Source organism: Bos grunniens, chromosome 18 (assembly GCF_055505025.1).
Source record: "Bos grunniens cultivar Pamir isolate PY7600 chromosome 18, Bosgru_T2T1.0, whole genome shotgun sequence".
Lineage (NCBI taxonomy): Eukaryota > Metazoa > Chordata > Mammalia > Artiodactyla > Bovidae > Bos > Bos grunniens.
In genome coordinates this window covers 49,304,210-49,577,170 of record NC_141182.1, presented here as the reverse complement: position 1 = coordinate 49,577,170, position 272,961 = coordinate 49,304,210, and the positions used below count along the sequence as shown (strand labels likewise).

General features: G+C 46.3%; 6 protein-coding genes, 3 long non-coding RNA genes and 3 pseudogenes across 79 annotated transcripts; 9 read left to right on the top strand and 3 right to left on the bottom strand.

Annotated features, from left to right (window-relative positions):
• The first annotated feature begins 5,040 nt into the window (after positions 1 to 5,040).
• Positions 5,041 to 64,270, top strand: FCGBP (Fc gamma binding protein). 3 transcript variants are annotated; one of them, XM_086352524.1, is made up of 21 exons: positions 5,041 to 5,111; positions 21,396 to 21,452; positions 22,886 to 24,133; positions 26,283 to 26,629; positions 30,887 to 31,457; positions 33,431 to 34,035; positions 37,679 to 38,246; positions 39,008 to 39,600; positions 40,800 to 41,394; positions 41,499 to 41,698; positions 43,556 to 43,697; positions 46,474 to 46,811; positions 47,908 to 48,481; positions 48,803 to 49,419; positions 50,021 to 50,564; positions 52,368 to 52,939; positions 53,242 to 53,815; positions 54,815 to 55,014; positions 59,776 to 60,159; positions 63,715 to 63,983; positions 64,105 to 64,270. In XM_086352524.1, exons 2-21 carry the CDS (start codon positions 21,398 to 21,400, stop codon positions 64,112 to 64,114), a joined length of 9,006 nt encoding a protein of 3,001 aa, XP_086208650.1. In that variant the 5' UTR covers positions 5,041 to 5,111; positions 21,396 to 21,397; the 3' UTR covers positions 64,115 to 64,270. The 3 variants fall into 3 exon arrangements, with proteins under 3 accessions (XP_086208650.1, XP_086208653.1, XP_086208652.1); XM_086352526.1 differs by lacking the exon at positions 5,041 to 5,111 and adding an exon at positions 21,059 to 21,090; XM_086352527.1 differs by lacking the exon at positions 22,886 to 24,133.
• Positions 64,271 to 71,420: 7,150 nt separating this feature from the next.
• Positions 71,421 to 83,738, top strand: FBL (fibrillarin rRNA 2'-O-methyltransferase). Its single transcript, XM_086352500.1, has 9 exons — positions 71,421 to 71,514; positions 76,823 to 76,996; positions 77,086 to 77,187; positions 77,275 to 77,369; positions 78,339 to 78,509; positions 81,428 to 81,560; positions 82,569 to 82,681; positions 83,406 to 83,551; positions 83,636 to 83,738. The coding sequence occupies exons 1-9, from the start codon at positions 71,505 to 71,507 to the stop codon at positions 83,658 to 83,660; spliced, it is 969 nt and encodes a 322-aa protein (XP_086208626.1). The 5' UTR covers positions 71,421 to 71,504; the 3' UTR covers positions 83,661 to 83,738.
• A 281-nt stretch (positions 83,739 to 84,019) lies between these two features.
• On the top strand, positions 84,020 to 103,930 carry DYRK1B (dual specificity tyrosine phosphorylation regulated kinase 1B). Of its 21 annotated transcripts, none has more exons than XM_086352487.1 (14): positions 84,020 to 84,178; positions 86,212 to 86,375; positions 87,385 to 87,504; positions 87,595 to 87,783; positions 88,155 to 88,302; positions 89,153 to 89,439; positions 90,120 to 90,266; positions 90,353 to 90,493; positions 90,782 to 90,817; positions 90,902 to 91,097; positions 91,465 to 91,571; positions 91,667 to 91,843; positions 99,511 to 99,590; positions 102,715 to 103,930. In XM_086352487.1, the coding sequence occupies exons 2-14, from the start codon at positions 86,313 to 86,315 to the stop codon at positions 102,926 to 102,928; spliced, it is 1,905 nt and encodes a 634-aa protein (XP_086208613.1). In that variant the 5' UTR covers positions 84,020 to 84,178; positions 86,212 to 86,312; the 3' UTR covers positions 102,929 to 103,930. The 21 variants fall into 21 exon arrangements, with proteins under 21 accessions (XP_086208613.1, XP_086208615.1, XP_086208607.1 ...); XM_086352478.1 differs by lacking the exon at positions 84,020 to 84,178 and adding an exon at positions 84,226 to 84,949; XM_086352489.1 differs by lacking the exon at positions 90,782 to 90,817.
• On the bottom strand, positions 99,319 to 145,118 carry LEUTX (leucine twenty homeobox). 46 transcript variants are annotated; one of them, XR_015145978.1, is made up of 8 exons: positions 141,288 to 145,118; positions 140,633 to 140,716; positions 137,648 to 137,799; positions 136,747 to 136,909; positions 132,908 to 133,158; positions 130,628 to 131,710; positions 130,060 to 130,125; positions 99,319 to 99,801 (listed from the first exon to the last, which is right to left on the bottom strand). XR_015145978.1 is itself a non-coding variant. In XM_086352505.1 (8 exons), the coding sequence occupies exons 1-7, from the start codon at positions 141,292 to 141,294 to the stop codon at positions 103,369 to 103,371; spliced, it is 597 nt and encodes a 198-aa protein (XP_086208631.1). In that variant the 5' UTR covers positions 141,295 to 145,118; the 3' UTR covers positions 99,319 to 99,801; positions 103,343 to 103,368. The 46 variants fall into 46 exon arrangements, 20 of the variants coding, with proteins under 20 accessions (XP_086208631.1, XP_086208635.1, XP_086208634.1 ...); XR_015145968.1 differs by lacking the exons at positions 130,628 to 131,710; positions 132,908 to 133,158 and adding exons at positions 103,343 to 103,418; positions 110,949 to 111,027; XM_086352505.1 differs by lacking the exons at positions 130,628 to 131,710; positions 132,908 to 133,158 and adding exons at positions 103,343 to 103,418; positions 110,949 to 111,023.
• LOC147353840 (uncharacterized) lies at positions 131,173 to 132,881 on the top strand. The gene is made up of 2 exons (XR_015145993.1): positions 131,173 to 131,307; positions 132,210 to 132,881. It is a non-coding gene; the product is annotated as an uncharacterized LOC147353840 (long non-coding RNA).
• Positions 145,119 to 162,117: 16,999 nt separating the features above from the next.
• LOC147353835 (galectin-16-like) lies at positions 162,118 to 231,167 on the bottom strand. Of its 2 annotated transcripts, XM_086352474.1 has the most exons (5): positions 230,652 to 231,167; positions 229,164 to 229,225; positions 163,554 to 163,633; positions 162,947 to 163,157; positions 162,118 to 162,374 (listed from the first exon to the last, which is right to left on the bottom strand). In XM_086352474.1, the coding sequence occupies exons 3-5, from the start codon at positions 163,589 to 163,591 to the stop codon at positions 162,261 to 162,263; spliced, it is 363 nt and encodes a 120-aa protein (XP_086208600.1). In that variant the 5' UTR covers positions 163,592 to 163,633; positions 229,164 to 229,225; positions 230,652 to 231,167; the 3' UTR covers positions 162,118 to 162,260. The 2 variants fall into 2 exon arrangements, with proteins under 2 accessions (XP_086208600.1, XP_086208601.1); XM_086352475.1 differs by lacking the exon at positions 230,652 to 231,167 and having other exon boundaries at positions 229,164 to 229,384.
• On the top strand, positions 181,355 to 190,268 carry LOC147353838 (galectin-16-like; annotated as a pseudogene). The gene is made up of 4 exons (XR_015145964.1): positions 181,355 to 181,463; positions 188,755 to 188,834; positions 189,229 to 189,439; positions 190,012 to 190,268. The product of XR_015145964.1 is annotated as a galectin-16-like (transcript).
• Positions 209,751 to 213,871, top strand: LOC147353837 (galectin-10-like; annotated as a pseudogene).
• On the bottom strand, positions 226,050 to 229,400 carry LOC147353836 (glycine cleavage system H protein, mitochondrial pseudogene; annotated as a pseudogene).
• Positions 231,168 to 231,220: 53 nt separating the features above from the next.
• On the top strand, positions 231,221 to 233,085 carry LOC147353834 (uncharacterized). Of its 2 annotated transcripts, XR_015145966.1 has the most exons (3): positions 231,221 to 231,464; positions 231,904 to 232,004; positions 232,734 to 233,085. It is a non-coding gene; the product is annotated as an uncharacterized LOC147353834 (long non-coding RNA). The 2 variants fall into 2 exon arrangements; XR_015145965.1 differs by having other exon boundaries at positions 231,221 to 232,004.
• Positions 233,086 to 252,064: 18,979 nt separating this feature from the next.
• On the top strand, positions 252,065 to 253,874 carry LOC147353833 (EP300-interacting inhibitor of differentiation 2). The gene has a single exon (XM_086352473.1). It carries the CDS (start codon positions 252,668 to 252,670, stop codon positions 253,325 to 253,327), a length of 660 nt encoding a protein of 219 aa, XP_086208599.1. The 5' UTR covers positions 252,065 to 252,667; the 3' UTR covers positions 253,328 to 253,874.
• A 5,685-nt stretch (positions 253,875 to 259,559) lies between these two features.
• On the top strand, positions 259,560 to 260,818 carry LOC147353832 (uncharacterized). The gene is made up of 2 exons (XR_015145963.1): positions 259,560 to 259,657; positions 260,691 to 260,818. It is a non-coding gene; the product is annotated as an uncharacterized LOC147353832 (long non-coding RNA).
• Positions 260,819 to 272,961: the final 12,143 nt, after the last annotated feature.

Here is a 272,961-nt window from a genome sequence, read left to right as displayed (position 1 = left end):
AAGCAAGCAAAGCAAGCATCAGTTCAGTTCAGTTCAGTCGCTCAGTCGTGTCCGACTCTTTGCGACCCATGAATCACAGCACGCCAAGCCTCCCTGTCCATCACCGACTCCCAGAGTTCACTCAGACTTATGTCCATTGAGTCGGTGATGCCATCCAGCCATCTCATCCTCTGTTGTCCCCTTCTACTCCTGCCCCCAATCCCTCCCAGCATCAGGGTCTTTTCCAATGAGTTAACTCTTTGCATGAGGTGGCCAAAGTATTGGAGTTTTGACTTCAGCATCAGTCCTTCCAATGAACACCCAGGACTGATCTCCTTTAGGATGGACTGGTTGGATCTCCTTGCAGTCCAAGGGACTCTCAAGAGCCTTCTCCAACACCACAGTTCAAAAGCATCAATTCTTTGGTGCTCAGCTTTCTTCACAATCCAACTCTCACATCCATACATGACCACTGGAAAAACCATAGCCTTGACTAGACGGACCTTTGTTGGCAAAGTAATGTCTCTGCTTTTCAATGTGCTATCTAGGTTGGTCATAACTTTCCTTCCAAGGAGTAAGCGTCTTTTAATTTCATGGCTGCAGTCACCATCTGTAGTGATTTTGGAGCCCAGAAAAATAAAGTCTGACACTGTTTCCACTGTTTCCCCATCTATTTCCCATGAAGTGATGAGACCAGATGCCATGATCTTCGTTTTCTGAATGTTGAGCTTTAAGCCAACTTTTTCACTCTCCTCTTTCACTTTTATCAAAAGGCTTTTTAGTTCCTCTTCACTTTCTGCCATAAGGGTGGTGTCATCTGCATATCTGAAGTTATTGATATTTTTCCCAGCAATCTTGATTCTAGCTGTGCTTCTTCCAGCCCAGTGTTTCTCATGATGTACTCTGCATATAAGTTAAATAAACAGGGTAACAATATATAGCCTTGACGTACTCCCTTTCCTATTTGGAACCAGTCTGTTGTTCCATGTCCAGTTCTAACTGTTGCTTCCTGACCTGCATATAGGTTTCTCAAGAGGCAGGTCAGGTGGTCTGGTATTCCCATCTCTTGAAGAATTTTCCACAGTTTATTGTGATCCACACAGTCAAAGGCTTTGGCATAGTCAATAAAGCAGAAATAGATGTTTTTTTGGAACTCTCTTGCTTTTTCGATGATCCAGTGGATGTTGGCAATTTGATCTCTGGTTCCTCTGCCTTTTCTAAAACCAGCTTGAACATCTGGAAGTTCACGGTTCACGTATTGCTGAAGCCTGGCTTGGAGAATTTTGAGCATTACTTTACTAGCGTGTAAGATGAGTGCAATTGTGAGGTAGTTTGAGCATTCTTTGGCATTGCCTTTCTTTGGGATTGGAATGAAAACTGACCTTTTCCAGTCCTGTGGCCACTGCTGAGTTTTCCAAATTTGCTGGCATATTGAGTGCAGCGCTTTCACAGCATCATCTTTCAGGATTTGAAATAGCTCCACTGGAATTCCATCACCTCCACTAGCTTTGTTCGTAGTGATGCTTTCTAAGGCCCACTTGACTTCACATTCCAGGATGTCTGGCTCTAGGTCAGTGATCACATCATCGTGATTATCTGGGTCGTGAAGATTTTTTTGGACAGTTCTTCTGTGTATTCTTGCCATCTCTTCTTAATATCTTCTGCTTCTGTTAGGTCCATACCATTTCTGTCCTTTATCGAGCCCATCTCTGCATGAAATGTTCCCTTGGTATGTATAATTTTCTTGAAGAGATCTCTAGTCTTTCCCATTCTGTTGTTTTCCTCTATTTCTTTGCATTGATTTCTGAGAAAGGCTTTCTTATCTCTCCTTGCTATTCTTTGGAACTCTGCATTCAGATGCTTTTATCTTTCCTTTTCTCCTTTGCTTTTCACTTCTCTTCTTTTCACAGCTATTTGTAAGGCCTCCCCAGACAGCCATTTTGCTTTTTTGCATTTCTTTTCCATGGGGATGGTCTTGATCCCTGTCTCCTGTACAATGTCACGAACCTCATTCCATAGTTCATCAGGCACTCTGTCTATCAGATCTAGGCCCTTAAATCTATTTCTTACTTCCACTATAATCATAAGGGATTTGATTTAGGTCATACCTGAATGGTCTAGTGGTTTTCCCCACTTTCTTCAATTTAAGTCTGAATTTGCCAATAAGGAGTTCATGATCTGAGCCACAGTCAGTTCCTGGTCTTGTTTTTGTTGACTGTATAGAGCTTCTCCATCTTTGGCTGCAAAGAATATAATCAATCTGATTTCGGTGTTGACCATGTGGTGATGTCCATGTGTAGAGTCTTCTCTTGTGTTGTTGGAAGAGGGTGTTTGCTATGACCAGTGCGTTCTCTTGGAAAAACTCTGTTAGCCTTTGCCCTGCTTCATTCTATACTCCAAGGCCAAACTTGCCTGTTACTCCAGGTGTTTCTTGACTTCCTACTTTTGCATTCCAGTCCCCTATAATGGACCTATACTGCCAGGCTGCTTTGGCAGAGGAGCAGCTGAGAGGAGCTACCCCACGTCTGAGGTCAGGGGTGGTGGCCTAGAGGAGCAACCCCACGTCCAAGGAGCGGCAGCTGCGCGGGAGGGCCGAGAGGAGCTACTCCACGTTCAAGGTCAGAAGGGGCGGCCGTGAGGAGATAGCCCTCGTCCAAGGTAAGGAGCAGCGGCTGTGCTTTACTGGAGTAGCCGTGAAGAGATACCCCACGTCCAAGGTAAGAGAAACCCAAGTAAGATGATAGGTGTTGCGAGAGGGCATCAGAGGGCAGACACATTGAAACCATAATCACAGAAAACTAGCCAGTCTGATCACACGGACCACCCCCTTGTCTAACTCAATGAAACTAAGCCATGCCGTGTGGGGCCACCCAAGACGGGAGGGTCATGGTGGAGAAGTCTGACAGAATGTGGTCCACTGGAGAAGGGAATGGCAAACCACTTCAGTATTCTGGCCTTGAGAACCCCATGAACAGTATGAAAAGGCAAAAAGGTAGGACACTGAAAGAGGAACTCCCCAGGTCAGTAGGTGCCCAATATGCTACTGGAGATCAGTGGAGAAATAACTCCAGAAAGAATGAAGGGATAGAGCCAAAGCAAACGCAATACCCAGTTGTGGATGTGACTGGTGATAGAAGCAAGGTCCGATGCTGTAAAGAGCAATATTGAATAGGAACCTGGAATGTTAGGTCCATGAATCAAGGCAAATTGGAAGTGGTCAAACAGGAGATGGCAAGAGTGAATGTCGGCATTCTAGGAATCAGCGAACTAAAATGGGCTGGAATGGGTGAATTTAACTCAGATGACCATTATATCTACTACTGTGGGCAGGAATCCCTCAGAAGAAATGGAGTAGCCATCATGGTCAACAAAAGAGTCCGAAATGCAGTACTTGGATGCAATCTCAAAAACGACAGAATGATCTCTGTTCGTCTCCAAGGCAAACCATTCAGTATCACGGTAATCCAGGCCTATGCCCCAACCAGTAACACTGAAGAAGCTAAAGTTGAATGGTTCTATGAAGACCTACAAGACCTTTTAGAACAACACCCAAAGCAAGAGTAGCGAAGAAAAATATTTTCAGGATTCTGAGGCATTCCCTGTTGAGAAATCAGATTTTCAGCTTGTTTTAGTAAGGGTTTTTATCTGTCCCCAAGTAGGGAGATCATAAGGTTGGTGACGTTGAGTGTGGTGTTTTTTGGAAATTTTTTAAAACCACCATGGCTTGTATTGGAATTTCTTCCTTCTGGGGTTTTTGTTGTTTCATCTCTAGTTTGAATGCTGGGAGCCCCCTTAGGTTGAATCTTCTGAAGAGGAAGCCTTGTGAGTTTGTTGGATCCATCTGGAGAAATAGAAGCATATCCCTTTCCCTGTAAGATTAGTTTCTTAGATTTCCATTGATTAGTTAATCCATCTTGATATCAAATGGGCAAAGGAAGGGAGGTGTCCTTTAATGTTTCAAAATGTTTTTCTGTTTTTGCCAAAATATCTCCTTGTGGTAAGTTTTTAAAATTTAAAATAAAGCTATATTAACAATAGTTATAAAAAAGAAAGGAAAGTGATAATGATGAAAACACTCCTAGGAAATATTTCAGTCCAAAAATAATCATCTAGAGATCTGTTTGGGGACTGGTAGATAATGTCCCCAAGAGGACATTGAGAAGCTTTTGGTGGCTCAGCTGGTAAAGAATCCGCCTGCAATGCGGGAGACCTGGGTTCAATCCCTGGGAAGCTCTGCTGGAGAAGGGAAAGGCTACCCACTCCAATATTCTGGCCTGGAGAATTCCATGGACTATGCAGTGCATGGGGTCACAAAGAGCCGGACACGACTGAGTGACTTTCACTTTCACTTTGACTCTTGACTATTTAAACCTTTCCTCTTGAATGTTGTTTCCATGAATTTGTTTATTTCTGTGTCAAATGTATGAGCCATCATCTTGCTCAGCCAATGCTATTGTTCTTCCTTTTCATATATGTAAATCAAATAGATCCAATTTGGGCTTTAACTTCTTGGTCTTTGGGTATCTTGGAATTGACAACATTGATGTTGTTAGAGGTAGGTTTTTCTGGTTGATACAGTTTATGCCTCATGTTTAACAGATGGGACAGTCAGTGGCCCAAAGCAAGCCTTTGTAGATATATGTACCCATTTAAAAAATATTTTTTCATTAGGCCCATGTGTCGGAGGCATAGTCTGTCTAACGTAGAGTTCAGCTCCAACCAAGCAACGTGTTAGTAAGCAAGTTTGTCTTAATTCCCATTACGTACTGTAGTCTTGTTGTCATCACTGACTGACTATGAAAATTTGGCTGTGGTTTTGAAATAATGGGTTGATTTCTTTCTCATTCAGTACATACATTTTTTCTGATATAAAGAGAAATGGGATCTGACTGTGGTTTTTAAGTGGTTTGTGTTATTTGGGGCAAAGGATTAGGAGCAAACATTCAAATATTTTTTTTCCTAAGTGAAATTATTGAAAAGCTGATGCAGAACAACTTGATAAATGAAATGTTGCTCATATCCTAATATATTTGACCTTGTCCTTGGAAAGGAAATGCAACCTGGCAGCTGTTGAATCTCTCTGTTCAGTGTGTCAAGGAAGATGATACTTACAAGACAGACTTAAAAAGAAGGTGAATATTTTGCACTTTTGATATTCTTAGGAACAAATAACTTATTCAGCAAATGGTGTCTTTTTTATGTTGTTTTTGTTGTGTATTGTGAAATAGGCATTGAAGTTGATGTTATTTTGTTTTAAGAATCTTACAGACTGGAAACAGAAATAAAGCTATATTAACATTAGTTATAGGTTTAAAGAATATATTGCGTTAGAATCTAGTAAAGTCTGCTCTGGATAAGGAAGATAAAAGTGTTCCTGTGTATTTTTCTTTATTTAATTTTTTATTTGTAGCTTCAGTGTGTAATGTATTTAATTATGTCTTGTGTTTGTGGATTATAAGGAACGTTTGTAATCTGTTTAATAGAGAATGAATGTAAAAATTGTTTGAATTGTTTAGAAATATAGGCAGGGCCATTGTCTGTTTTTATGGAATTAAGTGTTCTCATTATTGTAAAGTAAGCTAATAGGTGGGTTATAACATGTGTAGTTTCACCTCAGAGAGGTGTGGCCCCTATAAAAGAAGAATTTGTACCGATCAAGATGTAAGAAGGAAGAGGAAGAAAGTTCAGGGCCATGAGTTACATCCATTTGTCATAAAATTTTCTTTTATTTGTTATAAACCTTTTTTGTATTTTTGTATTCATCATTTTATTTGCCATTGCCCTGGGATTTCTTTGGAAGGAATGATACTAAAGCTGAAACTCCAGTACTTTGGCCACCTCATGCGAAGAGTTGACTCATTGGAAAAGACTCTGATGCTGGGAGGGATTGAGGGCAGGAGGAGAAGGGGACGACAGAGGATGAGATGGCTGGATGGCATCACTGACTCGATGGACGTGAGTCTCAGTGAACTCCGGGAGTTGGTGATGGACAGGGAGGCCTGGCGTGCTGCGATTCATGGGGTCGCAAAGAGTCGGACACAACTGAGCGACTGATCTGATCTGATCTGATATCTTTTTATTAAAAGTATACATCTTATTTTTCTTTAGCAACTATGAAGTGCTTGTGTATTAGCATTTTATAGATTGGTGAATATATTTATTATATCATATTATATATTATAATATATTTATTTATTATATAAATATATATTTATATTTATACTTATTAATAGCTTAAAATCTCTTTAGTTTTTCTGTAAGAAAAAACTTTTTATAAGAGGAAGTTAATGTTCAGTAATTAATGTTTTAAAATCTTACTTCATTTGGAAATGACCTAGCTATTTAATAAACTTTTATTATTTGGTTTAGCATAACTCCAGAAACTTAAGTTACCCCATCCTAAGAGATTATTTTAGATTATAATAATAGATTATAATAATAGATTATTCTATTAAAAATATAATTATTTTTAATAGAGTTTATCTAAAAGTTTTCATCTCATTTATATATTTATATATATGTATAAAGAGTTACCTTTTTGTTGACAAATTTAGTTTACCTTAAACCTAGGCATAATAAAAGTATTATATAATGTTGATGAGTTAAGACATGTCTTAATTAGATTAGCAAACAAGTGAATTTAAATAGAGCTCGTTAACTTCATATTATCCAAAAACAAAGACATATATTGAGACATAGATAATTTTAAATAGACAGAGGTAGTTTTCCATTTGAAATATCTTTTCTGCTTTAAAATATCTTTTATACATATATATATATATATTTTTTTTTCCACCAATTTGTTTATGGCTGGAGTCCCAGATAGAGTGGGTTGTGTATCCCAAGGACATGATAAGAGTTAACTTTAGGTTTTTTCTTAGGCCTGTTTTTGTTTCCCAGGCAGAACTGGAGCTCCAAAAAAGTGTTTTAAGAAGTTAACCTTTTCTTAACTGCACATGGAAGAAGAACCAGTTTTGCAATTTCAAAAAAGATTTTATTTTAATCAGTTTTCTCTGGAGTCTAAAGAATATCATGGCCATTCAGTGTCAAAAATATCATTTCTCCTTTTTGTAGTTATAGTATATTATTAATGATATATGCATGAAGGAATTGCTGTTACATTGGATGTAAAGCCTTGGCTACAAAATTTTTGACAAATAGTAGGATTGTTAAGCATACTTTGAGGTAACATAGTATATTGAAATCTTTTATGAGGCCCGATATGATTAGGATAAGGGAGAGAGAAAGTGAATCTCTCCTGGTCTAAAAGGTGTAAAGGTATATTAGAAAAGCAATCTTGTAAATCAGTAATAATAATATGCCAATTTTGAGGAATAGTAGTAGGTGATGGGATCCCTGGTTATAATGTACCCATGCTATGCTATGCTATGCTATGCTAAGTCACTTCAGTCGTGTCCAACTCTGTGTGACCCCATAGATGGCAGCCCACCAGGCTCCCCCGTCCCTGGGATTCTCCAGGCAAGAACACTGGAGTGGGTTGCCATTTCCTTCTCCAATGCATGAAAGTGAAAAGTGAAAGTGAAGTCGCTTAGTCGTGTCCGACTCTTAGCAACCCCATGGACTGCAGCCTACCAGGCTCCTTTGTCCATGGGATTTTCCAGGCAAGAGTACTGGAGTGGGGTGCCATAGGTTTCATTAATGCATTAACTTCTCTAAGGTCTGTTAAGAGATGCCATTTGTTAGATTTCTTTTTTATAATAAAAATAGGAAAGTTCTAAGGAGAGTAAGATTCCTCAATATGTTTTAATTCTAATTGTGTGTCTATAAGTTCTTTAGTAGCCTGTAATTTTTCTTTCGTAAGGGGCCATTGCTCTGTCCAAATAGGCTCGTCATTCTTCTCAGTTATTTTAATTGCTTTGTTTGTTAAATGAGTAGTGGCTCCTAGGAAAAATGTGGAATGTATATCTGAGTTTGCCATTGCATAAGTAAGTCTCTTTCTATTAAATTAAGGGGTGCATTTATCATATAAGGTCTTAATGTTGCAGGCTGGCCTTTTGGTCCTTCATATGGGTAGATTTGAACATTTTGATAAATTTCTTGTACTTTGGTTTGAGAAATTCCTGCAATTTGGTAAGAGACCTTTTGTATAGGCCAGGATTTGGGCCATAAATGTTTGGAAAGAATAGTAATATTAGATCCAGTGCCAAGGAGACCGGAAAATCTTTTACCATTAATTTTGATATTTATATTTGGTTGGGCATATTCAGATACCAATGATGTCCATAAGGATTGTTTTTGATCTGTACTGCTGAACCCATTCGGAGAAGGCAATGGCACCCCACTCCAGTACTCTTGCCTGGAAAATCCCATGGACGGAGGAGCCGGGTAGGCTGCAGTCCATGGGGTCGCTAGGAGTCAGACATGACTGAGCGACTTCACTTTCACTTTTCACTTTCATGCATTGGAGAAGGAAATGGCAACCCACTCCAGTGTTCTTGCCTGGGAATCCCAGGGTTGGTGGAGCCTGGTGGGCTGCCATCTCTGGGGTCGCACAGAGTCGGACACGACTTAGCAATAGCAGCAGCAGCTGAACCCATTTGCCTGTACATTATTAGAGGAGTTAATAGAAATGTAAGGCAAAAGAAGTAATTGAGCAATTTTGTCCCCCTTTTTTAATTGCCATAGAATCTGAGATGACATCATAATTTGAATCTCTCCTTATAATTTGAATCAATTATTCCAGGGTGAACAGTAATTCCTTTAGAAGCCAAACTAGATCGGCCAAATAAAAGACTGAAGGTTTGTGAGGGCAGGGGTCCAAAAAGTCCGGTAGGTACTCTAGAAGGGACTGCTTGAGGGTAAAGGAAAAAATCATTTAGGGCTGGTATATTGACGGCAGCACTGCCGGATGTGGAGGGTTTGAGGGAAAACATAGAATTTGCCCCTGGTTTTTGTTGTAGGGGACCTGGGGTGTCCCCTGTTTGGAGTTTCCTGGAATAGGTTTTCCTTCAATATCAAATTTAGATTTACAATCTTTGGCCCAATGCATTCCTCTACAGCGGCGAGGGCAAATTCTTGGAGGTTTTTTATTAGCTTTCTTAGGGCAGTCCCTTTTAAAATGGTTTTTATCTCTACATGTAAAGCATCCTTCATTTCCCTTTCTAAAGGTAGCAGCCATTGTCTTAGTTAGCATTTGCATATTTTGCTTTTCTGATCCTAGATTGTGATAAGCCTTCAAATAATCAATAATAGTCCCAGTCTCACGAATTGGAGCAATAGCTCTTTGACATTCCTGATTTGCATTCTCATAAGCAAGTAATTTCTCTAGCTGTTTCTTGGTTTCTTCTCCAATTACAGTATGGGAAATAGCAGTTTCTAATCTAGCTAAAAAATTAGCATAAATTTCATTAGGTTCCAACAAAGGAGAGACTTTTGTGCCTGTTGGCAGAGGAGGAGCATTTGGAGCAGCCAGCTGCTGCTGCTAAGTCGCTTCAGTCGTGTCCGACTCTGTGTGACCCCATAGAGGGCAGCTCACCAGGCTCCTCCGTCCCTGGGATTCTCCAGGCAAGAACACTGGAGTGGGTTGCCATTTCCTTCTCCAATGCATAAAAGTGAAAAGTGAAAGTGAAGTCGCTCAGTCGTGTCCGACTCTTAGCGACCCCATGGACTGCAGCCTACCAGGCTCCTTTGTCCATGGGATTTTCCAGGCAAGAGTACTGGAGTGGGGTGCCGTTGCCTTCTCCGGAAGCAGCCAGGGCAGGGCTAGTAAGAAAATTTTGAAATATTTTATGTTGTTCTAATTGGGCCTTTTGTAAAGTTTCATCATCTAATTCATATTCATGCAATAAGTGTTCTGTCTGTTGTCAAATATTAGGAGGGCTAAAATTTACCTTGAAATGGCCAGAAATCAATTGGAGTATTTTTTTCTTGTTTGGCGGCTCATTCAACATTTTCTTTGACTTGGTGCCAAATTTCTAAATCAAAACTGCATTTATCAGGGAACCAAGGATTACATTTAACCAGTGTTTGAAAGTAAGCCTCTATTCATTGGCGCGAAACCAAAAGTCCCTGAGCTTTAAACAATGGTGAAGTAAAGTAGAGAAATAATGGGGCTTTCCAGCCATTTGGCCTGTGTCTTAGTACTCACCGACCTCAATAGGCCCTGACCTCCTGGAGTCACTCCGTCAGAAATGCCACGTATAGCAGTGTCCTTGTGGGCTCCACTTGTTGGGGTCCTTTAATGGACCGGGACCTGGCAGTCCGGAGTTGACAATAAGAAAGTGAAAGAGAGAGCCGGAGGGAGGGGAAGAGACAGAGAGAGAAAGAAAGAAAGAAAGAAAGACACGGGGACCCAAGCTCTGACGGAGCAAAGGTGCTTTAATGATTTTTCTGTAAGTATATATAGGCTATAGTACAAGAAATTTCTTTCGACAATGATAAAGATCAGAAAACTAAATGTACAGTAACTGTTACCAAGGGAACAGGGGATAATAATGGTCACAAGGTCAGGAGACAATCCATATCTCAAAAAGGGGGGCGAGACTAAGCAGTTTTGTCGTAAAGAGAATGTTTACTAAAGAAGACCCAAGTCTGTCTCACACAATGACCTCAGTTCCTGGGAGCAGCCTGCTGTTCGGCTTAAAAAGAAACAAGGACTTATGAGAAATAGCACGTAGGAATCCTCCTGTTAAACACTCCCTGACACCTCAGTATATTGTAAGGGAGTGAGAAATTTTCAAATAACATTTTTTGTGTTCTAGGAATGGGAGTGGGGTGAGCCTCAAAGGCCTGTGTGATTTGCCCAAGTTTAAGAAGAAAAACCACCACCAAGCTTTCTTGGTCAGTCTTTTGAGGAGCATTCCCTGTGTTCATATTGATCACTGCAGATCAGGAGTTTTCTGATTTTCTCTTTCAAGGAGCTTGCTGCTCAAGGTTTGATGGTTTTGGTGGGAGGAAAGGAAGAAACTGCAGATTTAATCTGTGCTGTAGTACAGATTGTGGATCAGCCACTGGCCCTCGGGTTAGTCTCTAGCTAAAAAAAAAAAGCATCTAAGCATTTCATTTGAAATACAGTATCTGACCTCTTGGCACAAAGCATTGAGAAACCAGTGTGAATTTTTAGACTATAGTAAATGATGCAAAGGTTTTCTACTCTGATGGGGATAAAAATAAACCCTTCTCTACCAAGTTGTGGGCAGGGGTGGGGGTGGGGCATGGGTAAGAGTAATTTAAGGAATTCCTTGTATAGGCCATTGAATCAGTATGATCCTAGCCTGAGATTTTTGCATTAGTATTACCATGCAGAAACTTTTCTTTCTTAGAGTTTGCTACTTGAGATGGCAGGGATGTGTTGTCACAGTTGATACCCTCAGAACAAGGGGAGTTTCCTCTTCTCTCTCTGGTTGCCAGAGATCACTGCCAAAATAGTAACACGTAAGTGGGACTTGGTGGGAAGGCATGCAAAACATTAGGCAATGAATCCCTCAGTACCTGTGTTACTTCCAGGGCTGAGGAGTTCGGCTCCAAGAAAACTGATCTCCAAGGGGGAAAGTTTCCAGAAGAGTGGGAAATAAAGCAAATGAAACCCTTATTTCTGTTTGGATAGGGATCACGTAATGCATGTCATGAGCCTTCAGTCTGCCATGGCTCTCAGCTGGCTCAGGGCACACGGCTGAGAACTGCTGCTGGCCTGGTGTGGCTGTGAACCGCATAGGTCACCAGCAGAAACGAATTTCAGACCTGTCTGTGCAACACCATTTCAGCCCTGCAGAACCTGCTACAGATGGCAGAAGGAACAGAATGCTCCAGGGTCCTGGCCAGAGTGGCCACAGGGTGTGAGTGGGATGTTCAGGGAGAGCCATTCCAGGGAACATTGGAGGCTGTCTTCCTCGATAACTTTTTTCTTTTTCTTTGACTATTCTGAGGGTCTTTGAGACTGTAGTTTACCACCATTCCAGCACTGTTTCTTTGAGGTGACTCATTGGCCATTGATGGGGAGTGTAAGGAAGGTCATCTCTGGGGTTGCAAAATGAAAGGTGGAACAAGTTTTTCTTAAAATATTAAAGGTTTCAGAGAACACATTAGGTCACGTGGTTTGGGAAAACAGACTATAAAAAGCTGTAAACTTGATCTTGTGGATTAAACAAAGCCAAGTGATTAAAATGTGATTTATTTATTAAAAACAAAAAAACAAAATCAGAAAAAAAAATTGACAGGAAAAAAGAACTACCAAATCCTTAGAGAACCTGCAGGACAATTATGCAAAATCTAACATTTGTATCACAGAGTAACAGAAGGAGAAAAAGAAAGAGCAGGGCTGAAAAGGTATTTGAAGAAATAATGACTAACCCTTACAAAATTTGGCAGAAGATATAAACCTACAGATTCAAGAAGCTAAACAGAGTAAATCCAAAGAAATACACACCAATTACCTTATGAAAGGGATTCGCTTGTAGCTCAGTGGGTAAAGAAACTGCCTGCAGTGCAGGAGACCTGGGTTTGATCCCTGGGTTGGGAAGGTCCCTTGGAGAAGGAAATGGCAACCCATTCCAGTATCCTTCCCTGGAAAATCTCATAGAGAGAGGAGCCTGGTGGGCTGTAGTCCATGGGGTTGCAAAGAGTCGGGCATGACTGAGCAACTAACACTTACTTACTTACTTACCTTATGAAAACTAAGGCAAGAAAGATCTTGAAAGCACTAGAGACAAATGATACATTATCTACAGGGAAACACTGATCAAATTACAGTGGGTTTTTCATCTAATACCATTGAGAAGAAAGCATGACATCATATTTTTCAAGTGCCAAGAGAAAAGAACCGTCAACTGTGAATCCTATAGCCAGCAAAACTACCCTTCAGAAATTAAAGGGAAATAAGTTTTAGGTGAAAAGCTAGTGTCTTTTCAGTAGAAGAGCTGTTAAAGAATGGGTAAAGGAGGTTCTCCAAGCTCCAAATGATAACAGAAGTCTCAGAACTTCAGAAAGAAAGAATAACAGAATGGGTAGATATATTACCTTTCTCAGAACTAACTATATTACCTTGCTTATGAGTTTTTAAAATCAATTATGGTTGAAGAAAAAATTATATCATTTGATGTGGTGCTTACTATAGATGGAGGTGATACTTGAAACAATTATATTTTTTTAAAGTGAAGAAGGTTGAAAGAACCTCCATGGAAGTAAAGTTTCAGCACATCAATCAAAGTGGTAAAATATTGAGTAATAAGTTACATATTCATTTGTAAGTCCTAAAGCAAGTGCTAAGAAATTTTATCCAAAGTAATGGAGAAGACCCTTGAGAGTCTCTTGGATGGCAAGGAGGTCAATCCTAAAGGAAATCAATCCTGAATAGTCATTAGAAGGACTGATGCTGAAGCTGAAGCTGCAATACTTTGGCCACCTGATGCGAAGAGCTGACTCATTAGAAAAGATCCTGATGTTGGGAAAGATTGAAGACAGGAGAAGGGGACGACAGAAGACAAGATGGTTGGATGGCATCACCAACTCAAAGGACATGAGTGTGAGCAAGCTCCAGGAGATAGTGAAGGACAGGGAAGCCTGGTGTGCTGCAGTTCATGGTGTCCCAAAGAGTCAGACATGACTGAGTGATGGAACAACAACAAAAATGTACCCAAAAAGCATATAGGGGATTCCCTAGTGGTCCAGTGGTTAAGAATCCACCTTCCAATGCAGGGGGACACAGATTCAATCCTTCATCAGGCACATAAGATCCTACATGCCAAGGGGCAACTAAGCTCACAAGCCACAACTAGAGAAGCCAGTGCACTGCAGCTAGAGAAGTCTGCATGCTGCAAGGAAGACCCAACACCCCCTCCCCCCAAAAAACCTACAAATCAAAATGGAATTATAAGAAATGCTCATATTAACCCACAAGAATATAAGAAAAAAGGCAGACAAATGAGAAACAGAGGGGCCAAGTGACCTTAGGTTCTTAACCACCAGGGCATTTGCATTTTTAAAAATCTTTAAATATTTATGTAAATTTCAGATATGTAGTTCCCATGGTCTATATTTATTCATATCTGGCTAATACATGTATGTTGTATATCATAACAAAATTTGACTGAACCTAAAATATTCAACTGTTACTTCTCCTAGGAAAGGTCTGATGAGCACAGAGACCACTGATCTGAGCTGTATACTTGAAGTATAACAAGCATATCCATTTTAAATGACCAGGCAGCCTGATTCTCCCACTCTGCCTCTGCAAAGTGTCTCTACTAACCTCCAGGGACTTCTCTGGTGGTCCAGTGGTTAAGAGTCCACACTCCCAATCCAGGGGTCCTGGGTTCAATCCCTCGTCAGAGAACTAGATACCACCTGCAGCTACAAAAATCAAAGATCCCACATGCCGCAACTAAGACCAAGTGTAGCCAAATAACTGATAAAAATAAAATAAATAAATATTAAAATATATATATACCACTCTCCATTAATGCTATGGAAAGGACAACTTCCATCACAGGCCAATATAACAGACAGAACTGAACCCCGCAAATCTCTTTCACTCCTCCAGATCTTCGCGTATTTCTCCATTCCATTCAATCAGGAAATAATTGTTAAGTACTCGCCGAGAGCCAGGACTATACCAGGCCCTGGGGATTCACTAATCAGCAAAATAAACACATCCCTATTCAGATCAAGGAGGTCAAAAAAACAATTACAAGATGATGTGAAATGTGTTTTGGTAAAGGAATTACAGGGTTCTAGGAGGGAACCCAACTCTTTGAGTTCTCAGTCTTAAAGGTTTTCCAAAAGCTTCTCTTCACAGGGATTACATCAGTTCAGCTTTGAAATATTAAGTTAGATATTTTTGCCCACTACCTGCTGCCTTTCCTTTGCCTTTCAGAACCATCTATGGCTGAGGGAGAAGGGCATGGCTCGGGCAGGAAGTTGCCATGTACCTGTAGTTCACCTATTCAAAGAAGAGAAAAAGGGTATTATCTCTGGCTGGGAGGCATTCTTTCAGCTTCCTGGATTGTGTCATGTTTCCACCTTAGGTAGGAGAACCTGCTCTACAGAGTCCAGGTGTAAAAGAGTGTCAACATTTGATCACAGTTCCTGGGAACAGCAAGGAATACTTATTCATTCCTCATCAGAGTCAATAGCCACCATAGCTCTGACTCTCACTGACCATTACCTCGAACACAAAGTGTCCCTTTGAAAGTCTTCAGTGCTGCTGGTGGTTGAGTCGTTAAGTCACGTCTGACTCTTTGCAACCCCATGGACTGTAGCCCACCAGGCTCTTCTGTCCATGGGATTCTCCAGGCAAGAATACTGGAGCTGGTTGCCATGCCCTCCTCCAGGGAGCAAACCCACATCTCTTATGTCTCACTGCATTGGCAGGTGGGTTCTTTACCACTAGCACACCTGGGAAGCCCAAAATGTTTATGGATTAGATGAATTCAACACAGGAAAAAAAAGGCCAGTCACAAAATGTTATAGATGGATGAAATGAACCACATTAAAATTAAGAATTTTTCAGTATTAAAAAAGTGAAAGTGATCAGAGAGAATTCCTTGGTAGTCCAGTGGTTGGGACTCACTGCTGTGGGTTCAATCCCTGGTCAGGGAACTAAGATCCCACAAGCCATGTGGTTTGAGCCAAAAAAAGAAAAAGATAAATTTTGAAAAGGTAAATCACAGAGTGGGAGAAAAAAAGCAAAATATATAAACCATAATTGACTTGTACCCAGAACATATAAAGAATTCATACAGACCAATTGGTCATACAATTTGGTCATACAGACCAAACCAAAAGACTGCCTAATTTTAAAAAATGGGCAGCCTTGAACAAGCACATCACTAAAATCACCAATTGCAAAGAGATTCTAATCGCCAATAACTATGTGAAAGGTTCTCAACCTCATTAAAAGAACAAGGAAATGCACATTAAAACCACAACACAACATCACTACACCTCTAGAATGGCTAAAATTACAAAGTCTAACAAGGCCAAATATTGGTGAAGCTAAGGAGCAACCATACCAGTCATTTATCGGAGTTGAAACTGAAACATGTTTGGTAGCATCTACTAAAGCCAAGCCCAGTGACCCAGCATTGGGAACTCCACAGCACATCCCAACAGAAACTGCACGTGTGTCAAAAGATAGAATTCATTAGCCCAAAGTGGAAACAGTACAATGGGGAACTATGTAGTGATTTTTAAACAAGCAAGTATCATATGGCAATGGAAATGAACTGCAGTTATGTACATAGGATAATACTGAGTGAAAGAAGCCAGACACAGAACAATATGGACATTTCATTTGTGTAAAGTTCAAAAACAGCGTCCACTGGTTAAGACTCCGAGCTCCCAATGCAGGGGGTTCGGGTTCCACCCCTGGTTGGGGAACTAAGATACCCCATGCCTTATGGCTTGGCCAAAAAAGAAGGAGGGGGGGAAAACAAAACCCAGCAAGCTAAACAATCTGTGGTGTTTGAAGTCATAACAGGGACTCCTTATGATCCCTGGGTCAGGAAGATCCCCTGGAGAAGGGGATGACTACCCACTCCAGTATTCTTGCCTGGAGAATCCCAGGAACAGAGGAGCCTGGCAGGCTACAGTCCATAGGGCTGCACAGAGTCAGACACGACTGAGTGACTGCATGCAAGCATGGCAAGTAGGGAGTGGGTAGTGATTAGGAAGGGAAATTCAGAAGGCTCTGGACTGCTGAAAATATTCTTTCTTGACCTGGTTGTGGGTTATAAGGATATATTCATTTTTAAATAATTCAATGAGCTGCATACATTTATGATTTGTGCATTTACCAATATGTGTATTTTATTTCAAGAGGACATTAAAAATATTCCCATGAATCAAATTAGAATGGTTTCTACAAGGGGACCAGGAATAGAAAATGGGTATAAAAGAGAATAGATGGGTAGGTAGGTATGGGTGGCAGATAGAGTTTTCTGGAGTTTTATCCTGTCTAATACAGACATAAGTTACAGGTGGTTATTTAAATTTAATTTTCAATGGATTAATTAAATTAAAAATTCAGTTCCTCCATTACATTAGTCACATTTCAAGAGCTCAATAGAGGAACTTCCCTGGTGACCCAGTGGCTAAGACTTCAAGCTCCCAATGCAGGGGCCCAGGTCCGATCCCTGGTCAGGGGACTAGACCCACCTGCCACTACTGAGAGTTTGCATTGCTACAACTAAAGATCCCTCATGCAAAGATAGAAGCAAAGATAGAAGATCATGCATGCAGCAACTAAGACCCAACACAGCCAAACAAATAAATAAAAGAAAAAATGTTTAAAAGAGCTCAATGCATACATGGAGCTATTGCCTACCACACTGGACAGCCCAAAACACAGAAGTTTCATCATCACAAAAATAGTATAAGTGGACACATATAAGATCTCCTGGAGAGGACTTCCCTGGTAGCTCAGTGGTAAAGAATCTACCTGCCAAAGCAGCAGAGGCGAGTTCCATCCCAGATCTTGGAAAATCCCACGTGCTGTGGAGGAATTGAGCCCATGAGCCACAACTACTTAGCCTGTGCTCTAGAGCCTGTGCTTTGCAACAAGAAAAGCCACTGCAATGAGAAACCTGTGCCTTGCAACTAGAGAGCAGCCCTGATTCCCTGAAACTAGAAAGAAACCCACATAGCAGTGAAGACCTAGCTCAGCTGTAAAAAAAAAAAAAAAAAAATATATATATATATATACATATATATATACATTTAAAGCAAAGACATCACTTTCCCAACAAATGTCCATCTAGTCAAAGCTATGGTTTTTCCAGTAGTCATGTACGGATGTAGGAGTTGGACCATAAAGAAGGCTGAGAGCTGAAAAATTGATGCTTTTGAATTGAGGTGCTAGAGAAGACTCATGAGAGTCCCTTAGGCAGCAAGGAGATTAAACCAGTAAATCCTAAAGGGAATCAACCCTGAATATTCATTGGAAGGATTGATGCTGAAGCTGAAGTTCTAATACTTTGGTCACTTGATAGGAAGAGCTGACTCACTGGAAAAGACCTTGATGCTGATTGAAGGCAGGAGGAGAAGGGAGTGACAGAGGATGAGATCATTGGATAGTATCACTGACTCAATGGACATGAGTTTGAGCAAACTCCAGGAGATAGTGAAGGACAGAGAAGCCTGGCGTGCTGTAGTCCATGGGGTTGCAAAGAGTCAGACACGACTTAGTGACTGAACAACAACAAAAAGATCTGGAAAAAAGAGGCAGTTAGAGAAATAAGCAGAGAGAGAATCTGAGGAACACCAATGTTAAAAGAGTTATTGTAGGAAACAGACCAAAGTAACACAAGATCCAGAAGAAAGTGATATGGAAACCAAGGCATTCGAAATTTTTAAGGAGGAAGTGTTTGTGTCAAATGTTACAGAGGAGCTACATTGGAGGGTTTAGCAGACGATTTCAATGCACATGGAAGTCAGATTGTGGTGGGTGAGAGAGACATGGGTGGGGAGGTGCAGAACAGGACCATAGATGTAGCAGGTCTGAAGTTTCAAGCGGGTAAAACAAATAAAGGGAGCTCCTGTAAAGCAAGGAAGTGGATGGCCAGTGCCACGTAGGAGGAATAAGAGAGATTAGCCTTACCTCGGGTTCTTGGGAAATGACACATGCAGAAAAGGATATCTAGATTCCAGGCCTGGAGTTAGCAGGTAGAACATGATGAAGAGTGGAAGGAACTGCACTGGCAAGATGAAAGTTGCCGGAAGTGGGGCATTAGGACTTCAGACAGCCCTGCCAAGAATGTGGACTTGCATTCACAGGAACAGAGAGGCATGGAATGTTCTTGAGCAAAGGAGGAAGAAGGTCAAGTTTGAACCTCAGGGAGCTTAGTGGCAAGATGGAGGAATCCCCAAGGAGGTGTAAAGATCCCTTGTGGGATCCAGAGCATGAAAGAATGAAGTTCAACATTTCCAGCAATTTTGACCTCCTTGATCTGAATGTACTCTGAATTGAGCTGCAGAATAAATTCTCTCCACCTGTGCTCTGGATCTCCAAAACCCAGACAAGCCAGAGGGCCCCAGGGGTCTCCAATGGTATGACCAACACAGGTCTGCCCCCAACAGAATCTGTCAGCAGGGAGAGGCCAGAGGCTCAGACACACAAACACCCCCTTGTTTGGGCTCAGCCCAGGACTGCTGGTGCAGGACGGATGTGATTTTACTGACCGCAAGGAACTGCCCCCACAGGTTATCTCGGGGATCACCAGTGGGATTTCTGAGAATTTGATATGGCATGGAGTAGGGCACAAGGTGTGTCATAGCATACCCCCCTCCATACACACCTACCGCACTCATATCCCTTGGGCTCTGAGAGGAAGGAGAAGGTCCCAGGGGTGTCACATCCTAAATTGTGGGGACTTTCCACCACCACCTCACTTCTGGGGACTCTGCAGAATGCAGCCATGGATTTGGATGGGGGAAGGCTCCTCTCTGGGTTAATCAGGGGAGACCTCAAGGCTTAGAGATTGATGTGAAGAATCACCTTGGGTCTTACCCTAATTCTCTGCCCCTCAGCCCTTAATTCTCTGGATGTCTCAGGCTAAATGAGGGGTATCTATCTGATATAGAAGATCTGACATTTTTGTTTGCAAATAGCTCTTTCCTCCTTAGGACTCGAAGCAGCGCCTCCTCCCAATCCTTTCCCTCAGGACCCAGGAAGCCACCACACAAAGCTCTCATTCCCCATGCATCCCCTCACCCCTACCTGTTTCTTGATACCTTTGGCTCTCATTCAGTCTCCTGTTTGCTCACCTCATTTTCCCGGTTGACTTTGGGTTTCAGTCAACTCTGAGTCTTTATCTCTCCCTCTGGGAACCTGCCCTGGGTGGGGGCTATGACAGCTCCCACCCACCCTGGCCGCCTGGAGGCCCAGGCCTTGTGATAAGGGAGGAGAAGTCCTGGGGGCAGCAGCTGCTGGGGTGTTGTCTGAGAGGACAGCCAGGCTTTGCAGCTGCTGTTCCCAGGGGAGACTCCCCAGCAAACAATGAGTCCTGAGGCTGGGAGGAGGAGAGCAGGGCATGGGTCAGGCCAGCCCCTTGGGAGGAAGTGACTCCATCTCTGAACACCCATACCTCCTCTCATCTGTCTCTGCTTCTGCTCCCCTAGATGTGACCTAGAACTCCATCTCCCATCCCAGGCAGATTTTGGGTTGATGGGGGCACCACATCACCCAAAACTTGTTCAGCTAGACCCTTCTCAGGAAAATAAAACACCTCCCAGAAAACAAATTCTCCAGAAAGCAGAGCCCATTGTCTATGTGGAACCAGGAAACAGTGGCCTCCATCCTTCTTTGCAGGCAGCTCCAGCCCCTGCATCCCAGCTGCTCCCCACCTGGGGCCACACCAGAAGAGCCTGCCTCCCTACTACAGTCCTTGAGAGTTTACAGTATCCTCTGGGAGACAAATAAGCCCAATGAGGCTATTTCTGATGTTCCCATTTTGCAGATTAGGTACCCAGGAGACCCTGTGGTTTGGGGGTGGAGGTACTGTGTCCCACTCCACAGCCCTGGGTCAAGTGCTCAGATTCCTGCCCCCACCCTGCCCCCACCCCCCACATCTGACCTCCCCCGCTCCCCACCCCCCCACCCCCCCCACCCCCACCCCCCCACCCCCCCCCCCCCGCCTCGAGTGACTGGAAACAGGATATGGATAGCTGGGGGCCAGAGAAGAGCTTGAGGGGACTGGGGACCCGGATGTGAGTCCTTCACTATTGTTCCTGGCAGGAGCCAAAAGGAAAAAAAAAAAGCAAACAAATCTAGCCATCAAACCAGCAAACAGGACCAAATGCCACTTTCAGCTCCTGCTCCCTGCCGTCTGAGAGCCCAGGTCCAGGCCCTCAGCACCCTGCTCCCCAGCTGTTTCTCTTGGGGACACCACCCTGCCAGGACTGAAGTCTCTAGCAGACTCCCTAGGCACAGCCACCAGCTGTTCTCACACCCTTCTCAGGAATCAGGCATGCAGGCTTGCCCTCACCCTTCACAGGCCTCCAGGGTGCCCATTCCAGCTGACCCTGGGGTCAGAAGCCTCCTCCAGGAAGTTGGCACCATCTGTGTGGCAGGTGGCCCAGGGTGTGGCCTGAGGAATTAAGAGACTCCACTATATAGGCCAGCCCAGAGGCCATTCCCACAGCTCCAGGAACCTGCAGGTGAGAGAGGCCGCGTCACCTTTAGAAGCAGGACATCAGGTCCCCTACCCTTGCCCCTGGCTCCAGGCCTCCCCATCTCACCCGCTACCAGACCCACAGGACATCCGACTCCTGTTCTGCCCTCCCTGCCCAACCACCAGACCCACCAGATGTCCAACTCCCCTTATACATACGTTGGCCCTTGGACCCAGCTCACCTCAGCCTTCCTAGTGCCCAGGTAGCCCTTGTCCAGAGACAAGGCACTTTTGTCCTCTGACAGAGGGACAGATCCGCCTCCCATGACCCCCTCTCTTCTCCCACTGCAGACATGGGTTCCCTGCGGAGCTGGTGGATGCTTTGGGCCGGAGCAACCCTCCTGTGGGGTAAGTTAGACCGAAATCCCATCTATGTCCTGGTTCCAGACTGAAGAACTCTGCCTGCCTGAGTCAGCACCCTCCACTGGAGCCACCTCTGCAAACCCATCTCCCAGTGTGACCTCAGGCTAGCTGAGATTGGGAGAGAGGGCCGTTAAGTCAGGCAGAGAAATGTGGTGGAATTCACCCATCCTCTGTCAGTTCTGGAGGGAAGCAGGTAAAATCTTTAGTCCCTGAATTCAAGTAGGTAAGAATTGCTACTTTCTTGATTTTCTGCAGCTCAACTCAAGTTTTGACTTAGAGCCTCATTCTGTGGAGGTGATGGAAGATTTCACTAACATCATTTGGAGGGGTGGGCTTGGTGCCTAATTCTCTAGGGCTTTGTCCAGGACTAGAGTCCTACATAAAGCCAAAGTTCGGGGGACGGATGGGACATCTGGGGCCTCTAGTTACCAGTCAACATCTATTTAGGTTACTCTAGTTACATTCATCCCCCTGATCCCCTGGTGCTGTGGGACACTGGGATGTTCTTCAAGGCTCCCCTTATTCAGCAGACAGTCCCTCTGTAACCCCCCACAACACTCTCTAAGACCCCATAGAGTGATCTCTCTCTTCCTCTCCCCGTCTCCTCTCAGCCCTGGAGGATCTCTTCCTTGATGGAGGTGTTGAAAAGTGCCCACTCCTCTCTATTGCTAGGAGACATTTTGTCCATACTCTCATAATCCCCTTTTACCCTTCACACTCATGCTTCATCCTGTGAACACAGAAATCACAAACTGGCACCTGAGGTTGGGCCCCACAGTGCAGTATTTGTTTTATTTATTTGTCTGGCTACACCGGGTCTTAGTTGCAGCAAGTGGGATCTTTAGTTGCACCACTTGAACTTTTAGTTCCAGCATATGGAATCTAGTTCCCTGATCAGGGATTGAACCCAGCCTCCGTGAACTGGAAGCTCGGAGTCTTAGCCACTGGGGACGTCCCCATACTGCTTACTTAAAACAATTTTGGATTGGAAATTTCACACAGAAATTCAACTCTCCAATTTCTTTTGAAAAATGGTAAGATCTGACATTTTTAAGGGAGAACCTATAAGACATCATAACCACAACAGATTAAAGCCAATAGCAATGCGTATGGCATATGAATGTTCTAGCCCCACAGTCGCCCCTTCTGTCTCACACATTTATGTCTCTTGTTGGGCCCCATCAGCATTTGAGCCTGAGAGCCCTGTCTGAAGTGTTCAGGCTTCTGGAAGGCAAAAGCCAGAAAGGTTGGTAGGTGATCACTGCGTGACTAAGGGAAAAGGAGAGAGAAGAGAGAAAACAGAAACTCATGTTAATGTTTCAACCTGCGAGCCAGGCACAGGGCAGGAGGCTGCTTCTCTGACACGGGTAGGGGGGATTGGATAAGGAAAGACCCACGACTGCATTTTCTCACCCCAGGGTTGACCCAGGAGGCCTCAGTGGACCCCCAGAGCAGCGGGGGTGAGGAATTCCTCACGGCCTTCCTGCAGAACTATAATCCCGGGTACAGCAAGGCCTATCTCTACCTCCTCCTCTCCAGTCTGTCGGACAGCCTCACCTCAGTCTCCATCCTCAGCCGGGCAGATGGCACCACACAGAAGGTCACTGTCAGGCCAGGGCAGTCAGTCTTGGTCAACATCAGCGCCAAGGCTGAGATGGTCGGCAGCAAAACCTTCCAGCATGCGGTGGTGGTCCGCGCTGACCGTGCCATCTCGGTGCAGGCGGTAAACGCTAAGCCCAGCACGGCGGATGTGACACTGCTGAGGCCTGTCCGCGCCCTGGGCACTGAGTACTTTGTGCTCACGCCCTCCAGCCCTTCGTCCAGGAACCTCCAGGAGTTTGCTGTGGTGGCGGGTGCAGCCGGTGCCTCTGTCAGTATACGGCTGAAGGGGTCGGTGACATTCAAGGGCAAGTCCTACGCAGCAGGCCGTGTCCTGAATGTGACCCTGGACCCCTACCAGGTGGCCCAGATACAGAGCACATCTAACCTCTCGGGGTCAAAGGTCACTGCCAGCAGCCCCGTGGCTGTCCTCTCCGGCCACAGCTGTGCCCAGAGAAACTCGAACTGCAACCATGTGGTAGAGCAGCTGCTACCCACGTCTGCCTGGGGCACCCGCTACGTGGTGCCCCCTCTGTCCTTCCACAGCCAGCATGATGTGATCTACGTCATGGCCAGCCAGGCCACAAGGCTGACCTACCACCTGGGGGGCACCGCTGGCTCCCGGGGGCTCCAGGCAGGCAACGTGGCAGAGTTTGAGATCCAGCAGTCCCGGCCACTCTACCTGTCTGCAGACGTGGGCATCCAAGTCCTGATGTTTGGTGCGGGTACCACCAAAGATGGAGAGACCTATGACCCCCACCTGGTCCTGATCCCAGACGTGGCGGCCTACTGCCCTGCCTACGTGGTGAGGAGTGTGCCAGGCTCTAAGGGTGTGGCCCTGGTGGTGGCGCCAACCAAGGCTGCTGGCGAGCTGACCATGGATGGGCAGAGGCTAGGGGCCAAACTCTCCTGGGCCGCTGTGCCAGGCAGTGAGTTCTCATATGCCGAACTGGACTTTGGCACAACTGACAGTGTCCATGTGGCCGAGGCCGCTACCAGCTTTGGGCTGCTCACCTTCGGGCTATACCAGGACGTGAGCTTCGGGACAGCAGCTGCCTGTGGCCGGAGTGAGTGACAAAAAATGACCTCTGACCCTGTCCAGATGGTAACCCTTTTGCCGACTCTCCTGCCTTTTCCCCTTTCCCATTATCTCTGTGCTCATCTGTGGTTTCTGGGTCAGCTGAGCTGCCTCCCACTTACCTGAATCCTCCCTGCCATCCTTCCTTTCCTTAAGCCTTCCCAGGTCCTCCCTGTCCTCTTCCCCCCACCCTACCACAGAAGCAATTCTCTAAATGTTTAGCAACTGGCAAGACCCAGAGTCCCAACCAGTCTGCAGAGATACCAGACACAGCTCTGCAGCAGGGTTCTAGAAGCCCGCAGGGTGTCTGGCATCAGCCCTTTTTCTATTGCTTTTGTGGAAGGAGGGGGTCTGGGGAGAGCCAGGGTGCCAAGAGGAAGGGATCTTTACGGGCTGGGATCAGGTCAGCAGTTTCTTACCAACCAGCTTGAAAATATTTTGTTATTCTAGCAACTGATAGACAACTATGTGTGTGTTCAGTCACTCAGTCATGCCTGACTCTTTGCAAACCCATGGACTGTGCCTGCCAGTCTCCCTTGTCAATGGGATTTTCCTGACAAGAATAATGGAGTAGGTTGCCATTTCCTCCTCCTCCAGGGGATTTTCCTGACCCAGGGACTGAACCCTCGTCTCCTGCATCTCTTGCATTGGCAGGTGGATTCTTCACCACTGAGCCCCTCTGGGAAGCTACAACTATACCAGTTACTAACTCCCTCCCTCACACATACACCTCATATATGAAAGCCAAACTCAGGAGATCTAAAAGTATTAATATAATAATGATGGATACCGTGGGGGGAGTATTTCTCAAAATACCAGGGACCACTCTAGGGACCTTGTATGTGTTAACATAGTTCATTTCTAGGATCCGGCCCTGTGTGTGCTTGGGGGCCCAGCCTGTCGAGGAGTTGCCACCAGGCAGTGCAGCGTTTGAGGGCACGGATGCTGAAGCCAGACTTCCCAGGTTGAGATCCCACCTCTGCCTGTGTGACCTGGGGCTTGTGACTTCACCTCTGTGGACCTGTTTCCACATCTGCAAAATGGGAAGAACGCCTGCACCCCTCACGGGATTGTGAAGTGACAGTGCAATAAGTTAACGCAGTGGAGCCTTTAGGGGGCATCAGGCTAGTGAGCAGGGCCACGCAAGGGTGAGCCATTATTGTGAGTAGTCAGAAGGCAAGAGCTTTTGAAGACCAGGGGACAGGGGAGGAAGAGCTGTTTCTTCCTGTGTGGGCCCCCCTCCCGAAGCAAGGATCCTAGACACGGGTCCCCAGCACTCCTGTCCACCCTCCAGGGCATGGAAGCCACTCAGCTGCAAAGGGCCACTTTGGGCTTGATTAGTGATGGGGAAAAGACAGGTGAATGTTAATAACAGATAATAACCTCATTAACACCAGAGATCAGTTCCAAACCCTAACTTATGTTTTAGCTTATTTAAACCTGGCCACTCTCCCCTTCCCAACTGTCCCTGTGAAGAAGGTATTACTATCACCCCCATGTCACAAGTGAGGAAACTGAGGCACAGAGAATTTTAAATTACTTTCTAGCGTCACACAGGTAATTAGTTGTCCCAAGATTCAAATATAGGCAACCTAACTCTGCCATTTCCATTCTGTTGAACAGTCTGTTTTCCATTTTCTATCTTTATTTTATTTTTATTTTTTGACTACACCGCACAGCATGTGGGACTTTAGTTCCCTGACCAGGGATCAAACCTGAGCCCCCTGCCTTGGAAGGGTGGAATCTTAACCACTGGACCACCAGGGAAGTCCCCACTTTCTATCTTTAAAAAAGGATTCCTTAACCTTTTACCCTGAGTGGGAAGGTAGAGGAAAGGGGGGAAACAGAGAGAAAAAACAAAAATGAAGGCCTTTCTGTGATTGTCCCTGCCAGTGGCTCTTCACCACCTTCCAGTTCCTCGGGGCTGAGCCATATTAAACTGGGGAACCACCAAACCTAGGAACAATCAAGCCTGAGCCGCTCTCTCCCTATGAAATTCCAGACTTCAGTCTCCCCACTTCTTGAATGGGTGGCTGGGCGTCAGCCACCCAAACTCCCCAGGGCAGGAGAACTCCAGGATTCCCACTGGGTGGACACTCCTGATTCTTTCTCTGTGGCCATCCTCCTTCCCTCCCCAGCCCAGCGGTCGCTGGAGAAGACCCCCTGTGAAGGCAAGCAGTGTGCTGCCAGGCAGGTCTGCAAGGTGGTAAATGGGCAGGCCAGGTGCGTGGCCCCCGTGGCTACCTGCCGTGCCCAGGGTGACCCCCATTATACCACCTTCGACGGCCGCTACTACGACATGATGGGCACATGCTTGTACTCACTGGCGGAGCTGCAGAGTAACGATGACAGCCTGCCTGCCTTCAGCGTCGATGCCAAGAACGAGCACCGAGGCAGCCGCCGTGTCTCTTACGTGGGCTTGGTGACCGTGCGCGCCTACAACCATGCAGTGTCACTGGCCCGAGGGGAAGTTGGCTTCGCCCGGGTAAGGATCCAGAGGAGCCATCAGAGTTTAATACCCAGGAGCCGCCTGCCAGTCAGATGGAGGAGGCAATGTCTGGGTGTTGGACCCCAGACCCAAGCTCTTTGCCATGGGGTGGAGGGTGCAGAGAAGTGGGCCAAGGGCGTGGGGGCTGGGGAAGGGGGATTTGAAAACCAGTGGCAGAACCTTAAAATCCTTTTGTTCAGCAATTCGATTTCTAAAAGTTTTAAGAATGCTCAGAGATATGGTTAGAAAAACAGGTTTATGCCAATGTGTTTATATTATTGTATCAAGAAGGCAGTGAGGGTCGGGGAGAGAAAGAAGACAGATATCCAACAATGGGAATTTCTTAAGTGACCAAACCCTAAAATTTTAGTGAGTACCTACTATGTGCTGGGTTTGTTTCTTCGCACTTTCTATTGTATTAATGCATTTAATGCTAACGGCAATCTATGGAGGTAGGCACTATTAACACTTTTTGATGAGGAAACTGAGGTCCAGAACAATGAATGACTACTCAAGAGCTTCAGGCTAGTAAGAGATGGAGCTGGGAACACCAGCAGGGTAGCTCCCAAGCCTGCATCTTAACCTCTAGGCTATTCTGCCTCTGGTAAATGGATCGCTACTCAGCCAACATAAATAACAGCAATCTAATAATAGGAAAATAAATGAGGAGTGATTTTTTTCCTACTATATTGCTATGAACATGCTTAAACATCCAGAAAGATTGAAATCGTTGTACAGTGAACACTCATTTGCCAGTTGCCTAGATTCTAAACACTTTACTCCTCTTAGTTCATCATACATCTAACATCTGCCTGTCCCTCTGTCCACTCAACAATCCCTCTTTTTATTCACTTAATTTTAAAGTTATTTTTAATTGAAGGATAATTGCTTTACAATGTTGTGTTGGTTTCCGCTGTATAACATGGTAAATCAATCAAAACTATATGTCTCTGTATATGTACATAGACATTTGTATATATAGTCCCTCCCTCTAGAGTCTCTCACCACTGGCCCACAATCCCACCCCTCTGGGCCATCACAGAGCGCCAGGCTGGGCTCCCTGTGCCGCACAGCAGCTTCTCGCCAGCTGCCTGTTTTGCCTACGGGAGTGTATATAGGTCAGTGTTACTTTCTCAGTTGATCCCACCCTCTCCTTCCCCCACTGTGCCCACAAGTCTGTTCTCTATGTCTGTTATCTCCATTCCTTCACTGCAATTAGGTTCATCTGTACTGTTTTTCCAGATTCCATATATATGCTTTAATGTATTATATTTGTTTTTCTTGACTTACTTCACTCTGTCTAACAGGCTCCAGGTTCACCCACCTCACTACAACTGACTGCAAATTTGTTCTTTTGCACTTGAAAGTAAGTTCTAGACATCAACGCACTTCATCCCTAGAGATTTCAACATGTATACCATTAACTAGAATATAATATTTTTACATTTTTGTTTACCTTTGAGATAAAATTTAAACATAACGAAATCCACGCATCGTAAGTGGACGGCTCACTGAGTTTTGATGAATGTGCACATCTAAGCTCTGTCAAGGTACAGAACGTTTTCATCCTTCTGAAAAACTCCCTCATGTCCCTTCTCAAACAATGGCCAACCCACGCATAGAGGCAATCATAGTTCTAACTTTTCTCCACCAGAGATTACTTCTGCTGGTTCAAGAACTTCATAGTAACGGAATCAGCCAGTGCAAGAAGCCTTTTGTGGAAGGCTTCTTTAAGCTCAGCATAGTAGTTTCAAAGTTCTTCCCTGTTGCTGCAATTAATTTTTTAATAGATAAAGCATTCACAGCTCAAAACAAGAAGGCACGTTGTGAAAGGTCCTGCTTTTACCCCCATCTCCACCTGCTTTCCCCTGCTCCCCACAGGTAACGACTTTTACTGATTTCTTGAGTGTTCATCTAGGGTTTCTTTATGCCAATACAAGTAAATATAGACACACATTCTTACCTCTCCCCTTTGTTAGCAAACAGTACTGCACGTGGGCTCTGTTCTGCACTTGACTTTGCCCTGAACAGTGCATTCTGGAGCTGTTTCCTCAGTGGGGAGGGAGCCTCCTCTTTCCTTTCTATAGCTGCACAGCCTGCCATTGGCTGAATGCATTATGGTTCCTTTTGCTCAGCCCCCTGTGATTGGATGCTGTGTTCATGATGGTGAGCACTACTGCCCTGAATATTCTTTTTTTAAAGTTATAGTTTTTAATGGAGATCTCTTTTATAAAATTTATTTATTTGGCCGAGAGGCATGTGGGGTCTTAGTTCCCCAGTCAGGGATCAAACCTGCGCCCTCTGTAGGTTTCGACTTTTTAAAAGTCCATAGAAGTACGGACTTTTAACCACTGGACAGCCAGGAAGTCCCCATGAATATTCTTGTACTTCTCTCATCTTATGAGTGTGCAGGTGGATCTGTGAGATCAATAACCGTGTGGATTAAAGCAGGTGTTTTTGAGGTCTAGATAGGTTGAACACAAACTCAGGGGGACCTCAGATCCCTTGAACTTATGTCCAGGATCTTGTATCTGCTGTGTAGTTTTTCAGAGAGATGAACTATTACTTTGTCAGATCCTTACAGAGGTCAGTGACTTAGCAAAGGTTTAGAGTTACAGGTAGAATGATGCTAGGATGCCCACAAGACTATTTTAGAGACAATAGAGGTTCATGAAATGGTGACTTCAGATGGGCTCATTATTTTTAAAAAAATGTATTTAAAAGTAGAAAAAGAAACTTGCATGATGCATAAATATGTGTGTGTGTGTCTGTAGCAATATAGGTGGTTTTCTCTTTTCTCATTTTTAATCATGTGTGCTCTTGAAGTTTTCTGTACTGAACAGATACTACTTGTGTCATGAAAAAATGAAGACCCCTGGTCTTAAGCAAGAGATGGATTTGGACAGTGGTCCCTGGACTGAGAGCCTGTGAATGTGGGCTGTCTCAGTCACTGCCTGACATAGACTTGGACACACAGGAAGACTCAGGGAGGCATTGCTGACTGAATGAATGATGTCTTACCTTTGACCTTGCTCATGCTGTCCTCTCTGTCTGTTATCCCTTGTTTTACACTCCATCTACTTGGCTAAGACAAGACTGTGTGAAGAAAGAATCAGAAAGAGATGCTCAGGAAGAGGAAAATGGTCCTGGGGACAGAGAGAATACATTCCTTATCTCCCAGCTGGACTCTCTGTCTCCACTAAGGACATTTGCAAAGGAACACCTCTCTCCCTCTTGGTTTCTGTGGCTCTCTCTCTCCCTGGTCCTTTACAGCTCAGTTCAGTGTCCCTTCCTCCAGGAAGCCTCTCCTGACCTGAAAATTTAGGTCTGCCCTTTTTCTAGGCTCCTGCAGCCTCTTATTTCTCCATCGTCCCAGCCCTGATCACTAGGATCTGTCACTATCCAGTGACAGGTCTGTCTCCCCCAGTGGAGTGGGATCTGGTCATCAATATATCTCCAGGGCTCTCCCAGGCCAGGGCCAGGCCCAGAGTCAGTGCCCAGTGAGTGTATACTTAATACAGCAGTGCCTAATTCACTTACTGAGTGCCTGCTATTCTGCCAGGCACTGTTCTCGTATCTGGAGATGAAGCAGTGATTGAAGGAGACCAAAACCCCTGTCCTGTGGAGCTGACAGTCTAGTCAAGTTAGAGACGATAAACATCAGATTAGCGCTTCTCTGGTGGCTCAGTGGTAGAAAACTTGCCTGCAAAGGCAGGAGATGTGAGTTCGATCCCTGGGTTGAGAAGATCCCCTGGAGGAGGAAATGGCAACCCACTCCAGTATTCTTGCCTTGGAAATCCTGTGGACAGAGGAGCCTGGTGGGCTATAGTCCGTGGGGTTGCAATGAGTTGGACATGACTTAGAGACTAAACAGCAATAAACATCAGATAGTTGTTGCAGATGGCATTTTAGAAAGTTAGACACTAGAGGGAAAAAATAGAGCAGAGAAAGGGAACAGGGACTAAGGAGGAGTTGCCATATAAAATAGGGTGCTTGGGGATGGCCTCCCTGAGATGGTGACATTTGAGCAAAGTCTTTGTAAGAGGCAAGGGAGTGAGCCATGTGTATTTCTAGGAAAAGAACCTTTTGGGCCAAGGGAAAGGCAGGAGCAAAGATGCTGAAGCTTGATGGGTGGCACTAACAGGAGGGAGGAATCCCCATGTGGCTAGAGGAGGGACACGTGTGGGAAGAGATGAGGGGCTGAAGGCCAGACCACACGGGGATCTGACCCTCCCCTCCTCGTTCCCTCCGCAGATCGACAACCAGCGTTCACGCCTGCCTGCCTCCCTGTCTGGGGGACGCCTGCGAGTGTACCAGAGTGGGACACGGGCCGTGGTGGAGCTGGATTTCGGACTGGTGGTCAGCTACGACTGGGATGCCCAGCTGGCACTCAGCCTGCCCGTGCGCTTTCAGGGCCAGGTGCGTGGACTGTGTGGCAACTATAATGGTGACCCCACTGATGACTTCCTTACACCTGACTCGGAGCAGGCTCCCGATGCTGTGGAGTTTGCCAGCAGCTGGAAGCTGGATGACGGGGACTACCTCTGTGAGGATGGCTGCCAAGAAAACTGTCCTGCCTGCACCCCAGAGCAGGCCCAGCACTATGAGGACAGTCGTTTCTGTGGCATGCTGACCCAGCTCAACGGCCCCTTTGCTGCCTGTCACGAGGCCCTGGACCCCCAGCCCTTCCTAAAGGAATGTGTGTATGACCTGTGTGTGGTCAATGGGGATCGAGCCAGCCTGTGCCGTGGCCTCAGTGCCTACACCCAGGCCTGTCTGGAGCTTGGCATCTCTGTCGGGAACTGGAGGTCATCAGCCAACTGCCGTGAGTGATGCCCTGGTGGGGGCTGGGAGCATGTGGTAGGAGGAAGGGGTGCCCCCTGCATCAGAGCATTGACTGTGGTCCAGCCTGGAACTGGACGATGCTGAGGACACAGCAATGGCCAGATGGCCAGGCTCTGCCCACAGTGAGCCTAAAGTTGAAGCAGATGTAGCACTAGACAGTGATGGTCCAGAGTGGTCAGGGCTGGGATGAAGGAAGTTCAGAGGGGCTATGCGAGACCAGAGAAGCTTCCTGACTCAGCCTGTGGGGTGACGGAGACTCTCCTAGATAAAGGGATGCCAATCTGAAGCCTGTAGAAAGGATTAGAACTAGATGGGAAAGCAGGGGGCAAGCAATGGGCTCCAAGCTGAGAGAAGGACATGTGCAAAGGCTTGGCATGAGGTGTCCCAAAGCAGACATGTGAATATCACTTCACTTATAACCCTTCCATGACTCTCCGACATCTTCTGGATAAAGTCCAAGCTCCATAGCCAGGTATCCATTCACTGAATCATTCATTCACTTATATATCCATTAATTCATTCATGCATCCCCTAAACCCCTATCTGGCTCCACCCCTGTGTTAGTGATGGGCATAGTGGGGACCAACACACACTTGCCTCTGCCGTTGTGAGGCTCCCAGAGAAATGTTCAGGAGGCAGAAAGCCCAGGGCAGGAAGGAGGAGAAGGCTTCCAGGTTCAGGACTTGAGACAGGGACTCCGGAGAGGCATAAGTCTGAGGGAAACACTGGGGCCATTTGGGGTTTGTCTTGGTCACTGCTGTGTCCTCACTGCCCAGTAAACACCACCATCACCACCAGCACAACCATCACCACTGAGTTTCCCAATGCCTGGTGCAGAAGAGGAACCAGTGTATTCGTTTATCTCCCCATTAGTTTTCACAGCATTTCCTGGGCATTTCCTGGGCATTTCTTGTGGGCCAGGCCCTGTCCTTGGTGCTGGAGATTCCACCATGTTTGAGACAGATCAGGTCCCCACTCTCATAGAATTTATAGTCCTAGCAGGGAAGACAGACAGCAAGCCATAAACTGTGGAATATCTTCAGAGAGCAAAAGAAACAGAATTCATGGGATAAAAGTAAATGGGAGGCTCAGGAAGAGAGTTCTCAGGGAAGACCTTTGTGAGGGAGTGCCTTTGGAGCAGAGACCAGGATTAGGGAACAGAGTGAGTTAGCAATGACGCTCTGCATGGGATGTCTCTACATAGAGGAGGCTATTATTATCCCATTCTGCTGATGGGAAAACTGAGGCACAGAGAGGTTGGAGGTGTCTGCTCATAATCACACAGCTGAGAAGGGGAGAGCTGGGATTTGAACCCAGGCCGTCTGGGTTCCAGGAACCTTCTGCATGCCTTCAATGAGGAAAGGCTAATACAGTACAGGCAGAGGGGAAAAGGAGAGGGGGGAGTGTGAGGACCCGAGAGGAGGCCACCGTGCAGGGTGGAGATAGCCAGAGGCAGACTGGAAGGAGGAGATGAGGACAAGGAGGTGAGGGGGCAGACCATGGAACCTGGGGAGCCTCATGGCCAATAGGAGGACTCTGGCTTTTAATCTGAGCAAGACGGAGCCACCAGAGGGCTCTGAGCAGGAGAGGGGACTCAAGTGTTCACAGATCCCTCTGGCTGCAGGTGAGGAACAGGATGAGATGTAGGATGGGAGCAGCCGGGAGACCAGGCAGGAGCTGAGAGCTGACAGCACCAGGGTGGGGACTGTGGTGCACGGAGAAAGGTCAGATTCCGGATCGCTCCTGAAGATGGAGCTCACAGGATTTACGGACAACTTGGTTGTTCGGCAGATAAAGAGGAGGGAATCAACTACATTTCAGGTTTGGGGCGTGAGCACCCAGAAGGATGGGCGTCCATTAACTAAGATGGGGAGCCGCGGGTACGCAGTGGCTTGGGGAGGGAGGACCTAGCACGTTCCCGCAGGCCTGATTCACTCTCCCGTGTCCCCGCAGCCCTGTCCTGCCCAGCCAACAGCCGCTACGAGCTCTGCGCCCCGGCCTGCCAAGCCTCCTGCAACCCCGACGCGGCGCCGTCCAACTGCTCGGCGCGCCAGTGCGTGGAGGGCTGCGTGTGCCTCGAGGGCTTCGTGGAGAGCGGCGGCGCCTGTGTGGCGGCCTCGTCCTGCGGCTGCATCTACGAGGGCCGCCCGCTTGCGCCCGGCCAGGAGGTGTGGGCTGACACCACTTGCCAGCGGCGCTGCACCTGCGACGCCGCCACAGGCCAGGTGCGCTGCAGCGACACGCAGGGCTGCCCGAAGGGCGAGCGCTGCCTCGTCCAGAACGGCCTCCGAGGTTGTTACCCCGACCGCTTCGGAACCTGCAAGGGGTCCGGGGACCCGCACTACGTGAGCTTCGATGGCCGACGCTTCGACTTCATGGGCACCTGCACGTACCTGCTGGCTGGCTCGTGCGGCCAGGCCTCAGGGCTGCAAACCTTCCGGGTCCTGGTGGAAAACGAGCATCGGGGCAGCCAGACCGTGAGCTACACGCGCGCCGTGCGGGTCGAGGCCCGCGGCGTGAAGGTGGCGGTGCGCCGGGAGTACCCTGGCCGAGTGCTGGTGAGCGAGGGGCACCCGAGGCTGGCTGGAGGTGCCGGAATCCCCCTTAAAGAGGATGGGTCTGGTGGAGGATGGGGGTCTGTTAGAAGACCTGGTGGTCAGTAGTTAGGCCTGCCACCCCCCACAAGCTGGGCAGTGCTGCCCCTTCCTGGCTGTGTGTCTTTGTCTCTTGGAGCCTCAGGTTTGTCCTCTGACAAATAGGATAATAAGATGGTGCCTCCCCAATGGCTGTCGCTTTATAAGGTGGTTGTGGAGATTTGGCCAGTTGTTATTTGCAGAATGTTTAAAAGAGGCATTGGCACCCAACAAGTATTCAGTAAATATTGACTTCATGTTTTATTGCTATGAACCCTCCAAAGGTAAAGATTTGGGCTTTCTCTGGAGGACAATTGATATTCAGATAGTGAGGTGACCTGAAAGGTCCGGAACAAAAGTGTGTTGGCAGGGAGGTGTTGCAAGGTGTAGAGGGTGCTTACAAATGCGCCCACAGGTCATAGGTTTCTGGACAGAGGGTTCTTAAAGAGACAACCACCCAGCAGAAGTCAAGAACCACTGATTTTTTCTTTAAAAAAGATGAAAATTGAGAAGCAGGATTTCTAAAGATTTACAGTGATAGTTGATAATTATTATTGAGCAGTTTGAGGCAGTAGCCCCTGCCTTAGGGAGGAGAAAGAACTGGAAATGGAAATCCAAGAGAGTGTTCCATGTGCCAGACACTGCACTAAACCCTTGACAGGCCTTAACCTGTAATCCTCAGAACAGCCTTAGAATAAAGGAATTCTGCCCACAAAGCCTAGTGTTTGGAATAGAGAAATTGTAGCTAAACAGAAGGCATAATTTTAATATTTATATTCTCATTTATTTGAGATGACATTTAAGCTGAGTCTTGAACAATAATAGCCAATATATATACATATATATAGATAGAGAGATAGAGATATGCGTGCATTATAGTCACTCAGTTGTGTCCGACTCTTTGCGACCCCGTAGACTATAGCCCATCAGGCTCCTCTGTCCATAGTATTTCCCAAGCAAGAATACCGGAATGGGTTGCTACTTCCTTCTCCAGGGGATCTTCCCGACCCAGGGATCTAACCTGCATCTCTTATGGCTCTTGCATTGGCAGGCAGATTCTTTGCCACTGAGCCACTTGGGAATAATTTACTTCTCTGTGTTAAATGCTTGATGTACAGTAACTCATTTGTTAACCTCTGTAACAACGCTGTGAAATAGCTAGTGTTGTTGGAGGAGAAAACTGAGGCTCAGAGAAGTTAAGTCACCTATTCAAGGTCACACAGCTAATGAGTGGCAGGGCCAGGATTTGAAGCCAGGCTGTCTGGCACCAGAGTCCATACTCTTAACCTCTACATTCTGTTGCTTTTCCTGAATAAAGAGATGGAACAGGCAGGGAGGGAAGCGGATGGAAGAGTGTTCCAGGGAGAAGGAACAGCAATTGCAAAGGCTCTGAGGCAAGAACAAACATGAAGGGTAGAGGGACAGCACGGAGGCCAGCAGGGCTGGAATGGAGAGAGGGAGGGGAGGGCGAGGGAGGGGATGATGTCGGGGATGGTTATGATGGAGGTTTTAGATTTAATCTGAAACCTGAAGGATGAGGAAGAAGCCACCAGGTGAAGAGTGGTGGTTGCCAGGCAGAGGGAACAGCAGGTGCCAAGGCTGAGGCTGGACTGAGCTGAAGAACAGGATGGAGCCAAAGAGGCTGCACCTGAGAGAGAGGCTGGGGAGGTGGGGGAGAGAGGCTGGTGGGGGATGAGGTCAGAGAGAGGGGGCAAGCAGGGCCTGGTGGGTAGAGGGCTTGATTTTAAACTGAGATGTGAAGGATAATGGGGAGGGAGCCAGACCAAGAATGAGGATGTGGGAGAGAGTAGGTGTGTTGCAAGCATAGTGTACAGTAAGTGCAAAGGCCCTGAGGCTGGGCTGAGCCTGGTGAGTTCAGGAGACTGTCAGAATGCTTGCGTGGGGACTTCCCTTGTGATCCAGTAGTTAAGGCTCCATGCTTCCAATGCGGGGGGCCTGGGTTCAGTCCCTGGGCAGGGAACTAGATCTCACATGCCACAACTAAGAAGCTGCATGGCACCACACTATGGCCTTTTAGGCCATTCATTAAGGAGTTTGGATCAAGGCTGACACCTAGAAGGTGAAGTAGAGGTGGCTAAATAAAGAGTGATGGGTGGTATCCCAGATATCCCAGGGAGAGGTCACAGCAAGTGCAAAGGCCCAGGGGTGGGGGTGCACTTGATCTGCTCTGGGAGACAGCAGGGAGCCCAGGGAGGGAGGTGGGAGGTGGTGCCGGCACAAAGATGGACAGGAGCCACAGTTAAGCAGGATGTTCTAGGGAAGGGGCTTAGATTTAAGCCAAGTGCTAAAGGATGGAAGGGAAGCAGCCAGGAGAAAAGTGGTAGGCGGTGTTCTTGGCAAAGTGAAAAACCGCTAAAGTTAGACTAAACTAGGAGAGCTGGGCGACTATCAAAAAAGCCAGTACCTTCGTCATTAAGTGCCTCTTTCAACCATACCAGAGTTTATGCTAATTAGGTGAATCAGGGCAGGTCCCTAGGTAGCTTCAGAGTGAAGGCTCAGTTGCCTGTCAGGAAAACCAAGGTGACTGAGGTGGGGTTAGGTGACTGAGGTGGGACTTTCAGTCCCGACCCTGGGCCTCCAGTGGGGAGAGAGGACTTGGAGACTGAGCTTAAGCAAGTGGCAGATGACTTCATCAACCCTGCCTACGTCATGTAACCTCCGTAAAAACTCTGAACAATGAGCACTTCCTGGTTGGTGAACAATCAGTGTAGATACCTGGGAAGGAGGTGCACCTTGACCCATGGGATAGAAGCTCTCATGCTTGGGACCCAATATTCCTGTTAATCTGGCTCATCATTTGTACTGTTTATAATAAAACAATAATCATAAATGTAGTGGGAAAATGGTGGCTTCCCAGATGGCACCGTGGTAAAGAATCTGCCTGTCAATGCAAGAGATGTGAATTCTGTCCTTGGGATGGGAAGATCCCCTGGGAATGGCAACACACTCCAGTATTCTTGCCTGGAGAATCCCACGGATAGAAGAGCCTGGAGGGCTACAGTTCGTGGGATCACAAAGACTCGGACATGACTGAAGCGACTTAGCAGGCATGCACATAGTAGGAAAAAGAAAAAAAAAGAAGAAATAAAGCCAGTGTGCGTTAGGAGCAGAAAGAGTGAGGAGGAGAGTGGGAGAAAGGTTAGGTCAGGGAGGAAACAAGGGAGACAGAGCCTGTAGGTTTTGAAGGCCATGGGTTAGGGATTTAGATTTAAGCAAATACTTGAAGGATGAAGGGCTTCCCAGGTGGCGCTAGCAGTAAAGAACCAGCTTGTCAGTACATGAGACGTAAGAGACCTGGGTTCGATCCCTGGGTTGGGAAGATCCCCTGGAGGAGGGCATGGCAGCCCACTCCAGTATTCTTGCCTGGAGAATCCCATGGACAGGGAGGTGGACAGTGGGCCAGGTAGAGGGAACAGCAAGTGCAGAGGCCCTGAGGGGCATCAGGAGAATATCGAGGAGCCCAGCAGAGCCAGAGCTGAGTGAGTGAAGGGAGGGCCACAGAGCCTCGACTACCCTGACCTCTTGGTCCTCTCCCATCTCTCCCCAGGTGGACAATATCCTTCAGTACCTGCCCTTCCAGGCGGCAGATGGGCAGGTGCAGGTGTTCCGCCAGGGCCAAAACGCTGTCATCCGCACGGACTTTGGCCTGACAGTCACCTACAACTGGGACGCCCATGTGACCGTCAAGGTGCCCACCAGCTACGCTGGGGCCCTGTGCGGGCTCTGCGGGAACTTCAACGAGGACCCAGCTGACGACTTTGCTCTGAAGAGTGGAGGCCAAGCTGCCAACGCACTGGCCTTCGGAAATAGCTGGCAGGAGGAAACGAGGCCAGGCTGTGGCGCAGCCCAGCCAGGCGACTGTCCCAAGCTGGACTCCCTGGTGGCTGAGCAGCTGCAGAGCAAGAAGGAGTGTGGGATCCTCGCTGACCCCAGTGGTCCCTTCCGGGAGTGCCACCGAACGCTGGACCCACAGGGTGCTGTGCGCGACTGTGTCTATGACCGCTGCCTCCTGCCAGGCCAGTCCGGGCCTCTGTGTGACGCACTGGCAGCCTACGCTGATGCGTGCCAGGCTGCTGGGCTCACCGTGCACCCCTGGAGAAGTGCGGAACTTTGCCGTGAGTACCGAGAGTGACAGCTGGGGGGCTTGGCCTTATGTACATTCATTAATATATAGATAGCATTAAGTCACTTAATTCTTATAACAGCTCCATGAGGTAGGGGTGTGGTTATACCCATTTAACAGATGAGGAAACAGGTTTCTACTTCATTGTCACTAACTTACATTTAAATGGGCCATGTGTGGCTCTCGGATTGGACGGACAGTGCAGAGAGAGACTTGATTGGGTTCAGTTTCAGGGTTTTCTGTTTTTGTGGAAACCCCTGTTTTATAATCTGAGGTGGTGAGTTTGGAGCGAGGAATGGGGATTCTTTTTCACTGTTTTCTTTACCACCCTGGACAAATATTTTAATTTTCTATAGAATTACTACCACCAGTACTACATTACTGCTATAGAACAAAGAAGCTAAAAATACTGCATTTACAAATACATTGCATAGATTATAGAGACACATGCCTATGCATGTTTAAAATATATATCACAGATCCACAACTTGTTTCCAACTTGAATAAGGTCATTAAAGACAGTACAGATGACCCCAGACCACAGTTAAATTGGAATAGAATCTTAATTATCAGGATTAGATTAACTGGGATGTAATGTTTCCTGGGCCCCGCTGAACTGAGGGGCTCCTTGCCGCCGGACTGCTTATACGTGTGAGTGTGTGTGTGCATATGTGCATGCACATGTGTGTCAGGAGGTCTTCGGTGTCACCGGGGAGCAAGGCTGCTTCGTCCTGACGGCCCCTTTCCCTGCAGCGCTGAGCTGCCCATCCCACAGTCACTACGAGGAGTGTTCCTATGGCTGCCCGCTGTCCTGCGGAGACCTCCCGGTGTCCGGGGGCTGCGGCTTCGAATGCAAAGAGGGCTGCGTGTGTGACGAGGGCTTCGTGCTCAACGGTGAGTCCTGCGTGCCGCTGGCCTCCTGCGGCTGCGTGTACCAGGGCTCCTACTACCCGCCCGAACAGACCTTCTACCCGGGACCCGAGTGCGATTCCCTTTGCTACTGCGAGGAGGGCGGGCTGGTGTCCTGTGTGCCGTCCAGCTGTGGCCCACACGAGGCCTGCCAGCCGTCCAATGGCGTCCTGGGCTGCGTGGCTGTGGGCTCTACCACCTGCCAGGCATCCGGAGACCCCCATTACACCACCTTCGACGGCCAACGCTTCGACTTCATGGGTACCTGCGTGTACGTCCTGGCTCAGACCTGTGGAACTCGGCCTGGCCTGCCCCAGTTTGCTGTCCTGCAGGAGAATGTGGCCTGGGGCAACGGGAAAGTCAGTGTGACCAAGGCGATCACCGTGCAGGTGGCCAACTTCACCCTGCGGCTGGAGCAGAATCAGTGGAAAGTCACGGTGAGAACAGCCCAGAACGTGAAGGGGAGGGGTCTTCGGTAGAGGGAGGTCTGTGGGTGGGAAGAGCACAGCTCTCAGCTGAGGGGCGGGGGGCACAGAGCTCTGAGTAGATGTGGGGGGCATGGGGTCCCCCAGGAGAGGAGGTGCCAGTCAGAGCCTACAGTGGGGAACCAAGGAGGGCGGAGACCTTGGGGACCTGGGCCTTCTCCTATGTGGCTCAGTCTCCCCTCTCCTTGCCCTTTTTCTTTTTTTAAATTTGTTTATTTATAACCGTGCTGAGTCTTGGTCGCTGTCCACGGTCTTTCTAGTTGTGGCGAGTGGGAGCCACTCTCCCTTGTGGTGCTCGGGCTTCTCATTGCAGTGGCTTCTCTTGTTTTAGAGCACAGGCTCAGTAGTTGTAGCACACAGGCTTGGGATCTTCTTGGACCAGGGATTGAACCCGCGTCCCATGCATTGGGAGGCGGATTCTTTATCACTGGACCACTGTGGAAGCCCTCCCTGGCCCTTGATTATCCCCTCCGGACACCCCCCAACCCCCTCCTCCCTTCCACTCCACCCTCCGCTCCACCTGCCCCTCCCTCCTGGTCCCTGCTGTCCTAAGAGCATTACTCCATTGAGACCTATATTCATTTCCTGAGACTGCCGTAACAACTCACCACCACCTTGGTGGCTTAAAACAACAGAAATTTATTTTCTCACAGCTGTGGAGGCCAGAAGTCCAAAATCAAAGTGTGGGCAAGAGACTCACCCGCTCCAGGGGTTCTGGGGGAGAATGCTCCTCTGCCTCACGCCGCTTCTGGGGCTTCCAGGTGTTCCTGGCTTGTGCCCCCATTGCTCCAGCCCGTCTTCATTTTTCACACAGCCTTCTCCTCTGGGTCTCCCTGTACCTTCTCCTCTTCCTGCTCTTTTAGGGACATTTGTCATTGGATGTAGGGTTCACCCTAATCCAGGACGATCCCATCTCAAGATCTCTACCCTAATTACCTCTCCAAATATGGTCATATTCTGAGGTTCTTGGCGGACTTATCTTTGGGGAGCCACTGATCGACCCACTATGAACCCTATTATTATGCCCATTTTACACATATGGAAACTAAGACCCAGAGAGGTGAGATCCCATGGATCTTCAGTGTCAGGCAGGGGCCTGATCTAGGATCTCGAAGCGTACCCTCTGAAGCCCCGCCTGTCCTGCCTCCCAGGTGAACGGTGTGGACAGGAGGCTGCCCGTGGTGCTGGACGAGGGCCGGATCCACGTCTTCCAACACGGCTCAGACGTCGTGATCGAGACTGACTTCGGCCTGCGTGTGGCCTACGACCTCGTGTACAACGTGCGGGTCACTGTCCCAGGCAACTACTACCAGCAGCTGTGTGGCCTGTGTGGGAACTACAACGGCAACCCCAAGGACGACTTCCAGAAGCCAGATGGCTCACAGGCGGGCAGCGCCAATGAGTTTGGCAACTCCTGGGAGGAGGCGGTGCCCGACTCACCCTGCCTGCCGCCCCCCACCTGCCAGCCGGGTGACAAGGACTGTGACACGGAGCTGGAATGTAAACCCGAGCTGCAGAACAAATATGAGCAGCAGGAGTTCTGCGGGCTCCTCACCAGCCCCACAGGGCCCCTGGCCGCCTGCCACAAGCTCCTGGACCCCCAGGGCCCCTTGCAAGACTGTGTCTTTGACCTCTGCGTGGGCGGTGGCAACGAAAGCATTCTCTGCAGCAACATCCACGCCTATGTGAGTGCCTGCCAGGCAGCTGGAGGCCACGTGGAACCCTGGAGGACCGAGTCTTTCTGTCGTGAGTGAGGGGCAGGGAGGGGGAGGCAGAGACATGGAAGGGGCAGACCCTGGGCTCCAGCACCTCTCACTCCCAGGGCCCTGACCTGCACCCCCTCTTTGCAGCCATGCAGTGCCCCCCCAACAGCCACTACGAGGTCTGCGCAGACACCTGCTCCCTGGGCTGCTCGGCACTCAGCGCCCCCCCACAGTGCCCAGAGAGGTGCGCCGAGGGTTGCCAGTGTGACTCCGGCTTCCTCAGTGACGGCCAAGGCTGCGTGCCCATCCAGGAGTGCGGCTGCTACCACAATGGCATCTACTACGAGGTAGGGACCCTGCCGTCCCGGGCAGAACGGGGGCTGCCTGCTGGACCCCCTCCCGCAACCTGTCCATTTGGCCTCCTGAAATTCTCTCCTATCCGTTCCTCTTCCCCTCGCCATGGCCCCACCATGGTCCAGTTTGTCCACTTTTGCTGTCTCTGGTCTACCATCCCCACAGTAGCAAGTAAGACCTTTCTAAATACGAGCAGAGGTCCCGCAACTTGAGGTCTTCCCATTTGGCGCCAGTGGTAAAGAACCTGCCTGCCAATGCAGGAGATATAAGAGATATGGGTTTGATCTCTGGGTCGGGAAGATCCCCTGGAGGAGGGCATGGCAACCCACTCCAGAATTCTTGCCTGGAGAATCCCCATGGACAGAGGAGCCTGGCGGCTACAGTCCATGGGGTCACAAAGAATTGGACACGACTGAAGCGACTTGGCAGACATGCGTGCACCCACAACTTGAAACCCTCCCTTGGCTCCTCAGGTCAAGTTTTGGCTTTGTATCCCAGGTGTAGATTTCAACTTTGTTATACCAGAGGCTCACTCCCTCTGTGTCCCTCTCCCATGCTCAGAGTTACTGCTTTTCCTTTGAATGTGTGTTATGTAAAGTCTGTCTCCCTTAAAGGTCTGAGAGCTCTGTCAGGGCAAGAACCCTCTCTGTTTTCCTCCTCATACGAATAATAATAGTAGTACAGCAAACAGGTAGATGGTGCTTGCTATGTGCCAGTCACCGCTTTAAGTGCTGTGTAAACAACACACATATGTGTGTGTGTTAAGTCACTTCATTCGTGTCCAACTCTTTGTGACCCTATGGACTGTAGCCGCCCAGGCTTCTCTGTCCATGGGATTCTCTAGGCAAGAATATGAGAGTGGGTTGCCACTTCCTCGTCCAGGGGATCTTCCCGACCCAGGGACAGACCTCGCATCTTTTATATCTCCTGCACTGGCATGCAGGTTCTTTACCACTAGCGCCACCTGGGAAGCCCACAGTATATGTGCATTTTATTTATTCATGTATAATAGATATAATGTTATATATAAACCTTTTACTATAAAAATTTTCACACTGGCAAAAGTCAAGGGACCAGTATAATAAATCTCCCTGTACCCATCACTTGGTTTCAAAAATGATCAACATTTTCCCAGTCTTGTTTCATCTCTACCCCTGTTTCCTCTCCAGTCTGGATATTTAAAGAAAATCCCTTTTCATTTCATCTGTACTTTATATGTATTATTAACTCAGTTATGCTTTAATAGGGCTTCCCTGGCGGTGCAAAGGTAAAGAACCCGCCTGCCAATGCAGGAGATGTGGGTTCTACTCCTGGGTTGGGAAGATCCCCTGGAGGAGGAACTGCCAACCAACTCCAGTATTCTCGCCTGGGGAAAATTCAGTAGACAGGAGCCTGGCAGGCTACAGTCCATGGGGTTGCAAAAGAGTCAGTTACGACTTAGCGACTAAATGACAGCAATTGGTGCTATTATTACCTGCAACTTACAGGTGAGAAAACTCAGGCATGACAAAGCTCAATTTGTGCAGAGTGATGTAACTTGGAAATAACAGAAACCAGCTTCAGACCCAGGCAATCAGCTCCAGATCCTATGTTCTTAATTCCCACATTACACTGTTTCTCTCATACAGCAGACAGTTAGTGGAAATTTCAGAGTAAATGAATGAGTACATGAATGAAAGCGAACGAATGAATGAATTGGACCCCAAGGCCATGCTGTGCTTTAGTTTCACAGATAAGGGGCCACCCTGCCGGAAGATGTCCCTTTTACATCCTCCGGACCGCCTATGCCTGGAACACCGCAGTTGCCAGAGTCAGCCTGGCCCTGACAGCCATATCTTCTGTCCCCACAGCCCGAGAAGGTGGTACTCACTGACAACTGCCAGCAGCAGTGCGTGTGCCAGCCCGGAAAAGGCCTGGTGTGCCAGAACCACAGCTGCAGTGACGGGCAGGTTTGCCAGCCCTCGGGAGGAGTCCTGAGCTGCGTCACCAAAGGTGCTGGGTTGGGGCCAGGGAGGGTGCAGCGAGGGGGACAGAGGACAGGGACTCCGGATCTGAGGGTGGCATCACCCGGATCTTCATGGTGGCAGGCACAGAGGACTCACAACTGGAGTCTCAGACCTGGGGACCCGTAGGCTAGGATTCCCGGGGCAGGGGCAGCGGCCCTCCAGGCTGGGAGGCAGGGACTCTTATGGTAGAAAGCAGTCAGTGGGAACCCTCAGGAATCGGTTTCCCCAGGCAGACAGCAGAGACCCTCTGAGTAAGGCAGAGAACAGAAAACTTCTTCTCTAAAGGGCCAGAGGGTAAATATTTAAACTTGCAGGCCATATGGTCTCTGTCCCTACTGAGCTCTCCCTTTGCAGCACGCAATCAGCTGTAGACCGTGTAAGTGAAGGGGTGTGACTCCAGTGAAATTTTATTTGCAGAAACAGGCAGCTGGCAGTGCATAGTTTGCTGGTCACTGGTATGCGGAATTAGGCTCAGGGTTTCAGTCACCATCCCCAAGGGGCAGGGCAGACCGGGACCCACAGGGACAGAAAGCAGAGTCCTGGTGCTTCCCTAGTGGTTCCGTGGTTAAGTCTTCGCCTTCCAGGGCAGCGGGTGTGTGCTCTATCCCTGGCCGGGGAACTAAGATCCCACAGGCCTCTGGACCAAAAACACAGAACGGAAAACAGAAGCAATAGTGTAACAAATAAAGACTTTAAAAAAATGGTCCACATCAAAAATATCTTAAAGAAAGAAAGAAAGCAGAGTCCTGAGATCTCAGGCAGAGACCTCCCGAAGGCCAGGGTCTTGAATACAGCACCTGCCTCAAGTGGAGGTTCAGGATTTATAGAGATACACCTTCAGACAGTGACACCTCTCAGGATTAAGTCTGAGATATAAAGCCACACCCCAGGACTGATTTCTTGGGTGAAGGGCAGAGAAAATTCCCTTATTCCTGAGGCTAAACAGATATACCTCCAGGACTGACTGACATTCGGGGCTCATGGGCAGGATAAGTGGGACTCCCAGGGACCCTGTTATGTCGGTCTGAGTCCAAAGGAGACAGAAACCACACATGCTATGTTGCTTCAATCGTGTCTGACTCTGTGCGACCCTATGGACTGTAGCCTGCCAGGCTCCTCTCTCAATAGGACTTTCCAGCAAGAATACTGGAGTGGGTTGCACTGCCCCAGTGCAAATCTCCTGCATTGGCAGAGGGATGCTTTACCACTAGCGCCACCTGGGAAGCCACACAGGAGCTTAAATAGGGGAAGTTTAACAGAATTCTTTGCTTATAGATATTGACTACTAAGGGATTAAAAAAACGCTAATGAACACAAGAAGAGTAGATGTAGGGAGCAGCCCCTGCCCCAAAGGTTACAGCAGAGCACTGAAGGAAGGGAGGAATTGGGAAGACGGCCCCCACGTCAAGGATGGGAGGCAGATCTTACTGGAGAGTGGCAGACAGGTTATGCAGGCTGGAGCTGGCAGGCGGGAAAACCCTCACTGGGGTGCTGGCAAACTCACTGGGAAGCCGCCTGCTGGGGTGCACAGGGAAACCAGAAGGGGCTTCACTGAGCAGGTGTCCCACAAGCTGCTGGTGCCACGTGCCACCAGGAGCCCAGACAGCAAGGCCCGCTAGAAGCAGGAGCCACCCCTTCCTCCTGCTGTTACCCTCTAGCTCCCTCTACTGACAAAGCCCAACTCCACTGGAGGATTTGGAGCTAAGAAGCAGTCAACTGAAAATGAGCACACGGGGAGAGAGGAGGTGGGGTCTTGGTCCTAGAGGCTTCCCTAGTGGCTCAGTGGTAAAGAACCCATCAGTCAATGCAGGAGACGTGGGTTCTATCCCTGGGTTGAGATCCCCTGGGGAAGGAAATGGCAACCCACTCCAGTATTTTTGCCTGGGAAATCTCATGGACAGGCGAGCCTGGTGGGCTACAGTCCATGAGCTAGCAAAAGAGTTGGATACAGCTTAGCGACTAAACAACAATAACAACTTGGGCATAGGGATTCCAAAAACCGGGCTCACTGATTCAGTGGCCCTAGGAAGGGAGTCCTGGACAAAGAGACCCTCGGAGGCAGGGCCTGAGAAATGAGATCTCCCAAGACCAGGGTGTTAGGCACAGGAATCCCAGGGAGATGGAGTCTGGAACAGAGGGCTCAGCAGGCTATGAGACTTAGAAAAAGGGGCCCCGGGGTCAGGCTCTTAAATGCTGGGACCTCTGAGGTTAGTTTCCCACCAGAAAGTTCATGCAGTACATTGGTCTTGGGCACAGAGACCACCAGGACCCGGGTTTCCATGCAGAGCCTCCAGGAGGCTGGGGGCCCAGGTGTGAGGAAATCTGGGTGCCAGGAACCTGGGACACAGAGGACCCTTGGCTGTGGGTATCCTTAGGGATGCCTGCAGGGCTGGCACAGGGACCAGGGACCCCTGTGGTCTCAGACCTCAGTCCTCTGGGGCTGAGGTCTTAAGCAAGGGGACCCCAGAGTCTGGTCACAGAGGTAGGGACTAGAACCTGTGTCTTGGGGCCTGAGTCTCAGAAGTGGGACCTTTGACAGGGTCTTGGACACAGTTTCAGACATGGGAGCAGGGGCACCCTGGGCCTGGTCTCAGAAATGGCAGACTGGGGGCCAGCCTCTCAAATGGAAGGACCCTGGAACCTGGTCTTCCCCCCCGCCCCCACACCCCAGGAGCCCTCAGAGCTGATGTCCCGGCTGATTCTGGGAAGAAACTGGCTTTCCACTTGGCAGCCCCTCAAGGTCCTCTCTCCTCTGTCCCCAGACCCGTGCCACAGTGTGACATGTCGGCCACAGGAGACGTGCCAGAATAAGAATGGCCAGGGCGTGTGCGTGCCCAACTACCAGGCCACGTGCTGGCTGTGGGGCGACCCACACTACCACTCCTTCGACGGCTGGAACTTTGACTTCCAGGGCACCTGTAACTATGTGCTGGCATCAACCGACTGCCCAGGGAGCAATGCCCAGGGCCTGACACCCTTCACTGTCACCACCAAGAACGAGAACCGGGGCAACCCCTCAGTGTCCTATGTGAGGCTGGTCACCGTGACCACCCTCAACACAAACATCTCCATCCACAAAGGCGAGATCGGCAAAGTCCGGGTAAGGCTGGTCCCAAGTCCCCAGGTAGGGTGGGAAGGGTCCTGCTGGTCACAGATGGGGAGCTCAGGGCTCTCTCTCTTCACTTAGTCCTGAAACAAAATAGCAAGAGCAATGATAATTACATCACCCCACTTTTGGGAATTAAATGAGTCTAGCCCTTCATTAAGGGCTTTAATGTAGGACTTCAGAATTTGCCTTTTTAGACATCTGGGTTTGAATCCACCCTCTGTTTATGAGATGTGTGATACTGGGCAAATGACTGGACTTGGTGGCCCTCAGTTTCCTCATCTGTGAAATGGGCATCATAGCAGGCACTGCCCCACAGTGAGTGATGCACGTAGAGTGCTCAGCTGAGGGTCTGACCCAGGTAAGCACCCTTGATTGTTTGCGAGGAAACAAATGAGAGGCCCCGAGCCTCAGACATGGAGAGAAATTCAAGGAGATCCGGAGACAGCAAGATGGGCTGCCCTTTCTGCCCAGAATAACGGAGATGCAGATTAGTGGCAGCTCACAGGGAGAGAATGATTTATGGAACAGAGTAGGCACTCGATAAACGATGGTGAGTGAGTGGCAGAGATGGCCAGACACACAGAGATGCACAGGAAATAAGGAGAGAGGGAGGGACTAGGTGAGTAAGACCCAGAGAAAGACCAGAGAGATGGACCCAGAGAGAGACAGTAACACACACACACACACACAGATGCAGAGAGAGATAATGCACAAGTGAGAGAGACACGGAGAAGGGAAGAGGACCCAGAGAAAGAATAAAGAGAGACAGAGTGCGAGAAACTCAGAGAGAGAGACCAGAGAGAGCAGTAGGTCCAGATGTAGAAAGAGAGACAGAGAGGGAAGAAGGGAGGGAGATGGAGATCAAAAGAGAAACCCAGAGAAAGCCACGGGGTGGGCTTTCATTCTCCAGGGCCTGGACTAGAGCAAACCTCCATAGTGTTTGTCAAATGACTCTATGAGCAGCAGTCATGAGGAAGGCCTTGGCAGCTCCCAGCCACGGCGGGACGAGCGAGGGAGGCAGGGGGCCAGATCTGGGCCTCCGCATCTCCAGTGACCTGGTTTGCCTCCCGCCCTCCTCTCCCCCCAGGTGAACGGTGTGCTGAGGGCACTGCCTGTCTCTGTGGCTGACGGGCGGCTTTTGGTGACCCACGGTGCATCCAAAGCAGTGCTGGCCACTGACTTCGGGCTGCAGGTCACCTATGACTGGGACTGGCGAGTGGAAGTGACGCTGCCCAGCAGCTACCACAGCGCCGTATGTGGGCTCTGCGGGAACATGGACCGCAACCCGAGCAACGACCAAGCCTTCCCCAATGGCACCCTGGCTCCCTCCATACCTATCTGGGGCGGCAGCTGGCGGGTTCCAGGCTGGGACCCACTGTGCTGGGATGAATGTCAGGGGTCCTGCCCGACCTGCGCTGAGGACCGACTGGAGGAGTACGGGGGCCCCGGCTTCTGTGGACCCCTGGCCCCTGGCTCCGGAGGCCCCTTTGCCGCCTGCCATGACCATGTGGCCCCCGATAGCTTCTTCAAGGGCTGCGTTCTGGATGTCTGCCTGGGCGGTGGGGCCAAGGACATACTTTGCCAGGCTCTGGCTGCCTACGCTGCCGCCTGCCAGGCCGCTGGGATCGTCATTAAGGACTGGAGGACGGAGGCTGGCTGTGGTGAGCGCTGGGGGGACAGAGCAGGAGCTGCCGCCAGGGGTCCCAATGCTTTGGAGCTGGTTTGATTTCATTCCAGTCCTTTTGGGTCTGTTTGTTTGTTTCTCTTTGTCTTGCTGTGTTTGTTTTTGTCTCTCGCTGTCTTGGCCCTCGTCTCTGCGTCTGCCTTTGGTTGTCTGTTTCTCCTCTTCTCTCTTCCCATCCCTGGGTCTTCCATCGTCTCTAATTCTGTTCATCTTGGTCTCTCTCTGGCTCGTCCCACCCTATCCTCAGACCCCACCTCCTGAAACCGTTCTCTCTTTCTTTCTCTTCATCCACCCACAGAGCTCCCCTGCCCGGAGAACAGCCACTACGAGCTCTGTGGCCCACCCTGCCCAGCCAGCTGCCCATCTCCCACGCCCCCCACCAGCACTGCCGTATGTGAGGGCCCCTGCGTGGAGGGCTGCCAGTGCAACTCAGGCTTCGTGTTGAGTGCCGACCGCTGCGTCCCCCTGGAAGGCGGCTGTGGCTGCTGGGCCAATGGCATCTACCACGAGGCCGGCAGTGAGTTCTGGGCTGATGCCACCTGCTCCCAGAGGTGCCAATGTGGGCCCGGAGGTGGCTCGCTGGTCTGCAAGCCTGCCAGCTGTGGGCTAGGTGAAGAGTGTGCACTGCTGCCCTCAGGCCAGCATGGCTGCCAACCTGTCAGCACAGCTGAGTGTCAGGCCTGGGGTGACCCCCATTACATCACCCTGGATGGGCACCGATTTGACTTCCAAGGCGCTTGCGAGTACCTGCTGAGTGCGCCCTGCCATGACCTACCCGAGGGGGCTGAGAACTTCACCGTCACGGTAGCCAATGAGCACCGGGGCAGCCAGGCCGTCAGTTACACCCGCACTGTGACCCTGCACATCTACGGCCACAGCTTCACCCTCAGTGCCGGCTGGCCCCGGCAGCTGCAGGTGAGCAGTCTGTGGACCAGCACGTGCCAGCCCTGGGGTTGCCTGGGATAGTTAGGGGTCTGCCAATTCCCTGACTGCCTTTCACAGGCTAAGGGGGCAGATGGAGGGGTTCACAGTAGGGGGTTTGGAACAGCGGCTTCCCCATGTCTAAGCCTTAGTTTACTCCTCTGTGAAATGGGTCTAAGAAAAGTATCTGCCTTAGAGGGTAGTGTGAGGAGCCAATGATATCCTGTCAATAAAAAAAAAAAAAATTAGTTCAGTCATGTCCATCTCTTTGCGACTCCATGGACGGTAGCTCACCAGGCTCCTCTGTCCATGGGATTCTCCAGGCAAGAATACTGGAGTGGGTTGCCATTTCCTTCTTTAGGGTATCTTCCCCACTCAGGAATTGAACCCGGTTCTCCTGCATGCAAGTGGATTCTTTACCACTGAGCCACCGGGGAAGCCCTCGTTATTACTGCTACAACTATTAACTATTACAAGGAGGGGAAGGTGACGCGCACAAGGTGTCTCCACCCCAGCCCCCAGTAGATAGTGAAGTCAAGATTCTAACCTGTGCCTCCGACGTTCAGTAACCCCCACTCCCACCCCGCCCCTTCAGGTGGACGGCAAGCTGGTCGCCCTGCCCTTCCAGCTGGACTCCCGTGTGCACGCCTACTTGAGCGGTGCCGACGTGGTAGTGACCACCGCCTCCGGGATCTCGCTTGCTTTCGACGGAAACAGCAACGTGCGCCTGCGCGTGCCGGCGGCGTATGCGGGCGCCCTCTGTGGCCTGTGCGGGAACTACAACAAGAACCCCAACGACGACCTGAACGCGGTGGAAGGGAACCCCGACCGCTGGCAAGTGGGCGGCGCCGCGGGCTGCGGAGAGTGCGTGCCCGGGCCGTGCCCCAAACCCTGCACGCCCGAGCAACAGGAGCCCTTCGGCGGCCCCGACGCCTGCGGCGTGATCTCGTCCCCCGAAGGCCCGCTGGCTCCCTGCCACAGCCTCATTCCGCCCGAGCAGTACTTCCAGGCCTGCTTGCTGGACGCCTGCCAGGCTCAGGGCCATCCAGGAGGCCTCTGCCCGGCCGTGGCCGCCTATGTGGCAGCCTGCCAGGCCGCTGGGGCTCAGCTCGGCGAGTGGAGGCGGCCGGACTTCTGTCGTGAGTAGTGATCCATGCACGGTACACATAGTGGGGTCTCTCCTCCTACCCTCTTTGCTGGGCTCTGAGACAAGAGCCTTCTCCGTAGGGCTTAGGCACCATCCCGCCTTCCCTTAGCCTGTGAAAGAAATACCTTGGCATTCACACACTGGAATATACCCAGTGACATACTGCAGTGGGAGAGACTCATACATGTGGCTAGAAACCCTGGGTCCAGTTGTTGTTCAGTCCCTAAATTGTGTCTTATTCTTTGTGACCCCATGGACTACAAAGCACCAGGGTTCCCTGTCCTTCACTATCTCTCAGAATTTGCTCAAATTCATGTCTGTTGAGTCGCTGATACCATCCAACCGTCTTGTCTTCTGTCGTCCCCTTCTCCTCCTGCCTTCAGTCTTTCCCAGCATCAGGGTCTTTTCCAGTGAGTTGGCTCTTCACCTCAGGTGGCCAAAGTTTTGGAGCTTCCGCTTCAGCATCAGTCCTTCAAATGGATATTCAGGGTTGATTTCTTTTAGGGTTGACTGGCTTGATCTCTTTGCTGTCCAAGGGACTCTCAAGAGTCTTCTCCTGCACCACAGTTTGAAAGCATCAATTCTTTGGTGCTCAGCCTTCTTTACGGTCCAACTCTCACATCCGTACATGACTACTGGAAAAACCATAGCTTTGACTAGATGGACGTTTGTCAGCAAAGAGATGTCCATATCCAGTCCAGTACACTGTCAGGATTTATGCACTCAGATAGACTGGGGTGACTGATCACCCCAGTAGATTCTCTCAGTTACCTCTGTTCAGAGAGACCTAGAGAGCTACACCTCGTCAGATGCCTCTGTTGGTGGTGGTGGTGTTTAGTTGCTCAGTTGTGTCTGACTCTTTGCAACCCCATGGATTATAGCTCTTCAGGCTCCTCTGTCCATGGAATTCTCCAGGCAATACTGGAGTGGTTTGGCATGTCCTTCTCCAAGGGATCTTCCCAACCCAGGGGTGGAACACAGGTCTCCTGCATTGGCAGGCAGATTCTTCACACTGAGCCACCAGGGAAGCTCCAGATGCCTCTAGACTGTTTTGTTTTGTTTTGTTTTTTAAACAGGGTAATGCACAGGGTCAGATAGATTTCGTCTCATAACCTCAGACAGGGCCTCCTCTGGTTAGAGACACTTGGTCACATTTACACAGAGACACACGTAGGCAGATATACCTATCTGGTGGAATCAGGGTGGAATCAGGACCCTGACATAGCCCCAGGAAGATACATACAGGTTCATGGTCCGAGAATCCTGGGCAGTTCCCCTCAGGCAGATCTCCTGGTCACGTTTATCCTGTCGGCTTCACCCAATGATACACGTGTGGTCAGAGTCACACACTGACAGACCCTGTCAGAGAGACTGTGAGAGGCTTCCAGATCAGACATCCACAGGCAGGCATACTCAGATGGATTCATACCCCAAGATGCATCTGGCCCCACACCCCAGCAAGATTCACACCCTGAGATACTCAGGGTCGGTTCTAATCCTGCATATCTTGGTCAGATATATGAGGTTGGAGTCACCCAGTCAGACCGACTTGATCTTTAGAAATACTTGAGCAGGTTGTTACGCAGCCTGGCTAGAGAGACCTGCTTCCCAGATCCCCACACTGAATCCCCCATTGGCCGTGCTGGGTCAGACACCCCACTCAGATCCCTGGACAGATTCGCTCATGAGATATCCCAGGCAAAACACACAGAGTCACCCCAGCAGCTTCTCCCGCTCTGTACCTCCCCGGCGTCCCTCCCTCACGCCCTGCCTCCTTCCCCTCTTGTCCCCGCAGCCTTCCAGTGCCCTGCCCACAGCCACTACCAGCTCTGTGGTGACTCCTGCCCTGTGAGCTGCCCCAGCCTCTCAGCGCCTGAGGGCTGCGAGTCCACCTGCCGTGAGGGCTGCGTCTGCGACGCCGGCTTCGTGCTCAGCGGAGACACCTGTGTGCCTGTGGGCCAGTGCGGCTGCCTCCACGAGGGCCGCTACTACCCGCTGGGCGAGACCTTCTACCCGGGCCCTGAGTGTGGGCGGCACTGCCAGTGTGGACCCGGCGGCCAAGTCAGCTGCCAGGAGGGCGAGACCTGCAGGCCCTACGAGGAGTGCCGGGTGCAGGACGGCGTCCAGGCCTGTCGCCCCACCGGCTGTGGCCGCTGCCTGGCCAATGGGGGCGTCCACTACATTACCCTGGATGGACGCGTCTATGACCTGCATGGCTCCTGCTCCTATATCTTGGCCCAGGTCTGCCACCCACAGCCTGGGGACGAGGACTTTACAATTGTGCTTGAGAAGAATGCAGCTGGAGATCCCCAACGTGTGGTGGTTACTGTGGCTGGCCAGGTGGTGACCCTGGCTCGAGGGCCGCAGGTAAGTGGACCCGGCCTTGCCCTGGGGGGGGTCTGAGGAGGAGAGGGCCTAACCTAGGGATTTTGAGAGCGATATGAACCCAGTGCAAGGGGACTAAGGAGGACATAGATCTGTCCTGGGGGCCTGAAGGAGACATTGTCAGCCTGGGGTCTCTGAAGGGAGCATACTCTGCCCTGGGAAGTCTCTGGGGGACATGGCCTCACCCCAGTGGAACTGAGAGAGAGTCTGTAGCCTGGGAGTCCGAGGGGACAGGCTGACCTGTGCTTCTCTGAGTCCCTGACCCACCTGGCCCTTCCATCCAGGTCACTGTGGATGGTGAGGCCGTAGCCCTGCCCGTGGCTGTGGGTCACGTGCGGGTGACGGCCGAGGGCCGGAACATCGTTCTGCAGACGACCAAGGACCTGCGGCTTCTCTTTGATGGCGACGCCCACATCCTCATATCCATCCCTTCCCCCTTCCGCAACCGGCTCTGCGGGCTCTGTGGCAACTTCAATGGCAACTGGAATGATGACCTTGATCTGCCCAGCGGCACCACGGCCCCCAGCGTGGATGCCTTTGGAGCTGCATGGCGGGCACCTAGCTCCTCCCAGGGCTGCAGCGAGGGCTGTGGACCCCAAGGCTGCCCTGTGTGCTCAGCAGAGCAGACGGCACCATACGAGAGCCTCGAGGCCTGCGGGCAGCTCCGGGATGCCAACGGCCCCTTCTCAGCCTGCCACGCAGCGCTGAGCCCCTCTGAGTACTTCCGCCAGTGCGTGTATGACCTCTGTGCCCAGAAGGGCAACGTCACCTACCTCTGCCGCAGCCTGGCAGCCTACACAGCGGCCTGCCAGGCGGCCGGCATGGCTGTGAAGCCCTGGAGGACAGACAGCTTCTGCCGTGAGTGTCTGGGGACCCCTGGGAGGACTCTGGCTCGGGCTCAGTGCCCCCTGTTCTGTCTGCATCTCAGGGGCAGGGCCCCAGTTCCTCCCTTAGCACACTCTGCTCCTGGCTTCACTCCTGCCCGGCTGACTGGCCCTTCTCAGACTCCTTTCAGGGGCCCGCTCTCCTGAAACCTTCTCTTACAGTTCTCAGGGCCCTTCCTGGACATCTGTGGTGATTTGGGAGGGTGGGTCGGGCAGGTCAGGAGGTCACACAGTAAAACTTGAGTCTCACCCAGGCCCCCGCCCTACCCCCGCCAAGATGGGACCATCACCCCTTAGATCCTTCAGGACAAGACTGCAGGCTCCTCAGACTCCTAGCCCAAGACTGTACCTCTTAGCTAACCTCCAGTCAGGGCTTATCTGTTTCCTTCAAACCCCCAGGACAGGGCTGTGTTTCCTTAGACTCTCCTGGACACAGCAGTGGCCACTCATGACCCCAGGCCCGAGCTGTGTCTCCTTCATTCTTCTCAGGGCAGGACCTACACGCAGGCAGTGGACACTGTCTGTCTCCCTCTCTGACCTCTCTCCTGACTGCCAGCCTCATGGGTCTAGTGACCTCCTGAGCATTTTCCACTAGGTGTCCTTAGGGGGCCCTCACACACCTCCTGTGTTCCCATGTGACATCAGCATTTCACCCCAAACATAATCTTATTTTTCAACCTTGATCGTCATCTCAAGGCAGCCACACCATCCACCCGTTGCTTAGCCAGAGCCCAGGCCCTCACTATGCGTGCTTCCCCTGGGTCCTCACAGCTCCCATCCTGGCCCTGACCTTCTGCCTGTATTTCCCCTGATCACACTGGACCATCACAGTCTGTCCCACTGACATGAGCCCCACAGGGCAGGGGCTGGAGCTGTGTGTCCCCAGCACCGGCAGCTCAGATCCAGGTGTGCAGCGGGTCCTGTTCATTTCTCAGCGAGCAGCTGTGACCCCACCCCGCTCCTTTCTCTGCAGCGCTCCAGTGCCCCACCAACAGCCACTACTCCGTCTGCACACGCTCCTGCCAGGGCTCCTGCGCGGCTCTCTCTGGCCTCACGGGCTGCACCACCCGCTGCTTTGAGGGCTGTGAGTGTGACGACCGCTTCCTGCTGTCCCAGGGCGTCTGCATTCCTGTCCAAGACTGCGGCTGCACCCATGATGGCCGATACTTGCCGGTAAGGAGGAATTTGAAGTGGGCAGGGAGGGTGGAGGAGCTTGAGGGTCAGAGGAAGAACCCGCCTGCCAATGCAGGAAATGTGGGTTTGATCCTTGAGTCAGGAGGATCCCCTGGAAAAGGAAATGGAAACCTGCCGGGGACCAGCCCCGGCTGATCCAGGGTATTCGAAGGAGAGACGGCGTAGGCGAAGATCAGGAAACAATTGCTTAATTAAATGTTAATTAAGGATATAAAGAGTAATAGAATGAGGATAGCTCAGTAAAATTCAGTGAAGAAAAGAGGCTGAAATAAGGATAGCTCAGTGAGGAAATTCAGTGGAGAAAAGAGGCTGAATAATTCAGCCAGAAGGTAAGAGAAAGAACGACATGGTGAGACCAAGTTTCGGTGAACAAGGCCCGCACTTTATTTTCCAAAGTAGTTTTTATACCTTAAGTTATGCATAGAGGATAATGGGGGAAGGGGTAGAGTCAGGCAGCAAGCCAGGCTTTCTTCCTGCAAACTTATCATATGCAAAAGCTTAGGTGATTTGCATCATCTTCTGGCCCGGAGGCCTGTTAACATTTTAAGACCCTTTCTTCAGAAAACTTATTTTTCTCTAAAGGTGATTGGTCAGGAGCCACCCTCCAAAAGCATTAGATAAAGTTGCATTCCTACAGCGCAAAGGTGTGGTGGGCTATAACAAGAAAAAGAATTAACTCAAGGGTCCCAGGTTACAAACATTAAAGCTACTACTTACACCAATTATATTAATCAATACACTGCCAGGGACACAGCAGGTAAGGGATATGGAAACTTAGCAGCAAACATTGGCCCAACAAGTGAAAATCCCTTCACCAATACAATTTCTAATCAATCTTTTAACTATTCAAAAGAATCTGTGTTTACACAGTTTAGAACATCTCATGCCTCTCACAGTTGGGAGGCTCTGAACAATCACATGTGGCCGGAAAAACCTATTCAGGTAGGCTAGAGGATTTCCAAAGGAGTTTGTAGGTTAAACACTGTCACACCCAGGAATTATTAACTGGAGCTGTAAGCTAACTCTTTTTTCAGAGAGGTAGTGGGGGACAGCCCCCCGTAAAGTCAGAGGTGTAGGTGAAAGCACAAAGCAGAAAGTAGGCAGACTCTGGTTTTGGGGGTAGATTGCTCGAGAATTTCCAGGGAGACTCCTGAGGCTTGATCCCGCCTTTGCGTATGCCAAGCCTCCTTCCTCATGACCTTTGCCAGAGGCGGAGCTCGCTCCCTGCATCACCCACTCCAGTGTTCTTGCCTGGAGAATACCATGGACAGAGGAGCCTGATGGGCTGCAGTCCATGGGGTCGCAAAGAGTCAGACACGACTGAAGGGACTAAACAGCAGCATGGAGCTTGAGGTGGACAAGGAGGATGGAGGAGCTTGAGGGAGACTCAGATTTTCTGTATTTTTTTTTTTTTTTAAACTTTTTATTTTGTATTGGGGTATAGCCAATTGACAATGTTGTGATGGTTTCAGGTGGACAGCAAAGGGACTCATTCATACATATACATGTATCCATTCTCCCCCAAACTCCCCTCCCACCCAGGCTGCCACATCACATTGAGCAGAGTTCCATACAATCAGTCCTTGCTGGTTATCCATTTTAAACATAGCAGTGTGTACATGTCCATCCTGAACGCCCTAACTATCTCTTCCTCCCATCCTCCCCCTCGGGAACCATAAGTTCATCCTCTAAGTCTGTGGAGACCCAGAATTTCTGTGCTGATCCCCTCGAGGATGGGGACAGGGAGGCTGCCACATTTCCCTCCTGTGACTCAATGCTGGTGAAGTCCCCGTATTAGTTTCCTATGGCTGCTGTGACAAATGACCATAGCTTGATGTCTTAAAACAAGAGAAATTTATTCTCTTGTTTAGTTATAGAGGCCAGAAGTCAGAAACCAGAATAGGTGGGCCAAGATGACAGCTCTAGGGGGAAATCTGTTCCTTGTCTCTCCTGGCTTTTGGTGGCTGCAGGCATTCCTTGGCTTATGGCCTTGTCTTTGGTTGTTTTTGGTTACCCTGGTGGCTCAGATGGTACAGAATCCTCCTGCAATGCAGGAGACACAGGTTCGGTCCCTGGGTTGGGAAGATCCTCTGGAGAAGGAAATGGCAACCCACTCCAGTAGTCTTGCCTGGGAAATCCCATGGACAGAGGAGCCTGGCAGGCAAAGAGTCAGACAGGACAGAACGACTAACCCTCACTATTTTAGTTGGTGAGTTGGGTCCAACTCTTTGCGACCCCATGGACTGTGGCCCGCCAGGCTCCTGTGTCCATGGGATTCTGCAAGCAAAAATACTGGAGTGGGTTGCCACTTCCTCCTCCAGGGGATCTTCCTGACCTAGGGACCAAACCCAAATCTTCTGCATTGGCAGGTGGATTCTTTACCACTGGGCCACATGGGAAGCTCTTGGCTTATGGTCACATCATTCCAATTTCTGTTTCCATGTCACATGTCCCCCCGTCTTTGCTGTGTGCCCTAAAATCTCCCTCTGCCTCCTGCTTCTAAGAATACACTTGACTGTGTTTAAAGCCTGCCAGGATTAATCTCTCCATCTCAAAATCCTTAATCACATCTGCAAACACGCTTTCTCCATATAAGGTGACATTGAGTAGCTCTAGGCATTAGGACCTGATATCTTTGTAGAGAGGGTGATATTGGACCTACTGCAGTCCTCTGTGTGAGCCTCATTTTCTCTATCTGTAAAATGGGGTTAACCATCATCCTTGCACCCTGGGTGTCTGAGGAGCCAGGGGTGATTGAAAGGCGCTCGCTGAGCGCTGGGCCTCACCCTCCACATTCATCACACCCAGGAAAAATAACAATAATTTACAGCAGTGTAGTAGGTAGCACTCTGGAGAGGGAATCGGCACCCCACTCCAGTACTCTTGCCTGGAGAATCCCAGGGACAGAGGAGCCTGGTGGGCTGCCGTCTCTGGGGTCACATAGAGTCGGACACGACTGAAGTGACTCAGCAGCAGCAGCAGCAGTAGGTAGCACAACTATGGCCATTTAACAATGGGAATTGAAAGTTAAGAGCTAATTTATTTTTGTGATGGATTTTTTAAAAAAATTATTTCATTTTTGGCAGTGCTGGGTCTCTGTTGCTGCTCGGGCTTTTCTGTAGTTGCAGCAAGTGGGGGCTGCTCTCGAGTTGTGGGGCACGGGTTTCTCATTTGGTGGCTTCTCTTCTTGCAGAGCACAGGCTCTAGAGCACACGGGCTTCAGTAGCTGTAACATGTGGGCTCAGTAGTTGTGGCTCCTGGGCTTTAGGGCACAGGCTCAACAGTTGTGGCACACAGGCTTAGTTGCTCCAAGGCATATGGGATCTTTCTGGACCTGGAATGGGGTTTGACACAGGTTTGTGTTTCCTGTATTGGCAGACGGATTCTTTACCACTGAACCCCTAGGGAAGCCCATGATTGATGTTTTTGGAGCTCTCACTATGCACTAAGTTGGTTATAGATGTTAAGTCATTCGATAGTCACAGCAATTCTGCAAGACACGGACTATTATGTTCCCCATTTTACAGATGACAGAGAGAAGTCAGCTCAAGGCTACCCATTAGCAAGGGAGGAGTCTGGGGTTCATACCCCAGCAGCCTGGACTCACCTCTGAACCATGAGGCTGTCCTGCTTCTTCAGAAGCATGTTTGTCAAATAAAGGAAAGATAGATTACCGCATTCCTTCCCCATTCATCCCAGGTTTTTGTTTTTTTTGCTGCATGCGGTCTTTAGTGCAGCATGCAGGCTTCTCTCTAGTTGTGGCACACAGGTTCTGTAGTTGCAGCATGCAGACTTAGTTGCCCCACAGTGTGTGGGATCTTGGTCCCCCGACCAGGGATTGAACTCGTGTCCCATGCATTGCAGGGCAGAGTCTTAATCACTGAACCACCGGGGAAGTCCCTCATCCTAGTTTTATTAATAGCAGAATGGTAGCCTGGAGGGTCTAGAAGTGCAGGACTTCTTGGAAAGAAGATGCCAAACAAAAAAAAAAACAAAAAACTGTTCACAATTCTGCAGCTCTGCTGTTTGGCCTGGGCTCAGCAGGGCAGTTCTTCTGCCATCCCTGGGCTCACTCATACTTCTGTAGTCCCCCAGTGGGTCAGCTGAGGGTTGGCCGTCCCTCTTCCATGAGATCTCTCCTCCTTGGGTGGGCTAGCCTGTGGTGGCTGGACAGGGTTCCAAGAAAGAGTAGTAAAGCTGTCGGGTCTCTTGAGGTCCAGGCTTGAACCTGGCACAGCGTTGCTTCTGCTGCATTGCAATAACCAAGGCATAGTCTTAAGTCCAGCTCAGATTAATGGGAAAGGGGAAATAAACTCCATTTCTTTCTTTTTTAAAAAACACTCTTTCTTTTTTAAAAAATTTATTTATTTTTGGCTGTGCTGGGGTTGAGTCTTCATTGCTGCACGTGAGCTTTCTGTGGTTGCAGTGAGCAGGGGTTACTCTTCATCGTAGTACCTGAGCTTCTGCTGCGGCAGCTTCTCGTTCTAGAGTACAGACTCAGTAGACGCGACCCACGGGCTTCGTTGCCCCTCAGCATGTGGGATCTTCCTGGACCAGGGGTCGAACCTAGGTCCCCTGCATTGGTTGGCAGACTTATCCACTGCACCACCAGGCAAGTCCTAAACTCCATTTCTTAGAGGAAGTTACTGCAGAGTGACCCTGGATGGATGCAGAGGGTGGAAGGTGGTGGCCGTGTTTGCAGTCCACCGCACCTTGTCACCTGCCCCTTTCTGTGCACAGGTGAACTCCTCCCTGCTCACCTCGGACTGCAGCCAGCGCTGTTCCTGTTCCTCAATCACCGGCCTGACATGCCAGGCAGCCAGCTGCCCGCTGGGCCGTGTATGCGAGGTCCAGGCTGGGACCCGGGACTGCTGGGTGCCCCATGGCCTCTGTTCCCTCTCTGTGGGTGCCAACCTCACCACCTTCGATGGGGCCCACAGCGCCGTCAGCTCCCCTGGTGTCTACGAGATCTCTTTCCGCTGCCCAGGATCACAGGAGACTGTGCCTTGGTACCGTGTGGTTGCCGATGTCCAGCCCTGCAAAGGCAAAGTGGAAGCCGTGGCCCGGGTTCATATCTTCTTCCAGGACGGGCTGGTGACTGTGACCCAAAACAAGGGTGTATGGGTAAGCCAGGACACAGGGACTGTGTCTCCCCTGGGCTTTGTTCTTCCTGTTGCAGTGTGCCTACGTTCCTTGTGCCCTGTCTGTCCTAACGTCTGTTTTCTTCACAGATCTCTGCAATTTGTTTCTCTGGGTTTGTATTTGTGTCAATACTTCAAACTTAGTCCCTCTCTTCTGGCTGAGTTCTTGAGGAGCAAAAGCACAGTCAAGTAACTTACCCGTTTAGATGTTAGTGTTAAGCAAGACTCTATGGTTTCAAGTGAGAGAAAACCAATTTCAGAGTGCCTTGAGCAAAACTGAATTTATCAGCCCATGTAACTAGAAAATCCAGGGACACAGCCTCAGGAGTGGCTGGATCTAGGTGCCCTGGATTTGTACCTCTGTGTTTAAGACTTGCTGATCACCAGTCAGCTTCATTCTCTGTGACTCCCTCCAACATACTCATGAAACAGGGATTATCATTATCTCCGTTTACTCAGAGGGGAAACCAGGGCCCAAAAAGGTGAAGTCATTTACTCAGGTCACTCAGAGAGTACCTGAGAGATCCAAGCCTTGAACCCACAAGCACCACCCATGCCCTGAACCACTTTGATGGCAATGGAGTGCTGGTGGTGACGGTGTGGACACAGGGGACCGAGATAGACTCCAGGCGCAGTGCTCGCTCAGTGGGACCGTTCTTTGAACTCCGTCAATTCCAGGCCACTTTCCTCTGCCCTCAGCTGTGTTTCAGCTTGCTCTCAGGGTCCCCTCAGGCCTGTCACTGTTTGTCTCCTGAGTCCATTCCAGCCCAGATGGGTCCTCCCTTCTGTCCCTTGACTTCCACTGACTTATCACTGTCTTGCATTTGCCAAACTCCACAGTTCTCACCACCCTGATTCCAAATGTCTAGAGAGAGTCTCTCTGGCCGAACTGAGGGCTGATGAGGACTCAGAGTCTGCTCCGCCATGGCCTGTGTCATAGAGCCTCATGACCAAACACAGTCGTCAGGCTGCTCTAAAGCTCCCGTGTCCTGTTTCCATGGCCTGTTCTTGGATTGCAGCGCCATGCACCGGTGTCTTCTAGGTCCAGTAGGGGTGTAGCCCATGCTCCACACACCCCTCCCCCAGGGGATGCTCTGCATTCCTCCCCCGTGCAGGGAGATGGTCCAAGACTCAGCCCTGCTTTCAGCAGGGAAGCTTGTGTTCTCTCTTTAGCATAGTCTAGATCAGTCACTCTTTCTCTGACTGACTCTCTGCTGGACCCATAATTCAGGTGAACAGGCCCCTACTCTTGTTATGTTGAATATGTTTTTAATTTTTGTATTGGGGTGTAGTTGCTTTATAATGTTGTGTTAGTTTCTATTGCACAATGAAGGGAATCAGGCATATATATACGTGTGTCCCCTCACCTCCCCCCCCACCCATCTAGGTCGTCCCAGAGCACCTAGCTGAGCTCCCCACACTATCCAGCACGCTCTCGATAGCGGTCGGTTTTACACGTGGCAGTGCGTATACGGTCAATCCCGACCTCCAGTTCATCCCACCGCCCTCCTCCACGTCTTCATGTCCATTCCCTGTGTCTGCGTCTCTATTCCTGCCCTGCAAATAGGTTCATTTGTACCCTTTTTCTAGATTGCAAATCCATGCATGAATATATTTCTTTTTCTGACTGACTTCTGTCTGTGTGACAGACTCTGGGTCCATCCGTGTCTCTACAAATGACCCAATTTCATTCCTTTTTATGGCTGAGTAATATTCCCTTGTGTATATGTACCACATCTTCTTTATCCATTCGTCTGTTGATGGAATTTAGATTGCTTCCATGTCCTGGCTCTTGTAAGTAGTGCTTCAGTGAATGAACACTGGGGTACATGTGTCTTTTTGACCTACGTTTTTTCTCTGGATATATGCCCAGGAGTGAGATTACTGCAGACTCCTACTCACAACCTTCCTTTGCTCATCTGTCCAGAAACAATTCTCTACACAGCAGACAGATGCTCTAGAAATGTGAATCGGATTGGGCCATTCTGCTGCTTTAAACTCTGCAGCGACTTCTCAGAGCAACATTCCAAACTCAAGCCACCTCCCTTCCATGGCCTGCAAGACTTTATGCGATCAGACTCCCGCTGGCCTCGCCAACCTCATCGCCTCCAGCTCCTTCCTGAGCTCATGGGCTGTGCTGCTAACAGGCCGAGCTGGCCTTTATGCTGTTCACACAGTGGACCACGCTTGTTCCCACCGCCGGGCTGCTGCGTTTCCCCCTGCCGCAGTACTCTCCTTCCAGATTTCCTAAGCCTCTGCTCCTTCTCATCCTTCAGATCTCAGTTCCAGTCTCACCGCTTCTACAGAGAGACCTTTCCCAACGCCCTACGGAAGCTCTCCCTCTTCAGCCCAGCCTCTGTGCGGTCATTCTGTTTTATCCCCTTGCAGTGCTAGTCACTCTCTGAAGTCATCCATTATCTCTTCGTGTTTGTTGACATGCTCCCTCACTGGCATACAATCCTCAGGTGGGCAGGGATCCTGTTCCCCTCGGTCGTCACTTTGTCACCAGTACCCAGATCAGGGTCTGGCCCCAGGAAGCAGCTGGTTTTGTGACCCGCCTGGTCCCTCTGCACCAGGCCATGTGCTGGGAACACAGATAACTCAGTCCCACTTCTTATACCATCTAAGCTTGCAGCCTGCTGAGATTTCCCGCCCGCCTCTCCAGCTGTCCTTCACAGCATCCATCCATCCTCCTCCTCTCCTCCTTCCACCTGTCCTTCCTTTTTGCCTCCCTTCCTTCCCCCTCCATTCCTTCCTTCCATTGATTCACCATCCGTCCATCCATCCACCTCTTCAGATCTGTCTACCTATCTTTCTTATCTACCTGACTCTCCAGTCATCTGGCAGAGGAAGCGTCACATACAAAAGCATTTTGAAAAAAAGAAACTTTTCTTTGAAAGAAGGCTCTCCAGGGAGTCTAACTTTACAAGGGTTAACTCATCAGAGAAAACAGACAACACTTATTTAGAAGAAAAAAACTCACCAGGTTACCACGGTTACTGAGTCCACAGCCTGTGATGGACAAACGGTCATTTTCTCACATGGTTATTACACTGGCGAGGTCATGACTTGTCTTCAGACATCAGCGTGGCAAAAATAAGGGATGAAGTTGCCTTGTTAGGGAACCAGTAACTTAACAGGACATGCTCAAGGGTTCTTTTTATTTTGGAAACTAGAATTAGACAGGATGATGCTGGGGTTTGACTCGTTGTTTATCTCTCTGGTGCAAGTGCCTCCCCCCAACCCCAGGTGCCTTTGGAATGTTGTGTGCACACCTACTTATGCGTTGATCCATCTCTTCATCCATCCACTCTCCGTGCTTCTATCCATTCATCCACATCTCTGATTATCTTAGGTGTCCGTCTCTCCATTTGGTGCATCCATCCGGGCCTTATCTCTTTCAGCATCTGCCTCTCTGTGTTTGCTCCTTGGCCTCGTTGTCTTCCTTGGGGTCTCCTTTGTTGTAACAACCAGCTTCTCTGTAGTTCCAGCCTCACCTCTGTGTTTCACGCACCTTTCCCCCCGCCAAAACCACCAGGTGAATGGTCTCCAAGTGGACCTCCCAGCTGAGGTGTTAACATCTGTGTCCGTGAGTCAGAACCCTGACGGCTCTGTGCTAGTCCAGCAGAAGGAGGGGGTTCAGGTGAAGCTTGGCGCCGATGGGCAGCTGGCTGTGGTGGTCAGCGATGACTATGCTGGGAAGCTGTGTGGGGCCTGTGGAAACTTTGACGCGGACTGGAGCAACGATTGGCCTAACTCCCAAGAGACAACGTTGGAGAATTGGAAAGCACAGGACTTCTCCCCATGGTAAGGGATACAGCTCGGAGGCCAGGCTTCTTGGACCAGGGGCACCTGCGTCCTCACGGGAAGGGGGAAGTCAGGGTGGGCGCTCCGTCTACAAAGAGTGCTAAGTGTCTGTGTCTCACAGTCAGGACTGATCAGTCATCCACCGGGAAGGAAGACTGCAGGACCTGAAGCCTCTGGAGGCTGAGGGACGCACTCTGTCATTGCATGTGTCCCTCTGCTCTACCCCTTTGCTGAGCCACCGAGGCCAACCGGAAAAGCATTCAATAAATATCTTCGATTAAATTGCACACCAGTGTGTCTGTCTCATGTCTGCTTATCCATGACCTTCCTTCCTGTACATGCGTGCTTGCTAAGTAGCTTCAGTCATGTCCTACTCTTTGCGACCCTGTGGACTGTAGCCTGCCAGGCTCTTCTACCCATGGGATCCAGGCAAGAATACTGGAGTGGGTTGCCATTCCCTCCTCCAGGGGATCCCGACTCAGGGATCAAACCTGAGTCTATTACATCTCCTGCATTAGCAGGTGGGTTCTTCACCACGGAGCCACCTGGGAAGCCCCCCCTTCCTGTGCATCAAGTGTCAGATGCCTGGGGAACCTGGCATATGATGAATATTTACTGGCAGGTGAGGGGATGGCTGGATGGAGACAGATAGATAGATTGGGAAAGATGTAGATGGGGAAATGGGAAAATGGGCAGTTGGATGATTAGAAGAATGGATGGATGAGAAAATGAACATTTGGATGGAGGGAAGAAGTAGAAAATGAAAATATCAACAGCTTCTAACTTTATAATCTGGGCACGGTAATTTCTCTGCCACTCAGTTTCTTCATATGTTTTAGTCCACTCAGGTTGCTATAACAAAATATCGTAAAATAGGTGGTTTATAAACAACAAACATTTAAATTTCGCACAGTTCTAGAGCCTGGGATCCCTGGTGGCTCGAACAATAAAGAATGTACCTGCAATGTGGGAGACCCGGGTTTGATCCCTGGGTGGGGAAGGTCCCCTGGAGACGGGAATGGCAACCCAATGCAGTAGTGCCTGAAGATTCCATGGACAGAGGAGCCTGAAGAGCTAAGGTCCATGGAGTGGCGAAGTCAGACACGACTGAGCAACTAACACTTTGACTTTCACTAGGGCCTGGGGAGTCCAAGAGCAAGGCATCAGCAGATTTGGTATCTGGTGAGCGCCTGCTTTCTGGTTCATGGATGACCATCTTCTCATGTGTCCTCACTTGGTGGAAGGGCAAGGGAGTTCTCTGGGCCTCTTTTATAAAGGCAGTAATCTCACCCCACCAAAGTCTTCATCTCCAAATACCATCACGTTGGAGGTCAGCTTCCGACACAGGAATCTTGAAAGGACACAAGCATTCAGCCAAAAGCATCATACTTAAAGTAGAGCTAAAGATAGTCCCTACCTCACAGAGTTGGAGTGAGGACTTAAGGTGTTCGTCCAATCTACGCATCAAAAGCTGAAGTCTCTCTTCTGTCCTAACTCTCCTGCCCTGCCTACACTAGTCTCCCCCACCTCAGTGACTATCACTGCCAAACCTCAGTCAGAACATGGGGAGTTATTCTTGATTCTTCCCTCATCTTTGCCCTCCACTCTGTTCATCAAAGCATCTTTTTGGATTGTATTGAAACATAACTGAAATCTGCCTGCCTTTCTTATCACGCCCACTGTCACCACCTGGTTCAGCTGGCATCATCATGCGTACCATCTGCTCCTCCCCGCCTGTAATTCATGCTCACAGCCACTAGAGGACTCTTCTTTACCTATAAAGAGTACCACTGGCTATTGATCGTAATAAAATCAAATTCCTTCACCTAAAAGGCCCCTGCCAATCTCTTATTTTTTAAAAGTATTTATTTATTTATAAATAAAGAGAATTGGACCACAAAGAAGGCTGAGCCCCAAAGAATTGATGCATTTGAACTGTGGTAGTGGAGAAGACTCTTGAGAGTCCCTAGGACAGCAAGGAGATCAAACCAGTCAATCCTAAAGGCAATCAACCCTGAATATTCATTGGAAGGACTGATGCTGAAGTTGAAGCCCTAAAACTTTGGCCACCTGATGCGAAGATCTGACTCTGAAGACAAGGCCCTGCTGCTGGGAAAGATTGGGGACAGGAGGAGAAAAGAGCAACAGATGACGAGATGGTTGGATGGCATCGTCGACTCAATGAACATGAGTTTGAGCAAACCCCAGGAGACAGTGGAGGACAGGGAAGCCTGGCATGCTGCAGTCCACGGGGTCGCAGGGTCGGACACAACTTTGTGACTGAACATTTATTTGGCTGCACCAGGTCTTAGTCGTGGCATGCAGGATCTTTAGTTGTGGCATGTGGGATCTAGTTCCCTTACCAGGGAGTTGAACCCGAACCCCCTGCATTGGGAGCATGAAGTCTTAGCCGCCGGACCACCAGGGAAGTCCTCTGCCAACCTCTTCTGACTCATCTCCTATCACTGTCATTATGATTTGGGAACCTTATCTTTCAGGGTATTGAACATGCCAAATTTTTTACTTCATTCCTTTGTGAAAGAGCTGTTCCCTCCACTCATCACTGACTAGATGCTTCTCATCCTTCAGATGTCCACTTACCTGTTACTACCTTACAGAGCCCTTCCACAACCACCTCACTGAAAGTGGATTTCCTCTGTTACTCTCTGTCCTTAACCTGTGGGGTCTGCTGCAACTCCGTGTAGTTAGTGTCCAAACGAAATTAAATTGTAGGACAGCAGTTGGAGTCTGCAGAGAACTGGAGAATTGCTTGTGGTGGAAATATATCTGGGGTCGGCAGTGAAGTGTATGAACACAAAAACAGATTTCTTTTATAGCAAAGGAAGTTAACAGGTGCCACAGACTGGTAGATATGGGTCAGAGGATGCTGAAATTGTGATTCCTTGTATGTTCTCATTCAAATGGGAAACACAGTCATCAGTTAAGAGCAAGAAAGAAAAAGTTTTGAGGTCTGATGAGAGAAAAGAGAGTGTAAAATGATCCTTCAAGAAAAGGGGTCCAAGACTTCTTGGTGGCCAGTGGTTAAGAATCCTCCTGCTAATGCAGGCCACACAGGTTCGATCCCTGGTCCGGGAAGATCCCTCGTGCCATGGAACACGTAAGCCCCTACACCACGACTACTGAGCCTGCACTCTAGAGCCCATGCTCTGCAACAGGAGAAGCCACCGCAATGAGAAGCCTGCACAACTCAATGAAGGGTATCCCCTGGTCACCGCAGCTAGAGAGAGCCCATGCACGAACAAAGTGTGGTCTAGCCGTACAGTGAACTCAGCAATGAAAAGGAACCAACTAGTGATACATGCAACCATTTGGAACGTGATGCTAAGTGACAAAAACCAGACACAGAATTCTACGTATTGTATAATCTTATCTATATGAAATGGGATGATTGAGCTGTTCTGAAACTGAATTGTGGTGATGAGTGTATAAACTAAATTTACTAAAATGTGTTCTATAACGTGTTGACCTCTACACATAAAATAGGTGTTTTTTTTTTAACAAATTGATCTTTTAAAAATATATTTATTTATTTGTTTGTTTCTATGTCCGGTCTTAGTCGTCACACGTGGGTCTTTCATTGTTGTGGTACATGGGCTTCTCTCTAGTTGTGGTGGGTGGGCTTTGTTGCCCCTCGACCTGTGGGATCTTAATTTCCTGACCAGAGATTGAATCTGAGTCCCCTACATTGGAAGATGGATTCTTAACCACTGGGCCACCAGGAAAGTCCCCAAAGAGGTGGATTTTATGACATGTAAATTATGCCCTAAGCATTTAAAAATGAACACATTGCCGATACTACTAAGAAAAAAAGAAAAGGAAAGGAAATGGGAGAATGATTTAATTAGGGACATGTGATAGGATGGCTGGGCCACATTAGGGACTGCTTGGGGTCATGTGTCAGAGTAGGTGTGGGTTTTTCTCCATCCACATTTAGCTGCCAGTGTGCAGGTGTGAAGGAGGTGGAGGGTGGACTCAATTGGGTGCAAAAGGTAAAGTTAGAAGTTTGAGGGCATGAGGAAAGAAGAGGAGATAACAGTGGATGGGGGATTGGGCTGGGTGGTGAGAGTAGTGTGATCATGAGGAGGTGAGGTGAGGGGCAGGGAGAAGGAGGTCAGCTTCATGGGGCTGAAGTGTCCTCGGAGCAACAGTTTCAGAGGGAGTGAACTGGAGAGACAAGAGGTGATGGGCAGACAGTGAGATGCATGGAACTGAGATTCTGCAGGGGCTGCAGTTTTGGGGCTGTCACTGTCTGGGGGTGGGCCTTTCCCTCTCAACAGCCTGGGACCTCGGCACTGCCACAGTCACCATTGTGTCCCCTGCACAAAGTCTGCGTGTGGGAAGGAAGGTTTGGGCGGAGGACGAGATCGCTAGAGGAGAGGAAGTCAAGAGATCCAGAGGCCAGAACGGTCACAGGATCATCTACCTGAATTTGGAAGTCAACAAGAATTATGAGAGGAGCAGCTTGGGTGGCCATGAGCCTAGAGCTAAAAAGATGAAGTGAGCTGCAGTGACTTGGGAGTCGATAAAGCTGGTAACAAGAAGGGGAGCAGGTTCTGTGCAGAAACTTCAAAGTGAGGATCTTAGAGAGGAGGCAGAGGATGGTTTTGAAGTAGTCTTGAGGAGCTTATTGCATATACAGGCCCAGTGAGCATGAAGGCTGAGGAAGAGAAATAGCCTCTGCTTAGAAGCACTGCACAGAAAGGCGTGTCTTCCTGGGAGAACTAGGTTGTGGTCAGAGCAGGAAGGTAAAAGGAAGGTTCAGGGGACATGGGGGACATGCAGAAAAGCCCTCCAGGGATGCCTCCTCTATCCCAGCCCTGACCATTCTGCCTGTACTGCGCCGCCCCCTACCCCCCATTCTGGCCCTGACCCCTCTGGACTGCCACTGTCAGAGGACCAGGGCCTGGCATGTCCAGGAAGGCTGGACTCTTTCAGTCACCACTGTGCCCCCAGCACAAGACTAGCAGGTATCCCCCTAATTATTCACTGTGTGCTCAGTCACTCAGTCATGTGCGGCTCTTTGTGGCCCCATGGACTGTAACCCACCAGTCTCCTCTGTCCATGGGGTTCTCCAGGCAAGAATACTAAAGTGGATAGCTATTCCTTTCTCTATGGCTTCCCAACCCATTGCAGACAGATTCTTAACCCTCTGAGCCAGCAGGGAAGCCCAGTTACTCACTGGTAGTACCCGTTTCAGGTCTGCAGAGCAAGTTGGCAGGTGCAATATCTCAGAGTCAGGAGATGGTGCCAGGATTCCAGAATACAGCCTGCGCTGTACTCTGAGGATTGTCATCCATTTTTCTTTCCCTTTTGTGGCTGTACTTCGAGGCCTGTGGGATCTTATTTCCCCAACCAGGGATGGAGCCCGCACCCCGTGCATTGGAAGCATGGAATCTTAACCACTGGACCACCAGGGACGTCCTGGATTTTCATTCTTTAGAAAAAAAATTATTTTTAACTGGAAGGCAAACAGTAAGATCCAAGAGTAGTAGATAACACTACTCTGAATTGGAACCATTTGAAATATTACACAGTTCCTGGAAATGCAGCATAGACTCCACAGGTTTTCCATCTTAATATGTAAACAAATTTTCAGGAGTGTTTCTGGAACACCCTGCACAGAGAACTCAAGACAGCACAGGTTCATTCATTCCTTCAACAAACATTTAGGGAGCACCCATTCTATCTCGGAGAAGGCAATGGCACCCCACTCCAGTACTCTTGCCTGGAAAATCCCATGGATGGAGGAGCCTGGAAGGCTGCAGTCCATGGGGTCGCTGAGGGTCGGACGCGACTGAGCGACTTCACTTTCACTTTCCACTTTTATGCATTGGAGAAGGAAATGGCAACCCACTCCAGTGCTCTTGCCTGGAGAATCCCAGGGACGGCGAAGCCTGGTGGGCTGCCGTCTATGGGGTCCCACAGAGTCGGACACGACTGAAGCGACTTAGCAGCAGCAGCAGCAGCACTCTATCTATTCTGGATACAAAATGATACAACAATGAACAGAACAGACCAGTGGATTCTCCTGGAGGTTGTTACTAATTTCTCATAGTAGCACATGTTTTGCTTTGTGGAATCAATATGAGGATGAATATTCAAATTACAAAATTACAAAGTGCAAAATTCTCAGTATTAATAAAGAAGCTTCTCCATGTTCCTTCCTCCGCCTGCATCCTGATCTGGTCCTTCCTGTCTCCTCCCTGATCCATTGCAGCAGGCCCCGCCTTGGTTTTCCTGCTCCCACCTCTATCTCTCACTCCCTTTCCCACATTCAGCCAGAGTGACCCAGGTCAGATCACATCCCTTCTCTGTTCAGAACCCTCCATCTCACTCAGTAAAAGTCAAAGTTCTCACCCCATGGCCCCACACAATTTACCTGTGAACCTCCCTGCCTGCATCTCTTCCCCTCTCCCCTGCTCACTCTGCCTGAAACACATTCTTCAGTGTTTCTGCAACTCTCCTTACCTTTCCTGCCTCAGGGCCTTTGCACATGCAATCCAACCTGCCTGGAACTCTTTCCCCCCAGACAGGAGCGTGCCTCACTCACTTCCTTTAGCTTTTTGCTCAAAAGTCACTGGATGCATTCCTTGAACACCCTGTAAGAAATTTCACCCCTCTTCCCAACACCAGTCTCCAAAGCACTTATTTCTCCAAAGCACTATGGCCTTCTACCATTCAGCATGTTTTTACTAACTTGTTTGGTGTCTGTTTCCCTCATTGGAATATGAGCTCCAGAATTCGTATGTCTTGTTCCCTGCTGCATTCCCAGTGCCTAGAACAGAGTGCCTGGTACATGCAGGCACACAACAAATGCTTTTCCAATGTATGAATGGAGTCCAGATTTGGCCCTTATTCTTGGGGATGGAAATGGATCAGGGAAGGCTTTTGAGTGTAGAGGGAATTTTAGGCAGTTAACTGGGAATAGAGAAGAGAAGCAGAGGGCACAGCTCCTGCGAAAATTTGAGGATGAGCCCTCATTACTGAGATTTCCTGGTGGCTCAGACGGTAAATAATCTGCCTGCAATGCGGGAGACCAGGGTTCCATCCCTGGTTCGTAAAGATCCTCTGGAGAAGGGAACAGCAACTCACTCCAGTATTCTTGCATGGAGAATCTCACAGAGGAGCCTGGCGGGCTGCAGTCAATGGGGTCGCAGAGTCGGACACGACTTAGGGACTATATTTTCGCCTCGTAATTACTGGGGTGCTCGCACCTGTGAAAGAGAAGCGGGAAGCGTGTTTAGTGTAACGACCTCTGCACAGGTCACGGTACCGCCTAGGGCGCTCGAGGGGGCGGTGCCCTGAGAAGCTCAAAAATTCCCGCCCACAGCGAGCGCGCTGGGGTCGGGGCGGGGCTGCGGCTCGGAGGGGCGGGGCTGCGTGGTCGCGTCACCCACTGTACGTCGCCGCGCGCCTGCGCTCCTTTCCACGTGCGTCAGCTTCAGTCGCGTGGAGCCCGGGAAGCCACCGATTCCTGAGCCCAGCAGGTCTGCGCTCGCTATGAAACCAGGTGCAGCCCGGGGTTGGGGTCTGGGTCAGGGCTGGGACTCGGCGGGGAGTGGAGTGCCAGGCGGGAACAGAGGGGCGGGGTCTTGGCCTGGCGGGCAGGGTTTCTGAGCCCCGAATCCGGTCTCTTGTGAGGAAGGGTCCTGTTCCGGCCTCTCGTGGGAATGAGAGGGCTTGGTTCCGCCCTAGGAGCGAACCTGAGCCTAGGGTTCGGGTTCCTGGTCTAGAGGTTTGTGACTGACTCGTCAGAGGTCACCGTCGTGAGTCGAGGGTCTTGGGCTTAAAATTGGGGATGTCCTGAACTGGAATTCGTTTCATTGAGGCCATCAGTAGGGGTCTTGGATATTGGGCCGCGGGCGGCAGTCGAGGGTACTACCCAGAATCTAGATCCAGACATCAGGGGTCTTGGATCTCTGGGCGTGGGATTTGGAGATTTGACCTCATCGCGAGACGGAGAGTCCCTTATCTTGGGCTGGATCCTCTTAAGACCCCGTATCCTGCCCTGTCGCTGCCGTAGCTACAGTACCCTTGACTTCACACCCAGCTTCTCGGAGAGAGCCGCATAGATGAGTATTCTGGCCTGATAGTCTGTGGCCCACTTTCCCGCTCTCTACTCTCCCGAGGGGGGCGGATCCCTAAGCATGGAGTGAGATCCGGAGCCTAGTGATCCTCACCTGCGGTGAGAAGTGAGGTGAAACTTCACACACCGAGTATAGGATTGTGGGGTGGGGGAGGGAGGTAATCACAAGGCGTGAGTGGTTTTATTCATTCCGGTTTTACTGGAGATTCTGATGAACCCTCCGCACCTCCCTCCTAGTGGAATGAGGAGAGTCCCTGCTTTGACAGCAGAAGGGCCTCCCAGTTCAAAGTTTCACTCCTAACTAAGCTTAACTCACTGTGTGACCTTGGGCAAGTCGCTTTACCTCTCTGAGCCTCAGTTATCTCATCAATAAAATGGCGCCCAGTTCAAATTTAGTGAGAGCATGTTAAGAAAAAACAGCTCATGGTGGTAATCCTTTTGCAATATATGTGTATGAGCTGGACAGGTTGTACACCTTAAACTTTCACATATAGTTACATTTTGTCTATTATACCTCGCATAGCACAGTGCTTGACGTATAATAGTGTTGGTTCTAATTATTATCTTTACCATTCTCATCAAGGGGAACAAAATTAGGGTCCTTTTCCCCAGATGTCTCAGCTCTTATAAATCAGGCTGATTTCCTCCTCCTCCCCGCAACTTGCTCCCCTGGAGTTGGGGAAAACTTCCATCATGACAGAGAGGGTCTGTTTCTTAGTACAGGTTTTCTTTTTTCTCCCTCCTTCCCCTTTGGCCCGTGGAGAAATGGGGTCATCTGGTCAGGGGTAGTGGAGTTTGTGACTCCACGCCCCCTCCCAGGTTCCCTTTCTCTTCAGTGTTTGGGGATCTTCTGGTGAAGTGTCAGGTGGTGCCACCTGAGACCCTGGCAAGCCCACAGGCATCCTGTGGTCTGATTGTCCCAGGAATGGAGGCTACATCTTTTTCCCAACCCTGCCCTCACTGTGTTAGGATAAGAAGTTGTAGAAGTTGTCAGGAGTCAGCTGTTTAGCAAGGATTTTTATTTATTTATTTTAGGCTGTGCTGGGTCTCCGCAGGAGATTCAAGAGACGGGTTTGATCCCTGGGTCGGGAAGATTCCCTGGAGTAGGAAATGGCAACCCACTCCAGTATTCTTGGTGAGAAAATTCCATGGACAGAGGAGCCTGGCAGGCTACAGTCCATGAGGTCGCAAAGAATTGGACATGATGGAGCACGGGTCTTCACTGTTGTTTGGACTTTCTCTAAGCACTGGTTTAGTTGCCCCTCAGCATGTGGGATCTCCCCAGACCAGTGATCGAACTCATGTCCTCTGCATTGGTCAGTGGATTCTTAACCACTGGACCACCAGGGAAGTCCTTTAGCAAGGATTTTAGTCTGGTTGAGAGAGGAAGTCTTTGGGAGATTTCAAGCAAGGATATGACGTCAGTCAGACTTGACTGAGACATTTAAACGGATCCTTCTTGCTCTTGAGAAGGAAATGGCAACCCATTCCAGTATTCTTGCCTGGAGGATACTGTGCACAGAGAAGCCTGGTGGGCTGCCTTCTATGGGGTCGCACAGAGCCACACACGACTGAAGCGACTTAGCATGCATGCATTGGAGAAGGAAATGGCAACCCACTCCAGTATTCTTGCCTGGAGAATCCCAGGGACAGAGGAGCCTGGTGGGCTGCTGTGTATGGGGTCACACATAGTCGAACACAACCGAAGCGACTTAGCAGCAGCTTCTTGCTCTGTGTGAAAGGTTTTAGAGGAACAAGAGTGAAGGCAGACAGAGCAGTAAGAAGTGGTTGCTGTCATCTACTTGGAGATGATGTGGCTTGGACCAGGGTGGCAGCAGTCGGCCTGGTTGACAAATTGTCACCCTTTCGGATATGTTTTGGAGATAGAGCTGATAGTTTGCATGTGGGCATAAGAGGGGTCAAGGACAATTCAGGGATTTGGTGTGTGTAACTGGAAGGGTGGGGTGCCAGTTTGGAGATGGGGAAGGCTGTGGCAGAAGAGAAGTTTTAAACTGGGGGTCTGTTTAAAAACCAAAACTTTTTTTTTTTTTTTTAAATATGTGAATGTGTGTTTTTCTGAGGAGTGGGTACAGCCCATTTTTCTAAGAGCTCCAGGAACTGAAATAGGATCATGCATACTGTGCCCCATACCATGCCCACACGTTCTGGGTCTCTGTTTTGGCAGGACTGGGTTGAGCGTCTCTTAGGCATAGTGGTTTCTCCCCTAAGTAGGAAGGAGGAGAGACTTGCTCCCCTGAGTTTGAATAATATATTCAAACTGCGTGTAAGGCAGCATATTAAGCGCTTTTTGTGTGTTGTCGTTTAATCTTTACAATTCTATGATGTGGGCACTGTGTTATTTTCCAGATCTCCTTCTTACAGGTGAACTTTTCAAGACACCCATGAACCTTGCCTACTCTCTAGGGTCGTGAATGGAGTGGCCATCTCCCTGTGTTCAGTCCACGAGCTGTCTCAGGGGAGGGACCGGGGCTCTGGTCACTGTCCGATCACCTGCTTCCTGAGTGGATAGAGAGGGCGCTTTCTTCCTGAGGCAGAACCCAGGACTTTTAAGAGTCATCAGTAAACAGCTCATTTAATTTTCATGGAGCCCATAGTCCCGCAGGATGCAGTGATGACCTAAACAACCATCCCTGTCCGTTTGGAGTTGATTCCAGTGGGGGGAGTGGGGAAGAGGCAGTGATAATTGTTAAAATGCCATGTATGATAATTGGCAGGAAGAAAAAGAAAGTGGAATGAAGGCCAGGTAGCCAGAGAAGGCTGGTCTGAGGAAGGAACGTTTGGTCAGAGACTTGCGTGCAGTGGAGGGGGCCTCCACTTGCGTGCAGTGTCCTCAGGACCCAGGCAGAGGGGACAGAAGATGTCAAGGGTGTAGAAGCTGGAAGTGGTGTTGTTCTTGGGGAGGAAGAACACAGGACCTAGCCTAGAGTGAGGTCAGGAAAGTCAGCAAAGCCAGTGTGGTGATTCTCAGTCTGGGCCACACATTAGAGTCACCCGAGGAACTTTAAAGTCCCAGGCCTGGGCCCCCACCCCAGACAGTTACTCAGAATTGCTTGCATGGGGCAAGCCCACTGACTTAGGACTTTGGAAGCCCAAGAAAGGAACTGATTCCATTTAGAATGTGATGGAAAACCTTTAGAATGTGATGCCCAAACCTGAAGGAGTTTGGGCAGGGGAATGGTGAGAGCCGATTGGCTTTTCTGAAAAGGTCAGTCACCAGCTGCCGTGTGGGCAGGAGACTGCAGAGGGGGCAGGAGACCAGAGGCCGGCAGCTCCCGGGTAGGAGTTTGAAACCAGCTCATTCCTAACACTTACATTAGGACTAGCTCTTCAGAGTTCTACGTTTTCATTTTTAATGCTTTTAAGATGATCGAAGCCTTCATGGGGACTTCCCTGGTAGTCCAGTGGTTAAGACTCAGAGCTTCCAAGGCAGGGGGCTCGGGTTCGATCCCTGGTCCGGGAACTGAGATCCCACATGGTGCATGGTGTGGCCAAAAGAAAATAAATTCAAATTTTTTAAAAAAGAGGAATAAACCCTTCATAGGGTGGGAATATAACACGCCTTTGCAAAAACTTTAGCAGGTTTAATATTGAATAGTTTACATCAAGGGAGGTCATTTGAAACCATGGATTTTCACACAAATGATTGGTAACTCCATTTTTCTGAAAGTACAGCAGAGCTTTAGAAGCCGTCGCAGAGGTCAGATACTGAATCTGTGAGCACCAGGAGAAATCTCTCTGCTTCAGACATTGCTCTGGGCTCAGCGAACAGTGTTTGCTGACTCCCGAAGTGATGAAAATCAAGTCTCTCTGAATTTTTTTTTCCCCTAAACTTTCCATCATGTTGACAAGTAAGTAAACTGCTTATAAGCTGTTGCCCATCCATAAAGGACAATTTTTGGTTTTTGCTTCCCCCTCACCGTTCCCACCCCCACCACCAAGCTGGGGGAGACTTGTGTGTGTTTAGAAGCAGGGGGAACAGTTAGGGGGAAAGATGGATGCCGAATGCGCCCCCCGCCAACCGATTTGGGGCTAGCACTTCTCTGCCACACACAAGGTCCTGAGTGGGAGAGCGTGAAGAAGTTTCAGGGCCTGGGGGACCCTCCTGTCACAGCACGTGGCCACACACGGCATGCACTCTTTTTCAGACTAATCAATATTGGAAACAGAACAGATCCTGTGAATTGACTCCCCAGCCGAGGAAAGCAGAATATTAACAGTGCTCTGCCTCCACCCGTTTTCCTTCTCATCCTCATCCTATAATTTCACCCTCCCCAGGCCTAATAGTCAGCTTCACATTGACCACATCCTTTTGTCTCTGTAAGGGGAAAGGAGTGCATGGGTTATCGTCTAGGTCTACACACCTAGTCCTGTTCAGTCTTGCTTGTGGCTGGACTTTTTAAAAAGGATGTTGTGTCTGACATGGGTTTCTAGGGCTTGCTTTTTCACTTACCGGGATTCTGAGATTTTTCTATCTGTCCCATGTTGCTGTTAACCTTTTTGCTTTGATGGCTGTGAACGGTCGAGTCTCATTCATCCCTTCTGCTGATGGACGTTCGGGTCAGTCCTGTTGGTTCTGCCGTGGACACGTGTGGACACCTCTCCCAGTGTGCGTGTGCACACGTTTCTCTCCTGAGCAGAGTCCCTCACTGTAGAAGTAACTTCTCAAGCTCCATGGCCCTGTTGACGATTCCTATTTCTGTTTCCATCACAGGGTTCAGCCCCCGCGGGGGTGGCTTCGGTGGCCGCGGTGGCTTTGGTGACCGCGGAGGTCGCGGTGGTGGCCGCGGAGGCTTCGGCGGGGGCCGAGGAGGCTTCGGCGGAGGCCGAGGTCGCGGTGGAGGAGGAGGAGGCTTCAGGGGCCGTGGACGAGGAGGGGGAGGAAGAGGTGATGGACCGGGCTCTCCCGGGGCTGGGGGCTGGGGCGGGGAGGGAAGCACGGTGGGGTTTCGCTCTCACCATGTCTCGGCCTTGTAGGTGGCGGGTTCCAGTCTGGTGGCAACCGGGGTCGTGGTCGGGGAGGAAAGAAAGGAAACCCGTCGGGGAAGAATGTGATGGTAGAGCCCCATCGACATGAGGGTGAGTGAGGAGGGCGGGGAGCCCACCGGGGTTAGGAGGGGGCGGTGCCCTGATGGGGTGTTGACCCTGCTCTGACCCCTTCCCCAGGCGTCTTCATTTGTCGAGGAAAGGAAGATGCACTGGTCACCAAGAACCTGGTCCCTGGGGAATCCGTTTACGGAGAGAAGAGAGTCTCGATTTCGGTGAGACCCCATGCCTGACTAAGCCGCCAGGGCCACCAGCAGTCTGGTCTCCCTGCCCGCCACTGTTCATCCTACACGAGACAGCCAGGGGATCATCTTAAGCTACAAGTCAGATCACACACTCCTCTTCCCAGACACCTCCGTGACTTTGCACTGGCTTCAGGTTCAAGTCCTGGGTCCTCAGTGTGACTGGGGGGCCCTGCACATGCTATCTCCCTCTCTCCCTAACCACGTGTCTTCTAGCCACTCCCACAGCCTCCCCGTTCCCCTTGCCTGGAACACTCTCCTCCTCCCCGCTCCAGGCAGGGCCAGTCCCTTATCAGGCATCTCTGGTCAGCTGTCACCTTGTCTCCCTCACAAGGCCCCCTTGGCCCACCCTGTCTAGCAGAAGCAGCCCTCACGACCTCTCTGCAGGCTTCCTGCTGCCCGGAACTCACTTCCTTATTGACCTGAGTGAGCCCTCAGCTTCCGGCAGTTCCTTCTCCCGGGCTCTCCTGGCTGCCGCCTTCTCATCCTCACCTGCCCTCGCCCTGCTCCCCAGACTTCACACGCCGCTTCCTGGCTTGACCCTTCTCCTGAGCACCTGTCACTGGCTCCTGTGCCGTGTGTGTCCATTCAGCATGTCCTCGCTCCTGGAGGGCAAGGCCTGTGTCCCCTTTGGTGTGTTTGCCCAGTGCCTGAGCTTAGGGGCCGGCACAGGCAGCGCTCGTAGAACGAACACAGAGGTCTTGCCTTGCTCTTGTCTGGGATGATCTTGTCCCCGCCACTGCCCCTTCTCCCTGAGTCAGGAACCCCCATGAGAGTGCAGGCCCTGCCTGTCGTGGTCATTGTGGTCACAGATGTATATACTCATTTGTTTCTCGTACAATGACTGGGGGCCCAGGCCCTTTTGAGGGCCCTAGAGTTAAGAGCCGTGGGGTCTTGCAGAAGAGCCTGGTACTGACTTCTGTCCCCATCTCTCCGGTACAGGAGGGAGATGACAAAATTGAGTACCGTGCCTGGAACCCTTTCCGTTCCAAGCTGGCAGCGGCGATCCTGGGCGGGGTGGACCAGATCCACATCAAGCCGGGGGCCAAGGTCCTCTACCTCGGGGCTGCCTCGGGCACCACCGTCTCCCACGTCTCTGATATCGTCGGCCCAGTGAGTAGACAGGGACAGGAAGAGGTGGGAGGGAGGGAAAGGTCCCCTCCTCTGCCAGCCTGGACTCAGAGGCCCTGGCTGCTTCCCTGCACCAAGGGCCTGGGAGCCAGGCCCTTCCTGGTCACAGTGCCTGTGTGTGAAAGCAGCGGCTTGAACCACATGGTCACTGGAGCTCCATTCAGCCTCACACCTGAGTTCTTGGCCTGGAGCGAATGGGCTTGGGTGTCGGGGTAACCAATGTTGGGGTGGCCAGAGCTGAGAGTACATTTGATTTGATTGCTGCCCCTCTGGGACTTTCCTTGCAGTCCAGTGGTTAAGACTGCAGGCTTCCACTGTAGAGGGTGCGGGTTCCATCCCTGGTTATGAAACTAAGATCCTACATGCCATGTGGTACAGCCAAAAAAAAGATAGCCCTCAAATCTGGGCTTCTGGTTTCCCTAAACAGGAGATTGTCAGTTTGGGGGCCTATGCTTCTGTGCGGCTGGATGGCCTCCCTGTTGAGAGGGCACCCAGACATCTCAATGATCCCTTACTCGGCTATGAGGCTAGAGGGTATGTAATTTAATGGTTAAAAACCCCAGACTCTGGTGCAGGTTCTTAAGAGTGAAGTGGCTTTCAGCAGGTACTTACTCTCTCTGAGCTTCAGTGTACCCCTTTGGAAAATGGGTGATTGTGATGATAAATGAATTAAATCCTGTAACGTGCCTAGAGCAGTGTCTGGCCCAGTGCAGGTATTCTTAGCTGTTGTGTCATCTCTGTGCCCTAGCTTCCTCATTTTAAGCCTGAACTGGGGGCCTGGGCTCTCAGATCAGACAAAGTAGGATGGAATAACCCTCGGACCTAGTTTTTTCATCTGTAAAATGATAACAAGGGCTTCCCAGGTGCCTCTAGTGGTAAAGAACTCACCTGCCAATGCAGGAGAGGCAAGAGACATGGGTTCAGTCCCTGGGTTGGAAAGATCCTCCAGAAGGGCATGGCAACCCACTCCATTATTCTTGCCTGGAGAATCCCATGGACAGAGGAGCCTGGAAGGCTACAGTCAGTGGGGTCACAAAGAGTCAGACAGGACTGAAGCGACTTGGCATGCACACACACATCATGATAACCGGTCATTAAATGGTAATGTTTTGATTTGGGGATTTGAAGAGCTGCTTGTGGCTTCAAGAAAATTAGAGATACCAAGGGAACATTTTATGCAAAGATGGGCTCGATAAAGGACAGAAATGGTATGGACCTAATAGAAGCAGAAGATACTAAGAAGAGGTGGCAAGAATACACAGAAGAACTGTACAAAAAAGATCTTCACGACCCAGATAATCATGACGGTGTGATCACTCACCTAGAGCCAGATATCCTGGAATGTGAAATCAAGAGGGCCTTAGGAAGCATCACTAGGAACAAAGCTAGTGGAGGTGATGGAATTCCAGTTGAGCTATTCCAAATCCTGAAAGATGATGCTGTGAAAGTGCTGCACTCAATATGCCAGCAAATTTGGAAAACTCAGCAGTGGCCACAGGACTGGAAAAGGTCAGTTTGCATTCCAATCCCAAAGAAAGGCAATGCCAAAGAATGCTCAAACTACCTCACAATTGCACTCATCTCACACGCTAGTAAAGTAATGCTCAAAATTCTCCGAGCCAGGCTTCAGCAATACGTGACAGTGAACTTCCTGATGTTCAAGCTGGTTTTAGAAAAGGCAGAGGAACCAAAGATCAAATTGCCAACATCTGTGGATCATCGACAAAGCAAGAGAGTTCCAGAAAAACATCTACTTCTGCTTTATTGATTATGCCAAAGCCTTTGACTATGTGGATCACAATAAACTGGAAAATTCTGAAGAGATGGGAATACCAAACCACCTGACCTGCCTCTTGAGAAATCTGTATGCAGGTCAGGAAGCAACAGTTAGAACTGGACATGGAACAACAGACTGGTTCCAAATAGGAAAAGGAGTACATCAAGGCTGTATATTGTCACCCTGCTTATTTAACTACGCTGGGCTGGAAGAAGCACAAGCTGGAATTAAGATTGCAGGGAGAAATATCAGTAACTTCAGATATGCAGATGACACCACCCTTATGGCAGAAAGTGAAGAGGAACTCAAAAGCCTCTTGATGAAAGTGAAAGAGGAGAGTGAAAAAGTTGGCTTAAAGCTCCATATTCAGAAAACTAAGATCATGGCATCTGGTCCCATCACTTCATGGGAAATAGATGGGGAAACAGTGGAAACAGTGTCAGACTTTATTTTTGGGGGCTCCAAAATCACTGCAGATGGTGACTGCAGCCATGAAATTAAAAGATGCTTACCCCTTGGAAGGGAAGTTATGACCAACCTAGATAGCATATTAAAAAGCAGAGATATTACTTTGCCAACAAAGTCTGTCTAGTCAAGACTATGGTTTTTTCAGTGGTCATGTATGGATGTGAGAGTTGGACTGTGAAGAAAGCTGAGTGCCGAAGAATTGATGCTTTTGAACTGTGGTGTTGGAGAGGACTCTTGAGAGTCCCTTGCCTGCAAGGAGATCCAACCAGTCCATCCTAAAGGAGATCAGTCCTGGGTTTTCATTGGAAGGACTGATGCTGAGGCTGAAACTCCAATGCTTTGGCCACCTCACGCGAAGAGTCGACTCATTGGAAAAGACCCTGATGCTAGGAGGGATTGGGGGCAGGAGGAGAAGGGGATGACAGAGGATGAGATGGCTGGATGGCATCACCAACTTGATGCACATGAGTTTGGGTGAACTCCGGGAGTTGGTGGTGGACAACAGGGAGGCCTGGCGTGCTGCGATTCATGGGGTCACAAAGAGTCGGACACAACTGAGCGACTGAGCTGAACGCAGTATATGGGCCAGAGTAGGTACTCCATACAGGAGAACTAGTTATCATTGTTATTTTTGTTTGACTTTGATGTCTTCTAGGACGGTCTGGTCTATGCAGTTGAGTTCTCCCACCGTTCTGGCCGTGACCTCATTAACTTGGCCAAGAAGCGGACCAACATTATTCCTGTCATTGAAGACGCTCGGCACCCACACAAATACCGCATGCTCATCGGTGAGGGGTCTAGGGTTGGCTTGGGAGAGGGCAAGGTGTGAGACAGGCCACCCCAGGTGTCCTGGAGGAGGCCCCCGGAGTCCTGATTCGGATGGAACTGGAGTGGATGAACAGGTTGAGTCTGCAAAAATGTAAATAGTCTGGGGAGCCAGGTGAGGTGGAGGTGGCGGTCCCGCTTCAGGGACCCAAATATCTGGGTCCTTGGGCCAACCTCTTTCCCTCCAATCTCCTGACATTCCCACTTCCCGCTGAGTACTTCCTGCCTGCCTGCCTCCAAAACCCAGTACCTTTTATGCTACCCCTGACTTAGGCATAAAAACCTCCTTCAGAGGTCCTCATCAGCATCCTCTGGTGACATCATAACCCGGAAAGCACACCTAGAGGGACCCATTGTGAATATTAATAACTTTGTTTTTTTTTTAAAAAAAGTTCAGAAACATAGTATAAAAATTGAGCACCTATAAAGCACCCCCAGAGGTAACTGATCTGAACAATTTGATGTTGGCTTTTCCTGATTTTAAAAAAAAGTCATTGCACCATCTTTTCATTTTTTTAAGTTTTTCTTCCTGTGAGTTTTTTTCCCTGTGCATTCATACCCTACCTCTGTCCTGCAACTTTTCTTCATTTCACAATCCTGCAGACGCGATTGCCTGTAAGTGCTCGCCTTTTCTTGCCTTTTTGATGACGTGTCTGTCTCCCCCCCAGACCCGGGAGCGTCTCGAGGGCAGGGTCCGGGTCTGACTCGTCTCTGTGCCCCCCACGGCCGGCCCGGGGCTGGCCACAGAGTAGGTGGCAATATGGTCTACAAGAGGAATGAATGATTGGTGTAACTGGGCTTTGGACCCACCTTGGGGGCACTGTGGAGGGTGGGGGATCATTGCCGGGGGAGGTGATTCTGGAGGCAGGGAAGACTGCCAGGAACCTGCTGGTGTTGGGGCTCAGGCCCCATGGGAGGAGCTGGGAAGATTACGTGGATCCGGCTTTTAACTGCTACTTTTTTCTCCCTAGCAATGGTGGATGTGATCTTTGCTGACGTGGCCCAGCCAGACCAGACCCGGATTGTAGCCCTGAATGCCCACACCTTCCTGCGTAATGGAGGACACTTTGTGATTTCCATTAAGGTGTGGAGCTTGGAGGAGTCTATGGGGTGGCGGTATCTTCTTGGAATATCCTGATTCAGTGTATTCCCAGCTCCCTATAAGCCACCCAACCAAATAGAACATAATGAAAAATGTCTACAAAACTAAAAACCATAGAATTTAAAGAGGCTAGACTATAGTGGTTGAGTGAGTATCTGAGTTTGGATTCCTGCTTGCTGTGTTTTTGAGCAAGTTACCTAACCTATATACCTGTTTCTTGTAAAATAGTGACATTAGTCCTGTCTCTTTTAGTGTTGATGTAAGGACTACACTTCTCAGTATATGTGGAATGTTTAGAACAGAACCTGGTATAAAAATAAACAGATAAATGCTAGGTGCATTTTTAAGAAGTCTTTTGAAATTCAGAGGCTTCTCCAGTACTTCAGCCAGATTCCCCATTCTCTTTTGCTGCGTTTGTTTTTGGTATTCTCAGCTGCATAATTCCTAAAGAAAAGGAATTAGGAGGCGAAAAAATGCGTAAAATTTAAACACTAGGTTTTAGATAAATAGGGTTCTGTTGAAGGATTTTTGTTCCAAATCCAAACCAAATAGAAAACTTGTCTCACAAAGTCTTTTCGTACATTTCCAAAGCCTAGTCTCCAATAAAAACAAATTCTGCGGGTTTAAAGAAGCACAAAAGGTGGGGGGGGGGGGGGGGGAGGGTATCCCAAAGCTTGCCCCAGACTTCAAATCCTCTCTTTTGCAGGCTAATTGCATTGACTCCACAGCTTCCGCAGAGGCTGTCTTTGCCTCTGAAGTGAAAAAGATGCAGCAAGAGAACATGAAGCCCCAGGAGCAGCTGACCCTAGAGCCGTACGAAAGAGACCATGCTGTGGTCGTGGGTGTGTACAGGTGAGCACGAAGCCCCATCAGTACTTGTGTTACGAGTGCCCCAAAGTGGTGACGGGCTCTTCTAAGTCCACTTTCTTCTCTCAGGCCACCTCCCAAAGTGAAGAACTGAAGCCCAGCGCCACTGGATCGCCAGAGAGTCTGTAGCTACTGTTACACGTTTGTTTTTGTATTAAAAGACTCATCAGTCGCTCCGTTTGCCGCTGATTGCTTGACGACGTCTATTCACAGGGCGCTTGCAGTGCGCTGGGTCCACCGGCGTGGTGGTGGGGGCGAGCGCTCCCACCCGGTCGCACTGCGCACGCTCCTCTCTTAGCTGCCTCCTGCGCAGCCGTAACTTGGACTTCGGCGCTTGGGCGGGGTCGGTAGCTCACTGCGCATGGATCCCTGTAAGGTCCTCGGAGCGCAGCCGCGGAGCGCTGCCGTGGGTCACGTGAGGGGAAACAGCTTGGGGGGGTGGGGGCGGAGTCCGGGGCGGGGGGGCCGGTTTGTTGTGGTCGCCATTTTGCTGGTTGCATTACTGGGTAATCGTGGCCCTGGCTTGCTGCGCTCGCCGGATATCTTCAGCCTGTGGGCAGGACTGAGCTCGGGCTTCCCGAGCAGCTTGAGTTCCCTTGCCCGTGCCCTCAGGTAAGGACGCAGCTCCCGGGGGGCAGCACGCGCTCTCGGGGAGGGAGGGTAGTCTGGGACCCGCCCTGCCTGCGTCGCCGCGAGATTTAGCACGAGGCCGAAGGAGGAGAGAAGGGGGGCGGCGGGCAGGTGCAGGCTTTGCCTGGCTATTCATAGTCGGATTCCTGGAAGGGGCCGAGCCGGAGGGAGCAGTCTTAGGAGGGGGTAGCGGGGCCTCGCTCCCGCCCTTTGTTTGGGCTCGGCTCCGCCGGCCGCATCGTCGTCGCCTAGCAACCGCTGTCCTGCGCTGTGATTGGTTGATGTCTTGGCAGCAACGACCAATGGCACGGTTGTTGCCATGGTAGGTGTGGACTGCCAAGTTCGGTCCGGCCCCGCCCGCCTGGGCTCCTCAGGCCGGGGCTGGCCTCCAGGGTGGGGGGCGGGACGCCGGGGTCCCCTGGGGCGGGTGGCTGCGCTGGGCGGGGCCGGCGGGGCGAGGGTTAACCCGCCCCTCCCCCGTCCACCTGCTTTCCCCTTCCCCCGCGTGCCCCGGGCTGACCCTAGTTTCCTTCTCTCCCCGCCCCTGGCGGCGGCGGCTGCTGCCTGCTGTTGTCACCCACCGGGCCGCCTGTCCCGCTTGCCCTCCCCGCCGCGGGGCTTGCCGGGCCGGCAGGGCCGGGACAGGCGGCTGTCTCCTCACCACAGCCACCACCGCCATGCTGGCCGCTCGCCCACCCAACTGGGGGCCCCACCGCGCTCCAGCCCCCCGTGGGCGCGCCAGCCCTGACCCGGGTATGGGGTGGAGGCTGGGAGAGAGGGTCCTGTTGTGGGAGGGCCCCGGGGCAGAGATTGTTTTGTGGGGGAGCTCCAAGAGAGAGGAGGGATCGTGGAGTGGCAGGGCTTGGCATGGGAGAAAGGACTGACAGGGGAGAAGGCCCGTGGGGAGAGGAGTTTGGTGTAGAAGATACTCTGGAAGGGGAGAACTCTGTGATATTTGGCGAATTTGGCTCTGGGGGACTTCTAGGAATGGGCACAGCTGTGGATTGACTGTAGTGTGAAGGAGTAACTGGAGAAAGGGCCCTGACAGGAATATTGGTTGGGAGGGTGGGGGTAGGATCCATGGTAGGGGAGAGAAGGACGATCCACTCTAAAGCGCGGATAGAAACGCCTCCCCCTTGCTTCCCAAAGGAGTGGCCCTAGTGGGGGAGGGGGGAGCAGCTTGGAGTAATGTGGAGAAGGGCCCTGGTGTAGCATGCGGAAACTGGATATGGTTTGGGAAATTACTGGAGGGTGGTCCCTGATGTGGGAGGAAATGTTAGGGAAGAGGTCTTGGCACCACATGGGGAGGGTCCCCTGAGAAGGGTGTACCCTGGTGGGTGAGAATGCCTTGGGGTTAGGACTCTGTTATAAAGGGGTCCTCAGATAACCTTGGTGTGGTTGGGAGCTCTCTGAGGACCCTGATGTGGTTTTAGGGGCCTGCAGAGGAGTCTGCTGTGATTTAGAGGGGGCCGGAAGACTCCCTTGTGGTTTGGGAGGGAGCCTAGAGTTCTCTGGATTGGGGGACCTACTGGGAAGTGTAGACCTTGAAGTGGAGGGACCGTCTTGTGGTAAGACAAGGCCCTGACGTTCAGAGAAGACTCCAGGAGGGGCCCTGAGGAGAGCCATAAGTGGAAATGGGGAGGAGAGCGTGAACCCAACTCCCTGTGCTGTCTGTGGTTTCTCTCTTCTCTTCCTCCCCCCAATTATTCATGTCTTTCTGTCCTTTCCTGTCACGGCCCACATTCCTGCCTGGCTCCCAATTGTTCCCTTTCCCGTGTTCTCTGCGTGCCGCCTGCTTCATGTATCTGGTCATCATTTGCTGGGGACTCTGCTGTGCCCCCACCGCCACTTCTCTCTGTCCGCTCTTCACTGCCACCTGTTGACCCCTTGCACCCTTTCCTCCTTGCTCTGGGCCCCGCCTTCTCTCTGCTGCCCACCTCTTTCTTGCTTGGCACTGGCCAACACATCCCCTTGTTCCATGTCCCCCCTCTCCCCCCCACCCCGCCCCCTCTCAGGTCTCAGCGGCGGTGGCAGCCGAGGTGCAGGATGCGAGAAGGCGCCCCCCGGCCGGGCTCCCGCTCCAGGCCTCGCTCCCCTGCGGCCCTCTGAGCCCACCATGGCTGTCCCACCGGGCCATGGTCCCTTCTCTGGCTTCCCGGGGCCCCAGGAGCACACGCAGGTACGCGTTCCGCTGGCTCCTCACCTGCCTGGGGAAGGGGGAGGCTGGGATAGAAGGATCTTGGGGCCAAAAAAGATGATGTGGTTGCCCAGGACAGTCTGCCGGGCGTGAAGGGTGCCTTGGGAGTGGAAGATAGAGAGGAGTCGCTGGAGGAGTCGGGATTTGGAGAGCCTGGGCTCCCGTCCAGGCACAGTGGTTATTTCCTTAGGTTCCACATGTTTCACTTCCCTGTTCTGTCAAATGGGACCCGATGCCTACCTCACAGCGTTGTGAGGATTAAACAAGTTCATGAAATGCAGTTGGAAATGCTGAGAACAGTGCCGGGCACACAGTAAACACTCAATAAATACTCATTAAGAAAAAAAAAAAATCCAAAGTGAAAGATCTGGAGGAGTTCAAAGGGAAGAAGCTTGAGCCTGAAGGATTTTGGAGCCAGCCGGGCCTGGGAGTGCAGGGTTAAGAGCTTCAAGGGTAGACTGAAGACTGAGCTGTAGAGCTTGAAACAGGATGGAGTATGAGGATCCACGATCCTCAGGGTGAAGAAACTGGGCAGAGAGGCACAGAGAAGGGGTGCAGGGTGGGGAGGCCCCAAAGGGTGAGGACGAGGCAAGATAGGGAGCCCCTCTGGGAGGCAGTCCCGGGATGGATGGTCTCCACTGAAGGATGGGGAGGGTCAGAGCCCAGGTTTCCAACCTCTCCAACTGAGGTTTAGAAAAGAATCAAGGTGTGTGATGAAAGGTCAGGGGTAAATCATTCACTTCGTGATTCACTCAGCAAATTGCTCATAAACACCCACTCTGTGTGAGGCCCTGCTCCAGGCTCAGGAGAGGAAGTGAGAATAAGTCAAGTCTCTGTCCTTTGGGAGTTTAAATTCTAGTGGGGTTGTCAGTGACCAGATAAATAACCCGTGTGGTAATGGTGAGCCAACAGCCCACAGAGTTCGCCCCCTTGAGGTAAGGGTGGAGGCCTCCCTCAGTGCCCACCGACTGGTCACCCTGCCTGTCCCCAGGTGCTGCCGGAAGTACGGCTCCTGCCGCGGAGGCTGCCCCTGGCCTTCCGAGACGCAACCTCGGCCCCGCTGCGTAAGCTCTCCGTGGACCTCATCAAGACCTACAAGCACATCAATGAGGTGGGCAGAGGAGCGGGGATACAGGCTGGGCGCAGAGGGGTCCTGACAACCTGTCACTCACCGCTCCCCGTCTCCTGGCCGGCTGGGCAGGTGTACTATGCGAAGAAGAAGCGGCGGGCCCAGCAGGCGCCACCTCAGGACTCGAGCACCAAGAAGGAGAAAAAGGTCCTGAACCACGGTTACGACGATGACAACCATGACTACATCGTGCGCAGCGGCGAGCGCTGGCTGGAGCGCTATGAGATCGACTCACTCATTGGCAAAGGCTCCTTTGGCCAGGTGCGGGATGCCCCTCACCCGACCTTGATCCAGGGGTTGGGAGGTACGGGCACCCCCTGGTATTGACCCCCACCCACAGCCAGTGGGCTCAGTGGCTTCGAGCTCCGCGCGGGGCCACTTGTCCCAGTGCAGTCAGTTGGTTACCTGTGCCTCAGTTTCCTTTTCTATAAAATAGTGCAAACAACAGGACTCCCCACATAAGGCTGTGTCCCGTGTTTACCCTAGCGTCTGGCTGTGGGTAAACAGCCGTTTTGAATGAGTAGTATTACTGGTGGTGGTATCGGTGGGTGTCCTTGCTGGAGAGAGGGGTGGTCCCTGGCTCTGTTCCCTGTGCCCCCGTTCCCTCACATTGTGACGGCCTGTGATCACAGGTGGTGAAGGCCTATGACCATCAGACCCAGGAGCTGGTGGCCATTAAGATCATCAAGAACAAGAAAGCCTTCCTGAACCAGGCCCAGATTGAGCTGCGGCTGCTGGAGCTGATGAACCAGCACGACACAGAGATGAAGTACTACATAGGTGAGGCCTGGGGCAGGGCTGCTCGGGTGGGCCCCCCCTTACGGGCAGGGGCTGAGGTCTTCAGGGCAGGCTTGCCACTTTCACCGTACCCTGTTCACATGAGAATGCTGGTCAGTTGATTGAGTGCTCACTAAGGGGTCAGGCTCTACTGGAAGAACTTGACACACATTAACTTGGTGACCCTCATCACAGATTACCCACAGCTTGGACATGGAAAAACAGAGGCAGTTAGGTGCCATCACTTGCAGCAGGTCACCGCGTTTGTACTCGGCAGAGCTGTCATTTGACCAGGCGCTGACCTCCAGAGCCTTTACTGTGTGTGCATATTTGTCCTCTTTCCTGTACTGATTCCTCTTAGAAAAATCAAGTAGATTGAAGGAGTCTGTGTTTCTTTTAAAGGGAAGATACACATCCTTACGGTAAATGGAAAGCGAGTACCCTTTGTCACAAAAATAGAACTGAGACTAAAAACAGTGTTATAAAATGAAGTGTAGGACGGTATTAAAAACCCATCAGCAGCAAATAGAAACTTCCTCTTTGGTTTAATCACAAAGTCTGACAGAGATTAGAAAAGAGATTAACTTCCTGTAAATGAAATTGTGGACATATGAAAACGTTCCAATTAGTAGGCAGTAGAGAATCACATAGACAGAGGAGCCTGGTGGGCTACAATCCACAGGGTCGAAAAGAGTGGGACACGACTGAAGCGACTTAGCACGCATGCACCCAGCACGCAGAGCAAACTCCAGTTTGGTCTGTGCTCGAGAAGCAGCCTCTCTGTGACTGTGGGCCGCAGCCCTCGCAGAGCCTCAGTTTCTTGCTCGGCCCGTTTCCGCCCCCTTCCCGGCAGTGCACCTGAAGCGGCACTTCATGTTCCGGAACCACCTGTGCCTGGTGTTCGAGCTGCTCTCCTACAACCTGTACGACCTCTTGCGCAACACGCACTTCCGCGGCGTCTCGCTCAACCTGACGCGGAAGCTGGCGCAGCAGCTCTGCACGGCGCTGCTCTTCCTGGCCACGCCCGAGCTCAGCATCATTCACTGCGACCTCAAGCCCGAGAACATCCTGCTCTGCAACCCCAAGCGCAGCGCCATCAAGATCGTGGACTTCGGCAGCTCCTGCCAGCTCGGCCAGCGGGTGCGGCCCAGCCCCGGGGGCGGGGCTCGGTGTGGGTGTGGCCCGGCTGTGGGCGGGGCCGACTGGCGGCCTGGGTCCTCGGGGCGAGGCTAGGCGGGGATAGCCTTGTCACGTGCAGCCTGATACCTGAGCTACGGTGCTTGGGATGGGGCCAAGAGAGGGAGAGGGCCACCGGGTGTACTGCCCGAAGGAGAGGGGAGAGCGGAGCCTGAGGGGACAGGGCCAGTTTTGCCAGATTGAGGAGGGGGTGGGCAGAGGGATAGTTGGGTGGCTGTGAGCCTGAAAGGCTGTGGCGCTCTGCAAAGTTTTGTTTACCCTGTGCTCTTAAAGCTGGGGATGGAAGGGGCGAGGCTTTTCAACTTTGCAGCTAAGATGATGCTGGTAGTGGCTTGAAAAGGATCTGGTTTGGGAGGGTGGGAAGGGCCTAGGTTTGGCGGCTGCCAGCCCCTGGTGACTTAGAGGGGCTCAGGACCAGACTAGGCCGGCAGAGAGCCCTGAAGCCGATAAGTACGATAGTGGTGGTGATTCCAGCAAGCTGGTGCTGATAACATGAGGGTTTGGCGCCCCCCGTCCCAAGTGTTGGGGGCAGGAGGCTTGCCCTCGGTCGGCCCTCCTAGCTTTGGGGCTGTTCTCGTAACAGAGGCTGGGACCTCTGATGGTTGCCTTCTCCCCTTCTCCAGATCTACCAGTACATCCAGAGCCGTTTCTACCGTTCGCCCGAGGTGCTCCTGGGCACTCCCTACGACCTGGCCATTGACATGTGGTCCCTTGGCTGCATCCTGGTGGAGATGCACACTGGAGAGCCCCTCTTCAGTGGCTCCAATGAGGTGTGCTCCCGAGGAGGGGGTGTGCTCCCAAGGAGGGGGTGGAGGCCCGGCCGGCCCAGTGACCCTGACGGCCCGCCTGCTCTCAGGTGGACCAGATGAACCGGATCGTGGAGGTGCTGGGCATCCCACCAGCCCCCATGCTGGACCAGGCGCCCAAGGCTCGAAAGTACTTTGAGCGGCTGCCTGGGGGCGGCTGGACCCTACGAAGGACAAAGGAACTCAGGAAGGTGCGGCCCCCGCCCCACGCCGCTCCTCCTACCCCGGCGGCCCCTCACTCTCTCACACTTGGGGCTCCCTCCTCCGTCTCCCTGCTTCCTCTCCCTGTGTCTTTCCCTGTCTGTCCTTTCCTTCCTCCCCCGCCCACCCCCTCTCTCCTACTACCCACCGCACAGCTCTTCTTAGCTTCTCTTTTTCCACTTTCTCTCTTGTGCCTCTGTTTCCCCGTGTGTGTCTCCCTGCCCCTCCTGCCCACTGACGGCCACTCTCTTGCCCCCCCTCCCACCTCCCCCTGCCAGGATTACCAGGGCCCTGGGACACGGCGGCTGCAGGAGGTGCTGGGCGTGCAGACGGGCGGGCCCGGGGGCCGGCGGGCGGGGGAGCCGGGCCACAGCCCCGCCGACTACCTCCGCTTCCAGGACCTGGTGCTGCGCATGCTGGAGTATGAGCCCGCCGCCCGCATCAGCCCGCTGGGGGCGCTGCAGCACGGCTTCTTCCGCCGCACGGCTGATGAGGCCACCAACACGGGCCCGGCGGGCAGCAGTGCCTCCACCTCGCCCGCACCCCTCGACACCTGCCCCTCCTCCAGCACCGCCAGCTCCATCTCCAGCTCCGGTGGGTGCTCAGTGCCGGATGAGGGTCGGGTAGCTCTGATTGGGGGGTGTGGGGCGGGGGGATGGGGGTGGGGTGGGGAATAGCTTTGTCACCTGGGCCTTGGCCTAGAGCTTTGAAACTACGAGATCCTGAACTCAACAGTGGGTGGAGCAGGGGAGCGCAGACGATCCCTGAGCGTCTCTCTGAGCTTGGGCTCAGATCTCTAAAACTTGTTTTGACTCTCTGACACCCAACTGAACCCTGACCCCTAATCTCACTTGTGTCTGATCCTTTGAATGGGCCTGGGCCATGAACCAGACTCAGCCACCTGAAGACCACCCCCCCTCCCTTTCCTTGCTAAGCCTCTCTCCTTCCTTGGCACTTCCAGGAGGCTCCAGTGGCTCCTCCAGTGACAACAGGACCTACCGCTATAGCAACCGATATTGTGGGGGCCCTGGGCCCCCCATCACTGACTGTGAGATGAACAGCCCCCAGGTAATGGGGTCTTGGGGACTTAGGAGGAGGGTGGTGGGCAGTTTGGGGCTTCAGAACCCAGGTCTCCATCACCCACCGTTGCTTTGCTCCTTTAGGTTCCGCCCTCCCAGCCGCTGCGCCCCTGGGCCGGGGGGGATGTGCCCCACAAGACACATCAGGCCCCTGCCTCTGCCTCATCACTGCCAGGGGCTGGAGCCCAGTTACCCGCCCAACCCCGATGCCTTGGTCGTCCCCCATCACCAACCTCACCACCACCCCCGGAGCTGATGGATGTGAGCCTGGTGGGCGGGCCCCCAGACTGCTCCCCACCTCACCCAGCGCCTGCCCCCCAGCACCCAGCTGCCTCAGCCCTCCGGACTCGGATGACAGGGGGTCGTCCACCCCTCCCACCCCCCGATGACCCTACCACCCTGGGGCCTCGCTTGGGCCTCCGTGGTGTACCCCAGAGCACGGCAGCCAGCTCATGACCCTGCCCCCTCCCTGGGGCCCCTCCTGAAGCCATACCCCCCCATCCGGGGGCCCTGGGCTCCCATCCTCATCTCTCCCCTTGACTGGAATTGCTGCTACCCAGCGGGGGCGGGTGAGGCCTGCACTGATTGGGGCCTGGGGCAGGGGTTCAAGGAGAGGGGTTGAGGCTCACCTCCCCACTAAGGACTGGACCCTTGGCCCCCTCTCTCCCCTTGTTTTCTATTTATTGTACCAAAGACAGTGGTGGTCCAGTGGGGTGGGGGAGACCCCTCTCACCCCAGGGCCCTAGGAGGGGTGGGGGCAGGTAGGGGGAGATGGCCTTGCTCCTCCTTGCTGTACCCCCCAGTAAAGAGCTTTCTCACATGCCCGCCTGAGCGTTTGCAGGCCCTTGGCTCCCCTCACCCCGCCCTCAGAGGCATGGGGAACGGTGTTTGGGGAAGGGGTGCTGGCAGAGCTTTGTGGTTGGGGTGAGGCCCCGGTCCCTGGGGAAGTTATGGCACAGACATGGGCCTGTAGGAGGCGTGGGGCTGTGGAATCCTAGACAGCGATCCTGGATATGCTCCTAGCCCACACTGGCCTTTTCTCGGATAAACAGAGACCTTGAAAGGTAAAGGGCCAGCTGTCTATGGAGAACATCAGGTTCTGTCCTGAGAAGCCAGGCTTTGTGCAGAGTCTGCACAGGCGTGGCTCATTCTGCCCGGCGTTCAGTAGGTGCTGAGTGCATGTAGCAGGCCTTATTGGTGCCATCTGGGGGATGGCAGGCAGCAATGCGAACAGAATTTACATACCCACCCCCCACCCCACTCACACATGCACACGTCTTGTGTCACTCTTTGGAATCAGTGCTGAGCAAAATGTTTTAGATTCTCAGGCAAAAGGAAATTACCGGGGTTCCAGGTAAGTGGGCCTGTTTCCATGGTAATTTGGAAACTTCTGTCCCCCAACCGGCCAATCAAGAGCCGCCAGGTTCAAAGGATACTGGTGCGCGGCGCTTTCTGGGAAATGGCGTTCTTGGCTCTCCTTTTTCACTGTTTTCGTTGCGAAACTACAGAGCCCAGAATTCTTTTCGCTCACGCGCTTAGGGGCTTCCCAGGCAGCCAATCGGCAGTCAGAGACATCCAGGGCCCGGATGCTGGAGGCGGGCTGTAGAGGAGAGGAAGGTAGTGATTGGGTGGTTTAGGCCAGACTCTCCGGAGCGTTGAGTTCTCCAGTCTGGCGGCAGGTGGGTTGCGCGCTGTGCTGGGAGAGCATGCAAGTTAGGCGTTCGTGATCACGAGGTAAGCGGGGAGGCCCGAAGTGGCCCCACAATATGGGGCATTGCTAGCTGCTTTGTTGGGTCCGGCTCGCGGGAAGCCCCAGTCGGTAGGAGAGACGGGCAAGAGCCCCGTTATGGATCTGCATGCATTCGCTAACGGAAGCCGCTTGGAACGCGGAGAGAACCAGCCCGGCACCGGTAGGGAAACCTTCCTGGGGAAGGAGGTGCTGTCTGAACTGAGACCTGAAGACGGAGGAATGTTTGGGGGTGGCGGTGCTGCGGCAGAATGGCTTGCGCGAAGGCAATGATGAGAAACAGGTGTGTGTGAATGAATCGCAGGTGATTCGTGTTAGTGGAAATCTTATTGAAAAGGGCTGTGTAAATTAGGTCGTGGAGGATTTTGTTGGCTCTTGAGGGAGCTTGGACTTTGTCCTGAGGGCAGTGGGGAACCTCGGGGTAATTTCCAGAAGGGAAGAGACCCAATTTGCTGCCAGCTGCCAGAAGAGATTGACGGGAGAGACTAGGGTCTGGGAGCCCAGGATGGCAGCCGTGGTGTCCTAGGCAGGAGATGCCAGGGTTGTACCATGGTAGGGCCCTTGGATGGGAGGGGAGGATGAATGTGGGTGGAGGAGACTTCCAGAAGGCTGATTTCACAGGCTGTGTGGGAGAGGGATCTCTCTAGCACTGTGGAACAGATTTTGGCATATCAAAAATGCTTAATAGTATTTTTTGAATGAATTGCCGTAGGAAGGAGATACTACTATGATCTTCCTTTTGTAAACGAGGTTACCGATGGTAGAAAAAATTAAATAACTTGCCCAAGATAGGGTTTCCCTGGTAGCTGAGCTGATAAAGAATCCACTTGCAATGCAGGAGACCCCGGTCCGATTCCTGGGTGGGGAAGTTCCCCTGGAGAGGGAATCGGTTACCCACTCCATTATTCTTGGGCTTCCCTGGTGGCTCAGACGGCAAAGAATCCGCCTGCAATGCGGGAGACCTGGTTTCGATCCCTGGGTTGGGAAGGAGGGCATGGCAACCTACTCCAGCATTCTTGCCAGGAGAATCCTAATGAACAGCGTTATAGTCCATGGGGTCGCAAAGAGTTGGACACAACTGAGCAACTAAGCACAGCCCAAGATTACGTGGCCAGGAGGTAGAGAGCTCAGGATCTGTGAGTAAACCAGACTTAGCAAGGTGCAAGATGAGCATCAAGACATCACAGGAGTTGGATCATGTAAGTCCTGTAAGGAATCTGTGATGAGCATAGACATTTACCCAGAACCTCTCCCCTGATCTGTTGACTGCCAGCATACCTCCTCTTGGATATCTAGAGATACTGAACTCCTGGTCTTTTCCCCAAAACGTATTCCTCCCACATTCTCACTAAATGTCAGCTCTATCCTTGTAGTTATTCAGATCAAAAGCTTTGGAGTTGTCTCAACTCCCCTCTTTGTATTATACCCTAGTCCAGTCTATCAGCAAATACTCTCAAAGTATATTCAGAACCTGACCATTTCTTCCCACTTCCACTCCTGTCACCCTGGCCCTGTCCACGCTTGTCTCCTTGCTCCCCACTGTCTGTTCCTCACTTGCAGCCAAAGGGACATTCTGAAAGCCTGCATCTGGTCACATTCCCCTCCCTGCTCTTGATTCCGTGTGGCTCTATCTCACAGAAGGTAGAAACCACATTCCTCTCTGTGGCCTGCAAGGCCCTGCATGCTGTGTCCCTGTTACCCGTCTGACATCATCCACTCCCCTCGGCTTGTTCCCTCTGCCCCAGCCATACTGGCCTCAGGAACTCTGCACTTGCTGTTCTCTTTACCTTGAACCCTCTTCTCCCACAGAGTCAAGGCTCACCTTCATCTCCTTTAGGTCTTTACTCAGATGTTACCTTCTTCTGGAGGTTTTTCCTGACAACCCTTCTAGAACTGGATCACTGATACTCATATTTGTCGTCCCTTTAACTTGCTTATTGTCTGTCTTCCCCCATAGCAGACCATCAGGGCAGAAGCTTTTATCTACTCCATGCTTTCTGTCTAACACCTAGAAGAGCTCTTGACATGTAGTACAGGCCCAGTAACTATTTACAAGATGAATGGACGGGTGATTTCATAGTAGTTAGCGATCCCAGCATCCTAGGGACTCTGCTGATCCCCTGTGCCCAGGGCTGCCTGAAAATTTGCTGAGGTCTGTGACATCCAAGGGGCATTTCATCTTGCCTCTGCTTTGTGCTCAGAATTGAGAGTGCAGCAGAGAACAAAAGAGTTTCCCTAGAGAACTCACAGTCTCGGGGGTGGAGGTTCAGATTGTTAACTTATCACACAGATATGAAATTACAAAGTAGAGTGTTGTGAGAACACTTGACAGGATGTCTCATCTGGACCCTAGGAAATGAGGTGATGAAGGATATTAACCCAATCAAGTGTGTGTGTGAGACTTGGAATGTAGAGGCTGAGGGGGAGAAAGAGGCCAGACCATGTGGATCCTGTAAGGAGTTTGTGTCTTTACCCGAGGTGCATTGGGAGGTTGTAGAAGAATGTTTGTTTTGGGTTTTTGTTTTTGTTTTTTTTTTACACTGCGCTGGCTTGCAGGATCTGTTTCCTGACCAGGGATTGAACCTGTGCCCTCAGCAGTGAAAGCTCAGGGTCCTAATCACTGAACCACCAAGGAAGTCCTGGGAAGCTGTAGAATTTTGAACAGTGGAAGGAGGCATGATCGGTTACGTATGTTAAAAGCTCCCTTGGGCGTTGTGTGGGGAACTGGCTGTAGGGGATTGAGGACTGAAGTAGAGACGCCTGTGAGGAAGCTGATTGCCGTGAAGTTAAAGTGGCTGCTACTGAGGAAGACCATGTGTTCTTTCCTGGTTCTCCTGGGAAGAGGTGGAGTCTCCTCCTCCCTTTTAATCTAGGCTGGCCTGTGATTTGTTTTGACCAACAGAATCCAGTGGAAGTGATGCTGTGCTGGTTGGGGGGGCCTGGGCCTTAGGAAGTAGAAGCTTGTGCTTTTTACTCTCTTGGAGCCCTGGACCACCCCTTGGAGAGAGATGTGGAAAGAGGGAGGCCCAGTCAGCCCCCAGCTGATGTGCTACATCAGCCATGAGTGGTACCATCTTGGATAGTCTAGCCCAGCTCTCTGCTGACACCACATGGCGTAGAGATGAGCCATCCTGAGTCCCATTGCCCCTCAGAGCCTTGTCCAAATTACAGAATCAGAAGCAAATAAATGGTTTCTATTTTAAGCCATGGTGTTTGGGGACTTGTTACCTGGCAATAGCTAACTGAGACAGATTTTTTTGAGATCTGACCATTTTATGTATTAGTAATAAGTGTAATGAGAAGTGTTAAGTCGCTCAGTCGTGTCCAACTCTTTGTGACCCCAGGGACTGTAGCCCATTAGGCTCCTCTGTCCATGGGGTTCTCCAGGCAAGAGTACTGGAGTGGGTTGCCATGCCCTCCTCCAGGGGATCTTCCCCACCCAGAGATCAAACCCAAATCTCCTGCATTGCTGGCAGATTCTTTACCGTCTGAGTCACCAGTGAAGTCCATATTATGTATTAGCTCTTTTAACCCTCAGAGTCACCCTGTGTGGTAGTATTATTATTGTCATTATGTGTATTAGAAAACCAGGGCACAGAGAAGTTAGTGGAGGACCAGCAGGATACACATGGTGAGCATATCATGGCTATTACCAGCATCATGGTCACCAGCGTTAAAATCTCCATGATGGTTAAAGAAGGGGTCATAAGAGGAATTAAAGCGTTAATTCCTCCACTTACTAGCGATATGATTTTAGATAAGTGATTTCACCTTTCTGAGGCTCCATTTCTTCATCGTAAAGTCTAGAATATACTTGTCATCTCAGAAGGTTGCCATGAGGAGCACAGGGTCTGTCAGAGGGCAGACACCTAACCCACGGCAGGGAAGATGATCACGGCTAAGCACGCACCCAGGTGGGCTGTGGCCGTAGGGCACAGCCATTCTCTCGGAAGGCCTAATGGATAGACAGGCATCAGGTCCTTGGGGATGTTGTTGAAGTGCTGGATCAGGCCGCATCTGAGAAGAGTTAGTTCAGGACTTTCTTATTAGGGGATCCAATAAAGCTTCTTTTTTTAAATCATTCAAGCCAAGTTGAATAGGGCCTTCTGTTACTTGGAGCCAACGTCTGGGTTTTATTTGTTGATTCATCAGATATGCAGTACTGTTTCAGGTGCTGGTTTTATAATAGTAAATAAGATGCTCAAGAGCCCTGTCCTCATTGGAACTTAACATTCTAGCGGGGAGAGGTAGATGATGTTAACAAAAGTTAGTATTTTTGTTCCTGGTGGCTCAGACGGTAAAGTGTCTGCCTGCAGTGCAGGAGACCCGGGTTTAATCCCTGGGTCAGGAACATACCCTGGAGAAGGAAATGGCAATCCATTCCAGTTCTCTTGCCTGGAAAATCCCACGGATGGAAGAGCCTGATAGGCTGCAGTCCGTGGGGTCACAGAGTCAGAAACGACTGAGCGACTTCACTTACTTTCCCTTACCTTAGTATTGGTGAAGGCCAGGGGAGGGGGATAGCGACAAGAGCTGCTATTTTAGGTGGAGGGGTTAAATGAGAGATCTCAGAAAATGCGATTGGAGACGGGACCTGACCAAAAGGGAGGAAACCAGCTGTGCGCCTGTTTTGTTTGGGGGAAAAAACAGCAAGTTCAAAGGTCCTGTGATGTGCTCAGTGCGTAGGAGGAGCAAAAAGGGGTGAACTGGAGCAGACTGAGTGGAAAGGGGATGGGGGTGGGGGACACGCAGGGGATTGGGGCGGGGGCAGGCATGGGAAGGACTTGATTTGATTCCTAGGGAGGTGGGAAGCAGTCGGAACATCCTGAGCTGAGGAGTGACGTCATCTCATGTCCTAGTGGGGTTCCTCTGGCCGCTTTGGGGGCCTCTTAATGGAAGCAGGCCCAGCGTGGAGGCTGCGGCTCCAATCCAGCTGAGAGGTGGTGGCTCGGCCAGCTTGGTAGTGGTGGAAGTGGATTGGGGTGCGAGTTGAGAAAGGGGGGGGTCAGTGACTGCAAGGTTTTAGCCTGAGCAGAGTGTTGTTTCACTGTGTGAAGGAGCCCGTGGTCGTGGTAGGCACCCCAGCAGGTACAGGAGTCTGGTGTTCAGGGGCGCCGTCTGGGCTGGAGACAGAACCATGGAGTTGTTGGTGATGTCATGGTTATAAGGTCCAGGATGAGTTCACTAAGGGAGGGAGTGTGTGGATGGACCTGAGATCTGGGAGTGGAAGCAGGGAGCCTGTGGGGAGGGGACGGTGACCTGGATGAGGGCGTGGGGAGGCCTGAGCAGTCGTCCGGATGCGTTTTGAAGGCAGACCCCACAGTGGGCTGGTTGTGGGTGATGACAGAGAAGAGAGTCAACACGGGGCAGTGACCCTGCTTCCCCCAGGCCCTGTGGGCCCCCGCTGCTCTTTGCAGTTGATGTTTTTGTTTGCAGCCGCTAGGCTGGCCCTGGGGGGCTCTTGCGTTGACTCTATGGGGTCTTCCCACGTGGTCCCACAGCTTTTCCGTCCCAAGTTCCCCAGACAGAAGTCAGAGTGCTGGGGTCCAGTGTCCAACCCCCTCCACCCACCGTGGACGGAGGACTCCTGCAGTGAGGTCTGTCTGCTGGGAAGGGCTGTGGACAGGGTGGTCACCTCAAATAATCACAGTGCTGGTGACAGTTGGTGTACTGGGGGAAGGGTAGGGAGACAAGGAAGGTGGGGGGGTCTGGCAGGCTCTGAACTTAAAGGGCTAAGGTCAGGTCCCAGGAAGTAAGGGGGACCCTGGAGATGACTGCAGCAGCCTCCGGCCTGTCTTCCCAGAGCACCTGTCCAGTGGGGAGACAGCCCTGACCACGGGGGTCACGGCGGGAAGGGGGAGGTAGGTAAGCCCAGTGAAGCACGTGACCTCGTTGAAGGTATCAGGGAGGACTTCCTGGAGTCGAGAACCCATGAGATGGAGTCTGGGATGCAGGTGGTGACTATGTAGCCAAGTCAATAGATACTTAAGCTTTTTCTGAGATTTACGGGAAAGTTGCAAAGATAATAGAGAGACTTCCTTCCGCTTCCCCTAATGTTAGCATCTTACTTAATTGCAGTACATTTGTGAAAACTAAGCAATGAACACCGATTACTATTCTGCTAACAGAATTCGCTTTAGTGGAAGAACGGGTGGAATTGACTAATGCTCTTCTGTTCCAGGACGCCGTGTCGCAGTTGTTCATCCCGTGTCCGCCACTCTGTGACAGTCTGTCTTTCCCTCCCATGGCCTTCCCGGTCAGGTATGGGGTAGGACGCCCCTCAGTCTGGGGTCGTCTGATGTTCTTCTCCTGGCTACACCAGGAGTGTAGGTTTGGGCAAAGAGTACCACTCAGGTGATGGGAACCCGGATCACTTCCTTTTGGTGCTGGCTGCCAGGTTTCTCATAGGGTTTTCCTTTTCCTTATGCCTTTTAGAAACTAGTCACAAAATCCAGCCCAGAAGCTCCAATTCCTGGAGAGAAAATACAAAGAATTTGTTCTCATATGTCAAAACCGCCACAGTAATTGATAAATACGGGAAGACCCTGTGAGGGTCTCCTGAGCGGTCCCCTCAGCGTTCCGCCCGCTCATTTGGTATTCCTCAGTGAAGCTGCTCAGCAGCAGTTGTTACTGTGGTGTTCTAAGGATGCTTTTCTGATTTCCTCTTTTCTTACTGGGAATTCTGTAGGGAGGTTTGTCCCTTCTATCCCATTTATTTGTACAGTCGTATCAGTGCGGACTCATGGATATTTTATTCTCTGCATCCAACCCAATACTATCGTAATTAACTTTTTCACTCAACTTGTTCCAGTTTTGGCCATAGGGGCTCTTCCAGGTTGGCTCTGTATTCTTATTTTTTCCCTCGAGCACTTTCCTTATTCTTCAGCACTTGTAAGATGTGCCAGTTCCTCTCACATTTACTTGCCCAGCCCTGGACTCAGCCCCTCTGCAGGTAGCCCCAGTTGCTCTGATGGAGGGTGGCATTGGAAACCAAGAACTGGGCACTGAGCGTGGTCATTGCACCTGAGGTGTCTCCGTTGTCTCTCAGCTGACAGAGCTGGGGAAATGTATACGCAGAAACCCATGTACACACACATTTGTATTTGTGTGTGTATATATACAGATATCAGTGTATACAAATAAACCTATTTGAGTCCATAATGGTCTCTCATCCAGTCTCGAGAGGGTTCCTTCTGCCCTTGTTTTCTTGTAATTTCTTTCTCTGGGCTGAGAATCCCGGCTCAGTGGGCACTTTTTGGTATTCATCCTATGGGCCATCTTAGCAAATATGGCGGGCCATTCCCGTTTCTGTAAGGACATGCTCTCCTCGGTTTCTATGACAAGTGTCCCCTGGTTTTTCTCCTGTGTCTTGCTTCTTTGCAAGAGGTTCCTGTTTTCACTGACCCCTTAAATCAGAGGCTGGTGGGGGGCTCTTCTCTCCTCCTGCCTCTGGGCCATCTCACCCTCTTGTGATCTGTTTCCTGCCTCTGTACTGATGATGCCCACTCTCCGCCTTTAGCTCCGACTCCTCCCTGGGCCCCAGAAGCCCTCTCTCCATCCTGCCCTCAGCCCCGGGCCCCTATACTCACCATGTCCCAAACTGCAAACCTGCTCCTCTTCTTGGCCCTTGTCACAGGGGTGTCGCATACCTGGCTCCCAGAGAGAGCGCAAGGCTTCATCCTTGATGCCGCCTCCCTCCCCAACCTGCATCCTACCATCCTCCTCCAGGGCTTGACCACCTGCCCCTTCTCATCTGTCATGGCCCTGCCTTGGTCCAGCTCTGTCCTATCCTACCTTGTCTCTGCCTGGTCTCCTGTCTCCCCCTTTAACCCACCTCCACTGGACGGCTGAGGGATCTCTGTGAAACCCAGATCTTATCACACCCTCTTGCTTGAAGTCCTTCCATATTTCTCCAGCGTCCTCAGGACCGAGTCCTCATGCCATAGACTGACACTGAGTGTGTGGTGTGACCTGGTCCCTGACTTGCTCCGCCTGTCCCCCCGACTGCCTGAGCCACAGACACACTGAACTCACTTCCTCTCTTCCTAGAGTTTGGCCCTCACTCTCACCTGGGCCTCAGCGTGCACCCTCGCTCAGCCCCGTGACCTTCAGTCCCGCCAGCCCTGCCCATTCCACATACACCACCCGCTTTCTTCCCACTCGTATTATTTTGAAACACTCCCAGACATCATCTGTAAAGATGATGGACAAAATGTAAAACCAGTGGTCATTTCTGCATGTTGAAAGTAGGGGAGAGGAGATTCACTTTAAAGTATTTTTTGCAACAAACATGTTTTTGTTGAATACTAACAGAACACACCAGTAGCTGTTGTGGGAGAAAGAGTTAACTAAACAAAAGACAATAATCACATTGTGTTTAAGAGGAAAAAACCTTTCAGGAATCATTTGTAAAATATCACCTAAACCATTCCACCAGGGCAGGAAGAGAACAGGGGTGTGTCTATAACCTTCAGTCACCCCAGACTGACTTCTGAGTGCTTATAGGATTCCTTTCAAGGTCCCATCAACTTAGGGAACCTCTTTACCGTGAAGTCTTCAGTTATCATTATAAACAGAACTTAAGTCACTTACTTAGAGGGTGTTTCACAAGCCTTTGGAACAACTGACTTGTAGAAAAGGATTTTGTATGTGTAAGGGAAGGTTACTAAAGTATCAATACATCGGTGTTGGGAGAGTTCCTGACTTTCCCTCTGATACAGACTACTGGGACAGTCAATTCTGTAAAGGAACCGCAGGTGCGTCTGCCTTGAGACCTTTTGCCGTGTTGACATCTGCCTGGCACGTGCTGTGATAACCACTGCCAACATTTACATGCGCTGCTTCAAGCCAGGCACCAGTCTGAGCCCTCTGTGTGCATTAATTCAGTAACAACCTAACACAGCCCTTAGGAGGCAGCTGCTGTTATCCCAGTTTTTCAGTTCAGAGTTGAAATCAGTTGCTTCAGGTCGCATAGGTAGTGAGTGGCAGCCCTGGGATTTGAACCCAGGAATACTATTGCTTCTACTGTCTGTGCCTTCAACCCTCTTCCCCTTGGGCTCCATTCTTAAGGAGATGCTTACATTCACAGTGGTTTTTTGGTTTTTTTTTTTTGGGTTGGGGGGCCGGGGGGTGCCCTTGCCAGGCAACTTATGGGATCTAACACTCCCTGACCAGGGATTGAACCCATGCCCCCTGCAGTGGAACTACGGGGCCCAAACCACTGCATCACCAGGAAATTCCCTGAGATGCTCACATTTCTAATACTGCAGTTTCTTCTTTTCAGAAGAGCTTCAAAGACTTTCTTCTCCAGGTGCCAAAAATATTTTTTTCAACATCCCCAATTACTTGCGAAGAAAAACACTTAACTTTGTTTTGTTTTTTTAAGGGGAAACTTCAAACATGCGCCAAGGCGGAGAGAAGAGTCTAATGAGTGCCCGTGCCCCCATCACCTAGCTTCAGCAGTTACAGCACGTGGCCATTCTTGTTCCCTCCACATCCTGCACACGTTCCCTCCCTGCTCAGTTAGTTTAAAGCAATTCAGGTGTTTTATCAGAAGACATGGCCTTCAAAGCAAAAGGGACCCAACTTCCTTGCTCTAAGTCCTCCCGCTGTGGGCACACTGACCATCTTCCTGAGCCCAGCTCCTCCCCGTGGGCTTTCCAAATGCAGGCATCTCTGCCGGTGTGACAGTATTGCAGCCCCATCACTGGCTCGTTCCCCGTAACCCGATCCCCTCCGGGCATTTCTCCACATGGCCCTGAAGCCTGAAAACGATCCCTCTTAGTGACCGAGGCCGGCCGAGTTGCCTGGCAGCCCGTCCCCTGCAGCGGGACATTTCACCTGCGTGTGGCTCTCTGCCGCGATAGTGGCCTCTTCCTTATTTGGGTTCGTTTCTGGCCGCCCCTCCACTCAAGCCAGGTCAACCTCCCGTTACACCCCATGCACACCGTAACTTCACCTCAGCACAGTGTGTTTAACACAGTCTAAAGGAAAACAGGGATCTGGGTACTTACCTTTAACTGCCTGGGGGCTCCATGACTCAGGTCTGTCTGTGTTCCTGCTGTGTCCCAGGATCACCCAGCACCCGGCCTGGTGCACAGCAGGCGCGCAGTAACAGGAATGAATGAGCGAATGAATGAATGACTACCAGGGCCAGTACCTGGGGTTTCTCATGAGGGCAGTGGGAAGCCACAGAAGTGTTTCAGGCAGAACTGGACCCATATTTCTTAAACTAATGTACATATAAGTCCCCTGGGATCGTGTTAAAATGCAGATTCTGAATCAGTGGGTCTGGGGAGGGGGACTGAGAATTCTGCATTTCTAACAAGCTCCCAAGCGAGGCCAGTGTTTTGAGTAACAAGGGTCTTGCTGTGCTGTTCTGCTCAGTAAGGCAGCCACCAGCCATGTGTGGTCGTGGAGGGTTCGAAATGTGGCTTGTGTGGCCTGAGATGTACTTTAGTGTAAAATACCGGCCAGATCTCAGAGACTTAGTGCAAAAAGAGAATGTAAAATGTCTCATTAATAGCTTTTATACTGATCACATGTTAATATGGTAATATTTTGGATATATCGGGTTAAATAAAATATATTATTAAAATTAATTTTCCTTTTTTTTTTTTTGATGTGGCTACTAAAAAATTTTAAATTACATTTGTGGTTCTCATGATGTTTCTCTTGGATTGTGCTGGTCTAGCCCTCCAGACTCCTCATCTCTAAGCATTTGTACATGTTTTTCTCTTTTTTTTGAAGCTTCCCTCTTTCTTCCTACCTCATTCTCAAAAGTAACCACATACATCTTTCAGGTCTCAAATAAGATGTCTCCTCCTCCAGGAAGTCCTCCTTGATCCCCCAGGGTGGTTGGGTGTCTGTTTTGGGCTTCTGCTCTATTGGTTTTCCTCATCTCAGCCCTGACTACCTGTGATACACATCAGCATCTAAATGTCTGTCTCCTGGAGACGGGAGATAGGATGGCAGAGTAGGAGAACTTGAGTTCACCTCCTCACACGAAAACACCAAAATCACAACTACCAAACAACCATCAACAAAAAAGGACTGGAACCTACCAAAAAGATATTCTACATCCAAACACAAAGAAGCAGCCACAATGAGACGGTAGGCGAGATGCTTTCATGATCTAAATGACTGTCTCTCCCTTGAGATCGATAAATCCACACGGATGGGGACAAAGCCTGTTCTTGTCGCCACTTTATCTCCAGAACCTGGCATGGAGTCAATAAATCCCTCTTAAATGAATATTATGCAGTAGTGAAAAGGAAGGAACTACAGGTGTGCGAGAAAAATAATGTTCTGTGAATGGAGCAAAATTCAGAAGATTCCATACCGGACGACGATACCATTCCAGAAAGCTGAGAACCCAGCACACAGAGACACTGCGCACGAAAACGTGGTAAAACCAGCAAGTGGAAGAGGGAACCTTTTGGGGTTTGCTGCGCTGTGCACTTAAAATGGGTTTATTTCACTGCACGTAAATACCTCTGTAGAGCTAAATCAAAAAGGGGAGTGGGCAGCTCAGACTCCTCGTACCACCTCTGGATATGCCATGTGAGGGGGGCAGTGCCAGCCCCTGGGGGCTCGCCTGTCAGGCCGAGGAGGTCTGGGCAGAAGGACTTGAGTCACGGAGCCAGGCGAGGGGCTCTGATTCCTCTGCTGTGTCTCCACTTCTGGGCCTGGTGATTAGTTGGCACTTGATAAATACATGTATTTTTAAGTTAAAATTCTTTTGGAAGTAAAATTAAATTTTCTTAAATGTCTGACTTCAACAACCCTGAAACACCCTACACCTCTGGATTTCTTGCTGTGTGTGAAGTAATGCATTTCTTTCTAATTCAAGCCCTTTGGACCTGGGTCCTCTTACATGGAGCCAAACAACTGGTGATCATGTGGTGAGTGAGTTACCACTTTTAGGAGTGTTAGCAAAAAACAAGGTTTAACTGAGTAAATTAAGATCTAATTTGCATTATTTAAAAATTCATGGATGGGGCAGCATTCTGTATGGCAAACCAAGAAGTTAACACAACGTAGAAGGCTTTCGTAGTAAGGACAGTGTGACAGGAAAGTTATCAGAAAGTTAATCAGAGGCAGCAGGCAGTGCCGGCTTCCCATTGGCTGGGCTTGTGGCAAGGCAAGAAGGAAGCGTCCCCTCCCGCTTCTGGGTAGTAAGGTGGTTGCCCTTCCTGTCTGGGAGTGCAGGGTACCCCTCTTCCTGCTGGGGGTAACACGCTGCAGGGTAGGGCATGAGCCCTCCCTCCTCAGGCCTGACTCCTTTTATTCTCACAGGGACACCCGCGCTGTGTCAGGTGGCGTGTGAGGCCTTTACCTGCATGACTCCCTTGACTCTTCCCAGCGCCCCTGTGAGGCTGGTTTCAGTCCCCGTTTAACTGAGTGGGTCTCAGACTATAGGCTGTCCTGCTTGCTCCCGCCACCCGCTGGTTGCCTCCTGGTGCAGACACTGCTGTGTCCGTCCATCACCTTATAGGAATTCCACCACTGCGATCACATACTTAAGAGCTCAGCGAACTACCAGACACGTAAATGATAGTCGTCATCAGGTCCCAGTATTTTATGATACCACTAAGGTGAGGGGGGTCGTTAAAGCAGCAACAGAGGACTGATCATACACCCTCTCCCCAAGGATAACCGCTGTGCTGACTTCTAGGGCCACAGGCTATTTGCCCAAGCCTTTCCTCTGTATAAACAAAACAACACATCAAACTCCAGGTTCCCTCTCTCACCATCATCTCTGTGCTCGGACCCATTTATGAAAGGTTAATGAGTGGGACACACGTCGGCTGCCTGGTGCCCTTTCCCTGAAGGTGGTGCAGTGGACACGTTATACTGGCCTGCCCAGTAGCCGCCCATTTTTCTGGCTGCAGCATCCCGCATTCTGCCTCTTCATCTGTGTGTTTTGGGTGCGGGTAAGTCCACCTGCTGGTTCTCTAGGGCTGAGCCCATAACCTGGACCTCCCTACTGAGACTCTTCCATCTCCCTGACCACCACGACTTCAGAAATGAGCCTGTGACCCAGACCTGGCCGATGAGAGCTGGGGTGGGCTTCCCCTGAGCTGGCAGGGAAGGGGGACACCACAAAACACAAAAGGTGGTGGTTTCCCAGCCAGTAGGATCCAAGGCCAGAGCTGCTGGGGGCCCGTTTGCAAGGAGGGCTCACCTGGAAATGACCGCACAGAAAGGAAGACAGAGCTGAGAGATGAAGAGGGAAAGAGAATCCTGACTACCTCCTCGGCCCTGGATCCACCTGTACCTGAAGGCAGACGTAACCTGCTCCGTTAGATGAGCGTATAAATATCGTTTCTGCTTAAGCCAGTTTGAATTGGGTTTCTGTCATTTGTAGCCCAAAGCATCCCAGCAGGGGCCTATACGCATGGAGCTTGTTGTTGTTGTTTTAAAGCCCCAGTCAACGTTTCCATTAGCTGCACTCAGTCAGTGTGTGGAAAATGCAGAGTGACAGGACAGAAGTTCTCCAAGTGTGCAACCTGGTGAAAAAGTGCAAATTCTCAGGTCCAACTTTAGAAAATCACAAACTTGGAATGGGTTCTGGCAAGAGTGTCTGAGAAGCATTCCAGCGGCCATGTCCTGGACGCAGCTTCACCACAGGCGAGCGTGGTAGGAGGGGGAGAGCACAGCTCCAAGCCGCGTCTCTGCTCTGCCTGGCCCTCTGATTTCAGGTGAGTTACGGAAGTCACTGCTTCACCTTTCCCATCTGGAAAATGGTGCTGTCCTCTGTGATAACACCATTATGAAGCCCAGTGAGTTAACAGAAGTAAATCGTTCAGAACAGTGCCTGGCGCATAGTCCACACACCCACTGACATTAATCCATGGTTCTTAGACTTGGACGTGAGAATGTCCTTGGAGAGCTTGTTAAGACATGGTTGCTGGGCCCTGCCCTCCCTCCCCTTGAAATTTCTGATTCTCAGAAAGGGGAGCCTGAAACTTTGCATTTTTAACGAGTTCCTGCATCAAAGTGATGCTGCTGGTCCAGGGGACCCTACCTTGAGAACTGCCTAGTTAGATGTTATTGTTACTGGGGTCCAGCTCCCTTTCTAGTGGGGTCTGCAGTCACCTCAGGTGCTCTGGACTCGCTCTTTCCGCTGACTCAGGCTTCTTTCTCATCCTCTCCCTCCCCTCTGGCATTGGTTTTGATAGTTGGATTCTCCGTGCTGGTAACTGGAGCTCTGAGCCCAGCTTTCCGCTGAGAGTAGCGCCAGCCTCCACCTGTTCAGGGGACCTGATTGATGGCTCCTTCACCCACAACTGTTCCTTTTTTGGCAGCCTTCAGGACCATCTCCAGCTGTCTTATATAAGCAGACACCTTTCCTCCTAATCTCTGGGAGGCTGCAGTTGCCACGTAATCCCTGCCCCTGGATGTCCAACCCCCACTCACTCAGCCCACCACAGACATTTGTTTGCTTTGCTAATACAAATGGCTTTAAACACAGGGCCAATTAAGCGCCCCTCCAACAAGCTCCGCTATTACTTGACCTGTCAGCTAGAGCAGGGAGGTCAGTGTGGCCCGAGCTGAGAGGGAGGCAGGAGGATGGCAGGAGATTAGGTCAGGCATACAGGCAGAATACAGGTTGTATGAGGCTTTATATGTCATGAGAAGAACTTGGGCTCTATCCTAATAGTGGTAAAATAAAAAAACTCATTTTAAAAAATTGTGCCATATAGTGTATCTATGTGTAGAGACACATACATATTAATACATGTGTATACAGTTGAAAAAAATTATACTCTGAGTGCACATGTGGCCACCACATAGGTAAGAAATGGGGTATTTCCTTGGTGGACTCATGGTTAAGAATCCATCAGCCAATGCAGGGTACATGGGTTCAATTCCTGGTCTGGGAAGATCCTACGTGCCGCAGAGCAACTCGGCCCATGCGCCACAACTCCTGAGCCCTGGCTCGAGAGCCCATGAGCAGGAACTACTGAGCGTGCACACCCAGGAACCCCATGCTCCGCAACAAAAGAAGCCCAAGCGCCACAACTAGAGAATCGCCCTGCTCACCACAGCTTGAGAAAGCCCTTGAGCAGCAACGAGGAACCAGCATGGCCAAAAATAAAAATTTTTGAAATAAATTTCTTTAAGAAACATAGTATTAGGAGACGTCAGTACTCCACTTTCAATAATAAATAGGACAATCAGGCAGAATGTCAATAAGAAAACAGAAGATTTGAGCAACACTTACAAACTAGACCTAACACATCTATAGAAAGGCAGAAGACACACTTGCCTCAGGTGCCTGTGGAGCATTCGCCAGAGGAAACGGCGTGCTGGGCCACAAGACAAATCTTGATAAAGGTAGAGAGAATTTTCTGGTGACAATGGAATAAAGTCAGATAGCAATAGCAAAGAAATTTGGGCAAGTCACAAGTATGTGGAAATTAAACAATATTCTCGTCAATAACCAAAAGAAAAAAACAAATTAGAAAGTACTTTGAAATAAATGAAAATGAAGACATCCTAAATCAAAATTCATGGGGTGCAGCAAAAGCAGTGCTTAGAAGAAAATATATACTTGTAAATACCTTTATTTAAAAAGATGACTGCAAATAATAAACTTCCACTCAAGACTTTGAAAGAGAAAAAGCTACACTTACAGCAGTCAGAAGGAAGAAAATAAAGATTAGAGCAGAAATACATGAAATGGAGACTAGAAAAATAATGGTGAAAATCAGAAAAACCAAAAGTTGGGTTTTTAAAGATCAATGTAGTAACAATATTAGTTAGATATACCAAGAACAAACGTGAGTAGAGTGAAATGATTAGTATCAGAAATGAAAGAGGGGACATTACTACCAACTTACAGAAATTAAAAAAAAAATGAATATTATGAACAACTGTATGCCAATATATTATTTAGATGAAAAACAAATTCCTAGAAAGACACAAATGACTGAAACAAAGAAATAGGACATCTGAACAAACCCAAAGCAAGTTAAAATATTTAATTCATAGTCTAAAAACTACCCATAAAGAAAAGCCTAGACTCAGATGGCTTCACCACTAAATTCTAGCAAACATTTAAAGATGAATGAATACCAACTCTTCACAAATGTTTCCAATAAATAAGACGGAGCACTTCCCAGCTCATTCTATGAGGCCAGTATCACCCTGCTACCTAAATTAGGCAAAGAGATACAAGGAGAGAGACCTACAGGCCAGTATCCCTTATGAATACTGATGCAGATGCAAAAATCTTCAAACACTAGGCAAACCAAGTCCAGCAACGTATAAAAAGAACTACACACCAAGAGCAAGTGAGATTTCCCTCTTCCAGTCTGGCTGGGAAAGATGGCTCCGCATGGGCTTCCCATTGTCACCTATGAACTGGCACTTGCCATCTGCCTCTACAAGGATTAAAACATGTGCTGCTGATTTCCAACACCCCCAGAAAGGAGTTCAAGGTGGAGAGCAGAGAGCAGAAATGAGGCACTCTGTGTTCAGAGGAAAACTGGCAGAACAGGTCTTCAGGTAGGTAGATATTTTCAGGAACCAATCTTATGAGCCCAATCCTTGTTATCTGCTCATGTCTAGAACAGCAGTACAGCCCTTCACGGTGACAACTGCTCCTGATGACTAGCAGAGGCCCTCACAAGACCAGCAGAAACTTTCTGCAAAAAATAGGTGCTTGATTGCATGTACTCCCCGCCTTCACCGAGATCATATATAAACTGACCTTCTCCACTTGTCTTTGGAGCAGTTTCTCAGAACTGTCTAAAATGCTGTCTCCCAGGCTATCATCCTCATTTTGCCCCAAATAAACATAACTTGCAACTCTCACACTGAGCAGTTTTTTTTTTTTTTAAGTCGACACATTATTGCTCTGCACAAGGATACACTTTGCTGCCTTGGGGCCAGTGTCTAGGGCAGGAGCAGAGGTGTGATCCAGACCCAGGACTGAGGGTAGGAGCTTTCCTGGGTGGACCTGGGAACTGCATCTTAATGTCTGGCCTATAACCGATTACAAATTTTCTGAAATAAAACTGGAACCAACCAAGATTCTAACCGCTTTTCATTCCAGCACGTGTAGGAAAAATCAGGAACTCTCTGCTGTTTGCTACTGTGCATTACATCCATCAGCTTATAAGAAAACCCTAATTATTCCAAATAAAATTTATATTTGGACACACACAAAGAATAAGTGAGACTGATTCCAGGAAGGCAAGATTGGTTTTATATCCCTAAATCAATTACTGTAATACTCCACATCAATAGAATGAGAAGCAAAAACCATGTGATTATCTCAACAGATATAAATATTTGGAAAAATCTCTTTCATGATAAAAACTCTCAGCAAGTTAGGAATAGAAGGGGACTTCCTTAACATGATAAAGGCATCTATGAAACACTTAAGCTAACATCATACTTATTGGGGAAAAACTGGATGCTTTCGCAGTAAGAGCAAGAATAAAGCAAAGCTTCCGGTTCAAGATGGCGAAGTAGAGGATGTGAGCTCATCTCCTCCTGCAAGAGCACCAAAATCACAACTAGCTGTTGAACAACCATTGACAGGAGGCCACTGGAACCCACCAAAAAAGATACTCCATGTCCAGAGACAAAGAAGAGGCCACATACCGTGGAGACCTTGTGGGTTCACAGTGTAGCATGTGACGACGCCTGGAGACAGGACTGGGTCTGGTGTCTGGCTGACTGGCTTTCCACATGGTCGCCAAAAGATCATGCAACAGGGAAAGAACAGTCTCATCAACACATGAAGCTGCAACAGCTGCGTGGTCCATACAAAATAATAAAGGTGGGCCTTCGCCTTAAACCATATTAAAAAATTAGCTCAAAATGGATCAAAGTCCTAAATGTAAGAGCAAAAACTATGAAACTCAGATATGACACCAAAAACACAAACAACAAAGAAAAGGTAAATTGGACATCATCAAAATTAAAAACCTTTGTACATCAATGGGCACCATCAAGAAAGGGAAGACAACCCACAATGTGAGAAAATGTTCACAAATTATATATCTAAAAAGCAACTTATATCTTGAATATATAAAGAACTTGCACAACTCAGTAATAAAAAGGTAAATAAGCCCAGTTAAAAATGGGCAAGGCATCTGAACAGACATCTTTCCAAGGAAGACATACAGAAGACCAACAGGCATATGAAAAGATGCCCAACGTCAGTCATCAGGGAAATGCAAATCGAAATCACAGTGAAGTACTAATTCACACCCACTAGGATAACTATAACCGAAAAGTCAGAGAAGTGTTGGTGACGATGTGGAGAAATCAGAGCCCTCGTACACTGTCGGACGGAATGTAGAAAGGTCCCGCCACTTTCCAAATAGTCTAGGAGTTCCTCAAATGATTAAACGTAGAGTTATATGACCTAATGATTCCACTCCTGGGAATATACCCAAGAGAAAAGAAAACTGTCTACACAAACCCCAAACCATCCAAACGTCCAACCGATGGACGGATAAACCAAATGTGATATAGCCACACAAGTGAATATTAATGAAAAGCAATGAAGGGCTGACACACGCTACAACATGAATGAACCTTGAAGACATATGCTAAGGTTAAAGAAAAAGCCACATACAACAGACCAGGGACTTCCCCGGCAGTCCAGTGGTTAGGACTTCATTTTCCATGCAATGGGTGTAGGTTTGGTACCTGGTAAGGGAGCTGGGATCCCACGTGCCTTACAGCCAGAAAACAAAACATTAGAAAACAGAAGCAATATTGCAATAAATTCAATAAAGACTTTTAAAATAGTCCACAACAACAACCAAAAAAATCTTTAAAACAAAAAAAAAATCAAAAGGCCACATATTGCCAAGACATGAAAGCAACCTAAATATTCATTGACAGAGGAATGGATAAAGAAGATGTGGTACATATATACAATGGAATATTACTCGGCCATTAAAAAGAATTAAACAATGCCACTGGCAACAACATGGATGGGCCCAGAGATTATTACACTAGGTGAAGTAAGTCAGACAAAGAAAGTGAAATACTGTTTGATATCCCTTATATACAGAAACCAAAAGAAAAATGATACAAATGAACTTATGTAGAAAACAGAACGAACATATTGTGAAGGGTGGGAAAAGGGATAACTGGGAAATTTGGGATGGACATGTACACACCGCTGTATTTAAAATGGATAACCAGTGACGACCTACTGTGCAGCACAAGGAACTCTGCCCAATACCACATAACAACCTAAACGGGAAAGAATTTGAAGAACAGATACATACACGTTATAACCGAACCAGTCTGCTGTACACCTGAAATTAACACAAGATTGATAATCAACTATACTCCAATGTAAAATAAAAAGTTAAAAGGGAAAAACCAAAAGGCCACATATTGTAGGGTTCCATTTATATGAAATGTACATAATAGCCAAATATATATATATTGAGAAACTGAATTCTTAGTTGATTAGGACTGAGAAGGATGGGCTGGTAGGTGATAGCTAAGGGTATGGGGTTTCTTTCTGAGTTGATGAAAATGTTCAAAGCTTGATTGCCGTGACTGTTTCACATATCTACTAAGAAAATACTGAATTGCTCACTTTAACTGGTTGAATTTTATGGCCTGTGAATTCCATCTCAATGAAGCTGTTTAAAAAAATGAAACAAGGTGGGATGAATTGGGAGATTGGGATTAACATATATGCACTCTTGATGCTATGTATAAAACGGATAACTAATGAGAACCTGCTGAATAGCACAGGGAACTCTACTCAGTGCTCTGTGGTGACCTAAATGGGAAGGAAATCCAAGAAAGAGGAGCTACATGTGTATATACAGCTGATTCACTGTGCTGTATAGCAGACACTAAGACAACATTGTAAAGCAACTATATTCCAATAAAAATAAAAACAAAATAAACACACACAAATGAAATGTGCTATAGCTGCACAACCGTCAGAATGCCTATCATAAAAAAGATCACAGATAACAAACTTGAGGGGAGGATGTGGAGAAAAGCAAACCCTGTACCTGAGGTAGGAATGTCAGTCAGTGTAGCCACTGTGGAAAACGGTATGGAGATTCCCTCAACTAAAACTGGAGATAAAATACGATCCAGAAATTCCATTCTTGGGTATATATCCAAGGAAAACAAAAAACGTTAGCTCAGAGAGATACATGCATCTTAGCGTTCATAACGGCATCATTATTGACAATAGCTAAGCTGTGAAAGCAACCTAATATCCATCACAGACGAATGGGTAAAGAAGATGTAGTGAGGGAGGGATAAAGATGGTGGAGTAAGGGGAAAGGGAGCTTACCTCCCCCCACAAATACACCAAAATACATCTAAATGTGGAACAATTCTCACAGGAAGCCAACTAGAAACTAACAGATCTCCCATACAACCAATGCTGCAAGAAAGCGCTCCGTGTAGCCAGGTGGGGCGGGCGGTGGAGGTGGGGCAGCGTCAGCACAGGACTGGTGCCGCTGGGGGTGACCTGTAAGGGACAGGAGGTCCATACGGGCGGAGCGCCACCGTGGGGAGCCCGTGCATGCTGGGAAATCTGCTGGGACAGACAGGGCTGGAGAAGCCTAGATTCCACTCACGAGGAGTGCACGGTGCTGGCTTGCACACCAGTCAGGGCAGAGAGACCTGCGCCTGGCTGAACTTCCCAATCTAAAGGGGCAAACGCTCTGGCTCCACCCACCCCGCACCACCCCCTGGAGCCCGATCTGGAGCAGACAAGTTCTGGAAGAGGTCTGCCAGGGACGCAGCTCAGGTCCCCGAAGGAAGCACAGCCACCTTGATTCCTGCCGCCACAGTGCCTCGGCTCTAAACCCCAGCCAGATCCTCACCACAGCCCGGCCCCCACCACAGCCTAGCGCTAGGTCTGGGATGAACACAGCAGAGAAAGGTACATGAACTGGGGCGGCTTCTGAGCAGCACCAGAGACAGCAGCACACGTGATGTGCAGGTCCACGCGGGACTCCCTTGCGGTAGCAGTCAGTCACCTCCTTTGGGGCAGGGCATGCACTCAAGGGCAACAGAGCCTGATAGAACCTAACCCTCAGGGCTTCTATCCAACAACTGGGGAGCAGGTCCTGCCCCCGACAAGGCAGTGACAGCCACACAGCAAACAGGAGGCCCTGCCCAGCATCCAGCACAGGTTCTGGACACCAGAATGCCAGAAATGCCCCAAACAAGGGAAAGACAGCCACCACACTCCGGGGAAAGATGGTGCTGGCGTCCATACCAAAAGCAGCCCTTGCACCCAAAACACTGGATTCACACAGTCTACCCAGGCATGCCACCACATTACAATACCCCTTCGAGACCACAGGAGATAACTATTTCTCCTAAATTTATAGAGACAGAGAAAGTAAAATGAAAACTCATAGAAACTACCCTTAAAAGAACAAGAGAAATCTTCTGAAAGAGTAATGAAAGAGATCTCACCAGTCTACTAGACCTTGAGCTCAAAAATGAGGTAATAAAAATGCTACAGGAATTCAGAAAGATTATCATAGAAGTGCAGATCACTTTAACAAGGAAGTACCAAGTATAAAGATGAACCAATCAAAATTAGACAAGTCAACTGCCAAGGTAAAAATCAATCTAGAAGCAATGAATAGGAGACTAAATGATACAAAACAAATAAGTGATCCGGATGATAAAATAATGGAAATCACACAATCAGAACAGCAGACAAAGACAAATGAAAAAAACAAGATCCATGGGATAATATAAAGTGTGCCGATCTACACATAATAGGGGTTCCAGAAAGAAAAGACAAAAGGGAATAGAAAATGTTTCCTGGGAGAAATCACATCTAACTTCCCAAACATTCCGAAAAAGGAAACAGATACTCCGGTACAGGAAGCACAAAGGGTTCCAAAGTAGATGAACCCACACCAAGACATATAATTAAAATGGCAAAAGTTAAAGAGAGGATTCTAACGGCAGCAAGAGAAAAACAGTCAGTTACAAGGCAAGCCCTTTAAGGCTGTCAGTTGATTTCTTTGTAGAAACTTTGCAGGCTGGAAGGAAGTGGTATGATATATTCAAAGTCCGGAAGGGAGAAACCTGCAACCTAGGATATTTTACCCAGCAACATTATTATTTAGAATAGAAGGAGAGGTAAAGAATTTCTCAGACAAGTAAAAACCAAAAGAATTCAGCAACACCAAATCTACCCTAAAAGAAATATTGAAAGTACTTCTCTAAATAGAAAAGAAGTAATGATCTACAGGAAAGAAAAAATTACAATAGGAAAGGCAAATATATAGAAGAATTGATGATCACTTAAATAAGCCAGGATATAGATTTTTAAAAATAATTTTAAATTATAAAAATGATTATACCTACAATTAACAGCAAAAGTATAAGCATGAAGATGTAAAACAGAACAAAGTCACTAAATGTGGAAGACAGGAGTATAAAAAGGGTCACAAACCAAACCTCAGATTTAAGAGGATAGACATTATTTCAAGCATCTTTTCTGATCACAAGAGTCTGAAGCCAGAAATTAACCACAGAAAGAAAAATGGGAAAGGGCTTTCCTGTTGGCCCAGTGGTAAAGAATCCACCTGCCAAGGAAGGAGACGCGGGTTCCACCCCTGGTCCAGGAAGATCCCACATGCTGAGGGGCAACTAAGCTCAAGCACCACAACCTGTAAGCCTGTGCTCTAGAGCTGGGAGCCAAAACCACTGAAGCCTGAGTACCCTAGAGCCTACGCTCTGCCACGAGAGAGACTTGCACATAGCAACCAGAGGAGCCCCGCATGCTGCAACCAGAGTAGCCCCCACTTGCTGCAACTAGGGAAGAGCCCCTGCAGCAACAAAAACCCAGCACAGGCAGAAATGCGAAACACTTTATAAAAAAATTCTTTTTTAATTTAAGAAAAATGGGAGAAAAAACAAACACATGGAGACTAAATAATATGCTACTAAAAAACCAATGGGTCAATGATAAAATTAAGGAAATCATAAAATACCTCGAAACAACAATGAAAACACAACTTCACTAAAGTCCGTGTGCTATGCTTAGTCGCTCTGTGCAATCGCTCGCGTCCGACTCCGTGCAATCGCTCGCGTCCGACTCCGTGCAACCCCATGCACTGTAGCCCGCCAGGCTCCTCTGTCCATGGGGATTCTCCAGGCAAGAATACCTGCCGGGGTCCAGCCCCGGTGGATCCAGGGAATTCGAAGCAGGGACGGCATCGTCGAGGATCAGGAAACAACTGCTTAATTAAACTTTAATTAAGGATATAAAGAGTAATGGAATAAGGATAGCTCATTGAGGAAATTCAGTGGAGAAAAGAGGCTGAATAATTCAGCCAGAAGGTAAGAGAAAGAACGACATGGTGAGACCAAGTTTTGGTGAACAAGGCCCACACTTTATTTTCCAAAGTAGTTTTTATACCTTAAGTTATGCATAGAGGATAATGGGGGAAGGGGTAGAGTCATGCAGCAAGCCAGGCTTTCTTCCTGCAAACTTATCATACGCAAAAGTTTAGGTGATTTGCATCATCTTCTGGCCCGGAGGCCTGTTAACATTTTAAGACCCTTTCTTCAGAAAACTTATTTTTCTCTAAAGGTGATAAGTCAAGCGCCACCCTCCAAAAGCATTAGATAAAGTTGCATTCCTACAAAGCAAAGGTGTGGTGCGCTATAACAAGAAAAAGAATTAACTCAAGGGTCCCAGGTTACAAACATTAAAGCTACTATTTACACCAATTATATTAATCAATACACTGCCAGGGACACAGCAGGTAAGGGATATGGAGACTTAGCAGCAAACATTGGCCCAACAAGTGAAAATCCCTTCACCAATACAATTTCTAATCAATCTTTTAACTGCTCAAAGGAATCTGTATTTAGACAGTTTAGAACATCTCATGCCTCTCACAGTTGGGAGGCTCTGAGCAATCACATGTGGCTGGAAAAACCTATTCAGGCAGGCTAGAGGACTTCCAAAGGAGTTTGTAGGTTGAAACACTGTCACACCCAGGAATTATTAACTGGAGCTGTAAGCTAACTCTTGTTTCAGAGAGAGGTAGTGGGGGACAGCCCCCTGTAAAGTCTGAGGTGTAGGTGAAAGCACAAAGCAGAAAGTAGGCAGACTCTGGTTTTGGGGGTAGATGCTCGAGAATTTCCAGGGAGACTCCTGAGGCTTGATCCTGCCTTTGCGTATGCCAAGCCTCCTTCCTCATGACCTTTGCCAAGGGCGGAGCTCGCTCCCCGCAAATACCGGAGTGGGTTGCCATGCCTCCCTCCAGAGGATCTTCCCAGCCCAGGAATTGAATCCAGGTCTCCCGCATTGCAGGCAATCCAGATTCTTTGCCATCTAAGTCACCAGGGAAGCCCAAGAATATTGGAGTGGATGCCTATCCAGGGAATCTTCCCAATCCAGGAATCAAACCAGGGTCTCCTGCATTGCAGGAGTCGTCTATGGGATGCAGCAAAAGCACCTCTAAAACAGAAGTTCGTAGCTATACAGGATTTCCTCAAGAAACAGGAAAAATCTCAAATAAACAACCTAACCTGCCCCCTAAAAGAACTAGAAGATGAAGAACAAACAAAACCCAAAGTCAGCAGAAGGAAGGAAATAAAGATCAGAGAGGAAATAAAGATTAAAAACAATAAAAAAAAATCAATAAAACCAAGAGCTGGTTTTTTGAAAAGAAAAACTATCAACAAACCTCTAGCTAGGTCATCAAGAAGAAAAGAGAAACAACCCAAATAAAATAAGAAAGAGGAGAAATAACAACTGATGCCACAGGGGGGGAAAATCCTGAGAATATTATGTACAATTCTCAGCCAAAAAAAATGGAACTGGGCAAGTTTCTAAAAAACATAGCCAGCCAAAACTGAGTAAAGCAGCACCAAGTTATTTGAACAGACCAATCATTAGAAGTTAAATAGAATCTATTTTTTAAAAATTCCAGCAAACAAAAGTCCAGGATCATATGTCTTCACTGGGGGAATTCTATCAAACATACAATGAAAAAGTTATAGCTATTTTTTTCAAACTACTCCAAAAAACTGAAGAGGAGGGAATATTCCCAAATTCATTATATGAAGCCACAATCACCCTGGTACCAAAACTGGACAAAGACACTACAAAAAAAGGAAATTACAGACCAGTATCTTTGATGAATATAGATGCAAATGTCCTTAAAGTATTAACAAACCAAATCCAACAATACATAAAAAGGATCACATACCATGATCAACTTGGATTCATTCCAGATTTGCAACATATGCAAATCAATGTGATACAACACACCAACAAAAGAAAAGACAAAAAGCACATGATCATCTCAAAGATGCAGAAAAAGCATTGACAAAATTCAGTACCCATTCATGGTGAAAATTCTCACCAAAGTGGGTACATATCTCAACAGAGTAAAAGCCATTTACAACAAACCCACAGTCAATGTAATACTCAATGGTGAAGACCTAAAAGCCTTCCCATCAAATTCAGAAACAAGACAAGGATGCCCACTCTCACCACTTCTATTTAACATAGTATGGGAAGTCCTAGCCATGGCAACAAAATAATTTTTTTAAAAAAGAGTATCCAAATAGAAAGGGAAGGGGTAAAACTGTCACTATTTGTAGATGACATGATGCTCTTTAGTGAGCATCCACACACCAACTATCAGAATAGATGAAGTCAGCAAGATTGCAGGATACAAGATTAATATTCAGAAACCTGTTGCATTTCTTTACACTAACGATGAAATATCAGAAAGAGAAAGTAAAAAACAAAAGTTAAATCACACAAAATAAATACTTAGGAATAAACTTAACCAAGCAGGCAAAAAACCTATATGCTGAAAACTATAAAATACTAATAAAGGAAACTGAAGATGATTCAAAGACTGGACGAATATTGTTAACATAGCCATGCTACCCAAAGCAACATACAGATTTAATGCAATCCCTTGTCAAAATACCTACAATATTTTTCACAGAAGTAGAACAAATAATCCTAAAATTTATACAGAAACACAAAAGACCCAGAGTCGCCAAAGCAATCCTTAGGAAAAAGAAAGCAGGAGGCATAACCTTTTCCAGATTTCAGACTGTACTACAAAACTGTAGTGACCTATATGCTGTGGTGATGGCACAAAGATCAGTGGAACGGAATAGACAGCCCAGAAATAAACCCACACACCTGTATGGTCAATCAATTTTCAACAAAGGAGGTTAGGATATACAAGGGAAAAAAGACAGTCTCTTCAACGAGTAGTGTTGGGAAAGCTAGACAGCTTCGTGTAAATCAATGAAATTTGAGCACTCTCTCATACCATATACAAAAATAAACTCAAAATGATTTAAAGACCTAAACCTAAGACATGACCCCATAAAATTCCTAGAAGAGAACATGGGCAAAACGTTTATTCCTGGACAGGGATTGTAGCAATATTTTCTTAGATCTAGTATGATATCCCTTATAGGTGGAATCTAAAAGATAAAACAAACTAGTGGATATAACAAAAAAGAAACAGACTCACAGATATAAAGAATATAAAGGGGTTACCAGTTTTGTTCTATGTTCTTACCAAAAGAACATATTGGTTACCAGTGGGGGCAGGGAAGGGGGAAGGCCAAGAAAGGAGTAGAAGATTAAGAGGCACAACTACTGTGTATAAAATAAATAAGCTACAAGGACATATTATACAGTACGGAGATATAGCCACTGTTTATAATAACTATAATTAGAGTTAGCCTTTAAATATTATGAATCACTACTGTACACCTGAAACTTATGTGATACTGTAAACCCAATACCTCAATTAAAAAACTGAGAATGTACCGTAGCTTTCTTATCCATTCATCTGCTGATGGACATCTAGGTTGCTTCCATGTCCTGGCTATTATAAACAGTGCTGCGATGAACATTGGGGTACACGTGTCTCTTTCCCTTCTGGTTTCCTCAGTGTGTATGCCCAGCAGTGGGATTGCTGGATCATAAGGCAGTTCTAGTTCCAGTTTTTTAAGGAATCTCCACACTGTTCTCCATAGTGGCTGTACTAGTTTGCATTCCCACCAACAGTGTAAGAGGGTTCCCTTTTCTCCACACCCTCTCCAGCATTTATTGCTTGTAGACTTTTGGGTTGCAGCCATTCTGACTGGCGTGACTCAGCCATTAAAAAGAATACATTTGAATCAGTTCTAATGAGGTGGATGAAACTGGAGCCTATTATACTGAGTGAAGTAAGCCAGAAAGAAAAACACCAATACAGTATACTAACGCACATATATGGAATTTAGAAAGATGGTAACAATAACCCTGTGTACGAGACAGCAAAAGAGACACTGATGTATAGAACAGTCTTATGGACTCTGTGGGAGAGGGAGAGGGTGGGAAGATTTGGGAGAATGACATTGAAACATGTATAATATCATGTATGAAACGAGTCGCCAGTCCAGGTTCGATGCACGAACCTCCTGTGGGAGGAGGGAGGAGGGTTCAGGATGGGGAACACATGTATACCTCTGGCAGATGCATTTCAGTATTTGGCAAAACCAATACAATATTGTAAAGTTAAAAAACAAAACAAAACAAAACAAAACTGAGAATGTACTAGAGGTACATAATAAAACTAATTTTAAAAGTAAACTTGAGATTTCTTTTTCTTATCTCTCAAGTCCAGATAAACATAAATACCCAGATGGTGTCTTCTCGGTGCCAAGTATTCCTGACTCAGAGGATATGCCTGCCTGGGGTGGGCCTTATAAAAAGAGGGAAATTTGGCCATGGAGACAAATGTGCACACAGGGAGAATGACACATGAAGATGAAGGCAGAGATGAGGTGACAGCACTTAACGAGCCAAGGAACGCCGAAGACTGCCTGCAGAGCCCTGGAAGCCGGGGGCTCGCAGGAGAGGCATGGAGCTCCATCACAGCCCTCAGCGGCCAATCCCGCCAGCACCCTGACCTTGGACTCACGGCCTCCAGGACCAAGAAAAGTAAACTTCTGTTGTTTATGCCAGTCAGACTGTGGTCCTTCATTGTGGTGGTCCTATTGGTTAAGATAATAATCACCTTCCCCCTTACATGGAAATCCACTTGCTATACCCCTCACAGAGGAATACAGATCCTCTAACTAGTCAAGCTACCTTGTGTCTAACTACCAAACACACACACCTGTACACGTTATGGTGAGTTTTCCTATAGAAATCCCTTGACCTTTTCATGACAGATGACTACAATCTGGCCATTCCAGTTTAATAGAAATGTTCTAAAACTTCCGTATCTCAAAGTGAAGGAGTCTGGGAGCTAATCCCTTTCCTCCCAGAAGACCTCTGTCCCTTATGCTAATCCCCCGCAACCTTAGCAGTCAGGCGTGAATACCTGCTATACACTGATGTCACTAAACTGTCGTTCTAGGCTTTTCTGGAAGACAGAAGGTCTGTCCCAAGATGATTAGATATTTCTGCTATCTAGAAATAGAAATAGCCATGATTAAAATTGTTTTCAGTAAAGTAATACATGAAAGTCACGAAAAAATTAAGATACTGAAAGGTGTCAAGTGAAAAGCAACATGTTCTTTAAAAAACTTCAACTCAGTCTGTATCATTTGGAATAAAAATAATGTACAGAACACTGTGTATTTCTAAAAGTAATATAAAATGTTTACATGGCGTTTAATATGTGCCAGGCATTTCTCTAAGAGCTGTATACATTTTAATTCATTTAATCTTCATGACTCCAAATGGTAGGTATTAACTATTATTATTCCTGTTTCACAGATGTGAGGAGACTGAATCCCAGAGAGGGGAATCATCTGTCTAAGGTTGTCCCACTAGAATTTTTTTCCTGGACTGGCTTTATACACATGTATCCACCCATCAGTGCAACTCAAAGTAAACTGCAAACATTTTGACTTATTTTCTGATTTAGAGTTCTTAACCTTTTTGCTTTCCCATAAATATTGTCCTTGTGCTATCAAGAGCATAACTGATGGAACATTTGTTAGAATGTTCAACTACTGTCCATGGATTTGCCTCTGAGCTCAGCTTTCTTCCTTTCACCATGAATCAATGGAAGGAGTTTCCAGACAACAACTGGATTCAAATTCCTTCTTCAAATGGTTTTAAAATATTTGGGCTTAAATATTATGAGATTGTAGTGGTCCAGTCACATTATTGGAAACAACAGCCAGGCAAGGATGATTGCATTGTGATTGCTGTTCAACACAGAGCAACTGTAAGATGCCCTCAGTTATAGGATAAATACAATTTCTAGAGAGGCTGAAAGCAGAGCAGCTCAGAATTGATGAAATCATGTAGATACTACATGACTCAGCCCTCAGTTCCGTGGCTGGCAAGCGTCAGAATCATGGTTTCCAGATGAGGAAATGTCTTCGAGGATCCCCTCTCTCTGAGTGTCAGTGCTTCCCTCTGCTCCTGGTCTCTGCTCCATTTCTACATTTCCCTCTCTCTGCCTCAATCACTTTTTCAGTGTCCCTCACCCTCTCTCCCCACAGCTCTCCCATCTCTCTGGCTCTCCCGTTTTTGCCATCTGCAGTCAAGGTAGTTGAGGATTCAGACACCCTCAGCTGCCCTCTCTCCTCAAACTTTTAAAAAATGATGAATTTGTGCTCCAGCTTCCCGTCCCTACAGCTGGAAGAACAGTAAAGGGAGGAGATGACTAAATTTCCGACTTCTCCCTTTAATTTGCAACATTTCTGTACCTCTCAAGATGATCAAAGTGTTACTCCATCTTCAACATGTGAATAGGCTGGAATGCACTGACAAACTTTCTAACACTGAGGTATTTCTGTATTTCTGAAAGCAACCCTATAAGTTATTTTGAGTACTTGTCAAAACATTGCTGAGCTCAATTTGTTCGTATTTTATCTGGAAATTTTCCTTCCATTTATGGATGTCATTGACCTGGATTTTATTCTATTTTGTTTTTCTAGATTTGTTAAGAGAATTATGCTAATAATTAAAATGATTTGAGTAGTGTCCATATTCTCTGGACCACTTTCTATAACCTAGGAATTCTTTCTTTGAATGCACAATGAATTGGTTAATAAATCTAATGTCTAATGCCTTTAGACCTAATTAAAATCTAAAGTCTAATGCCTTTCTTAGAGCGTAGATCTTTTTACTTCCTTTATAACTTATTCAGTTATTGGTCTATTCCGATTTTCTACTTTTTTCCATGTCAGTTATCTTTAATATTTCCAAAGAGAAACTCCATTTTCATTTAAATTTTATTCTTTTGGCCTAAAATATCCTTTGCCTGGCTAATGCCTCTCGGGATCTGGCCCTCATCCTGTTCGGACAGCAAGGGTAAGGGGTGAGTGAGTCTTCAGCCCTGAGCAACAATGCTGGAAACAGGCAGGGAACTTGGATAGAGCATCCCCACTGGAAAGCAGTTGGTTGAGTTTCAGCTGTGTCCACTTGTGTTTATCCTCTGGTTTGTGAGCCTGAGAAGCAGCCATGCCTGTGCAGAGGGCAGAGGAGAGCTGCCCACCCACAGCAGATGGAGAGGACCACACCATCACCGAGCAGGGTTTTTCATGTTATATACAAATGGCGCCACCTGGAGCTCACTGTTGGTAGTGACCTTGGGGCCGGGCGCCACAGTGATCGCTCACTGTCCCAAACGTTCAGGTACTGGGTCTCTACAGGTACCTTCCGGGGTCCAATCACCCACTCATAGTCCCGCCATCCCCACACCTGCTGAGCCAAAGATGACAGCCAGCTCACCAACTTGTGGTGGTTTTGCCTTGCGTCTCCCTGATAATTTGTGACATTGGACGTCTTTTCACGCACCTGCGGGCCATCTGTATGTCTTCTTTGGTGAAGTGTCTGTTTCAGGCCTTCTGCTCTTTCTGATGGGGTTATTTTTTAAATTAAGCTTTGGGAGTTGTTTCTATATTTTGAATGTTAACTCCTTATCCAGTACATCACTTGTAAATATTTTCTCCCAACCCAAGGATGTCTTTTCCTTTTGTTTAGTTTCCTTTGCTGTGCAAACGCTTTGAAGTTTAATTAGGTCCCATTTGTTTATTTTTGTTTCCATTTCTCTAGGAGACAGATCAAAAAAAAATATTACTGTGATTTATGCCAGAGAGTGTTCTGCCTATGTGGCCACATTCCCCAATCCTAACTGAGCGAACACCCTGGCTTACTGACCTCATGCCACAACTTGACTGAATCTAGGCAGCCAAGTCCTAAGAAAAGACTTGCTCTAGAGATGTAGGGGCAACCTGAGGGCCTGCGGGTGGTCCAGGTGGGGCAGCAGTGGCCACTGCTGGTGCTCCAACCGCACCACGGATGCAGCCCAGGCCTCCAGCACAGCACAGCCACTGGGACCCCAGCAACCACCGTGCCACGAGCCCCACTCCCAGCTGGGCAAATGCCCGGGCTCTATCCACTCCACACCAGAACCTTGCATTAGAGCTGGGACAACCACGACCATTACATACTGGTAAAAGTTAAAGATCAAGAGGATTCCCAAGGCAGCATGAGAAACACAGAGTCACATACAAGAGAATCCCCACAGGGCTATCAGCTTCCTCTGCAGGAACTGTGCAAGCCAGAAAGAAGAGACATGGTAGTGCTGAAAGAGAAGAACCTACAGCCTAGGATACTCCAGCCAGCAAGATTATCACTCCAAACAGAAAGAGACAGAAAGAAATTTTAAGACAAGCAAAAACTAAAAGAATCCAACAATACTAAACCCATTCTAAAAAAAATGTTGATGGGTCTTCTCTAAATGCAGAGAAATAAGCATCAACAGGAAAGAAAAAAATTCCAACAAGAAAGGCAAATATATAGTAAGGATTGAAGATAACTTAAGCCAGTGTGTGGACTGAAAAACCAAACAAAAAATTGTAAAAGCAACTGTAACTACAATAAATAGCAAAAGGATAATCATGAAGATATAAAAAATGATGTAAAAACACAAAATGTGAGGGAGAGGAGAAAAAACGTAGGCCTTTTAGAATGTGTTTGAAATTTAATAGTATCTGTTTAAAGCAGGTAGGTTATAACTATGGGGTTTCCCTGGTGACTCAGGCAGTAAAGAACCCACCTGCCAGTGCAGGAGACCAGAATTCAATCCCTGGGTTAGGAAGATCCCCTGGAGAAAGGCATGGCAACCTGCTCCAGTATTCTTGCCTGGAGAACCCCATAGACAGAGAAGCCTGGCAGGCTACAGTTCATGGGGTTGCAAAGAGTCAGAGATATGACTAGGTGACTAACATACAGAGGTATGATTATGGGTCAACATATATGAACTCCATGGTAACTACAAATCAAAAACCTACAACAGATAGACAGAAAACAAAAAGAAAGGAATTCAAGCACACTGCAGAAGAAAATCATCAAACCACAATGGGAAAAACAAAAAGAAGAAATGAACAAAGAACTACAGAAACAACCGGCAGTCAAGGAATGAAACGGAAACAAGCACATACTGATCAATAATTTAAATGTCAATAGGCTACCTGCTCCTATAAAAAAAAGAAATAGGATAGCTGATTGGATATAAATCAAAGACTCTCAGCATGCTGCCTACAAGAGACCACTTTAGGGCAGAAGACACACACAGACTGAAAGTGAGAAGAAGGGAAGAGATATTCCATGCAAACGGAATGACAAGAAAACAAGGCTGGCCATACTCAGACAAAATAGGCCTTGAGACAAAGGCTATACTATTAAGGCATAGGGATCGATACAGTAAGAGATCAATTCAAGCAACAAATTTAATAGGATACGATTTATAGCAAGCATTTTTCTGACCACAGCAGTATGAAACTAGAAATCAACTATAGAAATTAAAACAGGAAAAGAAGGTGGAGACTAAATACCATGCTGCTTAAAAACAACAACAACAAAACCAATGGATTAACAAGGAGATCAAAAATACATCGAGACAAATGAAAACACAATTTTTCAAAATCCATGGGATGCAGCAAAAGCAATCTTTAGAGGGAAGTTCAGAGCGATATAGGTCTTCCTCAAGAAACAAGAAAAAAAAAATCAACCTAACCTATTACCTAAAATAGTTAGAAAAAGAAAATACAAAGCCCAAAGTCAGCAAAAGGAAGGAAGGAAAAGGCAGGGAGTAAATTAAATGGAGATAAAAATAATAGAAATGTCAACGAAACCAAGGGATAGTTTTTTTGAAAAGATAAATAAAACTGATAAACCTTTAACCAGGCTTACCAAAAATGGGAGGACCCAGCAGGTGGATGTACACACACACAAATAAACAAGAAATGAGAGGAGAAATAACAACTAATGCCACAGAGATAGTCACAAGAGAATACTGTGAAGATACATGCCTACAACTGGGCAACACAGAAGAAACAGACAAGTTCCTAGATACTTACAATCTAACCAAGACTGAAATAAAGAAGGCACAGAGAATTTGAACAGATCACTAAAGTGAAATAGAATCTAATTTTTAAAAAGAATCCCAGCAAGCAAAAGTCCAAGATGAGAGAGCTTCACTGGGGAATTCTACCACACATGTAGAGAAAAACTTACAATGATCCTTCTAAAGCTATTTCAAAAAGTTGAGGAGGAGGGAACACCCCCGAATTCATTCTACAAGCCACCATTATCCTGATACAGAAGCCAGACAGAAACACTACAACAAAAAAGGACATTACAGGGAAATATGTTTGATGAATATAAACGCAAAAATTTTCAGCAATGTATAAGCAAACCAAAGTCAACAATACATAAAAAGGAACTATACACCATGATCAAGCTAAATTTATTCCAGAGTCACAAGAATGGTTCAACACACACAAATCAATGTAATACACCAGATTTTAAAGAAAAAAAGAAAATCACATGATCATCTCAATAGACTGAAAAAAAAAAAGTAACAAAATTCAATCTCCATCCATGACAAAAACTCTCATAAAAGTGGGCGTAGAGGGAACATACCTCAACATAATGAAAGCTATTGAATATTTATTACAAACCTAAAGCCAACATGACACTCAATGATGAAAAGTTGAAAGTCTTTCCAGTAAATTCAGGAACAAGACAAGGATGCCCACTCTCACTTCTGTTTAGCATGGTACTGGAAGTCCTAGCCACAGCAAATCACACAAGAAAAAGACATAAAAGGTATTCAGTTTGGAAGGAGAGAGGTAAGGCTGTCACTATCTGCGGAAGTCTCCACCCACAAAATGCTGTAACTAACAGATGAACTCGGCAAGACTGTAGGATACATGATTAATATACAGGAATCCGTTGCATTTCTTTACACTAACAAGTATCACAAGATAAAGTTTTTAAAAAGTCCCATTTAAAATTGCATCCACAGATGCCTTAGTCATGTAGTGGTTAGGTGGGGGAGGGAGAAGTATTCTATAGTCCTATGATTGGGTCTGTAAGTCTGTGACTCTAAACTTCACAAATATTTCTCAGATTCCACCCCCTTAGGGTGCACAAGATGGCCAGAGTGGGCATTTCCCTTCTCCCATGAGGCTTGAGCCAGCTAAATTTAGATATTTCCTTCCTCCAGGTTAGTGATACTCTGATAAAACCCTAGCAGCTTAAGCTCTGGTTAGCTCGGCTGCCTGAGGGCAGGTCTTGTGAAGAGAGCGTTCTAGCATACTTCAAAATGGTTCTGGGAATTCCTTGGTGACCTAGTGATTCCTGTCATAGCCTGAGTTCAATCCTTGGTCGAAGAACTCAGTGCAGCATGCCAAAAAAAAAAAGGGGGGGGGGTGGGTTTCCTTTCCACAAGCTGGAAGCAAAGGGGATTTCCTTTTCCTCCACATTTAATGTGGGAATCTGGTCAAACTCCTCCAGGTAAATTCCACAATATTACAGGTGCCCATTGTAACTGTGTCCTCCTGAGAGTTAACTCCCAGACTGTCCACACTTAGCCTCTGACAACTTGTCGGCTACAGTTTAGGTTTTCCTACCCCAGCGCTGGTCCCCGTGATGCTTCCCCCTAGTCTCTGTTCCAGCAGGCAATGACGTCACCGATTGATACTTGTCTGTCTCTCCAGTCTTGGGAGCTGCAGTATGCCCTGCGTCCTCCCCTCTCTTACATACATTCAGGAAGAGTTGCTGGCTTTTCAACCTGTTCGTCTTTCTTATTTTTTGTTAGGATTGATTGGCAATTTCCGAGCTCCTCACATGCCAATTAATCAATCTGAGGTCTGCCTTTTTAACATCTCATCCCGCTCCCTCCCTCAGACCACATTCTGTCTCCTCCCCAGCACTGTTTGATTCCCCAGGCCACCTGATGGCTCCTGGATCAATTTAGCAATATTCTTTGTCTTATTTCCTAATGTAATGTATTAAATTAATCAATTTTGACCATGTTTAGCAGAAAGCAGTCAAATGACAGGTGTCACCTACAAATCGGCGCTTGCCATCTACCTCTCATCGTGTCCTGTGCTGCAGCCGCTGCTAACCTTCAGCAGCCCCTGGAAGGAGTCCAGGGTGGAGGCAAGAAATGAGGCACTCTCTTCCTGGGGAGAACTGGCAGGATAGGCCTTCAGATAGTTAGATATTTTCAGGAACTGACTTTATGAACCCAATTCTTGTGTCTCCCCATATCCAGAAAAGCACTAAAATCCTTCATGGTGACGACTGTTCCTCATGACTAGCAAAAGCTTCGTGAGACTAGTAGGAACTTTCTAGAAAAAACACATGCTTGACCAACTACATGTATTCCCCCTTCATCAAAATCACATAAATACTGACCTTATCCCCTACCTCTTTGGAGCAGTTTCTCAGAGCTGTCTGAGGTGCTGTCTCCCAGGCTATGATCCTCATTTTGCCCTAAATAAGAACTTAACTCACAACTCTCATGTTGTACATTTTAAGCCGACACGGGTAATGAGATTTCATGAAAGAGGTGGCAGATTCACTTCAGGTGATCCTACCTGGAGAAGGCTAGCCACCACCCACTGCCTCTCCCGTAGGTGGGAGATACCCAGAACTGAAGATGGGGTGCTGTGTGTCCAAGTTCATGAGGTGGGACAAGGAACAAGGCAATCATTATGAAACTGAGCAGGAACCTGTAGGGCTCCCCTTCCCGGCCGCCTAGAGGCAGATCCTGCCTCCATGTCCCTTGCCTCTTGTTCGCAGAAAAGCTTTAGCCTCCTAAGTCTTCCCTCAGTTCCAAAGAGCAAATTTAATCAGAGAATGAGAGAATTCAGAAACAAAAACAGACAACGAAATAATAACAGTTTACCCATAAAAGGAAATCAAGGGCCTCTCATTCCCCCTAAAGGGCCACGGGTTATATCTGGAGCCGTGTGTGTGAGCTGTCTTGCAGATACTAAAGCCCCACCAGGTGGAAGTAGTTAACTGCATGCTGACCATAAGCACGTAGACTTCGGACCAGTCGGAATGAGAAGGTTGACGAGGTTAACTCCTGAAATACCACCCTGTCAACAACCAATCAGAAGAATGTCCACGAGCTGATGCCTGCAACCCTCTCCCTCACGCCGTCTTTACAAACGCTTCCCGCTGCCCATGCTCCTTGCATGGCCTCATGTTGCAGAGCCTTGCAATAAACCCTGTATTTTCCTTCACCACAAACAGTGGCAAAAGATTGGCTTCCCTGCGCACTGGGCAAGCAGACCCAAGTCTGGTTCAGTAACAAGTATGCTGCATAAAGTTCTGTACACACAAGACTACGTATGCATTCTGACAAGTCATACATGCAAATTTAAATGACCGTATTTTTAAACGTAATCATTTGCAAGACTGCAGAGTACCTACCTTGTATTGTGGCTTGGCGCCTGGGTTCAACTTTAAAGAAAACACTGGCCTTAGGAAACTCAGAGTCTGAAAAACAAAAGGACCATTTTTAAGTCACAGAAATACAAGGATAATGTGGTAACTGCTATAAAAATGGACCACAGAGCCTAGCTGTGGCCTCTGGACCGGCAGCATCTGCGTTACCTCAGAGCTTGTTACTATAAAGGCAGAGTCTCAGCCAACAGAATCACCATACCCATGAAATCAAAATCAGCAGTTTAAACAGATCTCCAGGGAACTGAAAGGTACATTCGAGTTTAAAAAGCGCTGTCAGAGAGAGCCACACAAGTATAAAATCTTTCCGGAGCCTGAAACAGCCCTGTCTCCCTCCCTGGTAGCTTTCTTGAGTGAGATCTCCCCCTCTCTCTTCCTCTTCCCTCTGAATCTGGAGCTGAGTTCTAAATCTGCCCTCCTCCTCATCTTTATGCAAAATACCATGTTCCCCACACCCCTGCACCGCAGGCTCTCCCCATAACCCAGAGTAAGTTGAATTCAGGTGGGTGATGAGTTTATCCCTCTAACCACTCACCTCCAAGTGACCTCCTTCCCCAGCCTGCCTTGCACACGCGTTCAGGACACTGCCCTCACCTTGAGTGGGTTCAGGTGGACTGGCTTCACTTTAAACATCCAAATCTGAGGCAGTGCTGGCCCTTCCCACTGATCTCCTATCACTGCTCCATAAATCCAGCTGTTTCTATTCCGTCTTTTATGCTGCTGCTGCTGCTAAGTTGCTTCAGTTGTGTCCGACTCTGTGCGACCCCATAGACGGCAGGCCACCAGGCTCCCCCGTCCCTGGGATTCTCCAGGCAAGAACACTGGAGTGGGTTGCCATTTCCTTCTCCAATGTATGAAAGTGAAAAGTGAAAGTGAAGTCGCTCAGTCGTGTCCAACTCTAGCAACCCCATGGACTGCAGCCTACCAGGCTCCTCCATCCATGGGATTTTCTAGGCAAGAGTACTGGAGTGGGGTGCCATTGCCTTCTCCGTCCATCTTTTATACTCTCCTTTATTACTATTTCTCTCCTTTTATTTTTTTAAGATTTTTTTTTATAGGGACCATTTTAAAGTCTGTACTGAGTTTGTTACAGTATTGCTTCTGTTTTATGTTTTGTTTTTTTGGCCAAAAAGCATGTGGATCTTAGGTCTCTGACCAGGGATCAAACCTGCACCCCTGCACTGGAAGGCAAAGTCTTAACCACTGGGCCAACAGGTGGGTCCTTTTCCATGTCTCAGTCCCTCCTGCCCGCACCCCATCCTCAACATTCCGAAAGAGACCCTCTCTCCACTCTGACTCTCCCCTGTCTTTCCCTCTCTTCATCTATTATGCACGGACGTTTCAATGTGCTTTTGCTCACTCTTGTTCTGGTCAAATTCAGCATGCCTCTCAAACTTTAGGTAGGGTGAGTCTAACTCAATTAACAGCTGGTTTCTGAAGGGGAAGATGGGACGGACATATTGTACAGGGAAGATCCAAAATTGTAGCTCACCTCCTCTGTAGTCTCCTTCAAAACTTCTGCTTATAGCCCAGAATTCCTGTTCTGCAATTTTCTGATTTGTCTGAACTTCTGTACTCTTTTCCAAGCACCTGAGCACTTAAATTGTGATACTGTTATCTATAATAAGAAATACATATGAGGTCTTTGTTCCTGTTCCTGGCACGAAGATCTTGGCATAAAACCTTTGGCATTTCCTGAGATGAGCCATAAAAGTGACTTTTATGTTCATGAGGTGACTTCTGGAGAGTGGATCACTTTGGGAAGTATAAACAAGTTAATTCTTGTTTATATTTATAATTCAAGTATAAACAGTATTAATTCTTCCAATCCATGAATACTGGTCATCTTTCCATTTAACTGGGCCTTATTCAATTTTAATCTATTTCCTGATTTTTATAAATTTCAGTGTACAAGTTTTTCACCTGTTTGGTTAAGTACATTCTTAAGAATTTTATTTCTGTTGCTGTTGGGAATGGGAGTGCTCTCTAAAATTCTTTCCGGATAATCTGTGGTTTGTGTATAGAGATGTGCCTAATATCTGTAGATTTTGTATCCTGCAACTTTACTAAATTTATTCGTTCTGAGGTTCTGACTCTTTGGGGTTTCCTACACACAGGAATGTAAAGAAAACTCCTGTTTTTGCTCAAACTTCAATACTTCACTTCTGGCTCCAGATGTGTGTGGGTTTTCCCAATGCCAAGAAATTCTCACACACCAGCTAGGAGTTCTACAATTTTAACACGGTTCTGACATGATGGACCTGGACACAGCATCAGATCCCACAGGTTAAGAGTTCAGTCCTGTACTTCCTGGTGGTCCGGGGGCTGAGAGTCCACCTTGCAATGCAGGGGACATGGGTTTGATCCCTGGTCCGGGAAGATCCCACACGTTGTGGAGCAACTAAGCCCATGCGCCACGACCACTGAGCCTATGCTCCTCAACTACGGAGGCCCGGGGGTCTAGATCCTGTGCTGCACAACCAGAAAAGCCAACGCGATGAGACACCCAAGCACTGCAACAAAGAGCAGCTCCCACTCGCCCCAACTAGAGAAAAGCCTACGCAAAGCAACGAGACCCAGCACAGCCAAAAAAAAGAACCCGCTTTGCAATGCAGGGGATGTGGTTTCAATCCCTGATCAAGGAACTAAGATCCCACATGCCTTGGGGCAATTAAGCCCATGCGCCTCGACAAAGATCTCATGTTGCTGCAACTATGACCCAGTGCAGTCAAGGAAGTAAATATCAAAAATAATAATAAATTATAGTACGGTTTTCTGCTTAGCAACCATCCCTGTTCCCAGCATGTGTAGTCACCTCTCGCGCTCCAGCTATGATCAGGGCTTTTCCCCCAGGGAAAGGCCACATTTTCACCTGCAGTCTCAGTCTCTTTGCTGGCAGATGGACAGCTCTTGTTGGCTTTGCTTGTCTTACATGGAGCAAGACGAACAGGTCTAGGTTCAGCCCATCTCTGCAGCACAGCAGTGCTTCCAGACCCACTCATTTCACAGACTGAGGTGAAGCAAGCACACGGATATCGGCGCGTTGAATCCAAACATCTTGCAAACCTGTAAGAGTTGGGGAGCATAGATGGGCCTTATTTTAATACACCCTTCAAATTCCCATAGTGATTTCTATGACGCCTCATCTCAGTATCCTTTCAGAGGCCAGGTAACCATTGCCCCTCTACCTGACCACACAGCCAAGCCAATTGCCTTCTCTCTGGGTACCATCAATGAGTCAGTAAAACCAAAATGCAGGGATGTCCCTAACTCAGTGGGTCCTCGCATGGTTCCAAAGTGAGTCCCAGGGTTAAAGAGGCTGCCTGATTATACCTCCTCCTTGCATCCCCCAGGCAGCATGTTCTTGTATAAACCATTTTCATTTTGTTACACATTCTTCTAAGTACAGCCATTCCCCTTAGAGCAATTCTTAAACATCATCCAAAATATCATGGCTATTTCGGGTCCCAAGATTATTTCAAATCCTTTAGTCAAAGGGACAGTTTCCAGTGTATCCATTAGTCAGCTAATATGAATAGCAAGCTTGAGACTTCCCTGGTGGTTCAGTGGTGAAGATTCCACCTTGCAATGCACGGGATACAGCTGCAGTACGTGGTCGAGGAACTAAGATCCCACATGCTGTGGAGCAACTAAGCCAGAGTGCTGAAACTAGAGTCCATGCACCACACGAAATATCCCCTGTGCCACAACATGACCCAATGTGGCCAAATAAAAATTTTTTTAAAGGAATAGCAAGCTTGCCTGTCAAGCGGAAATTCTCTATTCCAATGAATCACCCTGGGACGTGCAATGTTTCTCATTCTTATTTAGCATTTTTAACTAATAGTGTAGAAGGGCGAATGTATGTGCCCTCTGTTTTACGGTACTTGGTAGGAGTACCATTTCCCAGTCAGATACAATGTCCACTCTATAACACAATCAGGTAAAGGAAACGAAACCACTTTACATAAAGACTGTTGAAATGTAACTGTTCATCTCCAAACTTTCACACTATTTCAACCAAACCTTACATTCTTAACTGTAGCCTCCAATAGGATTCGATTGCCAGTTTTACTTTAACACTAGGTGGGGTCGCTGAGAGTCGGACACAACTGAGCAACTTCACTTTCACTTTCCACTTTCATGCATTGGAGAAGGAAATAGCAACCCACTCCAGAGTTCTTGCCTGGAGAATCCCATGGACGGAGAAGCCTGGCAGGCTGCAGTCCATGGGGTCGCACAGAGTCGGACATGACTGAAGCGACTTAGCAGCAGCAGCAGCAGCAGGGTATGTGTTTCATGACCTGAGGTCATATCCTTTCCCATAAAGCATTCAGGCAAAGGGGACACAACTTCTTTACCTACTGCCTGTTTAAATGTTCCACCTTTTGTAATCCCATCAGCCCTTCATGTTCTCAGTCTCATTACAGTTCATGTCAGGACTTCACCACTGGGTTCTGGTATCCCAGCTGGTGGGGCTCACACATCACAGAGACCTGGAAACTTCTCTTTCCACCACTGACCCTTTTTACTCACTGTTGTGTAAAAAGGCTTTGGGTCCCCAGCGAAGAGACTCTGACTCTTTGTCAATTTTCATTTGGATCACTCTGCCTAACCTATGCTCAAAATGATGGCAGGTCAGATTTCTCATTATCTTTGACTTTTAAATTTTTTCTGAACTAGAGAAAACAGAGCTGACGGGACAGTAGAGGAGTCCTTTTGGCCCACCCAACCTTTGTAGTACTGGATTACACCTTAGTTGTTTTTTTGTTAACCACCTTAGTTTTAATCGAGTTCCATTTCATTCATTCCATTTCTTAGTACTGACCTAATGATTCATAAACTGGTCCCCAGAAGAGAGTGAAGAAAGAGGCAGATCACAACAGACTGGTGGGTGGCAGCTTAAATGAACAAAGAAACTTAATTACAAAGCTCATCCTGGGTGGACGCAGGACAAGTAGGTCTCCACATCCACCCACCAAATCTTAAAATGTTTATATGGCGGCCTTAACTGGGTTCAGTCATGTATTCAGTCCAGGTGGTCTCAGCAACACTTTCCTCTCTCAAGACTGCGTTTTTGTAACAGTTCCCGCTATGGGAAATGCAGGCAGAATGGACGTGCAAAGGACAGAAGATGGGGCGAGGAGTCCCTCACTGGCTAGGTCCATCCCACAGGTCAACAGGCAGTCACATCCTCTGATCAGCGACATGGGTTTTCGCAGCATACGTGAGTGCCAGTGTTCGATGAAGCTGCAGCATCAGCTCCTGCTCTTGAAGGCTCAGGCACGGATGCCTCACAGTTCCGTCAGCTGGGATTCGCATGCGAGAAGACTTGGGGAGTCCTCAGTGGCAAAAGCTTCTGGTGTCACTGACAGCCCCAGGGCTCCTTGGTACTCCTTGGTGAAAGTGGACAAGGCCTGCCTGCTCTTGTTTGCTCTAGTGCGAGGTCACAGCCACAGGGATCAGTCTTGGCTGCAAGCTATGTGGTGACATGGGTAAAAGGCTTCCATTTCCCATGGGGATGTGCTCTTGTTCGTGTCTGAAGGCTCCCCTTTTCTCCCTGTCCTCGCCAACATTTCTTGTGGTCTTTCAGATGACAGCCATGCTGACTGGGGGTGAGGTGACACCTCACTGCAGTTTTGATTTGCATTCCCCAGATGATAAGCCATGTTGAGCATCTTTCATGTGCCTGCTACCCTGCTGAGTAGTAACTGAACTCCAGAGCTCTCCCAGAGCTATTCTCATCAGTGGATAATTATTAAATCATTGGTTTTTTTTGTCAGGTACAAGTGCTGGGACCTCCTCATCCAATCTATTGCTAATGTCACACTCTTAAATGCATTTTTTGGGGGGGTTGTTATTTGGGTGTTTATTTTTTCAGCTGTGCCATGCAGCATGTGGGATCTTAGTGCTCCAACCAGAGACTGAACCCATGTCCCCTGCATTGGAAGTGTGGAGTCCTAACCCTCGGATCACTACAGAGGTCCCTAATTGTTTTTTTTTTTTTTTTTTAAGACAAAGAGGCTCATGAAAAATAGGTATTTTTACATAATATTAATGGAGATAGCTCAACTGGGACAAACTAGGAGAACTAGCTAGTTTCTGCTATTTCTCCAAAGATACCTGATGACTGCCCTTTATACTGAAATTTGGTTGAGGAGGCACTTAGAGGACAGAAGGGAGCCGCAACGGGCCCTGCACACCTAGAGCCTGTGCTCCGGAGCAAGAGAAGCCCGAGCACCGCAACTAGAGAGCGGCTCCCGTCCCCTGCAACTGGAGAAAAGCCCACGCAGCAGCAGAGACCCAGCACAGCCAAACATAAATAAAACCATTTAAAAAAAAATTTGGATCACGGAACTTTCTCAGGATTGTAGCTGTGTTCGTCCTCACGATGGTGATCAGTGCCGGCCACAGTCCCCCAGCTGGAGCACTCTGGGAAGAGGTACTGATCCAGACTGCTGGGGTCATCATCCCCAGGTAAGTCGTATAACTGTATAAGTTGATCCATGTCATAAGGACTGGAGGCCCAAGGAAGATCAGCGTCTCTGAGACTTAGAGCAGTCAGGAAATTGCAGGATGAAGGGCATGGAGTGGCAGCAGCCCCTTCACACTGCTCAGCACAAGAAAGCTCAGGTAGCTCGTGATGAGAATCACCTGCAAGGCTGAGACTCGTGGGATGAGCGCTTCCGGAAGTGCCCGGTAAGGGCATCTCTTCCTCCTTCACTGAGACAACCCGGCGCGGGTCTCCTGGTGACAGATTTTGCTGAGTCTGATTCTCCTCCCTCCTCCTTTTGACACGTTGGTTTTTAAACCAAGTCTGGAGAGGGAAGAGATGAGCAGGTTAATAAGAGGGGGAAGCAGCCAAAGGAGAATCCTCATATACTCCAGAAATTTGGTTGGTTCTGGTATATGAAAGTTACTCTCACATGTCTTCACATTTGATTTGAGTGAGGAAAATTCTATCCTCTCCTGGTCCTGGGATCCAGGAGGCAAAGGGGGCATAGGATTGCGCTGGCAACGGGCACGACAGGACAGACTGCTTTCAGCCAAGAACAGGACATGTATTTAGAAAGTGGGTTTTGTCTTGGTGGATACTCTGCGTTCTCAGAGAGGATTCTTAAGCCTGAGAATACGGAGTGGAAGTGTAGCTTGGGGTGCCTTTAGGATTCGTCCAGCAGTTCTTATGCCGAGTACTCTAAGGGAATTTAGCCACAAGGTATATAGATAACTGAATGTTGTGATTAAGGAGAATCTAGAAATAAACAGGAACAGACCCAAATCCATCACCAAAGGATCTCATCTAGCACCGTGGGTCTGGAGTCAGAAAGGCCTAGGTTCAAATTCTAGCTCTACTGTTTATAATTCTTGGAAGATAATTCCTCTCTGTGACTCTTGTTCTTCAAAACAAATGTGGAACAAATATATAAAATGCTTAACATCTGTCCTGGCACACAGCAATTTTTCAAGCAATGAGAATTACATGGTGACTAAATGTGTGTGAAACTCTGGTTAGGTGTGCTATCTAGCTATATAGAGACAGATCTCAGGTACATACCTTTATAACTGACGCATCAAGATGAATAGTTGAAGCAAGTGTTCTTATGAGGAAACAATGTGGGTACCTGGTCCTTTCAAATACATCTCTTAGTGCTCCTAGCTGTTCTCCATTAAAGCGTGTGCGGAATCGCCGAGTTGAATTTTGTTTTTCTGTTAAAAGAGAATAGATGAAAATCTTTCCTAAAAAATACTTCCAAGGGAGTTGCCCATTGGTCCAGTGGTTAAGAATCTGCCCTGCAATGCAGGGGACATGGATTTGAGCCTTGGTCAGGGAGCTAAGACCCCACGTGCTGCAAAGCAGCTGAGTCCATGAGTCCATTTAACTACTCAGCCCACATGCTCTGGAGCTGGTACACCACAACTAGAGAGCCCATGCACCACAACCAGAGGGTCTTTGCATGGCAATAAAAGATCCTGCATGCCTCAAGTAAGACCCAATGCAGCCAAATAAGTATTTTTTAAATATATATATATATATATTCAATAATAAAAGAAGTGGATAAGTCACATACAAAGCAAGCAGGAAGAGTAAAAGACACAGTAGTAAAATCAATTCAAGATTAATAACCTGTCAAGAGATACATGAAATAAAAAGATGTAAAACGTGTCATACAAATATAAAATGTGTGTGGGGGGGTTAAAAATATATAGGATATTATAGATGTGAACTTCATGGTAACAACAAAGAAAACACTTTTACTAGATACCTAAAGAAAATGAGAAAAGATATAAACAGAACACTAAAGAAAACAATCAAACTACAAGGTAAGAGAGAAAGAGAAGGAGGAACTATAAAAAAAGCCAGAAAACAATTTTTGCAATGGCAATTACACATCCATCAATAATTACTTTAAATGTAAATGGAATAAACTCTCCAATCAAAAAACCTAGGTGGCTAAATGGATTTTTTAAAGCTTCTATTAATATATGCCTTTTATATGCTGTCTATAAAAGATACACTTCAAAACTGCAGACAGAGGATGAAAGTGAAAGGATCAAAAAAGATATACCATGCCAAGGGGTCAATCCTAAAGAAAATCAACCCTGAATACTCACTGGAAGGACTGATGCTGAAGCTCCAGTACTTTGGCCACCTAATGAGAAGAGCTGACTCACTGCAAGAGACCCTGATGGAGAAAAAGACTGAAGGCAGGAGGAGAAGGGGATGACAGAGGACGAGATGGGTGGATGACATCACTGACTCAATGGACATGAGTTTGAGCAGGATCCAGGAGATGGTGAAGGACAGGGAGGCCTGGTGAGCTGCAGTCCACAGGGTTGCAAAGAGTCGGACACGACTAAGTGACCGAACAACAACAGCAGCGCCAGTGGGAAGGAAAAGAATGCTGGGGCAGCAATACTTGCATCAGAAGAAATACACTTTAAAACAAAAGACTGTAACAAAAGACAAAAAGGGCATTACAGGAGGATAAAGGGGTCAATCCAACAAGAAGATACATTTGTAGACATCTCTGCCCCCAGCATAGGAGGACATAAATATAGAAAGTAAATAGTAAAGAAATAAAGGGAGAAATATACAGCAACACTGTAATAGTTGGGGACTTTAATATTACATTCTTAAGGAAATGACTTTCAAGATAAAATTCTCTATGCAGTCAAATTTATCCTTCCACGTGAGAAGAGAATAAAGATACATTCAGATACTCATAGGTTCAACCAACTTATTTTGTCTGCTACTTGAGGATATAGTTCAACTCAGCAAAATAAAGAACAAGAGTGAGGGGCCTTCCCTCGTGGTCCAGAGGTTAAGAATCTGAGCTTCCCATGCACGGAGATATGGGTTCAATCCCTGGTCAAAAACTAAGATCTCCCATGCCACCCAGTGCAGGCGCTGGGGGGTTGGTGGTCACAAACAAGGGGGAATTTGTATGGAAGAAAGGAGAATCCACACAAGAGGGTGACAAGGGGAGCTTCCAGGTTGAGTCCTATACAACAGGCCTGGAAAGCAAGCAGAGCTGATTCCTGGGGGGAGGAAATGGCAACCCACTCCAGTATTCTTGCCTGGGAAATTCTGTGGATAGAGGAACCTGGTGGGCTACAGTCCATGGAATCTCAGAGTCAAGACATGACTGAGTACACGTACATGTACATCTGCGACCAATATAAGAAATAAATTATTGGTGTCCAGAATACAACAAAAATGTTCTACTAAGCCTCAAAGGTGGGGGGGGGGTGGGAAATACACTAGAAAAACGTCAAAGGAAAGAAGTAGGAAATTAGCAAAACAGAAAAGCAAAATAGACTTTAAAATAGAGTGAAGAGACTCATTGGTTAATAAAGAAATGGAACTGGATCAAATTTCATGTACCCACTATTACAAATGAAAGGCCCAAAATGGAGTCATGTATGCTCCATACTGCCAACAGGCAATTTACAGTTTCAGCTCTCCCAGAAATGGAATCTTAAGCACATCAATCAGGAATTGCTCAATCAGTACTAGTTAGGTAACTGCCTGATAGACCCCTGCTATCTCATAAAGGGAAGTAACCGTGCAATAATCTGATTTCCCACCTTGTATAACCTAGTTCCTGTAATAATCTGATTTTCTGCCTTGTATAACCTAGCTCCTATTCCCTTCTGCCTGTACAATACAAATCATTCATTTTACACAGCTCCTCTGAGCTCCTTTTGATATGCTAGACTGGATCCTGCCTGATTCATGAATCACTGAATAAAGCCAATACAATCTTTAAAATTTACTCAGTTGAATATTGTTTTCAGAACACCACCAAATGGTTGACATTTAAAAGTATGACAGTACCACTTGTTAAAAAGGAGGTGGAGAAACAAACACTTACATTACTGGTGATGTAATTTTCTACTACATGTTAGATCACGAAAGGAATGTTCCCCAAAGCTTAAATTATACATAACAGCCCATCTCTGGGAACCCTCCTAGGTAATGATCATTAAGCTAAAATATCTTTGTTTACCATATAGAAAATATCTTAACCAGGCTCACCTGAGGATGACTGCGGGAAAGTTATTAACACATTCCCTCCGGAGGTTGATGGGAACCAGGAAGTGCTTGACATTACTTCCTCCCCTTTTGGAATAAAAGAAGCCTGAATTGTAACTCAGACACAGAGGTTCTTTGGGACTCAAGTCCACCATCCTCTTGGTCTGCTGGCTTTCTGAATAAAGTCGATATTCCCTGTCCCAACAACTTGTCTGTGGACTTCCCTGGGGATAGGAATCTGCCTGCCAATGCAGGGGATACGGGTTCAATCCCTGGTCTGGGAAGATTCCACATCCCTCAAAGCCCCTAGAGCCTGTGCTCTTCAACAAGAGAAGCAACGAGAAGCCCCGACACCACAACAAAGAGCAGCCTCCACTCGCCATGACTAGAGAAAACCCTTGAGCAGCAACAAAGACCCAGCACAGCCAAAAACAACGAAAAGAAAATCGTCTGTCGATTTGTTGACCTGTCATGCAGTAAGCACTATGGTTTTCAAATGCTCCCTGCTGGTATAACCCAATGGTTCCCCAGACGGATGAGCCAGTGTTGGCGAAGTTCAGAGACTACCACAAACTCTCGCCCCTCTCACCTCAGTTTATCACAAGCCAGCCACTCAACCTCTAGCATCCTCGGCATGCATTGCCTTCACCCAGCTTACCTGCCATGAGAAATCCTTGAGAAGCACAGTGATTCGACCAGGTGTTGCCTGACTATGAACTGTAGTCTTACACATCTGCTGGGTTTAGAGGCCTAATATTTAAGCAAAATTTTAACAAAATCATGCCCCCACCCTACCCCTCCCTAATGCCACACCCTCCCATCATCCACTCAACAGGCTTAATGAGAACCCAGGCTGTGCCTGGTGCTGTCCAGGGTCCTGGGGATAACGGTGTGAGTCCAGATTTTATTTCTGACCTCAAATAGTGGAGGAAAATAAATCAAAGTTGAGGAGGACATGGATAAAATGTTCAACACTGTCACTCAGAATAAAATAAACAAACAGGGTGCTGGGAGAAAGAATAAGTTGGTAAGACACCTGAAATCAAAAGGTGAAGAAGGGGTTTTGTGGGTGGGCAGCTCTCAGTGTGAACTGGGGGGCGAGAGTGAATGTCTAAGGGACAGCTTGTGGAGGAGATGGACTGTCAAAGCCCCCCACCATCAGGTCTTCCCAGCCTTCCCACGCAAGACAGCAGCTGACTTGGGGGAAGAACTTGGCAGAGCTTGAATCACAGAGGTCCTTGTAACTTAGGTTAAGGAGTGTTCAAATTTGGGACAGCTGAAAGTCCACGAACAGTTCTAAGCAAGTGAACTTAACAAATTGAACTTTTAAAGATTTTTTTGTTTTTGGCCGTTTCAGGATCTTTGTTACATCTTTTGGGGTCTTTTGTTGAGACACATGGGCTTAGTTGCCCCACAGTATGTGGGATCTTAGTTCCCTGATCAGGATCAAACCTGAGTCCCCTGCATTGCAAGGTGGATTCTTAACCACTGGACCACCGGTGAAAGTGAAAGTCGCTCAGTTGTGTCTGACTCTTTGCAACCCCATGTACTATACAGTCCATGAGTTCCCCAGGTCAGAATACTGGAGTGGGTAACCATTCCCTTCTCCAGGGGATCTTCCCAACCCAGGGATCAAACTCTGGTCTCCCGTATTGCAGGCAGATTCTTTACCACCTGAGCCACCAGGGAAGCCAGGGATTCTACAAAACCACCAGGGAAATCCTCAAACTAAATTAAAAAAAAAAAAAATCATGCTGCTCTCTTGCCTCTTACTTCCCTTTCCCTGACCCTTTGTTCATTTTTTTCCCCTCTCACCTTCATTTATTCTTCCTCATAACGTTTTTCTCTGCAAGAGGTGTTACTCATGTATTTTGGTGAACATATGTAAACATTTCTGTATTTTCTGAGGAATTTTTCCCAGGACCCAGATTGGGAGATTACACTTCCTCAAAAACCATATGTACCTTGTTGAGTTTGTATGCACTGTGCTGAACTAGTCCCTGGAGCCTCCTATACTCCAGCTATCCACTTAGGGTTTGTAGTGGGTTTTTGTTTGTGTGAATAAACTTTCTATAATGGAACAATTTTAGATTTACAGAAAAGTTGCACAGATAATTAGGGAGTTTCCACAAACAATTCATCCAGCTCCCTCTATGTTAATGTCTTACATACCCAGGTACATTGGCCAAAACCAAGAAATTTACATTGGTATATTAACTAAATTTCAGTCTTTTTTCTTCTTTTTTGCTGCACTGGGTCTTCGCTGCAGCGTGCAGGCTCTCTAGTTGTGGCGTGCAGGCTTAGTTGCCCTGAAGAATGCGGGATCTTAATTCTTCTCTCAGGGACTGAACCCATGTCCCCTGCACTGGCAGCGGATTCTAAACCTCTGGACCACCAGGGAAGTCACCAGACTATTTTTTATCTCACCAGCTCTCCCCCTAATGTCTTTTTTAGACTTTTTTTTTTAAGAACAGTTCTAGATTCCAGGCAAAACTGAGAGTAAGATAAAGAGACTTCCCATATACCCTCTGCTGCCACACGTACATAGCACCCCGGCCCCACCATTATCCACATGCCCCATCAGAGTGGTACACTTTTTATAACAGATGAAGTTACACTGACACATCACAATCATCCAAAACCCACAGTTTACCTGAGGGTTCACTCTTGGGGTTACACATCCTGTGGATCTAGAGACATGTGTACCAACATACATTCATCCTTAAAATATTATGCAGGGGGTTTTCACTGACCTAAAATCTTCTGTGCCTCACCTACTCATCTCCTGCACCCTGGGAACCTCTGGTCATTTTACCATCCTCACAGTTGCAGCCTTTACTGAATGTCCTATGTCAGAATCATACAGTATGTAGCCTTTTCAGATTGGGTTCTTTCACTGAGGAATACGCCTTTAAGATTCTTCCATGTCTTCATAGCTCACAGTTTTTAGTGCTGAACAAGATCCCACTGTCTGAATGTACCTGAGTTAATTTACCCACTTACCTACACAGAAACACCTGGATTTCTTTCAGTTTCTGGCAACTATGAATAATGCTGCTATAAATATTTATGTGCAAGTTTTTCAATGGACATAAGTTTTCAACCCCTGTGGGTAAACATATATAGGAGCACAGCTGGCGGTAAACACAGTAAGAATACGTTTAGTTTTGTAAGAAACCATCAAACTGTCTTCCAAAGTAGCTGTACCATCCTGCACTCCCACCAGCACAGAAGGAGAGTCCCTGTCCCTCCACACCCGCATCCCTGTTTGGTGTTGTCTGTGTTTAGTTTTAGACATACTAAAGGTTTTGTGGTGTTATCCTGTTGTAATTTACAGTTCTAATGATATCTGATGTTAAGCAGCATATATACTTATTTGCCATCTGTGTATCTTCTTTGTTAAGGTATCTGTTCAGATCTTTGCTGTTGTTCAGTCACTAAGTCGTGTCCGACTCTTTTCAGACCCCGTGGACTGTAGCCTGCCAGGCTTCTCTGTTCATGGGATTCTCCCAGCAAGAAGACTAGAGTGGGTTGCCATTTCCTTCTCCAGGGGATCTTCCTGACCCAGGGATTGAACCTTGCATAGGCAGGCAGGTTCCTTACCACTGAGCCACCAGAGAAGCTCCTTCAGATCTTTGGCCCATTTTTAAATTGATTTGTTCTTCTTCTTGTGTATTTGAGAATTCTTTGTTTTGACAAGAGTCTTATGAGATATGTGTTCTGCAATTATTTTCTCCCAATTTGTGTCTTGTCTTCTCATTCTCTTGAGCTTGCAAGGTTTTGACTTTTTTTTTGACCAGAAGAGAGATCTTTATCAGCCAGTAGTTCTCAAACTTTAGGATACATGAGAGTCACCTTGACGTTTTATAAAAACATATAAAGATGGGTCCCACCCCCAGAATTCAATATATCACTATATATGTAGATACAGATTGGGACCCATAAATACACATTTTAATAAATTCCCAGATGAGCTGATTTATTGATCTGGAAACCACACTTAGAGGACCACTGTTCTTGCAATCCCAGGGTAGTCTTTTTGTTATGTATTAAAACCTGCTGATGACTTTCTAGATGAACTATAAAGCCTCAGGTCAACTCTGTATCTGTTATAAATATTTTCAGCATCCAAATTTGATGGCAGTTTTTTCTTTTAAAGCACCATTTTAATTTAGGTCATTGTAGAGCACAGAAATATTAGCAATATTCAATTACCTTCTACAATGGATGTAATTTAATTTTAACATTTTCTGAAATTGTGTATTTTCCAGAATTTGGAGAGAACTTAGTTTAGAAGGGGTCATTTGCAAACCTGTAAAAATCACAGATGAGTCACTGTGGGAGAGGATAGCTAGATATTCACCAATCACATTTCCTCTTTCCCAGGCATGTGGAAAAATACATACGGATATTGATCTGTAACGTCCCTTTCTTGTGATATCTTTCTCTGCCTTTGGTATCAGAGTAATGTTGGCTTCATACAATGTATTGCATAATTCAGCAGTCAAGCCATCTCCTCTAGGGGAGTTCTAATAGGGAGGTTACTGAGTCAATCTCTTTACTTTTATAGTTCTGTTTATATTATTATATATTTTTTCTTCAGTCAGTTGTGGTATATTAAAAAAAAAAAAATACTTGGCTGAATGGACAAGATGGCAGAGTAGGAAGACCCTGAGCTCACCTCCTCTCATGAGCACACAGAAGCTACAAATATTTACAAAGCAACTGTCCATGAGAATGACCCAAAAACTAGCTGAAAAGATCTTCTACAACCTAACATACAAAGGTATAGAAAAGAAACCACAACAAGATAAGCAGAGATGCAGTCAAGACCTACTTTAGGTAGGCAACCCACGAACAAGGGATGATTACAACTGCAGAGATTCACCCGGAGGAGTGAGGAATCTGAGCTCCCCAACCTAGAGGTTCTACATCAGGAAGACCAACACCCAGAAGAAGACCAGTGGGACTTACTTTGGGAGAGTCAGCGGGTGTAGGAAACACTCGATCAAAAGGGTGCACACGGAATCCCTGATGCTCTGAGACCCGGGGCAGGAGCAGTCCTTTGAAAGGAACCTGAGTCAGATGCACCTGTAGATCCGGGAGAGCCTCCTGGAGGGGCAGGAGAGACTGGGACTCACCTGCCAGCAGCCCTTCTGAGGAGCTCATTCTACAGGGCACTGCTGCTGGTACATGTGCTTCTGGAATCTTCCCTCTAGCTGATTAGCACAGGACCTGGACCCACCCGTCAGTCAGCTGGCACCAGTCCTGGGATACCCATATCAATCAGCAGACTCCCCAGGGACCTGGCCCCACCAACCAGAGGGTCCAGGACCCACCAGTGGGCTAGTATTAGCTCTGGGACCCCTGGGGCCCCACAGCTAGTCCACCAGTGGCTGACTCCAACTCCAGGACTCCCAGGACCCTGCAACAAAGGCCCTAGGACACAGCTCCACCGACCAGTGGGCTGACACCAGTTCTGGGAACCCCAAGCCCTCTGCCAGAAACCCCTGGACCTGGCTCCACCCACCAGTGGTTCAGCAATGGCCCTAAGACACTGCCTCACTCCCCATTGTGTGGGCATCAGCCGCAGGACCACCTCAACCCTGCTGCCAGAAAGGCTGGGACCTGGATCACCCACCAGCTGGCTGGTACCAGCCTCAAGCAACCCGGGGCTCCTGAGCCACCTGCCCCAGAATCCGGCCCCATACAACAGCAGGACAACACCAGCTCTGGGACCCTGGGCCCTCAGCCATTCATACCAGAACCTGGCTCTGCCCACCAATGGGCCAGCACTAACACCAGGACCCTTGGGACGCCCTGGCCAGCAGCCTTGTGTCCCAGCCCCACATACCAGTAGGTCAGCCAGGACAGGGACTCCCTGAGCCATACAATTTCAGTTTGTGCTTCCTCTTAAAGCAACAACAACAAACCTAACTCAAAGACCAGGTCAGAAGGGATCTGAGACTTGTCTCACACCCCCGTGCTTGGCACCCTTCAATAAACTTTTACTTGGTTGCAAACACACACTGAAGCCCAGAAAAAAGATTATGTTTCAGTAGATATTAAATCCTAGTTTTGTTGATTGAGATCTGTATTTACTGCCTAAGACTCACCTCCAAAGATACCTCCTAGGGTTATGTTACATTATTGTGTAAAGTTTAACTGAATTATTGAAGGACACTTTAAGTTTACTTCTGAAGCTGATCACACCAATCTATCTTTGGATGAAGATCAGATGCCCTAAGAACTACAAACAGGAGACTGTGTATACTTGAGAAGGCAGCACTTAAAGGACTGTCTGAAACCTAGATCAAAGGGCCTTCATCAGGTACTCTTAAAAAGCACATCTGCAACAAAACTGAAGGGAACTGACTGTTGAATTTATTATTTCCCACTTAAGAGAGGGCTCTGTGTTGGACTGGCCTGTAGAAAGGCCTGCTGATGCCAAAAGACACCCACATCAGGACAAGACCACAGCAGTGCTGCTGCTGCTAAGTCGCTTCAGTCGTGTCCGACTCTGTGCGACCCTATAGACGGCAGCCCACCAGGCTCCCCCGTCCTTGGGATTCTCCAGGCAAGAACACTGGAGTGGGTTGCCATTTTCTTCTCCAGTGCGTGAAAGTGAAAAGTGAAAGTGAAGTCGCTCAGTCATGTCCAACTCTTAGCGACCCCATGGACTGGCAGCCCACCAGGCTCCTCTGTCCATGGGATTTTCCAGGCAAGAGTGCTGGAGTGAGGTGCCAGGGTGATAGGTGGCTAATCCAAGAATCAGAGCCAGGCTTGTGAGACCCATCCAGTTCATGTGTCTGAACTGCTCACAAGTTGTCTGTCTTCCTATAACACTGGAAATTATATATATATTTTTTACTTCCAACCATACTGTTACCCCCAATATTTAAGACGGAAAGAAAACTGCCCAGTGAAGTTGTAACAGAGTATAGCTACTCATAACACATCACTGCTTGTTTTAAGTCATGCTAAAAGCAGCACATTAATACAATGTTTCTTAAGTCCATGCTAAAAGCAGCATATTAATACAATGTTTCTGTGACAAATTGGTATAACTGATAAAATGTACAGCCTATAAAATGTTTCCTCATTAAAATGCCTCTGAGTTTGTTCACTATGTCTGATCAGTTTTCTCCCAATGTGGATAGTGAGGCAAAAATATATATAAACAAAAAGTAGGCTTAGCACCACAGGACGTGATGGACCAACCACCCTGGCACCAAGGGGCAAACATTTTGACCAAGCAAAAGATCTGTAATCAAAACAGGAAATGACAGAAGAAATGTTCACCTATTGAGGTATGGGGAAGTCATTCTGGCTTATACACTGTACATCTGCTTTAACCACTAAGGAAAAAGTACATGTAGAAATCAAAACAAAGCTGGACAGCCCTTGTGGACATGGTTTCAGACAAATGCCTGTATTACTGTGACCTTGAATTTCCTGAAGTGTATCAAGGATACCGCCATCAATTCTCAAAACAGTATCTGCCAGCAGCTGCCAACTAAGCATTATAGTCTCAAGGTAACAATAAAATCTTTCCCTTACTTAAGAATAGTAGTAACTGACTTCCCTGGTGGCTCAGTGGGAATCCGCCTGCCAATGTAAGAGACTCGGGTTCGATCCCTGGTCCTGGAAGACTCCACATGCCATGGGGCACCTAAGGCCGAATGCCACAACTACTGAGCCTGCGCTCTACAGCCATGCTCTGCAACAAGACAGCAGGCCCCGCTCACTGCAACCAGAGAAAGCCCAAGAGCCACAGTGAAGGCCCAGCACAGCCAAAAATAAATACAATAAGAAAGAATAGTAGTGACAATGATAGAGCTTAAGCTACAGCCCCTCAGAATAAACCACTAGATTTTTTATCATGAATAGTACTAGACAACTGCTTTAGATTGGATTTTAGCAGAAAAAGGACACATATGTTCAGTAGCCATACGTGTTTTATATGTTAGTGGCCAGATTACAAAGTTAGACCTACTTAGATAAAATTAGACAACTGCCTATCAGGCTTAAAACAAGTCTCCCCAGAAGTGCCCAGGCCAGCCTGTTCTTCAGGATTATTCTCCTTCTTTCCTCAGGGAATGAGATCTGCTTTCCGAAACTTATTAAATTTCCAGTCATCACTCTTTCACTTCCTCATAATTGGGTCTGTTGCCCCGAAAGGGTGGACCAAGGGACTAAAAGCCTTAAATCATGAAAGACTCAGATCCAGTACTTGGAACATGGAAGATCCCTAAGCAGGGTCAATTCCCCAGATTGAGGCAGGACGATGACCTGTTTCAGCAAGAATTAGCTAGAGCAATTGTTGTCTTGTTTCCTCAAAGATTCAGGGGAACTTAAAACAGGAGGGGGCATTGAAACCAAATTCCTCTAAAACCAAGTCTCCTTACCAAGTTTCTGATTAATCTCTCTATTCAAAACTTCTTTCTTGTCCCCTTGGACTGCAATCCTGTGCTAACTGAACACTACTCCACCAGAGTCAGATGGCTGTAACTGCTGTTTTCGATAACATCTTTAATGTACTAACATTGCTGTTACAGTTATCAGTATTAAAGTACAAATGCAGGTTGTTTCTCTGGAGCAAAATGAGCTAAGAAATCCCAGAGCTATGGACCACATGGCCAGAGAATCATAACCAGACACATCCTGATTCCTGAAATTACATTCAGGAATGTCACAAGATGATAATTAATCCTTGTCTCTGCATTCTTCCCCTTTATGCTGCTGCTGCTGCTAAGTCGCTGCAGTCGTGTCCGACTCTGTGCGACCCCATAGACGGAAGCCCACCAGGCTCCCCCACTCCCCCATCCCTGGGATTCTCTAGGCAAGAACACTGGAGTGGGCCGCCATTTCCTTCTCCAATGCGTGAAAGGGAAAAGTGAAAGTGAAGTCACTCAGTCGTGTCCGACTCTTAGCGACCCCATGGACTGCAGCCTACCAGGCTCCACCATCCATGGGATTTTCCAGGCAAGAGTACTGGAGTGGGGTGCCATTGCCTTCTCCATCCCCTTTATAAAACCCCCTAAGTCAAAGACCAGGTTGGAGCAAATGTAAGGGTTTGTCTCCCACTCCCTGCCTGGATGCCCTGCATAAACCCTTACTTTACTACAAACACCCCCCCAACAGAGTTTGTCTTTCTTGGCCATGGGTACACAAGCCCTTACTGATAGAACGCTCCTGGAAACTTAACAAAAATGGTACAACAAGGCAGAAGAGTGTTCTCGATTGAAAGAGGCTAAATATCAATGACTTCAGATATGCAGACGACACCATCCTAAAGGCAGAAAACAAAGAGGAACTAAAGAGCCTCTTGATGAAGGTGAAAGAGGAGAGTAAAAAAGCTGACTTAAAACTCCACATTCAAAAAACTAAGATCGTGGCATTGGATCCCATCACTCCATGGCAAACAGATGGAGAAACAATGGAAACAGTGACAGACTTTATTTTCCTGGACTCCAAAATCATTGCAGATGATGACTGCAGCCATGAAATTAAAAGACACGTGCTCCTTGGAAGAAAAGCTATGATAAAACTAGAAAGCGTATTAAAAAGCAGAACCATGACTTTGCTGACAAAGGTCCATCAAGTCAAAGCTACGGTTTTTTCCCAGTGTATGGAGGTGAAAATTGGATCATAAAAAAAAAGAAAAGACAGCACCAAGTCGTGTCCGACTCTTTCGATCCCATGAACTGTAGCCTGCCAGGCTCCTCTGTCCATGGGATTCTCCAAGCAAGAATACTGGAGTGGGTTGCCATTTTCTTCTCCAGGGGAGCTTCCCAAGCCAGATTGAATTCAGGTCTCCTGCAACTCCGGCAGATGCTTTCCTGAAAGCTGAGTGCCAGAGAATTGATGCTTTTGAACTGTGGTGCTGAAGAAGACTCTTGAGAGTCCCTTGGACTGCAAGGAGATCCAAGCAGTCCATCCTAAAGGAGATCAGTCCTGGGTGTTCATTGGAAGGACTGATGCTGAAGCTAAAACTCAATACTTTGGTCACCTCATGAGAAGAGCCAACTCATTGGAAAAGACCCTGATGCTGGGAAAGACTGAGGGTAAGAGGAGAAGGGGACTGACAGAGGATGAGATGGTTGGATGGCATCGTCAACATGATGGACATGAGTTTGAGCCAACTTCAGGAGATGGTGAAGGACAGGGAAGCCTGCAATGCCACTATGGGGTTGCAAAGAGTCGGACGTGCCTGAGTAAGTGAAAACCAACAACAAAAAGAGGCTAAAGGGATATAGGAACCCAATGGAATGCGCAGAATCTGACTGGATGCGGGGCTTAAAATTTGCTATAAAAGACATGGTTTTGGACAATTGGGGGAAATTTAAATATGAGTTATGTATTAGTTGCCAATTCTTAAGCAAGAGCAGAGTTTAACACCTAGAAATCTTGTGAAAGGTATAAAAATTGGAGCTTGGTGCTTGGCAAAGGGAGGAGATTTGATAAGCACCTTAGGCTAAAGTTAGCTAGGAGATTAAGTGTATCAATCACCTCTCAAAGCAAGTAAGACTGAATCTCATCAGCTCTGTTTTTATCTGGATGAAAGAATGTGTCCTCACTCTTGCTGTTGTTCAGTGGCTCAGTCATGTCTGACTCTTTGCAACCCCATGGACTGCCGCATGCCAGGCTTCCCTGTCCTTCACCATCTCCCAGAGCTTGCTGAAGCTTATGTCCATTGAGTTGATGATGCCATCCAACCATCTCATCCTCTGTCAGTCCCCTTCTCCTCTCGCCTTCAGTCTTTCTCACCATCAGGGTCTTTTCCAACTCTTTGCATCACCTGACCAAAGTATTGTCGCTTCAGCTGCAGCATCAGTCCTTCCAATGAACATTCAGGATTGATTTCCTTTAAGATTGACTGATTTGATCTCCTTGCCTGGAAAAGTTAATCCACTTAGAAAAGTTAATCCATGTAGAAGTTGATAATACAATTTAAAGCTTTAAGAATGCTTGCATCTAAAAAAAAAAAAATATATATATATATATATATATATATATATATATATAAACACTCCCTTCACTAAAAATCTAGCAGGCATACCAGGAGATCTTTTCATACAAGTCTACTTGTACAAATTAAATTTGTAAAATATAACTGCTTTAAATGACTCAAAGCTCTGAAACCAGCATCCTGTGATCATTTTATTTACTAGAGAAGACAACACTCTCACAGTTTCAGGATAAGAGTTAATATCAGTTGGGTACTTTCTTTGTGCCACACACAATTTTAAGGTGATTTCATATATTTCCTTTAATCTTCATAGAAACTGTGTACTGCAGGTCTACTGTTGTTTGGGCTTTACAGATGAAGACCCTAAAGCAGCAGTCCCCAACCTTTTTGGCACCAGGGACCAGTTTTGTAAAAAACCATTTTTCTACAGACGGTGGGCGGGGAGGAGTGGGATGGTTTGGGCTGATTCAAGCACATTGCATTTATTACACTGCCACTCATTTGACAAGGCATGGAGTTCAGGTGGTAATGTGAGAGATAGCTCACATTATCTGTGAGCTGTGGCCTGGTACCAGTCCTTGGCCTGGGGGTGGAGGACCCCTACCTTAAAGAACAGAAAACTTAAGTAACTTGTTACTCATGTTATTCACATCAAGTGGCAAAATTAGATTTGCACCCAGCCAGTCTGAACCCAGATTTCCCTGTCTTAAATGAAGTGGTATTAAGCACGGGCTCTAGAGAGTGAGCCCATTAACTGTGGGATTCCCAGTGGTTTAGTGGTGAAGAATCCACCTGCCAGTGCAGGAGACTCAGGTCAGATCCCTGGGTCAGGACGATCCCCTGGAGAAGGAAATAGCAACCCACTCCAGTATTCTTGTCTGAGAAATCCCATTGACAGAGGCAGGCTACAGTCCTTGGGGTCACGAAGAGTCAGACATGACTGAGGACTAAACAACAAAAACAGCCAGGGAGTGAGGGCTTCGATAGTTGTGGCTTGCAGGCTCAGTTGCTCCATGGCAAGTGAGATCTTAGTTCCTGAACCAGGGATGGAACCCGTGCCCCCTGCACTGGCAGGTGGATTCTTAACCCCTGACTATGAGGGAAGTCCCTCTCACGCTTTCTACGCCCACCATGCTATGTTCTTTACTTTGTCATGCTGATTACACTTTTGCACAAACTGCTTTTCCACCTGTAAATTCTTCTCTTTTATCCTAACTAACTCTTACTCTCTTCTCAGAGCCTAAACAATCTCCTTCAGGAAAATCTTTCTTGACCTCCCTGGCCAGGACAACCCATCCTAGAATTAGCCCTCAAAACTCTGTACCTACCCTTTGTAACAATTATCACATTTTATTTTCTTTTTTTTGAGGGGTTGCTGAGCAACATTTCCATACCTAGAACAGGAAAGCAGTGATTCTAACTGCTTTCCCTCATTCTCTAATGAAAAATTTCCAACAAGCACCAAAAGAAGAAGAATGTTAACCTCAAACAATAAAACAGCCAGTTATTTTACCTGCCAAACAGACTTATTCAGAAGCACCAAAGGAAGTCCGATCCAAAACACGCAGCTCTGGTGAACCACAGGCAAGCTCATAAAGAACAAGAGAGGAGGGGCCTTCTCTGGTGGTCCAGTGGCTAAAATTCCATGCTCCCGAATTAAGAGCTCGAGGGCTGCAAGTAAAAGGCCCTGCGTGCCACAACTAAAGACCCCAGCAGGGCATAACAAAATGGTACATCCCGCCTGCTGCAACAAAGACCTAGCACGACCAAGTAAGTAATTAAAAAAACGAAAGAAAGAAAGAGGGACGTCCCTGGAGGTCCAGTGGTTAACACTCTGAGCTTCCAATGCAGGGGGAATGGGTTCGATCCTTGATCAGAAAACTAAGGTCCCACATGCCATATGGCATGACCAAAAAAAAAAAAAAAAAATAAATTTTTTTTTAAGAAAAAGGAAAGGAAACTCTTACTGAGGAAAAGGGAAAGTTTCGAGGAGCTAGTATAAACAAAGAGTCCATTGGAGGAAACGGAGAGTTTAAAGTACAGTGTATTTTCATTAGCTGAGCTGTTTCCAGGCAGAGAGAAAATCTTTCTTCCTCCTGCTGGGGGTCGTAAAGTAAGGTCACTTTTGCCAGAGAGGTAAGGTACATCTCTTCCTGCTGGGATTTATGAGACAGCCAGTGGCACATGCGTAAGAGCTCCCTCTTCTGGCTGCCCAACTTCATTTTAGTGAGGTTTTTTCCTTTATTAATTCTCACAAGAAAGAATAATATAAATAATGCCTCTGTACCTACTCTCCCACTTTAATTATGAATATTCTTGTTTCATTGTTCCTCCCACTTATTTGCGGGGGAGGGGGGGCGAATTTTAAAATAAATCTCAGTCATACTATCATTTTTGATATAAACACTCCAGAATTTATCTTAACAGATAAGGACTTTGAAAACATAATCACAACTACCACTACAATGTTCCAGAAAACTCCTTGATATCATCTGATGCACAGGTTACATTTGAATTCTCCAACAGAATCTGAAGTGTACTTTTTCAATCTAGGAAAGGTATCTTTCAAAGGTAATGGTGAAACCTTGACTTTTTCAGAAAAGGTCACCAGTAACAAACCCCTTCTGGAGAAATGTTAAAGTACGTCCTTCAGGCAGAAGGAAAAGGACACCAGTTGGAAATCTGGAGTTACACCAAAGAATGAAGAGCAGTGGAGATGGCTGTTACATCGGTAAATATAATTGTTAAAGAGAAATTATAACAATGCCTTGCAGAGCTTATAACATATAAAAATAAAGTGAAGACTGAGAGAGAGCCCTGGGAAGTTGCTGTATAACACAGGGAACTCCGCTCGCAGCTCTGTGATGACCTAGAGGCATGGGATGGGCAGGGGGAGAGGCTCAGGAGGGAGGGAGGGGGCTTCTATGTATACTTGGGACTGATTGACGTTGTTGTACAGCAGAAACCAACACAACATGTAAAGCAATTATCCTCCAATTAAAAAGATAAAGCAAAAATAAAACACATGAGAATTATAGCATATGTTAGAGGAGAGAAGTGAAAATATGCTATTGTAAAGTTATACTGCTTATAAGGTGGTATATCATTTGAGATAGATTGTGTAAGTTAAACATGTACACTAAAAATCCTGAAGAACCACTAAAATAACAAAATGAAGGTTTTTAGCTCAACAGCCAACAAAGAAGATAAAACAATGATAAAACTTGATTAATTTAAAAGATGGCAGAGAAAAGGGGAAGGTGGGAACAATAGCTGAGACAAATAGAAAACAAGTAGCAATATGTTAGACTCAATATTTAACCATATCAAAACCCAATTAAAAGCAGATTTAAATTAAACTGGATTTCCCACCATAATCTGACTAAAGCCACATGCTACCCATATGAGTGCAATAAACCTGAAAAACTGGGAGAGATAATAAATCACTGCTTTAAACCAATATATTTTCAGGAGATTTATTATTCTGCAATGATTAACTGGAACATCAAAAACAGAATCAGGTCACTGTATCCATGTGTATAACTGTGTTTGTTCTAACAATAAATTCTGTCCTCCTCAGTCTAAAATGCTGACAACTCATTTCCAAACATAAAGACCTAGGTTTCTGACCACATAAATTGGAAAAAACTTGCAATTGTTTGGATACAAGGAGAAAAGATATTCTTTAAGGTCAGTTTTCTATGGTTCTCTGTCTTTAATTAAAAATTTCAAGTGCTGACTTGGTGATTTTCTCTCTTTAATTTCTCCCATGCATTTTGCACAAAGCCAGGCAGGGGCTTGATATACAGTATACATCCTTAGAACAAACAACCAATTACAGCTTTGTGTGGGAACCCACACTGGACACACATACACACCACCTCCCCAGCTCCTTCCTGGTGGAAGGCAGGCCTTCCTGGGGCTGCTGTCATCCTTCTTCCCGGGGACCTGCTTCCTCAGCTCACCCTGCCCAGGGAGGCGGGATGCCCTGGTACTTGGCCCGAGATTCAAGCTGAGCAGCAGTCACTGGCCTGGGCCTGCATCTTCTGGACGTTCTACGTCCCTTGGTAAAGAGCCAAAGTCCTGAGCCTTCTCCCAGCCCCCGAGACCTGCCAGTGGTCCTGCGCCTGCACTGTGTCCCTGATGCTGGTTACACGCTTGAACATCACTCACCCGTGAAGTGGCCGTCCCCACTCACACTCTAGTGTTCTCACTCCTCCTCCATCTCCACACCCATGGGCTATATATATCGTACCCACCTGAAAGAAATGGCAGGTTTCCCTTTGATTGTCAACGAAGATCCGACAGTCAAGGACCCATCCCGTGTGTACGGGACCTGCCAGGAGAGACGAGAGTGGATGAGGGGCAAGGCCAGGTGTGGGCTCCCGCCCTACAGTGGTTCCCAGGGGTGCAGCAGGTTAGACATCAAAGGGCAGACTCTTGCTGTTCTTCAGTTGCTAAGTTGTGTTCAACTCTTTGTGACTCCACAACTGCAGCACGCTAGGCTCTGCTGTTCTTCACTATTTCCTGGAGTTTGCTCAGATTCATGTCCATTGAGTCACTGATGCTATCTAACCATCTCACCCTCTGCTGCCCTCTTCTCCTTTTGCCTTCAGTCTTTCCCAGCATCAGGGTCTTTTCCACTGAGTTGGCCCCTCACATCAGATTAAGAGCACAGGTTCAGAAGTCAGCTGCCTGGATTCAGTACTGATTTGGTTCCTTCCTAACAGTGAGATCTTAAGATTCATTAAACTCCCCTGGTCTCAGTTTCCTTGGCACAAGGAGGATTATCATAAAGTCCTACTTCCTAGGATGTTCTCAGGAACAGATGAGCTAGTATATGTAAAACCTTTAGCTGAATCACTGGCACATGCCTGGGGCCAACTGTCAGAAAGGGAGGACCCTTTCTGAAATACCATTCTTGTATTATTTTCTAACATCTGAAACTCAAGAACTGAGGATGTAAAAATATAAAAAAGAAAAAAACTCACTCCAGGGCTTCCCTGGTAAAGAATCTGCCTGCCAATGCAGGGGACACAGGTTTGAACCCTGGTCTGGGAAGATCCCACATGCCACAGGACAACTAAGCCTGTGCCCCACATCTATTGAGCTTGTGCCCCAGGGCTTGGGAGCCTCAACAAGAGAAATCACTGCAATGAGAAGCTCTCGCACCAAAACTAGAGAGCAGCCCCTGCTCCCTGCAATGGGAAAAAGCCCACACACAGCAGCAAAGACCCAGTGCACACTGATGAACATAGATGCAAAAATGTTTAATACAATTTTAGCAGAGTCCAACAACATATTAAAAAGATCATACACCATGACCAAGTGGGCTTTATCCCAGGGATGCAAGGATTCTTCAATATCCGCAAATCAATCAATGTAATACACCACATTATCAAATTGAAAAATAAAAGCCATATGACTATCTCAATAGATGCAGAGAAAGCCTTTGACAAAATTCAACATCCATGTATGATAAAAACTCTCCAGAAAGCAGGAATAGAAGGAACATACCTCAACATAATACAAGCTATATATGACAAACCCACAGCAAACATTATCCTCAATGGTGAAAAATTGAAAGCATTTCCTCTAAAGTCAGGAACAAGACGAGGGTGCCCACTCTCACCACTACTATTCAACATATTTTTGGAAGTTTTGGCCACAGCAATCAGAGCAGAAAAAGAAATAAAAGGAATCCAAATTGGAAAAGAAGAAGTAAAACTCTCACTATTTGCAGATGACATGAACCTCTGCATAGAAAACCCTAAACACTCCACCAGAAAATTACTAGAGCTAATCAATGAATATAGTAAAGCTGCAGGATATAAAATCAACACACAGAAATCCCTTGCATTCCTATACACTAATAATGAGAAAATAGAAACGGAAATTAAGGAAACAATTCCATTCACCATTGCAACGAAAAGAATAAAATACTTAGGAATATATCTACCTAAAGAAACTATATATATAGAAATATATATATATATATATATATATATATATATAAAACTATAAAACACTGATGAAAGAAATCAAAAAGGACAGTAATAGATGGAGAAATATACCATGGTCATGGATCGGAAGAATCAATATAGTGAAAATGAGTATACTACCCAAAGCAATCTATAGATTCAATGCAATACCTATCAAGCTACCAATGGTGTTTTTCACAGAGCTAGAACAAATAATTTCACAATTTGTTGGAAATACAGAAAACCTTGAATAGCCAAAGCAATCTTGAGAAAGAAGAATGGAACTGGAGGAATCAACCTGCCTGACTTCAGACTCTACTACAAAGCTACAGTCATCAAGACAGTATGGAACTGGCACAAAGACAGAAATATAGATCAATGGAACAAAGTAGAAAGCCCAGAGATAAACCCATGCACCTATGGACACCTTATCTTTGACAAAGGAGGCAAGAATATACAATGGAGAAAAGACAATCTCTTTAACAGGTGGTGCTGGGAAAACTGGTCAACCACTTGTAAAAGAATGAAACTAGAACACTTTCTAACACCATACACAAAAATAAACTCAAAATGGATTAAAGATCTAAACATAATACCAGAAACTATAAAACTCCTAGAGGAGAACATAGGCAAAACACTCTCTGACATACATCACAGCAGGATCCTCTATGACCCACATCCCAGAATATTGGAAATAAAAGCAAAAATAAACAAATCAGATCTAATTAAAATTTAAAGCTTCTGCACAACAAAAGAAACTATAGCAAGGTGAAAAGAGAGCCTTCAGAATGGGAGAAAATAATAGCAAATGAAGCAACTGACAAACAACTAATCTCAAAAATATACAAGCAACTCCTGAAGCTCAACTCCAGAAAAATAAATGACCCAATCAAAAAATGGGCCAAAGAACTAGACATTTCTCCAAAGAAGACACACAGATAGCTAACAAACACATGAAAAGATGCTCAACATCACTCATTATCAGAGAAATGCAACTCAAAACCACAATGAGGTACCATTTCACGCCAGTCAGAATGGCTGCGATCCGAAAGTCTACAAGCAATAAATGCTGGAGAAGATGTGGAGAAAAGGGAACCCTCTTACACTGTTGGTGGGAAAACAAACAAGTACAGCCACTATGGAGAACAGTGTGGAGAGTCCTTAAAAAACTGAAAATAGAACTGCCATACGACCCAGCAATCCCACTGCTGGGCATACACACCAAGGAAACCAGAATTGAAAGAGACATATGTACCCCAATGTTCATCGCAGCACTGTTTATAATAGCCAGGACATGGAAGCAACCTAGATGTCCATCAGCAGATGAATGGATAAGAAAGCTGTGGTACATATACACAATGGAGTATTACTCAGCCATTAAAAAGAATACATTTGAATCAGTTCTAATGAGGTGGATGAAACTGGAGCCTATTATACAGAGTGAAGTAAGCCAGAAAGAAAAACACCAATACAGTATACTAACGCATATATATGGAATTTAGAAAGATGGTAATGACACCCTGTATTCGAGACAGAAAAAGAGACACTGATGTATAGAACAGTCTTTTGGACTCTGTGGGAGAGGGAGGGGGGGATGATTTGGGAGAATGGCATTAAAACATGTATAATATCATATAAGAAACAAATCGCCAGTCCAGGTTTGATGCAGGATACAGGAAGCTTGGGGCTGGTGCAATGGGATGACCCAGAGGGATGGTATGGGGAGGGAGGTGGGAGGGGGGTTCAGGATGGGGAACACGTGTACACCAGGGTGGATGCATGTTGATGTATGGCAAAACCAATACAATATTGTAAAGTAAAAAAAAATAATAATAATAATAATAATAAGTAAAAAAACAAAAAAAAAAAAACAAAAAAAACAGACCCAGTGCAGCTATAAATAAATAAATAAATCTTGAAAAAACAAAAGGTCATTGATTAAAGAAAATTTGCTCCAGTGAAAAACATTTATTTAAAGAGAGAAGGAAATAATGGGAAAGGGAAGCCCTCTGTGTGGAATGCATATGCATCAAAATTATCAAAGGGAATTCATGTAATTTCAAGAACGTGTACAGTACTGTTGAGAATCCAGTCAGTGCTTGTCCAAAGGGTGAGGGACAAGAAAGTAATTGGGAGAATCTACAAGTTATTGACTGATATCTATTGTAAACTCTGCACTGAGGGGGAATTTATTCCTTCCAGCTTCAGGTGACTTGATTCTCTGCAACCAAGTCCCCCAGTGGCTTTCCCTTGCTCAAGGATTAACTATATACACATATGTAGGATTTGGTTCTATCCAGGGTTTCAGGCATCCACTGTGGGTCTTCGAACATAACCCCTGTTTCCAAGGGGCCACTACTGTATATATTTTGAGGTGTGGGGGGGTCTTTATTTCCTTTGGGGAGTATCCAGAAGTAAAACTGCTGGATCATATGACAATTACATTTTCAATTTTTAGAGAAATTGCCATACTCTTTCCCATGACGGTTGCACCACATTTCTCTCAACTTTCACGCCACTCTCCTCTTGTCTGCATGGTTTCTAAGGAGACGTTTGATATAATTCTTATTTTCGCTATGTGGGTAGATGCTTTTTCCCTCTGGCTTCTTTTTGTCTGTGGTTTTGGTGTTTGGCATAAATTTGGGAAATTCTCAGATATTATTACTTCAAATATCTCTTCTGTTCCTTTCTCTTTTCTGCATCTAGTTCTCCCATTAAGCACATGCTACACTTTCTGTACCTGTCCCAGAGTTTTTTGATATTCAATATCTTTCCAGTCTTTTTTCTTTTTTTCAGTTTTCGAAGTTTCTATTGACATATCCTCAACCTCTGAGATTCTTTCCTAGGTATAGCTAATTTAGATAATGGGCTTATCAAAAGCATTCTTCACTTATGTAAATTTTTTTAATCTTTAGGGGTTCTATTTGACTCTCTTAGAATTTCCATCACTCTGCTTATATTATCCATCTGTTCCTATAGGCTGTACTTTCTTCCTTAGAGCTCGTAGCATAACTTTGTATTAAGTTTTGAAACCGAGATGTGGGAATCCTCCAAACCCGTTCTTTTTGCAGACTATCTTGGCTGTTTAATGTCCCTTTCAGCTCCATGTGAATTTTAGGATCTGTTCTCCATTCTGCACACAGAGGCCACTGGCATTCTGACAGGGGGTGCACTGAATCTCTCAAACCACACTGGATAACATATTTAGAATTAACAGTATTAACAATATTGTCTTCCAACCCATAAACATGGAATGTCTCTTCATTTATTGAGGTTGCTCATCTGTAATTTCTATCAATGGTGTTTTGTCATTTTCAATGTAAAAGTCTGGCACCTCCTCGGTTAAATTTTGTCTTAAGCACTGTATTCTTTTTTTACACTACTCTAAAAGAACTGGTTTCTTACTTTCCTCTACAGGTTGTTCATTGTCAAGGTATAGAAATAGGGAAGAATGCTCAGAGGGCCTGAAGACGACAAAAGCAAGCAGCCTTCCTTTATATATGGAGTGTCTAGGAAACTGCAGGCACTCAGAAACTTAGGGATTCATTAGGTCCTCTGTCTCTAGAAGACCTCCAGGCTGGAGGGGTCCGGAAGGATCTGGGTGCAGCCTCCTACGTCACACTTCATAACCCCTGAAAGCTGCCAGATGTTCCTAAGCGAGGGGAGACAGAAACCAGGAAAGCCACGCACCATGGTTTATGCTGTATCTGCCCGAACATCTGACATTCAGCTCCTGAGTTCCAAACACCCCACCGGGCTGACTTTACCCTTGACTTATCAGTATCAAGTTCCTTTTGCCAACAACACCATTCTCTAGTCCTTTCAGCATCACGTAGGGTTCATACAGAATGTCTGGCACGTAGAAAGGTATGTTACAGAAAGGAGCTGTAATGGTTAATCTTCTGTGTCATCTTGACTGGGCTGTTTGGTGGTCAGGTCTTGGGTTATACATTATTTTCAGTGCATCCACAGACTGAGTAAAGCAGACTGCCCTCCCTAGTGTGGATGGGCTTCCTCCCATCATCTGAAGACCTAAACAGAACAAAAAAGCTCGCCAGCCTAGAGAAGGGAGGATTTTTCCTGCCTTCAGAATGGAACCGAAACACTGGCTCTTCCTGGGTCTCAGGCTTCCAGACTCAGACTAGAACTACATCTTTGAAGATCTTGGGAATTGTCAGTCTCCATAATCAAATTCCTCTGTGTGTGTACATTTGTATACACACACACACACACACACACCAGTTTCTCAGGAGAGCCCTGACAAATACAGGGACCAATAAATATTTGAGGAACGAAAAAACAAGTCAAAAGAGGCTCACATATAAAGTCATATCCCTTAAACAGCCCCAAACCTGACCACCTTCCTCATGACATCCTGAGACACTCTCACTGTCTCCATTTCAGGGTTAGCCCTTGACATTTTGGCCAACTGGGCCCTTCCAAAACCACACTCCCCATTCCACACCTGGGGCGATGTTCTCTTTGTGCCAAATCTGCCCTTGATATCTTCCCTACAAGCAAGAGCCAAGTCCTGGTTCATATCAGGAATATTTTATTATCACTGTCATAAGTGTGAGGGCAGGGGCACATGCTGGCATCTTCTGGGAGTGGCCATGATCCTGCACATTATGGAAGAGTGGAATGGGATCGATATCTTCACTGGAAGATCTTCTGCCCCTTAAAATGTATCCACTGAAGTCAGCACAGTATCTCCCCTCACCTTCAGCATTTTCACAGACTGTAGGGGCAGGCGGTGGACAAACTGGCAGAAGGACTCGTTATTCACAAACACCTAAGGAAGGAGATGTATTTCTTGTGAGCTCAGAACGATTAGGCCTCCTCTTTCCCTTTCCTATTTTCATTGCCTTCTGTAAAATTTCTTTACTCTGTAAAAGCAAAGCAGAAATTCTCCTCCAGGACATCCTGCCAATACAGTGCTGTAGAAATCATCCTCCATGTCCACTTCCTCGCCTCCAGAGCTGCCATCCCTGCTTTACCCTGAGGGCAGGGGGCCTGCACGTCTTCCTCCACACTGCTGACTGTCTGATACAGTAAGAGCTGTGTGGAGTTCACCTCAGCATCTCTACTTGTACAGCACACACACTGAGTACAGCACACAAGATCCTGAGTATAGATGCCTGTGCTATACAGGGACAAGGGGCTCCACCACTCTGTTGTATGCCTGAAACTCACATGGTAAGGTAAATCAATGATACTTCAATTTCAAAAAGCACATGTGTTAAAAATAAAAAACAAACAAAAAATTGGTCTGTTGTGATCACATCAGAGTTGGACTCTCTGTGTGTTTCTCCACAGCAGCCCCAACACAGCCATGGCGCTCCACACCCTGGAGGGCCCACACACCTTGTATTCATTCTCCAGCACCAAGAATCGAAGCTCAAATGGCTGGCCTGGCATGAAAGGGTCAGAAAACATTCTCTTTTCCTCCTGCCATCCCCCTTCCTGGAAACTGTTCATCACCACCATGCTGTTCGTGTAGACTCGGAAATGGAATGCAATGTTGCTGCCTTCCTCAATACCCATGCAGAAATCCACCACAAGCTCTGGGTTCTTCCTGCAAAGACAAAAGGATAGCTCCCGCAGGCAGGCATTTACTGTAGAAAAAAACTTCCTCAGGAACAACCACAGTCCTTTTCTCTCTCTCTCTCCCTCTCCCTCCTTCCCCTTCCCCCTGCCCTCTTTCTCAAAATATTTTTACCTTTCTCACTTTGCTATCTCTCTCTCTCTTTTCCTCCCCTGCCTCCCCCGCTCACACACACACACATAGACACAGACACACAGAGGAAGGAAATCCCACCTGAAGTGTAATCTCACACTTTTGCATGAGACACCTCAGCTTATTCCGATGATTAAAGAAGATCAAGCTGTTTCCAATGAGTGTCCCCAAGACATGCTAACACTCTCCCCTTGTGCTTCACCCTCCATCAGACATAAACCGGCCTCTACTCACCCACAAGAAGACTCAAGATTTCCCTTGATCTTCACCATGAAACCCACAGCCAGGGAAACAGACTGCTGATAGGGGTTTGGCTATGGAAGAGACGGATGCGTCAGTGAATGAAGAGCCAGTGTTCTCTCTCCCACATCATTGCCCAAGCAGACTCAGGACACAAAACGTGATCTCCTCCCACAGCTAAGAGACATTAGTATACCTCCAACAAGGAGACATTAATCTGAGTCCAGACATGCACTCAGAGGCACAGATACATATTTTATATACAAACACTTCCAAACCCAGAGAAACAATATGCAAAAGAACATAAAATAATGCAAATCCAGTGATTCCCACTCACACACACACACTCTTTCCCATTCTCTACTAGCATTCACGTAATGATTTGTGTCAAGGTGACCTGGCACCAGCAGCAGAGGTAATCAGATTCCTTCCTCCCATCCTTCATACCAAGGAGTTCATAGTCTTCAACTGGGCCTTTCTTCCTTGTTGACTGTGTGTGCGAGTCTGTCTGGAGAAGATGCCCTATAAATGCCATTAGGAGATGAGTCACCCCTGACCCTTTCACTCAGGCTATAGAGCCCTGCCCTCTATTCTTCTGAAATTTATGACATCAAAAGTGTGTTCAGTCCACACTATCCAAAGTCCACTGTAATAATAAGAAGTGGGTTCAAACTGTAGTCAGTTCAGTTCAGTTCAGTCGCTCAGTCGCGTCTGACTCTTTGGGAACCCATGATCGCAGCACGCCAGGCCTCCCTGTCCGTCACCAACTCCCAGAGTTCACTCAAACTCATGTCCATTGAGTCGGTGATGCCATCCAGCCATCTCATCCTCTGTCGTCCCCTTCTCCTCCTGCCCCCAATTCCTCCCAGCATCAGGGTCTTTTCTAACGAGTCAACTCTTCATATGAGGTGGCCAAAGTATTGGAGTTTCAGCTTTAGCATCATTCCTTCCAATGAACACCCAGGACTGATCTCGTTTAGAATGGACTGGTTGGATCTCCTTGCAGTCCAAGGGACTCTCAAGAGTACACTCCAACACCGCAGTTCAAAAGCATCAATTCTTTGGCGTTCAGCTTTCTTCACAGTCCAACTCTCACATCCATACATGACCACTGGAAAAACCATAGCCTTGACTAGACGGACATTTGTTGGCAAAGTAATGTGTCTGCTTTTTTATATGCTGTCTAGGTTTGTCATAACTTTCCTTCCGAGAGTAAGTGTCTTTTAATTTCATGGCTGCAGTCACCATCTGCAGTGATTTTAGAGTCCGAAAAAATAAAGTCTGACGCTGTTTCCAGTTTCCCCATCTATTTCCCATAAAGTGATGGGACCAGATTCCATGATCTTGGTTTTCTGAATGTTGAGCTTTAAGCCAACTTTTTCACTCTCCTCTTTCACTTTCATCAAGAGGCTTTTTACTTCCTCTTCACTTTCTGCCATAAGGGTGGTATCATCTGCATATCTGAGGTTATTGATATTTCTCCCAGCAATCTTGATTCCAGCTTGTGTTTCTTCCAGTCCAGCGTTTCTCATGATGTACTCTGCATATAAGTTAAATAAGCAGGGTGACAATATACAGCCTTGACGTACTCCTTTTCCTATTTGGAACCAGTCTGTTGTTCCATGTCCAGTCTAACTGTTGCTTCCTGACCTGCATATAGGTGTCTCAAGAGGAAGGGCAGGTGGTCTGGTATTCCCACCTCTTTCAGAATTTTCCACAGTTCAGTGTGATCCACACAGTAAAAGGCTTTGGAATAGTCAATAAAGCAGAAATAGATGTTTTTCTGGAACTCTCTTCTTTTTTCCATGATCCAGCAATGTTGGCAATTTGATCTCTGGTTCCTCTGCCTTTTCTAAAATCAGCTTGAACATCTGGAAGTTCACGGTTCACGTACTAGAGATGCTGATATTCTTAATCTAAGTGCAATTCCTTGTGTCTACTGATAAGTGACAATGATACAGCTGTAACAGAGAGCTCCCTGGCTACCCTTCTTCATAAAACTGGTCCCCATCCCATGCCGTATGCAGCTGACTTTTTCTTTGACATCAAACCTATTCCAGAATCTTTGCTGGCAATTTCCCTATTTGCCCTAGACTTGGGGAGACACAGCACCTGGATGAGAGTCCAAGCTCTGCCATTGTGAGGACTTATTAAAAGTGTAACCTCTGCTAGATCCAGTCTTCTTACACACAGAATATCTGATGACCATAATCCCAAACCAGAGGGTTGTTAGTAAAGCAATCAAAGGGATCCAACCATCTATCTGTTCATTTGACAACTGCTTATTGAGTGATGAATCGGCAGCAGGCTTTGTACTATCTGCATAAGTGGAAAAACACAGATAAAAATCTTGCTTCATGGAGCTTATACTCCAGCTGGAAAATATATGCAGTAACTTTCAAATTATAATACACAAGTAAAATATACAATGTGTTAGAAGGGAATAAGTGTCTTGAAAAAGATGTTGTTAATAGAACAGAGCAGTCCACAAAGGGCTTAATCTCAAATAGGCTGGTTAAGGTGGCCCTTGTTGAGGAGATGAGAACTGAGCAAAGGCTTAGCAGTCAAGAAAAGAGCCACGTGTATTTTGGGGAAGAACTTCTAGTTAGAGAGATCAGCATGGAGACCACAATGTGAAAAGACATCATGAAGTTTCGAGGAACAAAAGGGTGACTGTGTGACTGGAGTAAAGAGAGAGAGAAGGAGGGCTCAACTCAGGAGATGGAAAAGTAGATCACAGACTATTGCAGGACTCTTGCTGTAAGTGAGGTGGGCACTTGAGGCAGACGAGGGATCTGTTCTCATCTGTGTTTTAAAAGGATCTCCTCTGCTGCTGTGTGGAAAATAGACTGTATGTGGACCTGGACAAAATAAGACCATTCACAAGGCCATTACAGTAATCCTGGAGAGCAGTGACCGGGACTTGGATGCGGTTTGATAGAACTGTGGAGTTCAGCAAAGAGGTCGCCATCCACAGCAGTGAAGCCTGCAAGGCTTAGTTACAGCCCTGGACATAGCAGAGACCCATGCAACCAGGCTTCCCATTCACCCTCCACACCCCCCACAGTGCTAGAGGCTGTGACTCAGGCACTCTCAGAAGAGGAGCTCACCATCCCAGTATCCCAGGCAGTGAATACTGCCTGGCATCTGCAGGCACTGAATGACACTGGCATCTGCAAGGCACTAAGGACCCTGGAGGTGCAAGCAGTGATAGTCAGGGCTTGGAGCCTTGCCCCTGACACAGGCAGTGGAAGGTGGAAAGTGCTAACCAAAGGCAAGGATGGTTCAACATCCAGATATCAATAAATGGGATATACCACATCAAAGAAAAATAAAGGATAAAAGCTATGTGATCATGTCAATACGTAAAAGCATTTGTCAATATTCAACATATATTAGTGATTAAAAGAAAACCTCAATAAATTGGGTATAGAAGAAATGTATTCAAAATAGTAAAGGTGACATATGACAAACTCCTAGCAAACATCATACATTCAAGGGTGAAAAGCTGAAAGCTATCCCCCTAAAATCAAGAACAAGACAAAGATGCCCACTCTGCCACTCCTATTCAACATAATATTGGAAGTCCTAGCCAAAGCAATTAGACAAGAAAAAGAAAAAAAGATATCCACATTGGAAAGGAAAAAACAAAACTGATGCTATATTTGGATGTCATGATTTTACATACAGAAAACCCGAATAACTCCACCAGAAATGATTAAAAATTATAAATAAATGTAAGGCTTCCTTGGTGGCTCAGACAGTAAAGAATCCACCTGCAATGCAGGAGACCTGGCTTCAATCCCTGAGTTGGGAAGATCCCCTGGAGGAGGGCATGGCAACCCACTCCAGTATACTTGCCTGGACAGTCTCAATGGACAGGAAAGCCTGGCAGGCTACAATACATGGAGTCACAAAGAGCTGGACATGACAGAGTGACTAAGCACGTAAATGAATACAGTAAAGTTTGTACAGGGTACAAAATCAATAGACAAAATGTTGCATTTCTACATGCTAAATATGAGCTACCTGAAAGAGAAATTAAGAAAGCAGTTTTATCTATGAAGTGCCTTTATATTCACAACAAAAATACACAGGAATAAATGTAACCAAGGAGGTGAAAGACCCATACGCTGAGACCTATACAATGTTGAAACAAAGTGACGAAGACTCAAATGGAAAGACAGTCCATGTTCATGAATTGAAAGAAATAAAATTGTTAAAATGTCCATATTACCTGCACAACTTACATATTCCATGCAATCCCTGTCAAAATCTCAAAGACATTTTTCACAGATAGAAAATGTTAAAATTTATATGGACTCACAAAAGACCCCAATAGCCAAAGATATCCTGAAAAAAGCTGAAAGTCATACTCCTGTGGTCTCAGACTATATTAAAAAGTCATGGTAACTGCAGAAAAAAACATGATAATCAAAACTGCACAGTACTGGCAAAAAAAAAAAAGACATAACCAATGGAACAGAACTGAGAGCCAAGAAAAAAAATCCACACATAAATAGATAATTGATTTATGACAAAGGAACAAAGAACATACCATGGAGAAAGGACAGTCTCTTCAATAAATACTACGAAAGTTGGGCATACAAAAAAAGAAACTACTATCTCATATCATATACAAAAATCAACTCAGAATTGATTAAAAGCTTGAATCTAAGACCTGAAACAATAAGGAGAAAACATTGGCAGCATGTTCATTGACATCAGTCTTAGCAGTATCTTTCTAGATATGTCACCTGATCGGAGGGAAACAAAAGCAAAAATAAACATCAAACTAAAAATCTCCTTCATGGTAAACAAAACCATCAAGGAAATGAAAAAATAACCTACCAAACAGGGGAGGATATCTGCAAATGATACATCTGATAAAGGTTAATATCCAAAGTATATAAAGAATTCATACAAGTCAACAACAAGAAAACAAACAACCTGATTAAAAAGTGGACAGAAGCTGCATAGACAGTTTTTCATTGTCTGGAAGAAGACAATCGGATGGCCAATGGGCACATGAAAAGATTGTTTAACCACAAATTATTAGGGAAATGCAAATCAAAACAAAACCACAATTAGATATCAACTCAAGGCAATGGCACCCCACTCCAGTGCTCTTGCCTGGAGAATCCCATGGACAGAGGAGCCTGGTGGGCTGCAGTCCATGGGGTCACTAAGAGTCAGGCACGACTGAGCGACTTCACTTTCACTTTTCACTTTCATGCATTGGAGAAGGAAATGGCAACCCACTCCAGTGTTCTTGCCAGGAGAATCTCAAGGACAGAGGAGCCTGTTGGGCTGCCGTCTATGGGGTTGCTCAGAGTTGGACACGACTCACACGACTTAGCAGCAGCATATCTGTCAGGATGGCTATTAACAAAAAGGTAAAAAATGACAAGAGTTGGCGAGGATGCATAGAAAAGGGAACCCTCATACACTGTTGCTGGGAATGTAAATTGGTATAGCCACTATGGAACAAGTTGAGGACAGAACTAACATATGATCCAGCTATCCCACTTTAGGCTATGCACACAAAGAAGACAAAAACACTAACTCAGAAAGATAAATGCACCCCTATATTTGTCAAAGCATTGCGGACAATAGCAAGATATGGAAACAAAAAGTGCCCAGCACTGGATAAAGAAGAGGTGAGATATAGACATATATATATGAAACACTACTCTGCTATAAAAAAGATGAAATCCTGCCAATTGCAACAACATGGACAGGCCTTGAGGGCATCATACTAAGTGGAAATAAGTCAGATTGAGAAAGACAAATATCATATAACTTCGCTCATAGGTGGAACATAAAAAGCAAACAACATCAACAAAATAAATAAACACACCTAATGAACATAAATGCATAGGAAACAGAATAGTAGTTATGGGGGGAGGCAAAATGTGTAAAGCAGATCGACTGTACGATGACGGACAAAACAATGTTTGGCGGTGCAGAGGATACAGACGCAGAAGTATAATGCTGCACACAAGAAACTTTTATGTTACTTCAATAAAAAGTTAAAAGTGAGAATCAAGAATGACTAGTAGGATTTTGGTCTTCTTACTGAACTACTGAAGTCACACACTGAGGTCAGCAAACTGTGGCTGGGACCACTGGGAAGGAAAAAGATAAGGAATTCAGCTTTGGGCACTTGGAGGTTGAGATGCCTATTGTACAGGGTTTAAGGCATGAATTTGGAAGAGAGATCTGGTCGGAGACGTAAAAGTTAAAATTCTAACATATAGATAGCAATTAAAACTGTGACATGCTGAGATCACCAAGGGAGTGAGTGCAGCTTACAACGGGAATGAATTGGCACTGAGTTGTTCAGATCAAGGACCCAAAAGAAAAAGAGGCAGAAGTGAAGGACAGTGAGGTTAAGAAGAAATCAAGAGATTACATGAGCATTGTCCTCAGTGGGAAAACCAACCTAAAAAGGTCACATAATGTGTAAGTGCACTTGTTTAACATCCTCAAAAGTTGAAAGCCAGAGACAGAAAGTAGATGAGTGGTGGCTTATAGATGGAGATCAGGGAGAAGTGTTAGAGGCTACTACAAAGGAATGACATGAGGTCTATCTTGATGTTGGAATAATTTTTTATCTTGATTGTGGTGCTGGTTACACATACCTACATTTCTCATAAAATGACACAGAACTATATGCATACATTATACCAATGTATAATCCCTGGTTTTGACACTGGACTGTAATTATGTAAGATGTATCCAACTGGGAAAAACTAAGGGTCTCGAGGAGTCGGACACGACTGAGCGACGTCACTTTCACTTTTCACCTTCCTGCATTGGAGAAGGAAATGGCAACCCACTCCAGTGTTCTTGCCTGGAGAATCCCAGGGTTGGCGGAGCCTGTTGGGCTGCCGTCTATGGGGTTGTACAGAGTCGGACACGACTGAAGCGACTTAGCAGCAGCAGCAGCAGGCAATAGGTGGCACTAGCAGCAATGGCACCCCACTCCAGTACTCTTGCCTGGAAAATCCCATGGAGGGAGGAGCCTGGTAGGCTGCAATCCATGGGGTCGCTAAGAGTCAGACACGACTGAGCGACTTCACTTTCACTTTTCACTTTCATGCATTGGAGAAGGAAATGGCAACCCACTCCAGTGTTCTTGCCTGGAGAATCCCAGGGACGGTGCGGCCTGGTGGGCTGCCGTCTATGGGGTCGCACAGAGTCGGAAACAACTGAAGCGACTTAGCAGCAGCAGCAGCAGCAGTAAAGAACCCGCCTGCCAATGCAGGAGAAATAAAAGTCATGGGTTCGATTCCTAGGCCAGGATAATCTCCTGGAGGAGGGCATGGCAATCCACTCCAGTATCCCTGCCTGGAGAATTCCATGGACAGAGGAACCTGGGGGCTACAGTCCATAGGATTGCAAAGAGTCTGACTTGACTGAAGCGACTTAGCACAGCACACGCAATGGGTACATGGGACCTCACTATACAACATTTGCAGCTTCTCGAGAATTCATAATTCTTTCCAATAAAAGTTTTTCTTTTAAAAACATCTTTTTTCTTTTTTTAAATTTTAAATTTATTTCCCAATTGAAGGATAACTGCTTAACAGAATTGTGCTGGTTTCTGCCAAACATCATCAGCAAACTAGATATAGAAGGGAAATTTCTCAACCTGATAGAAAGCTGTAATAAATCTACAGTCAACATCACACTCAATGATGAAAAACTGAGTGTTTTCAGTCTAAGATCCAAAACGAGCCAAGACTCATTATCACTACTACCTGATCTAGTACTGGAGGTTTTAGTCAGTAAAATAAGGCAAGGAAAGGAAATAAAATAGAACAGAAAGTCTGACCCTGCCTAGAGTTAAGGAGACTTTTTCTTGATTACTTGATACTTGGAAAAACATACAAAACAAAACAGAATGAATCTCCAGGGTACTGTGAGGAATGAAAGGTGTCGATCTCAACAGGTTACTTACTGTACGACTCAATCCTGACACCACAAAATTCCAGTGATGAAGCTCAGTGCTCATCAAGGCTTCGGATGAGGCTGAGAACCTGACTGTAAAGGGGTAGCACAAGGGAGTTTGTGTGCGTGGAACAGTGGTGGTGGTTACATGGTGGCTACACACGTGACAAGATGAGATGGTATCTCTCTCTCTCACACAGACACACACACGCACACTGAAGACATGCAAAAACTGCTTAAATTCTAATAAAGCCTCATGTTCTTTAAAAAATATTGTGTCACACGGGATCTTTCATTGCAGTGCACAGACTCTTTCATTGTGGTGTGGGAGCTTCAGTAGTTGTAGCCCACTGGCTTAGCTGTTCTGTGGTATGTGGGATCTTAGTTCCCTGACAAGGAATTGAACCTGTACCCCCTGCAGTGGAAGTGCAGAGTCCTAACCAGTGGACCACCAGGGAAGTCCCTGGAAGCCTGTGTTAAATATCATTCCCGCCAACCTTAAATGAAGATGCCCAACAAACATAGGAAAGCAGTCACCTCTTCTTCTAGAAAATGAAGCAATTGACAGCAATGTTGATGTTATTTGCAATTTCCTCATCACTGTGTATGACACACATTACTTTTTATATCGTTTAACATTTCCTACTGTCTTGGCATTACGACAAAGTTGACTCGGCTACTAAATACTTTTTGCATGAAATCCTAAGATAAGATATCTCAGCATGGTTTCACCAGAGTTTTCTCTTCCTTATTCTGATTAAATTTTAAACATGAAATACCTCTCTATTTACTTTTCTTTAGGTTCAGTTCAGTTCCGTTCAGTTGCTCAGTCAGGTCCGACTCTTTGTGACCCCATGAATCACTGCACTCAGGGCCTCCCTGTCCATCACCAACTCCCAGAGTTTACCCAAACTCATGTCCATTGAGTCGGTGATGCCATCCAGTCATCTCATCCTCTGTCGTCCCCTTCTCCTCCTGCCCCTAATCCCTCCCAGCATCAGGGTCTTTCCCAATGAGTCGACTCTTCGCATGAGGTGGCCAAAGTATTGGAGTTTCAGCTTCAGCATCGTCCTTCCAATGAACACCCAGGACTGATCTCCTTCAGAATGGACTGGTTGGATCTCCTTGCAGTCCAAGGGACTCTCAAGAGTCTTCTCCAACACCACCGTCCAAAAGCATCAATTCTTCAGCGCTCAGCTTTCTTCACAGTCCAACTCTCACATCCATACATGACCACTGGAAAAACCATAGCTTTGACTAGACAGACTTTGTTGGCAAAGTAGTCTCTGGTTTATAATATGCTGTCTAGGTTGGTCATAGCTTTTCTTCCAAGGAGCAAGTGTCTTTTAACGTCATGGCTGCAGTCACCATCTGCAGTGATGTTGGAGCCCCGCAAAATAAAGTCTGTCAGTGTTTCCACTGTTTCCCCATCTATTTGCCATGAAGTGATGGGACCAGATGCCATGATCTTAGTTTTCTGAATGTTGAGTTTTAAGTCAACTTTTTCATTCTCCTCTTTCACTTTCTTCAAGAGGCTCTTTAGATCTTCTTCGCTTTCTGCCATAAGGGTGGTGTCATCTGCATATCTGAGGTTATTGATATTTCTGCCGGCAATCTTGATTCCAGCTTGTGCTTCATTCAATCCGGCATTTCTCATGTTGTACTCTGCATATAAGTTAAATAAGCAGGATGACGACATACAGCCTTGACATACACCTTTCCCAATTTGGAACTGCCCAGAACTGGCCAAAAAAAAAAAAAAGTGAAACACAACCAATGGAACAGAATTGAGAGCCCAGAAAACATCCACACATAAATGGATAATTGATTTTTGACAAAGGAACAAAGAACATACCATGGAGAAAGGACAGTATCTTCAATAAATGCTGCGAAAGATGGGCATACAAAAAAGAAACTATTATCTCACATCATATCCAAAAATCAACTCAAAATTGATTAAAAGCATCAATCTAAGACCTGAAACCATAAAACTCCAAGGAGCAAACATAGGCAGTATGCTCAGTGACATCAGTCTCAGCAGTATCTTTCTAGATATGTCACCTGATCGGAGGGAAACAAAAGCAAAAATAAACATCAAACTATCAGTCTCCTTCATGGTAAGCAAAACCATCAAGGAAATGAAAAAATAATCTACCAAACAGGGGAGGATATCTGCAAATGATACATCTGATAAAGGTTAATATCCAAAGTATATAAAGCACTCCTACAAGTCAACAACAAGAAAACAAACAACCTGATTAAAAAGTAGACAGAGCCGAATAGACAGTTCTTCATTGTCTGGAAGAAGACAGCCAGATGGCCAGTGGGCACATGAAAAGATTAACACCACAAATTATTAGGGAAATGCAAATCAGAACCACAATTAGATATCAACTCATGCCTGTCAGGATGGCTATTAACAAAAAGGTAAAAAATGACAAGTGTTGTCCAGGATGTATAAAAAGGGAACCTTCATACACTGTTGCTGGAAATGTAAATTGGTATAGCCACTGTGGAACAAGTTGAGGACAGAACTAACATATGATCCAGCTATCCCACTTTAGAGTATGTACACAAAGAAGACAAAAACACTAACTCAGAAAGATAAATGCACCCGTATGTTTGTCAAAGCACTGGGGACAACAGCAAGATATGGAAACAAAAAGTGCCCAGCACTGGATGACTGGATAAACAAGAGGTGAGATATAGACATATATATATGAAACACTACTCTGCTATAAAAAGTTGAAATCCTGCCAATTGCAACAACATGGACAGGCCTTGAGGGCATCATACTAAGTGGAAATAAGTCAGATTGAGAAAGACAAATATCATATAACTTCACTCATAGGTGGAACATAAAAAGCAAACAACATCAACAAAATAAATAAACACACCTAACGAAAATAAATGCATAGGAAACAGAATAGTAGTTATGGGGGGAGGCAAAATGGGCAAAGCAGATCAACTGTACGATGACGGACAAAAACACAATGTTTGGCGGGGCAGAGGAAACAGACGCAGAAGTGCAATGCTGCACACATGAAACTTTTATGATGTTATAAACCAATGTTACTTCAATAAAAAATTAAAAGTGACAATCAAGAATGACTAGTAGGATTTTGGTCTTGTTACTGAACTACTGAAGCCATCAGATCAGATCAGATCAGTCGCTCAGTCGTGTCCGACTCTTTGCGACCCCATGAATCGCAGCATGCCAGGCCTCCCTGTCCATCACCAACTCCCGGAGTTCACTCAGACTCACATCCATCGAGTCAGTGATGCCATCCAGCCATCTCATCCTCTGTCGTCCCCTTCTCCTCCTGCCCCCAATCCCTCCCAGCATCAGAGTCTTTTCCAATGAGTCAACTCTTCGCATGAGGTGGCCAAAGTACTGGAGTTTCAGCTTTAGCATCATTCCTTCCAAAGAAATCCCAGGGTTGATCTCCTTTAGAATGGACTGGTTGGATCTCCTTGCAGTCCAAGGGACTCTCAAGAGTCTTCTCCAACACCACAGTTCAAAGGCATCAATTCTTCGGCGCTCAGCCTTCTTCGCAGTCCAACTCTCACATCCATACATGACCACAGGAAAAACCATAGCCTTGACTAGACGGACCTTTGTTGGCAAAGTAATGTCTCTGCTTTTGAATATGCTATCTAGATTGGTCATAACTTTCCTTCAAGGAGTAAGTGTCTTTTAATTTCATAGCTGCAGTCACCATCTGTAGTGATTTTGGAGCCCAGAAAAATAAAGTCTCACACTGTTTCCACTGTTTCCCTATCTATTTCCCATGAAGTGGTGGGACCGGATGCCATGATCTTCGTTTTCTGAATGTTGAGCCTTAAGCCAACTTTTTCACTCTCCACTTTCACTTTCATCAAGAGGCTTTTGAGTTCCTCTTCACTTTCTGCCATAAGGGTGGTGTCATCTGCATATCTGAGGTTATTGATATTTCTCCTGGCAATCTTGATTCCAGCTTGTGTTTATTCCAGTCCAGTGTTTCTCATGATGTACTCTGCATATAAGTAAAATAAACAGGGTGACAATATACAGCCTTGACGAACTTCTTTTCCTATTTGGAACCAGTCTATTGTTCTATGTCCAGTTCTAACTGTTGCTGCCTGACCTGCATACAAATTTCTCAAGAGGCAGATCAGGTGGTCTGGTATTCCCATCTCTTTCAGAATTTTCCACAGTTTATTGTGAGCCACACAGTCAAAGGCTTTGGCATAGTCAATAAAGCAGAAATAGATGTTTTTCTGGAACTCTCTTGCTTTTTCTATGATCCAGCAGATGTTGGCAATTTGATATCTGGTTCCCTGCCTTTTCTAAAACCAGCTTGAACATCAAGAAGTTCATGGTTCATATATTGCTGAAGCCATACACTGAGGTCAGCAAACTGTGGCTGGGACACTGGGAAGGAAAAAGATAAGGAATTCAGCTTTGGGCACTTGGAGGTTGAGATGCCTATTGTACAGGGTTTAAGGCATGAATTTGGAAGAGACGTCTGGTTGGAGATGTAAAATCTGAAATTCTAACATATAGATAACAATTAAAACTGTGACACGCTGAGATCACCAAGGGAGTGAGTGCAGCTTACAACGGGAATGAATTGGCACTGAGTTGTTCAGATCAAGGACCCAAAAGAAAAAGAGGCAGAAATGAAGAACAGTGAGGTTAAGAAGAAATCAAGAGAATACATGAGCATTGTCCTGAGTGGAAAAACCATCCTTAAAAGGTCACATAATGTGTAAGTGCATTTGTTTAACATCTTAAAAAGTTTAAAGCCAGAGACAGAAAGTAGATGGGAGGTGGCTTATAGATGGAGATCAGGGAGAAGTGTTAGATGCTGCTACAAAGGAATGACATGAGGTCTATCTTGACGTTGGAATAATTTTTTATCTTGATTGTGGCACTGGTTACATATACCTACATTTCTCATAAAATGACACAGAACTATATGCATACATTGTACCAATGTACAATCCCTGGTTTTGACACTGGACTATAATTACGTAAGATGTATCCAATTGGGAAAAACTAGGCAATAGGTGGCACTAGCAGTAAAGAACCCGCCTGCCAATGCAGGAGACATAAAAGTCATGGGTTCGATCCCTGGGCCAGGATGATCTCCTGGAGGAGGGCATGGCAATCCACTCCAGTATCCCTGCCTGGAGAATTCCATGGACAGAGGAACCTGGGGGCTACAGTCCATAGGACTGCAAACAGTCAGACTTGACTGAAGTGACTTAGCACAGCACACGCAATGGGTACATGGGACCTCACTATACAACATTTGCAGCTTCTCGAGAATTCATAATTCTTTCCAATAAAAATTTTTCTTTTAAAAACATCTTTTTTCTTTTTTTAAATTTTAAATTTATTTTTTAATTGAAGGATAACTGCTTTACAGAATTGTGCTGGTTTCTGACAAACATCATCAGCAAACTAGATATAGAAGGGAAATTTCTCAACCTGATAGAAAGCTGTAATAAATCTACAGTCAACATCACACTCAATAATGAAAAACTGAATGTTTTAGGTCTATGATTGAAAATGAGCCAAGACTCATTATCACTACTACCTGATCTACTACCGGAGGTTTTAGTCAGTAAAATAAGGCAAGAAAAGGAAATAAAATAAATAGAACAGAAAGTCTGACCCTGCCTAGAGTTAAGGAGACTTTTTCTTGATTACTTGATACTTGGGGAAAAAAACAAAACAAAACAGAATGAATTTCCAGGGTACTGTGAGGAATGAAATGTCGCTCTCAACAGGTTACTTACTGTTCGACTCAACTCCTGACACCACAAAATTCCAGTGATGAAGCTCAGTGCTCATCAAGGCTTCGGATGAGGCTGAGAACCTGACTGTAAAGGGGTAGCACAAGGGAGTTTGTGTGCGTGGAACAGTGGTGGTGGTTACACGGTGGCTACACACGTGACAAGATGAGATGGTATCTCTCTCTCTCACACAGACACACACACGCACACTGAAGACATGCAAAAACTGCTTAAATTCTAATAAAGCCTCATGTTCTTTAAAAAATATTGTCACACATGATCTTTCATTGCAGTGCAGACTCTTTCATTGTGGTGTGGGAGCTTCAGTAGTTGAGGCCCACTGGCTTAGCTGTTCTGTGGTATGTGGGATCTTAGTTCCCTGACAAGGAATCGAACCTGTACCCCCTGCAGTGGAAGTGCAGAGTCCTAACCAGTGGACCACCAGGGAAGTCCCTGGAAGCCTGTGTTAAATATCATTCCCGCCAACCTTAAATGAAGATGCCCAACAAACATAGGAAAGCAGTCACCTCTTCTTCTAGAAAATGAAGCAATTGACAGCAGTGTTGATGTTATTTGCAATTTCCTTATCACTGTGTATGACACACATTACTCTTTATATCGTTTAACGTTTCCTACTGTCTTGGCATTACGACAAAGTTGACACGGCTACTAAATGCTTTTTGCATGAAATCCTAAGATAAGATATCTCAGCATGGTTTCACCAGAATTTTCTCTTCCTTATTCTGATTAAATTTTAAACATGAAATACCTCTCTATTTACTTTTCTTTAGGTTAGCTAATCATAAAAAGATTCTGAAGAAACAGTTGAAATTTCTTAACCTATAGAAATTACTGAGGATTTCTGAAAAAACTAGGCTTTATTTCAGAGGGAAGAGAAGGCATTCATTTAAAGGAAGGATTATAAAATAACTATGAAGCATCTACTAGGAGCAAGGCAATTTCAGGGACACAGGAATGCAACAGGAAGGTATCAGATACAATCTCTGGCTTCACTGAGCTGTCAGGTGATGAGCGGTGCTCCATCCTTGAAGAATTTTAAAGCAGAGCCAATAGGACTTGTGGACAGAGCACATTCCAGGTGTGATCGAAAGACGGGCAGGGATAATTCAGGTCTGGCCTGAGCTGCTGTGACAGAAACAAAGATGGACGGTGGACTGCTTCTAAGCTGCGGGAAGGCCTGAGTGTGCTGGCATGGGGGCAAAGTGCAATAATGTTTATGTTATTTACATTTATAAACATCTTTTTTTTTTTTTGGCTGCACCAACAGGTATGTGGGATCTTGGTTCCCCAACCAGGGATCGAACCTGTGCCCCCTGCAGCGGAAGCACATTCTTGGCCACTGGACCACCAGGGAAGTCCCTACATTTACAAACATCTCTAATGTCGGGTCCTGGACAGGCTCCCCGGTCCTTTCTCTGCTTAATCCCTACTATCTCTGGGACCATATTAACAAAGCCCAAGTGTACACCAGGGGAATTTGAAATAGAGGCACTTCTGGCCCTTCATAAACCCAGAGCCTGGACCCACCTCCTCACCAATAAAGCCAAAGCCTGCTGCCCCACTTTGCTCTGACTTCACTCCCCGCCAACTGAGCTGTCTCCTTGGGGAATCCCTTTACTATTTACTGTATGGATAACAAACTTTATCTTATATTTACTGTTGCATGTAGTCATGTATGGATGTGAGAGTTGGACCATAAAGAAGGCCTAGCGCTGAAGAATTGATGCGTTCAAACTGTGGTGTTGGAGAAGATTTGTGACAGCCCCATGGACAGCAAGGAGATCAAACCAGTCAATTCTTAAAGGAAATCAATCCTGAATATTCATTGGAAGGACTGATGCTTAAGCTGAAGCTCCAATACTTTGGTCACGTAATGCAAAGAGCCGACTCATTGGAAAAGACTCTGATGGTGAGAAAGACTGAAGGCAGGAGGAGAAGGGGACTGACAGAGCATGAGATGGTTGGATGGCATCACCAACCCAATGGACATGAGTTTGAGCAAGCTCTGGGAGATGATGAAGGACAGGGAAGCCTGGTGTGTTGTGGTCCATGGGGTCGCAAAGAGTCAGACATGACTGAGCGACTGAACAACAAACTGTTGCATGTTCATAAATCATCCTGACATCCATACAGATTTCTGTGCGCGTGCATGTGTGTGTACTGGGAGGTAACCTGGAGGGGTGATCAGCATCCAGCAGGGGACACTAGGCCCCCAAATTAAACAGGAAGCATTATTTCAGGAGTATAATCCTCTCTCTTCATCCACTTGGGCATTTAATGGTTAATGGTTTACAGACTTCCAGCTACTGTAGTATCCGTTCTGGGACAGAAGAGACAAGAAGAAAACTCAGGTGTCATCGGGGAACATCATGATGCTCTGGGGGCTCAGGGTCCCCAGCTGCACCGTCTTTTTCTCTCCACCTTCCAGAGTCTTCTTTATTTGTCTTACATATACTCTCTAGGATTCTTAGTCAAACTAGCTTAGTGGATGCGGTGGGAACAAGGATATCTACTTCAACTTTTCTGAGCCAGAGTCCTACAATTTTATGTCAAACCCAGGCTCCTCTGCCCATGGAATTCTCCAGGCAAGTATACTGGAATGGGTTGCCATTTCCTTCTCCAGGGGATCTTTCCAACTCAGGGATCAAACCCGGGTTTCCTGCATTGGCAGGTGGTCTCTTTACCACTGTGCCACCTGGGAAGGATTTTGGGACAGCTGAGGATCAGCCAGTACTTTCACAGGATCGGCAGAAGTGAGGATTTATGCCCAGGGAAACCAAGCCCTCGTAAAACCAAGTTCCCTGCCAAGTTTATAACAGACCTCTCTATTCAAAACTGTATTCCTTCTCTTGTCCCACTTCAGGATTGAGGAGTGTCAAACAAAAGTGGGGAGTGTTGAAACCAAGCAGGCCACAACAGACCCCTCCAAGGTACATACACAGCCTTTGTAAGCCCTGTTTCTTGTTTGTTGAAAAGGGCTTTAGTTTCTTTCTAAGGCCTTCCCTGAGTTCCGAAGAGCAGACTCAGACAGTTACTAATTAGGGAAGTGAGGGAATGCAGGAAAAAACGGGAGAAGGAAGAACAGTAATGATGGCTTAAACAACGGTTCACCGATAAACAGAATCCTAGCTCCTCCTCGTGATACATAAAACAATCTGACACATATCTTTGAGTTGTTCTACAGAAATTCACACCTAGACTCAAGTGGAGGATGATGTGGAGCAAGTGGTTGGAACCAGAAGGTTGATGATTCGACTCCTGAAACAGGGCTTCCCAGGTGGCCCAGTAGTAAAGAATCCACCTGCCAATGCAGGAGATGTGGGTTCGATCCCTACTCCAAGAAGATCCCACCTGCCATGGAGCAACTAAGCTGGTGTGCCACAGCTACTCAGCCCATGCTCTAGAGCCTTGGAGCCACAACCACTGAAGCCCATGCAGCCTAGAGCATGTGCTCTGCAACAAGAGAAGCCACCACAATGAGAAGCCAGTGTGCTGAAACTAGAAAGTAGTCCCTGCTCTCCGAAACTTAGAGGAAAAACCCAGGTAGCAATGAAGACCCAGCACAGCCAAAAACACATAAAAAAAAAAAAAAAAAGATTCCTGAAACATCACCATTACTTCACCAAAACCAATCAGAAAGAAGTCACGCATCCTACAGCTCTCACCCCAAATGCTGCCTTGCTTGGAAGCCTTCGGGAAGTTCATGTCTTTTGAGCCAGGGTCATCCATTCTTTGCCATTGTGAAAATTATAACAATGTGCACCTTTTGAGTAGATTCTGTCTGTGGGGTAAAGACCTGGGAAGAGGCGCAAAGGCTGGATTTTAGACTCAGCCACCCCCTCGCTCCATCACCTTTACTTCTGTGTTTCCCCGGCTACTCCCTCCGCCCTGGCATTACCCTCACCGCAGTCCCTGCCGTGCCACAGACATGCCCTGCTCAAGGACATGCTTGTGACTGAATCTGCTTCTGACATCCCCCTTCACCCTGCTGGGTAACTCTGAGGCTTACAAACAGAAACAAAGCCAGAGGGCGGGGCTGCCAGGATTCACTTGTATTCTGCAACTCCAAAAGATTCACCTACAAAACTGGACACAGTTTGGAAGGGCTGCCCTGAGGAAGATATAACAATGTCAGAGCAACGGGTGAGCTGAAAAGACACAGCCTTCAGTGATCCCAGGTCAGATAAAGGGAGGAAGAAGAGATAGGAAATTGCGTAAGATGAAAATATGTACATTTCTACTTGGAATGTTGTATTGAGAGTTGTGTGGAAGAGAGACTCCTTGAGGATCTATTATGTTGAATCCTTGTGGGAATCGTGTGGAGCCGGGACCAGTGCAATAGCATTTGATGGTACCTGACTGAGAGTGAACTCTACCGAGACACTGTCACTTTGCAGGGGGTGGGGGGGAAGCACTGAATGGGATGAGGGAGTGTGTGCATGAGTGCAAGGGGCTGAGATTATGGATCTGTCTTCATGAGTCTGTGTGTAAGAGTGGAGCACAATGTTCATGTACAGTGAGTGAGAATGTGGGGAGGCATGTGTGACATGGGGAGCTGCATGTCTGTGTGACTATGTGTGTGAGTGTGTGTAAGAAATCTGTGACTAGGTGTTGATCTGTGAGTACGTGTGTGGCTTCCTGGTTCCCGTCAACCTCTGGAGGGACTGTGTTAATGACCGTCCCACCTCATCCTCAGGTGAGCCTTGTTAAGATATTTTCTATATGGTAAACAAAGATATTTTAGCTTAATGATCATTACCTGGGAGGGTTCCCAGAGATGGGCTGTTATGTATAATTTTAGCTTTGGGGAACATTCCTTTCGTGATCTAACATGTAGTAGAAAATTACATCACCAGTAATGGAAGTTTTTGTGTCTCCACCTCCTTTTTAACTAGTGGTACTGTCATACCAGGGTCTAGCCCCGGTTGGATCCAGGGATTCCCTTGGGAGGACGGCGTCAGCGATTAAAAGAATAGCAGAATTTTGCAGTTAAGAAAATAGAGGAGAGAAAAGAGGCTGATATCCCTTGGTTTACGCAGAAAGCCAATAAAGCCCCAGCACGGGACTTGCTCTGTTCACGAAGGCCGCAGGCGCCCTCTCGAATCGCGGAAGGTGCCCCACCTTAGGCACCTTCTCGAGTGGGTCTTAGAAGCCCAGGCAGGAAAGTGAACGCAGAGAGCCCCTGGGCTCCATGGAATCAGCCTGAATAGGAAAAGGAAAGAGAAAGAACGACATGGGGAGACCAAGCTTCGGTGAGCAAGGCCCACACTTTATTTTCCAAAGTAGTTTTTATACCTTAAGTTGTGCATAGAGGATAATGGGGGGGGGGGGGTGTGCGGTGGGTAGAGTCATGCAAGGTCAGCAGTCCTTGATCCTTATCGAAGCCAGGCTTTCTTTCTGCAAACTTATCATATGCAATAGCTTTAGGTGATTTACATCATCTTCTGGCCAGGAGGCCTGTTAACATTTTATGACCCTTTCTTCAGAAAACTTATTTTTCTCTAAAGGTGATTATTCTAAAGTCAGGCGCCACCCTCCGAAAGCATTAGATAAAAGTTGCATTCCTATAGGGCAGAAGTGTGGTGGGCTATAACAAGAAAAGAATTAACTCAAGGGTCCAAGGTTACAAACATTAAAGCTACTACTTACATTTCTATACACCAACTATATTAATCAATACACTCCCAGGGACACAGTAGGTAAGGGATATGGAAACTTGGCAGCAAGCATTAGCTCAACAAAGAAATCCTCTACTAGTTCTATTCTCTGGGAAGCTCTGCATTGTTAGAATATCTTAAGCTTCCCGTGCCTCTCATGGTTGGGAGGCTGTGAATCTGAACAAACCTGTCAGGCAAGCTAGAAAGTCATCAGAGGGGTTTGAATTGAAACACTCCTATTATGCCCAGGAGACTTATTAACTAGAGTTTTAAGTTGATTTTCTTACAGAGAAAGGTGGTCGGGGATAGCCCCCCATTAATGTCAGAAGAGTTGGTGAAAGTTGTGAAGTAGTAAAACAGACAGATTTTGGTTTTGGGGTAGATGCTCGGGCAGGTCCACGGGGACCCCTTGAGCCCTGACTCGTCTTTGCATATCAGGCCTCTCCGCATGACCTTTGTCATGAGTGGGAACTCCCGTGCTCGCTCCCGGCACTGTCATACTTTTAAATGTCAACCATTGGTGGTGTTCCGGAAACAAAATTCAACTGAGTAAATTTTAAAGATTGTATTGGCTTTATTCAGTGATTCATGAATCAGGCAGGATCCAGTCTAGCATATCAAAAGGAGCTCAGAGGAGCTGTGTAAAATGAATGATTTGTATTGTACAGGCAGAAGGGAATAGGAACTAGGTTATTCAAGGTGGGAAATCAGATTATTGCAGGGTTACTTCCCTTTATGAGATAGCAGGGGTCTATCAGGCAGTTACCTAACTAGTACTGATTGAGCAATTCCTGATTGCTTAAGATTCCATTTCTGGGAGAGCTGAAACTGTAAATTAAGTCTGTTGGCAGTGTGGAGCATAAGTGACTCCACTTTGGGCCTTATGTTTGTAATAGTGGGTACATGAAATTTGATCCAGTTCCATTTCTTTATTAACCAATGAAATTGAGACTCTTCACTCTATTTTAAAGTCTATTTTGCTTTTCTCTTTTGCTAATTTCCTACTTCTTTCCTTTGACGATTTTCTAGTATTCACCCCCCTCCCCCGCCCCACCTTTGAGGTTTAGTAGAACATTTTTGTTGTATTCTGGACACCAATAATTTATTTCTTATATTGGTCGCAGATGTACATGTACGTGTACTCAGTCATGTCTTGACTCTGCAATTCCATGGACTGTAGCCCACCAGGTTCCTCTGTCCACAGAATTTCCCAGGCAAGAATACTGGAGTGGGTTGCCATTTCCTCCCCCCAGGAATCAGCTCTGCTTGCTTTCCAGGCCTGTTGTATAGGACTCAACCTGGAAGCTCCCCTTCTTACCCTCTTGTGTGGATTCTCCTTTCTTTCACACAAATTCCCCTTTGTTTGTGACCACCACCCCCCCAACCCCTGCACTGGGTGGCATGGGAGGTCTTAGTTTTTGACCAGGAATTGAACCCATACCTCCGTGCATGGGAAGCTCAGGTTCTTAACCTCTGGACCACGAGGGAAGGCCCCTCCCTCTTGTTCTTTATTTTGCTGAGTTGAACTATATCCTCAAGTAGCACACAAAATAAGTTGGTTGAACCTATGAAATATCAATAACCTCAGATATGCAGATGACACCACCCTTATGGCAGAAAGTGAAGAGGAACTAAAAAGCCTCTTGATAAAAGTGAAAGAGGAGAGTAAAAAAGTTGGCTTAAAGCTCAACAGTAAGAAAACTAAGATCATGGCATCTGGTCCCATCACTTCATGGGAAACAGATGGGGAAACAGCGGAAACAGTGTCAGACTTTATTTTTTTGGGCTCCAAAATCACTGCAGATGGTGACTGCAGCCATGAAATTAAAAGATGCTTACTCCTCGTAAGAAAAGTTATGACCAACCTAGATAGCATATAAAAAAGCAGAGATATTACTTTGCCAACAAAGGTTTGTCTAGTCAAGGCTATGCCTTTTCCAGTAGTCATGTATGGATATGAGAGTTAGACTATAAAGAAAGCTGAGCACTGAAGAACTGATGCTTCTGAACTGTGGTGTTGGAGAAGACTCTTGCGAGTCCCTTGGACTGCAAGGAGATCCAACCAGTCCATCCTAAAGGAGATCAATCCTGGGTGTTCATTGGAAGGAATGATGCTGAAGCTGAAACTCCAGTACTTTGGCCACCTCATGTGAAGAGTTGACTCATTGGAAAAGACTCTGATGCTGGGAGGGATTGGGGGCAGGAGGAGAAGGGGACGACAGAGGATGAGATGGCTGGATGGCATCACTGACTCGATGGATGTGAGTCTGAGTGAACTCCGGGAGTTGGTGATGGACAGGGAGGCCTGGCGTGCTGCGATTCACGGGGTCGCAAAGAGTCAGACACGACTGAGCGACTGAACTGAACTGAACTGAAGTTGCTCTTAGCACCCAACAAATGAGAACGGCTGCTTCATACTTTGAATCTTAGTCAAGTAATTCTTGGTAAGACACACTCAGCATCAGTGTCTCAGACCCTATTTTGTTTTAGAAAACTACAACTTTTGGTGCTGGAAACCTGATACGGCCCTCCCGTGTCTGCTGTTACCCCATATGTGTTTGCACCTCTTTGTGTTTCCCATCTGCTTTTCTCTTTCCAGCTTTTCTTTCCCCTTCCCTCTTTCCTCTCTGTTCCTTCTCCTTCTTGGTCTTTTCCCCTGCTGTCTTCTCTTTCCGTTCCCCACATCCACTTTACCTTTCTCCTTCTCCCGCTCTTTCATTTTGTTTCTCCCAGCCTCTGTCCTTCACGATTCTTTCTCCACACTACCTTCCCCTTTGCCCTTCGTCTTAAATCTAAGTCTCTGGCAGGCTTCTCTGCCTACCCTACAGTTGTAACTCCCAAACTTTCATCCCAGACTGCTCCAAACTTCTAGGGGAACTGTCTTCCAGACCCTCTTGTAATGCCACCTCTGTGCTTGGGTCTGTATCTGGACAGTCCTCCCTCCCCCTGCCTCCCTTCCCGCAGGATCCTAGTTTTCTGACCAGGGATGGAATCCATGGACCCTGCAGTGGAAAGGGAGGATTCTTAACCACTGGATCGCCAGCTAAGTCCCACCTCTGTTCTTTCCTATTAATTTATTTGCTTATCTGCACCAGTGTATGTTGTCTTACTATATTTATATCAAACACTTTAATATGTGATTTATTGACAGTGAATGAGCTTGAATCTCCTTCCTTGTTCTTCGAGATTGTCTCAGTTCTCTTTGGACTTTACAGTGTCTGTGAAGTTTTGAGTCAGTTTGAGAATTTCTCTGAAAGCTTACTGGGATTTTGCTTAGGAATTCATGAATTCTTAGATTAATTTAGGGAAGAACTGGAATCTTTAAAATGGATCTTTCTCCTGTATTAATGTGATGTATGTGTCAGTTTTCTTTAAATTACATAAGTTTATAGTCCCCCCCGCCCCAATTATTTATAGATGTAGCTAGTGAAACTGTGACTAAATGAGAAATTTTAAATGGAGTTTACTTGGGGCAGTGAGCAAGTCAGGTCAGTGAGCAAGTCGAGGCAGTGGGGAGGGATGACTAGGGAGATTTATAGGTGTTACCAACCAGGGTTCTTAGCCTCTTTAATCAATGGACATTGAACAGGCCAGGCACATGGGACTCTTGGGTTGGTGTATAAGAATGCCAATGGTTCCATGTTGTCCAGTAACTTTGCTGAATGTTTGTAAGTTCTAATAGACATTAAAAATAGTTTCTTTGACAATTGCAAATAATTTGAGCTTTCTCTCTTTTTTCTTGGTCAGTCTCCCTAACGGTTGTCAGTTTTGTTAATCTTCTCAAGGAACCAACTTTTGATTCTTGATTTTGTCTGTTCCTCCTCTCTGTTTCATTTCTGTTTTCATCTTTATGATTTCTTTCTGCTTGTTTTGGATTTAGTTTGCTCTTCTAGTTTCTTAAAGTGGAAGGTTAAGTTATTTATTTGAAGTTTTTCATTTTTGTTAATATAGTCATTTACAACTCTTAAATTTCCTTGCGAACAGTGCTTGTGCTGCACCTCATAAGTTGTGTGCTTTTGTTTTCATTTATCTCAAAATATTTTAAAATCTTTCTCGTGATTTTTTTCTTTGACCAGTTGATTCTTCAGGAGACTATTGTTCAGTTTCCACACATTTGTGAATTTCCCAAATTTTCTTCTGTTGTTGATTTTAATTTAGTTCCTGTTGTGCTCAACATACTGTTTACGATTTCAGTCTTTTAAAAATCTTGAATTGGCGGGGCTGCCCCGCGAGCCCAGGTGCTCTAAGTGCTGCGCGGAGACCCTCTGCACGCCTGGGAACACGGCGCTGCCAACAGTGCGGAGCGTGCGGGCGGCGGTTGGCAGCCTGCACGCCATCTCGGCATCACATGCGCCCTGCTCGCCGCGGCCCTGGGGACTATGGGCGGGTGCTGTCCGAGCACTGCGCACTGGCCTCGCTCTGCTGTCGGTGCGGAAATTCACAGAAAACCACGAATGGGTTACAACAGAAAACGGTGTTGAAGCACTGGGAATCAGCAATTTTGCACAGGAAGCTTTGGGAGATGTTTACCGTAGTCTGCCTTAAGTTGGGATGAAATTGAACAAACAAGAGGAGTTTGGTGCTTGGAAAGTGTGAAAGCTCCTAGTGAACTCTATTCTCTATCAGGAGAAGTAACTGAAATTAATAAAACTCTAGCAGAAAGTCCAGGACTTGTCAACAAATCTTGTTATGAAGATGGTTCAAAGGTCCGTCTAGTCAAGGCTATGGTTTTTCCTGGGGTCATGTATGGATGTGAGAGTTGGACTGTGAAGAAAGCTGAGTGCCGAAGAATTGATGCTTTTGAACTGTGGTGTTGGAGCGGACTCTTGAGAGTCCCTTGGACTGCAAGGAGATCCAACCAGTCCATTCTAAAAGAGATCAGTCCTGGGTGTTCATTGGAAGGAATGATGCTAAAGCTGAAACTCCAATACTTTGGCCACCTCATATGAAGAGTTGACTCATTAGAAAAGACCCTGATGCTGGGAGGGATTGGGGGCAGGAGGAGAAGGGGATGACAGAGGATGAGATGGTTGGATGGCATCACCGACTCGATGGACATGAGTCTGAGTGAACTCCGGGAGTTGGTGATGGACAGGGAGGCCTGGCGTGCTGCGATTCATGGGGTTGCAAAGAGTCAGACACGACTGAGTGACTGAACTGAACTGAAGTGAGTACAGTTTGAACCCACTTCTTATTATCACAGGGGACTTTGGATAGTGTGGACTGAACACACTTTTTATATCATGAATTTCAGAAGAACAGAGGGCGGGGCTCTATAGCCTGAGTGAAAGGGTCAGGGGTGATTCACCTCCTAATGGCATTTATAGGGCACCTTCTCCAGACAGACTCACACACACAGTTTCAACAGGGAAGAAAGGCCCAGATGGAGACTATGGACTGCTTGGTATGAAAAATGGGAGGAAGGAATCTGATTACCTCTGCTGCTGGTGCCAGGTCACCTTGACACAAATCATTGTGTGCATACTGGTAGAGAATGGGAAGGAGTGTGTGTGTGTGAGTGGGAATCACTGGATTTGCGTTATTGTATGTCCTTTTGCATCTTGTTTCTCTGGGTTTGGAAGGGTTTGTATATAATATATGTATCTGTGCCTCTGAGTGCATGTCTGGACTCGGATTAATGTCTCCTTGTTGGAGGTATACTAATGTCTCTTAGCTGCAGGAGGAGATCACGTTTTGTGTCCTGAGTCTGCTTGGGCAATGATGTGGGAGAGAGAACATGGGCTCTTCACTCACTGACACATCCGTCTCCTCCACAGCCGAACCCCTATCAGCAGTCTGTTTCCCTGGCTGTGGGTTTCATGGTGAAGATCAAGGGAAATCTTGAGTCTTCTTGTGGGTGAGTAGAGGCCGGTTTATGTCTGATGGAGGGTGAAGCACAAGGGGAGAGTGTTAGCATGTCTTGGGGACATTCATTGGAAACAGCTTGATCTTCTTTAATCATCAGAATAAGCTGAAGTGTCTCATGCAAAAGTGTGAGATTACACTTCAGGTGGGATTTCCTTCCTCTGTGTGTCTGTGTCTATGTGTGTGTGTGTGAGCTGGGGAGGCAGGGGAGGAAAAGAGAGAGAGATAGCAAAGTGAGAAAGGTATAAATATTTTGAGAAAGAAGGCAGGGGAAAGGGGAAGGAGGGAGAGGGAGAGAGAGAGAAAAAAGGACTGTGGTTGTTCCTGAGGAAGTTGTTGTCTGCAGTAAATGCCTGCCTGCAGGAGCTATCCTCTTGTCTTTGCAGGAAGAACCCAGAGCTTGTGGTGAATTTCTGCACGGGTATTGAGGAAGACAGCGACATTGCATTCCATTTCCGAGTCTACACGAACAGCATGGTGGTGATGAACAGTTTCCAGAAAGGGGGATGGTAGGAGGAAAAGAGAATGTTTTCTGACCCTTTCGTGCCAGGCCAGCCATTTGAGCTTCGATTCTTGGTGCTGGAGAATGAATACAAGGTGTGTGGGCCCTCTTGGGTGTGGAGCGCCATGGCTGTGTTGGGCATGCTGTGGAGAAACACAGGGAGAGTCCAACTCTGATGTGATCACAAAAGACCAATTTTTTCTTTGTTTTGTATTTTTAACACATGTGCTTTTTGAAATTGAAGTATCATTGATTTACCTTACCATGTGAGTTTCAGGCGTACAACAGAGTGGTGGAGCCCCTTGTCCCTGTATAGCACAGGCATCTATACTCAGGATCTTGTGTGCTGTACTCAGTGTGTGTGCTGTACAAGTAGAGATGCTGAGGTGAACTCCACACAGCTCTTACTGTATCGGACAGTCAGCAGTGTGGAGGAAGACGTGCAGGCCCCCTGCCCTCAGGGTAAAGCAGGGATGGCAGCTCTGGAGGCGAGGAAGTGGACATGGAGGATGATTTCTACAGCACTGTATTGGCAGGATGTCCTGGAGGAGAATTTCTGCTTTGCTTTTACAGAGTAAAGAAATTTTACAGAAGGCAATGAAAGTAGGAAAGGGAAAGAGGAGGCCTAATCGTTCTGAGCTCACAAGAAATACATCTCCTTCCTTAGGTGTTTGTGAATAACGAGTCCTTCTGCCAGTTTGCCCACCGCCTGCCCGTACAGTCTGTGAAAATGCTGAAGGTGAGGGGAGATACTGTGCTGACTTCAGTGGATACATTTTAAGGGGCAGAAGATCTTCCAGTGAAGATATCCACCCCATTCCACTCTTCCATAATGTGCAGGATCATGGCCACTCCCAGAAGATGCCAGCATGTGCCCCTGCCCTCACACTTACTCCAGTCATAATAAAATATTCCTGATATGAACCAGGACTTGGCTCTTGCTTGTAGGAAAGACATCAAGGGCAGATTTGGCACAAAGAGAACGTCGTCCCAGGTGTGGAGTGGGGAGTGTGGTTTTGGAAGGGCCCAGTTGGCCGAAATATCAAGGGCTAACCCTGAAATAGAGACAGAGTGAGTGTCTCAGGATGTCATGAAGAAGGTGGTCAGGTTTGGGGCTGTTTAAGGAAGGGATATGACTTTATATGTTAGCCTCTTTTGACTTGTTTTTTCATTCCTCAAGTATTTATTGGTCCCTGTATTTGTCAGGGTTCTCCAGAGAAACTGGTGTGTGTGTGTGTGTGTACAAATGTACACACACAGAGGAATTTGATTATGGAGACTGACAATTCCCAAGATCTTCAAAGATGTAGTTCTAGTCTGAGTCTGGAAGCCTGAGACCCAGGAAGAGCCAGTGTTTCGGTTCCATTCTGAAGGCAGGAAAAACCCTCCCTTCTCTAGGCTGGTGAGCTTTTTTGTTCTGTTTAGGTCTTCAGATGATGGGAGGAAGCCCATCCACACTAGGGAGGGCATTCTGCTTTACTCAGTCTGTGGATTCAGATGTTAATCTCATCCCAGGAACACGGTCACAGACACACTGAAAATAATGTACAGCCCAAGACCTGACCACCCAACAGCCCAGTCAAGATGACACAGAAGATTAACCATTACAGCTCCTTTCTGTAACATACCTTTCTACGTGCCAGACATTCCGTATGAACCCTATGTGATGGTGAGAGGACTAGAGAATGGTGTTGTTGGCAAAAGGAACTTGATACTGATAAGTCAAGGGTAAAGTCAGCCCGGTGGGGTGTTTGGAACTCAGGAGCTGAATGTCAGATGTTCGGGCAGATACAGCATAAACCATGGTGCGTGGCTTTTCTGGTTTCTGTCTCCCCTCGCTTAGGAACATCTGGCAGCTTTCAGGGGTTATGAAGTGTGACATAGGAGGCTGCACCCAGATCCTTCCAGACCCCTCCAGCCTGGAGGTCTTCTAGAGACAGAGGACCTAATGAATCCCTAAGTTTCTAAGTGCCTGCAGTTTCCTAGACACTCCATATATAAAGGAAGGCTGCTTGCTTTTGTCGTCTTAGGGCCCTCTGAGCATTCTTCCCTATTTCTATACCTTGACAATGAACAACCTGTAGAGGAAAGTAAGAAACCAGTTCTTTTAGAGCAGTGTAAAAAAAACAGGCAAATTTGGCCTTGGAATATGGAATGAAGCAGGGCAAAGACTGACAGAGTTTTGCCAAGAAAATGCACTGGTCATAGCAAACACCCTCTTCCAACAACACAAGAGAAGACTCTACACATGGACATCACCAGATGGCCAACACCGAAATCATATTAATTATGTTCTTTGCAGCCAAAGATGAAGAAGCTCTATACAGTCAACAAAAACAAGACCAGGAGCTGACTGTGGCTCAGATCATGAACTCCGTATTGCCAAATTCAGACTTAAATTGAAGAAAGTAGTGGAAACCACTAGACCATTTGGGTATGACCTAAATGAAATTCCTTATGATTATACAGTGGAAGTGAGAAATAGATTTAAGGGCCTAGATCTGATAGATAGAGCGCCTGTTGAACTATGGAATGAGGTTCGTGACATAGTACAGGAGACAGGGATCAAGACCATCCCCATGCAAAAGAAATGCAAAAAAAGCAAAATGGCTGTCTGGGGAGGCCTTACAAATAGCTGTGAAAAGAAGAGAAGCGAAAAGCAAAGGAGAAAAGGAAGGATATAGATATAAGCATCTGAATGCAGAGTTCCAAAGAACAGCAAGAAGAGATAAGAAAGCCTTTCTCAGTGATCAGTGCAAAGAAATAGAGGAAAACAACAGAATGGGAAAGACTAGAGATCTCTTCAAGAAAATTAGAGATACCAAGGGAACATTTCATGCAAAGATGGGCTCGATAAAGGACAGAAATGGTAGGGACCTAACAGAAGCAGAAGATACTAAGAAGAGGTGGCAAGAATACACAGAAGAACTGTACAAAAAGATCTTCACGACCCAGATAATCACGATGATGTGATCACTGACCTAGAGCCAGACATCCTGGAATGTGAAGTCAAGTGGGCCTTAGAAAGCATCACTATGAACAAAGCTAGTGCAGGTGATGGAATTCCAGTGGAGCTATTTCAAATCCTGAAAGATGATTCTGTGAAAGTGCTGCACTCAATATGCCAGCAAATTTGGAAAACTCAGCAGTGGCCACAGGACTGGAAAAGGTCAGTTTGCATTCCAATCCCAAAGAAAGGCAATGCCAAAGAATGCTCAAACTACCACACAATTGCACTCATCTCACACGCTAGTAAAGTAATGCTCAAAATTCTCCAAGCCAGGCTTCAGCAATATGTGAACTGTGAATTTCCTGATGTTCAAGCTGGTTTTAGAAAAGGCAGAGGAAGCAGAGATCAAATTGCCAACATCTGCTGGATCATGGACAAAAGAAGAGAGTTCCAGAAAAACATCTATTTCTGCTTTATTGACTATGCCAAAGCCTTTGACTGTGTGGATCACAATAAACTGTGGAAAATTCTGAAAGAGATGGGAATACCAGACCACCTGACCTGCCTCTTGAGAAACCTATATGCAGGTCAGGAAGCAACAGTTAGAACTGGACATGGAACAACAGACTGGTTCCAAATAGGAAAAGGAGTATGTCAAGGCTGTATATTGTCACCCTGCTTATTTAACTTATATGCAGAGTACATCATGAGAAACGCTGGGCTGGAAGAAGCACAAGCTGGAATCAAGATTGCCGGGAGAAATGTTAATAACCTCAGATATGCAGATGACACCACCCTTATGGCAAAAAGTGAAGAGGAACCAAAAAGCCTCTTGATGAAAGTGAAAGTGGAGAGTGAAAAAGTTGGCTTAAGGCTCAACATTCAGAAAACGAAGATCGTGGCATCTGGTCCCATCACTTTGTGGGAAATAGATGGGGAAACAGTGTAAACAGTGTCAGACTTTATTTTTCTGGGCTCCAAAATCACTGCAGATGGTGATTTGCAGCCATGAAATTCAAAGACGCCTACTCCTTGGAAGGAAGGTTATGACCAACCTAGATAGCATATTCAAAAGCAGAGACATTACTTTGCCAACAAAGGTCCATCTAGTCAAGGCTATGGTTTTTCCTGTGGTCATGTATGGATGTGAGAGTTGGACTGTGAAGGAGGGTGAGCACCGAAGAATTGATGCTTTTGAACTGTGGTGATGGAGAAGACTCTTGAGAGTCTCTTGGACTGCAAGGAGATCCAACCAGTCCATTCTGAAGGAGATCAGCCCTGGGATTTCTTTGGAAGGAATGATGCTAAAGCTGAAACTCCAGTACTTTGGCCACCTCATGCGAAGAGTTGACTCATTGGAGAAGACTCTGATGGTGGGAGGGATTGGGGGCAGGAGGAGAAGGGGACGACAGAGGATGAGATGGCTGGATGGCATTACTGACTCGATGGACGTGAGTCTGGGTGAACTCCGGGAGTTGGTGATGGACAGGGAGGCCTGGCGTGCTGCAATTCATGCAGTCGCAAATAGTCGGACATGACTGAGCAACTGAACTGAACTGAAAAAAAGAATACAGTGCTTAAGACAAAATCTAATCAAGGAGGTGCCAGACTTCTACATTGAAAATGACAAAACACCATTGATAGAAATTATAGATGAGCAACCTCAATAATAAAGAGACATTCCATGTTTATGGGTTGGAAGACAATATTGTTAATACTATTAATTCTAAATATGTTATCCAGTGTGGTTTGAGAGATTCAGTGCACTCCCTGTCAGAATGCCAGTAGCCTCAGTGTGCAGAATGGAAAACAGATCCTAAAATTCACATGGAGCTGAAAGGGACATCAAACAGCCAAGATAGTCTGCACAAAGAAGAGGTTTGGAGGATTCCCACATCTCGGTTTCAAAACTTAATACAAAGTTATGCTACGAGCTCTAAGGAAGAAAGTACAGCCTATAGGAACAGATGGATAATATAAGCAGAGTGATGGAAATTCTAAGAGAGTCAAATAGAACCCCTACAGATTAAAAATTTTACTTAAGTGAAGAATGCATTTGATGAGCCCATTATCTAGATTAGCTATAGCTAGGAAAGAATCTCGGAGGTTGAGGATATGTCAATAGAAACTTCGAAAACTGAAAAAAAGAAAAAAGACTGGAAAGATATTGAATATCAAAAAACTCTGGGACAGGTACAGAAAGTGTAGCATGTGCTTAATGGGGAACCAGCTGCAGAAAAGAGAAAGGAACAGAAGAGATATTTGAAGTAATAATATCTGAGAATATCCCAAATTTATGCCAAACACCAAAACCACAGACAAAAAGAAGCCAGAGGGAAAAAGCACCTGCCCACATAGTGAAAATAAGAATTATATCAAATGTCTCCTTAGAAACCATGCAGACAAGAGGAGACTGGAGTAAAAGTTGAGAGAAATGTGGTGCAACTGTCATGGGAAAGAGTATGGCGATTTCTCTAAAAATTGAAAATGTAATTGTCATATGATCCAGCAGTTTTACTTCTGGATACTCCTCAAAGGAAATGAAGACCCCCCATCCCAACTCAAAAAGATCTACAGTAGTGGCCCCTTGGAAACAGGGGTTATGTTCAAAGACCCACAGTGGATGCCTGAAACCTTGGATAGAACCAAATCCTACATATGTGTATATAGTTAATCCTTGAGCAAGGGAAAGCCACTGGGGAACTTGGTTGCAGAGAACCAAGTCACCTGAAGCTGGAAGGGATAAATTCCCCCTCAGTCCAGAGTTTACAATAGATATCAGTCAATAACTTGTAGATTCTCCCAATTACTTTCTTGTCCTTCACCCTTTCGACAAGCACTGGCTGGATTCTCAACAGTACTGTACATGTTCTTGAAATGACATGCGTTGCCTTTGATAATTCCGATGCATATGCATCCCACAAATAGGGCTTCCCTTTCCCATTATTTCCTTCTCTCCTTAAATAAATGTTTTTCACTGGAGTAAATTTTTTTTTAATCAATGACTTTTTTTTTCAAGATTATTTATTTATAGCTGCACTGGGTCTTTTTTTTTGTTTTTTTTACTTTTATTATTTTTGTTTTTTTTACTTTTATTATTATTATTATTTTTTTACCTTACAATATTGTATCGGTTTTGCCATACATCAACATGCATCCGCCCCGGGTGTACACGTGTTCCCCATCCTGAACCCCCTTCCCACCTCCCTCCCCATACCATCCCTCTGGGTCATCCCAGGGCACCAGCCCCAAGCTTCCTGTATCCTGCATTGAGCCTGGACTGGCGATTCATTTCTTATATGATATTATACATGTTCTAATGCCATTCTCCCAAATCACCCCCCCCCCTCCCACAGAGTCCAAAAGACTGTTCTATACATCTCTGTCTCTTTTGCTGTCTCGCATACAGGGTTGTCGTTACCATCTTTCTGAACTCCATATATATGCGTTAGTATACTGTATTGGTGTTTTTCTTTCTGGCTTCCTTCACTCTGTATAATAGGCTCCAGTTTCATCCACTTCATTAGAACTGATTCAAATGTATTCTTTTTAATGGCTGAGTAATTGAAACTCCAGTACTTTGGCCACCTCATGCGAAGAGTTGACTCATTGGAAAAGACTCTGATGCTGGGAGGGATTGGGGACAGGAGGAGAAGGGGAAGACAGAGGATGAGACGGTTGGATGGCGTTACTGACTCTATGGGCGTGAGTCTGAGTGAACTCCGGGAGTTGGTGATGGACAGGGAGGCCTGGCGTGCTGCGATTCTTGGGGTCACAAAGAGTCGGACATGACTGAGTGACCGAACTGAACTGAATACTCCATTGTGTATATGTACCAAGCTTTCTTATCCATTCATCTGCTGATGGACATCTAGGTTGCTTCCATGTCCTGGCTATTATAAACAGTGCTGCGATGAACATTGGGGTACATGTGTCTCTTTCAATTCTGTTTCCTCGGTGTGTGTGCCCAGCAGTGGGATTGCTGGGTCATATGGCAGTTCTGTTTCCAGTTTTTTAAGGAATCTCCACACTGTTCTCCATAGTGGCTGTACTAGTTTGCATTCCCACCAACAGTGTAAGAGGGTTCCCTTTTCTCCACACCCTCTCCAGCATTTATTACTTGTAGACTTTTGGATCGCAGCCATTCTGACTGGTGTGAAATGGTACCTCATAGTGGTTTTGATTTGCATTTCTCTGATAATGAGTGATGTTGAGCATCTTTTCGTGTGTTTGTTAGCCATCTGTATGTCTTCTTTGGAGAAATGTCTATTTAGTTCTTTGGCCCATTTTTTGATTGGGTTGTTTATTTTTCTGGAATTGAGCTGCAGGAGTTGCTTGTATATTTTTGAGATTAGTTGTTTGTCAGTTGCTTCATTTGCTATTATTTTCTCCCATTCTGAAGGCTGTCTTTTCACCTTGCTATAGTTTCTTTTGTCATGCAGAAGCTTTTAATTTTAATTAGATCCATTTGTTTATTTTTGCTTTTATTTCCAATATTCTGGGAGGTGGGTCATAGAGGATCCTGCTGTGATGTATGTCAGAGAATGTTTTGCCTGTGTTCTCCTCTAAGAGTTTTATAGTTTCTGGTATTATGTTTAGATCTTTAATCCATTTTGAGTTTATTTTTGTGTATGGTGTTAGAAAGTGTTCTAGTTTCATTCTTTTACAAGTGGTTGACCAGTTTTCCCAGCACCACTTGTTAAAGAGATTGTCTTTAATCCATTGTATATTCTTGCCTCCTTTGTCAAAGATAAGGTGTCCATAGGTGCGTGGGTTTATCTCTGGGCTTTCTATTTTGTTCCATTGATCTATATTTCTGTCTTTGTGCCAGTACCATACTGTCTTGATGACTGTGGCTTTGTAGTAGAGCCTGAAGTCAGGCAGGTTGATTCCTCCAGTTCCATTCTTCTTTCTCAAGATTACTTTGGCTATTCGAGGTTTTTGGTATTTCCATACAAATTGTGAAATTATTTGTTCTAGCTCTGTGAAAAATACCGTTGGTAGCTTGATAGGTATTGCATTGAATCTATAGATTGCTTTGGGTAGTATACTCATTTTCATTATATTGATTCTTCTGATCCATGACCATGGTATATTTCTCCATCTATTAGTGTCCTCTTTGATTTCTTTCATCAGTGTTTTATAGTTTTCTATATATAGGTCTTTAGTTTCTTTAGGTAGATATATTCCTTAGTATTTTATTCTTTTCATTGCAATGGTGAATGGAATTGTTTCCTTAATTTCTCTTTCTATTTTCTCATTATTAGTGTATAGGAATGCAAGGGATTTCTGTGTGTTGATTTTATATCCTGCAACTTTACTATATTCATTGATTAGCTCTAGTAATTTTCTGGTGGAGTCTTTAGGGTTTTCTACGTAGAGGATCATGTCATCTGCAAACAGTGAGAGTTTTACTTCTTTTCCAATTTGGATTCCTTTTATTTCTTTTTCTGCTGTGGGCAGAAAACTTCCAAAACTTCCAAAACTATGTTGAATAGTAATGATGAAAGTGGGCACCCTTGTCTTGTTCCTGACTTTAGGGGAAATGCTTTCAATTTTTCACCATTGAGGATAATGTTTGCTGTGGGTTTGTCATATATAGCTTTTATTACGTTGAGGTATGTTCCTTCTATTCCTGCTTTCTGGAGAGTTTTTATCATACATGGATGTTGAATTTTATCAAAGGCTTTCTCTGCATCTATTGAGATAATCATATGGCTTTTATTTTTCAATTTGATAATGTGTATTACATTGATTGATTTGCAGATATTGAAGAATCCTTGCATCCCTGGGATAAAGCCCACTTGGTCATGGTGTATGATCTTTTTAATGTGTTGTTGGATTCTGATTGCTAAGATTCTATTAAGGATTTTTGCATCTATGTTCATCAGTGTGCACTGGGTCTTTGCTGCTGCGTGCGGGCTTTTTCCCATTGCGGGGAGCAGGGGCTGCTCTCTAGTTTTGGTGCGAGAGCTTCTCATTGCAGTGGTTTCTCTTGTTGAGGCTCCCAAGCCCTGGGGCACAAGCTCAGTAGATGTGGGGCACAGGCTTAGTTGTCCTGTGGCATGTGGGATCTTCCCACACCAGGGTTCAAACCTGTGTCCCCTGCATTGGCAGGCAGATTCTTTACCAGGGAAGCCCTGGAGTGAGGTTTTTTCTTTTTTATATTTTTACATCCTCAGTTCTTGAGTTTCAGATGTTAGAAAATAATACAAGAATGGTATTTCAGAAAGGGTCCTCCCTTTCTGACAGTTGGCCCCAGGCATGTGCCAGTGATTCAGCTAAAGGTTTTACATATACCAGCTCATCTGTTCCTGAGAACATCCTAGGAAGTAGGACTTTCTGATAATCCTCCTTGTGCCAAGGTAACTGAGACCGGAGGAGTTTAATGAATCTTAAGATCTCACTGTCAGGAAGGAACCAAATCAGTACTGAATCCAGGCAGCTGACTTCTGAACCTGTGCTCTTAATCTGATGTGAGGGGCCAACTCAGTGGAAAAGACCCTGATGCTGGGAAAGACTGAAGGCAAAAGGAGAAGAGGGCAGCAGAGGGTGAGATGGTTAGATAGCATCAGTGACTCAATGGACGTGAATCTGAGTAAACTCCAGGAAATAGTGAAGAACGGGGGAGCCTAGCGTGCTGCAGTCGTGGGGTCACAAAGAGTTGAACACAACTTAGCGACTGAAGAACAGCAAGAGTCTGCCCTTTGATGTCTAACCTGCTGCACCCCTGGGAACCACTGTAGGGCAGGAGTCCACACCTGGCCTTGCCCCTCATCCACTCTCGTCTTCCCTGGCAGGTCCCGTACACACGTGATGGGTCCTTGACTGTCGGATCTTCATTGACAATCAAAGGGAAAACTGGTGTCTCTTTCAGGTGAGTACGTTATATACAGCCCATGGGTGTGGAGGTGGAGGAGGAGTGAGAACACTAGAGTGTGTGTGGGGACGGCCACTTTACGCGTGAGTAATGTTCAAGCATGTAACCAGCATCAGGGACACAGTGCAGGCGCAGGACCGCTGGCAGGTCTCGGGGGCTGGGAGAAGGCTCAGGACTTTGGCTCTTTATCAAGGGATGTAGAACGTCCAGAAGATGCAGGCCCAGGCCAGTGACTGCTGCTCAGCTTGAATCTCGGGCCAAGTACCAGGGCATCCCGCCTTCCTGGGCAGGGTGAGCTGAGGAAGCAGGTCCCCGGGAAGAAGGATGACAGCATCCCCAGGAAGGCCCGCCTTCCACGAGGGAGGAGCTGGGAGAGGAGGGGTGTGTGTGTGTCCAGTGTGGGTTCCCACACAAAGCTGTAACTGGTTGTTTGTTCTAAGGACGTTTATTGTATATCAATCCCCTGCCTGGCTTTGTGCAAAATGCATGGGAGAAATTAAAGAGAGAAAACGACCAAGTTAGCACTTGAAATTTTTAATTAAAGACAGAGAACCATAGAAAACTGACCTTAAAGAATATTTTTTTCTTGTATCCAAACAATTGCAAGTTTTTTTCCAATTTATGTGGTCAGAAACCTAGGTCTTTATGTTTGGAAATGAGTTGTCAGCGTTTTAGACTGAGGAGGACAGAATTTATTGTTAGAACAAGCACAGTTATACACATGGATACAGTGACCTGATTCTGGTTTTGATGTTCCAGTTAATCATTGCAGAATAATAAATCTCCTGAAAATATATTGGTTTAAAGCAGTGATTTATTATCTCTCCCAGTTTTTCAGGTTTATTGCACTCATATGGGTAGCATGTAGCTTTAGTCAGATTATAGTGGGAAATCCAGTTTAATTTAAATCTGCTTTTAATTGGGTTTTGATATGGTTAAATATTGAGTCTAACATATTGCTACTTGTTTTCTATTTGTCTCAGCTATTGTTCCCACCTTCCCCTTTTCTCTGCCATCTTTTAAATTAATCAAGTTTTATCATTGTTTTATCTTCTTTGTTGGCTGTTGAGCTAAAAACCTTCATTTTGTTATTTTAGTGGTTCTTCAGGATTTTTAGTGTACATGTTTAACTTACACAATCTATCTCAAATGATATACCACCTTATAAGCAGTATAACTTTACAATAGCATATTTTCACTTCTCTCCTCTAACATATGCTATAATTCTCATGTGTTTTATTTTTGCTTTATCTTTTTAATTGGAGGATAATTGCTTTACATGTTGTGTTGGTTTCTGCTGTACAACAACGTCAATCAGTCCCAAGTATACATAGAAGCCCCCTCCCTCCCTCCTGAGCCTCTCCCCCTGCCCATCCCATGCCTCTAGGTCATCACAGAGCTGCGAGCGGAGTTCCCTGTGTTATACAGCAACTTCCCAGGGCTCTCTCTCAGTCTTCACTTTATTTTTATATGTTATAAGCTCTGCAAGGCATTGTTATAATTTCTGTTTAACAATTATATTTACCAATGTAACAGCCATCTCCACTGCTCTTCATTCTTTTGTGTAACTCCAGATTTCCAACTGGTGTCCTTTTCCTTCTGCCTGAAGGACGTACTTTAACATTTCTCTAGAAGGGGTTTGTTATTGGTGACCTTTTCTGAAAAAGTCAAGGTTTCACCATTGCCTTTGAAAGATATCTTTCCTAGATTGAAAAAGTACACTTCGGATTCTGTTGGAGAATTCAAATGTAACCCGTGCATCAGATGATATCAAGGAGTTTTCTGGAACATTGTAGTGGTAGTTGTGATTACGTTTTCACAGTCCTTATCTGTTAAGATGGAGCTACCCCGTGTCTGAGGTCAGGGGGAGCGGCGGAGAGGAGATACCTCGCCTCCGAGGTCAGGGGCGGCGTCTGGGAGGAGCTACCTCATGCCCGCGTGCCCGAGGCCAAGGGCGGCGGCCGGGAGGAGCAACCCCACGTCCAAGGTAAGGAGCAATGGCTGCGCTCTGCTGGAGCAGCCGTGAAGAGATACCCCGTGCCCAAGGTAAGAGAAACCCAAGTAAGACGGTAGGTGTTGCAAGAGGGCATCAGAGGGCAAACACACTGAAACCATACTCACAGAAAACTAGTCAATCTAATCACACTAGGACCACAGCTTTAAGGAGCTATCCCAGGTTGAAGGTCAGGAAGGGCGGCAGTGAGGAGATACCCCTCGTCCAAGGTAAGGAGCAATGGCTGCGCTCTGCTGGAGCAGCCGTGAAGAGATACCCCGTGCCCAAGGTAAGAGAAACCCAAGTAAGACGGTAGGTGTTGCAAGAGGGCATCAGAGGGCAAACACACTGAAACCATACTCACAGAAAACTAGTCAGTCTAATCACACTAGGACCACAGCCTTGTCTAACTCAATGAAACTAAGCCATGCCCGTGGGGCCACCCAAGATGGGCAGGTCATAATGGACAGATCTGACAGAATGTGGTCCACTGGAGAAGGGAATGGCAAACCACTTTAGTATTCTGGCCTTGAGAACCCCATGAACAGTATGAAAAGGCAAAATGATAGGATACTGAAAGAGAAACTCCCCAGGTCAGTAGGTGCCCAATATGCTACTGGAGATCAGTGGAGAAATAACTCCAGAAAGAATGAAGGGATGGAGCCAAAGCAAAAACAATACCCAGCTGTGGAGTGACTGGTGATAGATGCAAGGTCCGATGCTGTAAAGAGCAATATTGCATAGGAACCTGGAATGTCAGGTCCATGAATCAAGGCAAATTGGAAGTGGTCAAACAAGAGATGGCAAGAGTGAATGTCAACATTCTAGGAATCAGCGAACTGAAATGGACTGGAATGGGTGACTTTAACTCAGATGACCATTATATCTACTATTGCGTGCAGGAATCCCTCAGAAGAAATAGAGTGGCCATCATGGTCAACAAAAGAGTCTGAAATGCAGTACTTGGATGCAATCTCAAAAACGACAGAATGATCTCTGTTCATTTCCAAGGCAAACCATTCAATATCACAGTAATCCAAGTCTATGCCCCAACCAGTAATGCTGAAGAAGCTGAACTTGAATGGTTCTATGAAGACCTACAAGACCTTTTAGAACTAACACCCAAAAAAGATGTCCTTTTCATTACAGGGGACTGGAATGCAAAAGTAGGAAGTCTAGAAACACCTGGAGTAACAGGCAAATTTGGCCTTGGTATACGGAATGAAGCACGGCAAAGACTAATAGAGTTTTGCCGAGAAAATGCACTGGTCATAGCAAACACCCTCTTCCAACAGCATAAGAGAAGACTCTATACATGGACATCACCAAATGGTCAACACCGAAATCAGGTTGATTATATTCTTTGCAGCCAAAGATGGAGAAGCTCTATACAGTCAACAAAAACAAGACCAGGAGCTGACTGTGGCTCAGATCATGAACTCCTTATTGCCAAATTCAGACTTAAATAGAAGAAAGTAGGGAAAACCACTAGCCCATTCAGGTATGACCTAAATCAAATCCCTTATGATTATACAGTGGAAGTGAGAAATAGATTTAAGGGACTACATCTGATAGATAGAGTGCCTGATGAACTATGGAATGAGGTTCATGACACTGTACAGGAGACAGGGATCAAGACCATCCCCATGCAAAAGAAATGCAAAAAAGCAAAATGGCTGTCTGGGGAGGCCTTACAAATAGCTGTGAAAAGAAGAGAAGCGAAAAGCAAAGGAGAAAAGGAAGGATATAAACATCTGAATGCAGAGTTCCAAAGAATAGCAAGAAGAGATAAGAAAGCCTTCTTCAGCGATCAATGCAAAGAAATAGAGGAAAACAACAGAATGGGAAAGACTAGGGATCTCTTCAAGAAAATCAGAGATACCAAAGGAACATTTCATGCAAAGATGGGCTCGATAAAGGACAGAAATGGTATGGACCTAACAGAAACAGAAGATATTAAGAAGAGATGGCAAGAATACACAGAAGAACTGTACAAAAAAGATCGTCACGACCCAGATAATCACGATGGTGTGATCACTGACCTAGAGCCAGACATCCTGGAATGTGAAGTCAAGTGGGCCTTAGAAAGCATCACTACGAACAAAGCTAGTGCAGGTGATGGAATTCCAGTGGAGCTATTCCAAATCCTGAAAGATGATGCTGTGAAAGTGCTGCACTCAATATGCCAGCAAATTTGGAAAACTCAGCAGTGGCCACAGGACTGGAAAAGGTCAGTTTGCATTCCAATCCCAAAGAAAGGTAATGCCAAAGAATGCTCAAACTACCACAAAATTGCACTCATCTCACATGCTAGTAAAGTAATGCTCAAAATTCTCCAAGCCAGGCTTCAGCAATATGTGAACCGTGAACTTCCTGATGTTCAAGCTGGTTTTAGAAAAGGCAGAGGAAGCAGAGATCAAATTGCCAACATCCGCTGGATCATGGAAAAAGCAAGAGAATTCCAGAAAAGCATCTATTTCTGCTTTATTGACTATGCCAAAGCCTTTGACTGTGTGGATCACAATAAACTGTGGAAAATTCTGAAAGAGATGAGAATATCAGATCACCTGACCTGCCTCTTGAGAAATGTGTATGCAGGTCAGGAAGCAACAGTTAGAACTGGACATGGAACAACAGACTGGTTCCAAATAGGAAAAGGAGTTCGTCAAGGCTGTATATTGTCACCCTGTTTATTTAACTTATATGCAGTGTACATCATGAGAAATGCTGGGCTGGAAGAAGCACAAGCTGGAATCAAGATTGCTGGGAGAAATATCAATAACCTCAGATATGCAGATGACACCACCATTATGGCAGAAAGTGAAGAGGAACTAAAAAGCCTCTTGATGAAAGTGAAAGTGGAGAGGGAAAAAGTTGGCTTAAAGTTCAACATTCAGAAAACGAAAATCATGGCATCTGGTCCCATCACTTCATGGAAAATAGATGGGGAAACAGTGCAAACAGTGTCAGACTTTATTTTTCTGGGCTCCAAAATCACTACAGATGGTGACTGCAGCCATGAAATTAAAAGACACTTACTCCTTGGAAGGAAAGTTATGACTAACCTAGATAGCATATTCAAAAGCAGAGACATTACTTTGCCAACAAAGTTTCGTCTAGTCAAGGCTATGGTTTTTCCTGTGGTCATGTAAGGATGTGAGAGTTGGACTGTGAAGAAGGCTGAGCACCGAAGAATTGATGCTTTTGAACTGTGGTGTTGGAGCGGACTCTTGAGAGTCCCTTGGACTGCAAGGAGATCCAACCAGTCCATTCTGAAGGAGACCAGCCCTGGGATTTCTTTGGAAGGAATGATGCTAAAGCTGAAACTCCAGTACTTTGGCCACCTCATGCGAAGAGTTGACTCATTGGAAAAGACTCTGATGCTGGAAGGGATTGGGGGCAAGAGGAGAAGGGGACGACAGAGGATGAGATGGCTGGATGGCATCACCGACTCGATGGACGTGAGTCTGAGTGAACTCTGGGAGTTCACGATGGACAGGGAGGCCTGGCGTGCTCCGATTCATGGGGTCGCAAAGAGTCGGACACAACTGAGCGACTCCTCTGATCTGATCTGATCTGTTAAGATAAATTCTGGAGTGTTTATGTGAAAAGTGACAGTATGACTGAGATTTATTTTAAAATTTGCCCCCCCAAATAAGTGGAAGGAACAATGAAACAAGAGTAATCATAATTAAAGTGGGAGAGTAGGTACATAGGCATTACTTATATTATTCTTTCCTGTGAGAATTAATAAAGGAAAAAACCTCACTAAAATGAAGTTGGGCAGCCAGAAGAGGGAGCTCTTACGCATGTGCCACTGGCTGTCTCATAGTGACCTTACTTTACGACCCCCAGCAGGAGGAAGAAAGATTTTCTCTCTGCCTGGAAACAGCTCAGCCAATGAAAATACACTGTACTTTAAACTCTGTTTCCTCCAATGGACTCTTTGTTTATACCAGCTCCTCGAAACTTTCCCTTTTCTTCAGTAAGAGTTTCCTTTCCTTTTTCACTGAAAAAAAAAATTTTTTTTTTTGTCATGCCATATGGCATGTGGGGCCTTAGTTTCCTGATCAAGGATCGAACCCATTCCCCCTGCATTGGAAGCTCAGAGTGTTAACCACTGGACCTCCAAGAAGTCCCTCTTTCTTTTTTTTTTTTTAAATTACTTACTTGGTCGTGCCAGGTCTTCGTTGCAGCAGGCGGGATCTTCCATTCTCTTGTGCCGTGTGGGGGTCTTTAGTTGTGGCACGTAGGGCCTTTACTTGCAGCCCTCAAACTCTTAATTTGGGAGCACGGAATTTTAGCCACTGGACCACCAGAGAAGTCCCCTCTTCTCATCTTCTTCATGGTTCACCAGAGCTGCATGTCTTGGATCAGACTTCCTTTGGTGCTTCTGAATAAGTCTGTTTGGCAGGTAAAATAACTGGCTGTTTTATTGTTTGAGGTTAACATTCTTCTTCTTTTGGTGCTTGTTGGAAAATTTTCATTTGAGAATGGGGGAAAGCAGTTAGAATCACTGCTTTCCTGTTCTAGATATGGAAATGTTGCTCAGCAACCCCTCAAAAAAAAAAAAATAAAATGTGATGATTGTTACAAAGGGTAGGTACAGGGCTTTGAGGGCTAATTCTAGGATGGGTTGACCTGGCCAGGGAGGTCAAGAAAGATTTTCCTGAAGGAGATTGTTTAGGCTCTGAGAAAAGAGTAAGAGTTAGCTAGGATAAAAGAGAAGAATTTACAGGTGGCAAAGCAGTTTGTGCAAAAGTGTAATCAGCATGACAGACCTAAAGAACATAGCGTGATGGGCGTAGAAAGCGTGAGAGGGACTTCCCTCATAGTCAGAGGTTAAGAATCCACCTGCCAATGCAGGGGGCATGGGTTCCATCCCTGGTTCAGGAACTAAGATCTCACTTGCCATGGAGCAACTGAGCCTGCAAGCCACAACTATCGAAGCCCTCACTCCCTGGCTGTTTTTGTTGTTTAGTCCTCAGTCATGTCTGACTCTTTGTGACCCCAAGGACTGTAGCCTGCCTCTGTCAATGGGATTTCTCAGACAAGAATACTGGAGTGGGTTGCTATTTCCTTCTCCAGGGGATCTTCCTGACCCAGGGATCCGATCTGAGTCTCCTGCATTGGCAGGTGGATTCTTCACCACTAAACCACTGGGAATCCCACAGTTAATGGGCTCACTCCCTAGAGCCCGTGCTTTATACCACTGCATTTAAGACAGGGAAATCTAGGTTCAGACTGGCTGGGTGCAAATCTAGTTTTGCCACTTGATGTGAACAACATGAATAACATGAGTAACAACAAGTTACTTAAGTTTTCTGTTCCTAAGGCAGGGGTCCTCCACCCCAGGCCAAGGACAGGTATCAGGCCACAGCCACTGCCTGCCTCTCACATTACCACCTGAACTCCTGCTGCTAAGTCGCTTCAGTTGTGTCCAACTCCGTGTGACCCCGTAGATGGCAGCCCACGAGGCTCCCCCGTCCCTGAGATTCTCCAGGCAAGAACACCGGAGTGGGTTGCCATTTCCTTCTCCAATGCATGAAAGTGAAAAGTGAAAGTGAAGTTGCTCAGTCGTGTCTGACTCTAGCGACCCCACGGACTACAGCCCACCAGGACCTCCATCCATGGGATTTTCCAGGCAAGAGTACTGGAGTGGGGTGCCATTGCCTTCTCCGACCTGAACTCCATGCCTTGTCAAATCAGTGACACCATAATAAATGCAATGTGCTTGAATCAGCCCAAACCATCCCACTCCTCCCCGCCCACCGTCTGTAGAAAAATGGACTTTCACAAAACTGGCCCCTGGTGCCAAAAAGGTTGGGGACTGCTGCTTTAGGGTCTTCATCTGTAAAGCCCAAACAACAGTAGACCTGCAGTACACAGTTTCTATGAAGATTAAAGGAAGTATATGAAATCACCTTAAAATTGTGTGTGGCACAAAGAAAGTACCCAACTGATATTAATTCTCATCCTGAAACTGTGAGAGTGCTGTCTTCTCTAGTAAATAAAATAATCATGGGATGCTGGTTTCAGAGCTTTGAGTCATTTAAAGCAGTTAGATTCTACAAATTTAATTTGTCCAAGTAGACTTGTATGAAAAGATCTCCTGGTATGCCTGCTAGATTTTTAATGAAGGGAGTGTTAGATGCAAGCATTCTTAAAGCTTTAAATTGTGTTATCAACCTCTACATGGATTAAATTTTCTAAATGGATTAACTTTTCCAGGCAAGGAGATCAAACGAGTCAATTCCTAAAGGAAATCAACCCTGAATATTCATTGGAAGGACTGATGCTGAAGCTGAAGCTCCAATACTTTGGTCACGTAATGCAAAGAGCCGACTCATTGGAAAAGACCCTGATGGTGAGAAAGACTGAAGGCAGGAGGAGAAGGGGACTGACAGAGCATGAGATGGTTGGATGGCATCACCAACCCAATGGACATGAGTTTGAGCAAGCTCTGGGAGATGGTGAAGGACAGGGAAGCCTGGTGTGTTGCAGTCCATGGGGTCGCAAAGAGTCAGACACGATGAGCGACTGAACAACAAACTGTTGCGTGTATATAAATCATCCTGACATCCATACAGATTTCTGTGCGCGTGCATGTGTGTGTACTGGGAGGTAACCTGGAGGGGTGATCAGCATCCAGCAGGGGACACTAGGCCCCCAAATTAAACAGGAAGCATTATTTCAGGAGTATAATCCTCTCTCTTCATCCACTTGGGCATTTAATGGTTAATGGTTTACAGACTTCCAGCTACTGTAGTACCCGTTCTGGGACAGAAGAGACAAGAAGAAAACTCAGGTGTCATCGGGGAACATCATGATGCTCTGGGGGCTCAGGGTCCCCAGCTGCACCGTCTTTTTCTCTCCACCTTCCAGAGTCTTCTTTATTTGTCTTACATATACTCTCTAGGATTCTTAGTCAAACTAGCTTAGTGGATGCGGTGGGAACAAGGATATCTACTTCAACTTTTCTGAGCCAGAGTCCTACAATTTTATGTCAAACCCAGGCTCCTCTGCCCATGGAATTCTCCAGGCAAGTATACTGGAATGGGTTGCCATTTCCTTCTCCAGGGGATCTTTCCAACTCAGGGATCGAACCCAGGTCTCCTGCATTGGCAGGTGGTCTCTTTACCACTGTGCCACCTGGGAAGGATTTTGGGACAGCTGAGGATCAGCCAGTACTTTCACAGGATCGGCAGAAGTGAGGACTTAAGCCCAGGGAAACCAAGCCCTCCTAAAACCAAGTTCCCTGCCAAGTTTATAACAGACCTCTCTATTCAAAACTTTATTCCTTCTCTTGTCCCACTTCAGGATTGAGGAGTGTCAAACAAAAGAGGGGAGTGTTGAAACCAAGCAGGCCACAACAGACCCCTCCAAGGTACATACACAGCCTCTGTAAGCCCTGTTTCTTGTTTGTTGAAAAGGGCTTTAGTTTCTTTCCTAGGCCTTCCCTAAGTTCCGAAGAGCAGACTCAGACAGTTACTAATTAGAGAAGTGAGGGAAGCAGGAAAAACGGGAGGAGGAAGAACAGTAATGATGGCTTAAACAACGGTTCACCGATAAACAGAATCCTAGCTCCTCCTCGTGATACATAAAACAGTCTGATGTGTATCTCTGAGTTGTTCTACAGAAATTCACACCTAGACTCAAGTGGAGGATGATGTGGAGCAAGTGGTTGGAACCAGAAGGTTGATGATTCGACTCCTGAAACAGGGCTTCCTGGGTGGCTCAGTAGCAAAGAATCCACCTGCCAATGCAGGAGATGTGGGTTCGATCCCTACTCCAGGAAGATCCCACCTGCCATGGAGCAACTAAGCTGGTGTGCCACAGCTACTCAGCCCATGCTCTAGAGCTTTGGAGCCACAACCACTGAAGCCCATGTACCGTAGAGCATGTGCTCTGCAACAAGAGAAGCCACCACAATGAGAAGCCAGTGTGCTGAAACTAGAAAGTAGTCCCTGCTCTCCAAAACTTAGAGGAAAAACCCAGGTAGCAATGAAGACCCAGCACAGCCAAAAATACATTAAAAAAAAAAAAAAAAGATTCCTGAAACATCACCATTACTTCACCAAAACCAATCAGAAAGGAGTCATGCATCCTACAGCTCTCACCCCAAATGCTGCCTTGCTTGGAAGCCTTCGGGAAGTTCATGTCTTTTGAGCCAGGGTCATCCATTCTTTGCCATTGTGAAAATTATAACAATGTGCACCTTTTGAGTAGATTCTGTCTGTGGGGTAAAGACCTGGGAAGAGGCGCAAAGGCTGGATTTTAGACTCAGCCACCCCCTCGCTCCATCAGCTTTACTCCTGTGTTTCCCCGGCTACTCCCTCCGCCCTGGCATTACCCTCACCGCAGTCCCTGCCGTGCCACAGACATGCCCTGCTCAAGGACATGCTTGTGACTGAATCTGCTTCTGACATCCCCCTTCACCCTGCTGGGTAACTCTGAGGCTTACAAACAGGAACAAAGCCAGAGGGCGGGGCTGCCAGGATTCACTTGTATTCTGCAACCCCAAAAGATTCACCCACAAAACTGGACACAGTTTGGAAGGGCTGCCCTGAGGAAGATATAACAATGTCAGAGCAACGGGTGAGCTGAAAAGACACAGCCTTCAGTGATCCCAGGTCAGATAAAAGGAGGAGGAAGAGATAGGAAAGTGTGTAAGATGAAAATACGTACATTTCTACTTGGAATGTTGTATTGAGAGTTGTGTGGAAGAGAGACTCCTTGAGGATCTATTATGTGGAATCCTTGTGGGAATCGTGTGGAGCCGGGACCAGTGCAATAGCATTTGATGGTACCTGACTGAGAGTGAACTCTACCGAGACGCTGTCACTTTGCGGGGGGCAGCGGCTGGGGGAAGCACTGAATGGGATGAGGGAGTGTGTGCATGAGTGCATGGGGCTGAGATTATGGATCTGTCTTCATGAGTCTGTGTGTAAGAGTGGAGCACAATGTTCATGTACGGTGAGTGAGAATGTGGGGAGGTATGTGTGACATGGGGAGCTGCATGTCTGTTTGACTATGTGTGTGTGTGTGTGTGAGAAATCTGTGACTAGGGGTTGATCTGTGAGTACGTGTGTGGCTTTGTGTGCATGTGTGGGTTCATCCTGACACAGCAGTGACTGTTTAAGTGTCCGTGGGTCTTTGCATGTGTGTCAGAGGGGATCCTGAACTGGTGGCCCTGCCGACTGTGAGTTACCCGGAACTCATCTCTGAGCATTAATGAGAGCAGAGCGAGGGACTCCTTAGATGCCTCTTCTCAAGAAGAGTGCGAGAAGGCAACCTCAGGCCAGAGGGCGCTGCGTCTCCAGTCTGGGTCCACATGCAGTGCCCGCTCACCCCGCCTCCGGTCTCCTCCCCAAGCGAGCCCTTCCCTCTGCCTCACAGGAGGAGGTGAGCAGACCCTGGCGCCCCGGGGGAGGGCTGCGGGAGGACGAGGTCTCAGAGAATCGAACCACCTGAAGCTGAAAGGAAAAAACGCAGCGTTTCCAGTAGAAATCAGTCACTAACTTGTAGATTCTCCCAATTACTTTCCTGCCACACATCCTGTGGACGAGCACTGACTGACTGGGTTCTCAACAACGCTGTACAAGTTCTTGAAAGGACACGCGTTCCCCTTGATAATTCTGATGCGCACGCATCCCACACATGGGGCCTCCCCTTCCATTATTTCCGTTTCATTCATGTTGATATATGACAAAACCAATACAATATTGTAAAGTTAAAAATAAAATAAAATTAAAATTAAAAAAAATAAACAACATTCTTCACTGGAGTGAACTTTTTGTATTTTTATATCCTCAAGTCTTGTCTTCAGAGTTTCAGATATCAGACGGTAATCAAAGGGTGCTATTCCAGAAAGGGTCTTCCCTCTTCTGACAGGTCACCCCTGCATGTGCCAGGGATTAGGCTAAAGTCTTTACGTATACTAGCTTATCCATTCCTGGAACACCCTAGGAAGTAGGAATTCCTGATAATCCTCCTTGTACTGAGGAAACTGACGAGGGAGAATTCAAGTAATGGACCTAAGATCTCACTGCTAGTAAGGGACAGAATTAGGACCTGAATCCAGGAAGCTAGCTCTTGAATCCACGCCCCTGTCCGTCTCTCTCTCTCCCTGTCTCTCGTTCAGCCACACCACATGGCATGCAGGATCTTAGTTTCCTGACCAGGGATCAAACCTGCGCCCTCTGCATGGCGAGGGAAGAGACTTAAGTTCAAGTCCTTGACCCCTTGGCTCTTAACTATGATCCTCACAACTCTTCACGGCAACAGGAACCTAACTCTGCTGAAGTAGGGAGATGGGGGATGAGAGTTCACCCTTTGGTGTCTAACCTGCTGCACCCCTGGGGACCACTGTAGGGTGGGAGCCCACACCTGGCCTTGCGGCTCATCCACTCTCGTCTCCTCTGGCAGGTCCCGTACACACGGGATGGGTCCTTGACTGTCGGATCTTCACTGACAATCAAAGGGAAACCTGCTGTCTCCTTCAGGTGGGCACATTATATACAGCCCATGGTGTGGAGGTGGAGGAGGAGTGAGAACACTAGAGTGTGTGTGGGGACAGCCACTTTACGCGTGAGTGATGTTCAAGCGTGTAACCAGTATCAGGGACACAGTGCAGGCGCAGGACCGCTGGCAGGTCTTGGGGGCTGGGAGAAGGCTCAGGGCTTTGGCTTTTTATCAAGGGACGTAGAACGTCCAGAAGATGCAGGCCCAGGCCAGTGACTGCTGCTCAGCTTGAATCTCAGGCCAAGGACCAGGGCATCCTGCCTCCCTGGGCAGGGTGAGCTGAGGAAGCAGGTCCCCGGGAAGAAGGATGACAGCAGCCCCAGGAAGGCCCGCCTTCCACCAGGGAGGAGCTGGGAGAGGAGGGGCGTGTGTGTCCAGTGTGGGTTCCCACACAAGGAAGAGACCTGCTCAACACACTATGAGCTTTGCCCATCAGCAGGAATCCACAAGTGCAGGTGGATTTCCACACTGGGACCGATGAGAACTCAGACGTCCCCTTTCATTTTTGAGTGTCCTGTGGCCAAGCCGTGAGGATAAACAGCCGTCACGATGGGAGCTGAAACTGTGAGGTGGAATCCTCCAAAATGCCCTGTGAGGATGGCCAGCCATCTGTCCTGCACGGCCTGTGATGCAGAATGAGGGCAGGTAAGTGTGCCCGGGACCACCCCTTCCACGGCCTCCACAGGCTCTCCTAGAGGAACACTGCTGTCCCCCGGCCGCGCCGCAGTGCCCGCCACCCACCTCCCATCATCACCCCTGCCCCTTTCGTCACAGAGCACCCTCTGCTGGCACCACCATGCTCAGGCATTTTCCCAGATCTAACCAGGGCAAGATCAGCTTACACGCCCTTTTGCTCCAGATGCAGAATCGGCTCTGACTTCACCCTCAGGTATCATGTCTACCTATGCCATTATTATTTGAAAGTTTGTGTCACTAAATAGTTAAAATATGCATATGGGTAATTATCATCCATCCAATATAACTTTCTCTCTCTCTCAAACCAGAACAACTTTCTAGTTTCTTTACACTCCTTCCAGGGGTAAAATATGGTTGTACAAGTACATTTATCTATTCATTTTATGCATTTTGTTCATTTCTTTTTAAACAAATGGTGTTATAAGTTTCTCTATCACACCAGGAGGACTAGAGTTTATTTGTGGTCTAGAATGTATCTTAAAGAAATACTTCCATCCATGATGCTTCATCATTTAATGTTTGCCTAACACTGCAACAGAAGGATTACCAAAAATGATTTACCTTGACCCTTAGTAACACAAGAATCTCATCAATGATGCTGCATTAACGTTTCTATTCCACACTTTTGTCATTATAACCTCCTAATACTTACTTACATTGGAAGAATAACTGGTTCAAAAAGCACACGTATTTTAAGTATGATAAATTAATACTTTAAAAGTGACTATTTCCGGAAAGCCTCACCAATAAAGAATAGGTTCAAATATTCTGACCTTTTAAAATCTCTCGTCAAAAGAATAGTATTTTTAAGACTGAGGAAGAGCATCATTTCATATGTCCATAAGCTGTTAAAATAATATCCTGTTTTTTAGGCATCTGTACTATTTCTACCTCTTTAAGACCACTTTACTCTCATTCCTCACCACCATCATCTCCAATCTAAGCTACTCAAAGAAAAACCTGGGTGATCAGAGTAAATGGCAGCCTAGTTTTGCAGAACAGAAATGTATGCATTTAATGAACACTTATCAGACACTTAGACTGTGATGCTCTGTCCAAGATTCAAAAGACAGTTCTTGGCCACAAGAATCTTCTAAGCTAGAGCAAATCAAAGACTGCAACAGAGAGTGGTAGACCACCAGTGGAGGAATAAGAGAAATACAGAAGAGAGAGTGGACAAGTCTCCAAAATAGTCCTAAAAATCTATAGAAAGAAACATGTCTAACCAGGTTTTGAAGCTGGAATACGGGTTTTCTGAGGAAATGGTGTGTGTACCAGGGCAGAAGTAGAAAGGAAGATTGAAAGTTTGTTTGATGGCATAACTGTATTTCTTACTCATTTTCCCTTCCAGGTAATGGTAAATGGCCGAAAATATGTCAGCCTTGCCCTCTGACCCCTAACCCTAACCCTAACTCCCACCAGAGCCTGTAAGGTTCGTGCAGGTGTGGAGAGATGTCTCCCTGTCCTCAGTGTCTATCAGCTAGAGAGGAATGTGACCAGAGTGCCCACTGTCAAGGAGATCTCTCCATCTAAGTGACCATGTGACTCCCAGAGTTGCAAACAGAATGGTTCCTCCCCACCCTTCCCCAAAATGTGGTCTTAAAATTTCTGAAAACTTGACAGGGTTTGGTTCTTGCTCTGGGGGGGGGAAAGTGGTCATCACCAAGAGGGTTGTGAGAGTACTGTGGAAAAGACCAAAGAATCTAAGAAGGTAGATATTTACTGACACAAGGAGTAAGTGACAGGTCACTGAAATGTCCGTAAAGGCATTAGCGACAATATGCTCATATAGTACCTACTATATGTCAGATGCTCTCAACTAAAATCCTTCCCCCATTTGCAGGCAACTAAACCAAGAGGCATCTGTCTATAACCACAAAGCTGTAATTGGTGATTTGGGGAAGAGGCTTTGTAATTTGAGAGAAGTCAGGTGAAATTCGCAAAAACTACTAGACTGATCAATTCAACAAGGTAGCAGGATTCAAGATGAACATACAGATATCAGTTGCATTTCTTCACATTAACAATGAAATGTCAGAAAGGGAATGTAAAAAAAGCAATCCCTTTTAAAATCACAGAAAAAAATACTTAGGAATAAACCTGACCAAGGAGGTGAAAGACTTAAATGTTGTGAACTATAAAACATTAACAAAGGAAATCAAAGATGATTCAAAGAAATGGAAAGATAAGCTCTTGTTTGGAAAAATTAATCTTCTTAAAATGGCCATACTACCCAAAGCAATCCACAGATTTAATGTGATCCCTTATCAAATGAGGGCTTCCCAGGTGGCTCTAGCAGTAAAGAATCCACCTGCCAATGCAGGAGACGTAAGAGACGCAGGTTTCATCCCTGGGTCAGGAAGATCCCCTGGAAGAGGAAATGGCAACCCACTCCAGTAATCTTACCTGGAGAATCTCATGGACAGAGGAGCTTGGTGGGCTACAGTCCATGGGGTAGCAAAGAGCTGGACATGACTGAGTGACTAACACATACACACTTAGCAAATTACTCATGAATTTTTCACAGAAGCAGAACAAATAACCCTAGAATTTATATGGAACCATAAAAGACCCAGAATTGCCAAAGCAATCCTAAGGAAAAAGAACAAAGCAGGAGGCATAACCCTCCCAGAAATGAGGCAGTACCACAAAGCTACAGTAATCAAAATAGTGGGGGAGTGTCACACACACACACATAGAAAACCAGACATATGGATCAATGGAACAGAACAGAAAGCTCAAAAATAAACCCACACACGTACAGTCAATCTTCAACAAAGGAAGCAAGAATATGCAATGGGAAAAGCAAATTCTCTTCAGCAAGTGGTGTTGGGAAAGTTGGACAGCTCATATAAATCAGTGAAGTTAGAGCACACTCTCACACCATACAAAAAATAAACTCAAAATGGCTTAAAGACTTAAATATTAGATGTGTGTGCATGCTCCGATGCTCAGTTGTGTCCAACTCCTTGCAACCCCATGGAGTGTAGCCTGCCAGGCTCTTCTGTCCATGAAATTCTCCAGGCAAGAATACTGGGGTGGCTAGCCATTCACTTCTCCAGGGGATCCTCCCAACCCAGGGAACAAAGTCCACATCTCCTGCATCTCCTGCTTTAGCAAAGGGATTCTTAACACTAGGCCACCTGGGAAGCCCTAAATATTAGACATAACACTATAAAACTCCTCGAAGACAACATAAACAAAACTCTCTGACATGAATTGTATCAATGTTTTCTTAGGTCAGTCTCCCAAAGCAACACAAACAAAAGCAAACTTAGCAAATGGAACCTAATCAAACTTAAAAGCTTCTGTACAGCAAAGGAAACCACAAGCAAAACAAAAAGACAACTTACAGACTGGGAGAGGGTATTTGGATGTGACCAACAAGGACTTAATTTCCAAACAGTTCATACAAGTCAATACCAAAAAAAAAAAACAAAAAACCCCAACACAATCAAAAAATGGTCAGAAGGCTTAAATAGACATTTCCCCCAAAGGAGTCTTACAGCTACCCAACCAGGACATGGAAAGATGCACAGTACCACTAAATTCTTAAAGAAACCCAAATCAATACTACAAGGAGGTACCACCTCACACCAGTCAGAATGGCCATCACTTACAAGTCTACAAATAACAAATGCTCAGGAGGATATGGAAAAAAAGGGAACTACACTGTTGGTGGGAATGTTAACTGGTACATCCACCATGGAAAAAGTAAGGAGGTTCCTCAAAAAACTAAAGAAGAGTTGCCATAGGATCCAGCAATCCCACTCCTGGGCATATATCCAGACAAAACAATAACAAAAAGATGCATGCGCCTCTGTGTTCAAAGCAGCACTATTTACAATTGTCAAGACATGCAACCAAACTAAATGTCCATCAAGAGATGGACGACTGAAGACGTGGCACATATATACACCGGAATCCTCCTCATCCATAAAAAGAAAAGCATGCCATTTGCAGCAACATGGCTGGACCGAGAGAGTATCATACTGAGTGAAGTAGGCCAGAAAGGGAAAGACTAATATATGATATCACTTATATGTGAATCTAGGAACTCTAGGAATCAGCGAACTCAAATGGACTGGAATGGGTGAATTTAACTCAGATGACCATTATATCTACTACTGTGGGCAGGAATCCCTCAGAAGAAATGGAGTGGCCATCATGGTCAACAAAAGAGTCCGAAATGCAGTACTTGGATGCAATCTCAAAAGCGACAGAATGATCTCTGTTCGTTTCCAAGGCAAACCATTCAATATCACAGTAATCCAAGTCTAGGCCCCAACCAGTAATGCTGAAGAAGCTGAAGTTGAACGGTTCTATGAAAACCTACAAGACCTTTTAGAACTAACAACCAAAAAAGATGTCCTTTTCATTATAGGGGACTGGAATGCAAAAGTAGGAAGTCAAGAAACACCTGGAGTAACAGGTAAATTTGGCCTTGGAATATGGAATGAAGCAGGGCAAAGACTGACAGAGTTTTGCCAAGAAAATGCACTGGTCATAACAAACACCCTCTTCCAACAACACAAGAGAAGACTCTATACATGGACATCACCAGATGGTCAACACCGAAATCAGATTGATTATATTCTTTGCAGCCAAAGACGGAGAAGCTCTATACAGTCAACAAAAACAAGATCAGGAGCTGACTGTGGCTCAGATCATGAATTCCTTATTGCCAAATTCAAACTGAATATGAAGAAAGTAGGGAAAACCACTAGACCATTCAGGTATGACCTAAATCAAATCCCTTATGATTATACAGTGGAAGTGAGAAATAGATTTAAGGGACTACATCTGATAGATAGACTGCCTGATGAACTATGGACTGAGGTTCGTGACATTGTACAGGAGACAGGGATCAAGACCATCCCCATGGAAAAGAAATGCAAAAAAGCAAAATGGCTGTCTGGGGAGGCCTTACAAATAGCTGTGAAAAGAAGAGAAGTGAAAAGCAAAGGAGAAAAGGAAAGATATAAACTTCTGAATGCAGAGTTCCAAAGAATAGCAAAAAGAGATAAGAAAGCCTTCTTCAGCGATCAATGCAAAGAAATAGAGGAAAACAACAGAATGGGAAAGACTAGGGATCTCTTCAAGAAAATCAGAGATACCAAAGGAACATTTCATGCAAAGATGGGCTCGATAAAGGACAGAAATGGTATGGACCTAACAGAAGCAGAAGATATTAAGAAGAGATGGCAAGAATACACAGAAGAACTGTACAAAAAAGATCGTCACGACCCAGATAATCACGATGGTGTGATCACTCACCTAGAGCCAGACATCCTGGAATGTGAAGTCAAGTGGGCCTTAGAAAGCATCACTATGAACAAAGCTAGTGGAGGTGATGGAATTCCAGTGGAGCTATTCCAAATCCTGAAAGATGATGCTGTGAAAGCGCTGCACTCAATATGCCAGCAAATTTGGAAAACTCAGCAGTGGCCACAGGACTGGAAAAGGTCAGTTTGCATTCCAATCCCAAAGAAAGGCAATGCCAAAGAATGCTCAAACTATCACACAATTGCACTTATCTCGCATGCTAGTAAAGTAATGCTCAAAATTCTCCAAGCCAGGCTTCAGCAATACGTGAACCATGAACTTCCTGATGTTCAAGCTGGTTTTAGAAAAGGCAGAGGAAGCAGAGATCAAATTGCCAACATCCACTGGATCATGGAAAAAGCAAGAGAATTCCAGAAAAACATCTATTTCTGCTTTATTGACTATGCCAAAGCCTTTGACTGTGTGGATCACAATAACCTGTGGAAAATTCTGAAAGAGATGGGAATACCAGACCACCTGACCTGCCTCTTGAGAAATCTGTATGCAGGTCAGGAAGCAACAGTTAGAACTGGACATGGAACAACAGAATGGTTCCAAATAGGAAAAGGAGTATGTCAAGGCTGTATATTGTCACCCTGCTTATTTAACTTATACACAGAGTACATCATGAGAAACGCTGGACTGGAAGAAGCACAAGCTGGAATCAAGATTGCCGGGAGAAATATCAATAACCTCAGATATGCAGATGACATCACCCTTATGGCAGAAAGTGAAGAGGAACTAAAAAGCCTCTTGATGAAAGTGAAAGAGGAGAGTGAAAAAGTTGGCTTAAAGCTCAACATTCAGAAAACGAAGATCATGGCATCCGGTCCCATCACTTCATGGGAAATAGTTAGGGAAAACAGTGGAAACAGTGTCAGACTTTATTTTTCGGGGCTCCAAAATCACTACAGATGGTGACTGCAGCCATGAAATTAAAAGACACTTACTCCTTGGAAGGAAAGTGATGACCAACCTAGATAGCATATTCAAAAGCAGAGACATTACTTTGCCAACAAAGGTTCTTCTAGTCAAGGCTATGGTTTTTCCTGTGGTCATGTATGGATGTGAGAGTTGGACTGTGAAGAAGGCTGAGCACCGAAGAATTGATGCCTTTGAACTGTGGTGTTGGAGAAGACTCTTGAGAGTCCCTTGGACTGCAAGGAGATCCAACCAGTCCATTCTGAAGGAGATCAGCCTTGGGATTTCTTTGGAAGGAATGATGCTAAAGCGGAAACTCCAGTACTTTGGCCACCTCATGTGAAGAGTTGACTCATTGGAAAAGACTCTGATGCTGGGAGGGATTGGGGGCAGGAGGAGAAGGGGACGACAGAGGATGAGATGGCTGGATGTCATCACTGACTCGATAGACATGAGTCTGAATGAACTCTGGGAGTTGGTGATGGACAGGGAGGCCTGGCATGCTGCGATTCATGGGGTCGCAAAGAGTCAGACACGACTGAGCGACTGATCTGATCTGTGAATCTAAAATATGAAACAAACGAACTTTCCTACAAAGGAAACAGACTCATAGACATAGAGAACAGATCTGTGGTTGCCAAGGCAGTGTGGGGGAGGGGAGGGATGGGCTGCGAGTTTGGGACCAGCAGATGCAAACTGTTATATAGAGTGGCTAAACAACAAGGTCTTACTGTATACTACAGGAATTATACTCGATATTCTGTGATAAACTGTAATCAGAAAGAATATGAAACAGACTGTACATGTATGTATAACTGAGTCACTGCTGAACAGAAATTAATACAACGTTGTAAATCAACTCTTCTTCAACAAAATTAATTTTTAAAAAAACAGTGCTTCACATAAATTTTTTCAAAAATCAGAGAGCTCCAACTAAAGATCTCACATGATGAAACTAACATCCAAGGTGGCCAAATAAACAAAATAAATATAAATATCTTTTTTAAAATATAGAGAGTCCAGGGAACAAAAAATCCTTCAAGGGCTTCTGGGGGCTTCCCCAGACTCCATTTTTCTCAATCCTCCTCAATCCAAGTCCCTGATCATCTCCCAGCAAATAGGGCATTTCTCAAGAAACGGAAAGCCAGTCCTGGGTCCTAAAGCCTTCTCTTCTCAGTGTCTTTCACTCTTCCCATTCTGTGCCAAAGTCCCCCAGAGAAGTTCTGTTCTGTGATAATTTGATCCTTGATGCTTAAGTCCCCCAAAGCTGGGTCACCCCTGTGGTGCTGTCCGTGGTGCTGACTCATGATGATGGCCCTAATCAGGAAGCCTGCCTGTTTTCAAGTGAGGGGCAGGCAACACCCTTTTTTCCCTGATAAGTCATAGCTCTAAGTCTCTATGATGCATGAAACACAAATTCACTTTGGATTTTATGAACAGAAATTTGCAAATTGTTTCAGATTGTTCTAACAGGAATTCTTATGCAACACAGTTTAAGACTGGAGGAAAATTCCATTTTCATCAGCATTTCCCATATTGACTCCTCAACAACTATTAAAATCTTTTACAGGGACTTCCCTGGTGGTCCAGTGGTTAAAACTCTGAGCTCCCAATGCAGGAGGCCTGGGTAGGGGAACTAGATCCCACATGCCGCAATGAACATCTAAGATCCCATGTGCCGCAACTAAGACCCACACAGCCAAATAAATAAAGCAAGTTTTTAAAAATCTTTTACATATTGTTTCTCCCAAAGAACCAAGATGCTGTAGAGTTGTGCAAAAACTTGTCTATTTTCATTTTCATAAAACTGTAGTGGTGGACTGCCCTTTGGGTACGGTGGTTAAGAATTCACCTGCCAATGCAGGGGACATGGGTTTGATCCCTGGTCTAGGAAGATTCTCCAGGCTGTGGGGCAACTAAGCCCATGTGCCAAAATACTGACCCTGTGGTCTGGAGCCCGAGAGTCACCAACTACTGAGCCTGTGCGCTGCAACTGCTAAAGCCTGTGCACCTAGGATCTGTGTTCTGCAACGAGAGAAGCCACCACAACAAGAAGCCTGTGCACTGACACGAAAAGTACTCCTTGCTCCCCACAACTAGACAAAGGCTGCACACAAAGACTTGGAACAACCCCCCCAGAAAATATATGAATAAAATAAAAAATTTAAAAAACCTGCAATAGTAAAATAAACCTACATTCCATACTATAAGCCATAAGCCATACATTAAGAGAGATGGAATTTCCTTATGCTTCCCTCACAAAATAGACAAAATATTAATATAGGGATAATTCGAAAAGAGTTGGCAGTTATTCTGAATATTAAAGTACTGGTATGTTCTATCAATAAAAATTAAGCAGAAGTTGCAATATAACCAATGAAAAAAAGAAATGTATCATAGCATGTTTATGGCACTAGTTCAATGTTTTATTTGTAGGGCCCTCAAGATGAGTTAAGAAGTTCTGGTAAATGTCAGAGAAACAGGATCCCTATCACAAAAGCTTTCAGCACGAACCTAAGAGGCTTATACTTGGTTCTAAGTACACCTGTGAGCCTTGGGAAGCTACAAGGAAAGCAACAGGTCATCTTCTGCCATCAGAAACCATTTATTAAACAGAACAATTGGTGAAGGCCAAGTGTCTCCCACCCCTGAAGACTGTCCCATCCCCAGAACCCCTGCTGCGAAAGCTGTCACATGGACAGAAAGCACGGTTTGGAAATCAGGGGATGTTTATTTCAAGGGGGCCTGTCATAGAGAAGCTACTCTAAATAGATGTGTGGAAGGAGTGCACAAATAACCAGTGAGTGAGTGTGCCCCACTTCTAACCTGAATAGTAAACCTGGGACATTGTTTCTTATAGATCTCTCTGATATACAAGACCTACAAGGGTGATGTCTCCTCCCACCTCCCTTGATGGTGAATGGCTGGGGCAGGACAAGAAGAGAGACTCCATCTATATAGGAAACAGAATAATTCTTGAAAATAGCCCAGACTCTAATGGGAGCATGCCTCAGATTTGAATGAGCTGAGTATATTAAAAGCAGTTGAGCACAGAATCCAGGCGTCACTCCTTGCCTCTGTGTGACCTTTTGCAAGCACAGCTAATGCATCAGCTTGGAGATTCTACCCTGTGGTGCTGGAGTAGAGTCCCTCGAGATGCCTTAAACCAAGAGCCATTGTATGGCACAGTTCTCAATAAGCAGAATACCCAGGTTTGGGCAAACGAGAGGTGGATGGAGAAGTGACCCCTCTCACCAGGACTCTTATGACCCACTTGGAGAATATGAGTTTCTGTCCTGGAAATTCCAGAGCTTGCAGCTCTAGAGATCTTGGTTCTCAGGAGAGGGACCACATCCACCAGAGGACACAGCCAGAGTTCCATTAATCTTAAGCTCTGGTTGCCACCCAATCACTTTGGGCTCTTCGTGTCAAGAGAACAGCAAGCAAAGAAATAGATTACTATACTGGCAGGATACAGAACTGATGCCATGTAACAGGAACAAGGAAGAATACACCTAGAACTTTTGATGTTTCCATGTCCAGAACTAACTGTAGATAGAAGATTGCAGCATCATCAGTGTGATGAGGGAAAAGTAACCAGGGGTTCAGATTGCTCAGACAAGAAGCTATATAATTTATTCCAGCAACTAAGCAACACAGATCAAGCGAAGTACTGACCAAGTATGAGAGAAGTCTAAATAAAATTTGACCGAGGCCAGCCAACTACAGCAGTGAAGACCTTAACTTGTCCAACTGTATATCTTTTTGAAAAACAAGTGTGACTTGCTGCCACTTGACAGGTCAGTGGCAGGATGGACTGAACTTCACTGAGGCACCAGTGGACATGAGTGGTGCCGGGGAGACTCTAACAGAAACCATCAGCACCTTGCTCGTACTCCTTGGTGTCTGTGCACCAGTGGATTTCCAACCGCCAGAATCTTCATCAGTGTCTTACTGTCCTTTTCTGGAACTATAGGAAACAATACTCCCCATAGATGCATGGCAATCTGGAAATGCCAAAGAATTAACATGTACCAGGAAACAACCCTAATCAATGACACTCAAGAGTTGGTGTATAAATTGCCCCAAACCCTCAGTCTCCCATGAGATAATTCTGAGGCATGTGTTTTGTGTTACTTCCCAGAGTTTTCTTGTGGCCTTAACTTTCTGCTTTGCACTGTAGTCACTGGGTAAATAAAGCACTCTTTATTGCCTTACCTTCCCTATTAACACATCCCCACTCCCTCCACTTCCCAAAGAAATCACTGGCACTTGCTCCCAGGTCTAAGGGTCTACTTCTGGAAAAACCCAAATGAAGAGACATTCTGTAATATTTTTCAACAGTTTCCCTTTTCTGTTGCACCTTGTGGATACTTGCACACTAAGTCGCTTCAGTTGTGTCCAACTCTTTGTGACCTATGGACTGTAGCCCACCAGGCTCCTCTGTCCATGGGATTCTCCAGGCAAGAATACTGCAGTGGGTTGGCATGCTCTCCCCTAGGGTATCTTCCTGACCCAGGGATCACACCCGTGTCTCCTGCAGCTTCTGCACTGCAGGTAGATTCTTTACCGCTGAGCCACTGGGGAAGCCCAGCTTAAGGATAGTTTCTTGGGCATAAGCAAATTTAAGATAAACCTTAAGGATACTTTATCTTAACTTGCCTGTGTCCAAGACTCTTCTTCTCTCTTCCTTCAGGTTTCATTTTCTAGGCACATTACTTGTTTTGTTTCAGGTGAGAAAGCTCTTGATGTGTTCCTATAATTGACACTTTTTATAAGCATTTCTACCATATATGTACCAATTATTATTTCTAGTATTACTAAAATAACTGTAAAATATTTATCCCCAAATTCCCAAAAGGCTATGAGTATGTAAACAGAACCCAGATCTTAACTCTTGTGCAACCTCAATGCTTCCTTATGGACATTTTCAATTAACAGTTTCTGGGTCACACAGGCCTGATATTTCTTATCAGTGACAGTACACATCCTCTACTAGTTAAGGTCTACCACAAATTGACAACTGCAATATTAATTCCTCCTGCTAGCCAAGCAAACTCCAGAGCCATGACTCCTACAGGACTATAGTTCCAAAAGCCACCATTTCAAAAGTTATCTGATCTAAAAAAGTTATCACCAAGATCTTTTAGCAAGTAGAATATGCACCCTCATTGATGGTAATGTTATTCTCCAAATACACTGTCCTTCTCTTACATTACTGTGGTGGACTCTGCTAATCTTTCACAAAGTCCTTGTCATTTTTTCCTCAGCATAGAGATAAGCACACTTCCCAACCTCCCTTGCAGTTAAGTATTTCTATGGCTGACTTGTAGCCAATGGAATATAAGTCGTGGGCACCATGTCCAAGCTTGTCCCAGAAAAACCTCCTATGCAGGCTCCATTTTCCCTTCTTCTTCAAGCTGACTGGAAGCAAATCTCCAAGGTGACCTGGGAACCCATGTGTTAAGGAATGGCAGGGCTGAAACCAACCTGGTTCCCTGAAAGACAGCACAGAGCACTCCAATTAAAAGGTAGAGATTGGTAAAAATTATTTTTTATGATTCAAATATATGGTGGCTCAGATGGTAAAGAATCTGCCTGCAGTGCGGGAGACCCAGGTTCAATCCCTGGATCAGGAAGATCCCCTGGAGAAGGGAATGGCTACCCGCTTGTATTCTTGCCTGAAGGATTCCATGGACAGAGGAGCCTGGCGGGGCACAGTCCATGGGGTCGAAAAAAGTCAGACACAACTGAGCGACTAATACTTTCACTTATATGCTATCTATAAGACACAAATCAGATTCAAAAACACAAATAGACTAAAAGTAAAAATATGGGAAGAGATATACCAAGCAAACAGTAAACAAAAAAAAGCAGGAGTGGCTATGCTAACACTTTAAAATCAGGCTTTAAGATAAAAATTATTACTACAGAGAAAAAAATTGTTTTTTGCCAGAGACAAAGAATGACATATTGAGATATCATTTCATCAAGAAGATATAACAAACATATAAGCACCTAACAACAGAGCCCCTAAATACATGAAGCAAAAAACAGAATCAAATGGGGAAACAAACAATTCGACAATAATAGTTGGAGATTTCAGTATCCCACTTTCAATAATGGACAGAACATTTAGGCAGAAAGCCAAGGAAACAAGACTTGCACAACTAATCCTATCAGAAATCTATCATTTCCCAACAAGAGAATGCAGATTCTTCTCAAGTGTACATGAATCATTCTCCAGGGTAGACCATCAGTTCAGTTCAGTCACACAGTCGTGTCTGACTCTTTGCGACCCCATGGACTGCAGCATGCCTCCCTGTCCATCACCAACTTCTGGAGTTTACTCAAACTCATGTCCATTGAGTCAGTCATGCCATCCAACCATCTCATCCTCTGTCTTCCCCTTCTCCTCCTGCCCTCAATCTTCCCAGCATCAGGGTCTTTACAAATAGTTAGTTCTTCACATCAGGTGGCCAAACTATTGCAGTTTCAGCTTCAACATCGGTCCTTCCAATGAATATTCAGGACTGATTTCCTTTAGGATGGACTGGTTGCATCTCCTTGCAGTCCAAGGGACTCTCAAGAATCTTCTCCAACACCACAGTTCAAAAGCATCAATTCTCCAGCACTCAGCTTTCTTTATAGTCCAACTCTCACATTCATACATGACTACTGGAAAAACCATAGCTTTGACTAGATGGAAATTTGCTGGCAAAGTAATGTCTCTGCTTTTTAATATGCTGTCTAGGTTGGTCATAGTTTTCTTCCAAGGAGCAAGCATCTTTTAATTTCATCACTGACGTTACCATCTGCGGTGTTTTGGAGCCCCCAAAATAAAGTCTGTCACTGTTTCTACTGTTTCCCCATCTATTTGCCATTAAGTGATGGGACCAGATGCCATGATCTTAGTTTTCTGAATGTTGAGTTTTAAGTCAACTTTTTCACTCTCCTCTTTCACTTTCATCAAGAAGCTCTTTAGTTCTTCTTCGCTTTCTGCCATAAGGGTGGTGTCATCTGCATATCTGAGGTTATTGATATTTCTCCCAGCAATCTGGATTCCAGCTTGTGCTTCATCCAATCCAGCATTTCTCATGACGTACTCTGCATATAAATTAAATACACAGGGTGACAATATACAGCCTTGACGTACTCCTTTTCCTATTTGGAACCAGTCTGTTGTTCCATGTCCAGTTCTAACTGTTGCTTCTTGACCTGCATACAGATTTCTCAGAAGGCAGGTCAGGTGGTCTGGTATTCCCATCTCTTTCAGAATTTTCCAGTTTGTTGTGATCCACACAAAGGCTTTGGTATAGTCAATAAAGCAGAAGTAGATATTTTACTGGAACTCTCTTGCTTTTTCGATGATCCAGCAGATGTTGGCAATTTGATCTCTGGTTCCTCTGCCTTTTCTAAATCCAGCTTGAACATCTAGAAGTTCAAGTGTTTTTTGTTTTTTTTTTTAAGTTGTTTCAAACTAGTTTATTTAGGGTTTCCATTTTCACTCCTCAATCGATTTTATGTATTTCTCATATGCTTCTTCACTAGTTCATCTAGTTCTGAAGGGTTACTGAATGTCATCTTCATCAGCCAACCATCTTCATAACAAGATTTGTTGACAAGTCCTGGACTTTCTGCTAGAGTTTTATTAATTTCAGTTACTTCTCCTGATAGAGAATAGAGTTCACTAGGAGCTTTCACACTTTCCAACCACCAAAGTCCTTTGGTTTGTTCAATTTCATCCCAACTTCAGGCAGACTACGGTAAACATCTCCCAAAGCTTCCTGTGCAAAATTGCTGATTCCTAGTGTTTCAACACCGTTTTCTGTTGTAACCCATTCGTGTTTTTCTGTGAATTTCAGCACCGACAGCAGAGCGAGGCCGGTGCGCAGCGCTCGGACAGCACCCGCCCACAGTCCCCAGGGCCGCGGCGAGCAGGGCGAGTGTGGTGCCGAGATAGCGCGCAGGCTGCCAACCGCCGCCCGCACGCTCCGCACTGCTTGCAGCGCCGTGTTCCCAGGCGTGCAGAGGGTCTCCGCGCGGCACGTAGAGCACCCGGGCCCGCGGGGCGGCCCCGCCAATTCAACATTTTTTTTTAAATTTTATTTAATTTTTAAACTTTACATAATTGTATTAGTTTTGCCAAATTTCAAAATGAATCCACCACAGGTATACATGTGTTCCCCATCCTGAACCATCCTCCCTCCTCCCTCCCCATACCATCCCTCTGGGTCGTCCCAGTGCACTAGCCCCAAGCGTCCAGTATCATGCATCGAACCTGGACTGGCATCTCGTTTCATGCATGATATTTTACATGTTTCAATGCCATTCTCCCAAATCTCCCCACCCTCTCCCTCTCCCACAGAGTCCATAAGACTGTTCTATACATCACTGTCTCTTTTGCTGTCTCGTTCACAGGGTTATTGTTACCATCTTTCTAAATTCCATATATATGCGTTAGTATACTGTATTGGTGTTTTTCCTTCTGGCTTACTTCACTCTGTATAATAGGCTCCAGTTTCATCCACCTCATTAGAACTGATTCAAATGTATTCTTTTTAATTGCTGAGTAATACTCCATTGTGTATATGTACCACAGCTTTCTTATCCATTCATCTGCTGATGGGCATCTAGGTTGCTTCCATGTCCTGGCTATTATAAACAGTGCTGCGATGAACATTGGGGTACACGTGTCTCTTTCCCTTCTGGTTTCCTCAGTGTGTATGCCCAGCAGTGGGATTGCTGGATCATAAGGCAGTTCTAGTTCCAGTTTTTTAAGGAATCTCCACACTGTTCTCCATAGTGGCTGTACTAGTTTGCATTCCCACCAACAGTGTAAGAGGGTTCCCTTTTCTCCACATCCTCTCCAGCATTTATTACTTGTAGACTTTTGGATCGCAGCCATTCTGACTGGTGTGAAATGGTACCTCATAGTGGTTTTGATTTGCATTTCTCTGATAATGAGTGATGTTGAGCATCTTTTCGTGTGTTTGTTAGCCATCTGTATGTCTTCTTTGGAGAAATGTCTATTTAGTTCTTTGGCCCATTTTTTGATTGGGTCATTTATTTTTCTGGAGTTGAGCTGTAGGAGTTGCTTGTATATTTTTGAGATTCGTTGTTTGTCAGTTGCTTCATTTGCTATTATTTTCTCCCATTCTGAAGGCTGTCTTTTCACCTTGCTAATAGTTTCCTTTGATGTGCAGAAGCTTTTAAGGTTAATTAGGTCCCATTTGTTTATTTTTGCTTTTATTTCCAATATTCTGGGAGGTGGGTCATAGAGGATCCTGCTGTGATGTATGTCAAAGAGTGTTTTGCCTATGTTCTCCTCTAGGAGTTTTATAGTTTCTGGTCTTACGTTTAGATCTTTAATCCATTTTGAGTTTATTTTTGTGTATGGTGTTAGAAAGTGATCTAGTTTCATTCTTTTACAAGTGGTTGACCAGATTTCCCAGCACCACTTGTTAAAGAGATTGTCTTTAATCCATTGTATATTCTTGCCTCCTTTGTCAAAGATAAGGTGTCCATATGTGCGTGGATTTATCTCTGGGCTTTCTATTTTGTTCCATTGATCTATATTTCTGTCTTTGTGCCAGTAGCACAACGGAACTAAATTAAAATCAACAACAGAAAAAATTTGGGAAATTCACAAATTTGAGGAAGTTAAACAATAGTCTCCTGAAGAATCAACTGGTCAAAGAAAAAAAAATCACAAGAGAAATTTTAAAATATTTTGAGGTAAATGAAAACAAAGACACACAACTTATGAGGTGCAGCACAAGCACTGTTTGCAAGGAAATTTAAGAGTTGTAAATGACTATACTAACAAAAAAGAAAAAATTCAAATAAATAACTTAACCTTCCACTTTAAGAAACTAGAAGAGCAAACTAAATCCAAAACAAGCAGAAAGAAATCATAAAGATGAAAACAGAAATGAAACAGAACAGACAAAATCAAGAATCAAAAGTTGGTTCCTTGAGAAGATTAACAAAACTGACAACTGTTAGGGAGACTGACCAAGAAAAAAGAGAGAAAGCTCAAATTATTTGCAATTGTCAAAGAAACTATTTTTAATGTCTATTAGAACTTACAAACATTCAGCAAAGTTACTGGACAACATGGGAACCATTGGCATCCTTATACACCAACCCAAGAGTCCCATGTGCCTGGCCTGTTCAATGTCCATTGATTAAAGAGGCTAAGAACCCTGGTTGGTAACACCTGTGAATCTCCCTAGTCATCCCTCCCCACTGCTTCAACTTGCTCACTGCCCCAAGTAAACTCCATTTTGAATTTGTTTCTCATTTGTTTTTAGTCACAGTTTCACTAGCTACAAATAAAGAGCCCATTCACAACAGCAAACAAATGCTTAACGTTTCTAAAATTCAAAAACAATAAAAGGCATTCAAAGTTTAAATTGCAAAATGTATCATGCACATAAAGCTTATATAACAAATTAGAACAATTAAAATGAAATTTTAAAAAATAGTCATGTAGCCACCAAGCTTCAGAAATAAGAACATTTGTACCTGTGAGGTGAGCTCAAACCTGGGACCCTTTGCTTCAGTGGTTGCACCTGGTCAAGAGCCTCCTAGAGCAATAAAATATAAAGAAACCATAAGGAACTAAAGATAACTGCAGTTGAGGCAAATTATGAACAAGATACAAAAAGACCAAAAACCCAAACAGCACCACCAAGCAGATGGGCAGATCAACTAAGCCATCCCTCCATCCACCCTGGCCCTCATCCCCACCCTCAAGCCCATATAGGAAATCGGCTCATCACTCCTTCAGAGAGCAGAGCAAGGGAACCTGCTACTTGTTTTCACTCACTCCTACAGCAACAGGAGTCCCAATAAAGCCTCGCCTGAATGTGCCTGGCCTGTTCAATGTCCATTGATTAAAGAGGCTAAGGCTAAGAACCATGGTTGGTAACACCTGTGAATTTCCCTAGTCATCCCTCCCCACTGCCTCCACTTGCTCACTGCCCCAAGTAAACTCCACTTTGAATTTCTTTCTCATTTAGTCAGTTTCACTAGCTACATCTATAAACAATTGGGGAAAACTATAAAATTTATGTAATTTAAAGAAAACTGACACATACATCACATTAATACAGGAGAAAGATCCATTTTAAAGATTCCAGTTCTTCCCTAAATTAATCTAAGAATTCATGAATTCCTAAGCAAAATCCCAGTAGGCTTTTAGAGAAATTCTCAAACTGACTCAAAACTTCACAGACACTGTAAAGTCCAAAGAGAACTGAGACAATCTCGAAGAACGAGGAAGGAGATTCAAGCTCATTCACTGTCAATAAATCACGTATTAAAGTGTTTGATATAAATATAGTAAGACAACATGCACTGGTGCAGATAAGCAAATAAATTAATAGGAGAGAACAAAGGTGGGACTTAGCTGGCGATCCAGTGGTTAAAAATCCTCCCTTTCCACTGCAGGGTCCATGGATTCCATCCCTGGTCAGAAAACTAGGATCCAGCGGGAGGGGAGGCGGGGGCGGGGAGAGGACTGTCTAGATACAAACCCAAGCACAGAGGTGGCATTACAAGAGGGTCTGGAAGACAGTTCCGCTATAAGTTTGGAGCAGTCTGGGATGAAAGTTTGGGGAGTTACAACTGTAGGGTAGGCAGAGAAGCCTGCCAGAGACTTGGATTTAAGACGAAGGGCAAAGGGGTAGGTGGTGTGGAGAAAGAAACGTGAAGGACAGAGGCTGGGAGAAACAAAATGAAAGAGCGGGAGAAGGAGAAAGGTAAAATGGATGCGGGGAATGGAAAGAGAAGACAGCAGGGGAAAAGACCAAGAAGGAGAAGGAACAAAGAGGAAAGAGGGGAGGGGAAAGAAAAGCTGGAAAGAGAAAAGCAGATGGGAAACACAAAGAGGTGCAAACGCATATGGAGTAACAACAGACACGGGAGGGCCATTTCAGGTTTCCAGCACCAAAAGTTGCAGTTTTCCAAAACAAAATAGGGTCTGAGACACTGATGCTGAGTATGTCTTACCAAGAATTACTTGACTAAGATTCAAAGTATGAAGCAACCGTTTTCATTCGTTGGGTACCAAGAGCAACTTCAGTTCAGTTCAGTCACTCAGTCGTGTCCGACTCTTTGCGACCCCATGAATCGCAGCACGCCAGGCCTCCCTGTCCATCACCAACTCCCGGAGTTCACTCAGACTCACGTCCATCGAGTCGGTGATGCCAGCCATCTCATCCTCTGTCGTCCTCTCCTCCTGCCCCCAATCCCTCCCAGCATCAGTCTTTTCCAATGAGTCAACTCTTCGCACGAGGTGGCCAAAGTACTGGAGTTTCAGCTTTAGCATCATTCCTTCCAAAGAACACCCAGGGCTGATCTCCTTTCGAATGGACTGGTTGGATCTCCTTGCAGTCCAAGGGATTCTTCAGCCAGACGAAAACAGCATAACTAACGTTCTCTCAGGAACGGTCTCCACAGCTGAGTTCAAAGTGCGGCGCATGCGCAAACACACTCACACTCACGCATGCCCAGAGTAATACATATGCACATACGCACGCGCTCACGTGGTCTCACACACACTATCGCGATGTTTCATTGTTCCGCTGTTGCTGAGAAGCGTGCAGTTGACTCTGCGGGTTTGAGATGCCCAATCTGCCTATAGGTAGCTGTGTCCCCCCGACCCCGGCATGGCGAAAACTGACCGCAATGTCGTGCGGGCGGAGATAGGCTTCAAGAGATGGCCAGCAAGGCCTGCGGAGCCCCAGAGGGACGCTGAATGACGGACAAAGTTGGAGAAGGCCTCTGACCACAAGAGGACGCGGGTCTCTGAGAACTGCCCTGGTAGGAGAACGGCCCCTGGCCCAGCTGCCTTCCCACAACCCCAACGCAAGCCCAAGGGCTTCGGGCCTGACTTGGAGCAAGTGCAGCCTCTGTTTGGGGAAGGGGTACCCAGCGCCCCGGGCAGCCAGTTAAGAGGGTATGGCAAACCCAGCTGGGTGTTTATGGATGTGTGTACAGCAAAGGAAACAGCCCACCATAGCCGCTGGCAAACGCGTAATCCCAACGTCTTATCTGGATGCCTATACATTTATGTAAGATCTCTTTGCACCTATGGCTCTCAGTCGCCTCGCTGCAGAACTCGACTATGATAGGCCGAAAGACATGCGATATCCTATACATCAAGAGGAGAAGGCTGCCTTCAGAGAAACCTGCCCTTCTTTTTTGGATTCATTTAAGAGAGTCTTTTGTCAATCCTACAACTGAAACATTTTTATTGCAGCATGTGGTGTGGAATGCCGTGGACTGTAAATAGGGGGAAAGAAAGCACTTCTTTCACAGTTTGGAGGAAATGGAAGAGTGTGATCAGGAAACAGAAAATAGGTACTATTAATGTTGGATCTTCTGAAGCAAGTTTTTAGAAAAATCTTGATTGATGCAGACTCTTTTGTCTTCTTTGTGGAAAGTATCTTTTATCTTTGCCTCACTACAAAAATTGGTTTTACAAGAATAAAGCTTGACTCAGCAACTTGCAAATAGCAAAGTCCATGGATATTAACCAAGTTGAGAGAAGAAAGAACCATAAGATCCAAGTTTCTAAATTTAACACCTGGGAAATTGGTGTCCTGAGTCTTCACTGGGGGTCCATGGTTCACTGCCCACATGATTTTTATTAGATCTGTTCCTCTGCTGAATTAACAGAATTTCCTAACCTTGCTGCATTATTCTTTTAGTGTTCTACTGATACTATTCATGAATAGTCTAGGATTTTTCCATCAGTATTCTTAAATGAGATTGCTATATGTGCTGTTGTGTAGTCTTTCTTGGCTTTTAAAATAGGTATACTCACTTTATACAAAGAATTTTAAAGCTCCATTAATTTGTGTGTGTGTGTGTGTGTGTGTGTGCTCTGAGATACTTTAAAATGCATTGGGGAGGTAAATGATGTTATTGGTTCCAACAGAAGCAGAGACCTCCCACCCACTGACCCCAGGCTTTGCCATTTGACAACCTGGCCAGTGAAATGTGAGCCATAGTGAGGAGTGTCACTTCTGGACAGAAATTTGGAGAGTGTGTGTAGTGCCATCATTTCTGTGTTCTGTCTTGCCACAGGAATGGCATGTCCCAAGAAGGCAAGGCTTGAATTGAGGAAGATACATGGAACAGAACCACTGCTGACCCAGAGCAGATTGTAAGTAAAACATAAATTCTGGGGACATCTGGTACAAGAAGATTCCACATGCTCTGGGGCAACTAAGCCCATAGGTCACAACTAGTGAGCCCGAGGGCATAGAGCTAGTGCTCTGCAACGGGAGAAGCCACTGCAATGAGATGCCTGTGCACCACCATGGAGAGCAGCCCCTGCTCACCACAACTAGAGAAAGCCCATGCATAGCAATGAAGACCCAGCCAAAAAATAAATAAAAGTTTTGAAAATAATCACAATAAACTCTATTGTCATAAACCATTGAGATTTGGGTGATTTTTATTACCAAAGCAAATTACCACTTATTCCTGGTTCACAGGAGGAAGTGTGGGCTGGAGCCCTTAGGCCAGCCAGCCTCACTCCCAGGAGCAGTAGCCTCCCGTCATTTGGAGCCACATAAAACTTTCTTAGACTAAGGATGGAAAAAATGGAGTACTTGTGGGAATTCTCTGGTGGTCCAGGGGCTAAGACTCCACACTCCCAATGCAGGGAGCCTGAATTTCATCCCCAGTCAGGGAGCTAGATCCCACATGCCTCAACTAAGCGTTTGCATGCTGCACCTAAAGATCCTGCGTGCAGCAACGAAGACCTGGCACAGCCAAATAAATACTTCCTAGTGGAATGTCTGTGTCATGATCCAGCATTGCAGCATGGTTCCTGAGAAAGCCTTCAGTCATGGAGAGACGAGGCTCTGGGATGGGGTTGGTGCGGAGAAATGGCTTGAAGAATCCCCATCAGATGCCCCCTTAAAAAGGCTTCTCCTCAGCACTCCAAGACACAGAAGGGATCTTACTCAGACAATGCCTGCCAGCCTGGTGAGACAGGAGCTAGGGCTGGAACCCTCTCCCTACCCCTCCCCTTTCTCTGAGGACCTTTAACCACAGCTCCAAGGAGAAGAGAGAAGGTGAGTGTGTGTCCCATTGCGTGCCTGTTATTAATATATTGTCTTGTGACTGACCTGGGTATGGGCTGACGGTTGTTCCCTCGGCCTCAGTCAGAGGGAGGTGGGTTGGTGTGAATGTGCCTGTAGCCTCTTGTCCCTTCCACCTCAGCCTGGGCCAGACCAGATGCCCTTCACCCTCTGTTCCCTGTGGGAACATTCCAGCCTTCAGGAGAAAAGTGAGCAGCCTCATTCCCAGCACCAACATCTACTGCAACCACACAACTGAGGGGGACTGAAGGTGGACAGCTGGCACCCAATTGATGGGCCAGATTAATACTAATAAATACCCAACATTTTCATTGAGCTTAATAAGTTCTGTGCTGTGTTACAAGGACATGACATGAGTTAACTGACATTGCTCACAACACCCCTGTGAGGTAGGTACTGTGACTATTATGTCAATATCATACCTGAGGCACCTGAGTCACAGAGCTATTAAGTCAGCTGCAGGTGCTTACACAAATGAGCCACACCAATTCCCCAGCACAGTCACAGTGCAGAGGAGGAGCTGCACCCCAGCAGAAAGCCTGCACTTTCCAATTAGGAGAGAGGCATGGGCGCGGGAAAAGATTTTCAGGACCGCTTAAGAGGCGCATTCAGACTTTTTCCACTTTCTCCACATCCTGGTGAATTCCTGCTCTCCAGATGCTTCATCATCACTTTTTATCCCCCACCTTGAGCTGAGTTTCATGAGTCCTCAAATAGGGACGGGCAGGGGAGAGTCCACAGCCTGACTTTGAGTGATGGGCAGTCATTTGAGCAGGTCTTCCTGAACTTGGAGTCATCACATAGCCTAGGAGGTGTGGGATAGGGAGGCTGTGAGAACTGGGTGAGCTGTATCTGTCCCCAGGGCTGCCGTAGCTATCACAGACTGGGAAGCTTATAAGAAATTTATTTTCTCATAGCTCTGGAGGCTGAAGTCCAAGATTAAGGGTGGTTCAGTGGTAAAGAACCTGCCTGCCAATGCAAGAGACATGGGTTCAATCCCTGGGTCAGGAAGATCCCTGGAGAAAGAAATGGCCACCCACTCCAGCATTCTTGTCTGGGAAATCCCATGGACAGAGGAGCCTAGCGGGCTACAGTCCACAGGGTTGAAGAGTCAGCCATGACTGAGCGACTAAATAACAACATAAGTACATAGTACATCCCTGGGACAGAGAAGGGTCTAAGTAACACGCAGACACACAGACACACACACACACACTCTTTGTCATTACATGTAGCAACAGCAGTCATCCACAGGGAGGTGGGATGGCAGCAAAAGCGTTCAAGAAAGCCTCAGGACTCCTTGGTGGTCAGTGGTTAAGACTCTGCACTTCCAATCCAGAGGGCACAGCTTTGATCCCTGGTCAGGGAACTAAGATCCCACATGACCCAAAAAGAAAGAGAGAGAAAAGAGACTCTCAGTCTCTGCTATGAGAGCTGTCTCCATGGCTTTGCACCGGGACTCCCAGGAAAAATCTGTACTTTCTGTGGAAGAAGTGCTCAATGGTTTGGTCTGTTCAGGATGCTCAAGCACTGCAGCTAGACGTAGGAATGTTTTAGAAGGAAAACCATCCTCAGAGGTGAGACTTCCAGGGTTCAGCCTCGGTTATTTCTAATGCAGTTACAGTAGTGAATCCTGTCTCCCATCATTGGTTGTATTCACTAATGTTTATAAAGAAGCATTTGTGGGACTTCTCTGGTGGTCCAGTTGTTAGGACTCGGGACTTTCACGCTGTGGGCCCGGGTTCAGACCCTGATCAGGGAACTAAGATTCCACACTCTGCACTGCTGCTGCTGCTAAGTCACTTCAGTCATGTCCGACTCTGTGTGATCCCATAGATGGCAGCCCACCAGGCTCCTCCGTCCCTGGGATTCTCCAGGCAAGAACACTGGAGTGGGTTGCCATTTCCTTCTCCAATGCATGAAAGTGAAAAGTGAAAGTGAAGTCACTCAGTCGTGTCTGACCCTCAGCGACCCCATGGACTGCAGCCTTCCAGGCTCCTCCATCCATAGGATTTTCCAGGCAAGAGTACTGGAGTGGGATGCCATTGCCTTCTCCACACTCTGCACAGCACGGCCAAAAAAAAAAAAAAAAGCATTTTTGAAACCTTAATATGTCTGGAAAAAAGTGAGAACAGAGTCTCTCCTGGCTGTGGAGAACCATCACTCTCCTGCAGGATTATGGTTTTCTAGACAGTGGAATTGATAGGGACAGAGTATAGGGACAAAGTAGATTAGTTAATTCCACTAAAAGATTATAAGTAGAAAAAATATGGGAGACCCCTGTAAGTTAATGATTACTCAAGAAAGCAGGTTTGGGGCTTCAGTGGTGGCTCAATGGTAAAGAATCCACCTGCCAATGCAGGAGACACATGTGCCACACCTCCTGAGCCTGCCTGTGCTCGAGAGGCAGGGAGCTGCGACTACGGAACCCACTTGACACAACTAGTAAAGCCCATTTGCCTGGAGCCCATACTCTGCAGCTAGAGAAGCCACGGCAACGAGAAGCCCACATACTACAGTGAAGAGTAGCCCTCACTCGCCACAACTAGAGAAAAAGCCCAGGCAGCAACGGAGACCCAGTTCAGCCAAAAATTAATAAGTGAAAGAGAAGACACTTTGTTTAAAAAGGAAAGAAAGCAGTTTTGCTTAACCACAAAGCCAGGCATGCTTGCTTAGCAACAGAAGCACGAGACATGCCCCCAAGCAATAAAACACTAGGGCCGTGAGCCCCACAGCCTGCCCAGTGAGCGCAGTAAGTTAAATGATCCCTAGTACACTCTCTCTGCACACATGAAAAACCGAAAATGTATGGACCTGGCTTGACCAGGTAGGGACAAGAAAACTCCTCTGCTCAACTTGGAGGAGGAGCTGATGATGGAAGCATGACATCTACTCTAGAATGACAAAGAAGTTCTTCTCCCCCTCCTTACTTTTGCTTTGATTATAAAACTGTGGGCTTCCCTGGTGGCTCAGGTGGTAAAGAATCTGTTGTGCAGGAGACCTGGGTTCAATCCCTGGGTGGGGAAGATCCCCTGGAAGAGGGCATGGCAACCCACTCCAGTATTCTTGCCTGGAGAATTCCATGGGCAGAGGAGCCTGGTAGGCTACACTCCATGGGATCCCAAAGAGTAGGACACAACTGAACGACTAACACACACATGAGACAATAGCCCAGTAAGTCCTCAGGGGGGTGGCATTTCTCACCTGCCCACTTGTAAACCTCACAAGGTTTTCACAATAAATCACTTCTTACCTACCACTTTGCCTTTGGCTGAATTCTTTTCTGCACTGAGACATAAAGGACTGTGGTACTATACAGAGCTCTTCCGAGCCCCCTATAACAACGACCAAATGGTTTCAGAGGCATGTCGAGCACAACTGAAATTCTACTTTGTAAGCTTTGTGGTCTTACAGGCTAGACATGCAAGCAAAATGCCAACTTTCCTTAATATACCTGGTGAAGGAAAAACCAGGTTAAAAACAACAACAACAACAACAATGTATTAAGTAACAATTTGCCAGGAAACACAATGTCCCTTACATTGTAAAAGTTGCATCAAAAGATAATGGTTCTGGGAATATTGGAGGCCTCGGTTTTATGAAAGAATATGTCCCAAGAATGTTAGTTCCTTCATCCAATAATTATATACTGAATACATACTTTTGTGTCAGAAACTGTTAAAGGTACTTGAGTAAACGAGGGCTGGGGAGTGTAGGTGTGACATAGTTCATTGTATATCAGTTGGCCAAAATTGTGGCTGGATTAGGAACAATCAGAAATGAAAGCAACAGGGGACTTCCCTGGTGGTCCAGTGGATGAGACTCCGAGCCCCCAGTGCAGTGCTGGATCCCACATGCCACAACTAAAAAGAACCCACAGGTTGAAATTAAGACATGGGACAGCCAAATAAATAAATGAATATTAAATAAAAAAAGAAATGAAGGCACCATAACTGAATTAACAAATGAATAGATATTCTCATTAGCTTTCAAACAAAAATTGCAGGGTTATTGCAAGAGTTTGGTTAGTACCATGGTTCTAACCTAGGCTATGTATTAACATTGCCTAAAGAGCTCTTAGAAACCCCAGTCCCAGGCTGCTTCTGACAATAATCAAGTCAGAATCTCAAGAAGAGGGATATGGGCACCAGCAAAAGTCCTGGTGACCCCAGTGTGCAGACAAGACTGAGAACCAGTGGGTTAGAAGAATAATTTGTCACAGGATTGATGTTATTACATGAGCATAGTCATAGCCTCCACAAGAGGTGCTGGGAAAGTTTGGGAAAACGCTCATCAGAGTGAGTGTAGCCTGGGCTTCCCTGGTGGCTCGGTCGGTAAAGAATCTGCCTGCAATGTGGGAGAGCCAGTTTCAACCACTGGGCTGGAGAAGATCCCCTGGAGAAAGGAATGGCAACCCACTCCAGTATTCTTGCCTGGAGAATTCCATGGATAGAGGAACCTGGCGGGCTACAATCTGTGGGTTGCAAAGAGTGTAGCCTAATTTGAACCAGCCCAGTAGAATGAATAAGACCAGCTTGCACCTCATTTTCCTCAGTGAAACATAAAGGGGAAAAAAGGTTAAGAATGTTTTGCCTAATTTTTTTTTGCCTATGTGAAGACAGTGAGCCAGTAGATTCTGAATGGTAAGATCAGTTCCAGTTCAGGGGAGACTTTCAGAAATAGTGCATCTCAAAATACATCCAAAATTTCAGAAAAGACTTCCACTTGACAAGTTAATGAGAAAGGAAGCACTTGATCAACTACTCTGACATAATCCCCAAACAACACTCATGGGAACACACGAACAGTGGTTGACAGCTTGCCTAGAATTTTCTCACAGTGTCAACAATTTCAGAAGCCCTCAGCAAATCTGTGAAGTCCCTCTAACTCCTTTCAGCCCTTGTTTCTATGAAGAATTTGACTTGGCTGCCCTCTAGAGGGCAGAAGACCGACCCAAGGGTGACCAGTCCTGGGAAATAATGGCTGAACTACACCACCTAGTGGTCCTAACTGGAGTGTGGATTCTGGACAACCATTTCTAGGATCCTCTGAGGACTGAACTGTATTTGGAGGTTTCTATTATTTATTTTGCATTTATTTTTGCCTGTGCTGGGTCTTCATTGCAGCGTGGGCTTTTCTCTACTCGCGGTGTACGGGTTTGCCATTGTGGTGGCTTCTCTTACTGTGGAGCACAGGCTCTAGGGCGCTTAGGCTTCAGCAGTTGGAGCACATGGGTTCAGTAGTTGTGGTTCCCGGGCTTAGTAGGTCCCAGGGCCCTGATGTTGTGGGTCCTCGGCCTGTGGAATCTTCCCAGACCAGCGGCTGAACCCTCCTGCATTGGCAGGTGGATTCTTTACCACTGAGCCACCAGGGAAACCCTTTATTTTATTTCATTTCATTTCATTTCATGTCACACCGCATGGTTTGGGGAATCATAGTTCCCTGACCAGGGACTGAACTCAGGTGCTTGGTTGGCAGTCAAAGCACAGAGTCCTAACCTCTGGACCATCAGGGAATTCCCCCTATTTAGTGGTTTATGTGCAAACTTATCTTTCCAAGGTTTATTCATAATAGTGACTTGGGAGAAAGGATATAAAAAAAAAAAAAATCAAACTTGGACAGCAGAAGAATGTTACCAAAAATATGAGCTACGTTTGTAGCTCACCAGTGATTTCCCTGGTGGCTCAGTCAGTAAAGAGTCCTCCTGCAATGTGGGAGACCTGGGTTCGATCCCTGGGTCAGGAAGATGCCCTGGTGAAGGAAATGGCAACCCACTCCAATATTCTTACCTGGAGAATTCCATGGACAGAGGAGCCTGGTGGGCTACAAGTTCACGGGGTCGCAAAGAGTTGGACACAACAGAGTGACTAACTTTCACTTTCACCTTTGTAGGCTAGAGATTAAAACAAAATGGCCATTTTTTTTAATCTTTTTTTATTGAAGTATACTTGATGACCACCTTTTAAAAATGTACCTTTTGGACTTGCCTGGTGGGCCAGTGGTTAAGAATCTATCTGCTATGTAGGGGACACTGGTTTGACCCCTGGTGCCAAAGGATCCCACATGCCTCTGGGTGACTCAGCCTGAGTGCCACAACTACTGAGCCCTCAAGCCTAGAGCCCGTACTCTGCAGGAGAAGTCATCATAATGAGAAGCCTGCGCGCTGTAACAAAGAGGAGTCCCGAGTAGTCCCATTTGCCACAACTAGAGAAAGTCCAGACAGCAGCCAAAAATAAATAAAATATATTCGTTTTGAAGAAGAGTCAGGTCATCAATCTAATAAATGATTATTGATTGGTCAGAAGCTCAGTGTGACCTCAATAATTTGTTTAGAATTGGGGTGAAGAAAGAAGTTGTCATGCTATGCTGGAAAATTTTTTCTGTGGAAAGAAAGAACTTATTATTTCAGTCGGTAAATGAGGATTAAGCATTTCCTCTATACCAGACACCATTATCAGTGCTCAAGTAGGAGTGCGCCAGAAACTACTTAGCAAGTTAGTAAACTGGCCTCTATTGTGGGTGGGCTGGGAACAAAGAAGAATGAAGATAATATAACTGAATTAACATCATGGGAATCTTGACTATGTCACTATTTATCTGGTTAGCTGTCAGACAGTATGACTGAACCTATCGCAAGGATTTGGCTAGAAAATAACTTGTGGGCTTCCCTGGTGACTCAGTGGTAAAGACTCTGCCTGCCAGTGCAGGAAACACAGGTTTGATCCCTGGTCCCAGAAGATCACACCCGCCATGGAGCAAAGGAGCCCATGTGCCACAACTATTGAGCCTGTCCCCTAGAGCTTGGGAGCCGCAACTACTGAAGCCTGAGCCCTAGAACCCATGCTCCCCAAAAGAAGCCACCACACCGTGAGGAGCTTGGTCACCATGACTAGAGAGTAGCCCCTGCTGGCCACAACTAGAGAAAAGCCCATGCATCAGTGAAGACCCAGCCCAGCCAAACGTAGCTAATAAATAAATACCATTTTTAAAGAAAGAGAGAGAGAGTAAGCAATGTGACCATAGCAGAGAGATGGAAGTGATAGAGCCACAAGGCAAGGAAGGTCAACAACCACCAGAAACTGGAAGAGGTAAGAGAGTGCCTTCTCCCCTAAGGTCTGCAGAGCGAGTGCAGCACTGCTAAACACCTTGATTTCATCAGACTCCTGGCCTCCAGAACTGTGAGCGGATACACTGCTGTTGTGTTAAACCATCCAGTTTGTGCTCCTCTGTTATGGCAGCCTAGGGATATTAATACAATTACCAACCCTGGCTCACATCAACTAGGCGAGGAGACTGCCCTGGCGGTCCATGGTTAGGACTCTGAGCTTTTATTGCCAAGCACTCGGGTTTGGGGAACTAAGTTCCTATGAGCCACAGCTCAGCCAAAAGAAAAAAAAATCAACCTCGTGGTATCAGAGAGCAAGCTCTGTGAGGGTTTCTGGCCACTGCACTGTTAATACTAAATGTTCTGACTTAGTCACTGAGCCCCCTATGTGTAAAGCAACTAAGTCTCATGCTCAAGTACTGGATAAGGGCTTTCCCGGTAGCTCGGTGGTAAAGAACATGGGCTCAGTAGTTGTGTCTCCAATGCAGGAGACACAGGTTTGATCCCTGGTCAGGAAAGATCTCACATGCTGTGGAGCAAACTAAGCCGGAGTACTGCAACTACTGAGCCTGTGCTCTAAGGCCTGGGGGCCACAACTACTGAAGCCCTCGAGCCTGGAGCCCGTGCTCAGCAGCAAGAGAAGTCATGGCAATGAGGAGCCCAAACACCACAACTAGAGAAAAGCCCACGCAGCAACGAAGACCCAGCACAGCCAAAAATAAAACAAACTTGTTTTTTATAAAAAAAGACTGGGTAAGACTGAAGTTCTTTATAAATGATGGGCCTTTACTGTCTATGTTCTTTCTCTGATAACAACAGCAGATAGAGAAACAAGACAAGGAAATGAAACAGAAATATCTGCATTTAGAAGAAAACCGCAGTAGGCTATGGAAGATGTTTGTCACTGTGGTTTTGTATCAGTATTTCCCGTATAATGTCACTATTTTGAAGGGAAAAGAAAGTAATTTTGATGTAATTAGAAAGAATTCATTGTTGGGCTCAAGGGCTTCCCAGGCAGCACTAGTGGTAAAGAACCCGCTTGCCACTGCAGGAGACATAAGAGACATGGGTTCGATCCCTGGGTTGGGAAGATCCCCTGGAGGAGGGCATGGCAACCTACTCCAGTATTCCTGCCTCAAGAATCCCATGGACAGAGGATCCTTGGGAGGGGGATGGGCCACAGGTCATAGGGTTGCACAGAGTCGGACACAACAGAAGCAACTTAGCACACACGCACATGACAGATCAATATCCTAATTCCATTGTTGGCAAAAAAGCAAGTCACAAATGAGAAGAGATGAATTTGTGAAACTCAAAACAAGTTGAGCCTCTCTAGATCCTGAGAACAGCTGTCACAGTTATGGGGCTGTCACGTGTCCTGCAGAAATATTGTGTAGATGAATGGTATGGGTTATTTTCTTTGGTAGCCTCAGACCTTTATAAGATACACATGAAAGGAAACCAAAAATGATACAGATAAAAGTCAAGCAAGATAGTAATTTTCTTTGCACACCCGTTAGATAAGATATTTTGAACCTACTGAGTGAATTTTTGTGAGTTCCATATCATTCATTTAGTTTTGGGGATTTCAGTTCAGTTCAGTTTGGTCACTTAGTCATGTCCAACTCTTTGCGACCCCATGAACTGCAGCACGCCAGGCCTCCCTGTCCATCACCAACTCCCGGAGTCCACCCAAACCCATGTCCATCGAGTTGGTGATGCCATCCAACCATCTCATCCTCTGTCATCCCCTTCTCCTCCCACCCTCAATCTTTCCCAGCATCAGGGTCTTTTCAAATGAGTCAGCTCTTTGCATCAGGTGGCCAAAGTATTGGAGTTTCGGCTTCAACATCAGTCCTTCCAATGAACACCCAGGACTGATCTCCTTTAGGATGGACTGGTTGCATCTCCTTGCAGTCCAAGGGACTCTCAAGAGTCTTCTCCAACACCACAGTTCAAAAGCATCAATTCTTCACCGCTCAGCTTTCTTCACAGTCCAACTCTCACGTCCATACATGACTACTGGAAAAACCATAGCCTTGACTAGATGGGCCTTTGTTGGCAAAGTAATGTCTCTGCTTTTTAATATGCTGTCTAGGTTGGTCATAACTTTCCTTCCAAGGAGTAAGCATCTTTTAATTTCATGGCTGCTGCAATCACCATCTGCAGTGATTTTGGAGCCCAGAAAAATAGTCAGCCACTGTTTCCACTGTTTCCCCATCTATTTGCCATTAAGTGATGGGACCAGATGCCATGATCTTAGTTTTCTGAATGTTGAGCTTTAAGCCCACTTTTTTACTCTCCTCTTTCACTTTCATCAAGAGGCTCGTTAGTTCTTCTTCACTTTCTGCCATAAGGGTGATGTCATCTGCATATCTGAGGTTATTGATATTTCTCCCGGCAATCTTGATTCCAGCTTGTGCTTCTTCCAACCCAGCGTTTCTCATGATGTACTCTGCATAGAAGTTAAATAAGCACGGTGACAATATACAGCCTTGACATCCTCCTTTTCCCATTTGGAAACAGTCTGTTGTTCCACGTCCAGTTCTAACTGTTGCTTCCTGACCTGCATACAGGTTTCTCAAGAGGCAGGTCAGGTGGTCTGGTATGCCCATCTCTTTCAGTATTAGGCTTCAAAGGAGCTTCAGGATTATCAGACACCTTGGTATGTGAAAGTCAGTGGTGGGGAAGCTTAACTTCACTCTGATTCAACATATATTTTTTGAGTGCCCACTACATAAAAAATTAAAGGTGAAAATAGACCCCAATTTTATACCATTCACAAAAATTAACTTGCAATGGGGACTTCCCTGGTGGGCCAATGGCTAAGACTGTGCACTCCCAATGCAGGGGGCCTGGGTTCGATCCCTGGTCAGGGAACTAGATCCCACATGCCACAGCTAAGGGTTCACATGCCGCAGTGAAATATCCCACGTGCCACAACTAAAAGAGCCTGCATCCCACCACTAAAGAGGCCACATGCCCCAGCGAAGATTCTGCAAGACGCAACTAAGACCCAGCACAGCCAAATCAATAAATAATTTTTTTAAATTAACTTGTGATGGATTAAAGACTTAAACATAAAACATGAAACCACAGAAGTCCTAGAAGGAAGCATAGGGAAAGAGCACCTTGACATTGATCTTGGCAATAATTTTTTTGGATATGATACCAAAAGCAAAGAAATATGAGTAAGTGGGATTACATAAAACTAGAAAGCTTCTGTACAGACTCACAGATATAGAGAACAAGTAAGTGATTACCAATGGGGGCGTGGAGGAAGAGTGGGAGATACAAACCATTAGGAATAAGATAAGTTCAAGGATGTACTATACAACATGGGGGATATAGTCAATATTGTGTAATAACTGTAAATGAGAAGTAAGCTTCAAAATTGTATAAAAATTAAAATTTTAAATAAATAAGTAGCTCCCACAGAGCAAAAGTAACACTCAACAAAATGAAAAGGCAATCCATGGAATGGAAGAAAATATTTGCAAACCATCTATCTGATAAGGGGTTAATGTCCAAAATATATAAGGGACTCATACAACTCAATTGCAAAAAAAGACAACAAATCTAATTTTTAAATGAGCAGAGCACTCGGATGAACATTTTTCTAAAGGAGAAATACAAATGGCCAAGAAGTACATGAAAAGATGCTCAGCATCACTTATCACTGGGAAATGCAAGTCAAAATCACAGTGAGGTATCTCCTCACACTTGTTAGAATGGCTATGATCAAGAAGACAAGAAATAGCAAGGGTTGGCAAGGATGTGGAGAAAAGGGAACCCTTGTTCACTCTTGGTGAGAATGTGAATTGGTACAGCCACAATGGAAAGCAGTATGAAAGGTTCTTTAAAAAATAAAATGAAAATAGTACTACCCTATGACCCAGCAATCCCACTTCTGTATATACATCCAACAGAAATGAAATCAAGATCTCAAAGAGGTGTCTGTACCCTGGTGCTCATTGCAGCATTATTCACAACAGCCAAGATATGGAAAAAACCTACATTTCTATCTATCTATATATCTATATATATATATAATATATATATATATGTTGTATATATATACATATAGAGAGAGATAGAAAGAGAGAGGGAAAGAGTAGGATAGGAAAGAGCAGAGATCTCTTCAAGAAAATTGGCACCATCAAGGTAACATTTCATGCAAGAATGGGCATGATAAAGGACAGAAACGGTAAGGACCTAACAGATGCAAAAGACTAAAAAGAGGTGGCAAGAATACAGCAGAAGAACTATAATGAAAAACTGTCTTAATGACCCAGATAACCACGATGGTGTGGTCACTCACCTGGAGTTTGACATACTGGAATCTGAAGTCAGGTGGGCCTTAGGAAGCCTTACTATAAACAAGGCTAGTGGAGGTAATGGAATTCCAGCTGAGCTATTTAAAATCCTAAAAGATGATGCTGATAAAGTGCTGCACTCAATATGTCAGCAGAGTTAGAAAACTCAGCAATGACCACAGGACTGGAAAAGGTCAGTTTTCATTCCAATCCCAAAGAAGGGCAATGCCAAAGAATGTTCAAACTACCATACAACTGCCCTCACTTCACATGCTAGTAAGGTTGTGCTCAAAATCCTTCAAACTAGGCTTCAGCAGTATGTGAACCAAGAACTTCTAGATGAACAAGCTAGGTTTAGAAAAGACAGAGGAACCAGAAATCAAATTGCCAACATTCGTTGGATCATAGAGAAAACAAGGGAATTTCAGAAAAAACATCTACTTCTGCTTCATTGACTATGCTGAATCCTTTGACTGTGGATCACAACAAACTGGAAAATTCTTACAGAGATAGGAATACCAGGCCACCTTACTTGTCTCCTGAGAAACCTGCATGCCAGTCAAGAAGCAAGAGTTAGAACCTTACATGGAATACCTTACTGGTTCAGAACTGGGAAAGGAGTATGACAGCCTGTATACTGTCACCCTGTTTATTTAACTTATATGCAGAGTATGTGCATGCTAAGTCACTTCAGTCATGTCCAACTCTGTGCGACCCTATGGACTGTAGCCTGCAGGGCTCCCCTGTCCATGGGATTCTCCAGGCAAGAATACTGGAGTGGGTTGCCATGCCCTTTCCCAGGGATCTTCTCAACCTAGGGATCAAATCTGCGTCTCTTGCATCTCCTCCATTGGCAGATGGGTTCTTTACCACTAATGCCACCTAGGAACCCCAGGTATGCAGAGTACGTCATGCAAAATGCCAGGCTGGAATCAAGATTGCTAGGAGAAATATCAACAACCTCAGATATGCAGATGATACCACTCTAACGGCAGAAAATGAAAAGGAACTAAAGAGCCTCTTGAAGAGGGTGAAAGAGGAGAGTGAAAAAGCTGGCTTAAAACTTAACATTCAAAAAACTAAGATCATGGCATCAGGTCCCATCATTTCATGGCAAATAGATAGGGAAAAAGTAGAAGCAGTGACAGATTTTCTTTTCTTGGACAGTGACTGCAGCCATGAAATTAAAGATGCTTGCTCCTTGGAAGGAAAGCTATGACAAACCTAGACAGTGTATTAAAAAGGAGAGATATCACTTTGCCGGCAAAAGGTCTGTATACTCAAAGCTATGGTTTTTCCAGTAGTCATGTACGGATTTGAGAGTTGGATCATAAAGAAGGCTGAGCACCAAAGAGTTGATGCTTTGGAATTGTGGTGCTGGAGAAGACTCTTGAGAGTCCCTTGGATAGCAAGATCAAACCAGTCAATCCTAAAGGAAATCAACCCTGAATATTCATTGAAAGGACTGATGCTGAAGCTGAAGGTCCAATACTTGGGCCACCTGATGCGAGAGCCAACCTATTGGAAAAGACCCTGATGCTGGGAAAGATTGAAGGCAAAAGGAGAAGAGAGTGCAGAGGATGAGATGATTAGATAGCATCACTGACTCATTGGACATGAATCTGAGCAAACTCCAGGAAATAGTGAAGGAGAGGGAAGCCTGGCGTGCCGCAGTCCATGGGATCACAAAGAGTCGAGCAAAACTCAACGACTGAAAAACAACAAATTGTTTCACTGTTGAGAAAAAAGAAAATCATGCCATTTGTGACAACATGGATGGACCTAGAGGGCATCATGCTAAGTGAGATAAGTCAGACAGAGAAAGACAAATACTGTATGGTATCACTTATATGTGGAAACTAAAAAATCCATATTCACAGAAGCAGAGAGTAGATTGGTGGTTGTTAGGGACTGGGAGGTGGGGGAAGTGGGCAGAATTGGTCAAGGGTACAAGACTTCCAGTTTTAAGATGAATAAACTGGGGAGGGGTGGGGGTGGAAGGGAGACTCACGAGGGAGGGGATATATGTATACTTATGGCTGATTCACGTTGTTGTATGGCAAAGCCATACATAACATTGTAAAGCAATTATCCTCCAATTAAAAACAAAAAATTTTAAAAAGATGGATAAGTTCTGGCGATCTAATATTCAGCATGGTGATTATAATTAACAGTGTTATATTATATACCTCAAAGTTGTTAAGACAGTAGCACTTAAATATCTTTACTACCACCACCAAAAAAAAAAAAAAAAGGTAGTTATGTGAGCTGATGAAAGTGTTAACTAACCCCACTTGTAATTACTAGAAAATATATACATGTATCAAACCATCCCATTGCATGACTTAAACTTACTCAATATGTATGTGTGTGCCTGTGTATTTAGTCACTCAGTCATGTCCAACTCCTTGCAACCCCATGGACTGTAGCCCCCCAAGCTCCTCTGTTCGTGAAATTTTCCAGGCAAGAATACTGGAGTTGGTAGCCATTTCCTTCTCCAGGGAATCTTCTCGACCCAGGAATTGAACCCAGGTCTGATTCTTTACCATCTGAGCCACACAGGAGGCCCAAAACTTCAACAATATTACATGTCAATTCATTTCAATAAAGCTGGGCGCACCTTGCTCTCTAGACTTCTTCCTATATTAAGATCAGTTTTCTAGAGGACCATGCCCGTAAAGTTCCTAGAAATCCTTTTGTCTCTGTGGGAGGCACTGCCTCATATTTTTGAGCTCTTAGTAAAGGGTCATAAAGCCACACCTTTAATTTGATCAGTACTCACAGGCTTTTCCACTTTGACCGTCTTTTGTGACTGGAGAGACTGGATGTGAGAAAAGCTTTTCTTTCCCAACCTAGCAAGTCATAGGCCTTCTGTAGTTCTAAATTCTGGGAAATCAGTCAATTCCTTCTATAGGTCAGCCCTTTCTTGCTAACCCTCATGATACTCAACAGTGAGTAACCAGCGTTATGTCTGGGTATTGCCTTAGCCAAACACTTTCCGTTTTCTATTTCTGTCTCTATTTCTGGGTAATCACAGGCAACAGTTGGCCACTTACTTCACTACAGCGTAACACGAGTCATCATTTTTTCTGCTCCACTAACAATTTCCTCACCGCTCTCCCTCCGTATTTTAGCCTTTTCTTAGGACATTACCTAACTCCTGATGCCAATTTCTGGAACAGTTATCTGTTGTTGTAATAATGTTGCATGGCAATTCACGTTAATCATGACAACATAAAATAACAAGCGTTTATTTAGCCTATGAGCCTAAGCCTAAGTCTAGCTCAGCTGGGGACTGATTGATTTTTTTTTTTTTTTTTTTTTTGCCTGCCCTGACCAGTGATTGAACCCAGGCCCCAGCAGTGTAAGCACAGAGTCCTAAGCACTGGACAGACAGAATTCCCAGGACCTAAAAAAAAAAAAAAAGAAATCCAAGGACTGACTGGTCTTATATGCCTTGTCTGAGACCACTTTCCTCAGCCCCAAATTGTCTTCCACCATCCAGCAAGCTGGTCCAGGGTTGTTCTCATGGTCAAGACAGGAGTCCAGGAGAGAATAGAAGAAAGAAATGCTTCTTGAAGGCCAGTCTTGAGACTGACACACCATCATTTCTGCCTCATCCTACTGGTCAAAGCAAGTCACAAGGCCAGCTCAGATTCAAGGGATAGAGAAAAACAGTCCACTTTCTGATGAGAAGAGCTGCAAACTCCTATCACAATGGGTATAGGAAACAGAGAGGTTGGAGAATGGGGGTTACTTTTACAATTACTGTAGCACAGTAACAATCTTGGGGAAAGAGACAAGGCTTGTAACATCATGTTTAGGTCTCACTGCAGCGCTAAGTAGCTCAGGAGAGACAGGCAAATATGGAAAAGCCCTTTAGAGAAAGAGGCACCTATATCTACCATTTCAGTTCAGTTCAGTCGCTCAGTCGTGTTCGACTCTTTGCGACCCCATGGACTGCAGCACACCAGGTCTCCCTGTCCGTCACCAACTCCTGGAGTTTACTCAAACTCATGTCCATTGAGTCAGTGATGCCATCCAACCATCCTCTGTCATCCCCTTCTCCTCCTGCCTTCAATCTTTCCCAGCGTCAGGGTCTTCCAATCAGTCAGTTCTTCGCATCAGGTGGCCAAAGTATTGGCGTTTCAGCTTCAGCATCAGTCCTTCCAATGAATATTCAGGACTGAGTTCCTTTAGGATGGACTGGTTGGATCTCCTTGCTGTTTAAGGGACTCTCAAGAGTCTTCGCAAACACCACACTTCATAAGCATCAATCCTTCAGCACTCAGCTTTCTTCATAGTCCAACTCTCACATCCATACATGACCACTGGAAAAACCATAGCTTTGACTAGATGGAACTTTGTTGGCAAAGTAATGTCTCTGCTTTTTAATATGCTGTCTAGGTTGGTCATATCTACCATTAAGTCAGTTCAAACCCATCTAGTGAGCAGATGTAAGGCCTAGGATAATCAGGGGTAATAAGGATGTAAGAATGGGACTTCCTTGGAAGTCCAGTTGATAAGAGTCTGCCTGCCAATCCAGGAGACCTGGGTTGGGAAGATCCCCTGGAGAAGGGAAAAGCTACCCACTCCAGTATTCTGGCCTGGAGAATTCCATGGACTGTATAGCTCGTGGGGTCGCAAAGAGTTGGACATGACTGAGCTACATCTTCTCCTTTCTTTCTGTCAATGCAAAGGACACAGGTTTGATCCCTGGTCCAGGAAGATTCCACATGCCTTGGAGCGACTAAGCCTGAGTACTGCAACTACTGAAGTCCATGCACGTAGAGCCTGTGCTCCGCAACAAGAGAAGCCACCTCAATGAAAAACCTGTGCACTGCAACTAGAGAAAGCCTTCACACAGCAATGAAGACCCAGCACAGCCAGAAATAAATAAAATTTTAATTTTTTTAAATAGTCTTTGGGGAAAAACAGATGCAAGAAGGATGTTATGATTCCCCCAATTATGTAAGCCAAGTGCACATTCTGAGTTGTGGTTTCATTCCATATCCATAAAAGTACAGATTTAATTTCGAGGTTAAAGGATAATGGGTATTTATCCTTTAAAGGATATCTTTGGTCAGAGGAAGGACAAATTTCCCACCAGTGCTATTTATCACAGACTTTGCAGCCTTCGGGAAAAGCAGATCCTGTCTCTTTCTTTATAATCTCTCTTATTTTTCCTGTAAAGAATATATCAGCGTGGAGCCCCTGATATCAGCTCCCTTGATTGTTTAGTCTGAAGCATGACTGAAGTAAAAGAAGAAGTAAAGTCGCTCCATCGTGTCCGACTCTTTGTGACCCCATGGACTGTAGCCTACCAGGCTCCTCCCATGGGATTTCCCAGGCAAGAGTACTGGAATGGGTTGCCATTTCCTTCTCCAGAGGATCTTCCCCAACCAGGGATCAAACCCGGGTCTCCCGCATTGTAGGCAGACACTTAACCATCTGAGCCACCAGGAAAGCATGACTGAAATTGTCCTCAAATGATTCTGAAACACTGGTAGTGAGTCAGAGACAAGGATGCTGCAGCCACTACACAGGAGAAATACTGGGAGCAATAGCTAACCTGGAATCTATCTCAAATGTTTGCTTTCATCTCCCCCACATGAGCATTTTTGTTCAACACACCATAATTGGGGGGGTTATTTTAGATTTTGGGGGGGCCGCACTATACACCTACACCCTCGGCAGTGAGATCAGAGTCCTAACCACTGAACTGCCAAGGAATTCCCAATGCACCATAATTTTATTTATTTGTTTGCCTGCCCTAGGTCTTTGCTGCCGTGCACGGGCCTTCTGTAGTTGCAGCGACCGGGTTACTCTTCACTGTAGCGCACAGGCTTCTCACTGCAGCGGCTTCTCTCGTTGAGGAGCACAGGCTTTAGGCTCACGGGCTTCAGTAGTTGTGGCTCTCAGGTTTAGTTGCTCTGTGGCATGAGGGATCTTCCAGGACCAGGGATGGCACCCATGTCCTCTGCATTGTCCTCTACAGCGGATTAGAATCCGCTGTACCACCAGGGAAGACCCGAGTAAACCATGATTTTGTTTAGAGCTATTCCTATCCCATCTAAGTCTGAAAATTCTTTTATTAAATATTTGTGATTTTCCAGGCAGCCTGAGGGTAGCAGCAATGGACCTTAGGTCTCCAAACTAGCCTGGGCACCTTAAAGGAGCCACACACACTTAAGAGACTGCAGAGCTGTGGGGGGAAGTTGTGTTTGAAGCAACACAGGCTGGATGTTGTGTTTTATCAATGTAGGGCTTAGGAAAATAAAAATTCAACTTTATGATATGCAGATGAGACCTAATGCCTCAAAATAACTACTCCTGACAGGGCAGAAAACAGTGAGTCACTATATTTGCTGATGCCCCTAAATCACGACGGAGGTTATCGTGAGCAACATTAAAGGGGGAATTTCTTTATATTTCTCATGTTATTTAGAATAAAGAAAAATAATTGGAGAGTCAGTACTTAAGATGCATGTTGCAATATTATGAGACACAAAAATAATGGTAATGAACGTGTAACTATGGAGAAAATGATTTATAATTACAATGAAAAACATAGGTGAATCGTAAAAATAATGTGTGAAAGAAACCAGACACAAGAGTATATAAACTTCAAAAAAAAAAAAAGCAAAATTCAGGAATGAACCCCCAGGTAGTAAAACAAAAAGAAAAGCAAGAAAATGATTACCATTCCCGCTACTATATCATCAGTATAGTAGCTACCCCCGGGTAGAAAGTGATAAGAAGGGAGGAAGGATTCTGGGATACTAGAAATAATTCCTTGACCCGAGTGGTGGTCATACGGACGTTCACTTTGCGATAAGTCATTCGGTATATTTTGTATATTTATATTTATACTTTGGATTTTTTTTATATTTTGTATATTTTTTTCTGCACGGTATGTTGTACAAAAAGAAGGTTTAGAGGACTTTCCTGGTGGCGCACACCTTCATGGATCACAGTCTTGTGGTGAAAAGACTTGCCGAACTCAATGAAGCTATGAGCCATGCCGTGCAGGGCCACCCAAGACAGGTCATAGTGAAGAGTTCTGACAAAAGGCGGTCCACTGGAGGAGGGAATGGCAAACCACTTCAGTATTCTTGCCTGAAGAATCCCATCGACAGAGGAGCCTGGCGGGCTACAGTCCATAGGGTCGCAAAGAGTGGGACACACGACTGAAGAGACTTAACACACCGCCCTCGGACGTTCTGGGTAAGATTTCAGGCGTGTTGGCTCTTCCAGCCGCTAGATGGCACCTGGAAGGTTGCAGTCGCGTGGGCATGACGCATGCGCAGTGCTCAATTTCAGCAGCACACCCTACTCTCGTGCACCTGGGTTTGCACACACAGCGTGGACCAGTGTGCACAGCGCTCACGCATGCGCAGTTACGTACACTTACGTGCACATCGCTAACCGCGCTGTGCCGTTATCCCAGTATTTGTGGGAGCGGCCGAGCTGACCCCGCGATCCGGGATGTCCGAGCTGCCCGCGGACCAAGGTGTCCCACCGGCGGGCGCAGCAAATGACAACGGCGACGTCCGGCAGGCGGAGGTAGGCGGCAGGAGGCGGGAGCCGGCCCCCGCGCAGCCTGTGGCGGCCAGGGACCGTCCGATGGCGGAGGCCGTAGAAGGTTCGATGGCTTCACCCGTGGAAGGTCCAGTGCCGGAGGCCAGGGAAGGTCCGATGGCGGCGTCCCGAGAAGGCCTGGGGGCAGCGGCCAGGGAAGCCCGGATGGCAGAGGTCGCCCGATTGTTGGCGGAGCCAGCGGAGGAAGAGGGTCCCGAGGGCAGACTCCGGTCCAGGCCCGGGAACGGCCCAGGTCTGGCTGCGTTGCCATATCTCCGCCTCCGTCACCCACTTGGCGTTTTAGGAATTAATTACCAGCAGTTCCTCCGCCACTATCTGGAACACTACCCGATTGCCCCTGGCCGAATTCAGGAGCTTGAAGGACGCCGCAGGAGATTTGTGGAAGCCTGCAGAGCCAGGGAAGCGGCGTTTGACGCCGAATATCAGCGGAATCCGCAGAGGATGGATTTTGATATTTTAACATTTAGTATAACTCTGACTGCATCTGAAATTATCAATCCTCTGATAGAAGAACTTGGTTGTGATAAGTTTATCAGTAGAGAATAGTTTAATGATGCAACTACTTTCAGAAGAACCTCTGCCTTCAAGACAGTGTTATATACCACTCCTGTAACTTGATTTTACAAAGTACGTGAGAATAAGGCAAAGCACAGCTGGGGGGAAAAAGGAAGCTTATCAAGAAAAACTCAGAAGAAATGGAAAAAAGGTCAAAACCTTATGACTCTTCTGACTTTGAGTTTGTGGTTAATCCAGATTCTTTTCCCTGCATTGTGGAAATGTCTTTTCAAATTGCTTCACTGAGGTGAAGAATGGTTTTCTAAAATTGAGACTTGATGAAGAAAAACTGCCAATAGAGCCCATGGTGATGAAAGAAATCATCAAATAGCAGTGATAGGAATAGGAATTCCTGTAGGACTGGAAGGCCATGGAGAGAACTGGAAATTGTCAGTTCTGATAATTCCTCTTGAGTTTTCTTCATGTCAGTTTCAATAGAAGTTTTTAGTGTAAGATTGGTTTTGTGTTTTATGAGGCATTTCAAAGGACAAGCAAAGTCAATGCTGCATATATTAGATAAATTGTGTATTCAAGAATATCTGAAATTTCTGGATTTTTTTAAATACCTTTTTGGTAAATACTTACAAGCCCCCCAGATATAAAACACACAATGAAAAGTCTTCTATCTCTGTCCCCGCTCTACCCAGTGCTTAGTACAATTCCCATCTGTAACCACAGTACTTCCGTCTTTCCAGTTTCCCTTTATATACACAAGTAAATGCAAAGCTGGGTCGTTTTTTGGTTTTGCTTTCTTCATTACAGAAGTTGGCAAATTATTGATTTATGCATTGCATTTTCAGTAAGAACTTAAGGATCATTCCAAACCACTCTATTTCCTCATTCTTTTTTAGAGGTGTATTTCATTCCATTCTGTGGTTATGTTGTAATTTACATAATCAGGAACATACTGATGGGCATTTAGATTTTTTTCCCATCATTTTCTATTGGCCAAAAAATAAAAAGCTATAATAGTTAATCTTGTCTGCATATCTCAGCATGGGCACAAATACAGTATTACTCTGATTCTAAATGCAGTTTTCATATATTGACATCTCTGAAGTTGAGGTCTATCTTACATTTGATGGTGAATATAGCATTTTCATAAAAATAATGGCACATCTTAGATTCTTTATTATATAGAATATCTGTAGTACATGCGTGCATGCTAAGTCGCTTCAATCATGTCCAACTCTATGGACTGCAACCCTATGGACTGTAGCCTGCTAGGCTCCTCTGTCCATGGGATTCTCCAGGCAAGAATACTGGAGTGGCTTGCCATGTCCTCCTCCAGAAGATCTTCCCAACCCAGGGATTGAATCTGTGTCAAACCTGTGTCTCTTACATCTCCTGCATTGGCAGACGGGTTCTTCACCATAGCACCACCTGGGAAACTCTCTGTAGTAAGTTTGTAGGATTTCCAGAAGTGAGAATTCTGAGCTGAAAGCACCCATTGGAAAGTTTACAGATATTGCTGTGTTGCCTTCCATCCCTGTACCACTTTGCGCTCCCACCAGCAATTGCTGGTGCTCGGCATTCCCCCTATAGCCTCACCAACAGTGTTATCAAATGTCTGAATTTTGCCAATCTAGAAAGTTCAAAAATGGCATGAGTTTTAATTTGCTTTTCTCTCATTTGACTCGCATGTATTCCCTTTTCCGTGAACTATCTGTTCATCTCTTTTGTGTGTATATAATTTTATTTATTAATTTATTTTTGGCTGTGCTGGGCCTTCACTTGCTGTGTGGGCTTTCTCTGGTTGCAGACAGCAGGAGCTACTCTGCGGTTGCAGTGCCTGGTCTTCTCACTGTGGTGGCTTCTCTTGTTGAGGCGCTAGGGCTCTCGGGCTTGCGGGCTTCAGTAGATGTGGCGTGTGGGCTCAGGGGTTGCAGATCCCAGGCTCTAGAGCACAGGCTGAATAGTTGAGGCACACAGGCTTAGTTGCTCCAAGACCTTTGGAATCTTCCCAGATCAGGGATTGAGCCCGTGTTTCCTGTATTGGCAGGCAGATTCTTTACCACTGAGCCACCAGGGAAGCCCCTGTTCATATCTTTTCTCTATTTCTCTCCTGAATCATTTTGTCCTTTCTTTATTGATTGTGGTAACTACTAATGACATAGTGAGATGAGATATGATAATAGATTATAATGTGAGTTATGGATATTTTTTCCTCTCATCATTTGTCTTTCATTTTCCTGAAAGCCTTTTGGCATGGAGATTTTTGCTTTTGTTTCCTCTTTTCTTTTAAACCTGCCAGATTTGGGGAATTCCTTATCAGTCCAGTGCTGGGGTATGGGTTTGATCCCTAGTGGGGAAACAAAGATTCTGCAAGCTTCCAGGCATGGCCATAAAAAAAAAGAGAGAAAAACCTGCAAGATTTGGAATCTCAAGGTTTTCTTGGTATATATGTGTGTGTATGGTTTCATTATTCATATTTGAATCTTTGAACTATATGGAATTTATCCTGATGTACATACAGTATGAAGTAACGATCCAATTTTCTTTTTTAGATGGCTACCTGGCTGCCCCAACACCAGTTACTAACTAGCCCAGCTTTTCCCTACTAACTTTGTTTAAAGATGCTTCTTCATCATATACTAAACTGTAGCTTAAATTTTCTGATTAATTTTACATGTAATGGTAATGGTCTTTGTCACTAAGTTCTGTCCCACTCTCTGTGACCCCAGGGATTGTAGCCCACCAGGCTTCTCTGTCCATGAAGTTTCCCAGGCAAGAATACTAGAGTAGGTTGCCATTTCCTTCTTCAGGGGAGCTTCCCAATCCAAGGATCAAACCCACATCTCCTGCACTGACAGGTGGATACTTTGCTGCTGAACCGCCAGGGAAGCCCATCTCATTATCCTCCATTTTCAGAGTGTTCTGGTTATTTTTGTTTATGTTTATTACTGTATCAACCTCAAAGTCAGCTTACCTTATTTCAAACAAAGTTCTTTATTAGAATCACATTACATTTAATAGATTTGGAATAACTGCTATTTCTAACATATCCAAATGATTCGTTTTTCCATTTTTTAAAAATTGAACTTTATTTACTTCTTTATTTTTGGCAGCACTGGGTCTTCGTGGCTTTGTGCAGGCTTTTCTCTAGTTACAGCAAGCAGGGGTCACTCCTCTTCGGTGGGGTGTGCAGGCTTTTCACTGCGGTGGCTTCTCTTGTGGAGCACAGGCTCTGGGCTCACAAGCTCAGTAGTTGTGGCTCACGGGTTTAGTTGCTCTGCTACATGTGGAATCCGCCCCATCGTGTCTCTTGCATTGGCAGGCAGATTTTTATCCACAGCGCCACCTGGAAGTTAGTCCCGTTTTTCCATTTGTTAAAAACTTCTTTTGTATCCTCCAGAAGAGTATTAATGTTTGTCCTTAAATGAAAGTTCCTAAAGTAGGTCTTTCATTGGATCTAATCATTTATTTGTTGGTATTTTATCTTTTATGGTTTTTCTATAGTAAATGAGGATTATCTGTGTTATATTTCCTTCCTTTTTTAATGTTTATTTATTTGGCTGTGCCAGGTCTTATCTGCAGCAGGCAGCATCTTTAGTTGCAGCATGCAGGCTCTTAGTTGTAGCATCTGGGATCTAGTTTCCTGACCAGGGCTCGAACCTGGGCCCCTTGCATTGGGAACTCAGAGTCTTAGCCACTGGAGTACCAGGGAAGTCCCTGTGTTATATTTCCTAAAAGCTTGCCCATATATTTGAAAATAATTCATTGCTGCGTGTTTATTTGATAGCCTGTTAACATACTGATTGGAGAAGGCAATGGCAACCCACTCCAGTACTCTTGCCTGGAAAATCCCATGGACAGAGGAGCCTGGTAGGCTGCAGTCCATGGGGTCACGAAGAGTCGAACACAACTGAGCGACTTCACTTTCACTTTTCCCTTTCATGCATTGGAGAAGGAAATGGCAACCCACTCCAGTGTTATTGCCTGGAGAATCCCAGGGACGGGGGAGCCTGGTGGGCTGCCGTCTGTGGGGTTGCACAGAGTCGGACACGACTGAAGCGACTTAGCAGCAGCAGCAGCAGTAACATACTGAATTCTCTGACTGTTTTACCATAGATTTTCATTAGAATCTCCTGGATTGGGGAACTTGTCATATGCGAATAGTGACAGTATTGCCTTTTTATAATCTTCATACTGCTGACTTCTTTCTCTTTGTTAGTTGCTTGGCTAGTACTTTCTAATGTAAAATAATATGAATGATAGTGAAACATCCCAGATTTTGTCAGAGGCTTGTTTTTTTTTGACTGTGCTCAGTCTCCATTGCTGTGCAGGCTTTTCTCTAGTTGCAGAGAGTGGGGGCTACTCTCCAGTTGCGGTGCTCGGGCTTCTCACTGTGGCTTTTTGCAGCTCCCAGGCTCTAGAGCCTGGGCTCAGTAGTTGTGCTCAGGGGGTTAGTTGCCCCTCGGCATACGGGATTTGGGGATTTTCCTGTATCAGGGATCTAAGTCATGTCTCCTGCATTGGCAGGTGAATTCTGTACCACTGAGCCACCAGGGAAGCCCTCAAAGGCCTTCTCATAATCTATGAAGGTATTATATTTCTATCTACCACCATGTTTGCGTTCTTGCAATTCTTGCATTCTTCAAATGATCCTTATTTACAAATGAGGTATAATTCCGCCCCCCCTTTTTTTTTGGCCCTGCCCAAGTGGTTGACAGGATCTTAGTTCCCTGAACAGGGCTCAGCAGTCAAAGTGCCAAGTCCTAACCACTAGACTACCAGGGAATTCCCTTGGCCACTTTTTAGATTCCATTTCTATGAGACCTGCATGCACAGAAACTAAATTTTGTTTCTTTTTCTCCTGTTAATCTGTCTTGTGTTAATTTTACTATTAGTCCAGCCACAAGACCTCAGGACGGATGCAGGGGGAAATTTCCCCTTCCCTACCAGTTCCTTCATACCTTTCCAATCAAATCCACTCTCACAACAGACCCTTTCACTTTGGTAGACTTGACTGAAAATCTGGTGGTGGGGGGGGCGGGGGGTGGTCACAGGGCTGGGGTCACCCCATGGAGGACAGTCCTCCCCACCTGGCTGGCTCCTTTCAACTTCTCCATACCTCAACTCTTTTTACCCTCTCTCCTCTCCCCCTTTCATCTCAGGAGCAAAATCAAGTCCTCTTTTTGTCTCTCAAAGCATTTTAACCTTTGCCCAGACAATTTAAGCGGTAGTGTCACCATGGACAGTGACTTGACACCAACTCCCCAGGTCAAGAACACAGGGCTCAGTTACAGACATGGCTATAAGTTCAGGGATCCCAGGCCTCTCCCACTGCTGACCAGCTGGCTTCAAGCTCGAGGGTTCTCACTACCCATTCAGGTTCAATAATGTGCTAAGATGACTCACAGAACTCAGGAAAGCACTATAGTTATGATTAGTTTCATGACAGCCAAGGATGCAAATCATAACCCCAGATAAAAGGAAGAGATGAGTAGGGCCAGGTCTGGGAGGGTTTCCCAAATGTGACATTATTGCCATCCTCAGGGACGCATCATCCTGCCAACACATCCATGAATGAAAACATGCGGTGAAAGTGAAAGTCGCTCAGTCGTGTCCGACTCTGCGACCCCATGGACTATACCGTCCATGGAATTCTCCAGGCCAGAATACTGGAGTGGGTAGCCTTTCCCTTCTCCAGGGGATCTCCCCAACCCAGGGACAGAACCCAGGTCTCCTGCATTGCAGGTAGAATCTTTACCAGCTAAGCCACAGGGAAGCCCAACAATACTGGAGTGGGTAGCCTATCCCTTCTCCAGGAGATTTTCCTGACCCAGGAATCGAACCAGGGTCTCCTGAATTGCATGTGGATTGTTTACCAACTAAGATATGATGGAAGCCTGAAAACATGCAGAGTATTTACCAACCAGGGAAGCTCACCGAGCCCTGAACACGTTAGTCGCTCAGTCACATCCGACTTTTTGCATCTCCATGGACTGTAGCCCCCCAGGTTCCTCCGTCCATGGAATTCTCTAGGCAAGAAAACTGGAATGGGTAGCCATTCCATTCTCCAGGGGATCTTCCTGATCCAGGGATTGAACCCAGGTCTCCTGTATTGTAGGCTCAGACTTAAATTGCAAGGTTCAAACTCCCTAAAACTCAGTGGTGGCCCAAACCTCTCCCCACCTGAGTAACAAAGACACTCCTATTATAACAGGGACAGCTGCTAGCAGGCACGCATTACCGTTACTAGGCAACCATTACCGTTACCTGGCAACCATTAATCACCATACTGCTTGCTAGCTCGGAGGTTAGAGGCCTCCTTTGGCCAGTGATCCTGCGGTTGGTGGTTCTCCTGTGGAGACTGAGGTAAGAAGTGGATCACAACCTTCTCCCAGGGGCCCTCCTGACTCTCCAGCCTTGGGCTGGAGGGTGAGCTGAGAAGCCGAGGGAACAGCCTGGGGCTGTGTCCAACAGGACTCCAGGGGCCTCACCAAGGCCACGCACTGGCAGGGCCCAGGCCTTGAGGCAGCGGTGAGCCTCGTCTATCCCGGCCCCTGTGACCTAATGGCACTGGCAGCCAGCATGGGTCACAGTCTGCGGGACTGGGCCCCTGTTTGGGCAGCCTGAAGTCTGAGGGCCTGTTAAATCCTGGGCACCCAGCCCCTCAGAGATGACAGCTGGGCAGGGCCTGGGGACCTGGCCCGGAGGGTGCCATCAGCTGAGATCTGCCTCTTCAGCCAGACCTGGGCACTGGTGGGAGGACCCAGACTGGGTGCTGTGCTGGATACATGCTCCCCGGCGAGGTAACAATCCCTGCAGGGACATCCCCCTCCTCTTAGCCAGGACCTGGATTCAGAGTGAGAGGGTAACAGGCAGGAAGGCCAGGGGTCTTCAAATGGAGGAAATAGCCTGCAAGTGTCAGACATATTTATCTCTCTTAAGCGGCAGGAGGAAACAAACTAGCAATATTTTTTCCTTCTCTATACAAATTTAAAGGGAGGTTTCTCTTAAAATACTGTGTTGCCATAATGACACCTGGTTTCGCCTGAAGTTAGCTATTCTCGAGCCTAGAGATAACCAATGCCTTTTTCGTATGGAAATGTTTGTCTTAAGCTATGCTAATGTGCTATGCCTTACCCCAAACTCTGTCTCCAAGTCAGTTCCGCCTCTTGGCCCAGAACCTACTTGACAAACCAGTATGTTATACTCAGATATTGTTCCCCTAATCTATGTAAATGAAACTATTTGTATGGTGGTCTGCCCTTCTTCAAGATTCAAGTTAATCATTTTATGGCCCAGGATAAGCCATTTGGTGCCAAGATTATCCCAAAATGCATCTTATGGGTGAGGGGCCTGGTGCCATTCTGAATTTTAAGACATTCCTTTCTTTCGTTAACAGACTGCTAGTGGCTATATAACATCCAGCTGAAGACTAGCAGGGGGGTACTCTTTCTGCCCCCTTCTGATGCCTATGTCAGGAGCTTTCTCTATCTCCTTTATACTTTAATAAAACTTTATTACACAAAAGCTCTGAGCGATCAAGCCTCGTCTCTGGCCCCAGATTGAATTCTTCTCCTCCGGGGGCCAAGAATCCCGGTGTATTCGCGTGATTCAACAAAACCTTTCAAGAGGGTGAAAGTTGTGCCTTGGGACCTTGCCCTTTCTTGACAGAACAGAGTAACAGTTTGGAGATTTACAGGAACATCATTACCTGACCTTTGACCTAACTTCAAGAACAAAGGATCTGACACCAGGAAACTTACACCAACCAACCATGCCTCTCCCTCACCTTGCCTGTAAAAGGGCTTTGCTGAAAGCTTTCGAGTTTGGGATTTTTAAGGCATGAGTCACATCTCCTTGAGCGGCCCTGTAATAAACATTTCTCTGTTCCGAACTCCAACGTCTTGGTGTTATTTGACCTCACTGTGCGTTGGACTTGCATTCGGAAATGCTGTCACTGGAAATTCCAAAGACTTACATGACACCTTCTGGGAACCAGGGACAAAGTCCAGGCAAATTAGCATGATAGTTCTTCCAAACTAATACTGGCCTCTCTTTATGAATTCTGGGGGAAAAGAGTCTCTGCCCCCAAGATTGATGTTTCAGTTCTCTCTCCCTAAAAACAAAGCACCCTAAAATTTAGTGGCTTTAGGCAACAACTATTTTTTCACTGTTCACTCTTCTGTAGGTTGATGGACTCAGTTTAGCAGTTCTGCTCTTGTGATGTTGGCCAGAAGCTCAGTTAGGCTGGAATGTCCAGGACTTGTCATTCACGTGTCTGCCACCCTGGTAAGGGCAGGCTGGAAGGCTGGGCCTCTCCCTTAATGGCGTTCCAAACCCTCTTCCTCTCCAACACTGTAGCCAAATTTATTTCTTTCATTCTTTCTTCTTCGTTGCAGTGGGTCTTCATCACTACTGTTGGGCTTTCTCTAGTTGTGATGAGCAGTGGCTACTCTCCATTTAGGTGCCCCAACTTCCATTGCATTGGCTTCTCTTGTTGCAGAGCACAGGCTCTAGGCACACGGGATTTAGTAGCTGCAGCATGTGGGCTCAGCAGTTGGGGCACACAGGCTTAGTTAGTTGCCCCACAGCATGTGGGATCTTCCTGGACCAGGGATCGAACCCGTGTCCCCTACATTGGCAGGCAGATTCTTATCCACTGCACCACCAGGCAAGTCCTGCCAGATTTCTTATGTGGCTGCCTCAGGGCTTCCAAAAGTGCAAAAGTAGGAAGCTGCCAGGCCCTCCGATAGCTCAGGCCACAAGCTAGCACATTTCTGCCTCATTCTATGGGCTATAAAGTCCCAGCTCATTTCGGGGGAGGGGAGGCCATACCAAAGGAGGTGAATACTGAGCGCTGTGGTTCACGAGGGGCCATCTTTGGAAACCAGTCACATTGATGATATACCCAACATGGTCATTCATTAAGAGTGCTTTATATATGGCATCTCGTGGAATTTTCACAATTGTAAAGACTATTAGCATTAGCATATGCATTTTATAGATAAGAAAATTGAGGCTTACTAGCTGTCTCAATCAGGGTTCTCCTGAGAAATAGCACCAATAGGAAAAATTTCTGTCATTTATGTTTGTGTATATGCGCGTGTCCGACTCTTTGCGACCCCATGAATCGCAGCACGCCAGGCCTCCCTGTCCATCACCAACTCCCGGAGTTCACTCAGACTCACATCCATCGAGTCAGTGATGCCATCCAGCCATCTCATCCTCTGTCGTCCCCTTCTCCTCCTGCCCCCAATCCCTCCCAGCATCAGAGTCTTTTCCAATGAGTCAACTCTTCGAATGAGGTGGCCAAAGTACTGGAGTTTCAGCTTTAGCATCATTCCTTCCAAAGAAATCCCAGGGCTGATCTCCTTTCGAATGGACTGGTTGGATCTCCTTGCAGTCCAAGGGACTCTCAAGAGTTTAAAAGCATCAATTCTTCGGCGCTCAGCTTTCTTCACAGTCCAACTCTCACATCCATACATGACCACAGGAAAAACCATAGCCTTGACTAGATGGACCTTTGTTGGCAAAGTAATGTCTCTGCTTTTCAATATGCTATTTGGTTGGTCATAACTTTTCTTCCAAGGAGTAAGCGTCTTTTAATTTCATGGCTGCAGTCACCATCTGCAGTGATTTTGGAGCCCAAAAAGATAAAGTCTGACACTGTTTCCACTGTTTCCCACTATTTGCCATGAAGTGATGGGACCAGATGCCATGATCTTCATTTTCTGAATGTTGAGCTTTAAGCCAAGTTTTTCCCTCTCCTCTTCCACTTTCATCAAGAGGCTTTTTAGTTCCTCTTCACTTTCTGCCATAAGAGTGGTGTCATCTGCACATCTGAGGTTATAAACCTCTTTAGACTCATAAAAATTATTGACAACACCAAAGAGCTCTTGTTTATGTGCATTATGTCCATCAATATTTACTGTATCAGAAATTAAGCCTAAGGTTTCTAAAATATGTATTTGCTTCATTTTTAAAATCTTTTTAAAATCATTAGGGAATTCCCTGGTGGCTCAGTGGTCAAGAATCCACCTGCCATCCACCCACCCATCCATGCAGAAGATGCAGTTTCCATCCCTGGGTTGGGAAGAAGCCCTGGAGAAGGAAATGGCAACCCACTCCAGTATTCTTGCCTGGGAAATCCCATGACAGAGTCTAGCGGGCTACAGTCCACCAGGTTGCAAAAAAGTCAGACCTGACTTAGCAACTAAACAACAACCCGTAGTTAGGGCACTTCGAGTTCACTGCCAAGGGCCCAGGTTCAATCCCTGGTCAGGGAACTAAGATCCCACAAGCCAGGCAGCACAGCCACCATAAATAAATAAAATTACATGTTAACTATTTAATGAAAAATAGCTGGGCTTCCCAGGTGTCTCAGTAAGTAAAGAATGCAGGAGACTCAGGCTGGATCCCTGGGTCAGGAAGATCCCCTGGAGGAGAAATGGCAACCCACTCTAATATTCTTGCCTGGAGAATCCCATGAACAGAGGAGCCTGACGGGCTATAGTCCGTCCATAGGGTCGCAAAGCGTTGGATACAACCGAAACGACTGAAGCAGGCACGAAAAATAACTGTTTCAGAAGAATGACATCAGCAACTTGGCAGATGAAAAACTCTCTCTCCTCTTCAATCTACAACCACTAAAACATTCACAATAAAGACACCTCGGTCCATCAAACCAGGTGTCCAGAGAATTCCACACATCTGTAGACGTAGAAGGGGTTATACAGGGACAAACCTTACAACCCTGGACACGGCAGAGGAGCCAGGTGCAACCCAGCTCCCCGCCACCCTCGCCCTCCCCTCAGGGGCGGAGTCTGCAAGGAGCGTGGATCCCGAAACCAAGGGAAGAGCCCACAGTCTCCGAGCCCCAGGCGGCGATACCAGCAATACTGGCAGAAACAAGGCATCAGTGACCCCAGAAGCACAAGGAGCAATAAGGAGGGTTTGGAGCAACCGTAAAAGCAATCGAAGGTGGAAAAAGCCAGTGTAACCAGAGGCAGCGCCGAAAAGAAATCCAAACCTTGTGCTATAGCACCACCTACTGGAAAACGGGAGAAACGCCTCAATTTTTTTCTTGCCGGTTTCCCCTCGCTCGCGGTACTTTAGTTCCCCAACCAGAGTTTGAACAATGGCCCTTGACAAAGAGAACTCAGAGTCCTAACCACTGGACCGCCAGGGAACTCCCTGAAACGCCTCAATTTCTAACCTGTTAAATCGTTAGCATCAAGAAGAAAAGGGTCCCCTACTTCAGATACAACGGCAGAGGAGCAACGCGTCAAGAACCATGAAGAACCACGGAAACACTGTAACGCAAAAGAAAATGACAATCCTCCAGAAACTAAACTTGAAGTCGCAAAGAGTATTGAGATCTCACTGGTAAAGAATTCAAAATAGGTTTATGAAGAAAATCAAAGAGCTACAAGAACATTCAGAAAGGTAGTTTAGTGAACTCGGTATTAAAATTAATGAACAGACGAAATACTTTACCAAAGAAATTGAAACTCTAAAGAGAAATTAGAAATTCTGGAGCGGGAGAACTCAGTCAATGAGATGAAGAATACACCAGAAAGCATTGGACATAGAGCACACAATGTTTGAAAAAGACAATAGCAAGCTTGAAGATAGAAATCTATAAGTAATACAAGTAGAAGAGAAAATAGCAATCAGATTTTTTAAATGAGGAAATTCTAGGAGGGCTATCTGTTTTAGCAACAGCAACATTAGGGGAGTGGGTATCTCAGGAGAAGACAGAAGAGGGCAGAGAATTTATTTAAAGAAATAATACGGTGGGAGGGGGGTTCAGGATGGGGAACACCCATGGCGGATTCATGTCAATGTATGGCAAAACCCCTACAATATGGTAAGTAATTAGCCTCCAATTAAAATAAATAAATTTATATTAAAAAAAAAGAAATAATAGGAGGGAATTCCCTGGAAGTTCAGTGATTAGGACTCTTGTGCTCTCATTGCCAAGGACCGGGGTTCGATCCTTGGTTGGGGAGCTAAGATCTCACAAGCCAAGCAGTGTGGAGAAAAAGAAAAGCCAGCCCTGGCTCATCCAGGAGGAGAAAGGACAGGCTTCTGGAGGAGGCCTGAACATCAGGCCACCAACACAGCTGCCAAGGTGCTACATGAAGCCTCTTTAGCCTTATGACCCTGATGGGCCGTGACCCCATCATGTGGTTTGGAAATTGTTCTGTCAAGTAGAACAGAGCATCAAAACCAAAATAACAAAAATGGGTTTGGGAGGGGGCACCATTATAACCCTGGGTCTACTCCAACTCATAAAAAGAAAGAAAAAGGAAGAATAGAAGAGCAGCCAAGGCAGCAGAGTGGAGAGGCCCTGGGCTCACCTCCTCTCACCCGCACGCTGGGGTCACGGCTATCTGCAGAACAGCCATCAATGAAAAGGAGGTGGAGCCTACCAAATGGGATCTTCCCTAGTGGTCCAGTGGTTAAGAATCCGTGCTTCCATTGCATAAGGCACGGGTTCAATCCCTGGTGAGGGAACTAAGATCCAGCATGTCTCACGGTGGGGCCAAAAAAAAAAAAGACCTAGGGAGGGGAACTTCCTTGGTGGTCCAGTGGCTAAGACGCCAGGGCCCAGGTTCAATCCCTGGTCGGGGAACTAGATCCCACATGCATCAACTAAAGAGCCTACCTGCCTCAACTAAGACCTGGTGCAGCCAAGTAAGTAGAAAAAATCACATACTTTTAAAAAGACTTAGGGAGGGAACCATGGTGAGGCAGGTGGGAGGGCAGACTCATGATACCATCAAATCCCATACCGCAGGGTGGGCAACCCACAAGCTGGAGAACAGATGTACTGTGGAGGCTCTCCCTCATGAGTGAGAGTTCTGAGCACCACATCAGGGTCCCCAACCCCTGACACCGCCACCAGGAAGAGGAGCCCCCAGAGCATTTGGCTTTAAAGTTTAGCAGGGCTTCCCTGGTGGCTCAAACGGTTAAGCATCTGCCTGCAATGGAGGAGACCTAGGTTCAATCCCTGGGTCGGGAAGATTCCTTGGAGAAGGGAATGGCAATTCACTCCAGTATTCTTGCCTGGAGAATCCCAAGGACAGAGGAACCTGGTGGGTTATAGTTCATGGGGTCACAAAGAGTCAGACAGGATGGAGCAACTAACACTTCACTTCAGTGCGGGATTCCAGGAGCCCCACAGGACTTGGGGAGGTGGAGACGTCCCTTTAAAAAGGCACTTTGCACTGGACCCAGGCAAAAGCGGTGATTTGGTGGGAGCCTGGGCCAGACCTACCTGCTGGTCTTGGAGAGTTTCCTGCGGAGGTGGGGGTGACTGTAGCTCCTGGTGGAAACACGGACATTAGTAGCAGACACGTTGACAAGCATTTGGCCAAGAGAGCGTGGCAGCTGCCAAGTTGGCTCCTTGGTGCTAGAACCTGGCCCCGCCCAGCCGCCTGTGGGGCGTGGGTTCTGGATGCCTCCGGCCAGGCAACTCCGGGCAGGCGCATGGTCCCAACTGTCTTGGTCGGAACTCGGGTTGGAAAAGAATTTCCAGACACAAAGCAGAATGAGAGGAGAGTTTATTAGAACAGGAGATGCTGTTAAAATGGCAGGCTTAGCTCAAGGGAGAGCCTAAGCCTTTCGTGGGCTACTAGCCAACTTTCATAGCCTCCAGACAAAGAAAATTCCTGCTGGAAGGTTGTGTTAGGTGGTTGGGTGGTGCGCCATAGGGTGTTTACTGGAGTGGGCATCTTTGCCTAATTGGGAGTCAGGCAGCTTGTTAGTGATGATCAGGGGGCTTTTGGAAAGGTTACAAAGGGGTGATCAGTCAGTTCCAGAGGTGACCTTGGTTCTGGGCTCTGCTTCTGTGGCCTTGGTGCAAAGCCTCGCACCGGCAGCACCAACAGCAACTACTGAGCCGGTAAGCTGCAACTATTGAAGCCGGTGCACCCTAGAGCCTGTGCTCCACAAGAGAAGCCACCGCAATGAGAAGCCCACACACCGCAACTGGAGAGCAGCCCCTGCCCTCCACAGCTAGAGAAAGCCTGCACGCAACAATGAAGATCCAGTGCAGCCAAAAAAAAGAGAGAGAGAGAGAAAGCTATGATCTCCTAGTGCAGGCCAGAACCCTGCTCTGGCCCCAGAAGCCACTAGCAGGCCAATGAACCTTTGGGACACCCCAGACCTCATATTAAACGGTGTCAGGAACCACCCCCCACCCCTACTCCACCATCAATGATCTGAAATGAGCTCTGGGATCCCTGAGCACTGCAACCAGACGCCAGGAGCCAGCTGTACCTGCCAGTAGTCTGGCACTAACCCCAGGACTTAGCGTCACCTGCCAGTGGGTGGGCAACAGCCCCAGAGTCCTCAGGACTCTGACTCCATCCACCAGTGAGCCAGCGCTGGCCCTGGGGCGCCTAGTAATCTGCAACCAGCCACCTCACGAGCAGACCCCGCTCCCGCCAAACAACAGCCAGCAGCACTCACACAAGTCAGGGCCTGGCAACCAACCAGAGTAGGGGCCAACCAAGCCTATCAGATTACCCACACAGAGAAAGACCCACAGAGCCCACTTAGGGGGAACCCCTAGAGCATATATCTTAGTTTATGAGAGGGGAGTGCTCTGCTAGGACACACAGGCTGCCTCCTACAGAGGGTCACTGCTCCAGGGTCAAGAAATGTAACTATGGCGCTCTGGGACAACCCAGAGGGATGGGGTGCCGAGGGAGGCAGGAGGGGGGTGAGATGGGGGGACACATGTGCACCCATGGCTGATTCAGGTCGATGTATGGCAAAACCCACCACAATAGTAAAGTAATTACCCTCCAATTAAAATAAATTAATTAAAAATAAATAAAATTTTAAAAAAGAAAAATAACTCAACGTTCAAAAAAACTAAAAAAATAAAGAAAAGAAAAAAAGAAATGTTAACTGACCTGTCACATACATAAAAAGACAAACAGCAACTTACACAAGGTGAGATGGTAGAGGACTATGTCCCAGATGGCGGGACAAGATAAAACCCCAGAACTAGGTGGAGATAGGCAATCTACCTGAGAAAGTTTTCAGGGTAATTATCACAAAGGTGATAAAGAACTTAGGAGAACAGGTATACAGAGTGAGAAATCAGACTTTTTTTTTTAACAAAAGAGCTAGAAAATATAAAGAACCACCAGGAATGAAGGAACAGTAACTGAACCCAGGACTTCCCCAGTGGTCCGGTGGTTAAGAGGCTCAACTCCCAGTGCAGGGGGCCTGGGTTCAATCCCTGTTCAGGGAATTAGATCCCACAAGCCGCAATTAAAAAAAAAGAAAAAGATTCCAGATGCTACTGCAACTAAAGATGCCGCAGGCAGCAATGAAGATCTTTTGTGCTGCAACTAAGACTAGGTACAGCCAAATAAACAAACATGTTTGCAAAAAAGGGATGGGGGTTATTCGAAGGTGAGGGTCACCTTAGAACTCTGCTTACAATAAAAACCTTTATTAAAATACTACCTTATGGTTCCTTATATTTATCATATGACATATTGGGCTTCCCTGTTGGCTCAGACGGTAAAAGCGTCTGCCTGCAATGCCGGAGACCCGGGTTCAATCCCTGGGTCAGGGGCCCCAGCCGCCCAGGACTCCTGTTATAACCGCCGCTCGCCAGCGCCCCGGAAGCTGCGCTTTCTCGGGGGTCATGGTGGGCAGCAAGATGGCGTCTGCCAGCAGGTTCGTTCAGGTAGACTCCATTAATAAGGTTCTCTGACAGAAGAGACTTCCTAAACCAAATGTATCAGAAGTTCTAAGATCAGCGGGACTACCATCTCATACTTCTTTAATTTCACAGCATTCTAAGGGAAGTAAATCGCCAGACTGGCTGATGCATCAGGGTCCACCAGACACCGCTGCTGCTGCTGCTGCTAAGTCGCTTCAGTCGTGTCCGACTCTGTGCGACCCCATAGACGGCAGCCCATCAGGCTCCACCGTCCCTGGGATTCTCCAGGCAAGAACACTGGAGCGGGTTGCCATTTCCTTCTCCAATGCATGAAAGTGAAAAGTGAAAGTGAAGTCGCTCAGTCGTGTCCGACTTTCAGCGACCCCATGGACTGTAGCCTACCAGGCTCCTCCATCCACAGGATTTTCCAGGCAAGAGTACTGGAGTGGGGTGCCATTGCCTTCTCCGCTAGACACCGCAGAGATAATAAAAACTTTACCTCAGAAATACAGAAGGAAACTCGTGTCTCAAAAAGAAATTGAATTTATCCAAAGTGGAGGACCAGAATAATCACTGACAATGTGGCTGCTGTTTGTCATCAAAGAAGAATCTTTCTAAAAAAGGACTTCCAGAATGACAAATGATAAATTGTATATTAAACAACTTTAATAAATATTCTGTAAAAAGAAAAAAAAAAAGATGAATAGAAAATTTAGATGGACACATATCTCCTGATTTATGTATCTTGGTCAGCTTCTCTATAAGCTTACCTGATTGTTTATATACCTTATACCTTAATTAAACTGTACATTTAAAAATGTTGGCCTATTAATTTACTCTTGATTATCAAGCATAACAGTGTTGAACTATTGAAAGCACACAATGTCTAGTGAACCGTCAAAGGCTTCCAGTAATTTCACTTTTCTTTCAGTTTCCATTTAAACATAGACTATATTTGGCAGAATTGCAGCTTTCTGAAAGTAATTTTCCTGAACTTGAATGAGGATCTGTGAAATAATAACTCCATTATTTGTTCTTACTTCTCAGTGTCTTTGTATTCACAAAGTTACTGAAGTATAACTGGCTTATTAACAAGCATATCCTACTCTAAATGATAAAAATACACCCAGTAAAACAGGTGACTTTGTGGTATTAAGACTAGGGAGTTAACACAAAATATTATATGTAACTATATTCAGAAAATAAATGCCATTGAAATATGTATAATATCGTATATGAAACAAGTCACCAGTCCAGATTCGATGCATGATACTGGATGCTTGGGGCTGGTGCACTGGGATGACCCAGAGGGATGGTATGGGGAGGGAGGAGGGAGGAGGGTTCAGGATGGGGAACACATGTATGCCTGTGGCGGATTCATTTCGATATATGGCAAAACCAATATTGTAAAGTTTAAAAATAAAATAAAATTAAAAAAAAAAGAAACACCACCAATAAATTGAATTGATATATCCTTATTCATGAAAGAATCCTTTTACAAGATGATTTTGAACTAAAGAAGTGCATTTTGTTTTGTAATTTGCTTTTGAAAACATAATTTGGAATTGTGTAAAAGAAATTTGGTCCAAAATATGAATAACTTTTCTGCAAGTAACTACAAATCCTAATATGTATTCAATCTCAATCGTAATTAATCTCAGTCACAATGGTACATGATTCTTATTCTTACAGATGATAGAAACACCAGGTCGACAAAACTCCTAAAACTTACCTTTCAATTTTGTCATAAATGCTAATTGAAACAAAAAAAAAAGAAAAGAAATGCCAGAGTATAAAATGGAAAATGAGATCAAAATGAATATAGCATGGGAATAACATTTGACCAGAAATTGTAATTTATTATGTTTTCAGGAGGGTTAAAAAAGTCTTATTCTTTGGTTTATCTCTTTGTTTTGATTGTGATCATGTATACAAATCCTGATAATCATAAACTTTCTCAAACTTAAAAAAAAAAAAAAAATCTGGGTCAGGAAGATCCCATGGAGAAGGAAATGGCAACCCACTCCAGTAATCTTGCCTAGAAAACTCAGTGGATGGAGGAACATGGTGGGCTACAGTCCATGGGCTCGCAAAGAGTCGGACACGACTGAGCGACTTCACTTTCACTTTATGACATATTAAGAACTCTAGAGTCAAACCCTTTGATTCACCCACTGCTCTCTCACTCACATGCTCCCAACGCTAGTGTATATATCAGGATGGGGGCTTCATGGCGCCCCCAGCTGTTGCTTCCTATCCCTACTCAATCTCTGTTGAATCACTCCCTGTTCTCATGATCCAGACAGCTTTGTGGATGAGGCCAGGCTGCAGAAAATCTGTACGCATTACTAATGAGATCAGGAAAAGGTAGAAGGCAACTGGTGAACTGGAGGTGCGCTGCGGGAGGGGAGTGGGGAGGGGTACAGGCTGGGCTGTGGGTGGATGGGTGGGCAGGGGGTGGGGCATTGTCTTGGAGTCACAAAAGAAGACTGAGCGGGGCTTCTGGGAAAGTTTTACTCTCCTAATAAAGTGATCCAGCGGGCATGTCCTTGCCTTCTACTCTCTTCTGCCTGGAAAACAGACATAACCGGTAGGGATGCAACAGTGAAACCACATGCATGAGCTCCAAAGCCAACACATCATCACACATTGATGATGGCAGGAAAGAAGTGGAGAAAAACTCTGGGCTCCCCGTGACAGAGCTGGATAGCTGGCTGAACTCAGCCCTCTCCTATCAGTTTGGAATCAAAATCATTTGCTGTTTCTATTGTCTGAGGTGGCGCTAGTGGTAAAGAACCTGCTTGCTAATGCAGGAGGCATAAGAGACACGAGTTCAATCCCTGGGTCAGGAAGATTCCCCTGAAGTAGGAAACAGCAACCCACTCAAGGGTTCTTGCCTGAAGAATCCCAGAGGAACCTGGTGGGCTACAGTCCATAGTGTTGCAGAGTCAGACACGACTGAAGCGACTGAGCATATATTTTGTGAGCCACTGACAGTCCAGCTTGCTGTTACTCGAAGGCAAGAGCCATCCTAACCAATGTCTACTTTTAAAATTTTACTTACTTTTGGCTGCCCTGGGTCTTTGTTGCTGCACGTGGGCTTTCTCTAGTTGTGGTGTGCGGTCACTGCAGTGGCTTCTCTTGTTGCAGAGCAAGGGCTCTCGGGCACGCAGGCTTCAGTAGTTGTGGCTCATGGGCTTAGTTGCCCCTCAGCAAGTGGAATCTTAGTTCCCAGACCAGGGATCAAACCCAGGTCCCCTGCATTGGTAGGCAGATTCTTAAACACTGGACCACCAGCGCTGTACTTAGTCGCTCAGTCGTTTTGGACTCTTTGCGACCCCATGGACTGTAGTCCCCCCCAGGCTCCTCTGTCCATGGGGATTCTCCAGGCAACAATACTGGAGTGGGTGGCCACACCCTCCTCCAGGAGATCTTTCCAACCCAGGGATTGAACCTAGGTCTCCTGCATTGCAGGTGAATTCTTTACCCTCTGAGCCACAAGGGAAGCCCAAGAATAGTGGAGTGGGTAGCCTATCCCTTTTATAGGGGATCTTTCCGACCCAGCGATCGAACTGGGGTCTCCTGCATGGCAGGTGGATTCTTTACCAGCTGAGCTACCAGGAAAGTCCTCAAAAATCTACTTCTAACTGAAACCTATGTATCCTGTATAAAACTTTGGAAATTTCACAATTAAGCAGTATGACGGTCATTTTGCAGGAGAAATTGAGAATTGGAGAGGTAGTGTCCCCTGTTGGAAGTCACACAGCAGCTCCATGATAAAGGTCTGACTCCCACGCCTTGCACTGGACCTTCTGGCACATGCCTATTGACCCCCACGGAGCCAGATGGTGAGCAGGGGGCTCATCAATGCCTACTGAATGCACGAATGGTCTTCTCCCAGATAGTTGAGACCCCTCCCAGCACTGACATTCTAAGATCTGTGGGTTTAGAAAGTGAACACTGACATGTATGGAAGTTT

Coding starts and splice junctions, on each gene's coding strand:
- FCGBP (XM_086352524.1), top strand. CDS start 21,398: ATGGGTTCCCTGCGGAGCTGGTGGATGCTTTGGGCCGGAGCAACCCTC. Junction 41,699..43,555: donor ACAATGGCATCTACTACGAG/GTAGGGACCCTG, acceptor CTGTCCCCACAG/CCCGAGAAGGTGGTACTCAC. Junction 49,420..50,020: donor GCTGGCCCCGGCAGCTGCAG/GTGAGCAGTCTG, acceptor CCGCCCCTTCAG/GTGGACGGCAAGCTGGTCGC.
- LOC147353833 (XM_086352473.1), top strand. CDS start 252,668: ATGTCCGAGCTGCCCGCGGACCAAGGTGTCCCACCGGCGGGCGCAGCA.
- LEUTX (XM_086352501.1), bottom strand. Junction 137,800..140,632: donor TTTCCCGCAGTCATCCTCAG/GTGAGCCTGGTT, acceptor CTCTTTTAACAG/AAAAACAAAATTCAACTCGG. Junction 136,910..137,647: donor TTGATGCGTCAGTTATAAAG/GTATGTACCTGA, acceptor TTCCCTCTCCAG/ACTTGGTTTAAAAACCAACG.
- DYRK1B (XM_086352477.1), top strand. CDS start 84,874: ATGCTGGCCGCTCGCCCACCCAACTGGGGGCCCCACCGCGCTCCAGCC. Junction 90,494..90,781: donor GGACAAAGGAACTCAGGAAG/GTGCGGCCCCCG, acceptor TCCCCCTGCCAG/GATTACCAGGGCCCTGGGAC. Junction 91,844..99,510: donor CACCCCCGGAGCTGATGGAT/GTGAGCCTGGTG, acceptor CTTCTGTTCCAG/GACGCCGTGTCGCAGTTGTT.
- FBL (XM_086352500.1), top strand. Junction 76,997..77,085: donor ACGAGGAGGGGGAGGAAGAG/GTGATGGACCGG, acceptor TCGGCCTTGTAG/GTGGCGGGTTCCAGTCTGGT. Junction 82,682..83,405: donor ACTTTGTGATTTCCATTAAG/GTGTGGAGCTTG, acceptor TCTCTTTTGCAG/GCTAATTGCATTGACTCCAC.
- LOC147353835 (XM_086352474.1), bottom strand. CDS start 163,591: ATGGTGAAGATCAAGGGAAATCTTGAGTCTTCTTGTGG. Junction 163,158..163,553: donor AATCTTGAGTCTTCTTGTGG/GTGAGTAGAGGC, acceptor TTGTCTTTGCAG/GAAGAACCCAGAGCTTGTGG. Junction 162,375..162,946: donor TGCTGGAGAATGAATACAAG/GTGTGTGGGCCC, acceptor CTCCTTCCTTAG/GTGTTTGTGAATAACGAGTC.